This window comes from Cimex lectularius, unplaced genomic scaffold, assembly GCF_000648675.2.
Source record: "Cimex lectularius strain Harlan isolate CLEC.00 unplaced genomic scaffold, Clec_2.1 scaffold60, whole genome shotgun sequence".
NCBI classification, from domain to species: domain Eukaryota; kingdom Metazoa; phylum Arthropoda; class Insecta; order Hemiptera; family Cimicidae; genus Cimex; species Cimex lectularius.
This window is the reverse complement of record NW_019392643.1, coordinates 524,794-813,151: the sequence shown is the minus strand read 5'-3', so window position 1 is coordinate 813,151 and position 288,358 is coordinate 524,794. Positions and strand designations below refer to the sequence as shown.

The 288,358-nt window shown below is 35.2% G+C and overlaps 8 protein-coding genes, 1 long non-coding RNA gene and 1 other non-coding gene across 15 annotated transcripts in view; 7 read left to right on the top strand and 3 right to left on the bottom strand.

The window, feature by feature from the left end:
- Positions 1 to 14,767, bottom strand: part of LOC106661111 (carbonic anhydrase 1) — a 49,062-nt gene extending 34,295 nt beyond the window's left edge. The window contains exon 1 of the mRNA XM_014384300.2: positions 14,667 to 14,767. Within this exon, the coding sequence (XP_014239786.1) occupies positions 14,667 to 14,700 (34 nt within the window). The 5' untranslated portion in view covers positions 14,701 to 14,767. The remainder of the gene's footprint in view (positions 1 to 14,666) is intronic.
- Positions 14,768 to 15,033: 266 nt separating this feature from the next.
- On the top strand, positions 15,034 to 22,384 carry LOC106661110 (ubiquitin-like modifier-activating enzyme 5). Of its 2 annotated transcripts, none has more exons than XM_014384299.2 (7): positions 15,034 to 15,287; positions 18,805 to 18,940; positions 19,296 to 19,492; positions 19,558 to 19,747; positions 19,815 to 19,942; positions 21,141 to 21,346; positions 21,436 to 22,384. In XM_014384299.2, the coding sequence occupies exons 1-7, from the start codon at positions 15,151 to 15,153 to the stop codon at positions 21,633 to 21,635; spliced, it is 1,194 nt and encodes a 397-aa protein (XP_014239785.1). In that variant the 5' UTR covers positions 15,034 to 15,150; the 3' UTR covers positions 21,636 to 22,384. The 2 variants fall into 2 exon arrangements, with proteins under 2 accessions (XP_014239785.1, XP_024085845.1); XM_024230077.1 differs by having other exon boundaries at positions 15,204 to 15,287; positions 18,788 to 18,940.
- A 1,640-nt stretch (positions 22,385 to 24,024) lies between these two features.
- On the top strand, positions 24,025 to 28,010 carry LOC106661017. Of its 2 annotated transcripts, XR_001339617.2 has the most exons (5): positions 24,025 to 24,273; positions 26,618 to 26,728; positions 26,840 to 27,001; positions 27,676 to 27,799; positions 27,897 to 28,010. XR_001339617.2 is itself a non-coding variant. In XM_014384116.2 (4 exons), exons 1-4 carry the CDS (start codon positions 24,206 to 24,208, stop codon positions 27,898 to 27,900), a joined length of 345 nt encoding a protein of 114 aa, XP_014239602.1. In that variant the 5' UTR covers positions 24,038 to 24,205; the 3' UTR covers positions 27,901 to 28,010. The 2 variants fall into 2 exon arrangements, 1 of the variants encoding a protein (XP_014239602.1); XM_014384116.2 differs by lacking the exon at positions 27,676 to 27,799 and having other exon boundaries at positions 24,038 to 24,273.
- Positions 28,011 to 29,440: 1,430 nt separating this feature from the next.
- On the top strand, positions 29,441 to 30,660 carry LOC106661022. Its single transcript, XM_014384122.2, has 2 exons — positions 29,441 to 29,746; positions 30,413 to 30,660. The coding sequence occupies exons 1-2, from the start codon at positions 29,552 to 29,554 to the stop codon at positions 30,518 to 30,520; spliced, it is 303 nt and encodes a 100-aa protein (XP_014239608.1). The 5' UTR covers positions 29,441 to 29,551; the 3' UTR covers positions 30,521 to 30,660.
- A 15,217-nt stretch (positions 30,661 to 45,877) lies between these two features.
- Positions 45,878 to 162,616, top strand: LOC106661170 (follistatin-A). 2 transcript variants are annotated; one of them, XM_014384410.2, is made up of 6 exons: positions 45,878 to 46,009; positions 140,944 to 141,126; positions 158,797 to 159,021; positions 159,092 to 159,316; positions 159,377 to 159,625; positions 161,237 to 162,616. In XM_014384410.2, exons 1-6 carry the CDS (start codon positions 45,958 to 45,960, stop codon positions 161,416 to 161,418), a joined length of 1,116 nt encoding a protein of 371 aa, XP_014239896.1. In that variant the 5' UTR covers positions 45,878 to 45,957; the 3' UTR covers positions 161,419 to 162,616. The 2 variants fall into 2 exon arrangements, with proteins under 2 accessions (XP_014239896.1, XP_024085825.1); XM_024230057.1 differs by lacking the exon at positions 45,878 to 46,009 and adding an exon at positions 46,879 to 46,969.
- Positions 46,879 to 100,307, top strand: LOC106661171. The gene is made up of 3 exons (XR_002910897.1): positions 46,879 to 46,895; positions 99,740 to 99,828; positions 99,891 to 100,307. It is a non-coding gene; the product is annotated as an uncharacterized LOC106661171 (long non-coding RNA).
- Trnag-acc lies at positions 154,889 to 154,961 on the top strand. Its single transcript has one exon. It is a non-coding gene; the product is annotated as a tRNA-Gly (tRNA).
- Positions 162,617 to 164,068: 1,452 nt separating the features above from the next.
- On the bottom strand, positions 164,069 to 176,378 carry LOC106661153 (non-lysosomal glucosylceramidase). 3 transcript variants are annotated; one of them, XM_014384381.2, is made up of 17 exons: positions 176,080 to 176,170; positions 175,702 to 176,024; positions 174,666 to 174,754; positions 174,414 to 174,594; positions 174,190 to 174,355; positions 173,660 to 173,780; positions 172,943 to 173,061; positions 170,653 to 170,776; positions 170,442 to 170,577; positions 170,224 to 170,349; positions 170,027 to 170,149; positions 168,085 to 168,329; positions 167,765 to 168,023; positions 167,548 to 167,690; positions 167,043 to 167,149; positions 166,789 to 166,980; positions 164,069 to 166,709 (listed from the first exon to the last, which is right to left on the bottom strand). In XM_014384381.2, exons 3-17 carry the CDS (start codon positions 174,703 to 174,705, stop codon positions 166,530 to 166,532), a joined length of 2,262 nt encoding a protein of 753 aa, XP_014239867.1. In that variant the 5' UTR covers positions 174,706 to 174,754; positions 175,702 to 176,024; positions 176,080 to 176,170; the 3' UTR covers positions 164,069 to 166,529. The 3 variants fall into 3 exon arrangements, with proteins under 3 accessions (XP_014239867.1, XP_014239866.1, XP_014239868.1); XM_014384380.2 differs by lacking the exon at positions 175,702 to 176,024 and having other exon boundaries at positions 176,080 to 176,367; XM_014384382.2 differs by lacking the exons at positions 164,069 to 166,709; positions 166,789 to 166,980; positions 167,043 to 167,149; positions 175,702 to 176,024 and adding an exon at positions 167,181 to 167,491 and having other exon boundaries at positions 167,580 to 167,690; positions 176,080 to 176,378.
- Positions 176,379 to 180,886: 4,508 nt separating this feature from the next.
- Positions 180,887 to 190,784, top strand: LOC106661198 (dnaJ protein homolog 1). Its single transcript, XM_014384451.2, has 3 exons — positions 180,887 to 181,153; positions 187,752 to 188,539; positions 190,208 to 190,784. The coding sequence occupies exons 2-3, from the start codon at positions 187,757 to 187,759 to the stop codon at positions 190,439 to 190,441; spliced, it is 1,017 nt and encodes a 338-aa protein (XP_014239937.1). The 5' UTR covers positions 180,887 to 181,153; positions 187,752 to 187,756; the 3' UTR covers positions 190,442 to 190,784.
- Positions 190,785 to 208,633: 17,849 nt separating this feature from the next.
- Positions 208,634 to 286,060, bottom strand: LOC106661252 (receptor-type tyrosine-protein phosphatase kappa). The gene is made up of 16 exons (XM_014384533.2): positions 285,823 to 286,060; positions 225,771 to 225,889; positions 218,592 to 218,679; positions 218,445 to 218,521; positions 217,131 to 217,265; positions 215,933 to 216,070; positions 215,367 to 215,524; positions 215,169 to 215,304; positions 214,861 to 215,010; positions 213,177 to 213,276; positions 213,028 to 213,104; positions 212,833 to 212,964; positions 212,611 to 212,739; positions 212,357 to 212,544; positions 212,124 to 212,259; positions 208,634 to 209,798 (listed from the first exon to the last, which is right to left on the bottom strand). Exons 1-16 carry the CDS (start codon positions 285,848 to 285,850, stop codon positions 209,718 to 209,720), a joined length of 1,872 nt encoding a protein of 623 aa, XP_014240019.1. The 5' UTR covers positions 285,851 to 286,060; the 3' UTR covers positions 208,634 to 209,717.
- Positions 286,061 to 288,358: the final 2,298 nt, after the last annotated feature.

Here is a 288,358-nt window from a genome sequence, read left to right as displayed (position 1 = left end):
AAATGAACTACTTTTTCAACACTTTAAACTGAAAAAACAAAAACCCTATTCGAAATTGTTTCTCAGCTCTTAAAACAGTCATGAAATAATGAATCTTCCTCTATTAAATAACGGATTGGTTTATTCAGGCGTTTCTTCCTGGGTACACGCCAATTGTGTTCCTATTATAACAACGTGCGATTCAGAGCAGCCTGTTTGTTCGAGTTTAGTTAAAAACCATCGAATTCCCGTTTCAGGGTAGTGCCCATGTTAGGTTAAGAATGGCCAGGGATGGTTAGATTCGTTAGGGTTAGGTAAATTATGGTTATTATTAGGTGTGTGTGTGTAGAGATTAGTGACCGTTAATCGATAGTTATTCAGATATCGTGAGATGCGGTCGGGTGTGATGTAGGTTTCAGAAAAACATTTTCTTTATCGTGCCAACGTTTCGATCTTTTATCGAGATCATCTTCAGGGCCTGGGATTTACAAACAATGTTTACATTTAACAAATACATTTAAGATGTGGAAAAGTGAATTTATACAATGCAAAATATATTTTATATTCAAACAAAGTATTTCTACTCACTCAAAGTGTTTGTCTTCTGTGTAATTGTGCCATCCTTGCGTGTCGTGTTGAGAGTGCCAGTGAGATTTTGCTGTATATGTTTATATATGTTTGGTTTTGTAGGGGTGGGGAAGGAAGTCGGCATATAAAAGACAATTTTGTGCAAGGCGTCGGCTTCTTTGAATTGAAAAAAGCCGACAAAGGGGAACAATGTGTTAATAGTTCGGCCAGATTATCCTTTCAGGATTATATAGAAAGGGGATAAATAGGAAAAGGAAAGCTAAATTGTTTGAAAATTAGACTATGTGAAAAGTATTTGATGTGTGGAATGTAATGTAATGATATATGTATGTTATCTGTATTGTATTTGATTCATGATATTAGCGTAGCTGCGACTGGGTTTACATGTGTCTGTTCTGTATTTGATGCTGTGTTTATCTCTGTTGATATAAACCATTTCTAAGAAATTACGTTTATATTTGTTTTGTTCTGTATGTAATATTTTTGGATTTTTGAAGTCAAAATTGTGTTGGTGTTCAAAGTGGTGGGTAGCAAGTGCTGTAGGATTTTGCTTGAGTTTTTTGCAATCATAGATATGTTGCTTTACTCTCTTGTCCAGATATTGGGATGTAAGACCGATGTAAGTTGTCGGACAGTTTAAACAGTTGATCTTGTAGATTACGTCAGATTTATTTGTTATTGGTGTGGGATCTTTAACTTTGGAAAAAAGCGTTTGGATTGTTTTATAATTTTTGAAAGCTATTTTGAAGTTATCGGACGAGAGAAATGTGTTTAATTTATGTGATAGGCCTTGAATAAATGGTATGGAAATGTATGCTTGTTTGTTTGTATTTGATATGCTTAATGTAGTATTATTAGTAATAGTGGAATGTGTTAGTGTTGAGTTGTAGTTGTTGATTATTCTGTTAATTATGTGCTTAGGGTAGAGATTGTTATGGAGGATCTGTTTGTATATATTTATGTTCTTGTGGTGAAATGATTCATGGCTCAGGGTAATCATTCTGTGAAGTAACCCTTTGACCGTGTTTATTATTGTATGAAGAGGATGGTGAGATTAGCATTAGGGGACGAGCCAGAGGCCCAGTAGGTTGTTGTAATTCAGACTAGTCTGACCAAGATATAAAACTTTTTTTTCCGCAGAATTCAATTGTACATTTGATAATCGTAATTTCACGTTACCGGTTAGTGCGCATGGGTTAGGTTAGGAATTTGGTAGATTAGGTTAAAATAATGCAAGTTAAGCAATCCTTTTTATACAGGATGAGGGCTCTCAAACCACATTACAAGACTTAGTAATAAATAATTATACTATTATTATTATCGATTTCGGAGATCCTATGAAAAAAAGAAATAAATTTTAAAGTGGATGCGTTTTTGGGCTTGATATACGAATTTTTTGGGTGGCAATTTTGGGTTACCTGGAGTGCATATGAGTTGGGTTAGATTAGGTTAGGTAGGGGTAGAATTAGGGACAGGTTAGATTAAGTTAGGCTAGGTTACATTTAGGGTTAAGGACGGGTTACTATCAATGGTTCAATGATTTTCCGTGCAACAATGAATGAATGTGATAATAAGTACCAATCGAATGACGGCTAAAACCTGAGACGAAAAAATTCTAATTCTCTTCATTGATGGATTGTGAGTATTTGGCGCTATGGATAATACGGTATGGTGCAGAATATTTAAAAAGCAACTGTGTGTCAATTTTCTAAATTGTCAGGCTCCTTGTTGTTTTAAAAAATCCCTCATTTGTTATCTGTTAAGTTGTCGATAGAAGAATTTAACCGCAATTGATTGCTTTCTGTTTGTTTTGTTTTTTCCTGTCGTGAACACGTACTTTTGCTATTCGGAATCTGTTCGAATCCAAACCGCGAGAGTTTATATTGTGAACACTTGAAATTTTCTCCTATGCTAAAAAGCCTGAAAACTAAAACATTTCTTCTGCTAGGATAGGCGGAGCAAAATGATCGGAAGCAACATACAGGTCCATCACCTCGCAGACCACATGACGAAATCTCACCGTAAATTTTAACATAAATTTTGGGCTGATACATAATTTTTGTTTGCCCATTTTTGCCTTACAGCAGAGTGTGCATGCATTAGATTAGGTTAGATAGGGATAGGGACCAATCAGGTTATGTAAGAGTGGGACTCGAACAGAGCTCAACTGGTAGAATCAAACACTAATCCGGAAGTCGAGGGTTCGAGTACCGTTCGTGACACTGAATTTTCAACTCAACTATACTTTGCAAAACATGAAAAATCAATTTTTTAAAATTGATGACTGCTTTTAAAAAGGCATAATAAAAAATTAAAGGTTTTTCTGGAAAATGCCTTAAATGCCTTAAATTCCAAGTCGGCGTATCAATTTCAGACAAAATTACGAAACAATTTTTTCCTCGGTTTAAACGGTTCAACTCCTTGAATCAGTAGATTAGAAAACCTGCATAACGCTGATAAAAACAAAAGTTTACTCGGGCCTTGCGTAACAATTGTGGTCGGAAATGTAAATATTCAAAAAACCTTGTAAAACGGTGAAATCTTTTTGTTTTGTTTTTATGCTTGGGAAATTAAGTCGCGCGATTTACCTAATAAGCCTGGGCCGTAACGGCACACATGACAACATGGTTCGGTGCAGTTTGTATCTTCACGATGTCTATCGCAAAATGAAAACCATCTGTCAGTATCTTTGCATGCCGTAATATTTTCCATAGAAAGGCTTATCATATCAGGGTTTTTTTTCAAATATATTGCTAGCTCACAGAGCATAAAGGCTGGAGGACCTCATTACTCGCATTCATAAAAAAAAGGCTAAATCCGTCACATAAGACGAAATGTCACCGACAAAGAGAAACCGACACGACCATTTTTCCTCTGCCTTTCCTAAAGCGTCTTCAGATATTAAAAACCCTGACATTTTTCATAACAAAGGGTTATTTTTATTTTATAAACATGTATTCATAGATTTCAGAAAAGGCTGAACAAATTCCAGTCGTTCTTGTGTAATACCAAGAAGAAAAAAATTTATTTTATTTCTTTATTTCTCTTTAAAACCAGGGCAAAGAGGAATGATAATGATAGAACAATTTCCCTTCAGTCGTAAATAGTGGCACGTCCACCCTTCACACTTAAACGATAGAAGTTATTACTTATAGTGAAAGACTTATTTACTTAAAGACAGAAAAAAGTTTTAGGCTTTACTCGCTTACTTTGTTTAATGTTAATTATTATGAGTAATTAGAGTATATGAGTAATATATACCACAGATTTTGACTCTTGTTCGGATAAGCCTGCTCGTCTAGAAATCAGTTTTTCTTTTCTAACTCCAATTCCCATTAGGTTCAATTACGTCTTCTTTTTAGTTATTGGTATGGTATAAGTCATCTAATTACTCATAATATCAGCAAACAAAGTAAGCAGGTAAAGAAAAAACTAGATTTTTTTAATAAAAAGCCCGGCTGGAATTTGTTCAGTCTTTTCTGAATCTAGGAATACACGTATATAAAATAAAAATAACCCTTTGTTAAGAAAAATGTAAGGGTTTTTAATATCCTAAGACGCTTTAAGAAAGGCAGAGGAAAAATGGTCGTGTCGGTTGCTCTTTGTCGGTGACATTTCGTCTTATGTGATGGTTTAGCCTTTTTTTTTATGAAAGCAAATTTACCTGCGAGTAATGAGGTCCTCGAGCCTTTATGCTCTGTTTGTGTGTTAGCAATATATTTGAAAAACCGTGATATGATAAGTCTTTCTATGGAAAAAAATTACGGCATGCAAAGATACGGAAGATGGTTTTCATTTTGCGATAGACATCGTGAAGATACAAACTGCACCGAACCATGTTGTCATGTGTGCCGTTACGGCCCAGGCTTATTAGGTAAATCGCGCGACTTAATTTCCCAAGCATAAAAACAAAACAAAAAGATTTCACCGTTTTACAAGGCTTTATGAATATTTACATTTCCGACCACAATTGTTACGCAAGGCCCGAGTAAACTTTTGTTTTTATCAGCGTTATGCAGGTTTTCTAATCTACTGATTCAAGGAGTTGAACCGTTTAAACCGAGGAAAAAATTATTTCGTAATTTTGTCTGAAATTGATACGCCAAGTTGGAATTTAATGCTTGATTAAGCCCTTAATTTTTTTTATTCTGCCTTTTAAAAGTAGTCTTCAATTAAAAAAAATGATTTTTCATGTTTTGCAAAGTATAGTAGGGTTGAAAAGTTAAGTGTCACGAACGGGACTAGAACCCTCGAAGTCCGGATTAGTGCTTGTTGACCAGATTAGTATTTTATATTACCATATTATTATGATTCATTATGGCCAGATTTATATTTTGATTAGTACCAGTTGACCTCTGAACCGTGGGTTCGAGTTCTACTCGTGACACTGATTTTTCAACTCAACCATAATTTGCGCAAATAATTATACATCACTTGAAATAATTACTTTGGTTATTAGTACCAACAAAAACATATATTTATATTAATTTAAAAAAATGTAAGGTAAAGGTCCCGGGTTGGAATCCAGCAGCCTTGCATTCGAACCCGACATACTTACAACTGCTTTTTTTTCCAAAAACACCGGCACTCCTAGGGTTGATATGGCCTTATTTTTTCAACATTTTCCGAAACTTCATCGCCTCCGAGGCGAGGACAAATTGTCACCGATGCCTCAACTTCTTCAGCGTCGGCGCCCTTATAGATAAATCGACAAAAATCGTTCCAGCACATTATGTAAACGTGTAAAAAGAATGGACCACCACTCATACGATGGCTTAAAAACTATTTGCACGAAAAAAACATGAATCGTCAAACATTATTTAAATAATTTGTAACAAATATTGAAACACCTACGTCCTGGCAACTTTGTCATTCTTCAAAGTGACAATACAAAAAATCGTTTTAAAAAGTTACACTTAAGCTAAATGGACAATCTATACACTAATCAATTCACGATCTTCGAATATGGAAAATCAATCGAAACAGACTTTTAACATTTAATCAACGACATATAGATTTCCGTTACAGTTCGAAAATTTCTAGGACTTTTCTTTATAGCCTTTCAAGGTAATTAACAATGGTTTTTTTTTAAGAGTGAATAAGTTGAATATTTAATATTCATTAGTTATCTTGGGTGTTCGAATTACCAAATTATCTCTAGATTAAGCCCCAAATATGCACTGGGACAGAGGTAAAGATTGTTTAAATACAAAACTCAACCCACTATGAAAATGGGTGTTTTTTCTAAAACAAAAAGACAAAGTTCACGTGATGCAAATTCTCTACATTTTGTATTTTAATTTTATTTTAATATAGTGTGATACAATATTGCTTAACAATTAGGAGACATCGTATACGATAATAAAAAATTTAGAGTTACAATCTTCTTATCTTTACGAGCTATTAAACAAATAAGTTATTTAAACATTGATATATGACAAATTTGACACGGCCGTGACTTGTTTAGACTGTTTTTAATGAAAATTCATCCAAACTGTCGTGAGAAGTGATCAATTTATATCAGTTAGTCTTGTTCCATCCCTAACCATATGACGTTGAATACAGTCAGATTCATTCCAGCTCAATTTGTTGGCCCACAAGAGCTAAAGATTTATACGCATCGCATGACGTAAAAATTAAGCTATGGAATATTAATCAGCTATTAGTTTAAAATAATAGGATAAATATAGTTTTCTAAATCGTACCCAGCGTTAATTTAATACGTGTACTTTTTTCTCATTATTTTTAGATGTAAATCGATCCAATTTTAACATTCGTTCATTAAACCAGGGTACTTGTTGAATCCAAAGGCAGGGTCAGGAAGACTTTTATAGCATACTTGTTCCTCAAATATGCTGACTTCTTAATTTTTTGACTTTGATTATTCAGAAATCGTGAGATGCGGTCTGGTGTGATGTAGGTTTCAGAAAAACATTTTCTTTATCATGCCACATTTCGATCTTTATTGAGATCATCTTCAGGGCCTGGGATTTACATTGTTTACATTTAACAAATACATGTAGGATGTGGAAAAAAGTGGATTTATGCAATGCAAAAAAATATATTTTATATTCAATCAAAGTATTTCTACTCACTCAAAGTGTTTGTTTTCTGCGTAATTGTGCCATTCTTGCAAAAAGAAACACTTTGAGTGAGTAGAAATGCTTTGATTGAATATAAAAAATATTTTTTTGCATTGCATAAATTCACTTTTTTTCACATCCTACATGTATTTTTTAAATGTAAACAATGTAAATCCCAGGCCCTGAAGATAATCTCAATAAAGATTGAAACGTTGGCACGATAAAGAAAATGTTTTTCTAAAACCTACATCACACCAGACCGCATCTCACGATTTCTAAATAATCATCGACTAACGGTCACTACTCACCACACATTTTTTGCATTATTATGTAGTCCAAAATAGTTCACATTAGAAAAAGAAACAGAGAGAAAGAGAGAGAGAGAGAGAGAGAGAGAGAGAGAGAGAGAGAGAGAGAGAGTGAGAGAGAGAGTGAGAGAGAGACAGAGAGAGAGAGTGAGAGTGAGTGAGAGAGGGAGGGAGAGAGAATTAGTGAGAGATGGAGGGAGGGAGAGAGAGAGAGAGAGAGAGTGAAAGCTGGAGAAAGTGAGATGAAGAGTGAGAGCTTGGGAAAGAGAGAGAGAGAGAGAGAGAGAGAGAGAGAGAGAGTGATAGAGAGAGTGAGAGTGAGACAGAGAGAGTGAGTGAGTGAGTGAGAGAGGGAGGGAGAGAGAGTGAAAGCTGGAGAAAGTGAGATGAAGAGTGAGAGCTTGGGAGAGATAGAGAGTGAGAGAGAGACAGAGAAAGTGAGTGAGTGAGAGAGAATTAGTGAGAGATGGAGGGAGGGAGAGAGAGTGAAAGCTGGAGAAAGTGAGATGAAGAGTGAGAGCTTGGGAGGGAGAGAGAGAGAGAGACAGAGAGAAAGAGAATAAGAGCTGGAGAAAGTGAGATGAAGAGTGAGAGCTTGGGAGAGAGAGGGAGGGAGAGAGAATTAGTGAGAGATGGAGGGGGGGAGAGAGAGTGACAGCTGGAGAAAGTGAGATGAAGAGTGAGAGAGTGATAGAGAGAGAGTGAGGGAGAGAGACAGAGAGAGAGAGAGACAGACAGACAGACAGAGAGACAGAGTGAGAGTGAGAGATAGACAGAGTGAGAGTGAGAGAGAGAGAGAGAGAGGGAGAGTGAGAGAGAGAAAATTGAGAGAAAGGAGGGAAGAAAAATTTAATGAAAATTATTCAAATTATAAACCGATAAAAAATGGAAAAATGTATAATTCTCGTCCCCGTATGACGATTGCTTCGTTCATTTTGTTATTTTCTAATGAAAAGTGCTTTATTCTTTACTGCTCTACAGTTTGAAAGCCTTATTTCCACTTGGACTTAAATATATAAGAAACGAATATTGCAGAATGTATTTTTTACAAAAATACATGACTCAATTTCAAGCGCAAATTATATACAAATAAATATGAAGCGATGCCATTCTGCCCCACGGATTCCTCTGCAGGAATGTCACCAGCTTTGATGTAAATTTAACTTATTATCTTATCATTGCTAAAACTGCGAAAACTGAAAAAGGCACAAAACTGTTTAGGCAGGCTTTTATAAATATTGAGAGAAAAAAAATAATCGACAGATTTTACGAACCAGGTTTTTTAAAAATCGTAATATCGTTTATTTAAGGTTAGACTATTATAGAAATATACGGTTAAAAAAATAAAAAAATAGTACACTAACTCTACTCTAGATGCACTATGGCTAGAGACCTCAGAGTAAGGCAAAAAGAAACACTAGGGAGCCAAGTGATGTTTTTATGTATATATGAGTATATGCCGTTAATCTTTTTTAACCAATTTAAGTTAAAGCTAAATCATTAAAAACTTCTGATTTACAGGAAAACCTTCTAACAATGTACGCTCAAAACTTTATAGAAACTGGTATCATTCGAGAAGTTTTTCTTATACGAAAACTGGAGATTAAGCATAAAAAGTATGAAATCGAAAAGGTAAAAGTCGTCTAAATACAAATATTACGTACAAAAATATTTTAGGATCAAAAAACGTGTTTTCTTAGAAGACTTGGATCATTGCGGTAAAACATGTATGTGAGTTACTGGTCGAGAATGAGGAAGAATAAAATCCATCTGTAGTGATATCCTGCATCGTAAAAAGTTCAAATTTTTAAAATTTTGCGTCTTAAAATTTACATTTCTTTAATAGACAGGTCCAAAGGTAGTCAAATAGGTTCGATCTTATCATGATCGTTAAATATAACGAATTTCTGGGCGTCGATGGCCGCAACGGTTTAGGCGTTATCACGGCGTTCATCACTGTAAGGTAAAGGTCCCGGGTTCGAATCCAGCAACCCTGCCTTCGAACCCGACATATTTATGAATGGGCTTGTTTTCAAAAACACAGGCACCCCGAAGGTTCAAATAACCTCATAGTTAAAATATCCTCGTAAAAAAATAAATAAATAAATATTTAAAAATTTTAAAAAATATTTACATAGTAAAATACTTATACAGAACAATAAATTTGCGTTTATAACTCTGGCTCAACGAGAAAAAAATAATGAAAAATAGAGAGTTTGTGAGTCAAGGAGCTAGCGTGGGATAGCTTAGAATTGGAAAGTGTTCCAATTTTTAACTTTATGGAAAATTATAAAATAATTGACTTAGCATAAACTTGACCAAATGTAGTTGAAAAATTTGGAAAGCACGATCTTATTCTTAACCTCGTTTCTTGAGAGGTTTCTTACCTTCAGGAGCGGTAAAACTTTAGTAAGTATTCTACAGAAAATATTTAAGCAGAAAGATAAATTCTGTTATAAGATACTGTTATCAGCGAGAAAAGCATGGCAAGGAATCTGTGAGTGTTTGGGGAAAGGTTTTGGGATGCCGAAGCGTTTTGGTCAGATTTAGATGAAAGTTTGGAATTATTCATAAAGTAACTACTCACTTCCGAACCAGGGGGGAATTGTGAGGCCATAGGGATTAAATGTGTTCTATTAAGGGGTTGGGATGAGGGACCAGGGTTTTATAGAGGCGTCTGTATCGAATTTTTGCAGTTTCAATTAATAAATGGGATTTGGAGGTCTGTGCGGATGGTAAGGTTGAATACGAAGTTCCTTGGGCAATTGTTTTAAGAATTTTTGGCTGAAGTGACTCCATTCTTTGGAGGTTTTAATGGTTAGTTGAACCACAACAGTTCTATTCTGTCCAGATCGTTTGTATTAATGACTTTGAGTAGTTTATATCGCCTGTCAAGTTCTATTATTTCGTGTCGATTGTGGGGTTCCGAGACTTTTGTCGATGTTAAGCCCCAAACTGCGGACGACATTGGTTGCTATTTAAAAAACAACAACGATGTTTTCTGTTTGAAAGGTCTTGAATCATAGCAGTAAAATATGTTTGTGAGTGGGTTAGTGACCGAAAATGAGGAATAAGAAACATAGGGACTTACATAATAAAAAGTTACTTTTTTAAACTGTGCGTTTTAAAATTTGTATTTCTCTAATACACAAGATAAACAGAAGTAGCCCAAAGGAAGTCAAACTTGGAAGACACGATCTTATCATGATCGTGAAAATAAGAAAGTATTCCCACAATAAAATACTCAAGTGGAACAATAATTCTGCGTCGATGACTCCTCGTATCAATAAGAAAAAATGAAAAATAAGAGTTTGTGAACCAAGGAGCGTGGGATAGTTGACACTTAGAAAGCGTTCCAATTTTTAAATTTATCTTTTTGAAAAATTGTAAAATAATTGAAATTTAGAAGAAAAGAAAAGCACAAACTTGGAAAGATGTAGTTGAAAAAATTTAGATGGCACGGTCTTATTCTTAAAACATTTGTTTCTTCAGACTTTAAACAAAATTATGGACAGAACGAGTTTTTGGAATTGCAGAAGCGTTTTGGCAAGATGTTCAGAAGAATTTTGGAAGGCCAAGGATTCTCAACCTTATTTTCTTGAGAGGATTTTTTTAAAAGAATTTATGGACGATAAAATCATTTAAGCGGAAAGGTAATGTTGTTTTAAGATACTGCGAAAAAGTTTATTATAAGGAGAGCTTGAGAGTGGAGCGAGTTTTTGGGTTGCCGAAGCGTTTGGTCAGATTTAGATGAAAATTTGAAAGGCTCGACTTATTTAGCCTTAATTTATTGACAAAAGTAAAAACAGTAAAATATGTTGGTGAGTGACCACCAACAAAATCCATCAGTAGGGACATTCTACTTATTGTTAGTAAGAAGTTAAAATCTTAAAATCTTAATTTCTGAAAAATTATATTATATTGAGTTTTAGAAAAAAACATAAATTTGGTCAGATGTAGTTGAAAATGTTGGAAGAAACAATCTTATTCTTAACGTCTCTTTTTTGAGACTTAAAAAAAAATTTTTTTGGAGGGTAAAATCTATTTAGTATTCTACAGAAAATGTTTAAGCAGAAAGACAAATTCTGTTTTAAGATGCTGTTATCTGCGAGGAAGTATGCTAAAGAGAGTTTGTGAGTGGAGCGAGTTTTTTGCCGAAGCGTTTTAGGCAGATAGAGATGAAAATTTGTAAGGCACGACTTATTAAACTCAGTTTTTTGACAGAAGGTTTTTTTTAGAAATTTATGAGCAGTAAAACTCTGAAATATTCCAAAGAACACATTATTCAAGCATAAGAATGATTTATAGTTTTAAGGGAATAAGACAGCTAATTTATCTTGTACAAAATAGGCTTTAGTTTAATATACAGGGTGTTTGGCTACTCGTGTTACGTACGGACTTTGCCAGTAGATTCTACATTCAAAATGGAACCAAAAAGTCCTAATTAACTATGGTCCGAAGCTCATCTCACTAGTGCAAGTGTTTACTTAAACTAGTTTAAAAAAAAGTTTAATTAATCCATTCAAAATCTCCTTTTTTTTAAATTTTCTACCTTCCCTATCTTTTAACCATGGATTTTCCTTTCATTCATCAATTTCCCATCTTTGGAAAAAACAATTAAAAAAGCAATTGCACCACTAAAAAAGATATTAAATGGAGTACGTTTGCTGATGTCTAGGTTTGGAAATAGTAGTTTAAAAACACCATAGTAAGTTTTTCAACTTTGAAAAATAAATTTTTTGTGAAGTCTCGCTACTAAAAACGCTTATTTCACGAAGGTTTACAAGTTCAGTGTTGATCACATCTTATTGGAAATTTGACGTAGTTTTCAATGGTATCAACGGATTTGTCTAAAACCTTTTAGTTTTGGAGTTATCATTGTTAATTTGAACCAAGGTCGTGAAATCTTAAAAAATCAGAAAAAATGGAATAACTCCGAAACTGCAGAGATTCGGACCATAGTTAATTAGGACTTTTTGGTTATATTTTGAATGTAGAATCTACTGGCAAAGTTTGTAACACGAGTAGCCGAACGCCCTGTTTTTGAAAAAATAAAAAAGCATTTGGTCCCAAAAACAGTCCCCCCAAAGCAAATTATCTTTCTGCTTAAATTATGTGTTTTGTTGGATACTTCAAAGAGTTTTACCGCTCATAAAACTCTGAAAAAGCCTTCTGTCAATAAATTAAGGCTAAGCTTATTAAGTCGAGCCTTCAAATTTTCGTCTGTATCTGACCAAAACGCTTCGGCAATCCAAATACTTGCTCCACTCACAAGCTCTCCTTATAAATAAATGTGTGGTATTTATTGACCGTTACTTGATGATTATTTGGAGGTCGTGAGATGCGGTCTGATGTGACGTAGGTTTTACAAAAACGTTTTCTTTATCGTTCCACGTTTCGATTTTTATGAGATCATCTTCAGGGCTCAGTGTTTGTTTTCCGTGTAGATGTGCCATTCTTGTCTGTCGTGTTAAGAGTGCCCAAAAGTATAAATAAATGGGCACTCTTAACACGACACGCAAGAATGGCACAATTACTCTACTCAGAAGACAAACACTTTGAGCCCTGAAGATGATCTCAATAAAGATCGAAACGTTGGCACGATAAAGAAAATGTTTTTCTGAAACCTATATCTCACACCAGACCGCATCTCACGATTTCTGAATAATTATAAATAAACTTTTTCGCAGTATCTTAAAACAAAATTACCTTTCAGCTTAAATGATTTTACCGTTCATAAATTCATTAAAAAAATCCTCTTAAGAAACTAAGGTTGAGAAAGAGATGGGGCCTTCCAAAATTTCATCTGAACATCTTGCCAAAACGCTTCTGCAATTCCAAAAATTCGTTCTGTCCATAATTTTGTTTAAAGTCTGAAGAAACAAATGTTTTAAGAATAAGACCGTGCCATCTAAATTTTTTCAACTACATCTTTCCAAGTTTGTGCTTTTCTTTTCTTCTAAAAGTCAATTATTTTACAATTTTTCAAAAAGATAAATTTAAAAATTGGAACGCTTTCCAAGTGTCAACTATCCCACGCTCCTTGACTCACGAACTCTTATTTTTCATTTTTTCTTATTGATACGAGAGAATTATTATTCCACTTGAGTATTTTATTGTGGGAATACTTTCTTATTTTCAACGATCATGATAAGATCGGGTCATCCAAGTTTGACTTCCTTTGAACAATTTTTGTTTATCCTGTGTATTAGAGAAATGTAAATTTTAAAACGCACAGTTTAAAAAAGTAACTTTTTATTATGTAAGTCCCTATGTTTCTTATTCCTCATTTTCGGTCACTAACTCACTCGCAAACATGTTTTACTGCAAGGATCCAAGACCTCTAAAAAAGAAAGCATCGTTGTTGTTTTTTAAATAGCATCCATTGTGTTCGGCGTTTTGGGGTTTAGCTTGGCCAAAGGTTTGGGACCCCCACAATCGACACGAAATAATAGAACTTGACAGGCGATATAAACTACTCAAAGACATTAATACAAACGATCTGGACAGAATTTAAGTAACTATTAAAACCTCCAAAGAATGGAGTCACTTCAGTCAAAAATTATTAAAACCATTGCTCAAGCAAATACGTATCCGACCTTACCATCCGCACAGACCTCCAAATCCCATGTATAACTGAAACTGCACAAAGTCGATATAGACACCTCTATAAAAGCCGGGGCCCTCATCCTACGATCTTCTCAGACTAAGTTTTTTCATAGATTTTCATGAAATATATAACGTTTTTAGAGCAGGCGTACAAAACGTGTCATGGGTTTTAAGTTGAGTCCTTGGGTCGAGCGTCATGTCCAAAATCCAAAAGAATTGTCAGTGTTTTCGAGAAAGCTTACTAAAGAAGATCAACGAATGAAATATGTTCAATTTAAAAATCAAGCTACGATTTTATCAGATTTAGATTGTTAAGAGATTTTTATGAGATATGGGCGTATAAAATTCGAAATAGGTGTGTGTGTGTGTGTGTGGTGATTAATGATTAATTCGAGATAGGGTTTTATGTTGAATCCTTGAGCCGAGCATTGATGTCCAAAATCCAAAAGAAATGTCAATGTCTTCGAGAAAACTTATCAAAGGATGATCAATAAATGAAAATATTATTCAAATTAAGGACAAGACTTAGTTTGTCCAGAGATTTTTATGAGATATAAAACTTTTTTTTAGAATGGGCGTATAAAATTTGAGATAAGGTTTTAATGTTAGTCCTAGGTGTGGGTCTCGCTATCCAAAATCCAAAACCAGTTCTTGCGCGGGTTCTCCAAAGTCGTTCGAATTCAATTAACATGTTCTCAATAGGGTCTTCGTTTGTTGATCATACGCGCCTGACTGCGAAATTTTGCATTCACGATTGGGAAGAAACATCTTCATCTGTTGGAACAGCGATTGAAATGAGAAATTGTTGCAGTCAGTTTTTTATTTCTTTTGGCGGGTATTCTTCACCGATTAATTAAAACAAGAAGAAGGCGTTTTAAATGCACATTTGTTTGAGAGATAAAAAGTGGAGTGTTTCTCTCTTCTGTTTAATGGGGGGAAAAAACTGAGATTATCAGCGGATCCAGCTCGCCATCTACCGTCAGACGCTGCAAAATTGTTCCATTTGGAAAAAAAAATTGTCGGCGTTTTTTATTTTAATAGATGAGTTGTTAAAAACGTAATTTTTTTTGCCGGAGCCAGAAATTGTCAATGAACTCACCGTTGTCGTCAGAATATCCCCAATCTAAGGACATATCTAGGATGTAGACGGGTTCGGGTGTGCAATTCGTCTGCTCGCTTCCTCGGCGTCCGGCGATACTTTTATAAGCTGCAGCCGTGGTGGGGGGCCGCAAGGAGCGTCAATTAAACAGGGCCGCGGGTCCGTTTTTCTCGACGTGGCGGATCTTCGGCCCGTCGGAGTGACGGCCGTCTCGTCGGAAAATCTTCAGCTTCGTCGAGAAAAATCGGCCAAAACGGGAAAACTTCTCTCGGGGCGGATTGAATTTGACATCCCGCCGGCCGGCGACGTGACTCGATACGGCGGCGGGTATCGATTCTCGACTCGACACATCGATCACAGCTCCAATCTACACGTGTTCCCTTCTTCGGTTGTCAAACTCAAACGTTAACAGCTGTCAATCTCCCCCGAACCGCCCTTCTCGCTTTTTGAAATCTGCCAGTTTTTATTTTATTTTCTTAATAAAATGTCGGTTGAAGAACTCCAAAAAACTATCGCAGACCTTAGAAACGAGCTGGAAAGAGAGAAGTCGAAAAACGATGTGATCTCCAGGGGCAAAATCGAAGAAATGTCGAGTGAAGTCGTTGACTCCAATCCTTACAGGTAGGCACTTTCTCATGAAAATTGACAAAACGGCTATAGTGTGGATTAAATTTTGGCAGCTTTACTCATTTTAAATATTCACACATATCTCTATTCTGCAATTATTTCATATTCTCTATCTAGCCCAGGGCTTCCCAAGCTTTTTAGCCATATGACCCCTCTCATTCATACACTGACAGACAAAAAAACCACCCAATAATTTTTTTTTCATTTTCTCGTTAAAAGAAAATTCCGCCCTCAATTTGTCTCATTGTTTTTATCAGTAAATAATTGTTTATGCTATGTTTTAAATTAGCAATGTCAATTACAGGTAAACCCTCTTAATCCTTAATCCAAAACGATGATAAAGGCTTTTTCAATGTCTACTTTTTACGGAATTTAAAATGTTTATTCAGTCTCATTTACAATCTGAAGTAATAAACTGTTTAGTTTCATCTTTGTTTTCTTAATTTCAATTTTTAAACTAAAATATGCCACTTTGTGCTGAGGATGTTGCATGTGGTGTGGCACTTATTGATGATGGATCAGGTATGCGGCTATTGCCATCGGAGTTCCCTACGAAACACTGTGCAACGCTTTCGAGAAACTGGGTCCTACCATAGAAGTTTGGATTCTGGACGCCATAGAGTAACTGAAACACAGGATGTCCGTTTTTTTACTTTGAGAATTTTGCGAAACGGACCTTACTGTTGTTCAAGTGATTCATCAGCACCAGGATGTTCGAGGTGTCCAAATTTCTGAACTCACTGCTTGAAGAAGATTAAATCAGTATGGACTGATGGCTTTTCTGTCAAAGGACCAGAATGCATGGAGTTGCCCGGCTCGCATTTGCCCGAGAATACAGCAGGTCTTTGGACAATTGGTCTGCTGTACTTTTTAGAGATAAGTGTACATTTGCTATAAGATCTCCAAATGGGCGTTAAAGAGTATGGAGCAGGCGAAATGAAAGGTACGAAGGCTGTAATTTTTCCCAGAGCCAACCTTTTCAACGTAGCTCAGTGATGGTGTGGGTGGGAATTTCAATGGAGAGTCGCACAGAGTTGCTCGTTGTTCGTGTGTTTGACGGCCACTCGCTATGTGGTGAAATTTTGAACATCATGCATAGCCTATCCTCGATGAAATCAGCACCAATCCTATTCTAATGCAAGATAATGCCTGTCCACATGTTGCTCGCATAGTGAAAACATACCTTCAACAGCATAACATTAGGGTCTTACCCTGGCCAGCCCGTTCTCCAGCCTTGAACCCATAGAACATTTATGGGATAACCTCAAAACACATGTCCATCACTTCCTGATACATTCCACGATCTTGAAAGGACGCTTCGTGAAGAATGGGCTACCTCCAGCAAAGAGACATTTCCAGACTGGTAGAAAGTATGCCAAGTATGCCTAGGTGTCTTCGAGATGTAATTAAGGCTTCCCATATCAACACATAGTATTGTTAAAAGTCTTGCCTTCAATGGCTGGGATTTGATATAATTAATAATTTACATAGACTCATCTTACAGATCACAGTTTGGGAAGCTTCAATCTAGCCCATAGTTGTAGTGTACATCAAATCTCCCATTGCATGGATGCTCAGATTGAGTAATGACCCATTGGGACTTCTGAGGATGGATCAAATCCATGGTTTTCTGGCTTGTGTAAGGTTTAATACGAAGTAGGGAGCTTTGGCAGTGGTTTGAAGGATATTGGATTCTCTGGAGGATGAGACCAGTTGAACCCACGAGGTGTTAGTTTTGTAGAGAGTTTCACTCTGTCATCTAGTTTTAATTTTTTGAGCTGAGTGTTGGGGTTCCCAAGTAAGTTTTTTGGCCTTAATATGATCCTTACTTGACTTCACAGAAACACCCAGACCAACTGAAGATGACAAAATGCATCTAACAGACCAGCTCACAGGGTATAGGAACCAAAGTGATAGATAACTACTAAATGTCATGTCCATCACCCTGCATACAATATGGAGAAATGCCACAATAAATATTAACATGTTTATGAAGTGGATACTTAATTTTCTTTTTGTATTTTCGCTTATTGACAAATAGCATGGGTTTTGATCATTGGCTTAGGGATTTGTTAGGTTAAGTCAGAGTTAGGGTTAGTGATGTGTTACATGTCCATAATTCAATGTTTTGCATTAAATTTAATGCCGATGATTTTCACCTATTAGAATATAATTTTGTAATATCAAATGTAATGACAAAGACCAAGAAATAGACATGTACATGGGGTGTGTAAAGAAGTATTTTAAAAAATGTATGTATGATACTTGATCACTCTAGTTGGTTTGTCAATTACTTTACATAAAATAATGAGATAAATATATACAGTGGAACCCCTCTATAATGGAGCCTCAAGGAAAAAGGTTTTGTCCATTCAGAAGGGATTCCAAGAAAGTCTTTTGTTGTTGTAAATTCCCAAATAGTGGACGACATTGGTTGCGGGTAGAGGAAGAGAGTTTTTGTAGACAGGATGAAAGGTGATATGGCCAAGGGTGAAAATTGTTTGCTAGGATTTGGTTTTGTTGCTTCTGATCCTCTATTTCTTGGAGCCCCAAAGATATCTGATGGCCACTACTGGATCTGAGTTTGTTGAAAGGATGACAGTATCATTTGCATGAGGAGTACAGTATCAGTGTTGATTGGAATGTTTGCAGTTTGTATTGAACAAAGAAGGACCCGACTGCCGTACGGAGTGCTTCAGCATAAAGGATAGGAGAGATGGATGCTCCAATTCGTACTTTTAACTACTTAACAGACAGATAAAATTTTACAATGAGGACATATGTGAATGGAAAGATGCCCTTGAGTTTACAGAGCATACCCAGTTGAATACTTGACAGTGGCAATATTGAATGGTAGAGTTTGAACCCAAATTTATGAAAATGTAGAAATGTCACAATAAATTGTTCACATGTTTTTGAGCTGGAGAAGCAATTTTTTGCATTTTTGCCTTACCAGTGAGTATGCATGGATTTTGATTAGGTTAGGGTCTTGTTAGTTTAGGTTCGTTAGGGTTAGGTTATATTAGGGTTAGTGACTGGTTAGGCTACATATTAACCATTAGAATTTAATTTTTTTAAACATAGGTGTAAAGCCTATAGGCCAAGAAGTAGAAATGTACGTAGGGTGTGTAAAAAAATATCTATGATACTTGACCACTTTGATTGGTCCATCTACTGTGAGATAAATATATACAGTGAAACCCCTCTATAATAGACAGCAGACATACTCGCTTCAAAAAAGGAGCCTTGGGGCACAAAGTCAATTTTTCCCAATATTTATAAAACCAATAAAATTCAGAGAATACGTGCTATGTTGTTCTTGTTATTAGTCTTATTTGTACTAACGTGGCAAAATTCTTATATAGACTGATATGATTAAAATTATTTCATTTACAATGTTGCACCGATATTAATTAATAAACTGAGTAAAGCTGCCAATACTTTGACATTTTATATTTTAAAATAAGCTGCATTTACAAAAATATATGTATTAGTTGTATTTGTTTTATAGTCGTTTAATGGCTCTGAAAAGAATGGGAATTGTATCTAATTATGAGAAAATTCGTAATTTTTCGGTCGCAGTTGTTGGAGTCGGAGGGGTTGGCAGTGTCACTGCTGAAATGCTTACCCGATGCGGTATTGGAAAGGTAAATTGTTTTATCAATAATTTTATATCTAAGTTTTTCCATTATTTTCTTTCCTTTTAGTTTAGTTATTTTTAGAACGCATTTAGGCTATTTATTGATTAAGTTCTAATACCTACTAAGTGAACCATTTACAAATTATGACTTTTCTTTTTTAACAACTGTATTCTTTGAAGTTTCACTTAGTGAATTAGATTAGTCATTTGTTCCATCGCTTATACTTTAAGATGAAAGTAGTTATTAACTACGATCAAAATATTCAAATAAAATCATTTGAGTTTTAGTGTCATTTTTAAAAGCCTAACTATATCATGTGCATTATGTTGGATGTAACGATGATTATGTAATTTTTTTCCAGCTGATACTATACGATTATGACAAAGTAGAATTAGCAAATATGAACAGACTGTTCTTTCAACCACACCAGGCTGGTCTTTCAAAAGTTGAAGCTGCCGCTAGAACGCTGTCATTTATCAATCCAGATGTTGTGATTGAAACTCATAATTACAACATCACCACTGTTGACAACTTCAATCAGTTCATGGAGAGCATTGAGTAAGGTTTTTTTACAAGTTTAAAATAGGATAATTTATGATATAAGATGGTTTTCAATTTTGTAGGCATGGTGGAGTAGAATCAGGCACTGCGGTGGACATTGTGCTCAGTTGTGTTGACAATTTTGAAGCGCGAATGGCCATAAATGCAGCATGTAATGAAATCAATTTACCTTGGTTTGAGTCTGGGGTGGCTGAAAATGCAGTTTCAGGTCATATACAATTAATTATACCTGGAGAAACAGCTTGTTTTGCGGTTGGTTGTATATTATTTTCTAATTTGAACATTCTGAAATGGCTTTGGGCAACTGATGTTATTTTAGTGTGCACCTCCTCTCCTCGTTGCGTCTGGAATTGATGAAAAATCGTTAAAAAAAGATGGGGTTTGTGCTGCAAGTTTACCTACTACTATGGGAATCATCGCAGGGTTTTTAGTGCAGAATACTTTAAAGTAATTATAATAATTAGTAAATTTTATAATTTTTTTCATGTTGTCTTTCAATATTTTATCAGTGTAGGGTTGTAATTAGGAAACTCTTTCGACGTATATAAATTATTTTCTTTGTAACATTTTCAAAACTCTGGCTGGTTTCCTCTTCAGCATCATGTGTGAACATAAAACATTGAATTAATGATATATAACCTAACTCATTGCTAACCTTTTTAGCCTTACCTAACAAGTCCCTAACCCAACTCAATCTATTATAACTTAATCAAAACCCGTTCATAAGCCCAATAATACTCATGCAAAAAATTGAGTCTCATGTGATGGACTTGTAATTTGGTCATTTTCAATCATTTTGGTTTCAGCTTTTTATCCATTAATTAGGTGTTATTCATTATCCGCTTCACAGAAAAACATTCAATCAAGAATATGTTACCTAACCCTAATTAACCTAACACATCCATAACCCAACTTATCCCTTAGTTGTCCTTTTTTTATAGCCATTTATTATAGGAATATTTCTTTATTATAATATTAGCTATTTTAAAATTCCTCTATACTTGAAAATAGTGTTCCAGTTGGCAATACTAAAGTTAAAGCATGTGTCTGCTGTTAGCATGGGGTTTAGAAGATTATATCAAATAATAGTTCCCCACTGAAAAGTGAATCCACTGTATTTAATGTGGTTATCTCTGTTGTTCTATTCTGTTTGGGGTTATAAATGATAACCTAATCAAACCCCTTGTCAGTAACCAAAAAATGCTCACCTAAAAAATTGTGTATGCAGCTCACAAGAGATCAGTGTTAACATTTATTCAGAGATTTGTTCATGTGGTCTGCAGGGTGAGAGACCTGTAATTTGGTCATTTCCGATCATTTTGGTCTGCCTATCCTCACTGGTCATTAGAAAAGGTGGCTGCGGTGGACAAATGGTTAGGCCGTCCAACTCTATTTGCCCAGGGAATTTTACTTCGTAATCATATATAAAAATTGTTGTAGAGTGAGTGGTTTTACTCCTTGTTTGTGATGCCCAATGGGTAGTTCAACATAAAACCCTCTTTGTATGACAGGAATTGCTTTACTTTTGGTATGAGTTTTTAATTAAACCCTACACTTTAAAATAATTTTTGCACCTTTTTTGTGTGAAATGTTTGATTTGCATATTCCTTGGTGCACAATTGGTGCAAATTTTTGTCTGTTTTAGAAAATTGCTTGCGTTCGGCGAAGTTACAAAATATTTAGGGTATAGTGCACTCAATGATTTTTTCCCTACAATGGAATTAAGAGCTAATCCACAGTGCGATGATTCATTCTGCAGAAAACGACAAGAAGAATATGCCGCGAAACCAAAAGAAGTGAAATTACAGGAAAATAAATCTGATGTTGTAGTGCACGAAGACAATGATTGGGGTAATTTTTTGTGTGTTAATTTTTAACAATAACTCATCAAATTAAATAAGTTTTTATAATGTTTAATTTAACACAGAACATTTTTTAAGGTATAACATTAGTTGATGAAACTCCTGCTGAAACCAGTGGCTTACAAAAGAAAGGTGCTGGAGATGAAGTAAAATTGGCAGAAGGGCTCCACAGGCAATTCGAGCGAGATACAACCGAATTTCAAGAAGCGGGAGAAACAGTAACTGTTGAGGGAAATGTTTCCATAGAGGAATTAATGGCAAAACTGAACTCTCTGTGATAAGATTTTTTTTTATTATGTACATGTGGGAAACAAGATCTACATAAAATCGCCTCATTCCTTAGCATACAATTTTCACCACAAATGTCACTTTTTAAGTATTTGTTATTTTAAAATAAAAAACCTATACAATTAATACATTTTAACTTACTTTACAAGTAAGATGAACTGATATTTTGGAATGTAAATTTTTAAATTTTATTTTTTTTACTTTTGAACTTTAGCCTAGAATTGATATTTTTCATAGAATCGCTTATTAGTTCAATAATCTGGTGACAAAATGAAACTGATGGTCACCACATACAGGTTAAAATTATGGGTCAACATTTATAAAAAAAAATTTTTTTTTTCAAATTTGCAAAAGTCAATATCATCAAATCAAATTGGTATATTTTGCTATTCAATATTTTACTTTAAATTAATACAGCATAAAATTTTTCTTTTACTTTAAGTGATAATGCAAAGTATTCTTATCTGTTTTGTCTTACATTATTGCTCATTTGTGGAAAAAGTGTTTTTGATACTTTACTTTTTTTATTTATTTTTAATTAAAAAAAGTTTATGTCTCTACTGTATTTAATAAGTGTTATTATTTATGTAAATGGAGAAACAGTTACACCAACATTTTAAAATTTTATGTTCAAGTTAATTGCTTGTTCGACTGAACTGCATGGATGATTTACCTAAAAGATCAAAAAATAAAATTGTTAATAGAAAATTCAATTACAAGTGTTATCTATTTGAGAGAAGCAGGTTTCTTTATTTCAAGATCCAAAAATTACAGGCAATTGTCATAAATGCTGTTTTTTTCCTACTTGAAATTCATTTCAGAGGTAAAGGTATCAAGGGAAAAAGGATTTGAGGCTCTTGGGCAATGGCTCGAGGGGTTTTGGATTGGAGCAATTTGATTCTCCAGAGGGGACGCTTGGTCAAACCCACGAGGCATTTGTTTTGTAGTGAGAGTTTCACTCTGTCATCAAGTTTTAAGTCAGTTTTAATTTTTTGAGCAGAGTGTTGGGGTTTCCAAAAAGTCGTTTGCCTTTAATTTGATCCTTACTTGACTTCACAGACCCACTGAACATGACAAAATGCATCTGACAACAGCAAACCACAGACAACACGAGAAATGCCACAATAAATGTTAACATGTTTGTGAGCTGGATACATTTTTTGTATTTTTGCTTACTGACAAGGTTTTGATTAGGTTGGGTTGGTTAGGGACTTGTTAGGTTAGGTTAAGTTAGAGTTAGGGTTAGTGACGGGTTACATATCCACAATTCAATGTTTCACAGTACATTTAATAATGAAGATTTTTCACGTATTAGAATATAATTTTTTTAATAACAACAATGCAATGAAAAGGCCAAGAAATAGACATGAACATGGAGTGAGTAAAGAAGTAGTTTAAAAAAATATATATGATACTTGATCAATTTAGTTAGTCTGTCTACTACTTTACATAAAACAATGAGGTAAATATATATAGTGAAATCCCTCCATAATGGGCACACTAGGAAGAAGTTTATGTCCATTCAGGTAAGATGTAAAATACCAAGTACCATGTAGGTTGCAGAGAGAGGAGAGTTGTAGCAGAAAGGATGGAAGGTGATATGGTCTTATTGAGTCTGTTCCTCCCGTTCTTAAAGCCCTGGAGGATGACGGTACAGTTAGCCTGAACCCAAATTTATTGAAAAGAAGTAACACAATAAATTTTAACTTTTTTTTGTGTTGGGTACACAATTTTTTGCCTTTTCGCCTTACCAGCAAGTATGCATGAGTTTTGATTAGGTTAGGTTGGATTGGGTTAGGGACTTGTTAGTTTAGGTTCAACAGGGTTAGGTTATATATATATATTTTAGGTTATACCATCCCTCTGGTGTTTAACCAGTAGATAAGTAGTAGATTATAAATTAACCATTAGAATTTAATTTTTTAATTACATAGATGTGATGTATTGGTTCGTATTTTACATTATTTATTGGGTGATTTTAGGACGAGCTGAGTAAGCCTTTTAGCAAGGAAAGCACTCGAGCAAATGTAGTGATGTCGCATTTTATATCACTGTCGAATGGTAGTGATGTCGCCTAAAAACGAATTGACGGGATGAAAATTGGTTACTTAATAACAAAAAAGTAACTAAAGAGGAAAAATAAAAAAAGTCGACTGGAATTTTCCAGGCTTTTCCGCCTAAGAACAGTTGTGTTAATCCCTTAAAGTTACGTTTTCATTGAGGCAACAAGAGAATGAAAGGAGTTGAAAGAATGAATGAGATCACAAAACCGGAGTTGGAAAAAAGGAACGATGTTCAAGGAAAACTAATTTTAACTAGAAAAAAATTGTGATCTTGCGAGTTAAACTACTATAATAAAAAATATTAATTGCTGTAATTTTCTCTTTTAATGGCATTTTATGACTGAATCGTTCAATGAGACAGTGAACGATTCATTCGCGAACCAGTTCCTACGATTGACGATTCCCCACGCGGGTACAGATGTTTGAAAATAAATCCCTTGTTTATTATAAAAATAACTTTTATGTTGATGTTAATGTTATGATATTGTTTATGTAAAATGTCAGTCTCAAACGTTTGCGTCTTAATCAATGAAATTCCAACGGAAATAGTCATCACATATTTTGAGTGAGTATTCTTGAGAAACACAAAAACGAGTTTGCTGTATATAATACACTGTGTGGAGTTTATACGAGAGGTTTTATTTATAATAAATGTTTTCTCTTAATTAACAACGATAAAACAGTTCAAAATGAATGAAGTCAGTTTTAAAAATCGATAACATTGGATTATCATTCAATACATAAAACTATGTATCGTTTGTTTTGGTTTACTTGAGTGGCTTATGTTTCAATGCCCAGATGCTCAATAAAACGCGCACCATTCTTCTTTTTGTGTACTTTTGTCACATATTGTCTCAAATTTTCTACATTGCAATTTTCGAGTTACTTCTTGGACTGCTTCCCATGTGCTCAAACTGTTCGAGACAGCCCTCTGATATTTCTCATTAGTTGTAACACAGGGTCTGCGGGGTGCTGATGAAACTGTATGTTTGTCGTTTTACGACCACCATTTTGTCAACGTCTATCCTTGGTGGTTTGGTTAGTGAGGTGCGAGGGTTTTTTCAAATCTAAATCATGTTGCCAGAATCACCCACTGATTTTTGGCTATCCATAATCAGATTTGGACACATACTCTCTGGCCCAAAAGTAATTGTCTGTTTCAACATCGTTTGACCTATTCTTAGTCAATTGATCAATCGCCGCAGAAAGACCCACTGCCAACAGCGACTCTCTGCACCAAAGGGTCTACCTAACACGCAGTTACTTATTGTGTCCAATTTATGAAATAAACTGATAATTTACAAGAGTGTGGATGAATACAGTGTTATGGAAATGGACCAAACTCTCCAGGTGTCTGGGGCTAATTTGTTCAGGATCTCTTGTGCCTGACACCAGCCGCCACCACTGGAAATCTCATGAGAGGACAAAATAGCAGCTGAAAGTGATTACTTATCACAGGCAAGTAGTGGGTAAGAAATATGGATCATATCAAAATTTTACACTACGTAAATATTTGTAAAATCTGCAGTCTACAGCACTGCCTCAAAGCTGTACAGAAGTTCCACCGAGGAGGTTGATAGGGCCTGAAGCATGATTTCTTGCTGGGTCAAATTTCTGGCAGCAAAGCAAGATATGGCCAAGCCTCTGGTCATCTGCGTTGTCACGGTAATGACATTTTGAGGAAGACCTGTGGTTAATTATATACAAGTATGAGCCGTGTATGTCATGACCTTTATATGGTAGTGTAAAGAGTTTTGCTTTTCCAACTCCCGCCTCAACAAACCAGGGTTGGTTTTTTTAATTTTATTAAGAGTGGGGAAGAGAGATTGATAATATTTTGTTTTACATGTTTAAAAATAGTAATAATTTTTTTATTTATTACATTGATACATGCCAGATACATATGTGAGCTTTGGCCCAAAAGTGTTTGTCCATGTGTCAACCTTGTATAACCTAGTCTTAGTCAGGTATGATGCACTTTCAGTGAAAAATGAATCACTACAAATATGCATAAGATTTGTCCACTGTTTATCTTTATTCAATCTATGGTACATTTATAATTGATACACTTTTATTTTTTATTTAATACATGGGCTTTGTCCCAAAAGTCACTGGGCCAATTATTAGTTGGGTACGATCCCCATTCTATTCAGATCCTCCAAGGGCCACCTATTGAACAAGCTCTTGCTATTTGAGAGCTTCTTTGCTGATCCCACCCACGGACACTTTTAATAATGGTTTTTTATTGCATTTTTAGCATTGAAAGATCGGATAGCGGTGGTCAGGTCTGGAGGTCGGGTCATTCTGGCCTAAGCTGCTTCCACTTTCTTTCATTACCCTACAGACCCATGAGTACAGGGACCCAGGCACACACCGTTTTACCGAGTCAGTCCGGTACATGGTATCTCTCAACAAGAGCACAGTGGGAGGGTTCATGGAAGATCTGTCATGAACTGCTCACCTTTGATTATTTATGGTCTTTATAAAACAAAAGAGAATTAAATAACAATGTGAGGGGTTTTTATCTATGAAAGGTTGCTTCGTTTAAGCATAATCATGATTTTTCAATTGTTTCCTTTCTTTTTAAAGCAAAGTATTATTATTTTTTTAATATTAAATTTTTATGTATATTATGTTTACTTTGTTTTATATTATTAAAGTTTTAATTAGTGCACTAATACAACATATAAATTTATTATTTTTGTAGCGCTTTCAGAGGTCTGATCAGTTTCCTCTTCAGAATCATGTGAGATTGGTTATAGTCTTTACCACAAGCTACAAAAAGAATAAATTTATATGTTGTACTATAAATACAAGTAGTATTTGTTAGTTTGTTAGTTAATTCGTTCACTAATTACATTTTTTAGAGGAGTATTTTATTGTGTTTGTAATTTTATTTTTATTTTCAGAGATAAATTGTTTATCATTTTGACACAGTATAAAAAGTCAGGCTCATTGATTCTCGTTAAAAAAGAAAACATTCGATCGCTCGAAGATCATGAAGAAGTGTACAAACTGACGTAAGTAGACTACATATTGTGAGAGATATTCGGTTACAAACCGATAAATTAATATCATCCTCAAAAAAAAAAAAAAAAAAATTATATATATGTATATTCCTTTTATTTCAGGTTGCTTTTAGGACAAGAGGAAAGCAATACTTTGGCGTTTGTAAGAACAATCTCAGAACATGTAAAAATCCCCAAAAATACATTGTTTTCTATTGGTCTCAAAGATTACTCAATACCGACTCTAAACGCTATAGTCAGCATGCTTAACAAAATAAAAAAATGGTATGTATCAAAGGCCAACATTTTTTTTTTTTTTAAATTTTTTATACAAGTAAATTAAAGTATTGGGTTGTATGGAAAATATTGCAGGTTTTCATGTTTTCTTTCAATTTCCCCTCCACATATAATATACATATAAAACTTTACGTTTCATGGATTATTCTTTTGTACAGATGTCAACACTGTTTAATCCTCCTCAAAACAATGTTTGTTTATATCAGTAGTATTTCATTACTTTGGAATAATGGCATTCTAACCCTACAGGTGATACTTGACATCACAGGAAAACAAGAACAAAAAAACCTAGAATTTATAATTAATAAATCTAGAACTATTTCAACCTTCCTCATTATTTTATTATTGCCTATGGATTTTGAGGGCTAATAGCTACTTTCATGCTTCTGTGGGAGTTTATACGAGACTTTGTGTCTCTTTAGTATTCAGTAATTCTCTTATATAGCAGTCATGTTGAATCCAATTAAAAAAAGAAAAAGAAAAAATGGTTTCACCATCCTTTCAATGTCACATGCATAGATACAATGTGATGAACAATTAGGGCAATCAATTTTAGTTTCCATTTTATCTTGAAACCCAATCCTGTAATTTTTTATTTATTGGTAACTTTTTTCTCTATATCCACTTATATTTGTGTTTTCATATATTTACCATCATTTTAGGTTTACTTTGTATTTGTCTTCTGATATTAGGCTTCAAAGCCTGTTTTTGTAATAAATAAACTAAGGATAAAAGTTCAACCCTACCATCTCGAAAATATTCTGCAATAAATTCAATTTTAATCAGGTTTTTCTTTATTCATAACTCATGATTATAACATCTAAGTTGATAAGTACTTTTAATTCCTTTTCTCCTATTAATAAATTTTAATTAATTTTTTCAGGTGATGTCTTTGGCTCACAGGTCTGATTTAATTATTAAACATTAAACTTTGTAAGATAAAAAGCAACATTGTAATTATTCTTGCTGTTAAATAAAGAATTATATGACATCATTATAACTTTTATGTTAGATCAAGTAAGGAAAGTGTAAGTATTGTTTTTTTCTTGTTCAACAATAGCTTGACATGCCACTTCATATATTCCTCGAGATTTGACACCTAATACAAAATAAAAAAACATAATTTCTAATAAACTTTAATGCAATTTATAATAAGAATAAATTAAAAATGCCATGACAGTAAATGCTACAAAATTGGCAATATCCCTATTCATTTTTTGAGCATTTTTCTTTAGATAGATCAGTACAGATCGTGTCCAATTGGTAAGTACTTTTAAATGTATTGATTATTGCTGATTGAAGAGCGAGGAGGGTATGATGCGGTAAATTTATTGGTTACAATGTCATTTTGCTCATCATAGATTGATGAGTACCGTGTCGATTTCTTTCAATTGCGGCCACCGGTCTCCTTAGGCACCAGAAAAAAAGTACAGAGGCAATGGTGGGGATCGGACCCACGACCGCAGGAACTACTAGCCGAGAGTTTGACGCCTTAACCACGTGGCTACCGCCCTAATAGTAGTTGATTATTTAAGATGGTGAGATGCAGTCTGGTGTGACGTAGGTTTAGAAAACATTTTCGTTATAGTGCCGATGTTTTGATCTTTATTGAGATCATCTTCAGGGCCTGGGTTTTATAAACATTGTTTAAATTTTACAAATACATGTAGGATGTGGAAAAAAATTGAATTTATACAATACTAGAAATTTTAGACTGGATTAAGTATTTGTACTCATGCAAAGTGTTTGTTTTCTGTGTAAAAAAGCTTTGATTGAGTCTAAAATTTCTATCATTGTATAAATTCAATTTTTTCCACATCCTACATGTATTTAAATAATTTAAACATTGTTTATAAATCTCAGGCCCTGAAGATCATCTCAATAAAGATCAAAACATCGGCACTATAACGAAAATGTTTTTCCAAACCTACATCACACCAGACCGCATCTCACGACCTCCAAATAATCATCAACTAATGGTCACTAAACATCACACCTAATAATATTTTTATTAATTATTCTTTTTATGTAACACGTCACTGGTCTATTGAGCCGAAGGTCAAGGGTTCGAATCCCGCACGTGATGCTAACTTTTTCATCTCATCCAAGACCATAAAAACAATAATTATTTGAAAAAATTAAAATGGTCAATTAGACCACTAGACATAAATGTAATAATATATTAGTTTTATACGGTCACTATACACCACACATTAGTTTTACATTTTTTGGTCTTTTCATGTAAAGTTCTGGTATATTAATTATTTCATATTAGTTATCTTGTATGTGTGTTTATATTTGTATAATTTTATAAATATAATCTATTTTTATAAATAAAATAGATTAAAAGTAAAAAAAAAAAGCTTGTACTTCCATGACGTCACACGCGACGTAGGGCCGGGCACTCCAAGCCGACCAGCTGTTCGTCTATTTTCAGCCTATTTTTCAGTTCTAAGTCGTCTGGTCCTGAAAAGGTTTCCTACGATCTCTGTGAGGAGTATCTTCGACCCAAGGAAGTGTAATAAATCGCTGACAAAAATGAGGATTTTCCCTTTTATTAAGACCCCGTTGACGGATTTGACTGGCCATTTGTTGACCCATCAGGAGGGCCCTTGTGCAGATTTCGAGATGAAGTTCGTAAACTGTCAAGAAGCTTACGGTGAGAGGAGGGCCTTTGAAAAATGTGCAGATATCTTCGCAGATCTGGAAGAATGCTTCACCCACCAGAAACAGGTACTTGTACCAAAGCGTTATTACAATTTTGAAAGGATTTTCCAAAGGGGAAGGGGTTTATGAAGTAGAAAGCTATAACTTTGAAGAACTTCTTTTAAACATTAGTGGTGTTCTATTTGCGTTCCCCCATTTTTATAAAGAGATTACTGAAAAATCTTTTTTTTTTGTCGATTGAGGTGGGTTTTGGAAGCCTCATGATCTAAACGCTGTAGGAGCTGGAAATTCACTCAGCATAATGATTGCACACCATCTGATCTGGCTCAATCTCACTACATAGATCTTCTCCCAGTAAAAATCCCGCAGCAAACATCTTCAAATTTCTTTAAAAAAATATCCTTAATTTTCCTTATCACCATTTATAATCTCAGTCTATCTAACTACTAATTTCCAATTCTAATTTCCAATCCAGTGGAAATTAGCAATCATAAAACTCATTCTCAAATCTCATAAACCGCATCTCCTACTGACTCATTGTAATATAATAACACTAAATGAGAAATAAATTGTATTGTCATTAAACAATGTATATAGCTTGTATATATGGTATTAAAAAACAGATATGAAATTTGACATATGAGTTATTATATATATTATTATATATTATATATATATATATTATATATATATATATATACGATGCCGATTTAATATTTCATTTGCTTACAGAACATGAGGGTTTACGAAATGAGGACGGAGAGACTTAGACAGATTAAAAGTGGAGAACTTTCCAAAGAAGAAGCCTTCTTACCCGGTCCTAAAGTCGATAGTTACTAAATAGTTAACTAGTTTTGTTCCCTCAATTTCTTCGGTTATGAGTGAAAAATGTGTTTATAGAACAAAGCTTGTTTCTTCTACATTTGTCATGTTGTAAAAAATAGATATTATGATCCAATAAAACTGTTTGTTTCTTGTTCTTAGGTTTATTTTTTTCTTTTTCATTTATTTTCTTTAGAATTTGATTCATTCCTGATATTTTAAATAGTAAGTATGTATTACATTATGGTGGGTTCAAATATTATTAAAAATGTTTTCATTATAAACTCAAACTTTTAAAATTAATGTTAAAGTTGTTAAAGTGAAACTTTTAATAACAAAATATTATCATGCTATTATATTGTGTGATTGTTATAGCCAGTGATTGTTTATTTATTTATTTTTTTTAGATAATTTTCTTATGTAATAAACATGTTATGTGAAAACCTGAGATATTTCACGGAACAGAGCATGTATATGCACTCAAAAATACATGTTAAACCGGCACTGGGTCCGTCTGTCTGTGGGTTTTTGATGTTACTAAAATGTGTTCGGCTTTGTACCATCCTTAGTTAGGAACTGTACAAGTGTGTTTTTTGCGCTTTACCCTTACAGATTAACAAAAAAATGAAAGACATTACTTTACAATGTAAGTTTTTATGAAAAAACTGTGTACTAGCAAAACTATCATATTTAAATTTAGTCAAACTTGTAATAAATAATTTGTTCATTTTCTTACAGTACTTCTGGATAAGTTATTGATCATGAAACATAATAGTTACACTAGATAATGAAAATTACTTCCCATGGATGAACAGGGTACGCAAGGCTGTGTTAAGTGCTCTATATAAGTATTTATACTTTTTATCTAAGGTATTGATTGAGATGAAAAAATTAGTGTTATGAGTAGGATTCGAACCCACAGCCATGTGATCAAATGACCAGGTGTCAGTTTCATTTGAGATTGGATTGATGGAGAGCATTGCAAATTGTTCTACTTTATCCACATCATCCGGCATGTAGTGAAAGGTTGCTTGATATATACCACATAATTGAAGGATGCCATTCCTTGGCTCTACATAGAGAGCAAGTAAGAATGCCACTCAATATGAGAATTTGCAGGAGAGCTGGACGTTGGAGAATTTGGACCCCCGTTCGGATTTTTGGAGGAAGCGGCTGATTTATTTTATTTTATTTTGTGTTTTTCTTGTGTATATTGAGGTTGAATGTTTTTATTAATCGGAATAATAATCGTACAGTGTAAGAGGGCCGATGTTGGGATATCGAGTAATTAAGTGAGTGCTATATAAATAAGAAATAAAGAGTGAGTGTCTAGGTTTAATGACTGCATGGTGAATCTAGCTGTTGACAGCCCCTTGAGGTTAACTTAGACAACTGGATGGATAAGATCGAGGTCTGACCCTGGACTGTGAAAATCCAAAGTTGTTGATTCTCACAGTTTACCTGTCAAGTCATAAGTCCGATTCTGTCGGCATATGATATACATGTGTAGAGTTAGGCTTGTGTAAGTCTGTAAGTCTGAAATCAGTCATGACCCAAATATGTATAAAACTTGCTGGATTTAGATTTTCTTTTATTATTAGATTTTAAACTAATCACAGGCATATTTTTGTGGGTTTGTATTAAAAAAAATCTTGTGTGTGATTACAGTTTCATTTAAAATTACTATGGAACATCATTCTGTGTAATTGATAGTTTGGATCTTTGCTCGTTTCTTTCCACTTTTAGATAACGTTTGCCAAGGAGAAAATTGCCTTGAGTCGTTGACCTAATTACATCCTTTAAAATCTCGTTCTGCTCCTTCAAAAAAAAAAAAAAACACCATTGCATAATTCATCTGGACAGTCAGCAGGGGACTTAGATGCTTCTAGATTTAAGGGAATCTTTCAAAGACCATCATTGTAATCAAATATGAACAAATAAAAACCTTGGGATTCTATGCTCGTTAAACAGTTGTAGATTCCAGGTTATCATGTCTAATAATTTTTCAAGATCTGATCTAATTTATTAACACAGCAGTGCTTTTTGTTTGCCAGTTGTGTACCATAGCCATAAACTTATATCACTCCTTACACAGGGCAGGCTACCTGAACCAAGACTACTAGACAGCGAGCCAGACTCCCAGCCAAAAGCTGCACTAGCCGATAAAATAATAAATTTGAGGCGAACATTTTTTTTTCTTAAAAGCATGAGAATACCTTGCTCTGGCAGATGTTTTGGCCAAGAATGGATGTAGTATCCATTACGTAGCACAAGTCCTGAGTGTGCTGCGCTCTACCATGATGGAGTACAGCGGTTTAGGGGTCAATGAAAGTCTTGATCGAAGAAAAGGTAGTTTTTTTTTTTTTTTTTAATTTCATTATAGTACTACTCCACTAGTTTTCATCTGCATGGTCTCTTATGACTACAGCTTAATTTCTTTGTTTGGTTTCTTTCACACTGTCTCCTTTGCTTCATATCAGTGGGGGGATAGTGTTGAATCTCACACATTCTCATTGTGCAGTCTGACATTATTACTATTATTTTAAAATGTAAATCGCTGGCGTAATATGTTTTAATTAATTGGGAGATCTTTTTAAATAATGCAGGTACATTTTCTATCTTAACTTTTTTCATATTGTGTGGTGTTTAGTGACCTTTTTTTTCCCATATTAATCTATGTATGTTTAGCGGTCATAATCGAACATATTAATTATTTCAATTAAATTGATCTAAGGTGTTGATTGAGATGAAAAAGTTAGTCACGAGATCAAAATCTAACTTAAATTGTTAGAGCAAAGGCGTATTGAGCCGAAGGTCGTGGGTTCGAATCCCGCTCGAGACACTACCTTTTTCATCTCAACCAAGACCTTAGATAAAAAGAATTTATTTGAAATTTTTTTTCATATTCATGAATACCATGTTGAACAATTGTGGAATAGGATGGATAACTATGCCATAACCTTAGAGGTAATAGAGTCTACATATTTGAAGCTTGTTATTTTTACTTCTTTTATATAGTCACACGTCTGGAATTAAAACTTACAAACGGATGATTCATCAACATATCGCACACAAATTTAACTGATCGATTAACTTTTGGATGTGTACAGACCAATGAACCTCCTGTCAGGAGTCGTTGCATCGTTAGTACTTATCGATGTCGTGACGTAAAGAATCATGTGAAGGGAAAAAATAATGACGTCACAAGAAGAAAAAAAAGGTGGGCACAACCTTCGTCAAACCCCATGGAGTCATGCTCCGTCAGACCCAGTGGTGGGGGTGGCGGGCTGTCAGACTAGACATACAGTGGTGGGGGCTCTCAGACCCGATGGTGGGAGTGTCTGCGAGGAGGAGGAGTGGGGGTAAAAACTGTCTGGCCCAAGTGTCGGCATATCTAGACCGCACCTATCAAGAGTTGCCACCCATTACCTGGAGGATGTGAGATTGCCAAAATGAATTGGCCAGCATGTTCTCCTGATATGAATCCCGTAGAACTTTTACGACGGGTTAGACATCGTTCTCCGCATCCAACAAGTGATGAACAGCTTCAAACCGCCCTTTTTGAAGAATGGGATTCCGTAGTCGAAATCCGGTTTCTTATTTACTCGATGCCTAGGAGAATTAAGGCTCTCCGTGAGGCAATGATTTTTTGATCTCGTTTAGTCTGGTTTACGTTAAAATAAGTATGTTGCAATTGATATAACGATAAAAATATAGTTTGAAATGAACAACAAAATTCGATTTTTTCTTTTTTTTTTGAATGTGGTTGCTTTATTTCTAGGTCTTCTCCATTAACCATGGCTTCTTTGGCCAGCTGGGTTACCCTTAAACCCACTATGACCTCCGATCTAGCAAAAGCTCACACGTTTACCTCGGCCAATAGCGTTTTCAACCTGATTAAAATGGAGACACTTAGTTATTATTTTTAGTTTTTACTTTTTCAAGCACACTTTTACCGTCCGTCAGGATTATTATGTTTACATGTTGCGAGAAGAGCATATTTCAACGCCTGATCTATAGCAATCGTTTCTGCACTGTAGAGTTGAGCCTATCACTTCTCGCAGTCCTCCCGCAATTCCAGCTTTTGTACAATGAATGAATTACCGGCAGGCCTCGGGAATCACCCACCCGGGTGTTGGCAGTCCGGGGTCAGATTCGGTCTTAACCGGTAAGATACCGAGGTTGAGCCACTGGGGGGGGGGGGGGTGCTGTCAACAGCTAGGTCAGTACACGCCGCATGTACTTACGTATTCTCGCTCACCATTAAACATTCTTTCTTACATACCATTCACTCAGGGTAGCGGAGTTCTCGATTCCTCCATCACCCTTTACCCCTATTATTACACTACACATTCACGCTAATAAACACATTCAATCTCAAAACGCACAAGAGAGTAAAATAATATCAGTAATATATACAATAAAACAATCCTGATTCATCAAGGAATCGGAACAGGGGATCGCCATAATGACTGCCGTGACATTTATTTTTATTCTTTCGCTTTGCTTGGAGAATACCAAACCCTCGCTTCCTGGTATCCTCATAATCATAGGAATGACAACAGCATAAAGGAATCCGATAGAAGGACACGCATACACCTGCAGCTCGTTTAAATTAGTTCATTTCTATTTTCCGTCTCTGTGGGAGGAAATGTAGGTGAAATCTTCAGAAATATCCAATTTTAGACTCAACCAGTGTTTGTTTTCTGTGTAGATGTGTCATTTGTGACGCATCCACACAGAAAATAAACACTTTGAGTGAGTACAAATATGTTGATTGAGTCTAAAATTTCTATTATTGTAGAAATTCATTTTTTCACATCCTACATGTATTTGTATCATTTAAACAATGTTTATAAATCCCAGGTCCTGAAGATGATATCAATAAAGATCGAAACGTTGGCACGATAAAGAAAATGTTTTTCTAAAACCTACGTCACACCAGACCGCATCTCAACTCCAAATTATCATTAACTAAAGGTCCCTAAAGATCACACATTTTATTTATAATGTAAAGAAAAGTTGGGAAGTGGTAATAAAGGTTATGTACTTGGATTATAAGTATTGACATATGACTAATCACTTTTTTTTAAAACTTTGAATTGACCTCGTTAACGGGCTGTTTTTAGCGAAGAGATCCAGACTAAAAATACACTCGGCGCTAGAACAGAGGCCATATTCGGTACCACTTGATTTTTTTATCTGAACGTAAATGATTTTATGGTAGATTAAAAAAAACCATCACTTTTTACAAAGTTTAGCTTAAATCAATTCACAGGACATAAGTTTAGCTAATTTATCGTATAACTGTTATTATTTAGTTTGTCGCGTGTCGATTGACAGCATGGATGCAAGGACGACGTTGCTCAACCCAGCGTTTAAGTCTCTTGGCATTTTCAGTCGCACTATCGGTCTACCTATTACGACATGAATATGTTTAAATCCGGCGAGCTATTTTCCGCTTTTGTCAAGTTTTCATTCCCTTTTGAAAAGGGTTGATGAGTGTATGACATTTTAGCCCAGAATATTAATACTTTTTAATAACTCATATGTCTAAATTAAAAGTGTGTAACTGACAGGTAAAAAATTGCACCCACTTGTAATATAACTTGATTTGTATATATTTTTATATATTAATTTTTTTAACTTTTAATAATTGAGTCTTTGTCGAAAAAAGTAAATAAAAATGTAAATTGCTAAGGAAAATGAAAAAAAAAGACGGACAGATAAAATTTGTTTTAGATTTTTAATTAGCATTTCAATCTCGCGTATTTCCTCCTCTTGCCTTAATTACATCTCGAAGACGCCTCGGCATACCTTTCTACCAGTCTGGAAATGTCTGTTTGCTGGAGGTCAGCTCATTCTTCACGAAGACACCTTTCGAGATCGTGGAGTGTATCAGGCTGCTTGATGGACGTGCTCTTATTCTTCTTTTGAGGTTATCCCATAAATGTTCGATGGGGTTCAAGTCTGGAGAACGGGCTGGCCAGACTAAGACCCTGATGTTATGCTGTAGGTACGTTTGTACTATGCGAGCGACATATGGACGGGCATTATCGTGCATTAGAATACGATTGTCGCTGATTTCATCATTCATTTTCAACAGGCAACGCATGATGTTCTAAAATTTCATCCACATCTGGAGATCGTAGAGCAAATCTACACTCATTTGTAAAAAGTACAGCAGACTAATCGTCTAAAGACCAATGGCTATGCTCTCGAGCAAATGAGAGCTGTGCAACTTTGTATGTTCAGGGCAATTCTCGTCCTTTTATGGGACGAAAAGCCATCAGTCCATACTGATTTGATCTTCTTCGAGGTGTGCGTTCAGAAATTTGGACATCTCGAACTTCTCGGACGGAGCTGATGAATCGCTTGAAGAACAGTAAGATGCCGGTTTCGCAAAATTCTCAAAGTCAAAAAACGGTCATCTTGTGGTAGGACTATGGTAGGACCCAGTTGCTAGAAAGCGTCTAACGGTGTCTCGCAGAGTTTCGTAGGGAACTCCGTTGGCAATAGCTTCATATCTGATGGAACGTCCATCATCAATCATTTCCACACCACCTGGAACATCCTCAGCACTAAGTGGCATATTAAGTTTAAAAATTGGAATTAAGAAAACAAAATGAAACTAAACGGTTTATTGCTTCAGATTTCAAATTAGAGTGAATAAACATTTTAAATTCCGTAAAAAGTAAACATTGAAAAATCCTTTATCCTTGTTTTTGATTAAGGAGCGTGTTTACCTCTAATTGATATTCCCAATTTAAAACATAGCATAAACAAATATTTATTGAGAAAAACAAATGAGACAAATTAAGGGCTGAATTAACTTTTATCTAGAAAAAAAAAACCCATCAGTTGGGTGGAATTTTTTCCCTGTCAGTGTATTTAGTGACAGTTAAGTAATGATTATGTGAGATGGGTTCCGGTGTGAGATAGATTTAGAGAAACATTTTCTTTCTCGTCCCAACGTTTCGATCTTTGTTGAGATCATCTTCAGAGCGTGGGATTTCTAAACATTGTTTAAATTATATAAACATTATTATATATATATATGTAAGATGTGAAAAAATGAATTTATACAATTTTAGAAATTTTAGGTTTAATCAAAGTATTTGTACTCACTCAAAGTGTGGTTTCTGTGTAGATGTGTCACTATTGTGTCGTGTTGAGAGTGTAGCCAACTCCTCATAGAAAAATGGATTTCTATCCCTACTTACTCCCCCACTCCTTCAAAATCAAGCTATATATAGAAAAAAAGATTTATATCTTAATAACGTTCTCTACACGACACATAACAGTGACACATCTACACAGAAAACACACACTTTGAGTGAGTCCAAATACTTTGATTAAACCTAAAATTTCTATATTGTGTTTATATAAATTCCTAGTCATGTCTTATATGTATTTGAATAACTTAAACAATGTTTATAAATCCCAGCCCCTGAAGATGATATCAATAAAGATCGAAACGTTGGCACGATAAAATAAATGTTTTTCTAAACCTACGTCACACGAGACCACATCTCACGATTTCTAAATTATCTAAATTAAAAGATTAAGGGGCTTCAAATTGGATCTTCTTGGAAGATTCGAAATTGTGTAACTTTTCTGGGTATCAGAGTACCTAAAACGTATATTTATTACAAATTTTGTGATACATCGTATTTCCGTCAAATTAACACTTTCACATTCAAATTAACCCATTTTAATTTCCACAACCGTTTTTAAACTTATAAAGAAACTTTTCAAATTTCATATTAACATTTTATTTTAAAAGAAATAAAAACATCAAAAACCTATAAAAACAAATCTCTATTAATTTGATTTGGCATGTTTTAAAATATAAAATAACTGGGCTCTTAGAAAACCATCATTTTAAAAAAAGATTTTAAATTAATTTATAAAAAAATCTCAAATTAAAAGAAGTTATTTGTGTTTATGTTTTATTTTATATCATTTTAAATTTTAATTGTAATTAATTTTCATATGGTTACATTTTTATCTGCTTATAGGAGCCAGATTATTTTATATTACATTTTTTACAGTTTTTCCCATCAAATTAACCATTTTTAACATTAAAATAACTCTTTTAAACTCCAAATTAACCGTTTTTAACTTCAAATTAATACGTTTTTACTTTCGATTAACACTTCCTAGTTTCAAATTACTCCTTTTTAATTTCAAATTAATCCTTCTTAACTTTAAATTAATACTTTTTAGTTTCAATTAATCGTTTCTAAGTTCAATTAACTCTTCTTTAACTTCAAATTAACCATTTTTACTTTAAATTAAATCTTTTAACTTCAAATTAACTTCAATTAGCACTTTCTTTAAAGCATTAAAAAAAGCTTAGGAGATGAAATAAAAGCGTGTCAAATAAAATAAAAAGAAGTCGTTGATGTTTATATTTTATTTTATATTATTTTAAATGTTAGTTGTAATTAATTTTCATTCAGTTTTCTAAGAGCAAGATTATTTTATATTAGATATTTTAAAACTCAAATATAGCTTTTTCCCATGTGTATTAACTCTTTTAACTAAAAAAACTTTTTAAACTTCAAATTAACCGTTTTTAACTTAAAATGTATTCTTTTTAACTTTAAATTAATACTTTTTAGTTTCAAATTAAACATTTTTACCTTTAAATTAAACCTTTTAAACTTTAGATTAACACTTTTTAACTTCAAATTAATCTTTTCTAACTTCACATTAATACTTTGTAGTTCCAAATTAATTCTTTCTAAGTTCAAATTAACCCTTTTCTAACTTCAATTTAATCATTTTTATCTTCGAATTAACTGTTTTTAACTCCAAATTAATTCTTTCTTTAAAACATTAAAGAGCTTAGGTATAAAAAATAAGCGTGTAAAATAAAATTTCTTTATACTAAAAAAATGAAATGAAATAATTACGCTCCAAGAAGATCATTATGAAAATTAATTATATTTTCAATTAAAAATGATATAAAATTAAATATAAAAATAAAGGTTCCTTCTTTTTATTTGAGAATTTAAATTAATTTAAATATCTCAAAATACCACCTGAAAATTAATTATAATTAACATTTCCGGACTCCTGCGCCGAGGCTGATCACCCCAAAAAACCAGGGCCAACGCCAACCAAAAGGGTAAAAGGAACAGATTACTGAGTAGTACCCCACCATGCTCCTAAGAAGTGCTCCTAAGTTATGTTACAACAAAATGCAAAATTAAGGGACGCTATGTGGAACAAAACATCCCCCAACATAGTTGGTTGGGAGAGCAAGCTTTCAAAGCGCTGAAAATAGATGGAATACCTGGACAAAGAGTTAACAGCCTATCAGGGCAGGGCCATCCTAGCTGAGGTTTGGAGCTGCAAAAACTCCAAAGGACCTCAATTCAGAATGGGTATGTTGAAAGAGGGGCTGTCCTTCGAGAACCAAAATGCCAATGGAATGGCTCATGGAGACGGTACCTACTATCCACCCGTGGGAAAGGGGGTAGGCCTCCTATAGAAAAATTATCCAAATCACTAGAGTGACCATGTGGGTGCTGGATCCTGACCTTCTGTGCACTACGGACACTGCCATTATTTTAGGGCTGATAAAATCCCAAAACCCAGGTTTAATACCGGGCAATGGAGAGTCGTCAGCCAGAGAGCAGAAAGTAAAAGTCTAGCACTTTGTCGTGTGGCCTAGGATAACAACATCGATGTAGCCTTTATCAAGGAACCTTGGCTAGTAGAAGGTGGAGTAACGGCGATAAGGGAAGAAATATCATACATGACCACACGCAACAAAACGTAAGAACTTGCATTTCAATGAAAAATAAACTACAATGTCTAATAGCCAAAACAGTAATCACCTATGAAAAAATTAAATGGGCCATTGGCAACTTCAGCCCATTCCGTACTCCTCCAAAAGGAAGAAGAAAACGATACAAATAGAGGATTTACTGCACAACCGAGAAATAGCATTTTTATTTTTATTTTTATTTTTTTTTACGAGGGTTCGCAACAGCAGAGAAGAAATAGCATTAGGAACCTTTTTGGACTTTTAGGGATCATTTGACAACACTCATTTTGAAGGAATGGTTACATCACTGAAACAGCGACGAACTGATAAAAGCTGCTGCAGATGGATAGAATCAATGCTAAAAGTGCAGGCATGTTCCACGAAAAGGTAGAAGCATGGTTGCGAGAGGATGCCAACAAGGAGGAATACTCTTGCCTGTGTGGTGGAAGGTGGTACTGCATGACCTCATACGAAATCTAATCGAAAGCGAGACCCAAGGCTATGCAGATGACATTGTCATACTGGTCGACTCAACATTAGAAGCACCCAAAGTATAAAAGCACCCACTAAGCATGGTGGAATAAGGTGTTCACAATAGCGACTTAAAGCAAACCCCTCAAAAACAATTGCTTTCAACAAGAAAAGAAACATAGAAATACAAGGCCTATGCTTCTATAATGAAATGCTGCAGCTAAAAAATGTGGTTAAATACGTAGGAATAATCTTTGATAAACATTTAACCTGGAACCCTCAATCTGGATTGTACCACCTGAAAGAACGTTGCTGACGTTGAATTTGCTATAAGGAAACCTATTTACGTTGCAGAATTGATGAAAAAATTCTGCACGAAAAATCCAGAAAAAAACTAAAATGTTGAAATTTGGAATTTTTTAAAAATGTTGGATTGTAACTGTTTATAACTACAAACTCCTCGAGCTTTGCAAATTCCCTCAAAAGTTCTCCATTCAATTAGCTTCTAGTGATATACCTACCATTTTGGATTGCGCTTCTGGAAAGCCGAAAATTTTTGCATTTTGTTGAAAAAAAAAGCTGGTGTCGATGAAGGGGCACGCTCAATGGAGGAGGAGTGGAAATCCGTCTGGCTCTTGAGTTTCGTGTCGGTTCTTTATTGTTCAATTCAATCAGTTTGCTTTATGTTATCAGCTGACAACTTCCTCAGGTTGGAGATTTAAATTATGTCCTTGTTTCCTAATGCACATCTTGCGGATATGCATTTCATTAACGGTTACTTCGACGGTAATGCTACTACTGCAGGGAGAGATTACCAAGCTCGTTTTTCACGTCGAGACGTTCCAGCAGATCGCACCTTCCAACGACTTCATCAGAGGCTGAGGGAAACTGGTTCATTCACTCGAAGAACGAGGAAAGACAATCAGTGAATTGATGTAGGTGAGGAAATTGTGCATTCTATCAATCGTGATCCCGAAACCTGTACACGTGCGTTGTGTATAGATCTTGGTGTTTCACAATAGAGAGGTTGGGATACTTTCTGTCGGGAGGGATACCGTTTTACGAGGGTGCAAAGTTTGGAACAAAATGACCACCAGCAGTGCGTTGATTTTTTTCCTCATCTAAATCACATCAATCACCCTCGTAAAATGGTAAGAGTACAATCATTCCCGAAAATTGGGAAAAAGTACAAACCCATGCCCTGGAAACTACGTGCCAATCAGACAACAACAATAAACATAATTTATTAACGAAATAGGAAATTAATTAAATAAATAAATAACAACCTTCATTAAAGGACGCCAGATATTTCCTTAATGTATTCTTTTTCAACTTCCTGTCGATATTCAATATTTCTCATGGCGTTACACGTAGATAAGAATGTTGGGGAGGCGAAATTTTGTATTTTCCTGTTGTTGTTTAGTCTTCGTCGCGTAACATTCTTGAGATTAGACATGTGTGCGTCAAAATTTTGTATACGACGGCGTCCGCCTTTCACTTACACCCTAAACGAAATGTAATCAAAACACGAAATGAGGATATGTGGAATCGTAAACTGTTAAGTCTAAAAATGAAGACAAAAAAACAACAACTAATGTTCGAGACGAATGATATATAGCAATTGGGAGATGTTTAAGGTCGGCGATGAGCGTGCAAACATTTTGAGTGGAAATATGGGAATCTTTTATGGTTGGGGGATGTTTATCAGCCGTCTGGGTGTAATTCGATTAAGGAATTGGAACAGTTAAATACGTCTGGAAATTTCTCAAAACAATTCCGACAATTCTTGACAATTTAGCAAGTTTAATTATTGTAGATTTCTGACAAAGGAAGACGATTGAATCTCCGTTACTTTGCTTACTGTCCTTTGTTTTGATTGATCCTTTAGTTATCCTCTTGCGCGTTGTTTACGGCTTTCTCCCTCCATTGCAAGTGAATGTTCTCCCTCCATGTTGAAATGTTGACCTGCCTTGTTTTTATTGTAGTTGGTAACTTCTACCCTAACATTAATATGTAGGACAACAACAAATAAAATTATAGTTTTTCTTTGTTTTCTCAAGCGATTGAAAAAGTCAGAGTCTAATCTTTTTTTTACGAGGGTTCGCAACAGCAGAGGTTAGTTATATCAACCCTCGGGGTGCCAGAGTTGAGAGAACAAGAATGGCACAATTATGCAGAAAACAAACACTTTGAACCCCGAAGATGATCTCAATAAAGATCGAAACGTTGGCCCGATAAAGAAAATGTTTTTCTAAAACCTACGTCACACCAGACCGCATCTCACGATCTCCGAATAATCTTCGTAAGTATGTCGGGTTCGAATGCAGGGCCGCTGGATTCGAACCCGGGACCTTTACCTTACAGAGTTGAACGCCGTGTCTACGCCTACACCGTTGCGGCCACCGACGCACCTCAACTAACGTTATTTCCTTTTACCCAGCATCTTTAAGTTGAAACCCTCGCCAATGAGAACCAGCGTAAAATATACACCGTCGCTTCAGAAAAGATTTAAGAAACAACGATCAGAAAAATGACCCTGTAAACTCTTTCTTCTCCATAACCAGAGCCGAATTTTAGCCATTCATTTTTAGGTACTGGAAAGCTAGCTGTCTACATCTAGTTTTTTTCAACGGGTTTTTGGGTAACTCACAAATACTACAAAGGTAGCTAATAATATTCTAAAAACTTTGGAATATTGTCGTGAAGGCCAGGGTTATGCTGAACCAACATAGTAAATTAACCAAGATGAGAACAGGCCATGGATTCAATCGGTGAGAATCACAGAACTGTCTCTTTGCCACGTTGTAACTTTTATTTTACTTTATAATAACTTTTATAACTGCGCCTTTAGTCGCAACAAGCAAAAAAGATAAATGAGACAATGTCCTTAACTTAACCATACCTAATCTAACCATTTCTAACATAATTTAGCCCAACCCATGCGCACTCCCCGGTGTTGAGAAAATAGCCAAGCAAAAAAAGTTGTGTACCCACCTTAAAAAACATATTCATGTTGAAATTAGTTGCGAGCATCAGTTGAGATCGATTGCAATTACAATTAATATGACAATTGTGATGATTCGGAGGAAACGTGAAATGTGGGAGAAACTATATTAAGATTTCCTTGCGTCTAAGAAATTCTTGCCGGTACTTAAAAGGAAAAGAACAGACGCTCGCATATTTTCTTCGCTTCTCTGAAAAACAATGAATCATGAATATGCAACCTAACCGTCTCTAGTCCTAACCATAACACTAAACCCTAACCTTCCTTAAACTTACCTAATCTATTTATAACATAACCTAGCCCAACCGATGATGTAACGCGAAAATGACCAAGCAAAACAATTTGTGAATACAACATTGTACATGTGTATCTTTCCATGTTAAAATTCGGATTACGCATCAGTTGTGATCGTTTGCAATTACATTTGACATGGACAATTTTGATTATTCGGTGGAAACGTGAGGGGACATGTTTTTACTTACAATTAACCTGCGGCTTAAAAAAACAAAACAAGAAATAAACATGTAAGTGTATCCTTAAAAGAGAGATTTTATCTGTTTCTCGGATACACAGGTAATCATGAATAAGAAACCTAACCCGTCCCTAAATCTGACCCTAACCTAACCATTCACCTAACCTAACCTAAACCATCCACACTCCCGTGTAACGCGAAATGGTCCGAAATTGTGTAACCAGCAATTACAATTCGTATTGTAGATCAGCTGAAATCGTTTGAAAGCCCACATAAAATTGTGGTGAAACGGCGGAAAAGTAAGATGTGAGAGAAGCGAGATTTAGATTATCTTACTTCCTTCTTTTTCAATATTTGGATTGTTTCGTGACATTAAAACTTTTCTGTTTTGTTTAATAAGTTTAAAATTTTCTTATTTCCTTCCGTCTCAATAAAAAACAAAACAAAAAAAACTTGCCGGTAATAATAAAAAAAGGACAAAATGGAAGAAACATTGTCATATTTTCTCCACTTCACGGAAGAACATTGAATCATGGATATGTAACCTCCTAAAATACATCCCCTTCCTATCCCTACCCAATGCAACCATTTCTAACCTAACCTAACTCAACCAGAAACAAGAGATGATTATGGCAAAAATGCCAGAACCTAATCTTATTCAAATCTTAAGAAACAATGCATACCAAAACCAAACATAAGAAGTGATATTAAATAATAATTGTTAATAATCAAGCTTATAGTTATAGCTATATAGTTAAGGACCTGTTTGCCCAGGGTTAGTGCAGTTTAGCCAATTTTGCGTTATACAAAGAAAAAACCTGGCATGAAGTTTTAAGTGTACTTTGTAAAAGTAAATTTACGCGAAACAGTTAATTTTCTGCCTTTATGTAAATATTTTTGCCGTTGCATAATACAACAGAACCGGAGGAACAAGCAATAATGTTATGGCAAATAACCAACAGAATATAAGAAAACTTTGAAAGAACGAAGAAATAATGCACTGGACGAACCCAACAAGAAGACATGATTTATAAAATGTTTATTTTATTATTATATATAAACGATTTATAAGATGTTTTTCACTCAACCTCGTCGTCATTGTCATTGTTGAGGATATCTCTAGGCCATCGTCTCTTTATTGTGTGGAGATGTGAATGGAATGTAGTGCTATGGGAGTTTTTCAGTTATTGGATTTAGTCGTGGTCTACATAAAGTCTTAGAAAGTAATTAGTTAGTCAAGAAGCTAAATTTGACAATTTTTGGAGAAANTGAAATGTAAGAAGTCAGATTTGTCAATTGTCGGAGAAACTCAGGCTTCTTCGTAAGGTGCTTGGATTCATGAAGTACGACGCTTCTTGGCGAAACGTGTCTTCTTAGTCTTAGGAAGTATTGAGGCAATAAACAGTTTATGTAAAAAAGCCAAAAATAAGAAATGTAAGGAGTCAGATTCAATTGCTGTCGATACTCAGGGTTCTTCGTGACGAGCAGGGGTTTGGGAGGTCGGACGCAGCCCCCTATCCACTCTGCCCGTTTATATCATAGTTAAATAGGTAATTAGACGGGGTTTCTGCAGTTTAGGCAATATTGTGGGTGTTGTTTAGTCCTGGAGGGGATTTTGGGGGGGATTTGTGTCAGTTGTTGGTGGGGGGAATACCCCCAGTAAGGAGCCCGGTCCCATCTGAGGAGCATGGACAAGCTCAGAGCGTGCTCGGCTCGTTAAACGTACAATGGACGTCTTCAGGCTTTTCGTCCTCTTCCTCGTCGTCAACTCCGCTCAAGGTGGGAATTAAAAAAAAACTATTTCTTTAATTTTTCTGATGTTTCCCAAAGCCCCTAACGAGTCTTATACTTCTCGAAAATTTTTTTTTTGTTTGTTTTCAACCCCTTTTTTTTAAATGTAACACTTGCAGTTCAATGCAGAGATGTTGATCGATAATGGGATTTTATCTGGTACGCTCCAGTTTTCTGACAGGGATGAATTTTCTGTCGGGTTTTGCAATGCTGCACATACTAAGTTAGTGCTGAAAGAGAAAGACTGAGAATTTTGCAAATGAAGCATTTTCATTAAACTTTTGCATTTTCAGAAAGCACTAGGCTAAACCTCAGGGCTGAAAAATTGTTACGTTTTTTGTTGTGCAAAACTCGACTGATAACGGACTTATTCATAAGCTGAATTAACATCGTGACGATAAATGAAACGTAAATCCTCTGGTTTGAAGCCTGTAAGAAAAAGCAAGCTGTCATTCAAAGCCTGCAGTTCGAAACCGCTTATCATGAAGAAGAACTGGGCACAGAGGACGACCTCCGTCGATTTGAAATACTCCTGAAAGAAAAACAATACGAGTTGAATAGCACAAACATTGTAACAAAGTACCACCAAGAAAATTCACCAAAACCTGAACAATCCTTCCAGACGTTTATTTCAGAATATATAAACATACGCCAACATTTGACAATTTTGAGCCGTAATCCCCAATTGCGGATCGTGTTTACAAATGACAAGATTAATTATAAGCCATCTTTCAACTTTACTATGTCGGGTTTTTCGATAACAGAAGGTTTGTCAACAAATCATCAACAGAACGTGTAGATGTCTCGAAATGAAGACAGTTTGAGTACAGGCCTCTTCCCGGAACCACCCCTCGTGGAAGGGTTGATTATCCGGGTGAGAAAATGGATTATTTACACTAGAATTCCTTTACACTCTATTAGAAACGTAGACAGCCAGCTTATCGCAACGTGAGTAATCTGAAACCGTTGAGTTTTATTTATTCTGGTAAACTTGAGTTAGAAAGAAAGGCGAATTCCTTTTACAATCACTATAATCTGATGTTTATATTTGTAAAAATTTTGTTTATCCAGAGAATTTTATTTTAAAAAATGCACTCAATCAATGTAAACAATTTAATTATAATTTAAACTTTTAAAAAGTTTTAAATTTGCGTGTATAACACTGGGACTTAATCTGGTTTCAAGACTTGTAATACAAGGCTGATCATGGAGATACAGAAGAGCCACCATTAGATGACTAGGAAGTAATGAAGGACTTTTTGCCTTGACTTTATGGGGCGCATTGCATTTTTTAATTCCGACAAATCATTGTAATGCTATTGTGCACTTTCCGTTGAAATCGAAGGCCAAAAACCGAAGAGAGAGAGAGAGAGAGAGAGAGAGAGAGAGAGAGAGAGATGTTAAACACAAAATTATCATATTTGAGACACAATGGTACTGGAATTTCCAGTACAGCCTTGGAAGAATTACACGAAAATCATTTTAGAAAATAAAATCATCACATTTGTCCTAAACAAATAACAAAAATAATATCGTGTTACAAATCAAAAGTCAGAAAAGCGCTAAAAAATTCAAATGCAAAATTAGAACGGTTGTAATCTTCCTAGTTATATTTTATATATAAAAAAAAGTAAATTTAAATTTTCGGTATTCGTGTGAAGACATACATGAGTACGAACTTTGGTTCACCAATTTTAACGGAACTTATTTTGGCGGATGGCGCCACAGAAACCGATAAAAACAATATTTCAAGTAATTCAATTAATTAAAAAAATGTAGTTTTCCGCCTTTGTTGTGAATGTATTTAAATATATTCAACATTTTACGTTTGTTTTCCCCGACTGTTTACGGTTTTCGTCATAAATCTGCTCGTAGCTCTTGAACTATTAATTTTTTTTGGGAAAAAGCATCGAAATGAGCGTTAAAATTCTTTTAAGGAGTAACCCATCCAAAATTTTTCAACTTTACTTTTAGTAAAAAAAAAAAAAGCAAAAACAAACAATAAATGTTTCAAACACTGCCAAATTTAAAATTTGTAAAAAAACAAAATTTGCAACCTCTTTGGAAAAAATTGACGGTAGAGCATAGTAAATTTCATAACAACTTCTGCATTTAATAAACTTTCTTGCGGTCTACGCTATTCTTTAATTACATCGAACCAAAATGCTGAAATTTTATGCTAAATGGGAAAAAAGTAGTGAAGGGAAAAATGGGGTGAGGGGTTACTCTAGTATTGGGTTGTCCGGAAAATAATGCAGGATTTTGGTATTAAACAAAAAAAAAGAAACTAGTTACTTTAAAGCAATGTTCTTTAATCAAAATAATTTCCCATACTCTCAATACATTTCTCCCAACGTGTTGGTAACTTATTAATTCCGTCTGAGTAGAATTCAGAATTTTTAGAATTGATAAAGTCAATAAATGCATTTTCCAGTTCCGTTTGATTTTTGAATATTATGTGTTGTAAGTAGTGGTCCAGGTGTCTAAAAAAATGGTAGTCAGTAGGCGAGAGGTCCGGAGAGTAGGGTGGGTGAGGCAAAGTTTCATAGCCAAGCTCCAATAATTTTTGTGACGTTACACGTGACACATGTGGTCGAGCGTTGTCATGCAACAAAATGGGCCCTTTCCGATTGACCAAAGAGGGCTTCATTACTGCCAATTTCTGATGCATGGTATTAATTTGGTTACAGTATGATTCAGCATTGATGGTTTCGCCAGGATTTAAGAAGCTGTAGTGTATTAAACCAAATGAAGCCCACCATACCGTAACCATTACCTTTTTTTGATGAGTTGGGGGCTTTGGAGCTTCTCCTTTGTCGAGCCACTGTCCAGAACGTCTAGTGTTATCGTAGAGAATCCACTTTTCGTCACATGTAACAATTCTGGCCAGAAATGGGTCATTTTTGTTTCGACAAAGAAGTGATGCACAAACATCAAAGCGCTGATTTTTTTGGCGATCGTTTAATGAGTGTGGAACCCAATTTTCGAGTTTTTTCACTTTTCCAATCGCCTTGAGGTGGTCAGCGACGGTCGTTTTACTGACTTTGAGTTGCTCTGCACCCACCACTGATCGCAGAACATCATCATTAAGAGAGGAAGGCCTTCCACGACCTTCTTCATCTTCAAGGCTGAAATCTCCCTCCCGAAATTTTTTAAACCACCTTTGCACAGTGCACTCATTAACACAACCCTCGCCCCAGACTTGGTTAATGTTTCTAGCCGTTTGGGCTCCGCTTCGGCCGAGTTTAAACTCGTAAAAGAAAATCGTACGAAATTCTCGCTTTGACATTATAAGGATGACTGAATTATTTCCAAGTAGCGGAATGCTACAGAGGTAAACAAACAATATCATTTGGAAGAGGATTAATAAGTGTTGACATTCATACAAATGAGTAATCCTGTAAACGTAAACAGAATATTTTATATAGATTTTTTTTAATGAAAACTTAAAATCCTGCATTATTTTCCGGACAACCCAATAATTCAACTTTTTGTCTTGGGCAAAACTTAATTCCCAACTTTAATGTAATAAAAAAGCACAAAAAACAAAACCAAATTCAACGTAAAAATCAAAAACCAAACACATAACAAAGAGGCAATAAACTTAGTGAACGACCAAAGCAGAAAAATTACGTTGAATTTTTCTGTTTTTGTGCATTTTATTAGCTTTATTATCTAAATATGTAGGATTGTATTAAATGAGAGTAGATGTGTAAAAAGTTACAAAAACGATAAAGGCGCTTTCAGCAAAGTAAGTCAAAATCTTTTATAGTGAAAAAAAATAATTCAGATTCGTTTTAAGCATACTTTAATGCCCTTAAATACGGATTTTCATAATATTAAAGATTTACATTTTTTGGTCTGGGTTAGTAGCCTGAAGCAATTTTTTTCTCCGATGTATGATGTTCCACGTAAAAAATTCATAACTACACTGGATTTTATCCAAATTCAACGTTATTTTAACCGTTAGAAAGCTAAATGTATCTATCTTTACTCTACGCCAAGAAGCTTTAGATTTTATGTCATTATAAATGAGAAAAAAAGATAAGACCAACAAAAAAAACTCCTCATACGTTTCATTTTATATCCCCGCTTTTAATTGATCGACGTATGCCAAATTTTATGCCATTACGTATTGTTTATAGGGTCGAAACATCTGTAAAGTTACATGCAGATTTGTTGAGCCGTTTTAAAGTTATCACAGTTTTTTTTTATTTTCCTTTTAAAAAGTAATCTGATTTTGTGGAAAAATAAATACACAAATTTGTATTTAGGGGCTTTTGAGGGTGAATAAAACACAAATTTTGTTTCTAGTTAAAAACATGTTTTACCAGACTTTGATAAGTCGCAAGGTCACAACATCCAATTGTATTTTCCAGCTAGTCTCAGCGTGAGTATCGCAGATACTGGAATATATACAATTTAGTAACTTACAAGGGGACGACCAGGTAGCTGTGTCACGGATTTGGGCCAAACGTTTTTTCGGTGATTCTACACTCCAAATTTCGGACACGTATCCGCCACTTCTGGCGAATAGGCCCTGGTTTCGCCAAAAAACAATTTTTTGAAAGTTCAAATTTAATATTTTTATTTCGGCGTTCTACTTGCTCAAATCAACTATGTGAATATATCACTTTGCAGCATTTTTTATGTAGATTTCAATAAAAATATAGTAAAAGCTATCAAAATTTATAACTCTTAGATTTATTTTTTTTTTGAGATGGAGTAGCCGGAAGAATTTTTTTTTCACCGATTCATTCGTAAAAAAATCATAACTACTCTGGATTTTACCCAAATTCAACTTTATTTTAGCCTTTTTTTAGTGTTCTGCACAACGAAAAAACCCCGAATACAAATTTTTGGAAAAAACAAACGCATTTCCGATGTTTTTTTGTTCAAAAATAAGAAAAATGGTGATAATTATGAAATGACTTTACTGATCTACGGGAAACTTAACCCAAGTTTTGTAAATAAGTTATAAATCACACATAATAGCACAGATCGGATCTCACTTTTAGAACTATAGAGATATAAAATAAAAAGTTTAGAAAGCTTTTGTTGATTCCACTCTTCTTTTTCTCACTAATAATAACAGAAAATTTAAACCATACTGGTAATGTTTAAAAGTAGAAAAAAATCAGCTTTCGAACGGTTGTAAAAAAGTTAAATTTGGTTAAAATCCACAGTGGCTATGCATTTTTATGTGAAGCAAACACTGGCACATCGGAGGAAAAATTTGCCAAAAAAAAACTCCACCGGCTGGGTAATACCGCTCAAATATGTTTACTTTTTAGTTTGCTATTAAAAATACTTATTTATGGCCTTAATACACTTACAACGAATCCGAATTGGTCTTTTCTTAAATTAGGTTTTCTGAGAGATTGGTGATAGAGACTGAGTGAAGGAAAATTCAAGTTTTCAAAAGTTGTACTAATATTGAATTTGGATTAAATCCCGAGGTGTTACTAATTTTTAAAGCAGAAAACACCGGACATGGGCGAAGAAAAGAAATGCCCTTGCTTATACAGCCCAAAAATCCCTTTTTGTAAAATAAAGTTTCTTATTAAAGGGCTTTAAAGGATCTTGAAAAAAGAATCCGAATTGTTTTTTCGTTATACAAGTTTTTTGACCTACTTTACTGAAAGTGTCTTTTGGTTTTTGCAAATTGTCATATAGCTAATCTCATTTAATACAATCCTGAATGTTATTTTCTTATCCTACATAAAAAAATAAATCGATCGATATATAAAATCCTTACAATTCATGCAGAACAAGGCAGGAAACCATATTAAAAATTGTATGAATTACTTAAAATATTATACAACAACTTACGAATTAGAAGAGTCTTTGTCTTGCCTCGGCCTACTTATAACCTTGGACATGCGAACATTCTCTTCAGACCAATGTGCGTTATTTGATAGTTGCTACAGTGTGAAATGATTTTTTCTTCTAGATTTGAAATTCTCAATATTAATTTAATCAGGAATATTATTTTCTTATTCTTGGTGCTTGTTTGAGCTCGTGCATTTTGCTTAATATTTAAAGGTACTAAACTTTCAAGAAAATGTTTCCTTTATAATTTTTCCTTTCATTCCCCTTTTCCCATTTCAATTTATTTTAAACCTTTTTTAAAAATGTAAAATAAGTTTTGGTCATGAATTTAAATTTATCGTTGGGCGTAGAGAGAAATAGATAACGCTTAAATGTACCAGCAGTTGACCGAAATAATCCGCCTTCTAACAACGATAACACTCCGCTCGGCGGTAAGATCATTCGGTTCTCAGGCCTTGACCACTTCGACTCCATTTTTGTTTTTTCGGCTTCACCCTTTTTCATCATTTTCTTCGTTCGTTTGTCTTCGGAAAAAGGGGAGAACTTTGTCGATACTCGGGGAAATCGTCGTCCCGAGTGATTGGTATCGCCTGTTCTCGAATCAGCCAAAATAGTGGGAATCACTGGCAGAAAATCTCGCTGCTCGACCAACAGAAGCAGGAACTTCGTTCGATCTTCGCTTATAGGACATCTGGAATTACACCGCAGGGACTTCGAATCTCCTTTGTCCATCGATCCATCAACGTGAACCCACCATTCATCGACATCGTACTTCAAAATCTGTATTTATTTTTTTCGTTATAACTTTGCATGCAAGCTTGCTTAATTATTTTTTTTTCTTTCACCTCAAATGTGCGCAGAGGATAATTTAAGGAACAATTATTAATTTCATATTATTCACCCCCTTATTTTAGATTATTTTTTTTAGTTATACCCAGTTTGTTATTTTAATTTGAGTGTTTTATTCGGCAGAAGATATTGGATGTTAGTTTTATTTCATTTACTTTGTACTCTCAAGTCAAACGATAATATTACATTGCTTCAGGTAATTTCCAAAAGGATTAATAAATTGTTTGTCATTTCAACATTAATTTCATTAAGACCTATTCATTATTTTTCATTTTAATTCATTATATATTTTCTCCGCTGCCTCCTAGATCATCCTCATCCTCTCAACCGATTACAGAAGTGGGAAACCCATTAGATCGGCTATAGACGAGCATCTATCGCACCGGGTAAGGAGATTTGTCCTTTCAATTATTTAGAAAGACCCCTCCACCCAACAGTGCTTAAAACGAATCTATTTTTTGTTTATAAAAAAAGTATTTTTTTATCCTAGTACACGCATAACAAAATCAGAAAAAGCATATATTTTGCCCTCTCATACGGGCTACCGTTGGTGTCGTATAAAATCTAATTTTTTGTTATTTAACTGAAACGCAGTAGCTTTTAGAACCTAAATTAGAACAAACCTGCCCTTCCCAAGTAAATTAGAAGCAGACAAATAAAATAAAACGTTCGAGAAGTTTTCGTTGTTGTCATCCTTCTTTCTCTCACTTATCACACATCATAAAATCTAAATGCTGTTGATATAGAATTAAAGTAGAAACATTCAGCTTTCCAACGGTTGTAAGAACTTTAAACTTGATTAAATTTAAAATAATTTATGAATTTTTAAAAACTGGGACATCGGACGGTGAAAAATCACTTAGAGACTCATCAAGCTCAAAAACAGTTTATTTTTGTTGGCTATAGAAATTCGTATTTAAAGGCTTGAAAGGGTGCTTAAAACGAATCAAATATTTTTTCATAAATCGATTTTTTGACCTACTTTATTGAGAAAGTTTTTGGTTTTTGAAACGTTTTATTATTTATTCTCAATTAATACAATCCTGTTCCAAGATTTCGTGGTCGGATTGATGAAATAACATCTTTCAATTAATTAATCTTTATATAAGGTTGAGATAAAAAAGTCAGTGTCACGAGCGGGATTCGAACCCACGACCTTCGGCTCAATACGCCGCTGCTCTACCACTTGAGCTATCGTGACTTCGATCCACTCGGACACTAACTTCCCATCTCAACCTCACTTCTCGAATTTTCCCTCCTTTTTGCCATTTTTCAAATGCCGTGTAATCTATTTGATTCTCGGCGACAAATAAAATGGCCACGAGTGCTTTCGTGAAGATATACTTCAGTTTAATTATTAAATCCATTACAGTTCGTGGTCGGATTGACCAATTAACATTTTTCAATGAATTAATATTTTAGTGAAGAAGCAAATTATCGAAATCAAAAACGAAAGAAACGAAATGCGATTTTTCAAACTTTTCGCCATAACTTTGTTATTTTATGACCAATAATTCTATCGCAACATTGTTTTCAGCGTAAAACGTCCTTTAAAATTATGCAGGATGTTAGGGTCGTAGTTGAAATTTTGAAGTTGACGTGGGCCTGAGGTACCGTGTATAACCTTTCTCCAAAGAACGGTAAAATTTTGAAACTAGACTAAAAAATATTAAAAACGAATTTTTTTTATAGCGTCATTGGTTCAAGACAAATTCAGCCAGGCCATCTAAAAAGGACACCCTGTATAATAGCCTTGAAATACATAAATAGCATAGTCAAAAAAGCGTGGTTTTTGTCTGTTACTAGGGTCGCCCACTCCCTCTCTCTCAAAATCTCTCACTCATTCATTTACTCCCTCATATACTATTTCTTTCTCTCACTCATTTACTCCTCATCTACTCTCTCTCTCTCTCTCTCTCTCTCTCACTCATTCATTTACTCCCTCATATACTATTTCTTTCTCTCACTCATTTACTCCTCATCTACTCTCTCTCTCTCTCTCTCTCTCACTCATTCATTTACTCCCTCATATACTATTTCTTTCTCTCACTCATTTACTCCTCATCTACTCTCTCTCTCTCTCTCTCTCTCTCACTCATTCATTTACTCCCTCATATACTATTTCTTTCTCTCACTCATTCTATCTGTCATTCACTCTCTCTCTCTCTCTTTTTCTCCCCATCTCTCTCTCACTCTCTCTTCCCCATCCAAATAATGTTTCATTTGCCTCCTTTAAAATTCTGACGTATTGACTTTTTTCCTGTCCTGATTAGGGAGAGACCAGTAAAATTGGTCGCTTCGCGTTATATCTGGATATAGAAGAGAAAAATCGTCAACCACCCTTCACCGGTTTGATATTTCAATGATACAGGTACAGTTTCAAAAATTGGGAGAGGATATGACGCGTCGAGAACATCGTCGTTTAGCTTATTTAGGACCAGCCTTATAAAACTACTCGTAGGTGCTCCGAGACGATATGCAATAACGCATTCATAGATCTACCCGTATGATTCCCATGAACACGTGTTCAGAAAATTCCCAGAGTCAATGGAGATAAAATTTTATGAAGATAGTGAACAAGTGTTCAACTGCCTACTATTAGTTTTTTATCATTGTCATGGCTCTGGGTGGAATTTCAAATGAAGTATCAGTTATGATGCAACGCAAGTTGAATTCCAAGTTTGAATTAATCGAGATAATTTCAATAAGGAAAAACACTTATACTTTCAATGTCTAAACACAAAAATATAATAATAATTAAAGATTTACTACAATTTTCGTGTGGGACGATTTGTAAAATGTTTAACAAAAATGACGGGTGTACTTAATGAGCTTTTAGTCAGCTTTATCCTCCTTTCTGACCCAATTTGTAATCGCCAACGCTAACTAATTATCTGAAGATATTGGCTTAGGGGCCCTCCTTGATGCTGACATTGACTTTTAATTAATCGCCAATTTTGTGCAAAGTATATACATTTTTTTAAATGTTTATTTTAGTTATGTTTAATTCCTTTCAGAGAGTTCTTTCCACTGGGTCTTAAGAGTAGAGAAAAGCAATATTTTAGCTTAGTTAAAATGATAATGGATGTTGTTCTACGAATCGGTCAACACATGATGAACCCACTCCCGATTTGACTTAATTTAGGTAAGGTTTAAAATTGTATTCATTGTCGTGAAGTTACTTCTGCTTGGATGTTACTCATTTTCACCCAATATGGATATTAAATCCATTATATTTAGTGGTCTATTTACCAAATTACTTCTTTCCATTAATTAATCTTTTTATTGAGGTTTTTGGTTGAAATGAAAAAGCTAGTGCCACTAGCGGGATTCCAACCCACGATCTTCGGCTCAATACGCCGCTGCTCCACCACTTGAGCTATCCTGACTTCAATCCACTCGGACACCAATTCCCCATCTCAACCTACAACCTTTCGAATTTTCCCTCCTTTTTGCCATTTTTCAATAATGGATTTAATAAGTAAAACGAAGTATAACATCATCAGCTCCCCGTGGCCACTTGGATAAATTTAAATGTCCCCGAGAATCGAATCCTCATTACACTACATTTGAAAAATGGCAAAAAGGAGGGAAAATTCAAAAGGTGGGTTGAGATGGGAAGTTAGTGTCCGAGTGGATCGAAGTCACGATAGCTCAAGTGGTAGAGCAGCGGCGTAATGAGCTGAAAGGTCGTGGGTTCGAATCCCGCTCGTGACACTAGCTTTTTCATTTCAACCAAAAACCTTATATAAAAAGATTAATTATGGATATTTTATTCAAGTCGTGAGGAGCGGTCAAGAATGAGGTAGTTTAGAAAAAACACCTTTTTCATTTTTTTACTGACGTTTGGGCCTTTATTCGGGTCATCTTCTAGGCTTGAGTAAATTACACAATATATGTCGATTGGAAAAAATACTCTTTAAGTTGTAAATGTAAATTTTGAACTATATATTTCATACTCACTTAAAGTGTGGTGCTATTCTTGTGGTGAAATATTGATTTTGTGTGGAAGTATTTGAAACGTGAATTTGTATTCTGTCGTTTTTATGTGATTGTGACAGGGTTATGATCAAAGAGAATTTCGCAAATTTACCGCGTCCCCCCTTTAGCCGTTTTTGAATTATAGCCGTTCCAATCGAAAAAAAATCGATAAATTTAAATTCAAACAAAAATTTATATTTAGGGGTCTGTAGAGGTGGTAAAACGAAATGGGGTATTAGTTCCAAAAAAAAATTAAGACCTAGTTTATTTGAAAAAAATTGGTTTTTAGAAATTTTTTGGTTATTGATAAATTTTGATAGCTTTTACTATATTTTTATTGAAATCGACATAAAAAATGCTGCAAAAATGATTTATTCACATATATCATCATGATTTGAGCAAGTAGAACGGCGAAATAAAAATATTAAATTTCAACTTTCAAAGAATTGTTTTTTGGCGAAACCAGGGCCTATTCGCCAGAAGTGGCGGATACGTTTCCGATAATTTGGAGTGTAGAATCAACAAAAAAAAGTTTGGCCCAAATCCGTGACACAGCTACCTGGTCGTCCCCTTGTAAGTTACTTAATTGTATATATTCCAGTATCTGCGATACTCACGCTGAGACTAGCTGGAAAATACAATTGGACGTTGTGACCTTGCGACTTATCAAAGTCTGGTAAAATATGTTTTTAGCTAGAAACAAAATTCATATTCGTTTTATTCACCCTCAAAAGCCCCTAAATACAAATTTGTGTATTTTATTTTTCCACAAAATCAGGTTACTTTTTAAAAGGAAAATCACAAAAAACTGTGATAACTTTAAAACGGCTCAACAAATCTGCATGTAACTTTACAGATGTTTCGACCCTATAAACAATACGTAATGGCATAAAATTTGGCATACGTCGATCAATTAAAAGCGGGGATATAAAATGAAACGTATGAGGAGTTTTTTTGTTGGTCTTATCTTTTTTTCTCATTTATAATGACATAAAATCTAAAGCTTCTTGGCGTAGAGTAAAGATAGATACATTTAGCTTTCTAACGGTTAAAATAACGTTGAATTTTGATAAGATCCAGTGTAGTTATGAATTTTTTACGTGGAACATCATACATCGGAGAAAAAAATTGCTTCCGGCTACTAACCCAGACCAAAAAATGTAAATCTTTAATATTATGAAAATCCGTATTTAAGGGCATTAAAGTATGCTTAAAACGAATCTGAATTAATTTTTTCACAATAAAAGATTTTGACTTACTTTACTGAAAGCGTCTTTCTCGTTTTTGTAACTTTTTACACATCTACTCTCATTTAATACATTCCTTATTATTATTTTATCATAGCATATTATTTTTTATCCTAACAAAACACAAATCGACTGAAGCAAAAACCCTAGAAACAGGTGGCCGCAATGGTGTAGGCGTTGACACGGCTCTCATCACTGTAAGGTAAAGGTCCCAGGTTCGAATCCAGCGGCCCTGCATTCCAATCCAAAATACTTACAAATGGGTTTTTTCAAAAACACAGGCACCCCGAGGGTTGATATAACCTCTGCTGTTGCGAACCCTCGTAAAAAAAGTCATAAAACATATATATTCTCGGCTCAACCTCAACCCATTGGTAAGAAAGGTCGACACACGTCTAATATTTATCGACCAAGTATCACCGAAAATTATTCAGAAATTGTGAGATGCGGTCTGGTGTGATGTAGGTTTCAGAAAAACATTTTCTTTATCGTGCCAACGTTTCGATCTTTATTGAGATCATCTTCAGGGCCGGGGATTTACAAACATTGTTTACATTTAACAAATACATGTAGTACTTGGAAAAAAGTGAATTTATACAATGCAAAATATTTTTTTAATATTTATTCAAAGTATTTCTACTCACTCAAAGTGTTTGTCTTCTGTGTAATTGTGCCATTCTTGCGTTACGACACATATCACCGAAAATTTTTCACGTTACATATTACACCTTTGTATACATAATTAGTGCAAAAATAGAGATTTTTTCGATTTTATTGTATTCTGTGTTCTATCTCATGTTCTATTTATTCAAAGAAGCCAGGTGTGGTAAGTGTTCTAGCAACTTAGCAAAGTCAGTTAAAATATATATTTATCTTTTTACCAAGAAACATGGTTAAATATCAATAAATCATTTTACCATACTTTTGACATTTCTTAATTGAAAACCCATGGGCCAGGTTTTGAGCTAGTTGTCTACTTGAAATTGGTCGTTACCGATCATTTTATGCCTAGACCCGTCTGAAAACCCACCCAACGAGGATAGGCAGACAAAAGTGATCAGTAAAGACCAAATTTCGGGTTCAACACCCCGCAGACAACCTGAAATTTCTCGATTGTCTACTTGTTGAAAAAATTTCACCAAATCTCTTCGTAATCAAAATTGCGTTAGTATTAAATAATACAAATATTATCTTGTAGGAGCATTAAAAAATGTGGAAAGTTTTAGGCAAATTGCACGTATCGAACCTCATTATTTCCTTTGAATCAAACTTGTCAGCGAGCGGACGCAGAAGAGCTTGGAAACGGTGTCGATTTGTCGGGACTTTCTGTCAAATTGAGTTATCACGATTACGAAGCGTAACGACCGCTTAGAAAGTCAAATTCCACAGGATTCAAGGCTGGTTCGTCGTAAACGTCTTCTCTATTCCAGCTTGACGGATGAAACTAATAACTTTAAAATGAATAACTCTAGTAAAATTCTACAGTCTAAAAAAAAAGTTAAATTTGGCTCTTAGAAGGTCATATGAAAATTAATTACATTTAAAATTAAAGACCATTTAAAATTAAGTATAAAAACAAATTATTTTTCTTTTAGATGAAGGTTTTTTATGTATAAAATAATTGGGCTCTTAAAAATCACAATTTCTCAAATTAAAACAAAAATCTTTTATTTTTTTATATAATGTTTTCATTTTAATTCTAATTAATGTTCATATCGTCTTCCAAGAGCCAAATTATTTTTTATTAAAAAAAAATTCTTAAATATACAGGAATTTCACTTTACATGATTATTTTTCATGTCAGCTCCTAAGCTTTTTTAATACTTTTTACAAAGGTTTAATTTCACATTATCTTGATGTGATTGATATCAGCCTTAATATTATAATTACAAAGAAAAGGTCAGAGATAAGGCAAACCCTGATATTTTCTATATAAATTAGATATTAAAAAGGGTTAATTAATAAACGCTATTTTCCAGTTAAAAAGAGTTAATTCAAACTTAGAAATGGTTAATTTGTAATTAAAAAGTGCTAGTACAAAGTTAGAAAGGGTTAAATTGAAATTAAAAAGGGATAATTTAAAGTTAAAAAGGTAAATCTGCATTTAAAAAGGATTGATTTGATACGAAAAAGGCGAATTCCAAAGTAAAAAGGTACTTGGAAAAAAAATTCAGAAGATAGAAAATTTTTTTATCTTCAATCTAGTTTAAAAGTAATTATGTTTCTATTCTTTTTATTACCCGCTGTAGGTTTAGGTAAAGGGTAATTGTTTTAATTATAGGACGGGTTACTTGTCATTATATACACATTAACGGTTTTTTGACGGCGTAGGTGTTAATTGTCCTACATTCGGTTCACCCTTTTTTTTATCCCGCATTTTCCCCATGTGTTAATGAACTTCAAGAGTTTACGAAACTTGCCAAGTTGACAAAATTCCAAACATACGAAAAATTGTACCACATTGGGCGAAAGTTTCACCGCAAGCTTTTTTTGGCATCAGTTTACTTTTTTTAATTTGATATTATCATTTTTTAACTTTACATTAACTCTTTTTAATGTCAATTTAACCATTTAAAAATAGCTTGTCCCTGATCTTTTCTATATAATTATAATATTAAGACTGGTATCAATTACATCAGCACAATGCCAAATTAGCTTTTTCTTTAAAGCATTAAAAAATTAAGAGATTACGAAAAATAATCATGTAAAGTAAAATTCCTGTATATTTGAGAATTTTGTTTAACATAAAATAGTTTGATTCTTAGAAGTTCATATGAAAGTTAATTAAAATTAATATATAAAAAATAATTCTTTTGATTTAAGATTTTTTGATATATGAAATAATTGGAATGTTAAAAACCTTATGAAAAATAATTACAATTTAAATTTAAAATTATGTAAAATTGAATACAATATTAAAATAAAGGGAATATATCAATATATCTATCTAGGAAAAACCCTTTAACTTTATATTTTATTTCATATAATTTTTAATTGCAATCTTAATTAATTTTCATAGGGATATTAATAGTCCAATTTTCCTGTTTTTAATTTCTAATTAATCCTTTGTAACTTCAAATTAACCCTTTTTAACATTAAGTTAACCCTTTTTAATTTCAAATTAATCTTTTTTAACTTTGAAGTAACCATATTTAAAATCAAATTAACTCCATTTAACATTGAATTAACAATTTTTAACTTCAAATGAACCCTGTTTTTAAAGCAAGAAAAAGCCCAAAATCGAATTCCAGCATATTTGAGATTTTTTTAATATAAAATAATTGGGCTCTTCGGTGATCATATGAAAAGTAATTTCTCAAATATAGATTTTACCCGACAAAGTAACCTTTATACTTTGAAATTAAGCTTTTTCAGTACCAAATTAATCCTTTTTAATTTCAAATTAGCTCTTTTTAAATTTAAATTAACATTTTTATTTATTTCGAATTAACTCTTTTTATTCCAAATTAACCCTTTTTAATGTGTAAATTAACCTTGTCTATAAAGCAAGAAAAAAGCCCAAAAAGCGAAATTCTAGCATATTTGAGATTTTTTTAAATATAAAATAATTGGGCTCTTCGGTCATTATATGAAAATTAATTTCTCAAATAAAGATTTTTCTTGACAAATTAACCTTTATACTTTGAAATTAAGCTTTTTCAGTACCAATTTAATCCTTTTTAATTTCAAATTAATCTTTTTTAACTTTGATTTAACCATATTTAAAATCAAACTTCAAATGAACCCTGCCTTTAAAGCAAGAAAAAAAGCCCAAAATCGATATTCCAGCATATTTGAGATTTTTTTAATATAAAATAATTGGGCTCTTCGGTCATTATATGAAAAGTAATTTCTCAAATACAGATTTTTTCCCGACAAATTAACCTTTATACTTTGAAATTAAGCTTTTTCAGCACCAAATTAATCCTTTTTAATTTCAAATTACCTCTTTTTAAATTTAAATTAACATTTTTATTTATTTCGAATTAACTCTTTTTAATTCCAAATTAATCCTTTTTAATGTGTAAATTAATCCTGTTTATAAAGCATGATAAAACCATGATGACACGAAAATTATATAAAATAAAATTCCTGTATATTATAGAATTCTTTTTAAATATAAAACAATTTGACTCTTAGAAGACTATCTGAAAATTAATAACAATTAATATAAAAAATATGTAAAAATAAAAGATTCTTTTTTAAATTTAAGAAATCGTGGTTTTCAAGAGCTCAATTATTTTATAACTGTTATAAATTTTCATGTGGTCTCCTAAGAGCACAATTATTTTATATTTAATATATTTTCAAATGCAGGAGTTTTACTTTTTTACGTGTTTACATTTTGTATATACTTGACGTGGAAAAAGCTTTATCTCTATATTTGGAAGGAGGGGAACTGCTTGGACTTACTTACCAACCTTCTGCCTTGTTTAACTTGAACTGGAGTGAACACCTACCACCTTTTTAGGGTGAACCATGCTCCGAGGATGGTTAGGGATGGTGCGAGCCGAAACGCGACCAATCCGGCGAAGGTAGGCTGACCAAATTGATCGGAAACGACTGCTCATCACCCCTCATATCCTACCGTTTACGAAGTATCAGATGTATCAGTTGAGAAATCAGATTACATTGCGAGCTTCGCTAAAGAACGGTTAATAAGTCAATTTTGATTAATCTTGCTTGTGAGAATTATCTTATTTTATTTTTATGACATAATATGAGGTAATTTGGTATTATCCTCCCATAAAACTTTAATTTTGGTGTAATATGACTATAGGACAAGAACTTGCATCATATTCATTAAAAGTATTTTCCTGTTTCTTTTTGTTTTTAATTACTTTTGATTAACACAACGTATCAAAAGTTTCGAGACGTGGTTCTTATGAATTCATCAGAATTTGTGATAACGGTCGTCTCCTAAGGTGTACGAGGTCAACGAATACAGCCGAAAACTACTTTAATAAAGTGCAGGCTCGTAAACGAGCAATAAAACCGAGAGGGCCCAAGGTTTATGTCTCCCGGAATGGAGAATTTCAAAATCAAAAGGAGCCGAAAAACAAGGGATTCGAAGCAGATTATTCCTTTATTTGAATGGATGTTTCTCAAAATCTGATTTTTTTTTTAGGGCTGGTCATTCGTATATGTAATTATTTCTAGCCTTTGAGACATTTTAACAACAGATTAAAAATTGTAGTGATTTTAAATTTAAAATTGAAGTCGGACGCGGTTCGACAGTTAATAATTTTCAATGGTTGGTTTGTTTTATTTTGTATATCGCATTGTTTTATAAGTTACTTTATGGTCCGATAAGCAAATTACAAGCCAAAGTCAACTTGAGAGAAGATCTGTCTGTAACAGAACAAAAAAAAAGACACACAAACTGGCATTAAAGAGCCTTCACGTTACGTTGGGAAAACCACCAATTAACTAATCTATTTAGAAAATTAGGCATAAAAGCAATACTGAAGATAACAAAGAAAATTGGAAACACAAAGCTAAACGTCGTCAAGACTGACCAAATGGAGAAAAATGGCACTTGCACAATAACATAGGAACGCGGAGAAAAATATATTGGACATACAGGAATAAAAATGCAACACAGATCCAAAAAACATACAAGAACAGTTAAAGATCGAAATTCACTAAGAGAAACAAAGAATTGAACTATATACTTGGAAACTTTCATTCGACACTAAACATCCCTTAATGTATGTGATGTGTGTTATTTATTGGGATGAATCTATTTATTTGTGCGAATGGAGGGGCTTATCGTCAATTGCTCCGAGGAATATCGAGAGCTCTGGCGTAGTGCCTAAACAACAAAATATTCACAAAGTTCACTAAGAGGACTAAAATTAAATTGCTTGAAAACTCACATTCAACACTAAAAACTTCGTAAAAACATAAACCAACAACAGCTCAGGTATGTACAATATTTAACACGTACTAGTTGAAATGAAAAGATGACCAGGCGTCTGAACCTGACAAGTTTAAACCTTAATCATTTAATATTTTAATCTTAAAATGAAATCCTTTAAAGAATCCTGAATTAATCCTTCAAAATTCTTAATCTTAATCCTTTAAAGACACAGACTCGTTTCTTCAATCTTTCGTGAACTTATAAGGGATTCGACCGAACGGAAATTTCAGACCCAGCACAGAAGACTAAGAGAAACCATGACAAGAAAATCAACGAAGGTAGCTGGTCCTAAATGGTCGAAAACGAATAAACTACAGGGCGATCATATACACAATAACATACCAACGCGGAGAAAAATACATCGGGCTGACAGAAGAAAAAATAAACGACAAAAAAGAAAGTTTAGAAATACATAACGAAAAATCAATCTACAATGCTCTCCAAAGAAAAATACAACGAATCCTCAACAAAATTGATAATTCATTAGAGTTTGTGGTTAGATTGACCGAATAACTTTTTTCAATTAATTAAAGAGATAAAAAAGTCAGTGTCACGAGCGGGATTCGAACCCACGACCCTCGGCTAAATACGCCGCTGCTCTACCACTTCAGCTATCGTGACTTTGATCCAGTCCGACAACAACCTCCCATCTCAATCCCATCTTTCGAATTTTCCCTCCTTTTTGCCAAATTCGCCCGCTCGTGACACTGACTTTTTTATCTTAACCAATACCTTACATAAATATTTATTCACATATCGTGAGATGCGGTCGGGTGTCACGATATCTGAATAACTATCGATTAACGGTCACTAATCTCTACACACCTTACATAAAGATTAATTAATTGAAAAAAGTTATTCGGTTAACCGAACCACGAACTCTAATGAATTTAATAATACAACTGAAGTATATCTTCACGAAAGCCATTTCATTTGTCGCCGAGAATCGAATAGATTACACTACATTTGAAAAATTGTCTTTTGTTAGTGTTCAGTATTGGGTCTGTGTGATTTCCGTTCGGTCGAGTCCCTTTCATATGTTCGTGAAAGGTTAAAGAAGCGTGTCGGTTTCTTTGAAGGATAATGTTTGGGTTTTAAACTTTTCAGGTCCAGCCACGTGGTCATCTTTTCATTTTAACTTGTACATGTTAAATGCTGTAAATGTCTGAGCTGTTGATGGTTTATGTTCTTATGAGGTTTTTATCGTTGAACGTGAATTTTCAAGTAATATAATTTTTAGTCCTCTTAGTGAACTTTGTGAATATTTTGTTGTTGAAGGTTTTGTGTGAGGTGAGTAGCCTAGTTTGATTTTCTTGCTTTAGCGATCTTGTATGTTCTTTACAATCTGTGTTTAATTTTTTTCCTGTCCTGATTTATTTTTGTTATTGTTTACATGCCGTTTTTGCCCACTGGGTCAGTCTTGACCAGGTTTTGTCTTGTTTTCCCATTGTGATTGTTGGGTTCAGTGCTTTTTTTTGCATTCTATTAAATAGCTTGGTTAGTTTGTACTTTTCCCCCAAATATAGTTGAATTTGGCTCATTTAATGTCGGTTTGTATCTTTTTTTGCAGGTTTTTTTGTCGCTCAGTTATAGACAGGTTAACAGACGGAACTTATTAAAGGACAGGATTGACAAAATTTCACGCAAATTCGTCGAAAATTATGAACTGCCGGAGTGCTTCTTTCTGGCCAAAACAAACAAAATTGATGTAAAATTATTCAAGGAGTTGATTTGAATCAATTGTCTTGCAAAAATTCCTTTGTCAATTCGAGAACATTGACCATATTCTCCAAAAAAAAAAAATTATGTTAAATTTTATATTCAATTCACTGCAACCAGTTAACCACATAAAAACCTTGGTTCATTTAATAATTTGTTGTCAATTATCAATGGCCTGAAATTATAAAAATGACGCGCCATCAAAAAATAGTTTGGCCTCTTTTTTAATTTATCTTCAGCAAGAAGAAAAAGAATTCTGCTGAAGTTAGGCAAACCAGAACGACGTACATGTCTCTGCAGTGCATGCCTAACTGAATCGATGTGTGGTCCGGGAGTTGCGATTTTACTTTTTAATCTTTTCAAAACCGAATAAAGAATAATAATTAAATAATTTACATTTATTCTCGTCGGGGAGGTGAACGAATTTTAAACAATTGCGTGACTGTATTTTCGAAAACGTTATTGATACCATAACATTTGTATTTTGTTATTTAGAAAGTTTATTTTTTTAATATAAAATAATAATAAATACATTTTTATTAGAGTTGCACGGAGTTGAAGAATAAATACAAATATTATAAAAATGCAAATATATTTATCTGGTGTTTTTTTTTTAATTTTTTTTTTTTTTTTACGAGGGTTCGCAACAGCAGAGGTCATATAAACCCTCAGGGTGCCGGTGTTTTTGAAAAAAAGCCCATTTGTAAGTATGTCGGATTCGAATGCAGGGCCGCTGGATTCGAACCCGGGACCTTTACCTTACAGTGATGAGCGCCGTGTCAAAGACTAAACCTTGCGGCCACCGACGCCCCCTTTATCTGGTGTTGCCAACGGATTTCGTACCAACGATTTCACTGAAACTTTTTTTGATGAAGAAATATTTGACACGCGTCCGAGCTCTCTTGCCAATGGATCCCAGGGACCGAGAAAAAAATTAAGTTACTTTTTATATATGGTTTTCTTCTTTAGTTCTGTTTTTATACATGTAAATCAATAGATTTGTGTGTTTTTTTTACAGTAAATTTTGTGAAAACAATTCGGAATCGTTTTCAGTACCCTTTAAAGATGTGTGAGGTCACAATGTTACTTCGAAAAACATTTCCCAGCGAGTCGTAACATGGGTCTGAATATTTAAATACATTTTGGCCAAGTGAGTGGGGACGGCCAGGTTAATGGTCACGGATTGGACCAAACTTTTTTCTGGGATTCTGCGCTCCAAAATATCGGACGCTTATCCGCCATCCGCCAATTCTTGTGAATAGGACCTGGTTTCGCAAAAAAAATTTTGAAAGTTGAAATTTTTCGTTTTTTAATATTTTTATTTCGCCATTCTTCTTGCTCAAATCAATTAGGTGATTATATCATTTTACAGCATTTTTATACAGCATTATTATACATATATATATGTATAAATGTAGATAAAAATATAGTAAAAGCTATCAAAATTTATCAACAACAAAAAAGTTTCTAAAAACAATTTTTTTTAAGTAAACTAAGTCTTAATTTTTTTTCTTACAACTAATATCAAATTTCGTTTTAGCGCCTCTACAGATCCCTAAATCTAAATTTTTGTTTGAATTTAAATTTAAAGATTTTTGACCCCCTAAAATCTTTTCGTTTTTTTACCAAGTTGTTATCGGAATATCTGATTGAAACTGCTATAATTCAAAAACTCCTAAAGGGATTTTACCGTCGAACATACCTTTTGAAAAAAGAGGAACGGAACTTTTTTACGATGTATGCATCATTAAAATATATAATAGATTTCTACAAGAAAATTATTTGCCAAAAATAAGCCCCGTTTGTTTTAAAATGGAAATAACAGTCCGATTTTAAAGTTTGATAAAGTTATAAAATGCACATGATCATTTATTTGAAACGAATTATCTACCATGAAAATCGGTCTTTCAGGTTTCGGGAGAAATTATGTTAGAGCTTGCCCTCGGATTGACAGTCACGCAGAAGGTCGTCAAAATTTTCAGTCAAAATAATTAATTTACAACGATTTCCGCGAAAGTCGGTATTTAAGGGTTTGTTACGCAAGAATTTCGATAATGAGGTCAAATCCAAATTTTGACCATTTTCTGACTTACTTTACTTTCAGCATGTCTGTTAGAACATGCACAAACGGCAGTATTTTGTTCATTTACCTTTTTAAAGCATTAATTATTCTTTTATCTAAGGTTTTTGGTTGAAATGAAAAACTAGTCTCACGAGCGGGATTCCGACCCACAACCCGTTCGTCTAGATTCGTGGGTTCTAATCCCGCTCGTGACACTAATTTTTCATTTCGACCAAAAACCTTTAGATAAAAGAATAATTAATATGGTCAATTATAACCACTAAACAAATATGGATTGTTGTTTTATGTTAACCAACAATGAAATTATTTCACCAAAAATACCATTTTTTTTAAAATCTATAAATAATGCACCTATACAGACCCATAAATATACATTTTTGTTTGAATTTAAAATTGACCTCATTGTCGAAATTCTAGCGTAATAAAACCATTAAATTTGTTACATACATAAAACCATTAAAAAACATACAACATACATTTGTTGTTTTTTAATGGTATGATGTATGTTTTTTAATGGTTTTATGTATGTAACAAATTTAATGGTTTTATTACGCTAGAATTTCGACAATGAGGTCAAATCCAATTTTTGACCATGTTCTGACCTACTTTGCTTACAGAATATTTGTTAAAATATACAAAAAAAACAGTATTTTGTATTTATCTTTCTAAATCATATCAAATTAGAACATTCTGCGTCGTACTCATAGAACATTTTGAGCAAAAATCGTTATTTAGAGATTAAAAAAATATTATTTTTGGTGCATTTTCGGAAAACAATCATATTCTACGACGCAGAATATTCGATATTTTGGAGTGTAGAACCACCAAAACAAGTTTTGTCCAAATCCGTCACCCACCAACCTGGTCGTCCCTTGTGTCAAATTAGGCCTAAGCATTTTTTTTGCCAGAAACAAAGTTGATATTCATTTTCTGAACAGCTTAAAATCCCCGAATATATATTTTTTGGAAAATTAAAAAAAAATTCTTCATAAATCTTTCACCTTCCTTGCTTTTGATTTTGTGTCGAAAGTCACAAAAATTATGACAACTTTAAAACGACTCCGCTGATCTATGGAAAACTTTAGAAGGGCGTAGAAACCGATAAACCGCACATAATAGCATAAACATAAATTAGGACTTGAAATTTAAAATAAAAGATTTGAGTAGGTTTTTTTTTCATTTCGTCCTTCTTTTGGTCAGTTATAATGACAGAAAATCTATACCTTATTGATAAAGCCTAAAAGTACAATCGTTCACCTTTGGAATGGTTTTAATAACGTTAATGTTGGATAAAATTCAGAGGAGTTATGAATTTTTAAGTGAAACAAACACTGGGCCATCGGAGGAAAAAATTGTCAAAAAATTCCCACCGGCTGAGTAATACAGCTCAAAAATGTTATTTTTTATTTGCTATAAAATTCTTGTTTTAGGGCTTTAAAGTATGCTTAAAACGAATCCGAATTGGTTTTTGCATAAATTATGTTTTTTGACCTACTTTAACGAAAGCATCATTTGATTTTTGTAACTTTTTATATATCTAAACTTATTTAATTCAATCTTGCATATTATTTTTTTCTGGGTAAAAAAATCGGCTGATATATAAAATCTTGAAATAACAAGCAGAACCAGGTCAGAAAACCATATATTTCTCGGCCCCTAGGGCCCAATGGTAAGAAAGCTCGGACACGTGTCTAATATTTTTCGATCTAGTATTATCAACAAAAGTTTAATTAAAATTTTAATTAAAAAGGTAAAAAATAACGCACAAACCACTGACAATAGTGAAATATCGAAAAGCTCTGATGAACTTAAAAAGCAGCGAGGATAGGCGGACCAGGCTGATCGGAAACAACCCAACTTATATAGCATTTTTCAGTCAAATGAAACTTTTTTCAACCAAATGAAACTTTTTTTCAATCAAATGAAACCTTTTTCCAAATGAAACCTTTTTTCAAGCAAATGAAACCTAAAACCTAATGATAATAATTATGTAGAGGAATAAACAAATGACATTATAGTACTAACAATAATTTTTATGATGATTGAATATTAATATTACAATAATTGAAACGTAAGGCTTAGGTACAAGAACGTTTCTTTGAAGATCCGTATTCATCAAACTTTTCTACATCCACCCCGAAGTTTAATTAAGTAGGATAGAAAAGAGTTTTTGAGCGAGCAACAACTTTCTGTGATAGAAATTATGAATGATGGAATAGGTGTGGATTTCAATCCTTTTTAAAAAGATGGTTCCTACTCACAATAAGTTGTTTCGCAACAATCCGGATTTCGAGCCCTTTAGCTCATCATCAGGTTGAAGGGTTTCTACAAACACGTCTCTCGGCATGAATTGCAAAAGTGAACCCGTTGATACCCCCGCAAACGCGAAAACGGATCTTCACAAGAAACGTTCTTGTACCTAAGCCTTACGATTCAATTATTGTAATATTCATATTTAGTCATCATAAAAATTATTGTTATTACTATAATATCATTTATTTATTCCTCTACATAATTATTATCATTAGGTTTTAGGTTTCATTTGATTGAAAAAAGGTTTCATTTGTTTAGAAAAAGGTTTCATTTGATTGAAAAAAAGTTTCATTTGGTTGAAAAAAAGTTTCATTTGACTGAAAAATGCTATATGGTCTCCGTAAGATAACATGTGAACGTTTCCGTGGTAGAAGTTGAGTAACAATGCCAGGAGAAGTAATTTCTCGAGAAAGAATGCATTTTTAGATCTTAGTCGTTAAGAAAGGGTATTATCAAGGTGATATTTTAACCTTCAATTTTTTTGAAAATGGGATAATAGAATTTTGCCTGTATTATATTGCTGATAATGACGGTTTCGATCTCGAGTCTACAATATGACAATAGTCAACCGAACAATGATTTCCAGATTAGCTTTGCTTGCACTGGGGGCCGTTGCAAAATCCGAACATTATGCAATTCGATATAAATTTCCGTCATAATCGTGTTACACAAGTCAAAGCTTACACGAGATTTTCAAATAAATTAATCAATACGTCCTAGATATCCTGCAGTGTGGATGTTTTAATTTGGCACACTTTCTGGTCGGGCATCGTCCAGAAATGAACGGTAAAAAAAAAAGAGTAGTAGGCTGTGAAAGGCAGGTAACTGAACTCCTGACCCGAAATTAATCTACCTAGGATTGATTAGCGCGTCCAATCTTTAAAGGATGCCCGAGGGGAAAACGATCGGCTTCCTTGCAACATGCAAAATCAAACTGCCGACTGTCTCTTGAACAATATTTTCCTACAGAAACACAAGGTTAAAAANTATAAAGATCTCATATTTCCCAAATAAAAAAAACTTTCTCTTGTTTTTCTATATAAAGGTCAATTTTAATTAATTTTCATATCGAATTTCCCACTTATTTTATATTTAAATAAAAATCGCAAATATACAGGAATTTTAATTTCCCTGCTACATTTCATATTCTCTAATAAATTTTTTTTAATACTTTAAAGAAAGGGATAATTTCAAATTAATATTAATTCAAAGAAAAAAAGCTGTAATTATTGGTCTCTTAGACCATATGAACAATAATTATAATTAAAATTAAAAATCTTATAAAATTGAAAAAAAAGAAAAGATTTTTCTTTTAATGTGAGATTTTTTAACATCAAACAATTGTGTTTTAAAAATCACACGATCTCATATTTCTCAAATAAATTAACAGAAACATGTTTTTCTATATAACGTTTTGGGTCCGTTTATTCCCGTCTGATCTCAGTTCTTTGGTATCCTCAAACCCGTCTGCCAAATGGCTAAAAGGAATTTATTTCGGAAGAGCGGAAAAACCGTGGGTCAGAAACGGCTCGATTCCGTTAAGGCAGGGACAAGATTCTCGAACATGTCCTTGACTCATATAATACAAGGTCGTTTGAGACTCCTCGTTCTTCCAAGACGTCCTCTTCCTTTTAGCATCTACTTCATTCCTTTTGAACAGATTTTGAGTTCTCACGGAGATGGAATGCCCATAAATATTTACCTTCTTAAATGGGTATTATTAACCCTGAGGTCAGCCTCCCCGAGGAATCCTCGTTTTCTAAGAGACGAGTATTGAGATTTTCACCTAGTGCCTTTAAATAATAAAGACTTCCTGGTTGACATCGTTGGTTTTCTCAGAACTGAAAATTCTAATATTTCTAAATAGCGAGATTATTACCGAAGACAAGGGTTTAAATGAACTTCACCCAGCAATTAATTAGATTTTTGGCTATGGATTTCGGGACTTAAGTGTAATCCCCCTCATCAGATCGTTTGGAGTTCAAATAAAACTCTTATTAATGGTTGGAATAGTTCAATTAAACACTTAACTATATTCAAATCAAACAACCAAGGAAAACGAGGAGCTGGTGGAGATTATTGAAGGCATTTTCTTCCTCCTAAGGAAAATAATTGGCTGTACCGTTTTTTCCTACAATTCAGCTCTAGGACATAACGTGCCTCTCGCGAAAATCGCCTTACTTCTTCCCTTATACTCTGGCTTAAATTAAATGAAATTAAAGTATAAAATGATATAATATCAAATATAAAAATAAAGGAATATTCTTTTATTTTGTGAACTGTGAGCAATTGTGATCGGCTAAATAAACCCTTTTCCCTTTTAATCGCTGTAATATGTAAGTAATTTCAATGTAAATTTGCGATTTTTTATAAATGTCGGAGAATCATTTGTTTTTATATTTAATCTGAGAATCATTTGTTTTTATATTTAATTGTATATAAGTATATATTTTTTATTTTGAATTGTATATATTTTTAAATTTTAATTGTAATTAGTTTCACTAGTTTTCGTGGTCCGCTTGACCAATTGACTTCGATCCACTCGGACACCAACTTCCCATCTCAACCTCACCTTTTGAATTTTCCCTCCGTTTTGCCATTTTTCAGCGAGGGAAAATTCAAAAGGTGGGGTTGAGATGGGAAGTTAGTGTCCGAGTGGATCGAAGTCACGATAGCTCAAGTGGTAGAGTAGCGGCGTATCAAGCCGAAGGTCGTGGGTTCGAATCCCGCTCATGACACTGACTTTTTTATCTCAACTAAAAACCTTAATTAATTGACAGATTGTAATTAATTTTCATATGGTCTACTAAGAGCTCAGTTATTTAATATATAAAAAAGATGAATAAATAGACAGTAATCGTACTGTAGATGCATGTATAGTTATAATAATGATAATATATCTAATAAGAATAATAGACGAAGGGGGCGTCGGTGCCGCAACGGTTTAGGCGTTGACACGGCGCTCATGACTGTAAGGTAAAGGTCTCGGGTTCGAATCCAGCGGCCCTGCATTCGAGCCCGACATACTTACAAATGTGCTTTTTCAAAAGCATAGGCACCCTGAGGGTTTATGACCTCTGCAGTTGCGAAATTTTTTTTTCGAGTGGTTTACAGGAGTTATTAGGTCCTCAGTGTTCGTTTGTTTGGAAGAGTACTTTTCAGCTTTTTTAAATTTATTGGAATTTATGATAAAATTTAGGCCTTTTCCTAAATTCTTATGATTTTGAATGCTTGTCCGCTAGTGTTTGAATGAAAGATCTGCGTGCAAGATTTTTTCTTTCTTTTCAGGATTTTTTGAGGCTGTCGGATCGGAAAAATGAAATAAAAGAAAATACGAATGGAAGAATAAAAGGATAACGATGAGCCTATACTCATGCTGAGACTGTTGCTAGTCTGACTCCATTATTATTATTATTATTGGCCATACAAGCCTAAGGGAAATGTTTAAATTATGGTACAAAAATTTGAAATTCTAATTAAAGAACAGGAATAAATTTTATAATTTAAAATTTTTTTGCATAAATTTGCCTTTACAAATTAAGTATTTTAAAACGATAAATTAAAGCTTTGGGTGGCAATAGCATAGATTAGTTTATGAGTGATGATTAGTATGTTTGGAGTCAGAGTTTTATAGCACTCAGAAGCGATACAGCTAACCTAAGATAGAAGATTATTCTTTTCAAGTAAGGTCTTGGTTGAGATAAAAAAAAGTCAGTGCCACGAGCGGGATTCGAACCCACGACCTTTGGATCATACGCCGCTCCTCTACCCTTGACCCTCGTGACTTCGAAGTATTGAGCCGAAGGTCGTGGGTTCGAATCCCGCTGGTGACACTAACTTTTTCATCTCAAACACGACCTTACATAAAAAGAATAATTAATTCCATTAGACCATTGAACCTATGTGGATTAATATCTAAGATAGACGGTTTAAAATGTTAGCGCGGGAAATGACTTTAGCCGTTAAAACGCTCTTAAAAATTAATAATAATTACATAATAATATCTCCTAATTTTTTGAATGTTTTAAAGAAAGTGTTAATTGGCTGTTAAAAAAAGGTGAATTTGAAATAAAAAATAGTATTTTCAAGTTAGAAAGGGTTAAGGTGAAGTCAAAAAGGTTAATTTGAAGTTAAACAGGGTTAATTTGACGAGAAAAGCATAGAATAGTAAATAAAACCCGGCAAATTCTTCTAAGGGTGTTCTAATAGATATCTTCATAAACCAAGTTGATAAAAAGAAAAGTACGTATGTAAGTCACCCTGTGCCGGTTCAACATGAAAAAATTATTTTTTTTATTGGCCGATATCAACGTTCAGCAATTCATTAGCAGTTTGGTCATCCCCGATCGTGTTCTCGTCGTCAGAACGGCAAAATATGCATTTATAATGTAATATGTAAGAAAGTAAAGATTTTCTTCCACAAGACGAGATAGCATAAAACTGGCCGATTAGATTAAATGGTCCGCTAAACAAGAAAACTGAAAACGGTGTTATTTGCCTCGACCATTAGGTTCCGTTAGAAGGACGAGTGGATTTACAATTTTACGCGGCTCGGCCGGATGACGTAACATTGTTTTCTTGCCTTCCCTCTTTAGGTCTGAGGGGTGATGAACCTCCACGGTCGTTTCCGATCTGACCTGTACACAACGTTTTGGTGGCGTACGACAGACTGACACACCAAAATGATCGGCCACGATTATTTTTTCAGCGGAAAATTCAGTATTAAAAAACACACACACACAGAAAAAACTGCTTTCGTGATTGCAATGTAGAGAAAATTATAGCGTTTGGCTGTACATTTAGTTTTCTTTTAGGTAATCTCATAGTGGAGGGAAGGGTTAAAACATTTACAATCAAACAACTGTCTAATTTTCTGCCTGGGCATTTTTACAGCCTGATTTACTCGGAATTTCGCAGTAGATATACCGTATTGTTTTAATAATAAAAATGTACAGGTCCTCTATTTTGGACTTCGGTGTTTTCTTTCCCTCTAATCCGAACATAGGTCTCCGTACATTCCAGTAGTCCGAACTGGCAAAAAATTCAAAAGGAGAAAATTTTAAACGAAACGGGAGAGGGTGGGTGAGAAAATTATTGAGTGAGAAAGAGAAAGAGAGAGAGGGAGAGAGAGAAAGAGAGAGAGAGAAAATGGGAAGATAGTAAAAGAGTGGAGAAAGAAAGAGAGAGAGAGAGAGAGATATAGAGAGAGAGAGAGAGAGAGAGAGAGAGAGAGAGTGAGAGAGTGAGAGGGAGAGAGGGTGAGAGAGGGAGAGTGGCAAGAGGGGGCGAGGAGGGCGGGTGACGGGAGAAAGAGAGAAATGATGGGACGATAGTAAAAGAGTGGAGTGAGTGAGCGAGCGGTGAAAGGGGGGAATGGGATGGCGGGTGAGAGAGAGAATGAGTGAGAGAGGGTGAGGAAGATTGATAGCGTTTTATTTAGCCACGCAGAATTAGGTCTCTCTAAAAAACATTAACTAATCTGCCGTATATAACAATAACTAACATTAAGATTTTTAATCAGTAATGTGTACTAAAATATAATACAAAACAAATGAAAGGAATGCTGTACAAAAGTGATGAAAAAAGACTAAGTAAATTGAGTACACGTATTTCATTTATCGTAACATTTGAAGTAATTATTTTTGAGGTTTACTTTGAATGTATTATTTTTTCAGTTGTTTGATTTATTTCGATAATTTATTATACGCTTCAGAAGTTTTGATAAGAAAAGATTTTTATATTTTTTTCCCTCTGCATTTTAGAATTACAATATTTTCTTTTTCTTGTCTAAAACAATATCTAACTGGGTCATTAAAATTTTTATTTTTTCGTACAGATACATTGGTATATTGGTCGTTCCCGAGACGCTGAGTAGTAGAGAAGGGATCCCAAAGAATGTCCTAAGGTCAATTGATAAATTCATATTTGTGTGATCTTTTAATCTATACCTAATTGAGTTTGAATGGTATTTCACTTTTATCTAATGTTTTTTGGTGATGAATTGAATTTTGGTGAAGAGTAGCCCTGGTCCATTTTTTAATTTTTAAAGTGGAGGGTGTGTAAAATAGACTGACAGGCAAAAAATTCCGCCCACTTGTAATATAACTTGATTTGTATATATTTCTATATGTTAATGAAAGTTTCACAGTTTTTTCTAACATTTAATATGAGTATTTGTTGAAAAAAGTTTAAAAAAAAGTAAATTGCTAAGGAAAATGAAAAGTGAAAAAGACTAGGACAGATAAAATTTGTTTTAATTTTGCTTTACGTTTTTAATTAACACTTCAATATCGCGTATTTCCTCCTCTTGCCTTAATTACATCTCGAAGACGCCTCGGCCTACTTTGTACTAGTCTGGAAATGTCACTTTGCTGGAGGTTAGCCCATTCTTCATGAAGAGTCTTTTGAAGATCGTGGAGTGTATCAGGCTGCTTGATGGACGTACTCTTTTTCATCTTTTGAGGTTATGCCATAAATGTTCGATGGGGTTCAAGTCTGGAGAACGGGCTGGCCAGGCTAAGACCTTGATGTTATGTTGTAGGTACGTTTGTACTATGCGAGCGACATAAGGAAAGGCATTATCGTGCATTAGAATAGGATTGTCGCTGATTTCAACGAGGATAGGCAACGCATGATTATTCAAAATTTCATCCACATAGTGAGTGGCCGTCAAAGACCCTGTCCGAACAACAACCAACTCTGTGCGACTCTCTATTGACATTCCATTTTCCAACATTTCAATATTGCGTATTTCCTCCTCTTGCCGGAATTACATTTCGAAGACGCCTCAGCATACTTTCTACCAGACTGAAAATATCTCTTTGCGGGAGTTTAGCCCATTCTTAACGAAAAGACTTTTCAAGGTCTTGGAGGGTATCAGGCTGCTTGATGGACGTGCTCTTATTCGTCTTTGAGGTTATTCCCTAATGTTCGATGGGTTGAAGTCTGGAGAACGGGCTGGCCAGGCTAAGACCCTGATGTTATGCTTATGAAGGTACGTTTGTAGTATGCAAGCCACATGTGGACGGGCATTACAATTTATATGGACGAAATTGAGTGTCGTTGCGTGAGTGGCCGTCAAAACCCTCCACGAACAACAACCCCCTCTGTGCGACTCTCCATTGAAATTCCCGCCCAAACCATCACTGAGCTACGTTGAAAAGGTTGGCTCTGGGGAAAATTATAAGCTTCGTATCTTTCATTTCGCCTTCTCCACACTCTTTCACGTCCATCTGGAGATCGTAAAGCAAGTCTACACTCATCTGAAAAAAGTACAGCAGACCAATCGTCCAAAGATCAATGGCTGTGTTCTCGAGCAAATGCGAGCCGTGCAACTCTGCGTATTCTGGTCAATTCTGGTCCTCTTTCGCGGTGAAAAGCCATCAGCCCAAACTGATTTAATCTTCTTCTAGCTGTGCGTTCAGAAATTTGCACACCTCGAACTTCCTGGAGCTGATCAATCGCTTGAAGAACAGTAAGGTGCCGGTTTCGCCAAATTCTCTAAGTCAAAAAACGGTCATGCTGTGCTTCTGTTACCCTAGGGCGTCCAGAAAGTTGAAAACAAAACAGTTTATTGCTTCAGAATTCGAATGAGATTGAATAAAATTTTTAAATCCCTTAAAAAGTAAACATTGAAAAAACCTTTATCCTTGTTTTAGATTAAGGATTAAGTTGGATTACCTCTAATTGATATCCCAAATTTAAACCGTAGCATAAACAAATATTTACTGATAAAAACAATGAGACAAATTAAGGGCAGAATTTTCTTTTATCGAGAAAATGAGAAAATCAATTGGGTGGAATTTTTTGCCTGTCAGTGTATATTCTTTTGAATAAATTTATCTTTAATTTTAGATTATTTCATTTCCCTAGGATATTTTGGGACGTACTTTCTTTTGCCCTTTTTAGTTTTAGGACTGGCCGAACCACGCGAACGTTCCCTGTCTGGCCAGATCGTCACTTCCATTTTTAAAAATTGTTAAATTTAGGTATTCTCGGAAGTCGTTTATTCTAATGTTCACACTTAACATATTTATTTTCCATATTTGAATCCTACTCAAAGTCAGGAATATAACGTACACATTTATTGACAACTATTTGCAGCTTGTTCAATAATTGGCCACTAATATCAGACATCACAGGTAAACAGTAATTAATTTGTGGAATAATCAACGTCTTAAATAATTAATTTTTAAATTTAAATGTTTTAAATTGTAAAAATTTTTTAATATTATACAGACCTGAATTTATTTTGCTAGTAACTACGGAAACTTGGTTATGCCAAATTAGGTTATTTGGAATCTCAATGCTTAAAATTTTTACAGAATTGTCAGACTTTAATTCCGTGTTTTCGATACTATTTTTTGACACTATTCATACACACCCTAGGTAACTGTGAACTGTGCCCTAATGTCATAGATTTGCAGGGTTCAGTTTGAACCCATTATTATTACCCCAGATTTCAAGCCCACATAACTCAGAGTTCATAATTTCGATGCCATCGTTTATGCTATCCCTTTTGGACGGAACTAGTATGTTTACAAGATACAGTCAGTGCCAGTTGCTTTTAATTTTTAAATAAATAAAATAAATTTTATCTATCGTTTCGTTTACTTTCATTTCAAAAACCTTAGTGCTGTTCTTTTCAAATTATTAGCCTCATTTAGATATGAATAAATAATAAGGAGCAGAAATGTTGGTTTGGCTTTTATATTTATACAGGTTTTTTTAAATCTTTGATACTTCTGATTTTAGGATTAGGAGTGACTTAGGAGAGGTTAGATCGCTAAATTGTATTTCATAAAATTTATATTTTTCCTTTCGAATTAGACTCTTTATCTTGTTTCTAAGTGATTTGTATTTATTCATATTTTCGTTGTTATTGTGACTGGTTAATACTCTTCGCAATCTAGCTCGTTCTTTTATTTCGATAACAATTTATTTGGTGACTTCATATTTCATTGTAAATAGATTTATCTAAAACGTCAAAATAAAATAACAGATTCTTTACTTTAGGAGGAGAGGGAGAGAGAGAGAGAGAGAGAGAGAGAGAGAGAGAGAGAGNAGAATAAGAGCTGGAGAAATTGAGATGAAGAGTGAGAGCTTGGGAGGGAGAGAGAGAGAGAGACAGAGAGAAAGAGAATAAGAGCTGGAGAAAGTGAGATGAAGAGCGAGAGCTTGGGAGGGAGAGAGAGAGAGAGACAGAGAGAAAGAGAATAAGAGCTGGAGAAAGTGAGATGAAGAGTGAGAGCTTGGGAGAGAGAGAGACAGAGAGAAAGAGAGTAAGTGCTGGAGAAAGTGAGATGAAGAGTGAGAGCTTGGGAGAGAGAGAGAGAGAGAGAGAGAGAGAGAGAGAGAGAGAGAGAGAGGAGAGAGAGAGAGAGAGTGAAGTCACGATAACTCAGGTGGTAGAGCAGCGGCGTATCTAGCCGAAGGTCGTGCGTTCGAATCCCGCTCGTCACACTGACTTTTTTATCTCAACTAAAAACCTTAATTAATTGAAAGATATTAATTGCTCAAGCGGACCACGAAAACTAGTGAATTTTCTAAAATGTTATTGTACATTTTACTAAGAATGACCTATTAAAAGTTTTGGTTTTTGACTTTAACTTTTAAAATTTTAAAAACTAGATGATAGATCGTAATCGATTAAATCTTTTATGTTGAGAAAGTTAAATTACGAAAACTTGATATATATCCAACTGTCATATTTCAGGTTCAGGATATATCTGATACACATGTTTAACCCTACTTGCAATTTTTTGATTTGTGTACGATTTAAGTAACACATTGCTCCTAAACCGTAATTTATGTGTGGAAAGATTATAGTTGATACGAGTTGTTTTTTTGGTATTTACATGGTACTTGGCAAAACGTAACAATTTATTAAATGTATGTAAGGTCGAGTAGATTTAATTTTTATTTTTTAACACCTGTATATCCCATGATAGATTCTTGGGAAGCGTTAAACCTAGACATTTTAATTTTCCTCATATTTTAAAAAGATGTTATCAATTTTAATTTTATTTATGTCATCAAAGTTAGTTAAATATGTGTGAAACCAGTTAATTACATTATCGGATAAATTTATTGATTTCAGAATTGCTATTAAGGTGTGGTGATTAGTGACCGTTAATCGATAATTATTCAGAAATCGTGAGATGCGGTCTGGTGTAATGTAGGTTTCAGAAAAACATTTTATTTATCGTGCCAACGTTTCGATCTTTATTGAGATCATCTTCAAGGCTCAAAGTGTTTGTCTTCTGTATAATTGTGCCATTCTTGCGTGTCGTGTTGAGAGTGCCCCCTTGGGCTGATGATCTCAATAAAGATCGAAACGTTGGCACGATAAAGAAAATGTTTTTCTGAAACCTACATCACACCAGACCGCATCTCACGTTTTTTGAATAATTATTGCTATTAAGTATTCTTTATGTAAGGTATTGGTTGAGATAAAAAAGTCAGTCAATCGGCAAAAAGTCACGAGCGGGATTCGAACCCACGACCTTAGGCTAAAGACGCCACTTACTCTACCACTTGTCACGATAGCTCAAGTGGTAATAATATATAGATCCACTCGGACACTAACTTCCCATCTCAACCCACCTTTCGAATTTTCCCTCCTTTTTGCCATTTTTTATCTCAACCAATACCTTTCATACTGATTATTAATTGAGAAGAAGTTATTTGGTCAATCGGACAACGAACTCTAATGGATTTATAAATAATAATTAAAATGAAGTGTGTCTTCACTAAAGCTCTCCGTGGCCATTTCATTTGTCGCCGAGAATCGAATTACAGGACATTTGAAAAATGGCAAAAGGAGGGATAACTCAAGTGGTAGAGTGGCGACGTATTTAGCCGAAGGTCGTGGGTTCGAATCCCGCTCGTGACACTGACTTTTTTATCTCAACCAATACCTTACATGAAGATTAATTAATTGAAAAGAAGTTATTCGGTCAATCCGACCACGAACTCTAATGGATTGCTATTAAGATTTTCTGATTCATACTGTTAAATGCATGGCTAAAGTCAACTAGAATCATGATGGTCATTTTACTGTTATGTATCTTTTCTCTTATTTCATCAGAATCATAATTAAAGCTGTTTCCGTGTTATGTGCTGATCTATAACAAGATTGATATGGATTATATGTTTAGATTCAAGATATTGATGAAGTTGTAAAAACACTATTTTGTCTGGAATTTTCCCTACCGTACAGATGATATTTATGGGTCTGTAAGAGGCACAATATTTTGGCGGTGTTTTTTTCAGTAATGGAATAACAAACGACCTTTTCCAATTTTCCTGCTATACTTCACATATAATTGGATTTATAATTTTTAGCATGATAATTGAAATATGATCTGGAAAGAACGAATACGAATTTTGTTTCGACAGGTCTGGCTAATGGCTAAAGCCAAAACTTTGTTTCGACCTACAAAAATATTTTAATTTTGCTACGTGTACTTGCTGCCAAAATACAATTTAGAAGTGACCGAGCGGCGTAAGAAAGTAGGTTAAAATATTGTAGTGTACCCTTTACTTAATGGATAAACAATTCAAGTTTAAGAAAAAATCCAAACTTTGGCCAATTTTTCAAATTGGATATCCTTTTTGGTTCCTGGAGATTCATAATGACATTATTTTATTCGACATTATTGATTGAACAGGAATTTTGCTTGTAAACTTGTCATGTCTTCGTACAAGCAGCGATGTACTATCAGAACACAAATCAACGCCAAATAATTAATTTGTTGGTTTTTAATTAAGAATCAAATTTAACAAAATTATTACCTAATTAATCCAAAAGTCTCAATATTCTTGTTCAAAATCAATATGGCTTCAGAAAGTAAAAACAGAAATATTATTTAAGTGAAAACTGTACACACAGCTTGAAAGGGATAAACTAGTCAAAATAAACGAGTATCCTGAAATTCTGTTAAATAAACCAATCATTCAGTGTTAAAAGGGTTTGCAAGTAAATTCTGTCGAGATGTTCATGCAAACACTTCTTGACCTGTCCTACAATATTATAACTTTTCGCCAGAGATTTAAATTAATGTTATGCAAGGTTGTAGATCTTCTGAGTGATATGAACACGTGAAAAGGCATTGAAGTAAGCACGAAAGAAAAATTCGCCTTCTCTCAGCACAGCTATCCATAGTAAGTACGTGCGTTACATGAGATCCCCTGTGCGTAATCTACACTAGATGCGAATCAGTTTCGAGAAGCGAAGGCGAGCCTCGGTCAATACCATCAACTTCAACTTTATTCGTTTACTCGTCTTAACTTTTGCTCAAGGAAAGGTTTGAAATTTTTTCAATTAAATAGAAGATCCAAACAAACAACAAAATTCCTTCCCCAGATTTGACCGTTCCCCCGGGAACGGTGACCCTTGAAATTGAAATGGGCTTGAATCGATAATACAGAGAATTTTCTCGCCCAAAATGTACCATTTGACCATGTCCTGTTAAGCTGAATAGGAAAATCACCACATTCACCGATTTAGCACTGGAAGACCTGGTCGCCTAGATACACACAACCCTTACCTTTCATGGTGTCAAGATTAAAACAAAAGAAACGGACGAACTCAAGAGGTGAGACGTAGTAAACCTATAGTTAAAGAACAACTGTCAAAACTAGCACACAAAGTGCAAAAGCTAAAGAAAGTTGTTAGGACACAGGTCACTAGCATCTGAGGAAACAACTAAACAATATGGATGTTTTCGACGTTATGCAAGGAGGACGGTCAATGCACTTCAACTCCTTAGAAGAAGGAATCAATTGACAGAACTAAGGCACTAGGAAAAGTTCAATGAGACAGAATGCTGGAGTCATTCTTGCGGCTTCATAGTATCCACACATACGACATCATCAGCCATTCCAATTTCTAGGTGCTGGTCGTAACCTCGTCGTCATGGGCTTTATTTGATGACCAGTAACTAAAACAGTTTTGAAAACTTAACAACCAAAAGATTGTCAGGTCTATGATTTTTAAGCAGGCAAGGATATTTGACACTAACTCTGTGCAGGACTAAACGGCATTTGCAGACTTTACCTCCCTTCGGTCTGATTTATTTAACGATCAGCAACCGTCAGTTCTAGTTCACCACTGAAGATAGAAAGAGAGAGATAGAGATAGATAGATAGAGGTAGGTAGATAGATTGAGAGATAGATAGATAGATAGAGAGAGAGAAAGAGAGATAGAAAGATAGATGGATAGATAGAAAGAAAGAGATAGATAGATAGAAANATATATAGAGAGAGAGAGAGAGAGAGAGAGAGATTAAGTGCTGATCAGTTACCATTTCCCGCGTTATTTCGAGTTATTTAAAAAAGTTATTAGTTCACAGTCACGGGTATATTCACCATACCCAAGAAGCAAGATATTTAAAATCAGTATAATGTTTTTTCATAAACCGAAATCTCTTGATTGGAAAAATATATAATGGAGATGCAAAACTAGTCAGAACCAGCCTGCGTAGAATTTTTATTTTTTAAAATATTTTTTCAACATTGGCCACACGTAGAACTGCGTATGCTATATTTGCTTTTTATTTTTGACTATTCATCAATAATTATAGATCTAGGCAAATCTCCGGGATGAAAGTTACAAACTAAATAATAGGTTTTTCTAGCATGAATCCAATATGGAATTCGGCCTTGTTTATCTCAGAAGATCTTTTTCAGGTATAATTTCGTTCGATTAGCGTGAATTAAGCCACATGTCCAGAACTAATTTACAACAGATTCGTGGTTCCTTAAGGCTAATGACTAGTTCGATATTGAAACTGCTCTTTCACTCGTTACTTATTTGTGTCAAGGGGACTTGAAATAGTTGGGCTTTTAGGGACTGGAACAATTAATATATACGTTCTTCCCACTTGTAATTCGTTATTGGGCTATTTATCATTTTTTCATTCTCTCTTTCAAAACCTATCAAAAATCTAACCTATGTAAACAAACCCATATATTAACTCTTAGATGTTTTCCTATTTCGTCCTGTCGGATTTTAAATGAACGCCCATCGAAAAAAAGCCAGTTGACAGGCGAAATTATCTATGATCACTGATCATAAAACTATGAATTTTCTAGCATTGTATAAATTCATTGTTTTAATCTAAAATTTTCTAGCATGGTATAAATTCATTGTTTTAATCTAAAATTTTCTAGCATGGTATAATTTCAGTTTTTTTAATCTAAAATTTTCCAGCATTGTATAAATTCATTATTTTAGTCTAAAATTTTCTAGCATGGTATAAATTCATTTTTTTAAATATAAAATTTCTAGCATTGTATAAATTCATTTTTTCACATCCACCATGTATTTGTAAAATTTAAAAAATATTAATAAATCCTAGGCCCTGAAGATGATCTCAATAAAGATCGAAACGTTGGCACGATAAAGAAAATATTTTTCTAAAACCTACGTCACACCAGACCGCATCTCATGATCTCCGAATAACCTTACATAAAGATAATTAATTGAAAAAAGTTAATTGGTCAATCAGACCACGAACTCTAATGGATTTACTAAATAATTACCTTGTTCTCATCTAATTCTCCACATGCAGCTTCTCAAACTAAAGCCTTAAAATATGATTTACATAAAGAAAACCATTCAATTTTCTCTAGTATGAAAATATTCCACAGCCTCAGGGACCACGGTGGCCCGTCCGCCCCTATTCGCCACGCTATTTGGCCCTCGTCCCTGATACCCAAAGGGTTGATGGCCGTTAAGACCTCCAGTCTCAATTAGAATTAGAATAGGAAATTACTTTACCCTTTTTTTAAATTTTTATTCATAGTCTCACACCTAAACCTTACAAACCTCCCAGCTACAAATCCTCCTTCAGATCTATCAGCTTTCCCCCAGTAATGTCCAAAACCTTTAATATATTAGGGGGGGGGATTTTTCAAAATATTATTTCTTCAACTTGTTTCATGTGTGACAACCCAATGTTTCATGACTACCATTTTTTCAATCAAATTATTTAAAGTTAATTATTAATTGTTTTGCATAAAATGAATGAAAAATGAATTATTTTGCTGTTTGCTACTAGTTTGTTAAGTATTTAATTTGATCGATTGGAAGTCGAGGCCGTATGGCAATTAAGCCGATGGTGATTTCGACGCGGGTATGGGCGGCATTGCGTTGACGTAAATCAATCTAAAAAAGAAAATTATAATGGGAATTTTATATTTACAACCGTCTCGGATTTGTTTTGCCTCCGGAGAACAAATCAGCCGAAAGAAAAACAACGGCGTTACAAATTAATCGGCGGTGCACTTCTTGTTGATAGCCGCACGAGCTAATGGTTAATTCAATTTGAATAATTACAGGTCCAGTCTCGTTTTTATCGATTTATTTTTCATTATCCATGGCTAATAAAGTAAAATGTCGGAATCTCGCTGAACGAGCGTTGATGATATGATATTAACCTACACCTCTAATTATATTGAGTCGATTGTAGTAATAACCTCTTTTTTATGGTCTGTATGTTTACTCATTTGATTACGGTTCATTTTTCTCCTGATTGCTGCATATTAGGAAAACGAGGAAATGTAGGATAATTAAATATTGTTACAATGCCTACTGCAATTCGCTTTTTTTATTTAATTTTTTTGAATTTTAATAAGTAATAACTAATAAAACACGAAGCACCAGCCAGGCCACGAAAACTGGTGGATCTCGGCCATGAGTTCTGCCTCACCCTTCCAATTCTCTAGACCCCTCTCCTACCGACTACCATCTTTTAGGCACCAGGACCACATTTAACAACATTAAAAAAATATTGACCAAAAGTCGTTAGAAAATGCGATTACAGAATTTGTTACTAATAAGCTACCAAAATTATATTCAGAGGGTAGAGAGATATTGCCTTCACGCTGGAAGAAATATATTGAGAGCGTTAAAGGGGTTTTTGGCCCCGGTACCTTAGGGCTATAGGGATTTTTAAATGTATATAGTTTTTTTGTGTGTTTGTGTTGTGTCTATGTTTGACTAAACGTTAATTTATTGGAATGAATGCAATTATTAGCATGAAAGGAAGGGGTGATTTAACCCCGCCTTGAGGAATATCGAGCACTCTGGGGGAGTGGATGTGACCAGGCTTCTATGTTTCTAAAGAGTGTTGTGTTTGTGTTAGTTTATTGTAATGAATGTAATTTATTAGCGGGAAAGGAAAGGATTGCTTATAACCCCTCCCCGAGGAATATCGAGTACTTTGGGATGAGCGTATGACGTCTGGAGAGTAAAAGTAATTTATTAGTGTGAAAGGAAGGGGTTGCTTATAACTCCGCCCCGAGGAATATCGAGTACTCTGGGGGAGTGGGTGTGACCAGACTTCTATGTTTCTAAAGAGTGTTGTGTTTGTGGTAGTTTATTGTAATGAATGTAATTTATTAGCGTGAAAGGAAGGGGTTGCTTATAACTCCGCCTCGAGGAATATCGAGTACTCTGGGGGAGTGGATGTGACCAGACTTCTATGTTTCTATCGAGTGTTGTGTTTGTGTTAGTTTATTGTAATGAATGTAATTTATTAGCGTGAAAGGAAGGGGTTGCTTATAACTCCGCCCCGAGGAATATCGAGTACTCTGGGGGAGTGGGTGTGACCAGACTTCTATGTTTCTAAAGAGTGTTGTGTTTGTGTTCGTTTATTGTAATGAATGTAATTTATTAGCGTGAAAGGAAGGGGTTGCTTATAACCCCTCCCCGAGGAATATCGAGTACTCTGGGATGAACGTATGACGTCTGGAGAGTAAAAGTAATTTATTAGTGTGAAAGGAAGGGGTTGCTTATAACCCCGATCCAAGGAATATCGAGTAATCTGGGGGAACGGATGTGACCAGACATCTATTTTTGGCATATCAGCAGACCTGTGCGTAATCTTGGGGCAAGGCAGCGGGCACAGATCGCTGTTCCGGTACCTCAGGGCTACAGGGATTTTTAAATGTGTATAGTTTTTTATGTGTGTTTGTGTTGTGTCTGTGTTTGACTTTATGTTAATTTATTGGAATGAATGCAATATCGGTTGTGGCCCGACAAACGCAGTATTAGAACCTTCTTTGGCCAGGCTATCCGCCTCTTCATTGCCATTGTGTCCTTCATGTGATGGTATCCAAATAAGGGTTACCTTGTTCTCAAACCTGGAAGAGATCCTATTGATAAGATCTACTGGGGCATTGTATTCATCCCCTCTGTTCTCGGTAGTCTCTTATGCGCTTGCTATCACATACAGTCAGAAACACGACTCATCGTAAATATAACAGCATTCCACGGGTGTTCTCTTCTAGACGCTAGCTGCACCATATTCTCCTGATTTGCTGGTAGCGGCCTTTTGCTGCAGGTCGTCTCAAAGTGGCATACGATGTGAGGCCAACTTTCCACAAAGATTACTAGTTTGTGCTGATAAAGGCCTTGCTAAAACATCTTGTACCTCATTTAGGATCTATCCTTTTTAAAAAGATAGTTCCTACTCAGAGTAAGTTGTTTTCACCGATCCGGATTTCGAGCTTTTAGCTCATCATCAGGTTGAAGGAGTTCATCAACAACTTACTCTGAGTTGGAACTATCTTTTTAAAAAGGATTGAACACGGCACTCACTCCACTGTTCATCATTTCTATCATTTAGGATCCGGCGGGCACTATAGAACGGGTCTTGCAGCAATGAGAATATTTTTGTCCTCCCTTAGCGTCTGGGCTGAGATTTACTACCACTAGACCTGTTATTGGTACTTCCAGTCTCTCCGAATCGGGCTTATGCCCGGGAGACCACGTTCTATGAGAAACGCCAATATCTGCGATATCCACTTGGCGGTGACCTCGAAGCTCATTCTCACAATAGTATTGCGAACTGCTCGTTGTAGATTATGTCTTTCCGTGGTTAAGGAGAATACAACCGGATTAAAATCGAGAAAATACGAGAAAAGCTGTTTGGCTTACATAATAAGTAATCTTCTTGTTTACTCTTTTTAAGTAAATCCGTTATTAAAAATGGGATTAACATTTGTTTGTTTTTGGTTAGTATTTTCTATTTTGTTTTATCCAATATAATTTTATCGAAATTCTAGAACCCACGATGTAAAGGTTTTGTGTAATAAAAGAATCAAAACGACCGGTGCATTGCTAGGTCATTAGACGGCAACAATTCAGAAATGTCTACCATTCAATTCCTAACACAGGGACTTTCTTCGAATCCACTGGCGTTCACCCACGGTTCTGCATATCCGCTTTAAAAGGCGGTTGACGTCTCGCCCTGACCCAGTCCCTCTTCATAGAAAACGTTTTTGCTTCATTGCACAGGGGGGGGGGACTTGCTCGCTCTTTTGTGGAAATAACGTGGTGTGACTCGGCGGGTAAATGCTCGCCCTGGATTCATTTCACAGTCCATCCTCTTCCCGCACATAAAAGGGTTTTTAGGACCTTCCTTATGAATGACCAAAATTATTAAGGACGGCATTCAAAGAGACTACAATGAAATCATTCTTCTCCTACCTTCCATTTAAGAACAGGGTACCTGTCACACGAGCTTTCTAGGATCCGACGAAACTATTCTCGAACCCGATGTAAAAATGCACTAGCGTGCGCTTTTTCCATCTGTGTAACTACTAGACCAGCAAGCCGGATCTATTATAACTACAAACACTTTCTCAATCCGATAGGCCTTCCCTTAAAAACAATATTGAGAACGAAACGTAGGCACTCCGGGGCTCGAATGACTACGATTCAGAAAAAATTGCCAACAAGCATTCTTCGAAAAATACCGAATAAAGCACGCTTTGTGTATACACCCACTTATTCTGGAAACATTAAAGTTGGGATCTGAGAATTAAGTTTTGGACTTCTATCTACAATATATCACGCTTTAATTAATAAACAAAGTAATCGAAATTTAATGTATCTTTGTTTATTTTGATTCTCAACATTTTAGTAAATACAAAATCTTCAATTCTGCGATATGAGCGCCACATGCGTAAATGCTAGACCTACGTGAACTCCGAGTGCTATTGGACTGTCCTGAATGCAAATTTTTTAATTTATTATCACTCTTTAAAATGTTGTTGTTATTGTTGATACTGTCCGAGTAAACGTTCATAAATTAAGATTGTTTTGCTCAAGGCGCCCGGAATGAAAATCAGGTTTTTGAAGAAGGGAGTCCTTCAAATACTTTACGAGTTACCCATCTTTTTAAAAAATAGATTGATTGTACTAGCCCATATAGATTTTCAGAAATATTTTAATTTTTTGACCTCACTTTAAATATCTAATTAAACTTAAAACAGTTGCTTAAATACGGTAAATTCCATGGAGTAAAAATAGGGTCAAACAAAAAATAGATAATATATAATATAATAGACCCGTTGTACGTCCTAAAATTTGTGTAATACTTCCTTAAAATACCGTGTGGTTTTTTTTAATATTTGTAAAATTATAGTTGAAAAGGTAATTTTCTACGTAGAATCTGCCGGTACTATTAGAATTAATAAATGATCAACATCTTTTTTCAAATTTTTTCCACGTTTTGAATTTACATTCTAAAAAATAATCCCAGAAACTAACCGACCTAAATTTATAAATTCGTTCTGGAGGTATTGCAGCTTTCTTTCAGAACTCGACACTTACAATTAATTTATCATGCAAATAGTTTAAAAAAAAGAATTTAAAATGTAATTTCTGTTGATTTTTTCTAAACCTGACTTATAACGGTACAGTTACACTAATGCACTGGTCGTTTTTTTTTATTACCCAAAACCTTTTCATCGTCGTTTCTAGAAATTCGATACAATTATGTATTTGGGACTTCATACTTCGTCATAATCAAAACATTAATTCATATAAGTAAGCAAGGTTTTCCACCGCTGACTTGGAAATACTTGAGTCCACTACCTCGATATTGATTTTTTTTCCGTAAAATTAACCATTTTTGTTTTCAAATTAGCCAATTTTTGTATTAAATGAACACTTTTTTTACATTAAATTAAACCTTTTTAATTTCGAATTAGCTCTTTTTTTGCATCAAATTAACCTTTCATAATTTCAATTTAGCATTTTTCCGCATCGATTTTGCAATCAATTTACCCTTTGTCGGACCAATTTAACCTTTTTTCTTTCAAATTAGCCTATTTTTGCATTGGATTAACGTTTCTCCATATCAAATTGTTCATTTTAATTTCAAATTAGGCCTAATTTGCTTTAAATTAAACCTTTTTCACATAAAATTAAAATTTAATAAAAAACATTTAATATTTAATTTCAAGTTAGCTATTTTTCCGCATCAAATTAAACCGATTTTGCAATTAATTTATCCTTTTTCGGACCAAATTAACCTTTTTTCTTTCAAATCAGCCTATTTTTACGTTGGATTAACCCTCCTCCATGTAATTAACATATAATAAAAAAAATTTAATTTCAAATTAACACTTTTCGCTTCACATTTATCCTTTTTAATTTCAAATTTGCTCTCTTTTTTTTTTTTTTTTTTTTGCAACAAATTAAACCTTTTTCATATCAAATTAGCCCTTTTCGCATCAAATCAGCCTTGTTTTCCTTCAAATTAAATCTTCTTGTTTCGAGCCATTTTTCCAACAAATTAACCATTTTCATTTCAAATTATCCCTTTTTTCATTCAATGAACGTTTTTCGTATCAAATTAACCTTTTTTTCTTCAAATTAGCCCTTTTTGCTTTCAATGAACCTTTCCCGCACCAAATTGACCTTTTTTCCTACAAATTAGCTGTTTTGCATCAAATTAACTCTTCATAATTTTAAAGTAACCATTTTTTCTCTCAAATTACAGCCTTTAAATGTTAAATTAGCCCTTTTTGCATCAAATTAACTTTTTTAATTTCAAATAAGCCCTTTTAAAAAATTAACCCTTTTTAATTTCAAATTAATCCTTTTTCACAACAAAATAGTCCACTTTAATTTCAAATTAACCCTTTTGAACAACGGTTCGTTCATAATAAATCGAACATTTTTAACTTTAAATTAACCCATTTAATTTCAAATTAGCCCTTTTTTTATTTCAAGTTAACCCTTTTTTTAAATATCAAAACACCTAGCAGTTGGTATGAAATTTAAACTCGTAGAGTAATATTCCTTTGTTATATACAGGGTGTCTCAGCTTCTATAATCCACACATTTAATCCGGAAGCGATTTACTTTAGCGGAAAATGGTCTTATACAAACCCCTAGTTAATTTTGGCTAGGAATCGCGTGGTGCTAATTGATTTAACATAATTTTTTCATCTAGCTGGGAAATGACACTAACTTTGTTATTTTAAATGAGAATTCCATACTTTTATTGTACAGTTATTTTATGCCACTTGTACTGAAAGTAAACTTTTAATAGGATCGACCATTTCTGAGTAATTAATTAATTAATTAATTAATTAAAAATGTAGTTTTATAATAAAACAGACAGCGTAAAAAATAAGAGGCACTGTCTTTTATAAAACCTCACTCGGTATATTTGATTCGAAGTGCTTAGCTATGAAATCCTACAGCTGCCTTGTTTTTCCTCTTGAATTTCACATTAAGTCTACCAGGATTTTCTGCCTCATCCCATGCCAAAACTTAATCTGAAGTTTTTTTTATATTTTTTTAAATTTTTTTTTTTTATTGAACCGAATAAAACCAATTATTAAAAAAACAGCCTGCACTAGTGGATTCTAGCGGATGTGTCCCTACCACCCTACCAGTTGTTCAGAGCTTTGATTCTTACTTTGTCTCATCTTGTTTTCTTCAAATCTCTTGTCAACTGGCAAATAACCTAAGTTTGGCCCGTGGTATTATTTATATATACGATAAATTAGACGGTAACGCCTCGTGACTTTAGCGTGGTCCTGACTTTAATCATTTCCTCGAACGGACGCCCACTCTCGAGTTCGATTGATTCAATAAGATCAGCTAAGCTTCCCTTATCTTGCATGTAGTGGGGCGATCTTTCCGCCGTTATCTTTGCTCCTTTGCCAGACAGACCGATAAAAGTGGTAAGTTGAGAAGCAACGGTTTATCCGACGCGAATACGTTCTGCCGAATCTCTTTACGAAATAATATGGATTTTCTTTATCGATTGTTTACCCGGAGTAATAATATTGGGTTAGGTTCAGGAACAAACGACCAACCGACAAGGAAATCATTGGTCTAAAGTTGACGGACAACGATACAGTTCTTCGCTGAAGATAGCAGCAAGTCTCGACGGACCCTTGTCCTGAATGTACGCTGGTTTCGACCTTGCGCCATCTTCAGTCAATAATGTTTCCGGTTTCGTATGTGACATAGTGCCAGTTCAAAATCCGTCAACTTTAAGAAAGCACAGTAAAAACGGACAAAGTCGATTGTAATTTTGTCATCGTTTTGTTCATTTTGGCTTAAATGACTTTTTGCGATGGAAATGAACGAGTAGTAACCACTACCTCGACCTTACCCAATGGGAAAATCGTTTTCCTTTCTGTACCTTTATCTTATGAGCTTTTTGACCAAATTGGGTTAAAAATTTTCTTTTATGTATGATGTTGATTTTGTATGATTGAATTCTGAAACTGAAACGAGGAGAAAATAGGTCGAAAAATATAATACACGGGTCTAAGCGTGTTTGCTAATGTGCCCCCTGAGCCGAGAACAAATATGCTTTTTTCACTTTGTTCTGCATGTATGTCAAGGTCAATAAAAATTTATCAATCAATTTTTTTTACCAAGGGTAAGAAAATAATATTTAGAAGCGTATTAAATGAGAGTAGATATACACACATACTAAAGACTTGATAGACACACAAGAAAGGAAAATTCAGTTTTTCAACGGTTGTAATATCGATCAATTTGGTAGAACTCCAGTGGGGTTAGGAATTTTTATGTGGAACAACAGGACATTTGAAAAAATGCCTCGGACTGATCCAGCCCAAAAAAGTTTATTTTTTGTTTACTTGGTACTTTACTTACTTGGTACTTACTTTAAGTTCGTATTTAAGGGTTTTAAGAGGTGCTTAATACGAAGCCAAATTGGTTTTTCCATAAAACCATTTTTTTGACCGACTTTATTGAAAGCATATTGGTTTTTGTAAGTTTTTATACAAGGTGTTCGACTAACCGTGTGACAAACTTTGCAATCAGATTATACATTCAAAAAGGGGCCAAAAAGTCCTAATTAACTATGGTCCGAATCTCAACAGTTTCGGAGATATTTCCGTTTTTCTGATTTTTTAAGATTTCACGACCTTTCTTCAAACAAACAATGATAACTCCAACACTAAAACGTTTTGGAGAAATCCGTTAATACCATTGAAAACTACGTTAAATTTCCAATAAGTTGTGTTCAATACTAAGCTTGTAAACATTCGTGAAATAAGTGTTTTAGTAGCGAGAAATTTGAAAAAAAAAGTTTCTTCAATGTTGAAAAACTTACTATGGTGATTCTAAACTAATATTTCCAAACCTAGTGACCAGCAAATTTCAGAAAACGTACTCCATTTAATATCCTTTTTTTCTGGTCTAATTACTTTTTTAATTACTTTTTGTCAAGATGAAGAAATTAATGGAGGAAAGGAAAAACCGTGGTTGACGGATTGGTAAGGTGAAAAGATTTAAAGACAACTTTTCAACTTAGAAAAAAAATTTTTTTTTCAAAGTTCTCGCTACTAAAGTGCTTATTTCACGAAGGTTTACAAGTTTAGTATTGATCACATCTTATTGGAAATTTAACGTAGTTTTCAATGGTATCAACGTATTTGTCCAAAGCCATTTATTTTTGGAGTTATCATTGTTTAATTGAAGCAAGGCCGTAAAACTTTACAAAATCAGAAAAACTCCGAAACTATTGAGATTCGGGCCATAGTTAATTAGGACTTTTTGGTTCACTTTTGAATGTAGAATCTACGGGCAAAGTTTGTAACACGGGTAGCCGAACACCCTTCATAAAAACTTACAAAAATCAAAATACGCATTCAGCAAAGTTGGTCAAAAAAATTGTTTTATGAAAAAACCAATTTGGCTTCGTATTAAGCACCTCTTAAAACCCTTAAACACGAACTTTCATAGTAAATAAAAAATAAACATTTTTGGGCTGGATCAGTACGAGGCATTTTTTCAAGGTCCTGTTGTTCCACATAATAATTCCTAACCCCACTGGAGTTTTACCAAATTGAACGGTATTACAACTGAAAAACTGAATTTTTCTTTTTTGTGTGTATATAAACAGTCTTTAGTTTTTAGGTCATTATAAGTGAGAAAAATAGGGATGAAATTGACCAAACTCCCCAAACGCTTTATTTTATAGCTCAGATTCCGATTTATTTGCAGAGGACAGGTTTTGTTTCTTGTATTTCAAGTTTTTACATATCAGTTGATTTGTTTTTTATTTAGAATAAGCAAATAATATTATTTTTTATAATACATTGATGGACAAATTTAACGCACCACTCAAATTATTTAGTTTAAAATTAAATCCATTATCTGTTTTATAATACATTAGTTACAGGTAATTAGGAGCTAAAACAGTAAATAATGATTTGTTTACTTCCTTATTTACTTTTGCACTGATTAATCCCATTTGTACAATTAATGCTCTTCCATTCTGCTACGCCTAAATATCACTTTCAGTTAATCTTTTTAATTCTTTGATTTCTCATGATATTGACTTATTCTTAAATCTTTTTCAATGGCTTCAGTCAGCCATTTGAGTGAGTATTACAATGTCAGTCGTAACATAATTAGAGAAAGATATAGGAAGGGAGGGTTCTTTGGCGCTTTAGAGAAACAGACTTCACACCAAAAGGACAGGACAGGGTCGACCTAGGTCTACGGACGAGAAAGACTATAGATTCATCAGGTTTTACGAAACCGAAGCATTACGGGAAATGAGATAAGAAATCTGATAAGACAAGTACTAAAGGTTTCCATTGTAGATCGGGTCTGGAATATTGTGATGCTGTGTAAACCTGTATAATCTACTACTTTATCCTAAAGTCCTACCTTGTTAATTGTACAAGCGGAACCGTACCACCAAGCTATCTAACATCCAACGAATTAGGCTATTCAATCGAAAGTCCTCAGAAGAATTCACCAAACTCCTTATTATTTCTCCACTATCGTTATCCAAATGACCTTAAAATTCCTACGTCCATGAGCTGATCCATTCCCGCTTCCTCAAGTTATATTCCAATCTTTCAACCCATCCTAACCATAGTGCTCAAGCCCTATCCACTTCTTCCCGTCCCAAGAACCACCCACGTCGCCCCAAACGAAGATGGCCCCGTGACTTCCTCGCCTGGACCCGATAACAAATTGTGTCAGCATTGGCTGACTTCTCACAACACGTGTTCTCCGCGTGCAGTACTGGCCGTAGTGTTAGTGTTTTACCCGGGATTTTTATACCACTAGAACAATTCGTAAAGTGTATAATTTATGTGCAGGATACAAATAAATATTATTAAAAAAATGAACTGTCCAAAAATTTGTATCCAGTGGTTTTTCTGGGTTGAAAAACCGAATAACAACTTTTTTTCTTCTAAAAATATTTTAGCCTACTTCGCTACGTCTCCTGGTCATTAAATAAAAATTGTATTTGCCAGGTTTATTTATCTCGTGTAGTTTCCTCTTGCGGTCTCGTTTATTTTTGTTAAGGAACGACAAAAAACAATAGCTCAAACCAATGATGAAGACGATAAGCCGTAACACAGATGCGCGATGACAGGCAGACCAAATTGATCAGAACGACCAAACTACATGTTCATCACCGTACAAACCTCAATAAAACCTTCAGTAACCCTATGTAACTATACTAAACTAAAAATGGTCATGTAATATATGCATACTCAGCACAAAAACAAAACCATGTTTGTTCGCTTCCAAACCATTTTAACCTAATGTCACTGGGAAATTAGTGAAAAGTATCCATTGCTTCCGGACAGCACAGTTGCCAATCAGCAGTACCATCCCAACAGAAAGACAGTACTTCCATTTTACCTGGACTCGCTTGGATTATTTCCATTTGAAAATCACGATGTGCCTGAAATCCTCGGGTACAGTCCGATTTCTTGTTTTGTTGAAATTGAGACAGCCGGCAGTAACACTCAGTTTAAAGTAATCTGTGACAAAAGTCGACAATCAGTCCAACCACGCAGAACGGCAACATGTCCATTACACCTGGACTCTTATTATCCACATTTGAAACTCCAGAACTGAAATCGTCCTGGCTACCTGAGTCGAGTCCCGGGTGTCCGACGAGACTCCACAATGAAGAGTGCTTCGAGATAATCGACTTTCATAAGGAAAAAGCGTATGGCGTCGAAGTCGTCTTAAGACAAATTGGTTTTCTTTCCGACGGCAAGCCTTTGACAATTTTCTCAAGGAATAATAGAGTCCGTTGTAGTCTCAACATGTAATTTCTCCTCTTTAACCAGTCTTGAATGAAAAATACCTCAGAAATTGGCACAACACCGGCACCAGTCAAACGTTCTTCCCCTTTTTTAAAAATTCTTCAACAGGAATGTAAAGACTTTTTGAAATATTTTAATATCAGTTTTTTAATTCTTTTAGTAATGAGAAAAAATAGTCGGCCTATAAATTAAGTAGCGGTCGCATGTGATTTATCGATATGATCCGGAGCGGTGGAGTAGTGTCTGACACCGCATATTGATATCTACTGGATGGAGTGAACATTTTCCTCAAAGTTAGATGGGTCTGCTAGGACCTGTTTTATATACCCCCACCTTCTCTTAGTCCTCCGACTTAATCAACTAGATTTAGATTTTAAGGCATAGGAGCTATCGGCCGAAACAGACCATTAAACATATGGTAGGACTTACGTAATTGACATTCACGCTGTATCCATCTGATAACTCTCTCGGACCTTTTTTCTGTTTAAGCACGCCTTTTTTCTCGTAAGATTTATAAACGCGTGAGGTGCTAACTATGAGAACACATTACAATTGTGTTGTAATTTAACAAAGTACGAGGCGTGTCTGCTTCAACTTGGAGCCGCTTGTAATTACAACATTAGTCAAGGTCTTCAATGTTGCATACAAGAAATGCATTAAACAGCTCCATGGTCAACCCCTTCCACCTTCTCTCGTGTAAACATCACATCGCCGGCAATCTTCCTACCTCTTCATTTTCAATCTCGCGTTTGACTTTTTGCCCGTTTACACTCCAAGTGGACTACGTGCTCCCGGCGATTTTCTTTCTATTTCATCAAGCCCGTGGAAAATCAAACGGCACTGAAAAAACTCTGCAGGCATTCCAACAACAACAACCCTTGGTTCTACGTCTGAAAATAATTCAAAATGAAAAGTTTCACCGACATTCCTTTTAATATAGAAGTTAGAATCCGAATAAAAACAATAATAATTTTGTGTTTCATAAATTATCTTTCATTACCAAACCCTACGATGTACGCTAAATGTCTTTATCATACTGGACAATTTAACGGGCATACAAGCACAAATTTCTCTACTTGCCATTTTAAATTATTCCAATACGATGCTAGTTAGATATAACTGCGAAGATCCATGGCAGACGACGGATTATTATTATGTGTATGCTACGGCCACTGCACGCAATTACCTGTGATTTCCATCCCACTATTATGGCATTCAAGTTGTACTTATCAAATCAACCGGACATTTTTACCCCTCGATTTTATCGTCATTCCAATGGAGCTAGATGTAAAGATTTAGGTCTAAAACGACGGACCAGCTTTCAAGCAAAATTCTGCTACTTACCATTTTAAATTACTTAGATTCGATTCAACTTTATAAGGATCGTTAAGATCCAACTTGGAACGACCCAATTTTGACGGAGGATAATTTCAAAGATTGAGCTGACAAAATTTGAATAACAAATTCAACTGTATCCTAGGATTTTAATTTATTCATGATGATTATTTGGAGGACGTGAGATGCAGTCTGGTGTGACGTAGATGTTAGAAAAACATTTTCTTTATTGTGCCAACGTTTCGATCTTTATTGAGATCATCTTCAGGGCCTGGGATTTATAAACATTGTTTAAATTTTACAAATATATGTAGGAGGTGGGAAAAAATTGGATTTATACAATGCTAGAAAATGTTAGATTAAAAAGAAAAAAATCTAGCATTGTATAAATTCATTTTTTCTTTTTAATCTAAAATTTTCTAGCATTGTATAAATTCATGTTTTTCTCATCCTGCATGTATTTGTAAAATTTAAACAATGTTTATAAATCCCAGGATCTGAAGATGATCTCAATAAAGATCGAAACGTTGGCACGATAAAGAAAATGTTTTTCTAACCTACGTCACACCAGACCGCATCTCACGACCTCCATGATTTTCGAATCTGTATAATCAAAGCTTGATTACTGGTGGAATGGAAACGTTGTCTTTCTGCCAGGACGATACTCCTCCTGATTGTCAAATGTGCTGTTCGGAATCAGTGGACGCTTATTCCACTATTTCTCGTGTGACATTAGGTTAAAAAATGGTTCGAAAGCAAACAAACATTGTTATGTTGTTGTGCTGGGTACACATATTTTCCGTTTACATTTTTAGTTTTGTGTGGTTATGCAGGGTTACTGAAGGTGTTATGGAGGTCCGTAGGGAGATGTAGTTTGGACAAATTAAAAATTATCATGTGTTTCCCAAATTTTTTCCACCTTCCTACAGCCTCTGATTTGTTGTAAAAAATCAGAAAAATGGGACAATTTCGAAACGACTTCACTGATTTACTAGAAACTTTACGTACATTTAGAACCCTGTAAACTGCCCGTAACGTCAAAAACGCGCTCCCCGTCTATAAATCAAAATCTGAGGTATGCAATAAAACTTTCAGGAGTGTTTGTAGATTTAATCCTTCTTTTTTCCATTAGTAATAACATAAAATACGTACATACATTCATATATATATATATATATATATATATATATATATATATATAATACTTGGAGATCGTAAGATGCGGTCTGGTGTGACATCGGCAAAGAAAAAATACCCCTAACTAATCCAGCCCAAAAAATCACTATTTTTTGATAAAAATTCGCATTTACGGGCTTTAAAGGGTGCTTAAAACTAAGCTGAATTGTTGTTGTTTTTTTCATGAAACAATTTTTTATACCTGTTTTATTGAAAGTGAGTTTTCGATTTTATAACTTTTTACATAGCTGATCTCTTTGAATACAATCCTGAATATTATTTTTTACCCTAGGTAAAAAATCAAATCGACTGATCTATAAAAACGTCGAAATACATTCAGAGCATAGGCAGGAATCCTTATTAAAAACAATATATTACTTAAAACATTGTTTATCTGAAGAAGTTTTAACTTTTCCATGAATTTTCATTAACAGCAATACAACGTGCAAATTGAAAGGAGACGTTGTCTTGCCTCGCCCTGTTTATATCCCTGAACACGCGAACCGTCTCTTTAGGCCAACGCGCATTTGCTGACAGTTGCTACGATATAAGATAATTTTTTGTGTGCCTCGGTTTGACTTTTGATTTTTGTTTCGGTTGATTTTTTTTTTTGCCTTATGATCTTGCATATTAGCCATAGTACGAATTCTTGTGTGTTCAAATTGGGGGTTATCGGGAAAAAAGGGCCAGAGGCGACGGTGGGAATCGAACCCACGACCGCGGCGTGAAGAGTCTCTCATGCTAACCACTCGGCTACCGCGGTCCCCGAAACTTTAAACCCTTAAAAATGACAGAAAACAATGTTTTGGTTTTTTTATTTTACACAATTTAATTATTGGGATGGTGATTTTTAGTTGTACATGGCGTATTTTTTTTTCAGAGTGCTTTTTGGTTTAGTGACGTGTTCGACGTTCTTGGTTACATTCAAGTGCCTTGTTGCAGCCGTTTTGCGATTTACATTCTTTCCAGGTTCATCTTTATAATAATGAAAAAGGCCATAACGCCAACTACATTTCCCTACTTCATTTCAGATTCACGTCGTGACTTCGGCTGAATATCTTTGCTCTCGAGTCTTATTATCTACCCTGGAAGCCTCTGGGACGTACGAGGACGGCCAGAAAAGCCCCCCACACGCATTATTTCACGTCCGTAATAATAGATGTTGTGTTTGGCGTTCTGCGTGTTTAGCTGCACCACGGTGAAATATTGGACGTCCAATTAAAATTCTAACTCGTCCAATCCCCAGGCTTACAAACAGGCTATGATTCGTCGTTGGAAAAGGCGTTACCTATCAATCAATTATTTCTATTTCTGAGTAATAATTGTTTTCTCTCTTAAATTGTGTTTTTACAAAAAGAGAATTCTCATAAAACATATAATCATGGATGGAAATAAAAATAGATATAATATCTACATATAATTCACAATACTATTTACTTCCACTGATAAAGAAAAAAGAGTAGTTTTTTTCAATTGATATACAATATATTAAACGATAAATTATTTTAAAAAACATACTGGTTTATTTTTTTTACTTATTATTCCTTATTTATACTGGCAGCTATGGCCAATCTAAATGCCTATTCTTTTCCTCATTGCTTTCCTGAGGGAGAAGTACATATGCTTTCCTGATTGAAATGTCCAGGAACTTTGATCGTTTTGCACCTGGTGAATTCACCCGGTGTGTGGTTATTTCTTTCGCCATGCTTTTAGCATTCTTTGGGGCGTGCCAATTTGCGGTTTCGGTCCAAAGAGAATTAGATCCTGTTTTTTGCTAGTTTGTCAGCCTGTACGTTGGCTTCAGTCCCTCCTTAGAATCCACATCAGAGCTACTGATTAAGTTTTCCTAGGCGTTGAATAAATGTTAGGCATTCCCAGGCCAGCTTTGAATTGAAGGTGGAGGAGTCAAAAGACTTAAGTGCCGCTTAAAACATATACATGTGCACCTTTCAGTCCCAATATGAGTATTTTTTTGTTCACACGTACTGTACCAAACCTAGGCCTAACCCTACCTTACTGACCAAGTCCCTCCTAACCCTACCTAATTGACCAAGTCCCTAACTCTAATATCATGGAACATGGCCTAAAAGGTCCCTAAGCCTAACCTTACATACACTAACCTAAAAGTACATAACCATATCTAACCCGATATAACCGTTCCCTAACGCTAAGCCTACCTAACTTAACCTAACCTGTCCCTAACTCTAACCGTACCTAAACTATCCTAACCTAACCCGTCTGTATCCCTACCTAAACTAGCCTAACAAGATCCTAATTTTAACTCTACCTAACCCTAACAAGTCCCTGGCTCTAACACTAACTTTACCTAACCCTAACAAATCCCTGGCCCTAAACTACTTAAACTAATCTAACAAGTCCGTAAACGTTTCCGTAACGCTAACCTAACCCGTCCCTTACTCTAACCGATTTCTAGGTCTAGGTCTTACTCTAAGGTTTCTAATTCTTACTCTACCTAACCTAACCTAACAAGTCCCTGACCCTATCTACATCCAACCTAACCTATCCAGTCTATCCTAACTTAACCCTACCTAAACTAACGTAAAAAGTTCCTAATTCTAACTCTACTTAACCTAACAGTATCTAAACAAATTTAACCAGGCCTAACCCTAATCTTATCTAACCTAACTTGACCAGTCCCTAACCATAGCCATATTTAAGCTAACTACAAACACAGAGTTCTACTGCAAGGATCTTTGCTTGGAAAATTGAACGTGTGAGGTTTAAGCTCCCCTCGGTCAAAATACTACAGCTCAAAGTAGCTAAACGCTCGCCGGCTTAGAAACTAGTAATTCACAACCATCGACCAATGATAACGACTGCCTCATCCCAGCATTGAAAGTCTGAGCCAAAACTGCCAAAATACGCTTTCACGTGAGCAAACATTTTTCTTCAAACACTATTTAACTTAACCTGACCAGTCTGTAGGAATATCTACAACAATGTGCATATATCCCAGCTTTAAAATTGAATGCGAGGGGTCTAAGGATTTCCCTAGGTCAAAATTTGAGCATTTGACTCCAGCACTTCCTCACTGTTTCTTTTCAGTTCAATCTGTATTTTAGAAAAGGCTCCTCTACTTCTACTGCTTTCAACTTCTTTTGTTTTGTAGTTATTTGTAAGGGTTCGGCTTTCATTGCTGATTCCATTGTATTTTTTTCTTTTCCATGGTTTTTGGCCCCCATGTGTGACTAGAGAGTAATCGCTGTTGTAGATAGCCAGTAGGCTAGTTTTCATTCTGTTACAAAATCTTTGGTCCAAATTTGTTATATGTTTTTTCAAATTAAAACAAACTGAATAAGCCGACAAACAATTAATAAAAGTACCTACCAGTGTTCTCGTTGAAAAAGAGTAAAGTGATCGCATTTGTTTTAGTTTGTAGTCTGTAGTAGAAAAAAATCCGCTTGCTGCGAATGATTTTCGATTCATGACATCAGCCTAAGGATCATCACGAAGGCTGAAATTAGGAATTTCCCGAATCGAGGTGCAGGGGCACCTTCGTAGGAAACCACCTGATGTAAAATGCCTAGGATGCAAAACCCGTATCTCGTTAGTCATGCTGGCGACGGGTTATCGGCACTGTATGAATCCGGGACGGTAGGAATGGACAGACCCTTGAAAAATATCTCCGTCTAATAGCCAGTTGTTGGTACTAGATAATTCTGTGAAAATTAATGGATTTACCTTTTATGTTTTAGGTTGGCCTTACAAATGGTAGAATTCTCTGATGCAGTACGTACTGTAAGAGCGGGACTGGGAAGAGAGAGAGAGAGAGAGTAAGAGCTGGAGACAGAAAGAAAGAGAGAAAAAGAGTAAGAGCTAAAGAAAAAGAGAGAGAAATGGGGAGAGAGAGGAAGAAAAAGAGAGAGAGAGTAAGAGCTGGGGAGAGAGAGAGAGAGCGAGAGCGAGTGCGCGAGAAAGAGTGAGAGCTGGAGAGAAAGAGGGACTGAGCGAGAGAGAGAGAGAGTAAGAGTTGGAGATAGAAAGAAAGCGAGAGAAAGTGTGAGAACTGGAGAAAGATAGATAAATAGAAAGAGAGAGAAAGAGAGAGGGGGGAGAGAGAGAGAGCGAGAACGAGAAAGAGAGAGAGAGAGAGAGAGAGAAAGAATTTTTGCCTTAGATAAACTTTTTCACATCAACTTAATTAATTTTTTTTTCAACAAGTTAGCGCGTATTTTCGTAATCAACCATTATAAAAGATCAAAAATCAGACCATGTGCAGACGGTTTTTTTAAATTATAAAAAAAAAGGCTTAAGACAACCTCGACGTTTTGATTGCTATTTACGGCCTCCTAAATCTGATTATCCTTTTTATTAAGTAATTGTTTTTATAGATAAGCAATTGTGGTGGGTCATGTGCAATAAATGAAGGTTGCTTTTATTAGCCTGTCGTTTATTACCAAAGTTCTTTGTCTAATGAATCCTGCGGTTTGAAAAAACCCTAAGCTCCGGCTATTGCGGTGGCTGAATCTTTCCAGCCCGTTTTCAAACTGTAATGAAAAATGAAGGTAAATAGTGTGAGGAAAACAGACGTATCTGGTTTGACCTGTTGAACACTCCTGTTATTACATGTTGATTCTGCGGTACTGATGATTATTTGCGGTCGGTGTTTTTCGCCATCTACGACGGGAGTCGGCAAATCGTTAAAAAATTACGATGGTCTGTTAAGCAAGGTTGTTATCCTAATACAATATCATTCAACAAAAAATCGTCCATTTTTCGATAAATTGAAAAAATTATTTTAAATTTGGATATTTTTCTTCTTAAAATGAAACTCCGCAAAATCTTATTAAAGGAATATATATATACTTCTATATATGCAAAAGCCCAGATAATTTATCTATGATTCATCAAAGCATTTCTTTATATTTTCCTTGTAAAGAAACAAGACTTTTCACCCCTTATTCGCACCGAAGCACAAAAAAAACCAAATTATTTCAAATCTTAACATCTATCAACAAATGCGCTGTGGCCTAACCCTTCGCGGCGTCAGGGTTATAAGCAGGGCGAGGCAAGACAATGTCTCCTTTCTTTCCCACAGTGATTGCTGTTAATCAAAGAGGAATTTTAAAATTTCTTCAGATAATCTATGTTTTAGGCAGTTTACTTTTTAATAGGGTTTCTTGCCTGAATTTGATATATATTTCAAGGTTTTTATAGATCAGTCGATTTTTTTACCCATTTTAAAAAATAATATTCAGGATTGTATTCAAAGATATTAGCTATATAAAAAGTTACAAATCGCAAAACTCACTTTGACTAAATCAGGTATGAAATATAAAAAATGTATAATATACAACAAAATAAATTAAAAATAAGTAAATAAAATAATAATATATAAATATATTTAATTATAAAAATATTTTAATATACTTTGCTACAATCTTTTTCAATAGAATAGACTACACGATATTCGAAAGATGGCAAAAAGGTGGGAAAACTCGAAAGGTGGAGTTGATATGGGAAGTCGGTGTCCGGGTGGTTCGAAGTTACGATAGCTCAAGTGGTAGAGCAGCGACGTATTTAGCCGAAGGTCCTGGGTTCAAATCCCGCTCGTGACACTGACTTTTTTATCTCAACCAATACCTTGCGTAAAGATTAATTAATTGAAAAAATTTATTCGGTCAATCGAACCACGAACTCTAATGGATACTTTGCTACGTTTCATGGTCATTATGTCAAATTTGTACTTAGCTGCTAGCCCTGTTTTTCTTGTTTGAGTTCATGGATTAAAAAGAATAGCTCAAACTACTGAAGATGGTAATAAACGGAAAAGTAGTCAGCCGAGCGAGGATAGACATCGCAAAGCGATCAGAAACGTCTCAACTACAGGTTTAACACCCTCTAGACCTCAAGTCACATTTCAGTGACCTAACCACAATGAACTAAAAATAGTCACGTAAAATAAGTGTACCCACCAAAAATCATAACCATGTTTGTTTGCTTTACAACCATTTTAACTTAATATCACTGTGGAAATAGTGGAAAAGAGTCCATCGATTCCAGACAGCACAGTTGACAATCCTTGCAGAAAGATAACACTTCCATTCTACCAGGAATCAAGCTTTGATTATCCAGATTTGAAAATCATGAATGACTTAAAATCCTAGGACACGGTCGAATTTGTTGTTCAATTTTGTCAGCGTAATCTTTGGATTGATCCTCCTCTCGCTTCAAAATTGTGTCGTTACAGGTTAGATCTTAACGATCCTAATAAAGTTATATGGAATGTAAATAATTTAAAATCGCCAGTAGCAGAGAAACTTTTGCTTGTAAGCTGGTCCGTCTGTTTAGACCCATCGTATAAAACATTTCACGCAGATCCATAAAATTGTCCTGTATGATAATATTTGCATTTAGCTGACAATAAAACAGCTAGGGAGTAAACATGTCCGGATGATCTTTCTCAAACTTGAAATGTTCAACTTGAATGCTCATAATAGTGTGATGGACATCAGGGAAAATTCCGTGTAGTGACCGGGACATATTTTAATAAAAATCCTTCATCTGGACGTTTTCTAGCCTACAAAACCAGTAATTTTTTTTTTTAGCAATTACTATGATTAATTGCCAGAAAATCGGAAATCAGATTGAATCTAAATTATCGTCTTACATTTGACTGCTTATTTTTAATTTTTATATGTTTTATTTTGAATGAATCTAAGAAAAAAGTGTTAATTTTTTAATATTCTAGTGAAAACTGTGCAGCTCTGATTGTCTGGATGCTCGTTTTTAGAGTCGGCCATTTACAGTGGCATTTCCATTTCCAATTGTGGCCGAGTCCACGAAAAATACACCCCAGGCCAGTTATACACGATATCATCAAGGCTTGCATGTTCCTCTAAGGAGTTATTAATATTTATATGCGAACAAGAAAATTGTACAATCCTGACTAGTTAAAAAAACTTGGATGTTAAAAATCTCCAATTCCTCCAATTTTTTGATCAATTGTTTTTTTAGGGATTGAACATTTCACTGGCTACATTAATTTACCATACGTTGGCAACTGAATGTAACCTCAGGCAGAGAAATTTCTAACCTTAATACATTATTCCTTTTGAAACCTGGCAAATCTCCATTAGACCCTTGAAAGGTATTTGAACGAGTTATGCTCACCCACATTGCCTAAATAAGTGACAGCATCATTATGCCAGAGCATTTTTCTTTCAGGACTGCAGAGATAGCCAGGATAACAGATGATTAGCCTTTAATGTAAAGAAACATGGTTTTGATCGACATAAAAAGGACTTTTGTTCAGACAATTCCGTTTTTTTTCCGATCATTCCTTTCGCAACGGAACGCACTGCTGGTGTTCCTCAAGGCTGTATACCTGGACTTATCTTGTTCCTAGTATATTTTATTAAAATACCTCGTTCAAAGAATGTAAATATGGCTGTCGCTGATGTTATTTTTCTTTACTCTTTCTCTTTCGCTAGTCCTGCTGATTATCGGCCAATAAGCCCGTACAATGTCAGATCTCCTGCATGACCCTCCTGGAGTCTCTAGGACTAATATCGCCTGGCTGGAGGTTGTGCAGAACCGATTTCTTAGTGATGTTAATATAAAAAGATTGTGACTTCACTATCTACGCAGACATTGTTCAAAAATCAATTTTGGCATGATTTAACAGTTTTATTTTCTGCCAATTTTATTATTCTATTATTTTACTGTTTCCCTTCAGGACAGCACCGCTCGGTTTCTACTGTTACAAATACATACAAGTGTAATAATATTTAACGAAATATAACAATTATTAGTCAAATAGATTCTTATTTAACGACAAAACCAATCGGATTGAAAGTTGAGATAACCGAAGCGTAAACTATTCTTTTAGAGCATTTCGAAAACCAACTCTCTAATAATTGGAGGCAAATTGCCATTTACAAAACTGGAAATTTTAAAACTTCTTTTCCTTCTAATTGCTTCGTTAAATTATAGCTTATGTCAGCTTCCAGTTAATATTTTTATTCGACAATTCAACGTCGACAAAAATAATTTTAAAAAACACATCGCGCAGATTGGTAGAAAAATAAAATATCAACAAAAATTACCTCTGTGTCCATTATTTGAATTATCATTCAATTAATTAAGGTTTTAAGTTGAGATAAAAAAGTCAGCGTCACGAGCAGGATTCGAACCCACGACCTTCGGCTTGATACGCCGTTACTCTACCACTTGAGCTATCGTGACTTCAATCCCCTCGGGCACTAACTTCCCATCTCAACCCCTACTTTTTTGAATTTTCACATTTTCAAAAATAAATAATAATATGGTTACACAGCACTATTTACTTATTGGCTTTGTTTTAATTATAGCTAGGTCTAGAAGGGAAAAAGTCATACTTACCTGGTTGTGCATAGGTCATACCATGATCACACACGGACATCTTCTAGTGGGAGTGAGAACACGTAGGTGTCCGTTGTGTGGAGAGCTGATCATGGTAGCAAGTAGAGCATATAATAACAGAGTGCAAAGAACTAAGTTTTGAAAAGAAAGAAATACGACATCCGGAATGACCTATGATGAGGCACGGCAACACGCACAGATCGCGATGTTCCAATATCTCAGGGACATTAAATATTTTTAATTGTAAATAGATCTTTGTGCCTTTATGTATGTGTTATGGATTTATTGGAACGAATGCATTTATTTGCATGAATGGCTTATATCCTCCGAGGAATATCTAGTACCCTTGGATAGTACGAATGTAATTTATTAGCGTGAATGGAGGGGCCTACACCCAATTACCTCAAGGTAGAAGATTCTGGGGTAGTGTGAATGCTAGCCAGACTACCATGTTTTATGCGTTCTCTCGGAATTTCTGTGCATAATTGACGAGGCCCATAGGTACAGAGACGCTAGCAGTAGGATAAAGAAAAGAGAAAGTCGGTTACCATTATATCATAAAGCGTCATAAATTGGCTGGAGAACCAGTAAAATAAATTAATAGCTGTAAAATGCAAGAAAGATAAGAAAAGAAATGCAAGCAAAGGAAAAGAGGGCTGGCGATGACCAATGTAGTTTACTGGCCCTAAAACTACAAAAACAATTACATATTTCCGTGTCCAAATGTTCTGTTAACCGGTGAAAGTCAATAAGATTCAATATAGTCAGATTGGTTGTATTTGATAAGTCCATGGAAGCCGTGACATTCTTACCAGGGTTATGTCAGTAATTTTCCAAAACAGGGGAGCTATGAATTGGGAAAGGTAGACGTCTCCGTTACAACTGAATCTCAATTGTATACGAGTCGAGTAAGCAAATCTATTGAAAGAGAACGGTTTTGGCATCCAGACGCGACGTAGGCGAAAAGACCAAAGAAAGAAAAGCAAACCGCTTAAAAATAATGGTGAAACTGTCAAATCGGATTCGTTCCCAGACGTTCGTTAAATATAAAGCGGCAAAATCCCATCGTCTTCATATCTGCCTAGGATCACTTTTAATCACCAAGAACATCATAGAACCGAGTAATACAACTAGCAGATTATACTCAAAAACACCCATATTCCTCGTGTGTTTGTTTTCTAATCCTATCAAACAATATTAACAGGGAGATTTCATGCATTCTGCGCTTGAATCTTGTTAAGTGTGTCAAAGTCCTGGAGGTTTTGTGTTCAAAGTTCAAGTTACTTCACAAAACGTCTATAGCAAACTCTACAATCTGGAAAAGCTCAACATGAGAAAAAAAGACATTAAAACTGTACTTTTTTCAGGACTCATAATCACTATGAGATACCCAATGTTAACGCTTATTTTTCAGCTTATGTGTGCTTATGTTACTGAACACATAATAGATTTAGTTTTAGATCCCTCCACCAACCTAACTCGTCCCTGTTCCTACTTAACCTTACTATAATATAACCAAACCTAACCTAACCCACGCTCTCTCAAAACAAAAAGTAAAAATATATAAATGATTATCCAGTCCAAAAACATATCCATACTAATACACCAAACTGTGTAGAATGGAGTGAAGTTACCAATAATGTAAAAAACTTCGCATTCGCATATTTTCTTCACTTTACGGATTATCATTAATGCAAATACTTGGGATCAGAGACGTGTAACTTAACCCTACCTATCCTAACTTGTACTTAACTTGTAAAACAACCTAACCTACTCAATACATCATAGATAATGTAACATAATCCGTCCCTAGCCGTAAACCCTACGTAACTTAACTCGCCCCTAACATTAATTAACCTGACCTAAACCGTTCTTTACCCTAACCCAACCCGTCCATAACCCTAACTCTTCTTCACCTAACCCTAACCCGCCCCTAACACTATCTTGAACTAATCTAAGTCGTCCCTAACATTAACCTGACCTAACCCGTCTCTGACCCTAACCCTAAGTTAACCATCCTAACCAATGCGCACATCCGGTAACGCGAAAACGGTTATTCAGAATATTTGTGTACCCAGCCCCAAACAATATTCATGTTAATCTAAAAAATGTGCAGATTGGAGTGGAGTTATCGATAATTTTAAGAAAAGAAAAACTTTGCAGTCGCATATTTCTCCGCTTCACCGGAAAAAATTCCTAATATTGACTCTACCTAAACATACTCCTATCTAGCCTAACCTATACCAAGCCATGTTCACTAAAAAAACTGCTTATCTAAACATATCTATATGTTATTAAACAAAATTTTGTAGAATGGAGTGACATTATAAACAATTTAAAAAAATCAAACTATTTTCTCCACTTCAGGGAAAAATATGGAATCATTGACATGCAACCCAACCCGACCCTAACACGAATACTAACTTAGTTAAATCTAACCCATTCCTTACCCATTACAAGACAAGAAAATATGTCTATCCAGCTGGAAAACCTATTTAAGTAGATGTATAAAAATATTTAGAATGGAGTGGAGGAGTATTAACAATTTTAAAAAATTTACACTCGCATACTTTTCCCACTTCACGAAAAAAAATTGAACCATGGAGTCTATCTTTAATCCCAACCCTAATCCTGCCTAACCTAAAGCTAACACATGGTAGTGCATTTTAACTATTTTCATGCAAGTTTCCACGCGTCTAGATAATAAAATCTATCTCAAATGTAAAATAAAAGAAGACTTTTTCTTTCCGTGTCCATATGATAAATTGTATTGTGTATCAATAATGCAAAATATATAGCAATTTTTTTTAAAGTATTAATCATCGCGTGTCGAAAAGGTATGCAACTTTGCTTCAATGCCACGTAATTTAGAAAGCATGAGTACTGTTGTTGAAGAACGTGTGTTGAACAGATGCATTATTATTCGTCTCGATCTTTTTGTACTCCGTTAGAGTCTCATTCTGTGCAATTTGCTTTATTAACCGCCTCCTCATTTACCAGGTGCAACATTGATTACTGGGATTTGTATTTTACATTTGGATCTAACTTCAATGAAAATTTGATCTTGACCATTCCAGGGTCCATCTTTTCTTCGAGCATGTAATAAGACAAAATGACCCATTTTCATACATGAGATCGTTTCATTATCATGGCCGGTTGTAAAACCGATTTGAAATTTACAACCAATTAAAGAACAATAAATTGTAAGGGTATCATTTTGTGTTGCACCCCTGGCATATAAAACCGCCTGAAAAATTCTTCAGTATAAAACTTGGCAGTTGTAAAACTGAGGTAAGGGCGTTCATAAAATTGCACTTTTCTCTTTATCCAACTTTAACGTGCTTCTCTCCTTAAAAAATATCATTAAAGCTTATCGAGGCAATGATCGCAATCCTTTTAAAAACCGGATCACATGGATCGTGGGTACTTTGTCTCGTCTCAGTAAGCCTTCGCCCATTAAACAATCAAAAGAAAAATAAAGCCGATTGTGAACTGGTGTACATTATAGACGCAATAGAATCGTCAAAAGCGGATTTGTATTTGTGTGTGCTAATTAAGGTCAAAATGAAAGCGATATATCATCTCTTTTTGTTAAAAAAACTAGGTGATCAATTTGACTCGGAGTTATTGACAGGGATTAATCATTTCATTAATAATATGCAGTTTGACCTTGTTGAGTCTGGTCATGGCAAAACAGAAGAATTATTAAATGGCTAAGAAAATTAATGATAAATTTCAACCCTGAAACCGCAATTTGAATTAGTCGAGTTGATAAAAGACTTAGGCGAAGTTCTCAAATGGACATGCTTGAAAGCCGCGTCGGTCATGGGTGAATCCAAAGCGCGCCAGACGGTCAAGGAACTTGATATCTCATTGGTCGTAAGATTTTTTAACAGGTTTTATTGTTGTTTTTTATTTTTATGATCTGTTTGACACTTTTTACAACGGACGAAGATGGAGAAAAAAATCGAGAGTCGAGTTTGTCTCGAGACAAGTCAATGAACCGGAAGATTTCCCAATGGAAAAAGGGTTGAATAAAGTCTTTGTATTTAGATAATTTTGAATGGTTGGAATATATTTTAAGGAAGAAACAAAATTGAGTTCGGTTTTTACACACGGAAGAACCCCTGAATTCAAATTTTTGAACAAATCAAAAAATAATTTTTTCTCGCAAAATTTCCGCCTTACTACAAATTTTTGTCTTTGATTTTTCGACGAAAATCACATAAATTATTATAAGTTTGTACTCCACCGATTTCCATAATAATGTACACAGGTTTAGGACCGTCGAACGGAAATGTTGTACTTCTGCTGACGCATAACCATGATACTGCTCAAACCAACATGGTTATGTTTTTGTGCTGGGTACACATATTTCACGTGACCATTTTTCGTTTAATATGGTTAGGTAGGGTTACTGAAGGAGTTTTCGAATTATTCCCGATTTTTGGGTAAAAGCGTGGTTTTTACGTGCTCATGGAAAAAAAGCCGATCACTCCCTCACCCGATTTTCAAGAATGCATAAATTTTGAACCGCCATGTTTTCTCAAATTTTACGCTCTACAACTTTGGGATGTGCTTCAAATACAAATTGTGGAATGTGCTAAAACTACCACTTGTTTACCTCATCAATCAAATTCAACTTTTCCGTGAGGTCTGTACGGTGATAAACCTGTAGTTTGATGGTTTCTGACCACTTTATAACTATCCTCGATCGTCCGTCTAATTTTCAGCTTATGACCATCTTCAGTGGTTTGAGCTATTGTTTTAGTCCATAAATAAAAAAATATAAACGTAGACCGCATGGCGAAATCACACAAGAAAACCAGGGCTAGCAAGCAAACACGAATTTGACGTAGTGACCAGGCGACGTAGCAAAGTATGTTAAAATATTAAGAAAGCAACAAAGTTGATATTCGTTTTTTCCACCCAGAAAAACTCCTGAATACAAATTTTTGGCAAATTCAAAAATTGGAATTTTTTCTCAATTTTTCACCTTCCAATTACACTGCTCATAAAAAAAACCGACCACCTGGTTTTTTGCACGAAAAAATGGCCAACTTTGAGAATGCATATTTTCTCGGCCTTTTAAGTCACAGACCTTCGTTAGATGTCATTTTTTCGAACATTTGACGCTGAACAAGTTGGCTTTTTAATGTTTTCCTACCTTCAGTCAGTCATCAGTAAACTCGAAAATTCGGGAACGTGTTAATTTTTGCACTTTTATGAAAACTTCAAATTGAGCTTTGGAGCCAAGAAATCGTCCTGGAATGGTGTCCTATAGCAATCTATAGGAAATTTTAATAAGCTTTCGATTATCCACTTTGTCCAATTTCTCAACCGCATTCGAATTATTCCCGATTTTTGGGTAAAAAACGTGGTTTGGTGCTCGTGGAAAAAACCGATCACTCCCTCACCCAATTTTCAAGAATGCTGCTGAATTTTGAACCGTCATGTTTTCTCAAATTTTACGCTCTACAACTTTGGAATTTGGAATGCTTTTGCTCTCGATAACCACTTGTTTACCTCATCAATCAAATTCAACTTTTCCTTCCCATCTCACAGGTGCTGTGGCAGTTTGGCTTCGAATAACGTATTGAAACAATAGGTTTATGTATGGTATAAAATCGTGAGGGAGAGAGTGATCGGTAAGCAGCAAAAACCACGTTTTTTGGCCAAAACTCGGGAATAACTCGAAAACGGTTGAGAAATCGGCCGAAGTGGAAGGTGACCAATTGAAAGCTCATTAAAGTTTCCTATCGATTGCTGTAGGGAGCCGCTCCAAAGACGATTTCCTTGTTCCACAGCTCAATTTGAAGTTTTAATAAAAAGTGCAAAAATTGACGTTCCTCAATTTTTGAATTTACTGATGAACGACTGAAGGTAGGAAAACATTTAAAAAGTCTTCTTATTCAGCGTAAAATTGTCTGAAATTGAGACCTAGCGCAGGTCTGTAACTTAAAAGCATGAGAACATACGCATTTTCAAAATTGGCCATTTTTCATGCAAAAACCAGGTGGTCGGTTGTTTTTTTATGGGCAGTGCAGTTCCGATTTATTGTCGAAAATCACAAAAATGGCGGTAATTTTGAAAAGACTTCATAGATCTACCGGATCGTTTATGGAGATTTCGAACACCGTAAACTACACTTAACGAAAAACGTGCTCTCCATAAATAAATCATAACATGAGATATAAAATAAAACGATAAACGGAGGTTTTGTTGATTTCATCGTTGTTTATTTTTCTCATTTATAATGACATAAAATCAAAACCTTGTTGATATAGCCCTAAAGGTAAAAACATTCAGCTCTCTAACGGCTGTAATAACGTTGAATTTGGATAGAATCCAGAGGTTTTATGAATTTTTAAAGTTAAAGAAAAAAAAATACACCGGACATCGTCGTAAAAAATTGATCCCGGCTGCGAATCAAGCCCCAAAATGCATATTTTTTATTGCTATAAAAATTCGTATTCAAGGGCTTTATAGGATTCTTAACATGAATCCGAATGTGTTGTTCGATAAAACAATTTCTTCCATCTACTTTACTCAGAGAATCTTTTCGTTTTTGTAATTTTTTATATATTTACTCTCATTTAATACGACCCTTCATATTATTTTCTTATCCTAAGTAATAAAACAAACCGACCCATATATAAAGATTTTGAAATACAAGTAGCAGAAACCTGTCGTCTACAAATAAATAGGAACCTGAGTTATAAAATATCGTAAAACGTTTGGGGAGTTATTTCAATTTCAACCATATTTTATCACTTTTAACGACATAAAAATTAAAGACTGTTGATTTAGACGCAAAGAAGGAAAATTCAAGTTTCAAACTTTCCAAAAATCCAGTGGATTTATGAATTTTTAATTGTAACAACAGGACACCTGAAAAAATGCCATGTTTATTTTTCGTTTAATATAAAAATTCGTATTTATGGGCTATTAGGGGTGTTTAAAAGGAATCTGAATTGGTTTATTAATAAAACACGTTTTTTTGCTCACTGAAAGCATCTTTTAGTTTTTTTAACATTTTATATATCTAATCTCATTTTATACCACCCTTTTTATTTTTATATATCTTTCTTATCCACCGGCAAAAAAATCCATTGAGATATAAAAATCTTGAAATACCAGCATGTCATTGTATTGTAGATATAAAATTAACGTTTGACGGTTTATTGTGTTGATTTTCTTTTTCTCAATTATAATGACATAACTTCCTCGATCTTGTTGATATAGCCTGCAATAAGGAATATTCAATTTTAAAAACGGCTGTTATAACGTTGAATTTTTGGATAAAATCCTTAGGAATTACGATTTTTCTTCTGCAAAATGGACATCAGAAGGAAAAATGCCCCTGCTTAATCCATCCAAAAATCTTTATTTTTAACCGAATTCGTATTTAAAGGATTTAAAGTGTGCTTAAACGGATTGTAAATTGTTTTTTTTTTCATAATTTTTTCACCTCCTTTGTTTTTTATATTTTTTTTCATCGCTTAAATCATGACTAGAATCATATTGTCAACGAACAAAAAGAGGGATGTTCTATGATTTCGATGTAGAAACTACTGATTTCCGTCTGGTTTTGTGTAACTTTTTTCATATCTATTATTTTTAATAGAATCATACGTATTTTTTTTTTATCGCTTGAATCATGACTAGAATCATGTAGTCAACAAAAAAAACGAGGGATTTTTTATGATTTCACTGAAAAAACTATTGACTTCTGTCTTTGTTTAATGTAACTTTTTTCATATCTGATATTTTTAATAGAATCATACATATTTTTTTCATCGTTTAAATCATGACTAGAATCATATTGTCAACGAACAAAAAGAGGGATGTTCCATGATTTCGCTGTAGAAACTACTGATTCCTGTCTTGGTTTTGTGTAACTTTTGTCATATCTGATATTTTTAATAGAATCATACTTTTTTTTCATCGCTTGAATCATGCCTAGAATCATATTGTCAACTAACAAAACGGCGGATGTTCCATGATTTCACCGGAGAAACTACTGACTTCTGTCTTGGTTTTATGTAACTTTTTTCATATCTAATATTTTTAATAGAATCATACGTATTTATTTTCTTATCCCAGGTAAAAAAATCGACTGATGCATAAAAACTTTGAAATACATGCAGAACAAAGCCAAAAAAGCATATTTTTTCTCGGCTCCTAGGTCCCAATGGCATGAACGCTCGGACACATTTCTAATATTTTGTCGGCCTAGTCAGAAAAATTTAATTAAACTCGCAAGTCCCTAGCTTCCCCTTGTAAGTACATAAAAGTAACGCACGAACTCATCAGTGATAATTCGCCATGGGAACTGTGTCAGATGTTGACTAACAACCAAGCTAGAGTAACTTCACGATAATAAATACAATTGGTTGAAGTGTCTTGTAGACCATTATAGGCATACATCCATTTGTTTACTTAATTAAGTTAGCTTAAAAAAAAATTCTCTCGGTTCCTAGGGCATATTGACAGGAAAGCTCTGACACAGGTATCTAATATTTTGATACTTAGTATCACCAGAAAAATTTTCATTAAAATCAGTCGTTACTAAAAATTTGAGAAAACGCAGTGCTTTTGACGTCTTCTTTACTTTTTTCATGGGAATTCGGTATCAACTGTGACTAGTTTGTCGGCCGAGGAATTGCGCGATCGATCCAGGATCTGGAGTCCAGAAATGGAGTTCCATCTCGAGTGGCGCCGCACAAGAAAGCCAAAAGACGTTCGAAACGTGAGGTCTATCTCAACATCGAATGTAAAACTGACATTATCATCCCGCGGCGTTTGTTTCTCGCACATGGCGATTGTGCATTCCATCTGTGAACAATTGCCCAAAACCTCAACCTGAGAATTCGCCGTTCTTGTACGAACTGAAACTTTATACGAATTGTCATAAAATGACTCGGGATTTATGACCAATGTCGTGAAGTGATAAAATCTGTGTTTATTTTATGAGGTTAACGTTTTCAACAGGTAACTTGTCAGCAAACCTCAAGGTGATCGCCTGGCTCAATAAAAATCCACTTATTTCTTCAATATTGGCACGAATTCCCACATTCTTACGTGTACACCCAATCTCTTTGTAATGGTAAAACATAAAATAAAAATACAAATGGCTGGTTCAAGAAAAACAAGCACATCTCTTTTGTGGGTAGTGTTGGCTGCCTTTCTATGTTTTTGTTTTGTATAGTCAGTTTTGATCCTTTTTTTCACCTCTTGAACCACTGCTCAAGGATCATTGTGAGAGAAATGACAGTATCATCCGTATGGTAAGGAATCATAATGAATAAATGTCTGTAGTGCATATTGTGTAAATGATGGGTCTTAAGATAGTTCCTAGCGGTACCCCTGCATCTGTGTTATAGCCGGCTGATGCAGAGGACCCTCAGACTAGGAAGTATCTAATTAATTAAGTAGGATTTTGGGCTCGGGTAGTAGGCCAAAAGAAAGGACTATAGAAAACTTTCAGAGCAGTCCTGATCGAAGGATCCACAGTGATGTCCAACGCGATGGCACTGCTAATAGTGAAAAGAACGTCATAACCCAAACTGGAGGTTATGAATGTAATAAAGATAAAACAGAATTATTATTAGTTACAGTTATGGTTTTTTTAATTAATAGAAATTTCCTTTAAAGGGGTAGCGATAGGTTTTCGGACTAAGAAATGTATGTTATACATTAATCCGCAAATTAAGTGGGTCAGATAATTTTTTGAAAGTTGCAAATTTAGTTTTCTCGGGTTTCTTGCTTTGATGACGTGCAACTCGCCATCACTTACGCTGTTTGAAGATTCTGGTCTTTTGTGTTTATTCTCGGTCAAAAAATACCTTGCCCAGTTAAACATCATCTATGAACTCCTTTCTGCAAGAGTTATAGATATTTATGATGTGAATTGGTCAGCAACTTCTGAAAAGAATTTTTTTCACCTTTTAGTACACTTTTATCCAAAAAAAACACTGAAAGCAGTTTTTTTTGTTAATTTTGTAGAGCAATAAGCTGTTTACCCTGAATATTTTTCATCATTAGAGCTTTTATGCATCTTTCTTCCGCCAAATTAGTCTTTCTTCCTGGCAAATTAACCCTTTTTAATTTTAACTTCTTTTTTTTCTTTCAAATTTGCCGCTTTTACTTCAATTTAACACTTTTTAATTTCAAATTATCTCTTTATAATTTCCAATTGATCCTATTAAATTTAAAAATTATAAAAATTAAATATAAAAAATTATTTTTCTTTTTTAATTTTTTTCAATAATATTAAATTAACCTTTTTTCGCACCAAATCAACCCTTTTTAACTTCAAATTTACATTTTTCAACTTTAAATTAACATTTTTTAATTTGAAAATAACAATTTTCAACTTTCAATTCATCCTTTTCAGTTTAAATTTAACCTTTTTTTGTCAATTAACCATTTTTAATTTAAAATTAAGCCTTTCTTTAAGTGTTAAAAATCTGCATAATATTTGAGATTTTTTTACGTCAAATAATTGGGCTCTAAGAAGACCTTATGAAAATTAATTACAATTAAAATTGAAATTATATAATTATATATAATTATAGTGTATGATAAGAAAAATATTTAATTATTAAGCTCCTTTGCATTTCTGTCCTCCTGATGCAAACACCTAGTGCATACCTAAAAAGGGTAATAAAAAAACAGACTTAGAGCGATTTTTTGGGATATTTTTGATTTTGAACCCCCTATTAGAAACAAATTAACGATCTTTAAAAATTGGTGAAATACGGTTGAATTTTTTAAATTTGATGCTTAACTTTAAAGTACAGACTTTTGCGAAAAAGAAATACGCATCAAAATTAAAATCCATTGAGTAGAATCGGATTAGGTGAAACAAAGAAATATGTGGAGGAAAAAAGCCTATTCGTCGAAGAAACGGTAGCTACCCCCATAAAATTATTATCAAAACTCCAGTCCTTACAGAATCCAGAGGGTGCGGTCAGGACTTGCCATATTGTCATCTGGCTTGGAGAGATCCATGAATTGCTCATCATTAAAAGGCATTACTCTTAAACAAAGCTTGTTATTACTTTTAAACTGAGTTAGATTATTACTCCTTTAGCGAGTGTTTTTATTAATGTGATCTTTTATTTCATTCGATATGTATTTGTACGTTTTAAGAAAGGATAATTTTTTCCCTCTGAGAAATAGGGTTCTTCCACCCGTACACCGCCCGACCGAACTTCCCGGTCTTGTTGATTTGATCCTATTTGCACCGCGCTTGTCTAATTGGCCGTCAGGCCTTTACTATTATAGAAGATACAAGTCGTTAGATGTGTCGCATAGTGCTACAAATTACTGGCCGTTTGAATGACTAATATCCCATTGGGGCAGGCGAGCGAACCTGGTACCGGAACGTGACTGGTGTAAGATGGAATTTATAATTGTATTTTAATGAGAGGTGAAGTGGCTCGGCGGTCTGTCGGCCGGGCCAGACGAAATCGCAGCATAGTGCAAACATGCCCTTGAGCCAAGGTGATTCATCAGCTCTGTCTCTATCCTCTCATTGCACATCTCTAAAGCCTCGCCGCCCTCGTCGGCCCTATTCTTACTTCGCCTAATGAGACCGTCTTTGAAGGTTGTCTACTGCAATTTTTCTCTTCAAGCAGAAATTTATTCATTTATTTGCTCACTTCTTCGACGAACTTGTAGAATTGACTCGATTGAAGATGGCGAGAGGCCGAAACGTGTCTGAAGGACAAAACAGCAGACAGGAAATAAGTTTTTGCATATTTATAAATGTGACTTTGCAAGATGAAACGGTTATATTTTTGCCTATTTATTATCTCATACGTTAACCCACTTTCTCCGAGTTAATCTGCTGTATACCATTTCACCGCTTCTCTTCAAAACGTGCATACTTTTAAAACACAACAGGATATTGCATGTTATATTATTTTGCTGGAATGTGCAGGGTGTTGCAACGTTCGGCACTATTTTCGTTGCCGTGTCTTTCAATGATTGACGAAGCTGAAATATGCAAGGTATGATTTGTTTAGATAGGTTTAAAGTTAGGATGGAGTTTGGGTTAGGTAAGATTAAGGTGAGGTTCCGTTTTAGGTTAAGTTTGGTTAGGTAGGGTTAGGGTTAGGTCATTTTAGGCTTTTTGCATAAACCTATATGTCAAAGCCATAGTGTAAGTTTCTTTGATTCATCGAAGTAGGGTTAGGGGAAAGAGTTTGTTTTACACCTGTCCCATAGATGATTACAGACATTTCTACATAAAATCCTAACAAAATGACACTCAGGATAGATAAATAAATTATTCAATAAGTTATAACATACATTACACTATATTATACATAAACGTAATATACTCACTAATTTTTTCAAACTATAACATATCTGTAAATATCACAACATATTCACTAACCATCAGAATACATGAATTTGATACGATTTATGACATACATATTAAAGTTATCTTAGTTTAGGAATAAAATTTCTATGAATTACCGTAGTCTAAAGTCTTAGCCTATTACATTAAAATTTAATTTGTTTATAAAATTATTAAAGGCTAGATAATGTTGTACAATTTAGTTAATAAAATGAAGCTGGCCAAATCTTTTCCGCCAATATTAATGTACGTTGTAACTGGAGTTTTTCTGCATTAGATAAGGTTAGAATCAGGATAAATGCTTGGTATAGAGTTAGGGACGGGTTAGGTTAGGAACATGTTACGTAGGGTTAGATTATGTTATGTAAGATTAGAATCAGTAGTGTTAGGGGAGGTTAAGTTAAGTAGAGTTAGAGTTAAGGACGGGCTATGTTAGGTTAGGTAGAGTTAGAATTAGGGAGGGGTTCGATTAGGTTATGCAGAGTTAACATTGGGTAGGGTAAGGATTAATTTTAGTGATAAAGTTCGGGACGGGTTAAGTTAGGTTAGATATGGTTAGGGGGAGGTTAGGATTCATGGCGAAACCTTTTTATATGGGTAGACACGAACTTAACTTTCCTCGTTCAGTAATTAGATCGTTACAAAAAACTTGCTCACAAAAAACAGCTCAAAAATGAATATAAAAGGAATATGAATATACAAAAATCATATCAAAAAATTCTGTACTGGCTGGAACCATAGTCGGAAGGAACAGAATCAGGCAGCCGAAGAACCATTCCATTTTTGAAAATTAACCTTGTCAACCGCGAGGATGTACAGTATCTTTCAAAAATACCCACTATTTGTAAAAGGTTTCGCAAGTTTTAAATCTGCTCTAGATGCGCGTATTACCTTCTTCAGGAAGGTGGCAAAGGACTCATTCTTCATACTGGGGTACCGATAGTTTTAAAAATTAGATTATATATGTACATTACGTTCCAGGAGAGAATCGCTGAAAGATATGCGGGCAAGGAAAGCGAGAGGGGGCCCTCATGAGGGATAATCGAAAGAAGTAGTGTCTTAAGTTGAACAACTGCAAAACAATAACAAAAGTTAAATATTAGTATTTGAATTCCAAAATATTGTGGTGAACTTTGCGAGAGTATGTAGTTTCCAATCATCCAGATCCGTTTAGTCTCGCGGGCTTTTTTTGTTGGGGGGGGGGTGTTTGCAACAGCAGAGGTCGTATCAACCCTCAGGGTGCCGGTGTTTTTGAAAAATGCAGGGCCACTGGATTCGAACCCGGGACCTTTACCTTACAGTGATGTGTCAACGCCTGAACAGTTGCGGCCACCGACGCCCCATGTCTCGCGGGCTTTGCCTGTCTCGAAAGCTCATTTTCAGACCAGACATCCTAACACATATTATTAATTCAAAGTACAGAAAAGGCCGAAAAAAACTATCTTGAGCGATTTCCTGGATACTTTTTGCTCCTATAAACTGTCATCCAACATTTGGTAAAATAGGATGGGTGGTGTAAGGTTAGGTTATTTTAGGTAAGGTTAGAATCAGGATTAATGAGAGGGCTAGGTTCGGGGCGGGTTAGGTTAGGTAGATTTAGATTTATAGATGGGTACTTACGTTAAAATGAAATCTAAAATACCTACGATTTTTCGCAATTTTGCTAATTTTCTTCCTCTTTTTGAAAGCCCCTTTGCATTCTAGTCATCCTAATTCAAACACCTGTTATTCTAATGTTATTTTATATTATTGAATAACTAATTGTAATTCACTAAAATAGAAAATGGCATATTTTGAACGACATCCTCGATATTTTTCATCGTGAGAACTCTTACAAAATAATGCCAACCATGTAAAAACGCCCATATAAAAATAAAAGCTAAAAAACTACTAGTTTTGGCCATTTTGTTAATTTTTCTTCCCCTTTTTGAAAGCTAACTTGCGTTCTTGTCATCCTAATACTAACAACTTCTATTTTCAAACAATAAAAAGTTGAAAAAGGCGAACTTTGAGGGATTTCCTGGATATTTTTCATCGTGGACGCTCATATAAAATAATGTCTGTAGATATTCAAAGGCTTTTCGGGGTACAGGATCCCGTGGGACGCACCGCTACTTCGAATATCAGTGGACAGACAAACAAGGAGACACAAAGCTCACCTAAAAAGGCAATAAAATTTACAACCGGAGCGAAGCAATTACAAGGCGTTATTTCGATTGTTTACCCACCTGAGCGAGCGGGAGACGTCGGAACAGAAGAGCTAATATGAAACGAGCGTCTAACGAGGCGTCAGAAAAATAGACGAGTTTGTTTGTTTAGGTAAATGACTTGCCGGGGTGGAGGAGGGGTGTGTGACTTACCTGGAATGAAGGACGTGCAGACGAAAGACAATGGAGATCCTTGTCGATTTGCACTTAACCTTTATAATTAATACAAGAACGTTTATCTTTTATTCGAAAAACGTGATTATCTTGTTAGCAAACTGAATAAATTCAATTATTTCTATACGCCGTTGCGTTTTTGTGTGAGTTGTTCTTTCTAGACATAGGAATGTCTTGTTCTTCGTTTTATCAAAGTACTTCTCTTATTTTCCTTATTACATATCTTCGTGGTCTAACCACTGCTGCACAAGCTGAATCAAATCTACTGACTCTTCAATAACTATTTACTGGGTCCGTATACTCTCGCTGGTTTACGTTTCAATTTGGTTCATTTAGTATCTCTGCCCATGTTCGAATATTCTAAGGTATAATATGTCATAAGAGGTGAACTTGGATTCTTCAGTCCATAGGATGTACGGAAGAACGTTTTCTCCAGCCTCCCAAACCGACATTTTTGCAAGGAACGTTAGACCCCTGTCAGGGTCCCGAAGTCCCTGGACGAGATGAGTGCGATACGGCTTAAAATTGTAAGTCCAGAGCACATCTCTGCTTTTGGGTGAAAAACTTAAAACCCTTCCAACATTTCGGATAGAGGAATTCGGATTTTTGCGAGCATGCAGTAAAATATTCAGCTCCTCGTTGAAATTACGCTGCCGGTTTCCTGGTGACAGAACAGCAACTGATCCGCATCTCCTCATATTGCGAGCAACACGAATAAACGTTCTGTGCTTTCCTCTCGGGCGATCAGGAAATTTCTGGGAGTACAGATCGACAGGGAGGAACGCATACCACCACTATATAATAAAGCAATCGTACATATCAACTCGCTGTTGATCGGAAAAATGTGCTCTTTCATTCTGGTTCATTTTGAACGGAATGCTGAATGTAACGATACGGACGTATTTGAAATTTTGAAATTGAACTGGGCCTGAGGTACCCTGAATAATTTTTCTACAAGAAAGGTAAAAATTTGAAACTAGACTAAAAAATATTAGCACGTATATTTTACGTACTTTTTTTTTTATAGCGTCATTGGTTTAAGAGAAATTCAGCCGGGCCATGTAAAAAGGGCACCCTGTATACATCAATTTTAGCATATCTTCTTCACGTATTCTTTTCCTATTGTAACATTAATAATAATATGACAGCTTCATCGCTTGAATCATGACTAAAATCATATTGTTGAACAAAAACAGGGATGTTTCATGATTTCTATATCGTTTGAGTAGCTTCGTGTGTGAATCCGCGTCAGTAATGAGTTAATAACCGATTAGTGATTCCAGTCACAAACCATTTCCGTTTCTTTTGAGTAGCTCGGTAGACGGTCTTAGTGTTAGGGACGAATTTAGTTAGGTTAGGTTACGGTTAAATTTTTACCCGCGGAGCTACGCAAAAGAAACTGCTTGCTGAGTCACTTCCTAGGTAACTGAACGGGACTCAACAGAGATTCTGGTTGCCGAGCCACTATTGACTGTAGTTGCTCGGTTAAGGGTGAGTTTCATGATGGACAATGAACAGGCAGCCTAGTTGTCTGGACCTCATTAGTAACGTACCAGAACTCAATAGCGTAGTTTGCGGTGTCCCATTTAGTAATCTTTCGAGTGATTCACTAAATTAGTTTCGTTTAAGTGAGCTCCGTGTGTAGACAGCATAACCCAAATAGCTTAACTGTAGCGATGATAGTACAGTAATATGACAGCTTCATCGCTTGAATCATCATTGGCATCATCGTTATAAACGAGCAAAAGCAAGGATGTTGTTCCTTCCATGATTTCTCTAAAGAATCTACTGATTTCGATCTTTTTTAAGTAGCTTCATGCGTCGATCGGCGTCACTAATCACAAGCAAATTCCATTTATTTTGACTGGTTCCTTGTTTATAAGGCCTTAGTGTTACGGATAAGTCATGTTAGGTTAGATTAGGGTTAAGGACGAATTAGGGTAGGTTAGAGTTAGGGAGGATATAAGTTAGGTTAGGGAAGAGTTAGGTTAAATTGGAGTTAGGCTTACGGTTAGGGACGAATTAGGTTAGGTTATGTGAGGGTGAGGGGCGAGTTAGGTTACATGATGGGCAGAAAAAAATAGCACAAAACGTCAAAGAAAAATAGGAAATAAAATAACCTGTTTTTCACAAACACCACGACCTTAGAAAATTCTTCACCTTAAAAAAACTTGTTAGGAAGAGGAAAAAAGTTTAAAAAAATATATTATAACTACAAACGTGGAACCAACTAAAATAATTTATTCGTTATTCCACTTTTTCTGATTTTTTAAGATTTCACGACCTTGCTTCAAATAAACAATGAAAACTCCAAAACTAAAAGGTTTTGGACAAATCCGTTGATACCATTGAAAACTGCGTTAAATTTCCAATATGATGTGTTCATTACTAAACTTGTAAACCTTCGTGAAATAAGTGTTTAGTAGCGAGAACTTTGAAAAAAAAATTTCTTCAATGTTGAAAAACTTACTATGGTGATTCTAAACTAATATTTCCAAACCTAGAAACCAGAAAATTTCAGAAAAGTATTCCATGTAATATCCTTTTTAGTGGTGCAATTGCGTTTTTACTTATTTTTTTCAAAGATGAAGAAATTGAAGGGAAGGTAAAAACCGCGGTGGACGGATTGGTAATGTGGAAAGATTAAAAAAATGAAAAACATAAGGAAATTTTGAATGGATTTGTTAAAAGTTTTTTTAATTTGGGTTCGAAACTGAAATAGTGCAATTGTTTACCAACACGACTGCAACTATGATTAAAGGATTATTGTATTATTATTCCCCGGAATAAAATAGTTTTAAGATTCTAAACGTTTTTAGTTCATTCATTCAAAATTTCCTTAAGTTTTTTATTTTTATTGTTATTAATCTTTTTACCTTACCAATCCGTCACCCACGGTTTTGTCCTTTCCTTCATCAATTTCTTCATCTTCGAAAAAGTAATTAAAAAAGCCATTACACAACTAAAAAGGGTATTAAATGTAGTACGTTTTCTGAAATTTTCTGGTCTCTAGGTTTGGAAATAGTAGTTTAGAATCACCATAGTAAGTTTTTCAACATTAAAAAATGGGGGCGTCGGTGGCCGCAACGGTTTAGGTGTTGACACGGCGCTCACAACTGTAAGGTAAAGGTCCCGGGTTCGAATCCAGCAACGCTGCATTCGAACCCGACATATTTATGAATGGGCTTGTTTTCAAAAACACAGGCACCCCGAAGGTGATATGACCTCTGCTGTTGCGAACCCTCGTAAAAAAAATTATTTTTGAAAGTTCTTGCTACTAAAGCTCTTATTTCACCAATGTTTACAAGTTTAGTATTGATTTTATTGGAAATTCAACATGGTTTTCAATACTATCAACGTACTTGTCCAAAACCTTTCAGTTTTGGAGTTATCATTGTTTATTTGAAGCAAGGTCGTGAAATCTTATAAAATCAGAAAAAGTGAAATAGCTCCGAAACCGTTGAAATTCGGACCATAGATAATTAAGACTTTTTGGTTCTATTTTGAAGAATCTACTGGCAAAGTTTGTCACACGATTATCCAAAATCAGTATATGAAACGTATTTTTTTGTCCAGTTTACATCGACAGTTTAATCGCACATGATTTTTAATTTTTTGTTAGAGCAAAACTTATATTAACAAATATGGTTATCACAATTGCTTCAAAAGCTTCTTGCTGAAAGGTCCTTCAAGTAAATAATAAATAAAACAGCGCCTAGTATGAATCCTTGTGAAACTCATAATTCCACTAAACCCTGATTTGTAGTCATTCCAAATCAACCACTTGTTTTCGCGAAGAAATTTTCACCAAAATTCAAGGGCCATTTAACCTGGGTAGATTTTATCAAAATATCAAGTGTTCGTCAAGGAATTCAAAAGTTGTGATAGAACTTCGTGCTTTCTTTATTTATCCCGAATGTTTAAAAAGTGTAAAAATCGTGTATTTTTTCTTTAAAATTAAATCTTTCTTTTTTAAATTAAACGGATTTCACAATGCTTCTGAGGTTTTCGTTGAAATCTTTTTCAAATCCTTTTGCTTGCATAATGTATTGAATAGACGTGGGCCCACCTTAAAAACACGTTTCAACGATAAACGTTTAGCTTTCGAGTAAGAGTTACAAGTCGTTTATTGAGTTTCAGTCTTGTTTATTATCATAAAAATAGTTCGAGTCTTCTTTTTCACCGGTTGTATCATTTTTCCGTATTAGCATTTTAAGATTGGTTGGCAAATTGGCCCTTTCGAGTTTAATCGACCGTATTGTAATTGTCATAATAATTGTAATATGGAAAGAAACCTGTCAGAAGGAATTCGACTTGTCTTTCCCTCGTCGTCGATATTCACTCTCAGGCCTCCTCCGGTCATAACTGGTTTCTCTTGTAAGTTTTGCCCGGATTCGTCCTTCGAAACTGCAAACGGGTAAGTTTTCAGTTGTCGAATCGATAATAACGTACTGCAGAAACGTCCTTTCACCGTTGAAAGGTCTTTCGGACGAAATATTTTCCTCGTTACGAAACGCAGTTCAATTAGACTCCACCTTCCATCAGATGCATATCTCCTCTCGTACGAGGTCACGACCAGCACAGTAGCCAATGATAAACGATTTACGAGCATTCCTATTTAAACACGACGTCATAATAAAGCCTCTTGAATTTTTTCTAGCACGATACGATTAATTATTATCTCGTGGGCAATTAATGTGGGCTATTTTAGAGGAATCCTTAAAACCGCCATATCTGACACTGAATTAACATCGGAATTCCTGACAAGAACCTGAGAGATAACCAACAAGCTAACAGCCGCCTTGATTTATTACAGACAATGCCTCATAATTGCTTACCTATAAAGCAATAAGCTAATAAAAAGTGGAAACGTAAATCAAGTCTAAGCGGCTGTAAATAAAAGTAACATCCGATCTATCTGGCAATTATAACCTAGGAGCAATAAAAATATTTCTTTATTAAAAATCCTCTATTTTCAGAGGAGTTATGATCTATGAAAGATTACTCATAAATTTTAAATATTAAACAACAAAAAAACACACCTCCACCGTGGTGATTTTATTGAAACCTTTTCTTCGAAAGGAATCGATGAAACGCGTGTTCCTTTGTAACCTGCAGCCAGTAATTTCTCCTAGACCGCTAAACCGATTTGGATGGAATGTGGAATGTTATTTACATTTTAGGCAGGGGTGAAAAGCCGTGACTATATGTTTTCACACAGGTTTTAATGGTTAATGCACCGCGACCAAGCCCTGTCACTATTCCCGGAATTGAATGTCTCCTCATATTACATAGAACGGTTTTTAATTTAGAAGAGAGGGCTAGATAACTATTGAATCATTCCAATATGCGTCGAATATACAGGTGGAACTAAACTTTTTTTCTTTTCCAAAAGTCGGACTTGAAACGAATCCAATTTCTGTGAATATCCCACGACCCGAACAAATTGCCTTTTATGGTATGTTTTTGTAAATTTCAGTTTCCACAATAACGTAAAAATACACTGCAATATTGTGAAAGGAAATTCTTTAAATTCTGTATGTTATAAATGTTTTATATCCTTTTTCAAATTAACTCCTGTTAACTTCAAACTAACCCTTTTTAATTTCCAATTAACACCTTCTTTAAAGCCCTTAAAAAACTAAATATGAGATTTTTTAATGTCAAAAAGACCACATGAAAATTAATTACAATTGAAATTAAAAATTAAATAAAATTTAATATAAAAACAAACTCTTCTTCTTGTACTATGAGAATTCCCCCCCCCCCCAAAAAAAAAGTAAATATATTTGGGTTGTAAATGTAAAGGTTGTTTAAATATAGATTTCTTCCATCAAATTAACCTTTTTGCCTTGAAATTAACCTTGAAGTTAACATTTTTTAACTTCAAATTAACTCTTTTAATTTCAAATTAACTCCTGTTGACATCAAACTAACCCTTTTTAATTTCCAATTAACACTTTCTTTAAAGCGCTTAAAAAACGAAATATGAGATTTTTTAATGTCAAAAAGACCACATGAAAATTAATTACAATTGAAATTAAAAATTACATAAAATTTAATATAAAAACAAACTCTTCTTCTTGTAATATGTGAATTCCCCCTCAAAAAAAAAAGAAAAAAAAGAGTAAATATAATTGGGTTGTAAATGTAAAGGTTGTTTAAACGTTGATTTCTTCTGTGAAATTAACATTTGTGCCTTGAAATTAACCTTTTTTAACATGAAGTTAACATTTTTAAACTTCAAATTAACTCTTTTAATTTCAAATTAACCTGTTTTAATTTCAAATCAACCCTTTTAATTTCAAATTAACCCTTCTTAATTTTAAAGTAACCATTTTTAATTTCGAATTAACACTTTTTAATGTCAAATTAACACTGTTTCACATAAAAATAGCCCTTTTTAATTTCGAATTAATCCTTTTTAATTGCAAATTAGCCGGTTTTAATTTCGTGCAAATCATTTTTAATTTCATATTATTCTTTCTTTAAAACATCAAAAACACCTAGGAAATGTAACATTCCAGTATATTTGAGATTTTTTTAATATAAAGTTATTGGGCTCTAATAAGATCATATAATAAATAACACATATATAATTAAGAAATATGAGAAATTGTGATTTCTCAGAGCCCAATTATTTTATTTACAAAAGAACTCAAATTCAAAGAAGAATCATTTTTTATATTAAATTTTTCATTTTGCATAATTTTTATTGCAGGAATTTTACTTTACGTGTTGACTTTTCAATCCAAATCCTAGGTTTTTTGGTGTTTCAAACAAAGGAATGATTTGAAATTTTAAAAATCTCTAATTTGACATTTAAAAAAAATTAATTTGATACGGGTTAATTTATTGATCGCAATTCCTTACATTCCTCAAAATAAAAGAAAATTCCTTTTTTTTATATTTAATTTATATATAATAATTTTAAGATTAATTAATTGTCGTACTAATTGTAAACAATTAATTTGACATTATAAGACCATCTGAGATATAATTACAATTAAAATATTGTACACTGAGAGGCAAAAAAGTGGCCACCCTTAATAGTTTTAATTATCTCCTAAACAATCCTCTATTGATTTATCTTACAATAATATTTGGCTCGTTTTATAGGATTAGAGGTAAATAAAACACAGATAATATTTCCCACTTCTTTTTACAATTGCATTTTGGAAATAAATTTTTGAGTAGTCGATTTCTTCTTTGTTGGCCTCTTCTTTCTAACGTTCCGGTGTTTTGAGCTTTGTAAGTTGTACCATTTTTAAGTTTCAAATTTGTTTGAGTGATGGTTTTATGTGATCCAGATTCGGCTAGAATTATAGCGTTTTTAGAAGATGGAAGAAGTCAAGCGTATGTGGCCAGGGTGCTTAACATTCCCCGAACAACTGTCCGAAGGTCTTCCATTGCTACCAAAATACTGGAAAATACTCAAGAAGACATGGATCATTGTGTCACATATCGGAGAGATGATTGTTTTGTTGTTTCGACTTCAACTATTTAGAAATGTCACTTTACGCTCTACAAGGTACTTGAGGAAAGCTTTCCGAAGCTGGATTCAGAAGGCCTACCAGTGATCCAGAACCAGACACAGTTCAGTTGCGCATAAAATGACATCAATTGTTATGAGCATGGACTAAAATCTTGTTTTCGTTTGAGTCAAAGTTTTGTTTGAGGTCTTCTGTCGGCAAAGAAAGGATTTGGAGAAAAACAAGAGAGCTATAACAGGATTTTCACTCCTGAGACGCTCTGGTGTTCAGGTTCGGGCAGGCATTTCTATGGAAGGTCGCACAAACTTGATCATCATCGAGGGTTCCCTAACTGCTGGGCGACATTGAAGATTCGTTATCAGAAGAAGTTGTTTCTTATATCCCACTAGTTGACGAGGGTTTTATTTTTATTCATGATAATGCAAAGTCCCACACAGCTAGGATTGTTGGTGACTACTTGGAACGAGCTTCGATTCAATGTAGCATGTAGTCCGGACTTATACCGTATCGAACACCTTTGGTGCGAGTTATCAAAGAGGCCAAAAAGTAGTCTAGTGAACAATCGCCAAAGAATTTGGAGGAATTGAGAATGGCGCTGTTGGAGGAATATGAAAAAATTCCACAGCACATCATTCAAAACCTCATAAAATCGATGTCACATCGAATCCAAGAGGTGATCATCGCAAGACGAAGAATACTCCTAACTGATTAAATCCATTAGAGTTCGTGGTCCGACTGACCAAATAACTTTTTTCAATTAATTAATCTTTATGGAAGGTATTGGTTGAGATAAAAAGGAAGTGTCACCAGCGGGATTCGAACCCACGATCTTCGGCTAAATACGCCGCTGCTCTACCACTTGAGCTATTCATTGTTTCCATGACAACATTTTTGGTAAAATTATTTTACTCAGTTTTATTTTTTATTTATTTTTTTATTTATATAAAAGCTTATATTTTTCTTTAAAAATATCCAGGAAACAACAAAAAATAAAAATTATAACGATTGCAAGTATTTACTATAAAAACATTATAAATTATTAACTCGGGATTTTTTAGTATATAGAATAATAATTTTATATACGAATTATTTAATTTTTAAATTTAATTGTATATAGATTTTAATTTTAATTAATGTTTATGTGGTGTTTTTAGATGTAAGCCCATTTTATGTTTTAAAAAAAATTTCAAATTAAAGAAGAATCATTTGTTTTTTACATTATTTCTCTTTAATTTTTAATTCCTAATAATTTATCATATGGCATTAAAAGAGCCCAATCATTTTATATTTTTAATAAATTCTCAAATGCACAGGGATTCCACAGCACAACATTCAAAACCTCATAAAATCGATGCCACATCGAATACAAATTTTTTCATGGAAACAATGGAGAAAATATTCAATTCAATAAGGAGTTAAGCTTTATGTAAGGTAGTGGTTGAGATAAAAAAAGTCAGTGTCACGAGTGGGATTCGAACCCACGACCTTCGGCTAAATACGCCGCTGCTCTAAGCACGATAACTTATATCTCATACCATCTCCTAAGTTGTATTAATGCTTTAAACAAAGGGTTAATTTTAGATAGAAAATGATTAAATTGAAGTTTAAAAGGTTTAATTTTACGGGGGAAAGTTATATATTTGCAATTGTTATTTTAACAAATCTTCTTTCACACAGAAAACATTTCTGGAAATCGTCGAAAAATCACACACTTTTTACCTGGTTTCGTTGGAACGATTCGTGCAAAATACGAGATAAACTGCTATATTTGCCCAACCTACATAAAGTGAATTTTACTAATAATTTGTTTAAAAAAATTAAAATCGCAAGGAAATAGTAAAAAGCGCAACTGAAATTCAAAAACTAAATGAAAACCGAAAATTATTGTTGGAATCTAGTAACCTATCAAAAGCATGTTGGCCTATAGTTCATAAAGAAATTACAAAAAATTATCCAAAAACAATAGATATGTATACTTTTAAAAAATTATTTTCACTTTACGCAGATTTATGGAAATAATAATTGGAAATGTAAATGTACAAATGTCATCGCCTGCCCTCTGCGAGGTTTTACTTCTTTTTTTCTGTATAAGCTTTTCTATTATTTTAGCATCAAATAACAATTGACTATTCCTGAATTTATCAGCTGGGACGATCCAGCCGACATCTCTAACCTTTGGACCACAAATTGTGGTCAGTGAAGCCACTGTCTATACGATAAAAACACAGTTTCCACAGGTGGTGCTGCAGTGGACTAGTGGCCAGTATTCAATCCTATGTTATTTCTTCAAGGCTCAATTGAATGATATCGCGAGGATTTTCCAGAAAAAAAAACCACCTCTGCCTCGCCAATATGTGTAAATAATTTGGTCAAATCGTATCGAGATCGTTGGACTGGAAGGAGAACGTACCCGTCCGGATGTGTGTCCATTATGGGAGGAGCCGACCGCGAGTTACACCACCGCCGCCGCTATTACAACTCCACTTTACTACCGCTGTACTACAATTTACAATAGTACAATCACAGGTACACATGCGTGTGTTACGTCAGAGATAAGAGTTGGAAAAGGTCCACGACACCGGCCCTCGTTAAACCAATCCGCCCGCGGTTTTATTGGCCCATTCAAAGCCTGTTTTCCTTTCCTCCTTTCTTTCTGATCTTGATAACGTTTTAAAGGATTTTTTTCTCTTATATGTGACATTTTTTGTTTTTGTTTCGAAATTGAGATAAGTTACATTGTTTAACCAATATTGAACATGGAACTTTTTCTATTTTTTTAAGGTTTAATTTTTTTAAATTTTCATACTTACAGATTGGACCAACTTTGACTCAAATGGGTTTCTGATCCGGATTAAAATATTAACTTAAAATTAACCGTTTTTAATTTCAAATTATTTCATTTCATTTCAAATGAACCCTTTTTAAATTGAAATTGATCCTTTCTTTAAAACGTCAAAAAAACTAGGAGATTGTATGAAATGTAACTATGTAAGTAAAATTCTTGCATTAGAAAGAAAAAATATCTATAAAAAAATGACTCTACTTTAATTTGAGGTTTTTTTAATTAAAAAATAATTTGCTCAACTTGACGGGGAAAAGGGTTACTTTAACAGATCACAAGTTCCTGCATTTCTCAAAATAAAAAAAGATTCCATTATTATTATATTCAATTTTGTTTAATTTTTCATTTTAATTGGAATTAATTTCCATAAAGTCTTCCAAGAGCCAAGATTATTTTACATCAAAAAGTCTCAAATATACAGTTTTTTAATGCTTTAAAGAAATAATTTTTTTTCTTCAAATAAACATAAATTAAAAAAAAAGGTTAAAGAGTTTATTTCAACTTTAAACGGGAAAGACAAAGTAACTCTTTTTAATTTGAAATTATCCCTTTATCTCATCAAATGAACCCTTTTACTTTAAATTTACCTTTTTTAATTTCAAAACAACCCTTTATTTAAAACACTTTTACAAAAAACCAACGAATTGGTGTGAAATGTAAGCACGTAAAGTAACTTTCTTGACAATTTATTTTATGTTAAAAATAATCTCAAACATACAGGACTTTTATTGTACTTTACACGCTTACATTTTACACCATCTCCTAAGTATTTTAATGTTTTAACGAACGCTTAATTTGAAAGAAAAAACAAAACAAATTTGAGGTTAAAAAAGTTAAAAAATGTTAATTTGAAATTAAAAAGGTTAGTTTTGAAGTTAAAAAGGGTTAATTTTCCGGAAGAAAGCTATATTTCAGCAACTCTTGAATTTACAAAACCAAATACATTTGCATAAGGTGGTTCATCACATACATCCAGAAAAAGCTTTAACATTCCACATGTATATTTTTATGGCAATTCCTTGGTGGATTATTTTGAAGATTTTGCACAATGCTATAGCGATCGGTAACGCTAAATTGATTGGAGTGAATATGGTAGATTTAAAGGAACGCTATCTGAAATATCGTCCTAAGTTATTTGTATCAGAATAGATAACCGTAAAGTCAACAAAGTAGTTTTTTTTGTTTTTTTGAGATATTTGATAAAAAAATATTATATGTGTAGACGTATGTAATAAAATTGTTTATTTTATAGTTAACATTTTATGAGAAAATCAACAACATTCGACAACGGTGCGTTTCTTTACAAGCTTACAAGACACAACTATAAACTGAAGCACTACAAACTCCACAGGAAACTTAGCGTTAGCGGTCAAAATCCGTCTTAAAAGTCTTCAAATAGCGTCAACATTATTTGAAAGTTCACTAATTTCGTGGTCCGCTTGACCAATTAATATATTACAATTAATTAAGGCTTTCAGATAGGAAGTTGGTGTCCGAGTGGATCGAGGTCACGATAGCTCAAGTGGTAGAGCAGCGGCGTATCTAGCCGAAGATCGTGGGTACGAATCCCGCTCGTGACACTGACTTTTTTATCACAACTAAAAAGCCTTAATTAATTGTAATTATTTGAAAGACGTTAAATATAAGGGTGACATTAAAATAGCGGAAACGTTATGCAAAATCTTTTTATTACCACTTCCTTTTTTATATTTTTTATTATTATTAATGAAAATGGCAAAAAGAGGGAAAATTCGGGCGGTTGTAGGTTGAGATGGAGAGTTGGTGTCCGAGAGGATTGAAGTCACGATAGCTCAAGTGGTAGAGCAGCGGCGTATTTAGCCGAACTTAGAAAGAATAATTAATTGATTGAAAGATGTAACTTGGTCAATTGACTACGAAAACGTAAATGTATTAATTATTATTATTAATTCCACTTTACCAATCGGTCAGCCATGGTGTTTTCCTTTCCTTCATCAATTTCTTCATCTTTGAAAAAAGTAATTGATGAAGCAATCGCACCACTAAAAAGGATATCAATGGAGTTCGTTTTCTGAAATTGCTGTTTGCGGCCCTGGCGAGCCCGGTGTTTGGCGGCAAATCTTTTTATTTCCGACGTGACCTCAGGGATCGTAAGATCGCTATGTAAATCCTTATTCCTTATGTACCAAGGTGCATTGAACATGTTACGTAAGATTTTATTTTGGAGTGTTTGTATGATTTTGATACTGCTGTGTTTGGTACAACCCCATAGTTGAATACCATGTCCACATAGGCTTTATGTCTTGTTTATATAATAATATTTTATTTTGTATAGCAAGGATGGAGCCACGTCTTATCAACCAGTATACCAGTCTATACCTTGAACCTATTTCTGTCATTTTTTTATTCACGTGTTCTTTCCATCTCTGCTTGGCATCTAAGGTCATTCCCAGATATTTAGCTGTATCACTGTATGGTACGGTCCACTTTTTTTGTTTGCAAAGATTAGATGAACTGATTTATGCTTATTTCGATTTTCCGTTTTTTTTGTCCATTCGATTATCTTATTACATGCATTTTGGAGGATTTTGGTTGAATGGGTGATAGTCGGTCCTAGTGATATCACCGCTCTGTCATCGGCAAATGTTGCAATTTTTTCGGAAAAACACTGGTGTATAACAAGTAAAGAAGTGGACCTAATATGCTACCTTGTAGCACTCCTACATTTATCGGTTTTAATTTTGAATATTGATCTTGTTTGACTCTAAACAGTCTGTCAGTTAGGTAGGAGCTGGTATTATCGACATACTACTTTGGTAGCTTTTTTAGTTTATTGATGAGTACTTCGTGCCAGACCTTGTCAAAAGCATGTGAGACATCAAGGAAGATAGCAGAACAAATTTGTTTTTCTTCAAGAGATTTTCTATTACGTCCGTTTCTCGGTGAATTTGGTCTATTGTTGAATGTCTTGTTCGGAATCCAAATTGGTGGTCAGGGATGATTTTCTTTTTTTCTACAATGGGTTTTATTCGTTTTAATAACAACTTTTCGAAAAGTTTAGACGTTGTCGGTAGTAGCGATATTGGTCTATATGATTTGACCTCGTTCGCCGGATTTCTGTTTTTTTATCATAATGACTTCTGCGAATTTCCAGATGCTGGGAACAAATTTCAGTCTGATTGCAGCATTAAATAGTTATGTCAGTTTAACTATACCCTTTTTTTGGCAATTGTTCTAGTATTACTCCAGTGATAAGGTCATTTCCTGTAGTCTTTTTATCAGGGTTTCACTTTTTGAGTTTATTTGTTGGATGCAGGTCGTGAAATCATAAAAAGGGGAATAACTCCGAAACTGTTGAAATTCGGACCATAGTTAATTAAGACTTTTTCGTACTATTTTGAATGTAGAATCTACTGGCAAAGTTTGTTACACGAATAGCCGAACACCCTATAAACACCGTAGGGAAATTCCTATTGGGTTTTGGGAGTTCTTTCAGAGCATAATGAGAAAAAATAAATCTAAATGAATCTTCGATATGATTGTTATCGATTCCTTTCATCCGTACATTTCATAAAGGATCTCCGTTAGACATTCGATGGAAAGAAAAAAAAAGTCCTAACGTGCAGCTTTTCAGTTATCAAACGGGCGAAAGATGATACTGGACTGACGTATCTGACATTTATCTATAAACACCATTCAACGGATATTGAAAAAACAAATATCTCTCAAAGATTCTAATTTATGGACGTTTTCCAATTTTTAGAGCAGATGTTCAAATCTCGTCTCAGGTGTTTATACCAGACACGCTTCGGATGGAAACAGAACTTGATTGATTAATGCCCATTTACATGCATAATTCCGTCTTCAATTTTAAAATAGAATTTATGGAGGTAGGTCATTCAGGAAATGAATTTTTTTTTTCAGGAGGGAAAACCACCGTGGCAAAGATGACGAATGCATGTGCAACCTGAACCGACTTTTAAGGGGGTTGGGTTTTTCTATTAAAATAGAACCCTTTATGCACAGAATAATGAGATTTCTACCTTTAGAAGTAATTCAAATAATTTTTTTAAAGGTTGAGAATAAAGCCTCCTCGGGTATTTTGCTTTGATCAACTTGCAACTCGCCATATTTGGCTGTTTGAAGACTAATTTTTTGTATTATTGGGTTGTCCGGAAAATAATGCAGGATTTTGGTATTAAACAAAAAAAAAGAAACTAGTTACTTTAAAGCAATGTTCTTTAATCANAATGAGTAATCCTGTAAACGTAAACAGAATATTTTATATAGATTTTTTTTAATGAAAACTTAAAATCCTGCATTATTTTCCGGACAACCCAATATAATTTGTGTCAAAAAGTGCCTTCCAAATAAAAAAAAAAACCTACAGCAAGAAAAATAAATTTTTACGGCATGAATGGATAGATTGGAGCCCTATGAGAAAAATTGCTTCTACTGAAAAATTGTGAATTTTCACCTTTCGGAACATTTTCTCCAAAACGCATCATCGTATGAAATCATAATTTTTTCGTTATGTAAAACAATAATGAACAATTAATTTTAGATAGTAATTTATTTTAAAAAAGTTCAATAAGGTAAAAATATTTTTTTTAAATAAAAAAGGTGTAATATTTTGTCACAACTTTATGTTGTTGCCAAAAATTAACGATTCAGTATTTTCAAATAAACTTTACCACCAAATTTGTAGTACATTAGGAGAAATAAGAGAAAAAATATGGGTCCTAATAGAGATTTGTACCGAAAAATGGCGTACCCCTGGGCGACTCCTCGTTTGCCTCTTGTTGAACAACTAAGAAATTTTAAAAACAAAAACTCAACTACGTAAAATGTTACTGTTTGATGCTTAAACATTAAATGCAGACTATCTTATCAAAATGAAAATACATTAAGTAGAAATGGAGTTTAAAACAAAATGTGGTCAAAACCAGCTGTTCTCCTGAAAACCAGTCACGACCGACTAAGTTGGTCTCGAGCATGTCCGATGGATTCAAATCTGGACTTTGTTCTGGCCCCACTATCCACTCAATTCCATCCATGTACCTTAGAATTTATCCATGATACACTTGAATTTCGCATCGATGATCAAATGGCACTACACGTTAGAGATGCTCTTCTGCTCACCGAACAGCTCGGTTTAAACGTCGATGCCAGTCCAGAACATCGACGAGGCACCACAAACTCCCACCTGAGGGGCTATACAACATGTACCCCTCGGCGACTCCCCATGAAGTTGTTGACATTCAACACTGTTCACAGACAACACATCGACGTCTGTTTGTCAAACTAAATAATGCTTTAAAAAAATCGTCAAATACGGTAAAATTTTAATGCTTGATGCTGCTTAAATATAAAGTACAGACTTTCATGGAAAAGGAAATGCTTATCAAATTTAAAATCCATCGAATAGAAGTGGATTTAACAAAACAAATAGAAAAACCAGCTGTTCTTCTGAAAAATAGTCGCTACCCACTAAGTTGGTTTCGAGCATGTCCATGGTGGCAACGCTATCCACTCAATTCCAACCATGGGGCCTGGCAATGACCACCATTCAATAGAATTTCGCACCGATAAGCAAATGGCACTACACGATTCAGAAAAAAGTCTTGTTAGCCTCTGACGTTAAAGGTATCTCTACACCGAACTATTTGGTATGATCGCTGAAGGTAATGACACCTCATAACACCAATGTGCAACCAGGAAATGCCGCCTGAGGAAGCATACAGCCTGGAGCGAACCCCTGAGCGACTCCTGAAATTTCGACCGTATGAAGATTTAGGACCAGTAAAAAGAACCTTCACCCAATTTTCATTTGTTCATGCGTAAACCATTTTGTGAGCAGTGGTAAGGAGAGGCACATGAGACTTCTTCATACAGCCCGTCTGGAAACAGAAGCATTTCGTGTTTGCCTTATAAAACATAATATGGTTTCCAGTGAAGTACCTGTTTCGACGTATCGAAGTGCGTCGTGACACCGAGCGTTTATTATTTATTAATAAACTTGTATAATTGTTCTTACACTCAAGAAGGGCAAATTCCATTCCGCCGTTTTTACAATACACCATCAAAATAACAGAGCTTACACCAAGTTATGGTGAAATCTTGGACGGCGACCAATAATGAAACTGCATTCCCTGTCTTTATAATTTACGAGACCACTGTGGCACTGTCTTATTAGACGTTTGAACGATTTACGAATTCGTTCTCAAGGGGGGTGAATATAAAAATAAACGGTAATGTAGAGAGAATTGCAATTAAATTTCGTTTATGAGATCTAGCTCGCCTTTGACCGTTGCTGAACAATGCCGGAAATGGTTTTCCAACGAGTTATAATATTGAATTTTAATTGATTGACAACTTTTTCATTGGTGAACTCGCTCCGCAATTGTATTTTTAATTTAATTATCGTAACGGGGGACCGCAGTGGCTGAGTAGATAGAGAATTATAACTGAAAATTAAAAGGGATTTTAAAGTGGCTTGACCTCTCGTCATTGACACACAACGGGTAATTGAACGTTAACCTATCATATTACTTTTACTTACAATACACTTTAACGCGTTTCGCCTTTACGCCATCTTCAGTGAGGAACTATCGTGCAGTCTGTCGAGAGGTGATCTGTGTGATCGGTCAAACAGGTTCCGTCCTGTTGTTTGCTATGGTACTTTCTTCTAAGTAGCTCAGTTGTCTGAAGAATACAACAATGTCAAACTCATTTTAGAACTCATTCGATAATTTTGGTAGTCGCTGGTTGGTCTTGGTTAGGTATGAGGTTAAATCCTGTCACGATGCGTTCACCAAAATGGGACTATTGTGCCCCTTCACTATGCGTATCATCAGTTTACATAGCCTTGTCAGTATATTTAAAGCATTCTGCTTTTCATCTTCCATTAGTAGAAACATTTTCCTTGTTATAGTATTATATCAACCCTTCAACCCTCTTCTTAAGGGCAGAACCTGAACAAGCTATTTTCTGCCGCTCCCAATATTTTACTAAACATATTGAGTCGGCAGTCTTTTTTCCGACAGTTCGGTGCCCCTAGGTAGCCATCCATTTTGTTACCCTTCTGTCCTATAATGTCCTTGCACTCTGACAAGAAACAATTTGTCCTCTTCGTGGACGATTCGACAATCGCTTCTTTTCTATATCGGTTCGGTTCTGTCCTACTTGTAGCTGAGGACCCCTAACTTGTCACCTTCTTCTGCCCTGTGTGCCTGGATCAAGATAAATTTGTTCTCAATTCCTTCTTCTCCCAGAGTACGCAGTCTCGTAGTGTACGTAATGTTACCTGCCTTCTATTCCCAAAATATTTATTTCTACCCATGAGGGAGCAGATTTAGTTTAGGAGAGAATTCTTAACAAAATCTTTTCCGCTGACTGTTTTTCCATCAGGTATGAGTTTTTACGATGATCCATTCGACATATGGTGGCTCTGATTCTACTGGTGCTGCTGAGGATCCTAGTTAGTCTATCAACATCTTCAACCTTTCTGCACTTCGTGGCCGTGGATATAGAGAAGAGGGTTTGCTCTCTATTCTTCCTTTCATATGGTGGCTCTGATTCTACTGGCGCTGCTGAGGATCCCAGCTAGTCTATCAGCATCATCAACTCTTCAGTACTTTGTGACCTTGGACACAGAGAAGAGACAGTTTGTTCTCTACTCCTTCTTCTCCCAGTGCACTCACACAATCTTATAATGTCATCTTTCCTCAGGTCTATTGCCTTTTATTCCCAATGTTGCTTATTTCTGCCATGATGCAGCAGATTTAGTTTAGGAGAGAATTTCTTTACGAAGTCTTTCTCCTGCAAGTTTTTCCATCAGGTATGAGTTTTTACGATGATCTATACGACATATGGTGGCTCTGATTCTACTGGCGCTGCTGAGGAACCTAGCTAGCTAGTCTATCAGCATTTGCAACCGTCAAGTTTAGGCGAGACTTTCTTAACGAAGTCTTTTGCATTTCTCAGTCTTGGTATGCTGATCCACCACGTACGAGTTTTTAAATCGGCAATAACTCATTTTATATGGCAGTTCCTTTCTGGTCCCACGAGCTGCTGAGATAGTCAGTTTTTTGTTACCCTTCTGTCGTATATGCCCTTGAGCCCACGCCAGAGATAGATTATATACTGAACATGAAATAACCTCAGGTCTATTGCCTTCTAGTCCAGGTTTTTTATCTCTGCTTTCGATACAGGAGGTCTGTTGTTTAAGGGAGAGAAAAGACAACTATGTCTTTTGCCTTTCTCTGTCTTAGTATGTTGTTCCACCAAGTATTAGTTTTTAAACCCATTCGGCAATTGCTACTTTTACATGACGGTTCTGGTGCTACCAGTGCTACTGAGGCCCCTAGATAGTCTACAACCCTTCTGTCTTATGTGCCCTTGACCCAGATCAGAGACAGTCCGTATCCCTACTTCTCCCATGGTACTCACACAGTGCCCTATTGTACGTGACCTAACCATCAAGAGAGGCAATCTTACAATCAGGATTAGGTCCAGCCGGACAGTGCATTGCAATTTTTTATACAAGTCAATAATTACTCATGCTCATGCGATTTTTCTGTTTCGTTTGATTCAACCTGCTGAATATCACTTTATGGGTATAAGCAATAAATTATTCTTTTTGATTTTCAGCCGGAAGCTGTTGGTACGGTACCGGTAAGAAAGGACGGTGCACGGAATTGATCCAGGATAACATGGACCACGATACCTGCTGCGCCTACGTCAACGCAGCCTTCAGCTCACAGCAGCTCGACTCCGGTGCTTTGTTCTTCTGGAAGGTCCTCGGCGGTGGCGTGCCTTGCTCACCGTGCAAAGGTAAGAGACGTTTTTTAATTGCAATGTACTAATCCATGCAGTCTGTTTACATTTCAATTATGATGATTTACATTAGTCTCTTTTCCTTGCATCAGTAGATTTTTAAATTAAGAATCAATAAATAAAACATCTCCTGATGATGGTGATAGGGCGAAACACATCAGTGCCGGGACTAAAACGAACGGAGACAACCAAGCTACAGGTCCATCACCCCGTAGACCTCATAAGGAATTTGTTTTGCATTCTATTGGCGAAAGTTAAAAAACAAGTTTTCACCGGAGGAAAAGAACAAAAATAAAACTAGTTACCTGGAATTTTTGTAAAAATACCTAAACATTTTTGTAAGTAAATGGCGATTTCTAGTTATACCTTCTCACTACTGCCTTTTAGACTGTTTACGAACCCTGTCGTAGCAGTTCAAACCGGAGAATAGCCTGTTTTACAAGTTAAGCATTTATCTTTTTGAAATCTATCAGAAATAATGGGTAGGCGTAGTAAGAAATCGAAATTGAATTTCTATTTCACAAATTGCTCGGAGCAGACAAGGTCTTCGCCTACGCTTAGCAGCTAATAAGATGAGAAGTCATCTGATTTCACAACAGACGAAACAGTAAACAAAAGCGAAGTTTTTAACAACACCGAGAATCTTAAACAAAACGTAAATAGCACACTATCTATAGGCCAATAAAGAATATTAAACGATTTACTTTTTTTCTGAGGTCATTTAGTCGGCAAGTATTAGCGATTTTAGAAAAGGAAGACCCATCGACTTAAGAAAATTTTCTGACTGAGAGCCAAGTAATCCTTTATATTTTCTTTATCCTCGTTCGCTTGGTGAATTACACGGTAAGGGTAGAAACGTGACCGCTTACTAACTCGATGGATTTTCAGCAATGAAGAGCCACTCGTTCTTCGAATAAAAATGGCTAACCGATAGAACTGGCCTTTTATTAATTTGAGCGCTTCTGTTTATCTCAATCCAAGGCATCGCTTCTTCGCCTTTTATTTAGTAAAACAAATTTCGACTTAGTGTTTACTGATTATCAAACAATTGCAAGGTGTAGAAAACCAAAAAAGACCGTTTCTAATGGGCTGTCCAAATACTCTTTAGGTGTAAAGTTTCAGGAAATTATTTACGATCTGTGATAAACTATTGTTAATTATCTAATAATTAACAACGTTTATTACTTAGGCGTGATTCGAAACACTTTGAGCTGTTCAAACCAGGCAATTTTGCTTCTAAATCTGAGCTGAAATGAAAGACTTATATGTGGTCGATTTGAAAACTTTTCTTCAGTAGCTACGACCTACAAAATCCAACCCCTTGGAAAACCCTTAAGGTCGAACGATGACGAATTTCTTAAGGAAGCTTTAGAAGAAAATCCTTATGAAATCGTCAGAACACCCATCTCGAAAATCGTAGAAAGACAGGTTAACAGCGGATAATATAAAAAGGCTGGGAATGGAAGGCAAAAAACCTGAGGTTGGATCACGTACAGTATGAGATTGCATGAATGATCTGGTAGAAGGAGGAATAAAAACTGTCTCTTGTCTGGGTCCAAGGGCAAATAGGTCAGAAAGAATAACGAAAAAGACTGATAGACTAGCTGACCCCTCAGCGGCACGTAGAACCGGATAACAGAGCAATTAACGAAAGAATTTAAAAACTCGTACATGGTGGGATAAGTCGAAGGACTTCGTTAACAGAATCTAGGCTAAACTGCAGATCTGCTGCATCAACGACTGGGAATAGAAGGCCTGAGGTAAGATACGTAAAGTTTGACTGCGTGTGGCCTTGGGAGAAGTAAGAATTGAGGAAAAACTTGTGTTGAACCAAGAGCACAGGGCAGAAGAGTAAAAAAGGCGACTAGTCTTCAACAGCAAGTAGGACACAAATGAACCGCAAGGAGGAGTTGTCGAACCGACCATGTTAAAAACTTACTCCTGATGGAACAACACTCAGCCAAAACACTACGTTAAGAAAGACGGTAAGAAAGAACTGTTGCATCAACAGCAGATACAAAAAGATCGGGTATAGTAAGCAATAGGACTGAGGTATGATAATATACAGTGTGGGATTGCGTGTCTGTCTTGGTAGGCTAAAACACACACACACACACACACACACACAACATATACACACACACACAAAGTTCTTATAGAGCATTGAATGGCATTGATCTGCGGGAGGTAGTGGCAGGCAAAATTTACTCAAATAGAAGATACTATGTACATTAATAAATGGGATAAAAAACTATCAACGATTCTCAGTATAAAATTAAAACGTCAATCGCTCCACGAGCTCTGCACGGTACTCCAGTGCACTCGCAGTAGCCCAGCGAGGATAGGCGGACCAAGAATGGTAAGGATCAAATTATAAAACAGAAGAGCTTGAGAGAAGGTTGGGCAAGATAGCTAGTTGCGAATTTCTTCGCTTAGATTTTCTTTCAGAAGTGAGATGGCAGAGAGTTGAGTGCCAAAGAACCAAAGCCTAAAAACCTATTCACCTTCCTACCCCGGAAAACTATGATTTTTATTTTATTTAAATTTACTGATAATTTTCAATGAGACCAATAATTTTGCAAAGCGTCAATGCTTTTAAATGATGCGTTGGAAAAGGGAATTCCGAAATTTACAGCGATAACAACAAAGGGCTGAGGACGCAGCCCTGTCCAACTCCAGGTTCAACGGAAAACTATTGAATTTGACACATGTCACTTTGTTTATTATTCTTTTGATAAGAGAAATTATTAAGACTATTCTGGCTTATGTGTGGACTTCGTGGGCAGACTTGAATATTTCGGGACCACCTTTTTTAAATTCCAACCGATTGCAGCAGTCCTAAATGTGCTTCTAATTACTTCATCTTAAAAGGCCTGGGCAATTATTTTGTTCATTAATCATTTCGAATTGCGCCAGCGATCCTTTCCAATGACGCGTATCCAGACAGAAAGGTAAAAGCTAAACATTTATAAATGTTGGCACCACCTCTGATCCAATGTGGATTTTCAATTGGTTAATAACTGGCGTTGTCTTTTTTAGTTTGTCCGGCATTAATGTATGTTGCTTCACCGCTAAATGGCCTATTCTCAGAAAATTACAGCCAGTTTGTAAGTTTTATGTCACAAAATTGACATAATTGTACCCTATTTTTAAAACCATTTTTCCTCGGCGCAGCTCAACACGATAGGGTTGAAATGTTGGACCTTTTTGGAACGGTACTTCGAGAGGCTTTCCAGGGGCCATTTTCATTCCGTGCTATCGGACAATGACACGAGGGGGAGTGTCTTCTTAATATTACACATTTAGACCGAATTTTTCGATTCTACAAATCTCGTATGATGAATTATAATAATAAATAATAGTTATCGACCACTAAAAATAAAAACACCCACCCTCTTAAGGGCTAAATCCGACAAGGAGCTCAACTACAAGAACACTATTGAATTGTGGACGTGTTACCTAACCTGTTTCTAACCCTAACGCTACTCAACGTAACCATTTTTAACTTTAATACTACTCATGCGGTAATGGTCCCTCGTCAACTCGCTTGATCTCACTTTGTACTGTGAAGCTTCTAGAGCTGTATGATCTGCACTTACCCCAGTACCTTATTGTTAGATCGAAATATAGGATTGTAACGGTATCTCTTTCCTCAGCTTCTTTAAGAAATTAATCATCGATCGATGTTGAGGGCCTTCCGGTTGGTTTCATGTGTACAAGCTGAAGAAACATCTCCAAACCAGTGAAATGTTTGGAAACTACCTCGCAGGCTCAAAGAACATACTTTCCGGAAAAACATCGAATAGTGGAACTTAACCCTAATCAAACTCTTACCTTAACTTATCCGTTCTTAACCTAACGTAACCTCCAATTTGCAGGTATTTACTTTAGACGACTAAACCCAGCGAAATAAGACGGACCAAGCACCGGATAAATGTTTAACTTGCATTCTCAAAGATCACGCTTCACGGAAAAAACATTAAAACTTGGATGTGTAACTTAATAACTAATCTAACGCTTACCCTTTCTAACCTAACCATTCTTAACGAATCTTAACCTAACCCTATAATAATAATCCCTCGTAATCCTTATCCGCCTGATTTAGCATTGTACTTATGAAAGTGCGCTCATTAGGCCACAAATTCACAAGGTTCCTTTTTTTAAAAAAGTAAAATTTGTTGAACATTTTAAAACCTAATCCTTAATTACTATTATTTTTAATGAACAAACGTCACGGGTCAAAGACGATTTAGTATTACATTAAATAAAGCAGCTAATGTATTTAGGTTTATTTCATACTCGCATATTTTCTCCGCTTCGTGGAAAAATAAAGAATCATAGATATTTAAGCTAACCTTCCCTAATCCTAACCTAACCCGTTTCTAACCCTGTCTAACCTAACGTAATTCGTCCCTGTCCTGACCCTAACCCTAACAATAACCATAACTATAATCTAACTTAACTCGTTCTATACCCTAATTCTAACCGAATCTAATTTGTCTCTGACCCTAGCATTAACCGAAATATAACCTAACCTAATTAAGCTCAAACCTTGCAAAAAATAAAAGTAGAGTTGATTATCGATATTGATGGCTATGTGTTCATGTAAGTAGAATCCATTTAATTTCTACTACTTATTTTGTATCGCAGAAAATAAGGGCAGATTTCAAATGAATAACGAATGGAACACAAGCCTACAGTATTAGAAACTTGATATTTCTGTTTCTACCACGTGGTTTTTTTTTAACAGTAAAGAAACGCAACGAAATAATGAAAAGTGTATTAAAAAATACACATTTTTTGCAACGTCTAACAAAAAAATGAGTATTTCTGTGCCATAGCACACTTTTCAAACATTGAATCATGGATATATATTCTAACCCAACATAGACGGTAGGGTCCTTCATGATCCTGACATCGTTTGTAAGTTGGAAAAAAGGTTAAGGGTCAATGACGATTTCGTATTAAACCAACCCTGGCAACTAATATTTTTAGGGTTTACAAGACCACGGAAAAGATTGAATCATGGATATGTAACCTAACTCGTCCCTAACCTTACTCAACATAACCATGCTTAACCTAACCCCCAACGCGAAAACGGTCACGCAACAACAATTCGTGAAACTAGCTTGAAGACATATCCATGTTCAAATCGATCTAAGGTCGCTAAAGACTTTTGAGCGTCGAATATCTTTAAAATTATTTTGTAAAGTCAGGCTAATTGAATTGTTGATTGTTCTCGTGGATTTTCGGTCCAATTCAGAAAAGTCTGAAATAGTTGATTCGATTTACCACTTTTTAACGAGTAAGATAAAATTGGCTGTTGAAGTTTTTTTTCCCCACCTTCCACTCCGGTCTCTTTACTCTTCGCCCATCTCTTATTTACATTTGAAAGGAATAATTCAACACCCGCCCTTGTCTGTCAGCTGACAAGGCTAACTTCCAAGTTTCAGTGATTAGCTTTCCGTTTTAATTTTTTTCTGCTTTATTTTTACAATGCATATTTAAATGAAGGCTGACGTCTTTATAACTCGCGTACCGATTCGTTCTGAGAAGCAATTTCTCATTAGAATGAGTCAGCTGAAAAGTCTTACAAAAAATCGAAAACCAAATGCTGATTTGTTCATATTTCCAACAGCTCTCTTTTGTATGTAAACGCAAGACCCATCGAATTGATCAAACGCATAAATACATTTACACGGCAGAGATAGGAGGCTGACGTGCAGTTTCTTGTGTCATCTCAACATCTCGTGAAAATAAAACTTCAACCGTCTTTCCTTTTCAGGATTTGGCCTTGACCATATAAGTGCAATCATCATTTTTGATTATGCTCTCATTGTAGCCTTGCATATCAGTCCCACACTGCACCCGGCTGGTTTTGTTTTGGTGGTACTGCACCCATTCGCCTCTTTACCGGTGTGGTTTGCTATTCGATGGGTTTTGTTTTCTGTAAATTTTCCAAATCGACTTTTATTATACACCCTGTTCATCGAGTTTATCGAGTTGTCAATCCATAGTTAACCTTTTCTTTCCTTAAAATCTGCTATAGCCTTTGATTATCCATTTTACATAAAACATTTTTGCATTTTGGATCAAAGCACAAGCGAAAAAGGTTAAAGGAAAAAATTCACTTTTAATTAAAGATTGTCCAATAAAAAATTATAAAAAGTAAAAATGAAATTCTGCATTTAGAACAGGTTTGTAACGATGAGAGATAAAAGTATGGTCGGAACGGAGTCATTTTACGTTTACAATATGCAAATCGGTTGTAGTTGGCTATGTCGATTCCAGTGAAATGTTTATAATCATAGGAAACTAGTAGTTCCGGAAGAATTGAAGAATTGTACATGCCAAGAAATACCCCGTCTGTTAAAATTCCAGTGGAAACTTATTATCTACACGTTTTAAAGTTGGTGAGACGTTATGAACTTGTAGTTTGATCATCTCAGATTGTCGAGATCCGTCTAGTCTCGCTGTTTTGACTTAACGCAAAATACTTTTATTACAATACTAAAGAACAAACTTGAGAGAAATAACGATTGATTAATGACAAAAACATTTATTATTGAGAATTGCAGGGCATCCTATGTAGTATCCAACCTCGGAGAGAACAGGATATTTATTTTCATTGGCGTTTTCTTCTACTTATGTAAGGTTTCATGTTAAAGCTTGCAAATAATGAAGTAGAGTTGATCAAAAATGGCAAAATAAAAAACGTTGAATAATGGATATGTAATCTAGCCTGTTACTAACCTTATCGAACTAACCATTCTTAACCTAAATTTACCTAAAAAAACCCATTGAATCTGAGATGATAAAGATCTCTCGTCAACCCGCCTGATCTCGCCTTGTATTTAACACTTCCACAAGCTCTTAGATCTGTAGCTCCGAAGGTCGATAGATAGTATTGCAACTCGAAAAACTACACGTTTTTGACGAGTAAATGCTGTACTCAATAGCAAAACATTTCGCACTCTTATCTGTGGTCTCTCCTCTTCATAGAAAAACATTGTATCCCAGATATGTAACCAATACGCCCCTAACCTTACCCAACCTAACCCAAGTGCACTTCTCGGTAACACGAAAATGGTCACGCAAAAACAATTTTTACAGGATGACGAAACTCAAGAGCCAGACGGATTTCCTAGAAAAATTGAGCGTGCCGCTCCTTCATCCACATCAGTTTTTTTTTCTTCAACAAAATGAAAAAATTTTTGGCTTTCCAGTAGCGCAATCCAAAAAGGTAGGTATACCACTGGAAGCTAATTGAATGGAACACTTTTGAGGGAATTTGCAAAGCTCGAGGGGTTTCTAGTTATTAACAGTTACCAATCCAACATTTAAAAAAAATTCCCAATTTCAACATTTTTGTTTTTTCTGAATTTTTTTTTACCAATTTTGCAACGTAAATAGGTTTCCTTACAGCAAATTTACCCTTCTTTCAGATGGCACAAACCAGATTTTTCTACAGTCAGTAATTCTGAAGTTTATAAGCAATTTAATTGGACCTAAGTCGAAAAATTAAAAAGCACCCAAAACCTGAAATTATTTCTTTACCGTTGAGATTTGGACAGGCGTTTATAGGAAGTTTGTTGTTGCATATGGTGAGTAGAAACACCTTCAGAAAGTTTCGACACTTATCGCCAAGCACCCTGTATATGCAGTCTAAAAATATTTCCATGTTAAAATCCATCTAAGAACACTAAAGATGTTTAAAGCTCTTTGGTCGAGTCCGTATTAGAAAGTGAAGAAATAGTGTATTTGATTTGCCACTTTTTAACGAACGAAAACCTAACCCTAACCCTACCTAACCTAACCATTTCTAACCTAATCAAACCCAACCCATACAAATAAAGAAATAGAGATGATTATGGACAACGATATTACGATCTGATTTCTCATTGGCGGCATGTCTAGAATAAGGGCACTGTGAACCGACTGAGTGTCAACTGCGAGTTATAATTTCATGTACGTAGAATCGAACCGTCTCTAACCTTAGCTGTACCTAACATTAACCCAACCTGACTCAACCCATTCGCACTCCCGTCACGCAAAATAAATTTGCGCATCCAAAAAATATGTAAAATAAGAAAATATATTTTTCGATATATCACACTGCAAACTCGACGTACGACTATTAATTTGAATAAACTGCATCTGAACAATTTTGAACTGATTTTAAATCAAAGTTCAAATAAAACTCGCGAAACTAAAGTGAACTTGTTCTAAGAAAATCACAATTACTTGTATTGCACGATTACTTGTACGTTTGGCCAGATTTTATTTGAATACTGAAAAACATTCAATCGCGGGTACGGAAGCTAACCTACTTAACCTAACCCGTCCCTAACTCTAACACTACGCAACCTAACCATTCCTAACCTAATTAGCCCGCTGCCCGGTAAAGCGAAAATTGTCAGAAGCCAATTTATACGGAAATACTGCTTTTTGCAGGGGACAGATCAAGAGGATAAGAAGGATGAATTTCTTACCTCTTTTTATTTGTTCACGGTCTGTATTGAAAAATGAGGTTGCCGTTGACATGGAACTGAATATAACTTTTCCTGTTCAACTGGGCGTTCTTTTATAACGTTTTGTATATCTGTTTGGTGTAGATGTTTCCTCAGATGCCGGGCATGGCGAGGGTTCTTTGACCACGATTTTACTTCTGCTCCTGTTTACCTTTATGCGGAAAACTCTTGAGCAAAGCAATTAGAAGATGATATGGGTGGCGGTTTCCTTCTCATTGCATAATCTACAAATGGGGTCATCGTTAGATATACCCATGTTTAGATGTTTTCTCAGATGCCAATTACCGGTATCACTCCTCTGAGGTTTACCCTCTCTAGCAGTAGCAGTGTATTTGCCAATTTTGGTGAGGTTCCTTTAATCATAATGTTACTGTGTCTGGCACTGGACTTAGTCTTCTTTCGTTTTCATGAACCCATTTTGAGATGGAAGATCTTATGTCTAATCTTGTTATTCCGTCCAGTTTGTCTGTTTGTTTATAATTCGAAATTCCTTTGTGCCAATCAGAGGTGAGTTTGTGTGATATTTTAGTATCGTTCTAGGCCCAACACTAAGATGGCGAAATGCAGAAATGTGTTTGACAGACGAATATGATCGATAAACAACTTCAATCTATCCATCTAATAAAAGTCTACGTACTGTTCCCGTGTTTTTACAGGAGTTTAATCGGTGTAAGTTTGTGGCTTTATCAGTGGGAGATGGATTTAAGTTTATGACTCTTAGACTGGTAGGCGTTGCCGTCGAAGAGAGTTGTTTTTGTAGATGTAGATTTCACTGAGGGGCGCAGTTCAAATAAATAATTTGCATACGATATGGATCGTTACGAAGTCGGAATCGGTGAAGACAGCGAAGAGCAGAGAATCGAGGGAGAGCTGAAGAGAAAGAGGGACGTTTCAGAGCTGATGGATCGAAAACAAGTTCGGGGTTTAGCGTAGGCATGACCAGCATGGCTTTACTGCTCTCGGTTGGAATGCCGATGCTCTCGTCCATAGAAGTTATTCGAAGATTCAGGACTTGCATGGCTGCCATGTAAAATTCGAGAAAAAGCAGAAAAATAAAATTGACCGATTAGTCATATTAGAGACTTCACTAAGAGAAAGCGGATCGATGAATCCTACCATGGGAAAATGCCGTAAATGAATATTTTTACTAAATAAACTCCCGGCGACGATGATGATTGCATGTTGTTAAGTGAAGATTACGCTCTTATAAATTGCATACATTGTTTTTTCACGGGCTACATAGTCAGCCGCAATACCATCCTTCCCTGTTATTATGCAGGCGTAACCGGCAATTAGCAATTTAGTGTGAAAAATTAGATCTGTCAAAGTGTAATACAACTAAAATGGAATGTGGAAATGAACTAGGTGCGCCTGCCTTTATTCGTTTCACTGCGTATAATTTTCCCCTTCTACACGGATCCTACCTTACCTGCGGACCGATATTCCATCAGAATCCTGAAATATGTAAATCACCATATTATTTATGTTAAGTAGCGCGAAGATTGTTTTACACATCTCGAGATCCTTGTTGAAACATGGGGAAGACATACGATTCTACGACCTGTCGAGAAAATATGTATTACATATATCCACTGTACATACAAGACAAGTGAAAGGTGCCGAATGGACATGAATATAGATGTACCATCTGTACCTCTGACACTATCATAACACGAATGGAAAGTAATGTGGATGATCATTAATTATCCGTAATTAATTCAATTCCCATAAACCCTTGAACCTATTTATTAGGGCATATTTAATACCGTCAATTGCGACTGTATCTATAAATAGCTTTTTTCATTAAAAAAATTAACGCTTTTTAATTCCAAATTAACAGTTTTTTAACATAAAATTAACGCTTTTTAATTTCCAAATAACCTTTTTTTAATTTCGAATTAATGCTTTTTAATTTCAAATTAACAATTTTTAGCATCGAATTAACGCTTTTTAATTTCAAAATAACCAGATGATGGGAAGGAAATGAATTGTCTTTTCCACAATTGGCATTTACTACGTCACACGTGTTTCAGTCTAGTATATATANGTTCTACCAACGATTCTCCTACACTGCACCATGGATATAGTGCCTTTCCTATGTATGTTTTTAATGTGGCCTTTCCAATCAAGTTTCCTATCTAGCGTTATCCAGTCTAGTATAGACAATTTTTGGAACTTTTTTACATATAAAGAGGTTTGACGGTTTTTAACATTCTTATAAGTAAAGAAGTTGATGTCTGGATGACGAATGGAACCTTTCTTTATAGCAAATGGAAAAAATAAATGAATAAAAATTTAAAAAAATAACAAAAGAAAGGTTTCATTCCAAATAGCCCATTCTTGATAGACTGACTACTCGCCAAGTCCATCGTCGTCCAGCCATCCACTTCTAAACTTATAAGAATGTTAAAAACCGTCAAACCACTTTATATTTTTTTAAAAAGTCACTGAAGATTTCGTCTGAATAAATGCCAATTGTAGAAAAGGCAATTTACTTTCTACCCATCATCTTATGATACAGTCCCACAAAGTCAGGATGGACACCATTAAAAAATTCAAAATAACCGTTTTAATTTCATTTTAACGCTTTTTTATTTCAATTTAATGTGTGGTGATTAGTGACCGTTAGTCGATGATTATTCGGAGATCGTGAGATGCGGTCTGGTGTGACGTAGGTTTTAGAAAAACATTTTCTTTATCGTGTCAACGTTTCGATCTTTATTGTGATCATCTTCAGGGCCTGGGATTTATAAACATTGTTTAACATCTTCAGGGCCTGGGATTTATAAACATTGTTTAAATGTACCAAATATATTTAGGATGTGAAAAAAATGTAAATTTATACAATGCTAGAAAATTTTAGATTAAAAAGAAAAAATGAATTTATACAATGCTAGATTTTTTCTTTTTAATCTAAAATTTTCTAGCATTGTATAAATCCAATTTTTTTCCCACCTCCTACATATATTTGTAAAATTTAAACAATGTTTATAAATCCCAGGCCCTGAAGATGATCTCAATAAAGATCGAAACGTCACGGTAAAGAAAACGTTTTTCTAAAACCTACGTCACACCAGTCCGCGTCTCACGACCCCCGAAGAATCATTTCAATTTAAGTTTTTCAACTTCAAATTATCGCATTTTAATTTCAAATGAACAGTTTTTAACATAGAATTAAAATTTTTTAATTTCAAAATAACCGTTTTAACTTCAAATTAACGCTTTCTAATTTCAAATTAACAGTTTTTTAATTTCAAATTAACGCTTGTTAATTTCAAATAAACCATTTTTCGCGTAACATTCTGGGGTGGCCCATTCTGACCAAAACAGTGAGTATAGGCAGATCAATATGATCGGAACCAACATAAAAACACGATCACCCCAAGGAGGACCCAATGATTATTTTAGAGGATTTTATCAGTGGTACTAAATCTTTGAAACAATCAGGTATATGCTACCAATACACAGATCCAAATGCCTTTGGATGACGTTATTGCAGAATCACAGAATTTTATATTAAACTATAATAACACCCTACATTAAGAAAATACAATTTTCTTCTAAATTTCTATTGAACAGCAGGTTTATTTCGCCTTTACGTCGATATTGCCGAACACCTTTTTCACGCATTTGCAAAGGTCTCAAGGGTAGTTTAGCGATATGGTCCAACATTCGGAATATATAATGAGACAGGTAAAGGAGAGGGAATGGATTGCGACCTTAACCTAGAGAAGGAGGTCGGTAACCTTTTCGTCCGCTATTTTATTTTTAGGATTCATGCCAAATATTTGATGCGTACCTCCTCGGCTTCATTTGCTTCCAGGCGGCTCTGAATCTTTCGCGGATCCCTTCCTTAATCCAAAATCCCGCCGTTCCATAAAGAAAATCAAAAACAAATATGACATTTTGCCTGAATTCTTTAAACAAAATCTCGTCGACTATAAAACTTGTCAAATGCGAAAAAAACAGACTAAGAGGCCATATATGACCAAGGTGTTCGACACCTCGCAGGTAACAAAAAATATGTTCCAATCAACATGTGTGAAAACGTTTCCATGTGGTTTTTTTATGAAAAAGTAAATACATTACTTATTTACATTTATTTGGACGTTCCGGGAATTTACACCCATCATCAGCATATTTTTTACAAAAAGATATAATAATAATAATAAATAGATAATAATAAATTATAAATACAATATAAGGTAAGGTTTTTAATAAAAGATAAAATATGAATATCAGGTTATATCTTCTTATAACAAATGTAGATCTGATGATGGGTGTAAATTCCCGTAACGCCCAAATAAATGTAAATAAGTAATGTATTTACTTTATTTTATTTTTATTACTAAAAATTATTTTTAGTAATGTATTTACTTTATTTTTATTTAAACAAATGGAAATGTTTTCTATCATAAACCAAACTTGATCTGTACTAAATTAATAATTTATTACATTTTAAAAGAAATTAGTCACTGATTATAGCTTTTCTCCGTCAAATTAAACTTTTTTAAATTTCAAATTAACCTTTTTTTAACTTCAAATAAACCATTTTTAATTTTAAATAAACTCTTTTTAATTTCAAATAAACTTTTTTTCCTTCGAATTCACATTTTTTAGTTTCAGGTTAATCCTTTCTATAAAACATTAAAAAAACATAGCATATGGTATGAAATATAAGCGTGTAAAGTTCCTGTATATTTCAGATTTCTTTAATGTAAAATAAATTGGGCTCTTAGAAGACAATACAAAAATTAATTACAATTCAAATTAAAAATTATATAAAATTAAATATAAAAACTGACTCGTCTTTTTAATGAGATTTTTTAAAATATAAAATAATTGGGCTTATAGAAGACCATATGAAAATTAATTACAATTAAAATTTAAAAATTATAGAAAAATATATGAAAATGAATTCTTCTTCTTTTGTTTTGAGAAATGTGAGACAAATATGGTTTTTCAGAGCCAAAATATTTTATATTTAAACTATATTACCTTATATTTAATTTTAAATCATAATTGTAATTAATTATCTATGTGGTCATGTGGTCTAAGAGACCAATTATTTTGTATTCAAAAAATTCTCAAATATACAAGAATTATTCTTCACGTGGTTACATTCTATACCCTCTCCAAGGCTTTTTTAATGTTAAAGAAAAGTAAAAAAAAAGTAAAATTCAAAAAGGTGGGGCTGAGGTAGGAAGTTAGTGTCCGAGTGGATCGAAGTCACTATAGCTCAAGTGGTAGAGCAGCGGCGTACCAAGCCGAAGGTCGTGGGTTCGAATCCCGCTCGTGACATTGACTTTTTATCTCAACCAATACCTTACATAAAGATTAATTAACGTGCCTCTCGCGAAAGTCGCTTTACTTCTTCCCTTATTCTCTGGCTTATCGCAAAATTGCAATTAAAGGTAAAATTATACAAAATTAAAAGTAAAAATAAAGGAACATTCTTTTATTTTGTGAAATGTGAGCAATTGTGATCGGCTAAATAAACCCTTTCCCTTTTAATCGCTGTAATATGTAAGTAATTTCAATGTAAATTTGCGATTTTTTTATAAATATCGCATTAATCGGTGAATCATGTTTTTATATTTAATTGTATATATTTGTATATAAGTATATATTTTTTATTTTGAATTGTATATATTGTTAAATTTTAATTGTAATTAATTTCACTAGTTTTCGTGGTCCGCTTGACCAATTCTTTAACTTGACTTTGATCCACTCGGACACCAACTTCCCATCTCAACCTCACCTTTTGAATTTTCCCTCCTTTTTGCCATTTTTCAGCGAGTTAGTGTCCGAGTGGATCGAAGTCACGATAGCTCAAGTGGTAGAGTAGCGGAGTACCTAGCCGAAGGTCGTGGGTTCGAATCCCGCTCGTGACACTGATTTTTTTTATCTCAACTAAAAACCTTAGTTAATTGAAAGTTAAAGAAAAGGTTAATTTAAAATTAAAAATGGTTAGTTTGAAACTACAAAACAATTAATATGATGTTAAAAAGGGATAATTTAAAGTTAAATGCTTTCATTATTCATTGTTTATGTATAATGGATTATTCTTTTGCACGAATTCCTCATTTCTTATATCATTTCGATTTGTCTAATTTCGAGAGGGAGACTTTAAGCCTTGAAGACAAAGAAGGTCGTGGAAAGATTTCATCCCTAAATGATGGTGTTCTGCGAGCTTTGGTCCAACAAAATTCCAAAACAACTTTTTGATAACGTGCAGAGAATCTTTCAGTTAGCAAATCGGCCGTCGCTGGCCACCTTAAGGCAGCTGGAAAGGTGAAAAATCTCGTAAGTTTGGTTGCCCAAACGACCTTCAAAAAAATCATCGTTAAGAAGTTTGCTCTACACTTCTTTGCCGAAACAGAAACGAACCTTTTCTGGATAGAATTATTACTTGCGATGAAAAGTGGATTCTTTGCGATAACAGCAGACCTTCTGGACAGTGGCTCAACAAAGGAAAAGCACTACCATATTTTCCAAAACTCCCCAACCCGTCAAAAAAACGTGATGTTGACTCTTTGGTGGACTTCTTTTGGGTTGATTTACTACAGCTTCTTTGATCATGGCGAAACAGTCAATACAGAAACGTATTGCTCTTAAATTGAAGCAATGCATCAGAAATTGGCATTATTGAAGTTATCTTTGGTCAATCGGCAAAGGCCGATACGACTACGCTCGTCACAATGTCGCATATGTGACAGCATGAAAACAGTTGGATTTTGGTTATGGGGTTCTGCCTCACCCACCTTATTCTCCAGACCTCTCACCTACCGACTACCATTTTTTTAGACACCTGAACAACATTTTACAACATAAAAGATGTATTGATCAAATCATTAGAAAATGCGTTTACAGAATTTGTTTATAATAAAGACTCAAAATTCTATTCAAGAGAGTATAGAAAAGTTGCCACCACGGTAGAAGAAATGTATTAAGAGTGATGGAGGGTATTATAATTAATAAAACTGTTTAAAATTATTTATTTAATTGTTTTTATTTATAACCATAAGCCTGCATTATTTTTCGGACAACTCAATAAAAAGGATTGATTTGAAGTTAAAAAGAGATCTTTTGAAATTAAAAAGTTTAATTTGAAGTTAAAAAGAGTTAATCGAAAGTTCATTTGGCGGGGAAAAGGGTTAATTTCAAAATTAAAAAGGATTTCTTTGTCTAGAAAAAGGGTTAATTGGACAATAAAAGCTATATTTGATTGTTTTAAATACACTGATAGATAAAATTAGCGCATCACCTTTAAATTTTAATGTATTTAGATTTATTCATATTTTGCATACCGAAAATTGGTTTGATTAAATAAAACATTTAAAAAGAAAATGTTTAATACCTAATCCTAAAAAAATATTTAGTAAAGAACAAAAAATAATCAAAAAAAATGAAAAAAAAAATATTGTCCCCTTTAATATGGTGTATTTCAACTTCTGGCACGAATCACTTCCATTAAACTACTTTTCATTCCTTAGAAATTATAGGGAATTCTTTCCCATTCATCAGCAACAGCCAAATCCGTACTTGTCGGTTGAGTAGGTCCTAAATATGTTCGATTGGGTTTATATGTGGACTTCGAGCTGGCTATATCAATCCACAATATGTGTTCTATGGGGCCTGGTCTGCCTGGAGCATGAATTTCTCACCGATGTGGGGGAGGGGGCAAATGGCACTACATGTTCTTCAATTGTCTTGTAAGTACCTATGTGAAGTTAGAGATCTTCCTCGTACAACAACCAATTGGGTGCAGGCATTCAAGGAAATACCACTCCAGAACATCAATGAGCCACCATGGAATGACATCTGAGGAACCATACAGTATAGGGGACATACCCTTATCCTGAGTGTCTCAAAATAAAATTATGCCCATTAGGCCAACTCTCACCTCATCTGTACAGACAACTCGTCCCCAATCTTCCAATTTCAATTCACATGTTCCCGTGCGAATTGAACTGTCCTGGAGGAAACTGAAACATTTCATACTTGTCTTATCAGATTTCTTATCTCATTTCCCATATTGCTGCAGTTTTGTAGACTCTGATGAAAGATGAATCCATCATCGATCTCGTCCATAGACTTAGATCGACCCAATCCTGGGCTTCTAATATGAAGCTCTCTTTTTCTTCAGCACCGAAGAAACTTTCCTATTGTAGAGTGATTTACACTGTCTCCTTGCGATTTCATGCTGATTCCTCTAATAATGTTATGACCTGACACTATCATACTCACTCAAGTGATGACTGGAGCCATTAAAAAGAGTTTAAGAAAAAGCATAATATCAAATGAAATCAACGAAGGAAAACGATTAACTGAAAGTGATCTTAATAGAAGGGCATAATGCTACTTTTTGTGCAGATGGGATTAATAAGTACAAAAGTAAATAAAGGAAGTAAACTAATCATTATTTACTGTTTATTTTGACTAAGGTAGCTCCTAATTACCTGTAACTAATGTGGAGAGATATTGTAATTTTAAACTAAATAAATTGATTGGTGTGTTAAATTCGTCCATCAGTCTGAAAAATGCAGGTCTCTTAGAAGAAATTATGAAAATTAATTACAATTAAAATTTGAAATGATATAAAATTAAATATAAGCACAAATGACTTCTTTCAATTGAAGAGATTCAATTGTCAAATTTTGGCAAAATGAGATAAATGAATATTCAAATAAGCCTTTAGGCCTGACAGACTTTATTGAAAAAGTTATGAAGGAAAACATTTTATCTTCAGTGCAACATGGCTGCTTAGACATTTCGAAAAGTTCCATCTACATTTCAATAATTCTACTTGTCTATTTCTAAATTTGAATAACTTATAAACATATTTATTAGGACAGCTACAATTAATTTGATGGAATATGTGCACAATAAAATATACTAAAAAAAATTGAATTTGTGCCAAAGACCCAAACTTTTTGACTCATCCAGTTTTACCTTAAGGGTGCAGATATATTGTCTGAGTTCAATAAACACAACCATACATTGATTACATTGTTCACTTGGCTGATTTTTATTTGAATATTGGCACAACTGGCATTGAAAACTACCAAAATTAGATGTATACATTTTATTATTATTTTTCCACCACAATAATCTGCCTTTTTGCGTTTTTCAGAGACTTGTGAAGGGGTTGAATGCGGTGAAGGAAAAAGATGTGTTCTAAGAAATGGGACACCCAAATGTGTCTGTTCTCCTGACTGCAGAGGTCTTTCAAAAATTTTAAAAGGGCCTGTTTGTGGGACAGATGGTCGAAAATACAAATCTGCTTGCAGGTTGAGGAAGAGGGCTTGCAGAACGAAAAAATCCAACCTTTCTGTCGCTTATGCCGGCCCTTGTCAGAGTAAGTTTGACTATATGAAGATGTCATACTCAGGTACCAGTCTACAAAAACAAAGCTGGTTTAATTTCAGGGTCGTGCGACAAAATAAACTGTCCCAATGGAAAGTACTGCCTACTCGATCAGAATTTAACGCCACATTGTGTCAAATGTTCACGACACTGCGCAGACAATGAAGGAGGAGATAAGCAAGTTTGTGGAACAGACGGTGTCACTTATCGTTCTCCATGTTACCTAAAGGAAGCAGCTTGCAAAAAAGGAAAAGCCATTCCTATAGCATACAGGGGCCAATGTTTTAGTATGTGATGATATTATAATCATACCGATTGATCGATTTAACAATATTGATAATTTGTAGAAGGTGCTTCATGTCGGAATATACAATGCAAAGAGAGACAAGTGTGCCTTACTGATCCTATGAACGGTGAGCCCAGGTGTGTTACATGCAGCTATAAATGTCCAAATGTTAAATCGCAGAGAGAAACAGGGGGTACCATTTGTGGTACGAATAATAGAACCTACATATCTTGGTGTCATATGCTGAAAGATTCCTGCTCAACTGGATTTCTAATAGAAACAAAATTTCCTGGAAGCTGCCAAATTGGAGGTGACTCAATTCTACACACTGATCACTATTGACTCACATTTCTAAACCTAATATAATATAACATATATAAAAATATATATCTTGTGTGTTGAATAATCAAGTTAATATTTTCAGTGGTCATAATTATGAAACGTTGGTTGGTATTTAAGAAAAAGCTATTTGTGTAAAGTTGGTACTAGAAAAGAATTATCTTGATGGGATTGTTATCAGCCTTAATATTACTATATAATTTTATGCATAAAAAATAATGGGTGAGGAGGATTTGAAAGAAAGAAAAACATTCAGTTCCTACATTAAACTTTTAAGGAATATACCCCCTTCATCAAGACTTTGAAACTTTCGAATGATCTACTGTATCATGCCAAGGAGGTTAAGAAGAGTTAGGGTTGAGTGTTAGGGACAGGTTATCTTCAGTGCTGGGTAAAATTCAGTATAATAATTAGGTATATTGAAACTGTCTGTGGGTGTGTTTACAGGAATCCAGCATCGACTACATCTAAATTGTAAAATTTCCCTTTGCAGTTTGCAGAGTGAATGTACCTGTAGTTTGGAATTTTATGATAGTCCAAAGAGGTTAGGTTAGGTAGGGTTGGGGTTAAGTGTTAGGGACGGGTTATCTTCAGTACTGGGTGAAATCCAAATAACAATTATATCTGAATTGTGAGATTTACCTTTGCGATCTGCAGAATGAATGTACCTGCAGTTGGGTATTTTATGACAGACCAAAGAGGTTAGTTAGGGTTAGGTGTTAGGGATGTATTATCTTCAGTACTGGGTAAAATTTGGAATAACAACTACATCTGAATTGAACTGGCACTGGGTCCTTTACAGTTGCCATATTCAGTGAAGAATGCACCATCCGCTACCAAGATGATCGGAGATGACCTAACAGATTCTTTTCCTGTGCCTATACTGTTTTGCGAATCTTATATTAGAAGGGGAGTGTTGAGCAATACAAACCAAGCTTTGAAGATAGAAAGCCAGAACAGACCAAACCGGCAAGGATAGGGAGGGAAAAATTAACTATTCATCACCCTACAGTCTGCAAGGGGATATCTCCACACTTTGAAGAATATTGTTCTTTACCTATAGCACACCGTTGTTTTAATGGTTGTGGATGGGTGTATCACCATAGTCTTTTAGTAGGTGTGTAAGTTTCTTTCTTTGCAGAATCTGCACCTTGCTAGTTGATGCCATTCTTCCTCAAAGTGCCCATTCAGTCCGCAGATTTTACAGTCAGATCCACTTCCTGGGAGGCATTTTTCTTTCTTTATGAAATTTCACTAGGAGGTAGTTGCATTTGAATTCCATGTCCTCTTTCCTAAAATGATCATCAATAGGATGGATAACTATATTACAAAAGTGTTCAGGATAGTGTGGCATCCAGTTCCTTAAAAGGCATCTGCTTCTTTATTCCCATCTAGTACTGTGTGCCCTGGTGACCTTGTAACCCCCTTAATGATGGGGATATATGGCTTGAAAGCTTGGTAAAGTTTCTTTGTTTTCAAGACCGCCTTGAAATTCCTGATTTTTCATATACAGTTATATAAGACCGTCAAATGTTTTATAAGTTGTTTATTTTGTTTAAATCAAATTTTATTTTTATTTCAGAAAAAAGTGGCTGGAATTATCAGCACCACAACAAGGTAAAGAATAAAAAAAAGACCGGGTTTTCCTCCAAAGAAGCGCACAGTTCAAAAGAATCAAAAACCGTCGAGCTGAGTTCTTCAAATCAAATGGACGATTTAAAGCAGAATGCAAATTCGATGAAAACCGACAATTTGCAGATATGAGATACAAAGTTTGTTGAAGAAGTATTACCAAAAACAAAACAAAATGTGCAAATCATTGTGTCTAAACATGTACAACTAGTCTGGACATTTTTTAAACATACTTGTGCACGATTTACTTTTATTGATTTATGTTTTATTTTTTTATGGGATTCAGTTGGGGGGGGGGGTTATTCCCATAATGTACAATTTTTCCTTTCTGGTGGCAATATTCAGTTTATTAGTTCCTTTTATTTGTACACAAATAGTCTTATTGAAAAATAATCACAGTGTGGTTGTTTGTGTAAAAAAATCATCTCTTTTTTATTATTATTAACTCAAACATACCTTGCCTGAAGGTGTTGAAACTTGATATTAAAGTTTGTTGTTCTGATCTGGTCACATTGAAATCAGATCTTTAATTAAATTTTATTACAAGCTTTTCAGCTTGAAGTGTAATTTATTTATTTATTTATTTACTATTATACATTGTTAATTATACAAAAAAATAATTCTTTTCTCTCGTACTTACTAGTGTAAATAAAAAAATTTGAATGTCCAGATCAAATTGTAAAAAAATATTTTAAGAGTTATTAGTCTAATTTGTTTTATTGTTTTTTGTTTAATCTTGTATTGTTCTTAAATTTGTTTTTAAGAAAAACATAATTTTAAATGTTTGGTATTAAGAGTAGTACTTTTAGATTGTTATTACACTTGAATCAACTTATAAAAAGAAAATGCACCACCTAGAAGAAGAGAAAACTGTATAAACTATCATGAGTTGGTAAAATGGCAGGGGTTTTTAAGCTTTATTTCGTTTAGCATATTTAACATGGTATCCAGGGTATGTTTAAATAAAATTTAAAAAAAAAATACTAGTACAAACATGTACATGCTTGACAATTTTTATTCATTCTACTCAATAATGTAAATTTGAAATCTAAGGTTGAGCTTTTTTCTCGTTTAATTCTATTACTAATTTAATTTTATTGTCACAAAATTTTACTGAGTTTTACCATGGTTTTTTCTCATTGCAAATGTTTTTTCCACATTAGTAGTGAGAATTGAATAAATGATTTTTTTTGTTTATAAAAAAAATCAATACATTAAAGATCAATCGCTGTTTTTGTTTTTTAAATGTTGTAAAGTTTTCAAACTGATAACACAATCTAGTAAAAAGTTGGAAAAATTTATACCGTGGTGGCTGTATAGTTCCTCCATTAAATGTATTAGTTTCCATATTGTATAGGTTTAACATTAAAAAAAAGTTTAGTGCTTGTGGCATTATTAATTTTAAAAAATAAATAAAAAAATAAATAACCCACAGTTAGAAAAAACAATGTTTCTATGGACTGATAAACCAAAGAAATTCATCAAATAGACTTAAAATCAGTATTTTTCTTGATGTTATTATATATTAGGAACAAAACATTTTTTTTTTTTTATAATTATTGTTTTTATATTGAAATTTCTGAAAATGGTTTATATACTTATAATTTTTTTTAAACCGTTTATTTTATAGTAAAAGAAACTAGTTCTTTTTTAATGGTAGCCAGTCTTTAGCTGTGCTTTTATTTTACCAAGCTGGGTGATTTTTATTATAGCCAATATAAATAGACATTATGCGAAACATACTCAATTTCAAAGCAATAAAATGTTTTAAAAAAGTGCCTATTTGCAATTAATGTCAATTTCTTTGAAATCTACAGACTATTTCACTGTGTCAAGAGTTATCGAATATAATTGTATATTTATTCTTCACATTATTTACTAATTTATAAGTATAACATTAATGTTCTTTTTTTATCATAGGTGATATGTATTGGAAATCGTATGCCTAACTCAAAATTAAATGTAATTCGTTTGTATTTTACTAGGTAGGTGTACACTAACAACCCTTTTTTTCTTTTTTGTAGAAGTGTAGAATTTTTACACTAACTTCTAGCTTGGGATGTGCAGTATTTAAAAATTAATACATCTTATAAAATAAAAACACACCTATTTGGCATCATTACTGTTTTCATGTGCTCTATAATTTTTTTTTTTTTTTTTTTTTAATGGTTCCAAGTGAATAATTTTATACAAATTTTCTCATGGTCAAAATGGATTGGTTAATATATTAAATTTAAGAAAAAAAATGTAAATAGTATAAATATCTTGGGCTTATTCCAAAATTATTAGGACAAAATATAGTAATAATTTAATAAATGTTAACCGAAAACTTATTTAAAATGTACTTTCACTATTTAGAGAGAGAGAGAGAGAGAGAGAAAAAAATCTTCTTGGTTCATCATACTTCATAAAATTTAAGTTTAGCATTGGTATATCACTAAAATAATTGTTAAAAACTATTAATAACAATTATAGTCATTGATTTGAGTAATAAAATTAAATCTAACAAACTGTTTTTTGTCATAACTAAGCCTATTTTTTTCTCCAATCAATACATCAACAATCAGTTCAATCTAACATTGTATGTCATCCTTTTATCAGTGAAAAAAAAGATGAATATAAATTACATAAAATGAAGATATCTTGATAAATACAATTAATCTGAGTTATGTAATTTATATTTAAAAAAATACAACATAATTTTTATGTAAAATGTGTTTTCTTTCTAATTTATGTTTACTCAAACAATAATTAAAAATTCATTCTGTTGAAACTATTTTTTTTTTTCTTTTTCAAACGAGGGTATTTCAACTATGGGGTTATATGATCCTTGAGGCGCCGGTGTTTTAGAAAAAAAAAAATACAAGAATGCTGGATTCAAATCCAGGACCTTCCAGTGATAAGCATCGTGTTAGTGTCTGAACCGTTGGAGCCACCGATGCCCTTAACTATGATTTGATATAAACAAATAAAGGATAAGGTTAACATGAGAAGCAAGAAATACTAACCTCTGTAAAGCTTACAAGAAATATAATGCCTTCATCAGGACATAAATAGCCCATCAGTCATGGTGAAGTTTAAAATATGGCTAATGTTGTATAAAAAAGGTTGGCGATATCTCAGAGATGGCCAAGGATTTTTCCACACTTAGTGATATCCTGTTCCAGATTTTGCAAGAACCATCAAAGTTCTGAGGTTAAAAAAGAAAATGCTGTTCAGGCATCAGTGGGTGCAACGCTTTAGACATTGACATGGTGCTCAGGACTATAAGGTAAAAATCCCAGGTTCGAAAACAGTGGCCCTATATTTGAACCCAGCATACATAATTTTTTTTTTCAAAAACACTGGCACCCTGAGGGTTCATATAATCTCGTAGTTGAAATACCCTCATATTCCTTTCACATTTTGGGATTAATTAAGACGGGCCCTTTACGATCAATTATATTGCACAATATTACATGAATTGCACAACATTTTTGATCATTTAAGGTTAGTATTGAAGTTTGCTCGACGGTCGAATAAAAGTTCGAGAGATTTTAATTTCTATTCACCATATTTTTTCATCGCACCATGTAGGGTTAATATTTTGAAATATTTTTTAGTGTATGTTTAGCGTTCATATAAACTGTGGTAAAAAAAAATGTTAACCCATTGTCAGTAGCTACCTAAATCCCATTTTACATGTACTGATAACATTAAAACAGACCTGGCACACGATACCATTACCGATATTGGTCTATTGTGCAAGCTAAATTATTATTTAGACCTCTTTGCTAACCTTAGGGATTTCTACCAAATTCCAAAGATTTGTTAAGGGCTCCCATTCATCAGGCTTAGAGGCTTAGGCTTCGCACACATTTGCCTTTTCTGCTCCTCAGAGATTATAATATGGCTTCGGAATGCAATGTCCATTCAGCAGTCCTATCTACGTTTGCTGTTAGTTTCTAGAATGGTTCTGTAATAAAATCCCTTTGCCCAAGGACTTATTCTTCTTGATTATACATTTTTGGCAATCTGGTATTTTCTAAAATGATTCTTCACATGCTTGTCCTGGAATGAAATCCCTTCTTGATTCCACATTTTTGGCAATTTGGTATGTCGCAAATGAATTCAGGGCTGATAGCTGTTCTCATCAAACTTCCATGCGCAATTTATTGACTTCCTAGTTAACACTTTGTCATATGGTACCTGGTACCCAAACAAGGGTGATTTTGTTGTCCCTATTGACTAACAAGGCCTTGATGCAATCTGATACTGGTCTGGACTTTACTCTGATGAGGCTGTCTGACTGTCCAATTAGTGGGCCAAGTTGGCTATCCCTAACCAACCCACACACTGCAGAATTGGACTATAAAATCTCCATCATTGTTTAGAGTTTATCGTTTCGCTTAAGGATTTTTACCAGATCCCACAGCTTTTTCAAGGATGTCCGTGTATCATTAAGTCCCGGGCTTTTCCTCTCCCAGGGGAACTCAGCACACATAAGCCTTCGCACCAAGATATGACCTGTTCCACTCTTGTCTTCTTTCTAGCAATATTTGCACAGGCTTGTTTCTGCCACTCCAGACTATATCCCTCCAGAGTTTGGAGTGTCCAGTCAACAGTTAACTATTATTGTAGTCGTAACACATCCAAGTTCTGCTGCTAGTTTCTGCAATAGTCCTTAAATGAACTTTTTCGTATACCTCTTGGGCTACAATCCCTTGAACAAAGGACTTATTTTTAATCTGTTGTCTGATGGATCCATGCTTTTTGTGGTTTAGAATGCCACAAAAGGGTTCTCCAATAAGTGTCCTCATCGCACTTTCCTTGTCCAATTTATCGAGTTCTTCGTTGCCCCTCTGCCCTATGGTGCTCTGGGGCCCAGACAAGGTAATTTTGTTGCTTTCCCCAATGTCTGACAGGGCCCTAATACAATCCCAAACGAATCTGGACTTCACTGTGTGTTAATTGTCCCCAGTGCTGCCTGGCTGTCCGAATAGATGGCTGTTCTTTACATAGGGAAGGCATTATTTAAAACCCACAGCAATCATTTTAGAAAGTGTAAACCAGCACCATTCAACAAATATATAAATAAATATTTTAATGCATCTTTTTTTATATATATAAAGATTTTCATACCTGAATTTGGTAAAACAAACATTATAATTTAATCATAAAAATATTTGAATGTATGTACTTGCACTAACTGCTAGGTGCAATGATGCACAGTTCCAAAAAATACTGGCTCATTTAAAAATCAATTAAATAACCTTTTGTAAAGCCAATTGAATTGACCAGATACTAAGCGGTCGCATATATCCCACAGATCTGTAACATGTTTCTTTAAATAACGCTTCGGGAGTTGAGAATCCTAATCCTGATTTGTTGTACACTGTGTTGTATATTCCAGAAGCTGTTTTAAAACCTTCCTCATAAAACCCCTAGAAATCAGAACAAATTAGAAAATAAGTTTTCCTATTATATGGAAAATGTCAAAAATTGACAATACTAGGAACAAACCTCTTGTATGAGAAGACAAGCAAGAGCGTAAGAAACCCCTGTCCAAACCTCTCCACTCTGAGTCGAAGACGTGTCTACTGAACCATCAGGTAGCATACCATTCACTGCTCCTTGCTCACCGTTATAATAATTCGAAACATTATTTTCAAACACAACCTTCAGCGAAGATTTGACATGTGTTTCGACAAATATCTGAAAAATAAAAATAGCCAATATAAAACTTGATTGCGATTCAATGGTTTTTTCTAAGCTACATTATTTTTTAATCCGCAACAGTGGAGATACCACAGACCACACAGTTGATCTGCCATAATGCTCTTAGAATGTTCCCCATTTGAACTGTCATAAATATAATAAGACCCTGAAAGTAAAACTTAATTAATGGTTAATATTTTGTTTTATTTATTCAGAAATCATGAGAGGCGGTCTGGTGTGGTTTCATTAATATCTTGAACCATTCTTCCAAACAGGAGAGGTTTGTCATTTTTACACCTATTTTTTTTTCTTGGCTCCTGGGGCCCATTGGCCTGCACATTCAAACAGGTGTCTAATATTTTCCGATCTAATGTCACTACAATAAGTTTCATTGAAATTAATGACGCAACGACCATTGTCTCCCCTTGTTAGTGTATACTGAATAGATAATGGGATGAAGGATGCTGCCTTGAGGAACACCCACTTTGGCAGAGTGGTTGTGGAAAATCTAATCATAGAAAAATGCAGGTGAATAATTAAATTGTTTAAGAAAAAAATCAATACCGTTAAACAGCTTTTTATCAAAAGACACTTTCCCTTTGAGCAAAATTTTGTTAAATTTCTCTTCAACATCCTTGTCACCCAATATTTTGGCCATTTCCACCAATACAACAAGTGCTGCAAGCCACAAACTGCCACAATAAGAGCTGAAAGAGTAAAATTGTATTTATTGAAACAAATTTATGAAAATGATTAAATAAAATTAAAAAAAAAAAATTACCTAGTTCCTCTCATAATCCAAGTGTCATATGTTTGGTCAGGAAATCCAGAATTCTCGATGAGACCATCATTGTCAGTATCCCATTGCAAAGAGTACTCCATAACTCGTATGACATTCGGGAACATATCCACCAAATAACTTTTATCTTTCATTAATGTATAGTCGCGATAAACTTGAAGTACAAACTTGAGGTTTAAGTCTTTCCATTTTGAAACATCATGTATTGGGTAGTAATTTATAATAGAAAAGGCTTGGTTGCCTAAAAATTAATCAATTTATAAGTCACTAAAATTTTGTAGTTTTTGAATTGATCGAATTACCTGCACTTCCTAAATCATGGGGAACAGTATCTTTTACCTTTCGCTGTCCACAAATTCCATTGTACAAGAACCAAACTTGGGTTTTATCCTCAATGGCAATTGCATCGTTAAAATCATACTGTAAAGCAAGTTGCAATTTAGGCCAGAGCATGGCCAATGCAAATGATGCATAGAAGTGAACATCGTATGTGTTGTACATAATATATTCATGACCTTCCAAATAACCAAATCTCCCAAACTCTAGCCTACAAAACATAAATTAACATTTTAATTGTATATTTTTTTGTATTAAACAATTTTATAGAAAGTAAATTGAGATGAAAAAAATAGTGTCACAAGGGGGCTTGAAACCATGACTTTTGTATAAATACAGACAAAGCGAGTCCCATAGGTGACACTAATTTTTCAAATCAACATTTTTGTAATATTTTAAACTTAACTAGTTTACAAGTTTAGTTAATAAACTTTAAATAACATTGATAGTGCATTTCTATAACCCTAACCCTACCTAACCTAACCCATCCCTAACTTTATCCTATCCTAACATAACCTACCCAATCTATGAGCACTCTCCAGTAATGCAAAATTGATAAAGCAAAAAAGAAATTGTCTATTCAGTCCAAAACCATCCATTTTATTCATTAAAACAAAATAACTAAACACTGTCAGAATTTATAAATTTATAATTTTGTTTTAAGTGTTAGATGTATTGATCACTTTTTACTCAAGAATAATCTGGTCACAGTATGGTATTGATGAAAAATCAAATTCAGTTGTTGCTGCAAAAAACATGAATTACAACCTAACTAAATATTATTTTAATAAATATTGTAAGAAAATAATTTTAAATTAGTTATTAATTTGTAGGTCTTAAGTACACCACAATAATTATGATGAGAATGATGGTATGGGCCTCGTCGACAAACAAATATGTAGAAATCTGATGCTGTAGGACCACTGAATTTTCATCTTTATTTATTAAAAAAAAAAATAAAAATACATTAATAAAATTTATACTAGGGGGTAAAGAATTAATTAATTGGAGAAATTTTTTTAGACCCCACTAGGGTTCCTGATGATATACATAAAATACTAAAGCACAACCTGTAAGAACTATCCTTTATAAAAAAAAGTGTATCTTAAATGTGGCTACAAATTGACATAATTTAGTTTTTATTACACGATTTCAAATTTCGTTGAAGACCGACTCAGTCCTAACATTGAAAACAGCCTGCCAGTACCAACTGAATTTGCTTTATCATCAAGACCATACTGTGATCCAGATTATTTGTAAATTTATAATTAGAATTAATTTGTAAATTGACAATTAAAAACCATTATGAAAATACTTTTTTTCAGACACACTACAACTTACGTTTATCGTATCAATGCCATTGAACTATTAATTACATTGTCAGAAATTAATTGAACTAATTACAGGGCAAAAATTTGACTAGAGAAAAGTTATCTGTTTATTTTACTTGACACATTCACTATGGAAGCCTTAATTGTTCCTGGTATTTTGTTGCAACCAGAAATGCTGTAACTTTTGACTACTTTACCAAATGCCTAACAATAAACTAAAGTGAACATGCTATGGGAACTGATGTTTAAAACAAATAATAATAAATAAACTAATTTAAAAAAAAAATTGCCCCCTTAACACCACAAAACTTTTGCAAGTGTACAAGGTCACTGATGCATCATAGTCGAACCTGGCAGTTATCTAAAAAACACGGATTAATCTTTGCAATGGTTAATGCTTTGTATTAGTAATAAACATATATCAAACTGTCATACAAAATTATTTCAATCAAGTACCTCAAATATTTGAGTTTGTTTAGTTTGAATTAACAACGAACTAGAACAGACTGAAACTCATCAAGAATACCAATTCTTCTAATAAGTCTGTTATATATCACTATAATAAATAAATGTATACCTTGGGTCATTAGCAGAAAGTTTCTTTTTTTCTTCATCATCAAGTAATAACCATACCGTGCCTCCATTGGATACATAATAGAGCTCATTCAACAAAGCACTTTTAAACCAGTCTGGGGTAGTTCTACACAGAAATCAAAATCATTATTAAAAAAAAAGGGAAAATTAATTAAATTAAAATAAATAATAAATTCCTACTTGTTGTTTAGAATATCCTCTTGCCAGGAATTGATTTGAGCTATCCATTGTTTATAATTCTTTAGGGAATGGAAACAGATCTCAGGCCCAGCATGTCCTATATCGCCAAAATATTTTGTATAGTATCTAAAAAAATATGGAAATATTTCCATACTACTATTAGCTTTTTTTAAGCTTTTTTTAAATAAACACATAAACCTCTCTCCCTCCATATTTACCTAGTCTTCCAAATATTACCTCCTGGGAAATGTATTTTAGGCATGTCCCAGCTTAATGAAAAAGACAATGTCCCTTCACTGTACCCGCTGACGTTAATCCTACTGCAGACAGCACAACCAAGTTCTGTTCCAGTGTCTAAACATGTTATTTTATAATAAATGAATCCTTTTTATAAAAATGATATGACAATAATGGAAAACAAACACTCGCCTATAGATAAAGTTTTCTGATCTGGCTCACTTTTTAAATCGCCATTTTTTTTTAATGCATTCCATATGGTTGAACCGTTTCCATTAGCTTTGAAATACAAACTTCTTGTGACAGCAGTGTTTGTCTTAAATTTGATTAATAAACTAGGTAAAATATTACATATATGTACTATATTATAACTATTAATACTAAAAGTATTTCTTTCGTTGATTGTGCATTTTTTAATTAAGAAAAAAATTTAAACATTTCAAAATGTCAATTGAAGATTGGGTTAAATAACTTGGTTTTTGTTTGGGTTAGGTAGGGTAGGGTTAGATCAATTTAGGTACAGGTTAGGGTAAGGATTAGGTTAGGTTACGGTTAAAGTTAGGGTAGATTAGGTTACATGAGTTTGATTAAGTTAGGTAAAAATTGGAGTTAGGGTTAGATTAGGTTAAGTAAAGGGTAAAGTTAGGGCCAGATTAAGTTACGTACAGATTAGAGTTAGATTAGGTATGGATTAGTTCAGGTTAGGTACAGGTTAGAGTTAAGGTTAGAACAGGTTAGGGTATGGGTTGGAGTTAGAGTTAGATTAGGTTACGTACATATTAGAGTTAAATTAGGTTAAGTGAACATTAGAGTTTAAGGATTAGATTAGGTTAGGTATGGGTTAGATCAGGTTAGGTCCAGGTTAGAGTTAGAGTTAGAACAGGTTAGGGAATGGGTTGGAGTTAGATTAGGTTAGATGAACATTAGCGTTTTAAGATTAGATTAGGTTAGGTAAAGGTTAATGTTAGGGTTAGATTAGGTTAGGCACTCATTAGCGTTAGATTAGGTTAAGTCTGTATTAGAGTTAGGGTTATATTAGGTTATGTACACATTAGAGTTAATTAGGTTAGGTAAGAGTATCAATGTTATTCTTGTTGCTTTGCCTGTTTTGTTTCTGTTGGTTTAGACACTAGCTGGTGACAAGCTATCCTTATTCAAAAACCTTGGTATATACAAGCTATCCTTCAAAATGGGATTACTTTATTGGAATAATGGACAATAAGATAGAAACCAAGAGAAAAGTTTAGGGGCTTGACTTAGCCTTAAAACATGCTGTCTAAATGAAGGGCCTAGGCTGGGACAATTACAGATTCTTACTTGCAATTTTGGGTTGGAGTAAGATTTGGTTAAAGATATGGGTTGGATTACGTGAGGTAAAAATGAAGATATTGTTATCCATGAATCAATGTTTTTCTGTGGACCAGAGGAAAATGTGAGTACAAAGTGTTTATCCATGTAAATGGCTGTTTTTTAACCACCGGTTTCTATTAAACTATATAAAATAAAGATGTTCGAGAACAAATTTAAATCCTCAATTATTTATTTTTTATTCTGTCTAGCCATGCCCATACTGCAGTAATTTGAAATTGTCCGTTGTATGGAGATTAGGATTGGGGAATGCTGAGGATGAACCAATGAGCCAGAAACATACAGAATAAAGAAAAACAAAATGATGCTACAGAACACTCTTTTTTCTTTTCTCCCCAACCATCTATTTTATATTTTATTATTTTTTATATTTTTATGGAGGTTCACAACAGTAGAGGTTATATCAGCCCCCGAGGTTACAGATTTTCCAAAGAAAAAAAAAATGTATAAATACTCTGGGTTCAAATTTGTGGCTGTTGACATTCCAACCAGGACCTTAGCACTTTTATCAAATAAATGTGTTGGTTCACAATGTGAAAAATCATGGAAAACATCTTTCTGATTGGTCAATACTGAAAGTTGGTTTTAATTCCTTTCTATCTTTTGCTATGGTCACCCAAGGAAGAAATTTTACATCTGATTAAGTTGACAAACAAATAGATAAAGGAAATCTTGTCAATTCTGTCAGATTTACGACATTACTGTTTTCATGCAGAGCAGCTGTGCATGACCCTTTTTTGCATCATTGTTACCAGGGAGTGCACATGAGTTGAGTTACATTAAATGAGAATGGTTAGGTTAGGTAGAGTTAGGGACAGGTTAGGTTAGGTCTGTGAAGCCGGAGAAAAACTATGAGTGCCAAATATGGGTTTACTTTGAAAGCTAGACTAAAATGAACAATTGTGAGGTTTAACCTAGAAATCTGTTAGGTTTCAGATCATTTGGGTCTGCAACTGTTTTATACTGTTACAATTTTTTAAAACTAGTAAAGGACTGAGAGCATCCAAACATGAAACATGTGTCTTTCAACATGTTTACACTGAATCAACAAACTAAAAATGAAACTTATTATTGTTTAAAACTTGAAAAAAGTAAATTTCATGGATTATTTTACATTTATTGAACTTGCGACTGAATAAGAACAAGGTAGATCACCAAACGATTGTCTAATTGTTACTCCACTTGCTGCTCCTAATTCATCTTTTTTGTCAAAACTTTCACTCCAAGCAGGTTCTGAAACAAAATAAGAACAAAACTCTTTCATAAATGCCCTTCACTGGCAATAAAATCCAATGTTGATTAAATAAAGTGATATAAATAATAAGTAATTCACTACTTTTTTGGTCCGCTTGACCAATTAGTTGACATGACAATTAGTTAAGGTTTTTAGTTGAGATGAAAAAAAGTTAATGGCACGACAGGGATTCGAACCCACGACCTTCGGCTAGATACGCCGCTGCTCTGAGTGGATCGAGATCACGATAGCTCAGCTGGTAGAGCAGCGGCGTATCTAGCCGAAGGTCGTGGGTTCGAATCCCTCTCGTGCCATTAACTTTTTTTCATCTCAACTAAAAACCTTAACTAATTGTCATAAATAATAAGTCTGTAAGAAGCAAAATATAAGTCTTTTACGAATTCTTAGAAATAATACTATATAGTGTCGGTTTAATTTAATAGCCAATGAAGCATTTTATGCACTATAATTAAGATTTTATGCTTGAGAGAAAAAGAAAAGACAATGGATGCATGTCTGTGTTTCAAATGTGCAAAAATTCACAGACACGACCAACAAAATGTCACATTTGATTGGAGAGGGATCAAATTTACAAACCTGTCTTATCACTGGGACTACCAGTTCCATTTTTGAAAGTAAATGTAATGCTAACAAATCTGTGTGATTTATTGTTATTAATGACCCTCCATTCGAAAACTGCCACAGGTAAAGATGAATCCTGACGTTTTCAACAAAATATATAAAACAATTAGATAAATTTTAAATAAAAGTGTATTATAATGATTATAAAAATTTTTATACCAAAATATAAGAATAATTTTTTAAACAGCACTTTCTATTTTGGCTTAAGAAAAGAAGGTTATTTTAAATATAGAAATACATATTATAAATGTATGAGTGTAAGGTTTTTTCCTGGACATAACACTGACACTAAAGCCAGCACTACAACCAAAGGTTAAGAATTCTGGTTCTAAATATGGGGGATTAAGGGGTGAGGAGATTTTAAGGCGATGTGGCAGGTTTTTGGGATGTGAAAGTGTAGATAGGCTGGCAGTATGGTTAGGCTGGATTAAAAGTCGGGGGGGGGGAGGTTTGGAAGTTTTTTCTATTTATAAATGTTGTTTTACCTTGTAATTATGTGGGATTACAGGGCTAACTTGTCGACAGATCAATTTTATATTTTGTTCTTTGATATCAAAAACAGTCCATGATTGTGGGTAAAGGGCGGTGTATTCGGCATCAGAAGGTGGAAAACTCCAATCCCACTGATTTAAAACGTAACCATCGGGTTTGCTGAAAAATTTTATATTTCAAACTATAAACTCTCAACTATTGCAAACGGGTGATTTACCTCGAACAAGATAATACTTTTTGGTATAAAGTTTTACCATTCTCATCTTGGATGTTTACGATGAACTGCGTAGCGTGAGAAGTGTAATATTCGTAAATCCCAGGTTTCATCTGATAGCCGCAAAAATCTCCTCTGAACCCTCTCCCGATAGTCCCACATCCAATCCCGCCCAGAGGCACTCCTACAATATAATAAAATTAAATATTTTAAAATTAGAAATAAATTGAATTTCAATTTTCATCTGCTACTTACCACTTTTGTTTTGACAGTGAACAACATTAAAAAAATCCATTACTGGTTTCTCAAAATGTAACCATTTCCATATGTAATATATTGTATACCTGAAAATGAAGTTTCTTTAGAAATTATACTGATTCAACATACAGCTACAATTAATTTAATCAAAAGACAAAAGATTTATTCGTTATGAAGAGAGACCAAAAGGAGACAAATCATTTTATTTAAATTTATGGAAATTAAATTTTAAATGCATTCTTAGTGCAGGCAAGTCTAGTGCGCAAACGTAAGTCTTTCTAGACATCTTCCAGGCATTCAATCGCATCTGACACCAGTATCTGCAGAAACCCTTCTTAGTTTGCTATTGTATCTGTTTCTATGTTGTGTAAGTATGTGTGCGGATTGTGTTCTAAGTACTATTTCTCTGGAGACATCTATTATAACAAACCTTGTGGTATTTCTCTTCCATATTCAAGATCAACAAGCCTAAAAAAATCAACTGACATGTTTACTCGGCCCTATAAGGCCTCTTTCAGACGAACAGTTTGGTTGACTCTCAACTAGTGGGCATGTCATGATTTTTCTTGGCTGGTTTCACACCAGGTAACTTGTAGATTAGACATCTCTTCCCAACGACAGAAGCAAGAGCACTTCTTGAGCAAAAAGGGAAGAAACCAAGGAGAAGAAAAGTATGGATTCATTGCAACACTCCTTGACACCTGTCTGTTTAACTAGTTGAATCAAATAACACCTCATCTGAAATAAGCCTAAACATCAGGAAAGTACCTTAGAACTTACGGCAAGAAAACTAATCACCAACCAACATTATTCCTGACCAATTTAGCTTGTATAATTCCATTCCACAATACACAAAATTCATCACCTGGCACAAGTGTCTTACGGCTGATCCTCAAATCCTTCCATTCTAGTACATTCTCATCTTTTCCGCATTACATACCGAACTTCTCAGACATAAAGCCTCCCTGGTGCTCCTCAAGGGAGCATCCTAGGTCTATTACTTTTCAGCTATCGTTTTTCTCTTGACACTCACTCTTACATTTGACGATGCAGCAATCCTCGATCCTGTCTCTCCAATACCATCATTAGAACCATCGTTCCTTAAATAAAGATCCTCCTGTGGTCTATGGGGTGATGAACATGATGAACGTTAACAATCATCTAAGTTTGCATATCTCGCATATTGTTGATCTGTCAGTCACGTAAGATGGCAAATTGCCGCACTCGTCTGCTAGCCAAAAATGATCGATAACACTGTATGTTGAGTTGTACGAGGTGTTGAACCTGTAGTTTGATCGTCTCACCCATTATTAACAAATCCCTTGTACAATTTAGGCATACACTTGAGCCATGTTACTACGATAAAATTCAAGTCATTTAGGACTTGGAAATGATCAATCAGCACACATACCTTATTGACATGGGAATCATTGATATCATCTGTTTTATGGTAGGTGTCAAGTTTTGTGATCTCTTCTGTGGGAATTGATAATCCAGCCGGGCTTTCCACCCGTATTTTGCCACACCATCCATTCTAGCCTAGACTAGGTAATAAAAATAATTAAAACCGTAAAATAAATCAATCGGCCCAAGATTAAAAGACGGGCGAGGTTCGGTGTTTATCAACTTTATATCACTATGAAGGGTGCAGCTGTGCTCGTGATCTGGTCAGGAACCGGATCAAAGAACTAGGTCTCACTAAAGAGCCGTCGGAACACGAACTTTCGCTCCCGAATCCTCAGAATTAATGATGATGATGAATATAAAATCGCTTGATTCTTAGATCGATTTATCACACAAAAACGAAAAATAAACAATCTTAATATTTTTTAGTACATGGTGAACTATCATTTGGGACAAAGTTCACTTATTTGCCCGCCACACCTTGCTAGATGTGTCCCACATAGTTGACGCCTTGTCTTGGTTCCTTATAAAGAGCAAATAGGCAATCATTTTGCTTGAGCATAGCAGCGAGTCATTAAGTGGTCTTACTGTACATAGTAGTTCTTTGTGGTATTTATTAGTGTGAATATGTAGTGTGAAAGAGCCTATGGCTATCACTTAGCTGAGTAGTTCAGTTTTGCTTGGTAAAGGTGTATCGCAAACTGTCTCAGGCTGTGTGACTGAATTTTTAAGCGTTAGACATTTCACAGGAAATTGTTTCCTGTAAACGAACCCTTCTGGGCTACTACAGGGGATCACATTTGTGATGGTGGTTCTTAAGATAGGAACCTGTATTGTGGAAGAGTGGGAACAATCAATCGCAAATAAATTCGAGGAGGAGATAAGGGTAAATCCTAAAAGGAGTGCATTGGTAGAAGGATAAATTAAATTTTCATTTTGGTTCCATAGTGAGAAATGTAAGGTAATATTTCTAATTTCGTCTGGTTAATTTTGATTTTTTTAAATTTAATCTGAATATTACTTTGTTGAAAGATTATTGTTGTACAACGAAACGAAAGCTTGTCGTACATTGTAAATAGTACTTCAATTTGTTCCATACAAGAAGAACCTTTTTTTTTAGTATATTATTCCTTTTATTATACAATATCCAGCCCCACACGTTGTCCTTCATCCCTAGGGTTTTTGGAAGGATATCCGAGGTGGCAACACAACCAGCGCGAAGCCGCCAAGGAGGCTGTCACTCTGCAATAGTTAAGGTTCTTCGGCGATTCAGAGAAACAGGGCTTCATACTAGAAGACCAGGACAGGGACGACCTAGGTCTATAGACGAGAGAGATAATATTCATCCGTCATCAGGTTGGTGTTGTGCAAGGAAGTTCTATAACTTCATAGAGGTACTTGCAAGACATAATCGAAGAACATGTAGTGCCATTTGCCCCCGCCTCAACATCGATGATTCTTGCTAATGCATGATAATGCCCAGGCCTCAAGAGCACGTACTGTATATGACCACCTGAATGAGGTTGGAACTGATGGCTTGTGGCATGCTCAAAGTCCACTTTAAACCCAATCAAACTTAAGCGATGAATCCGACGGCGAAGCCCAGGAACACCCTAGAAGAGTTGGATTCGGCTGTTCTTGATGAATGGGAAAGAATTCCTCAGGGTTTTTTTTCGAATGAAAGCAAAGTCGTTTAATGATTCGTGCTAGAGGTGGAAATACTCGGTATTGAAGGGGCTGAAAAGGTTTTTAACATTTTTTTTCTTTACTCAATATTTTTTTTTTCTTTTTGAAATGTCATATTTTTACAACCAAACCTATGCAAAATACGAATAAACCTAAATGCATTAATATTTAAGGATGATGCGTTAATTTTGACTAAATTATTTTGTCCATCAGTGTAATTTCGATAACATCGTAAAAGAGATACCCCTATAATTGCTGACATCGTGAATATCTCCTTTTCAATATCATTTCAATATCTTCACTTCCTAGTATTCATCATCATCATCAAACCATTATTGAAAAACACTGGTCTTATTTTACAACCCATTGTATTATGTGACAAACACAAATTATGGCAAAAGCATTGGGTTGGTTCAAAATTAATGCAAGTTTTGAAAATTTGTTTTACTTACGCAGGTGCTTGTCATGTAAACAAACCTAAATCCTCATATCTAACTTATGAACTATGATAAATATTTTTAATTTTTATCTTTTATACCAAAAATTTTAGTGTAATTGAATTTTATAAGAGTGAGGACCTGCGAAACTAAATAAATACGTTCAAGCTAGATTTTCATCAAATTCATTTGTAAGAATTTAAACTCGGGCGAAATGCGTCCTAAACCGCGCGTAACATCAATACACTTTGGGGGTAGGAAACAGTTAACACGGTGCAGCGATGGGTTCAGAGAATTCGATCTCAAAATTATGGAAAGTCGCCGTAGGCCTTCCGTCGAGGACGACAACCAACTCAAAACATTGAAGAAACTTCACGTAAGGCAACAAGGGAAATTGCGGAAGAGCTTAGTGTTGACCGCTCAACAGTTGTTCGCCATCTGGAGCAAGCAAATTGGTAAAGTAAAGAAGCTCGAGAAATGGGTACCGCACGAACTAACCTAAGCCCAAAGAAATTGACGCTTTCAAATTATGTTGCATCACCAAAATGATCCATTTCTTGATCGAATTATGACGTGCGGTAAGAAATGGGTTCTGTACGATAACAGGAGGCGTTGGTTCAGTGGTTGGACAAGGATGAAGCGCCAAAACACTTCCCGAAACCAAATCTGCACCCAAAAATGGTTATAGTGACTGTTCGGTGGGAAACAAACACAGCAGACTGCAGAGAAATATTGCCAAGAAATTGACAAAATGCCCGGGAAACTGCAGCGTTGGTAAACCGTAAGGGGCCGATTCTTCTTCACTACAATGCCAGGACATATGTCGCAACGCCTACCCTGCGGAACTTAAGGACTTAGGATATGAAACCTTACCGTACCCTCTATATTCAGCCGACCTCTCGCCTACAGACTTCCGCTTTTTTAGGCATTTTGATCACTTCTTGAGAGATAAAATTTTTAGAAATCGCGGTGAAGCCGAAAACCCCTCCCAAGACTTTCTTGTGATTCGAAATAAAGATTTTTATGCAGCGGAATAAAAGTGCTTATTATGCGTTGGCAAAGAAGTATAGATTGTGATGGAAAATCTTTAGAATAAATTTTCTTTATTTTATGAAAATTAAAAATAGTTGTGTCTTCCTTTTCAAAACCTGCATTATTTTTGCACCCGCCCAATAATTCATTTCTTAATAAACTTCTGCATCCTCTCCTCCGTCACTTCCATCATTTTCAACGTGGAACACACACACACACACACACACACACACACACACACACACACACACTTGGTGTGAATGGGGAGGGGCTGATGGCGAAGTAGGTTCTCCACCAACCTTCAGGTTGTGTGTTGACTTGGGTTGATGGTGGAAATTTTATGGAAATAACCCCATCGACCACAATTTCGATTAGTTTATTGTAGTGAAGGTAGATGGAGGAATATCGAGTACTCCATCTACCAAACAGAATCAGTGTGTAATAGTGTGAATGTATTTATTTGTATGAATGGGGGAGAGGGTGATGGTGAAATAGCATCACCATCGCCCGTCATGTTGTATGCGTGACTTGGGTCTGTAGCGGAAAATTTTTAAAGAACCCCATCGAACTCAAATTAGAGCCTAGCATTAGAATAGTTTATTGCAGTAAACAGGTAGTGGAGGAATATCGAGTACTCCATCTACCAAACAGAATGAGTGCGATCAGTGTGAATGTATTTATTGGTGTAACTGTTTATTGAGTGTGTATTGCAGTGTTTTTCTTCGGCTCGGGGTTGAAATGACCTAGGTGTCGGATACCCCTGCAAAAATAGAAAAAAAACAACTATAATTATGCATCTACATGTCATCAATTTTGTCTTAATATCATATTTGGGTGTGTACATAAAAGGCAATTTGGGTGAACGAGTTTTTACAACGAACCGCTGGGTGGGGGGTAATGTTTAGAAAATAGATGTATATCTTGCAAAATTTATAATTTTCAGGTTTCAGTTGTGATTACTGGTTTTGACCAATTTTTAACCGTAATACCGTTATTACAGCCTCATTCTCTTGCTCAAATAATGTAAAAAAGTGAATTGGATTAAAAAAAATTCAGTTTGTAGGATATCGATTTTTTTGCCGCCTTTGCCTTACTATGCGTCGCTCCAGAAAATAGCTCCACAGCTCAATTTGAAGTATTCGGAAAAGTGCAAAAATTGACATGTTCCCCAATTTTTGAATTTACTGATGAATGGCCGAAGCGAGGAAAATATTAGAAAACCCATCTTGTTCAGTGTAAAATTGTCTAAAAAATGAGAGCTAGCGCAGGTCGGTGACTTAAAAGGCTGAGAAAATATGCATTCCCAAAAGATGGCCATTTTTCATGCATCAGATAGTCAGTTTTTTTATGGGCAGTGTATTTCGAATAAATTGTCTTTATTTTATAGTTATAAAAATAGTTTTGACTGCCTTTTCAAAACCTGCGTTATTTTTGCACCAGCCAAATAAATGTTCCACGTTGAAATTGATGGAAATGATGAAGGAGAGGATGGGAAGTTTGAATTTCGTCCGGTTTGGCGGTCGCCACAAACGATAAGTCCAACGGTGGCTTGATCGCCAACTTTAAACCAGATGATCTGTTTAGGCTTTACTTTATTCCGTAAATCGGCCAATCGTCCCTTTTCACATTAAAAAGGGCCGAGTTGAATTTTTTTCCTGCCGGGAGGGGTCCGAGTTTCGAAATCGAGTCGAGTACGTAGAACATTCTAGGCCGTTCTAGGCCACCGTAGACGGTTGCGACTCCCAGTCAGGTCTCACGACTTTCAACCTCAGTTGTGTCGAAACTATCGAAGATTGAACCTCACCAGGTTTTACGTCTGACGTTCAGACCAAAGCTCATTTTCTTTTCGAACTTGAGACAATTTCTCAGAGGAAATTTGACTCGCAGCGTTACAATTCATCGAGTTTTTATCGAGACAAGAAACAAGTGAGTATTTTTTTATAATATTTTCTGGCTTTTTAAAAATATATTTCTAAATGTTATCTCCCTGCCGTTAAAACCGACAACTCTTCGGTTTTCTTCGCCTTTATTTATTTACAACGTACGTGTGTTATATTAAAAAAATCGTTTCAAAATCGAAAAAAAGCCAAGCCAAAGAAGTAAAATAAAAACGAGTCCCAAGCACTTCTCGGTTTGCGCTTTTCATTCGATTTGGACGACGAATTGTCACAGCCTCGACGTCGCGTCGTCCCTCTCCCGTTCTGGGAAAATCTAAATAAACCGAATGACAGATTTTCCGAGCTTAACTCTTCAATAAAGTTCTATTTTTAATTTGCCACCCACTGAAAATGTCTAAATTTGGCGATGGAAAAATTAGGGATTATAATTTTTATGCGAATTGCCTAGGGTCCTTGAATTTGGAATAATCGACGAACGCGACATCTTCAATCGGCAAATCCGTCCTCCGTCTGTAAAGTGGAAAATGCAGGTGTGACAGATTAAGAAACACCTCAGGAATCAGTTCCATTCCCATTCAAACTTATTTTCCACATTTAACTTTAAATATGGAAAATGATTTTGAATGAGAAGGTTTAAATATGGAAAATGATTTTGAATGAGAAGGTTACTAAGTAATCCAGAGGTTTTTCCCAATCTGTCATACATATCAGGAATACTCTGGAACAAGGTATTGTCTTGAAGAAAATAGCAAATTCACTTGTTTCTGCCAAGCTCTTGACCTATTTTCAGGTCATATTCAGAGGATAACAATCTTAAATATGTCTACAGATAGATATATTTAAGTTTTTTTAAGGAGATCTTAAATTTCTTCAAGACCGACACAGTCCTAACATTGCCAAGGACTGTACAATTCTTGCCCGGTTTCCTTTTTTCTTCAAGACCATACTTTGATCCAGAGCGTTCCTGAGTGAAAAAGTGGTAGATATTTCTAATACTGAAATACTTTCATTTTATAAACTTACTCTTAAATTTATCAAATTTTTGGCATCGGAACCGCGTGGTGTAATTTTAATCCCGCCCCCAAGACACATCCTAAATGTAAATATAAGCATTTATTATGATAAGAAACAATAATTGAATCAACATCCCCCCCCCAAAAAAAAAAAATCATGTTTTGCTTGTTTATACTGTCCTCGGTCTGTAAAGTGAAACATGTAAATGTACCAGATTAGGAAGCACCTTAGAAATTAGTACCATTCCCATTCAAACTTATTTTCCACATTTAACACTTTAAGTATGGAAAATAATTTTGAATGAGAAGGTTACTGAGTAATCCAGAGGTGTTTCCCAATCTGTCATACATGTCACGAATACTCTGGAACAAGGTATAGTCTTGAGGAAAAAAGGCAGTTCATTTGTTACTGCCAAGCTCTCGACCTATTGAACCTCGACGTCATCATCAGGGCAAAACAATTTTAAATATGTCTACAGATGGATAGATTTGTTTTTTAAGGCCATCTTAATTTCCTTGAAGACTGATTCAATTATTGCCCGTTTGCTTTTTTCCTTCAAGACCGTACCTTGATCCAGAGCGTTCCTGAGTGAAAAAGTTGTAGATATTTCTAATATTGAAATACTTACATTTTACACTCTACAAACTTACTCTTAAATTTGTCAAATTTTTGGCATCGGAACCGCGTGATGTAATTTTAATCCCTCCCCCAAGACCTCTTTCATCCTAAAGGTAAATATAAGCATTTATTATGATAAGAAACGAATGTTTTGCGTATTTACCTCTTGTCAGTGCGACGTACCATTGGGAAAGTTTATTTAATTTAAATTAATAATGTATCACATATGATTTAACATTTGTTATATGATGGGATGGTTCATTAACCTTCCTCACAGAATCATCCAAAAGACGACTCAACATGCACCCAAGTTAATCACTATTTAATGAATGAATGTTCGATACTTCTATGCAATATTTAGAATAAAATGGTATGGAACTTTCTATTTGACTTTTATGTTCGTTTTGACCTTCAAATATGATCTACCATGGATGCTTGAAGACGGTAGCTTGCTTTGATCATGAAGTCAACCTCCTACATAACCAAGTTTTTATGGAGAGTAGAATTTCTGACAAACCACTAGTCACAAAAATCTATTCCAATTGGTCTACACTCATTTTTTGTGTCGGTTGCTTTTCGAAGGTACCTGTACTGCTTCTACTAAGTACAGAAGTCCCTTAAGGTGAGTCTCTTGTGTTGATGTGATCATGTTTGTAGACAATTATAACATTGAAATGCCGATGATAAAGTCAACCTTCTGTACATCTAAGTTTTTATAGAGAGTAGAATTTTTGACTAATTACAAGTTCCGAAAATTTATTTTGATTGGTGTGAACTTTTTTATGTGGCCTTTTGCTGAATACGGATATAAAGTGCGAATTTACTGCCATGTCGGATGTATCAAAAATAAGTACAGAATTATCTTCCTTTTCTAGTTTATTTTTTTGAATGTCTATTTGAACATGATTTGGATTGGAGAGCTTTTCCGACATTACTTAACGTCATATCTCCCAAAACTTTTAATTTTGAATTTAATTTCAGAAGTCTCTTAAGATAAAGCGGCAGTCATGGTACTGGTCCAATCTTTGCTTTTAACATGAACTTTATTGCGAGTTTAGTTTATAGTATATCAATGCTGACGTAGAAGTCAACCTGAGGTACCTGAAATCTCAGTATCGAATCGTCTGCATTGCTCAAGACTTGCTAGTGAGGCAGTTGTGTACGCACTGTCGTCTCTGTCTGCTAGATATTGGTTATCTTTTAATAGTTAAATTAACTCCTTCCTGTACGAGTCTAGTAGTAAACTTGATATCCAGAAAATCCTGCACAATCTGGCAGACGCGTTTCGGTATTTCGCCATCTTTAGCCTTGTGTCAGGGTGTTTAGTCTGGCCCCACTTATTAAGATGGAGGGACCATGACCAACCCAGCGAGAATAGGCAAACAAAAATGACTGGTAACGACCAAATTGCAGGTTCATCAACTCGCAGACAAGGAAAAATATCAATTAAGAAAATTGTTTGGATTGAAAGCTATGGAAGTGAAGAGCATAAAGGACTAGATACAGTTAACATACAATTAAAAATGAAAATTACAACCGTACAAAGGCTTTGGTTGTTTCATGTAATCTTAAAAGTTTACAAAATTAGAACCAAAAAATAACAATTACAACAAATAAAAGCATACGGAATTATTGCATGGAAGGAATGATGATTCATAAAATAAAGAAATCCTTGAAAGTATTTGAATTGAAAAAAAAATTTTTTTTAGCTTCTTTGGCGTAAGGTTTCGTCTCTTAAATTTTCATTCTGCATCATGCACTTAAGGAAGTCGCTCATCTCCATAGACCGGTGATTGTTTGAGTTAAGACCGCATTTTCCAGTTGACAGATCGCAAACCGTAAACCTTGTGACGCGCTGGAACTTTCCTACCCACTCTGATTTGTCCCACACTTGAAATTTATTCCGAAGAAATATAAGCAAATCTTGGTCGATCGAGTCAATTTAAAAAACCTGGTGGTCTTCGTTGATAAGTCCCCACTAAAACCGCCATAGAGCAAGGGTGATGACCTTTTTCCATTCACCCATTCACTAATAATATGCGTATTTAGACCCTGTTTGTACACATGGACTTTTTAATCTGCATAATCGAGTCATCACTCAGGAAAAAAATAAATAGAACAAGCGTAATTGCAACATCAATATTTGTGTTTTTTCTAGCTGAAAGCGCAATTTTATTCGCCCAGGTCATACGAAGAATCGGCAGGTTATATATAAATATAAAATACCAAAACTATGGATTTGTTGATACTCTATATGTAACACTCTTGGGACTAGTGAGCCAAGTATGCTCGTCGGGTTCTGCGGAGTGACAAAGCTGTAGTTTTATATTTTCCGATCATAATTAGGTCATGTCTTCTCGCTATCTTCAATGCACGGTTTGGTCATTTTGCACAGTCCCCTTCGAAAAAAATACGGCCAGTGGATCTTTGAGGCGCGTTCATACATTTTCGCCACCTTAAGTGGTTGGTTTGCCATCCTCCTCCTCGTGTACTTTTCTCAAAACTTGTACTTTGCGTATAAAATAGTGGCAAAATTGTTGGTACATTCAGCCCGGAGGCCATAAGGAGAAATTTAACAATTAAGATGTAATCTATTCATTGTAGATAGCGACTGTTGACCTAGTGCTGGTTAAATGCAGATGTAATTGTTATTCGGAATTTTACCCAACATTGAAAATAACCCGTCCCTAACACATCCTAATCTGTCGCTAACCCTAACCCTACCACTATCAACTCGTAAGCTCGCAAAAATGTGTACCATTGTACCGCAAAAATGTGTATGTAAAAACATATCCATGCTAAAAACAAGAAAAAAAGTATGCGTTTCAGCTTACAAGGTTGGAAAACAGTGTATACTTTCTATTTCTGTATTATTTCTTTTAAACCTATGCATAAATCATAAATCTCTTGTTAGAATTTTTTTATACTTTTTGTATATTTATTTTTTAACGAGGGTATTTCAACTACGAGGTTATATGAACCCTCGGATGCCGGTGTTTTTGAAAAAGCCCATTTGTAAGTGTGTTCGGTTCGAATGCAGGGTTGCTGGATTCGAACTCGAGACCTTTATCGTACAGTGATGAGCGCCGTTTCAACGCCTAAAACATTGCGACCACCAAGGCCCCATGTAAATACTTATTTCTTATACAGGCAGTGAACCTATCGTTTGGTCATTTCCGATCATTTCGCTCACCATCGCTGATGCCTGTCATGACTTCTTGCCATCTTCGTTGGTTGGTTTGTGATCTTGCAGTCTACATTTAATGTAACATTTGCAAAACGGTAAATACAGAAAGTGATCTGTTCAGGTCGTGTCTACGATCATCATCCTGATTATGGTAACCTACCTAACCTGTCAGTTACCCAACCCTACCTAACTTAACGCTATCCCAACCCATCCCGTACACACCCCTCGGTAACGCGAAAAATTGTGTATCCAGACCCACTTTTAAAAACTCTACGTTTTATGTTATTATTATATTGAAAAACGAAACTAGACTTCTATAATTTCCATTCTTGTACTATGTCTCGTTCAACCTACCCATAAATCTGGCATTTGGTTGTTCCTAATAATTTCGCTCTGTCTATTTGGCCTGTCATGGCTTCTCGCCGTCTTCAAGGTTAGTTTGTCATCTTGCACAGACCCCTTTGAATATAACATTCGCAAAACAGTAGACCCAGAAGAAACTATTGTTAAGGTCGTGTCCCCCATCATCCTGCGAACGGTAACCTAACCGTAGCCCTAAACCTACCTGTACCCTTTACAAACCCGTGTGCACGAAAAAAGTGTATTCAGCCCAACAACGTATCTATATTTTAAAAGAAGAGAGAAAAAAGAAAAAAAAAAGCTCTATTTTGTGCCTCCCATCCATCCTTCGTACCTAACCTAACCATCCCAACCTCGCCTAACCCAACCCAACATTTATGCACTCCTCGATGACAGGTCGTGTCTACTATCATCCTGCCTACGGTAACCTAACCTGTCGCTTACCCCAACCCGTATGCACTCCTCGATAATGCGAAAGAATTATGTATCTAGACCAAAAATATCCACATTAAAAAAACGCTACATTTCAGTTTATGCGTTTGAAAAACGTATACTTTCCATATCTGTGATTTTTTGTTTTTGAACCTATACATAAATCTGTAGTTAATTGTTTCTTTCATTTTTACGGAAGCGTCTGATAGACCAATCGATATAGANAATTTAAAATAAAACGCCCTAACATTTCATCAAATCAACAATGGTGAAAACCTATTGGGGGTCTTTCTTCTCTTTATTAAACAAGGCGAGCACAAGGAAAGAACCCGTTTACCTTGCCCCCACTCGCACAGGTAGGATATGCTCAGTTTTCTCTAGCTCTTGGGATATTTAGAAAAATCTTGGAGGAGGTAATTTGACGTTTCAATATTTCATTTCACCCTAAGTTTACATTTTCATTATAATAGCCTTCAACGCGAATTAGCCTGTTTGAGGCTTAAACACGGAAGCAGTTCATCATCTAATTCAATCTGGCTTAATAACTATTGATTATTTTGATACCTCGTGTAGATGAAAAGTTGAATGTCACTCGTGGAATACCGTCCTTAGTCTGTTTTATTTTATAAAGAAACTAAAAGTAAATATGTCCCTATAATTTTAATAGGGCACTGAAACCTCAACAACCGGTTCTATTATCATAGATCGTAGATGATCATTTTTTGAAAATGTAACTATGACCTTGCTTATTATTTAGCGCTCGGACGATAGTCGAGTTCAGGGTGATATAAAAATTAGTTGGTGTGACCTCATTTTAGCAGCTTAAAATAACCCGGGCAAACTTATTCCCCCTGGGGAACCCGTGAGATTTTTCTAATATTATACACGAGATAGATTTTACTTTTGTTTTTCACTTTTAATATAATTTAAATGATATATATTTGTCTTTTGATTTAAAACTCTTTTGATATATCGAAAATGTTGCTAATTTGATTTTTTTATTGTTTTGTTTTAGGAATTATGGGAAAAGACTATTACAGCATTCTAGGGATCCCTAGAAACGCTAATATCAGCCAGATTAAAAAGGCCTATAGGCAGTTAGCTTTGCAATATCATCCCGATAAGTCAAAAGCACCGAATGCTGCCGAAAGGTTCAAAGAGATTGCGGAAGCGTACGAGGTGTTGAGCGACGAGAAGAAGAGACAGATATACGACAGAGACGGCGAGGACGGTCTGAAAGGTCGAGTCGGAGGTGGAGGACCACATTTCCAATTCCACGGAGATGCAAACGCCACGTTCGCTCAATTTTTCGGTCGTCCATTCCATTCGTTTTTCGATCATTTCGAATACAATTACAACGACGACGATATGGACAACGATCTGAACGAATTCACTTTCCTCTCAGGATTCGGCGGACCCAAAGGCCCCGGCAGCGCTTACAGATCCCAATCGTTCAACACTCACGGAAACAATTCCAGGAAAGATAAAGCCCAGGATTCACCCATCGAGTACGATCTTTACGTGTCGCTCGAAGACATAATGAAGGGGTGTACAAAAAAAATGAAAATATCTCGTAAAGTCATACAGCCGGATGGGTCGACGAAGAAGGAAGACAAACTGCTCACGATCAACGTCAAACCGGGTTGGAAAGCCGGCACTAAAATTACATTCAGGCGTGAAGGCGACCAAGTGAGAAATAAAATACCGGCGGATATCGTTTTCATCATCAGAGACAAACCACACTCCATATTCAGGAGGGACGGCTGCGACATTAAATACACGGCCAAGATTCCATTGAAATGGGTAAGTTACACCACTTTGAAGATTATTATTGTATGATTTTTCTTTGATCAGCCAATACATCTCGAATACTATCCCAGTCCAAAACTCCAATATCCCTTACCTTTCCCAAGCCATCAAATCAAGGTACAACCGCACTCATATCTCAATCCTTAGACCAGCATTCCGCAGTCATACTTCATGAAAGTCCTCAAAGCTGACTGAAACGCCGATCACCGCATAATCTAATCCACCTAAAACGGCGGATTAGTCAATTTGTTTGAAGAAAAGCTGTTTCATTGTGGCTGAATATGATTGTAACGTCCTAAACACCACACCGCTGGTAAAATATCTTCAGTCATTTCCGAACCGAGATACTGAAGACTTTTAGTTCGGTCTGATAATGTGACAAATTACAATATTATATATTGTGTGCTCAAAATATTTTGATGTACTGGCACTATAATTTGCGGCATGTCTTCTGATGAACTGGTCCATTCATTGTACTATTTCAAAGGGTCTGTCAAAGTTTTCGTTACCTCGTTTCTGACTGGAATTAAATTTTTAAAAATGTTTGTTTAAATCACGAAACGATTCAAGGCAATGACAGATTCTGCCCGGAGCAGCTTGCAGCAAACGTTTGACTCGGTCGGTGTGGTTTATCCCCACCTGGACCTATACTATAACAGTCATCCCGGCTGGTTTCAAACAGCTGTTGTGACTAATCCGATATGCTTCGGTCCTAAAGCGTGCGACTTGGACAAATATTTAGTATATTCTAAACTATTTGGTAATTTGAACCAAGCACTCACGAAACTATTTCAGGCAACGACTAATTCTGTCTTAAGAAGCTTGCAGCAAACGTTTGACTCGGTCGGTGTGGTTTATCCCCACCTGGACCTATACTATAACAGTCATCCCGGCTGGTTTCAAACAGCTGTTGTGACTAATCCGATATGCTTTGGTCCTAAAGCGTGCGACTTGGACAAATATTTAGTATATTCTAAATTATTTGGTAATTTGAACCAAGCACTCACGAAACTATTTCAGGCAACGACTAATTCTGTCTTAAGAAGCTTGAATCAAACGTTTGACTCTGCCAGTGTGGTTTAACTTCATTTGAACTTGTACAAAAACGTTCGGTTTCCTGTAAACAGCATGGAGTAGCGTGAGGCTGTTTTGACAAGTCCGGTGTGTTTTGAGCCAAAGGCGAGGGACTTTAAGAAATGCTTAGTACATGCCACTTTTGTTTGGTAATTTTTGAACCAAACACTTCCAGGCAAGGACTGATTCTGCCTGGAGCTGTTTGAAGCAAACGTTTTACTTGACCGGTGTGGTTTAACCCCCCCCCAACCTATTCAAAAACTCCATTTATGTTTAGCGGTCTAATTGACCATATTAATTATTTCAATTCTTATTCTTTTTATGTAAGGTTTTGGTTGAGATGAGTTGGTTCGAATCCTGTTTGTGACACTTACCAATACCTTACATAAAAAGGACTATTCAAAAACGTTCATCCCGGTTTGCTTCAAACAACCTGGAGCAGTCTGAGGCTCCGGTCTGTCCTGGGCCAGTGGAAGCAAGTGCTTAGGTTCTCTTATATCGAAATTGAGTCACTTGTCGTAGTTAAGTCCCAGTTGTAAATTTCAAATGAAACGAAAAATGATCTTTCATCTTCGATTAACTTTTCAGGCATTGTGCGGCACGATAATCGAAGTGCCGACTCTATCAGGAGGCACAGTGAAGCTTTCGTTGACAAAGGAAATCATCAAGCCGACGACTGTCAAAAGGATTCTAGGACAAGGGCTACCGTCACCCAAGGACCCGACTTCAAACGGTGATCTTCTCATCAACTTCGACATCATTTTCCCCGAAGAACTGTCACAGAGTGTAAAAGATATACTCAAGGATATGTTGCCTCAATAAACGGGTTTAATTTGTCTTATAATTCTTCTTAATTTCACCTATTTCGGCAGTGTTCGATATGAAATCGTTAATCTACATGCAAAGCGATTTCGATCAGTATAATCTGTAAGCCGAATTTCATAATCAATTCTTTTGTTGAACATATTTACTGTTATATATTTTTTTTCCCACGTTTATGGATCCTATGAAGAAAATAATTAAGCGTTTGGTTTGTTCAATTTGAAATATTATATGGGAAGTTTTCATCATTCCCCTTCCCAGTTAAAAAAAAAAAAAAGTGTACGTTCTTTTTCCATATAATGATCCTAGGAAAAAGCGCTTGGTGTTTTATAATATTTATAAATATATGTACATAATGACGTCTTTTTGTAGAAATTTTATCAAAAAAAGGAACCTAATTGTACTATAATAAAATAATTTAATTTTGTATATACACTTTTTTCTTACACTTAACCTCAATTGTTTTCTTTACCCAAGATTTGCAAATTTCCCAGAAACAAACGAGCAACGTTTGAACCTACATTTTACACAAATCAAAAAGGCTTAGATGTACGAAAGTTCATGATAAAACGTTGATGGTAAACTGCAAGTTCGTCTTACAGTTTTTTAAATATAACTGAAACGCATTTCAGCTTTGCGCCATCTTCATTGAGGTCTCCTCATCTTGTATGATCGTGTCTAATCTTCAGGCTTTGGTATCAACCCGGCACGGTTTAGTTCACCATGTCTTTTCCAGTCTTTCACGGCCATCTGGTTGCAAAATCAGTTGTGTCAGAAGTGAATTGGTTTTTTTGTCCATTCTTCTCCACACTGAGATTGATATACCCCGATTACCAGCGAATTAAAATTATTAACCCTTTCAGGACGGCGAGAATTCAGGAAAAACCACCACAGAACTTTCAAATGAATGCGTGCAGCATTGACTATCGTTCTCCAGGTCTTCTGCAGACTGCCATCTCAAAAATCAAAGTTCTTATTGACAATTGTTCCCGTGCAAATCCATTCTTTTTGTCGATATTTGAAAAAAGGAGAAGTTTCGAGTGTGGGTAAGCGTCATTTTCAGTTAGTAACTGTAGTAGTTAACCCACCTAACGTAACAATACCTAACCTAACCTAACTCAAGTCTCAACTCACGCGCAATCCCCGGCAACGAGAAAATCGTCACGCAAAAAATATCGTGCCCTCACCCCAAAAACAAACATCATTTAAAATAATAATAATAAACAGTTGTAACCAACTACTCATATATTTAATGAACATCCAGGAAGCAGCGTTCTTATTTTTATTTTTCTTAAAATAAAACCCCTAACTTAACCTCATCCAACCCATGCAAACGCGCTGGGTAACGGAAAAATTGACACGTAAAAACAATTTTGCATTCAACCCAAAAAGCAGTGTTCTTATCTATACGTTTCTGAGATGTTTATGGTCATACAAGGCATACAGGAAGGCTGAACCGCTGGGTGTTGAGGACGAGCACAACAATCACTCTACATATTATAACGAATTAAAAATTTGAAATTGTGACGGGTGAACTTTGAACTCAGATCCGTCCAGTGTGACAAATATGGGCTGTGTTTTGGAGTTTAACGATATTACACAAGACCCCGGGTGTTTTGTAAGCAAAATGAAAAATGGCAGAGAATCTTGAACAGTCAATTAGGCCTCTTAAATGGATTGGTATAGTTTTTTAAAAATGTTTAAATGTTATTTAACCTCGAGTTACAAACAATAACCAGTGGTGCTTATACTGGATTTGGCACGAAGGGGAGAGGGGCGCAAGTATGGATGCCAACGCGGTGCAAAAATAGAACAACCAGACGAAAATAATTTACTATTGATTCTAGAAACAAACATAATTCACATAGGCGTACAATTAATTTCAAACTAATTTTCTTTCAGAAACCAAAAACCCTTTGAACTCCCGAAAAATTACATTTTGGCGTTAAGAGTTAAAGGAAAGAAACTAGCTGTTCGTCCGAAAAACGCTTTCGTGTTCATTCGCCCCTTTTTCCAATTTGCATACTGATGGTTTATAATTTATGTTTTTATCATGTTCCTCTTTTGGCGAAAAGATCGGACATCGCACTCGGCCGAGTGCATCGACTGGCACGTCTATCGCCCGTTTTGGTCATTGGGAGTGGTGAAAATAATGAACCTTGTATAAACAGTTGTCATTTCCTACTCACGAACGGCTCCCGATTTAATCTGATACATAATTGAGACAAGTGGGCCTAAAACAGTTCAGTCAGCCTTTTAACTCGGTACGATTTAGACCTCTGACGTTTAAAATGGTTAAACCTCGGAATTTCATAAATCGCCAACGGGTACAAGCCCCTTTCTTTCTATCGGCTGTTAAGTTCAGCTTCTAAATAACCAAAAACCTGAATTTGCTTAAAGGAAAATATCGTTTTTCCAGTTGAAGGTTAATTTGATCTTTTAACAAATTGGAAAGCCCCCGGACTATATTCGCTTTTGATTAATTAAATTTGTACAAAATTTACTCCAAATTGTTTTCCTTTTGGATGATCTAAGATAATTAAATTAGGGTGGGTTTTTATCTTAGGAAAATTAACGATGAGAAGCATATAGGATGTTAATTAATTAGATTTGTAGTTGGTTACAACTGTTATTTTTTCATTCTTTTTCTTTTTTTAATTTAACATGGATTTGTTTTCGGGCTGGAGCGATAGTTTTTGCGATTATATTTTCGCGTTGTCGGGGATTGCGCTTGGGTTAAGACATGAGTTAGGTTAGGTTAGAAATGGTTGGGTTAGGTAGGGAAATGACGTTTCCCTAAGTTGGGTTAGCTAGGGTTAAGGCTGGGTTAGGTTACGTATGGTTTGTCTGTCTATACACTTGTGAAGTGGCTCTGAACGTAGTTAATAACAAGTGTTTTTTAAAATTATTTTTATTTGGTTTTATTTAACATGTAATATTTTTGGGTTGGAAAGATTTTTTCCGCGATACCATGGAGTTTGCAAGTGTTTGGTTAGGTTAAGTTAGGTCAGGTTAAGAATGATTAGGTTAGGTTACAGTTTTTATCTTAAGAAAGTTACAGATAAGAACGCTGTTGTAGGATGTTGATTAATATGTAATTGATGTCAAGCGATTTTTTCATTATTTTTATTTCGTTTTGTGTTAGTATATATTTTTGGCCCGAAACAGTTGGTTCAGTTAGGTATGGTTAGGGTTAAGTTAGGCTAGGGACGGTGTAGGCTACGTTTGGTTCGTTTCGGTAGGATTAGGTTACGGCTAGGTTGGGTTAGGGTTAGAGACATGCTTGGTTAGGGATGAATTGACTGAGGCCTGTCTGTGTTTGCGACATGGTTTGTCTGTCAATATCATTCCTTCTTTCAAATATGGTCGGAATGAATTCGTATAAATTTTTTAGCGGCAAAACGCAAGACATGTCCTCCCTGTGTATGTCCATGCAATCAGTCCAGCTTTGTACCCTCTTAAGTCTATTTTCATTAGTTATTGTCGCCCAGAGATAACCAGAGTTGCATTACAAATGGCTAAATATTGCACACCTTTTGGACTGAATTTCAATGATATTTGGTTGCAAATGTTCGAAGTGAAACAATCCGGCAGAGTTTGTCAATAATTCGTCCGATAGTCCATTCCAGTTATTTAGGAAAAAATTGGTATTATTTTTCGATGTGGTTTTTTTATATTTTATTGTTTAAAATATTTTGTTTTTCGTACCGTTTACAAGCATTCAGAAAGGTTCAAAAAAGTAGCTATCGGAGGGACGCAGTACCGACTCGGTGTCCCTGGGACCAAGCGGATTCTTTTCTTATAAGGGAATGTGTTACAGCCGATCCAAAGCGCAGACCTTGCCCTCTCACCTGTTTTAGTCATGCAATCCTTTTTATATGTTTTTGTACTCATTATGTCATCTTTTGATTTTCAAACCGGTAACAAACCGGCACTTTTTCTGTTTTTCATAAAACTCATCGAAAACGTCTTTAAATCAAAACAGGAATCACTTAAAAAACGAAGCGGCTTTGCAAGTAGAAAATATACTGACAGGCAAAAAATTCCGCCCACTTGTAATATAACTTGAGTTGTATATATTTTTATATATTAACCAAAGTTTCACGTTTTTTAACGTTTAGTAATTGAGTCTTTGTCTAAAAGTAAAAAAACAGTAAATTGCTAAGGAAAATGAAAAAATTAAAAAAATACGGACATAAAATTTGTTTAATTTTGTTTTAGATTTTTAATTAACATTTCAATATCGCGTATTTCCTCCTCTTGCCTTAATTACATCTCGAAGACGCCTCGGCATACTTTGTACCAGTCATGAAATGTCTCTTTGCTGGAGATTAGCCCATTCTTCCCGAAGAGTCTTTTCAAGATCGTGGAATGTATCAGGAGGTGATGGACGTGCTCTTATACGTCTTTTGAGATTATCCCATAAATTTTCGATGGGGTTCAAGTCCAGAGAACGGGCTGGCTAGGCTAAGACCCTGATGTTATGCTGTTGAAGTTCGTCTGTACTATGCGAACGACATATGATTGGGCATTATCGTGCATTAGAGTAGGATTTTCGTTGATTTCATCGAGGATTGGCAACGCATGATGTCCAAAATTTCATCCACATAGCGAGTGATCGTCAAAGACCCTCCACGAAAAACAACCAACTGTGCAACTTTCCATTGAAATTCCCGCCCCAACACCATCACTGAGCTACGTCGAAAAGGTTGGCTCTGGGAAAAATTACAAGCTTCCTACCTTTCATTTCGCCTTCTCCACACTCTTTCACGCCCATCTGGAGATCGTAGAGCAAATCTACACTCATCTGTAATAAGTACAGCAGACCAATCGTCCAATGACCAATGGCTGTGTTCTTGAGCAAATGCGAGCCGTGCATCTCTGTTCTCATTTATTGGGCGAAAAGCCATCGGTCCAAACTGATTTAATCTTCTTGGAACAGTGCGTTCAGAAATTGGGACACATCGCAGTGTTTCGCAGGGAACTCTGATGGGGACAACCGCATACTTGATGGAAAGTCCATCATCAATAAGTGCCACACCAGCACTAAGTGATATTTTGAAGTTTAAAAATTGAAATTAAGAAAACAAAGATGAAAACTAAACAGTTTAGAATTCAGAATTCAAATGAGAATGAATAAAAATTTTAAATACCTTAAAAAGTAAACATTGCAAAATCCTTTATCCTTGTTTTGGATTAAAGATTTAGTGTGTTTACGTGTAATTAATATTCCCAGTTTAAAACATAGCATAAACAACATTTATTGATAAAAATAATGAGAATACTTAAGGGTAGAATTTTCTTTTATCGAGAAAATGAAAACAAAATCATTTGGGTGGAATTTTTTGTCTGTTAGTGTATAATAAATAAACTTATCATAGCCCACATGTATGTGATAATACAAGAGACCAACTGCCTGCGATTTATAGCTTTACTACTTCAAATTAACGCTTTTTATTTCAAATTAACCTTTTTAATATCAAATTCACCCTATTTAATTTTAAATTAAAGTTTTTTAATGCAAAATACTAACTTAAAATTAACATTTTTACATTAAAAATTAAAACTTTAATTACTAATTAACTCTTTTTAATTTCAAATTACCCCTATTTAATTTTAAATTAAACTTTTTTATTGCAAATTATCGTTTTTAACTTCAAATTAACATTTTTTTAATTTCAAATTTTCAATTTTTAATTTCAAATTAGCTTTTTAAATTTTAACTTAACCCTTATTGATTTCAAATTATCCATTTTTTATTTCAAATTAACTATTTCGAATTTCAATTTAACCTTTTATCAAATTGACAACCATTTTAAACTTGAAAATAATTTTTAATTTCAAATTAACCCTTTTTAATTTCAAAAAATTTTAAACTTCAAATTAACTCTTTTTAATTTTAAATTCACTTTTTTATTTTCAAATTATAACTTTAATTTCTAATGAACCTTTTTTAATTTTAAATTAAATCTTTTTAATTAATTAATTTCAAATTACCATTTTTAACTTTAAATAAATTTTTTAAATTTCAAATTTACCATTTTTAATTTAAAAATATTCAAATTAACTATTTCTTTCAGGCATTAAAAAACCTACGATATGGTATGAAATGGAGGCATGTAAAGTGAAATTCTTGTATATTTGCGATTTTTTTTCTATGTAAAATAATTGGGTTCTTAGAAGACCACATGAAAATTAATTAAAAATATTTTAAATTATGATTTATGTAATTTATGTAAGAAGGTTCTTTTCTTAATTTGAGAATGCTTTTAAAAGCATAACATTTGTTCTTATAAGAAATGCTACATGGAAGTTAACAAAAATTCAAATATAAAATTACATATAAAAATAAAGCATTCTTCTTTTAATTTGAGAATAAAAAATATATAAAATGGGTATTTATGAGAAATACCATCTGAAAATTAATAACAATTCAACTTAAAAATTTAATATAAAATATAAGTTAAATAAATATAAGGATTATTCTGACAATTTGAGACTTAAAAAAACATATAAATAGATACTTCAAAGAGCTCAATTATTTTCTATTTAAAAACAAAATTCTCAAATATACAGGAATTTTATGTTACATGCTTTTGTTTGCTGCTAATTTTTTTAAGGCAGCACAAGAAAGTGTTAATTTGAAGGTAAAAATGTTAATTTGAAATTTAGAAAAAGTTTAATTTCAATTTAAATTGAATTAATTTGTAATTAAAAAAGCTAATTTGAAGAACAAACGCTATAATAGGCTTCTACACCGAAAACAGCATGGAAAAAAGAAAACTAAATAAACGTAGTAAAACAGACTAGTGGAACAAATTCTCAGAACGACTGAGAGTTCGAGTAAGGACTTTGTTCAACCGAGCCAAGGCCCTTAATGTGTGGGATACATACAGAAATGCATTGACCAGTACAACAAAAAAATCCGAAAAGCAACAAACAAAAGGGGAAAAACGGGACTCGTGACGGAAATTTTGTGAGGGAAATCACAGAAACACCTCAATTTGCCCGCATACACAGAACCCTACTCAAGGATGGTACAGGGAGGCAGGTAAACTTCCCCACGAAGACGGTAAGCTTCACACAAACGGAAGACAAACGCTCTATCTGCTGATTGAAAATCACTTCCCAGGAGCAGAAACAATCCACTCCTTGAGACTCGAAACTAAAAAGACTCACAGAAGAAGAGTGGAGGAGGTGGCAGCCAAAATACAGCCTAAAGCTGGGCACTTGAGAAGTTTAACCCATACAAGGCGCGAGGAGTTGACTGGATCTACTCGCTAATACAAAAAGGTTAAGAGGTTCTCTAAGAGCCTTACTTAGTGAGGGTATTCAGAGCCTGCCTCGTGTGTAGCTACATTCCTAAAACATAGCGAGAGATACGACTGGTGTACATACGTAGGACGACCCATCGATTGACTACAAGCCCAACTCGTACAGACCTATCAGTCTCACACCATTCATGTTAAAAACAGAAAGACCGGTAGAGAGCCACATTAGAGAGACAACACTGAAGAACAAACCTCTCAGTGAGCGACAATTCGCATACCAACCAGGGAGATCCACAAAACTAGCCCTGGATAATCTGTGTAAATACCTAACCAAGTACATAGACGACAACGAGATAGCTGTTATACTTTTTATGGACATAGAAGGAGCTTTTAACAATGCTGAAATCATAGCGATTGAACACTGCGCCAGGGAAATAAAAAGACTAGGAATACATTCGCGGAAGATAGCCATCTTCTCTGCCAGCCAGGTAGCACTAAAGGCCCTAGTCTCATGCGAGGTGAAGGCAAAGGGTGTTTGGAACTGCATGGAAGCACTGACGGAGGTAGTGACACTAATGATCTGATCTTGGGCACTCGGGGCATAGGGGTTGACATGTTGACCAAAGAGGGAGCCAACTTGGACTCTCTAGGTCCTGAACCATACTGTGGCTTAGCATCCTGCCACATAAAAGGATACATCTTAAAATGGATCCTTCAAATCAAGGATCCTTCAGATCAAAACTTGATGGAACAAAACCACGGGCACGCGAAGAGATTCATAGAAGGGCCATCCGCAAAACTTACAAAGGAATTACTGGGAGCCAACCGCAACCGAATCAGGGTTTTGGTTGGACTCCTGACAGGGAACTGCCAAAGCACATGCACCGGATAGGAGTACAGACAGAAGAAACACTGCCAGGAAGAGGAAGAGGCCGCAGAACACATTTTATGTTTCTGTGAAGGTCTATGTAGGTGCAGGTTCTTGTAGGTGCAACTAGGACAGCAAAAACGACAAGCAAGATCCTACACTAAAGAGCCGCTGGCAAAGCTATAGAGGTTAATTAACAACCTGATACCGGCCAGTAAGTTATAAAAACAGGGGAGCACAATAGAACTATTCAGGTCTTGTGACCGCCTCTTTTATCCCCCTATGTAAGCATGGAAAGTAAAATAACTGCAGATTTGCGATTTTTTTTTTAAATTATAAAATAAATGGACTTTTACAAGCCCATGTGAAAATAAATTACAATTCAAAAAGGGTTAATTTGAAGTAAAAAAAGGTTAATTAGAAATTAAAATATGATAATTGGGGCGTCGGTGGACCATACAGAGGGAAATTTTTCCTCGAGAAAAATTTTATTGAAGATTTTTAAGATGGTGAGCTTTTGGTAGTGCGACAGGTTTTTAATCATCCCAATGCATAGGTCATCAGGTCCAGGAGTAGTATCTTTCCTAGAAGATAGTGCATGAGTAAATTCATCAAAGGTAAGAGGCAGATTCAGCGGGTCATCATGTTGATAGTTATCAGAAAGTAAAGGGGTAGCTTCTTTTGCAGTTTTAATTAAAATAAAATCAGAGGAGAAGTTGGAGGTTGCTGATGTTTCGTATTGAGTTTTAGCGAGCAATTCAGCTATCATCTTAGGATCTGTGGTTATATTGTTTCCATTTTGGAGGGCGGATACCGGAGGGGAAGAACCATGACCCATAATCCTTCTGACAGTGGACCAAAATTCCTTAATTGGCGTATGTCGGTTGACCTTTGAAAGAAAATTTGACCATGAGTGGTTTTTACATTTTTTGACTACGAGTCGGGCGTTTTCTTTAGCAGCAGAATATAATTGAAGGTTGGATGTGGAGGGATTCCGAAGGAATTTTCGTAATGTACGTTTGCGCTCGTATATGGCTTGAGAGCATTCAGGGGTCCACCAGGGAGTTGGTAGTTTGGTATATTTGTTGGGATTGGTTTTCGGAATGGTTGAGTTGGCAGCGTTCAGAATTCTCTTGTTTAAATCATTGATTAGGACATCGATATTGGATTCGTTTAGGTCAAGATCGTTAAGATGAACATTATTTTGATATTTCGTCCAGTCAGCTTTATGAAGTTGCCAGCGTTTTGGAGGGGAATGCAGAGGGATATGGAGGTTTGATTTAATTAGGATTGGAAAGTGATCACTTCCATGAAGATCGTTTAAGGTGTACCAGTTAAAGCGAGGCTGGAGTGAAGGACTAATAATACTGAGATCAATTACAGAGAGTTTTCCTGAGCGAGCACAAAAATGAGTGGGGCTTCCCGAGTTTAGAATATTCAGTTGATATTTGTCGATGAAGGCCTCGAGATTTTTGCCATTTTTATCGATATGATCTCCGTTCCAGAGAAAGTTGTGTGCATTGAAGTCTCCTAGAAGTATTAATGGTGGTGGAAGTTGATGAAATAGGTCTTCAAGGTCGTGTAGGTAGAGTTGTTGAGGAAAGTAGATAGTGCAGATCGTAAGTGGTTTGGGGGAGAGTAATCTGATTGCTACCACTTGTAANTAGTAATATGATCAGAGTTGAGAAAATAAAAATTATTTGCAGTATATAAATGAACTGAATATAACACTTCTTGAAATACAAGGAGGATGGGATCAAGTAGATAACGCTCCGATGTTTACTCTTCAGAGGATAAACAACGACTGCAATCTGTAATTTATTATTTATGATTCAGTTTTCCTCGACCATTTAACTATCAAATAATTTTTTTAATATTAATTATTTTATAAACCCAAAATCCAAGCTCTTATTTTCCTGTCAGTCTCTTTCCTCCCCTAGGAAAATTCTTGAAAAACAACTAAAAAGATTGGATACAGCTGAAACTGTTCATATCCGTACCACTTATTATTAGTCAGTGAAAATTTTTTTTTAGGGTAGATAAACACAATTTTCTCATTTAATAGATATAAAATTCAGTAAAAATAAGGTCCATTTCATAGAATTACGTTTTCTCTACTGGGAGCTTGGCCCACGTCCGATCGTAGGCCGAGGTGTAGGCGGGTCGGGCTCAACGTCTAGTCAACCCTTTTTAAGGATTTCTTGAAAAAAAAGTTAGGATTTTTGTGATATAGTTTTTCGTCAGTTGTCCAAGTTGTTCAAAAAAATAAAATAAAATTTAATAAGGAAGTCTTTTTTTTCTCCTTTAACGACATTTTATCTAAAGGGTTTAATTTCTACTAGAGATAAGCAGTAACAATTTACACATGACTGAGAGGAAATGTTACAGTGTTGTATCTAGGATCTGTAAATAGAAAACGTCTAGAAGTTGTTAGAAAGTTTATTTTATTACGAGGAGGACATAGAGGCCGAGGGAGATCGCAGGTTTAAAATTGGAGGATTAATAGATTTCAAAACTAAATTTAGATAAGAGCCGAAAAATAAAAATTCGACCCGAATTTCAGTGAAATACCGTCCGAGATCATGGACAAGAGAGCCAACAGATTATTTATAAACGAATCATAGGGCGCAACTGCCGACCTTTTTCAACCCGGCATTTTTTTTTCTTTTCTTCCACGGGTCGGTTTTCAGGATTAAGGCTGTCTTTGGGGGTAAATTAGAAAACTCGGAAAACACAAAATAAGTAAATCTGTGGATAAATGGTCCACATTTTCGATTGATTAGAAGGCTTGCCGACCTGTCCTCTGTCAAAAGTTCGCCAACGCTCGAAGGACGCGCCCGCTTACTTTTCATCAATTTCAAGTCGAAATTATCCTCTTGTTTTGCTAGGGTTATAAATTCAAATATGAAAGAAGTCAAGGCAATGAACGACTTAACGAGAATAGGAAATTTACATGTTCACAAATGTTTTGTTAATTTCTTTTTGACCTTCATGGTTTACAATTGGCTCAAAGGTGAAATGTAGGAGGCTTACTTCGCCCAAAGGAGCCCAAGATGTCCCGACCAAATGTCACATTGCCATAAAAAGAGGCTAGCACTGCGAGGAGGTCTCGAGGCCATTGTCGTTTGAGGCGACGTAGATGGTTCCCCGGATGGTAAGCAGTATTAAGCAATAAAGTTAGGATCGGTTAAAACATTGGAGTGAAATTTGACAAAGCAGAGAACCACAATTATTTAACGGAGGGTTAAGGTCATTGTGGATAGTGAATTTAGAGAGGTAGTCGAGAGCTTGGATTCTTCTGAAGACTTAGTGGAACCTTACAACTCCGTCCATATGTCCAAATACGTCGAAGTAATGTTTGTTACGTCTTGTCTGATTTTGGTCCAAATCTTCAGTTTAGATCTTGTCGTTACCTTTATACCTTTGATATTATACGCCTTAGTATCATCATCACCAACTACGCGGACGATACCGCAATTTTGTCCTCTAACTCGAAACCTATCCAAGCTACCTCCAACAGCCAAGGACAGCTCGAGCTTATCGAAGACTGGTGTAAAAAGTGACAAGAATGAAGGAAACTGTACTCAGTGTACGTTCTCATTGAAACAAATAGTCTTGCCCTTCGTACATCAAAAACAAAGAGATACTGATTTTGTTGAAAGTCAGATATTTAGGACTGTACCTAGACAATAGACGTGGCATCCCCAAACAAGAATTAAGATACCAGAACTTAACAGAAGATTTGGACAACTACTGAACACTAAACTAACTTATACTCATAATCCATATATGTTTAGTATTCATAATTGACCTATCAAGTATTTTAATTAATTATACTTTTTATCTAAGGTTGTGGTTGAGATGAAAACGTTAGCGTCACGAGCGGGATTCGAACCCACGACCTTCATCTCAACCAAGACTTTAGATAAAAAGTATAATTAATTAAAATAATTAATAGGTCAATTATGAATATTGAACATATATGTTTTAATAATTACAGAAGTACTTCGTTAACAGCTCCACGTGGCCACTTAGTAAGTCGCCAAGAATCGAATCCTGATTACACGTTATTTGAAATTATGGCAATAAGAGAGAAAATTCGAAAGGTTGTAGGTTGAGATAAGGAGTTGGTGTCCTAGTGGATAGCTCAAGTGGTTAAAGCAGCGGCTTATTTAGCCGAAGGTCTTTTCCTTCTCACCAAATCTTAGATAAAAAGTATAGTTAATTAAAACTTATACTTTGCCGTGATCACTTTGGAAATACGGAATAGAATTGTGGAGTTCTGCCAAGCTATCGAATATCCAGCTCATCCGATCCTTCCAATCAAGTCCTCAGATAAATCGTCAAAGCTCCATACCACGTCACTAGCCTCACTTCCACTTAGGTCAAATACCTAAGGCTATAACTAAACATCAGAACGATGTGGAATATCCGCTGAAGTCTTAAGATACAACAGGTTAACCTGGAAACCTGTGAATAACTGTAGGACAGAAATCTGTTTTGTCTGTGTACAAGACATTGCTGCGACCATTCTGGACATACTGGGCGTGACTGTGCGGTTCTGCCAGCCATCGTCGAATGCATCCGAACAAAAATCCTTAAACAAATCGGCAAAACTCAACTAACCTCACGATCCACAACGACCTTTTGCCAACGAACTGATCCGTTCTCGATTCCATAAGTTTACCAACATATCGATCCGTTCTAACCCTACAGCTCGGCCCCTCTTTACACATTCTCATGCCGAAACCCTCACGCCGCCTTAATCGAGACGATATCCTCGAGACCTCCTTGCCCCTAATCCATCACACTGAGCAGCTGGTTTCTCATGGCATGGTCCTCCGGGTACTGCCCTGGCATTAGTGATAGTACTATGACCAAGTGAAAAAAAAGTTTTAAGCTACAAATAAAATAATTTAAAAAATGAATTTAACTTATTAAATACTAGTGGAACAAAAGTACAATTATGTTAGTTTACCATGGTGTAAGAGAGTTAATTGTTTTAGCTGATTACTATTCTCTTAGAAAAGTTGCTTCTTTTTGTGTTTTAATAGAGGTTTCAATGCACTCTTTGTTATTCTTGGCTGTTCTTTATCACGTCACGCCCGGGAGCTGAAAATAAATTTATTTCTTACTGTGCAGTTAAAAATAAGTATGCAAACTCTATTATTGTCAATTGACTTAATTTTCTTTAGAATATGACTGGCTTTTTCACTATAGGCTACATATTGCTAATTATGTTAGTAATTGAACATTTATTTCGCAGTGCAGTGCATAATGACCTTAAGTTTGACCTTCAATCGTTCATTGTCATATAATGAAAAATTAACATCATAAAGAACGATAATTCCTGTCGAGAGGAGAGATAAAAATGTTGAATTCTATTTTAAGAGATGGAAAAATGGGTGAAGAGAAGGAAAATAGTGGCGTTAGACGACTTACCTCAGATGAAATGACCGATTCTTGCCCTGTTCAAGTCTGGCTTATCCTCTTTTCGATAAATCACCACGAGTGGAACGCTCTTTCCTGTCAGTCTCGGCTTTATGTGACGGCTCTATTCTAGGATTGAAAACATTGTCCCATTTCCTTCGGGCTTAGCGCCATTTGTCAACGAAAATAAGTTCAGACGGTTAAGAAATGACAAGGAGATCCTCGGACAATGAGGGCAAAAGTTAAGACAAGTTATTTTCAAATGAGTCTGAGATGGATTGTACAATAATTTGTCCTAATTTTAACAGCGTTTATAAGAAAGAAAAAACATGTCGATTCAATTTACAAATAAAATTTTATCTGGTTAAATGTGTAAAAATATTTCTGTCAAAATGGCCGATGCCAGGGTCATTGTCGCCTTTAATGGTTCTGCAATGCTCCCGTCCTGAAATAGTTTTGTCCGTTTGTTCTCCAAGATTTGATTTAAGTTAATGTTATCTCAAAATGGAGAACAACAAAAACATCGGGCCCAAAATACAGGCGGATCTTTTTCTCCAAATAGCCTTCGGATTTGGTTGACGTGCAATTGGTCTCAATGTTACAACAGACGCTCAAAATTTATTGGTTGTAAAAAGTCAACAGACTCTAGGACAATCGCAATTTGAATGAATCAGAAAACCGAGAAAACTTTGTCAAAGCTGATAATCTAATCTGTTTTATTTTATTTTTTCCATTCGGCCCCTGCCTCCCAAGGACGTTCACCTGATGATTCACACGACCAAAACAATCCAATCCAGATATACTTCCAGAGCTCGAGAAAACGGGCGTGAAACCGAATGGATTACAGAGTTCATTGTTTGAAATAAAATGAAAAATAAACTTTATCCTGGAATTTAAAGTCACCCCGAATATTTAATTTACAAGGGTTTAGGCCTGATACAAAAATATATATAAAATAAAAATACTCAACAACTGAAATCAAACTGACAAGGAACAATTAAGAATCTTTGGCGTTAAGACAAGAGGTAATGGGGAGGATAGAGTGGGGAAAGGAATTCCACGGGTTGGAGACGATAAGGAAGGAACGACTAAATCGTTCTAGAACTCAGTAGGTCTGTGTTTAGGGGCATCAGTACCATGGACCTCCAGATGGAGCCCAATATATGACCTACAAAAATTTAGGTGTTAAGTGTAGGTGAGAAGGAAAGTCGGCTGATAGAGAGAGGATGGGAATTCGATCGGTTAGAGGCATGGATAAGCAAGGAATGACTGAACTCCGTAGGTCTGGGTTTAGGGACATCAGCACCATGGATCTCCAAGGGGAGCCAAATATAAAACCTACAAAACAATTAGATGTTTAAGCATAGGTAAAATGGGATGTTGGCTGATAGAGTGAGGAAGGGAATTCCATGGGTTGAAGGCACAAATGACGAATGAATGCCGAACTCAGTAGTTCTATGTTCAGGAACATCAGCTCCATGGACTTCCAAGGAGAGCCAAAGATAAAAAAAATTTAGATGTTTAAGCATAGGTGAAATGAGATGTTGGCTGATAGAGTTCCATGAGTTGGAGGCACAAATGAAGAGGGAATGGCTAAACTCAGTTGTTCTGTCACATCAGTCTTGTGAACCTCCAGGGGAGCAGAAGACAAAACATAAAAAACAATTAGATGTTTAACCATAGGTGGAAAGGGATGTGGGCGGATTGAGTGAGGAAGATGCACAGATACACATATTCTCACCCAAGCAGCACTGAAGTTCTTAAGACATACCACTTTAAAAGGCAACCTCATGGACTGAGTTACGGCTGGCAGGCTGACATACTAGGAAACCTGGGACAAACTTTGGATCATAACTGCAAATCGTCACAACCCTAACAGGCTAAAAGCAGAGCTGAACTAATGGATGGAGAAAGAAATAATAATAATAAAAAGCAGGCAGGAACTGAGGAAAATATAAAAATAATATAAGTATATAATAATATCTCCGCCATCTCTCAGCAGACACATTGAAACATATTTTTTGAGACTGTGCATTAGTACAACCATTTAGAAAGGCAACATGCAAGCAACCTAATGAAATAAGTGAAGAGGCACCTCAGAAAGTGATTAACTACCTTAAGCATAATATTGATTGAGGGTGTGGATCTGCGAGTTGACGAACATGAGTAGAACCAGCTTTGTTCCGTAGTGTACAGCATCTCACTGAAGATGGCACAAAGCCAAAACATTCTTCAGTGAAGTCAAAAACCCGCAAGTTTAGTTGGTCTACCGGTTCATCTAAGGTCATAGTGGAAGTGTTGAGGACAGGATCTTGGTGATGGAAAACTGTGAGAACTGTTAAAACAATAAAAGCTGTGAAAGGTCAGATAAGGAGAAATCCTGTATGACACTGATATGTGATGTCTTGGGAAATGGCAATTTTTGAACCAAACCTGGATATGATGATCATGGATTGGAGTCATATCATAGATGCACAATTTTTAGCTCCTCATTTAAAAGATATAATGTGCTCTTTGAATGGTACACCAAAAACAAAAGTATTTGCTCGCAGTTATAAAGAAGGCTTAAAAAAAGCTGAGAGCCTCTGACCCATTTTTATTCTTCAGTTTGTTGTCGCGCACTCGAAATGTGGGTATTGAAGGGTGATATTTTTAAATAATTAATTCCTTCCTCGAGTTTCATTCTCTTTATTTTATAAACATGCAATAATTCAATATCAAGTACAAAATATTCCATGATAATCTTAAAATAATTTTTCATTTATTTATGTGATATTTTATGCATACAAAAGACAATGTTGAATGTCACCACAATCACCTTTAAATATAAATATATTTTCTGCTTGGTTTTAATACGATTTTTAAATGAAATACCCATTTATAAGCAGAGTGATCTAATTATAACGAGCTCCTCCCCTAAACACAAAAAAATATAAACATAAAAATAATATTTAGATTTTTAACAATTCTAGCTTTTTATCATACATGATGTTAGACTATACTACATGTAACATTAAAAATATTACATAAAGAAAATAGTAAGGGTTTAATATGAACAATTCAAGTTGCTACTATTGTATTTAGGAATAATTCCGTTTCATTCACATAATAAAATAATTTTATTTATCCAAGTAAAATAAAGTTTCCAATAGCGTTCTACTACTAACTTTTAGTTGTTTAAACCTTGTAAATAAAGTAAAACAAAGCGAAACAACAAAAGATGTTAAGTGCTCCCTGTAGTTTTGTAAAATTTTCGTAATGATGTTGAATTGACTTGAAGTCCCCCTAGATAAATAATTATGAATAAAACATATTTACAGAGATTCAGTCTGATAAGACAAAGATGCGCAATTACTAAAATATAAAGTGAAAATGCTCTGTAATGAAAAGTAAATTAGAAAGAGACAATTAGAAAATTGAAAGGACTAAAGGTTGGGTTGGATCTAAATACAATAGCTTGGATCTTTTGAAGGTTTGATTTTCAGGAGATAATTGAGTTTAAGTCCTCTTAAATTCTTACAATTGTTGTTTGTAAGTGGAACGGTAGGTGAATTTGGGAGTCATCTGCATGAAGGTAATGAAAGCAATATTTTATGAATATGAAATCATTAGGAACAAGTTAGACTGGGCTTATTGAACATAGTCTACTTGAGAATGGTTCAAAAAGAAAAAAAATTGAACCAGCAGAGGACACTGTGGAAAAAAGATAGTTTTAAGTTTAACAATGAGAATGGAAAGATCTACGACTTTAGAAAAATCAAGAAGGACGGATTCTATCAAAACACCAGGCTGGACATCACTTTGGAGGGGTGCAATGAGATTCTTCTCTAAGCAAGTAGACATTTCTAAATGGGCTAATTTTTCGAGAGGTTTAGCAAAGTTAGAGAGGATATTGGATGGATATCATTCAGGGAAATGAGATTAGGAATTTTATTATGAGGTTTTGCAATAGCTTGCTTCCAAGCTTTAGAAAATATTGAGTTCTGTAATTAACAATTAAAAGTTAAGATTAATTAAGGCAAACAGAAAGTACACTAAGAATACACGCTTTAATTAGCTATGGCACCTCAGTAGGAATTTTACTATGGCGTCAGGTGAATATCTTAGAAAAAGAAGCTGTTAGAGATAAAGGTTATGTGGACCAGAAGTTTATGAGTTTAATACAAGGTGAAGCTGGGAATATGAGAAGGGCTTGGGATGAACAAGAAATTGAGAGTATGCAGGAGGTTCCACTTGGACTTAGGGTCAGGAACAGAGCATAAGGTCTCATGGAAATAACGAGATTGGACCATTGGAAACTTGGTTGGTTGTAGGCCGCACGAAAAATTATAGATATGAGAGAACAGGAAGGATAATATGAAGACATATCTTAATTAGCTTTACAGATTTTAAGATAAAGAAACTATTAGAATCAAATGGAGGTCGACGAGGGATATAGATAGAGGTTATGTAAACCGGAATTGGTGGAAATAGGTGAAAAACACGCTTGTAGAACTGAAAACAATTCAACATGTTTGTTAATGTAAACAGATTTTTTAAAAATTTCTATTTTGTTTTGTTTTTTCAAGAATTTAATTTTGTTTAATCAAAGTTTGTAACTTTAATACTTTAAAAGTGATGTGTTTCTTTTTTTTGGGCTAAAACAAGTATCTTAATTTTATTGTAAAAAAAACCAACCAAATATGTAATCAATTTGTTAACCCAAAAACTGTTGTTCAACAACAAAACAGTCCATGTATGTAATATTCAAAAATAAACATCTAAAACATTGCAGTAGCAATTTCCACTGGGTAAGACCTTTGCTATAAGAAAGTTAAAATACAAAAACATAATATAGATCAAAACTTGAAAAATTTCATATTATAAATTTGGGAAATATTGATAATATGTCAATTATTTAGGGGAGGATTTAATAATTTCTAAATATAATCAACAGCCACTCTTTCTGAAATAGTTATCAATTTTTTCTTGACATTCGATACTTTTATGAGAAAAAAATCCAATTTTGTTCCATCACTCCGTTACTTTATAGATACATAATAATAAGAAAAATCACAATTGGTTCTTTAAATTGTGCCCATTAACTTTTATTTTGAATTAAATATAAGTCAAATGTCATGAAACAAATGACAATTTTGTACAAACAAATGTAATTTTCTTCTGTTTTGTATTTTGTGCGTTTGTGTGAAGCAACACACTGGACAGTTATGCTTTTCTTCTAGGAATTTCAACCAATTATAACTTATGTAAAACTAAAAATAAACTATCAAATAAAATATCTTTCTTTTAAATTAAAAATATTCTGTTACTATGTAATGCTTTCATTTTAAATGGAGCATTACCAGTTTAAAAACAAAATTCTTTGAGTACATTTTTAAATTTTATTTTATGAAGCATATTCCCATTTATTTCTAAGAAATAAAATAGTTTTTTTTTTTTAAAGATTATGTGAGTCTCCAGTGCCTAGCATGTTCAAAATCACGTTTTATACCAATTTTAGGCAAACGCAAGAAAAAAAAACTTCCACAAAATCACAATTATTGCGATGACGATACATTTCCCTGCTCAAAAGTTGACAGAGAAATCTCTAAATCTTTGTCTCCGTTTTTTTCCACAATCGTCCATATGTTCAGTACAATCCCTGGACGACGATCCTTTCGACTGAACGGCATAAATTATGATTCCAACATCTTCTTGGTATTGAAGATTATTTCTTTTCCTTCAAGTCTTTGTTGAGATAATGCAGGACGTAATGCAGAACCAGATCATAGCAATATTTGTATTCAGTCTGAAAATTAAAATTTTATGGGTTAGAATGCAACAAATAAAGAATGAAGGATTATTAAAAGAAATTATAAATTTAAGGGGGGGAACATATAAAAAATAAAAATCATTTTGTAAGATTTGACCTTGCTTGAAGAATTTATGCAAACTTTCCTTGCTGTACCTTTAGCTGAAATGTGACCATTAGCTTTTTCTCTTTATATTAATGATGCCCCATTGATTTCCAATTTTGCCTTTGATCTTGGACTATTATTTGTCAGAACTCTGTGTTGGCTTCCCCATCCCTTGTAATCAAATTTTGAAAATATTAAGCTCAACCGGATGGTGGAACAAGACACTGATTAGTGTTGTCTATGAGTCTGCAAATGACCAGTGGAATTGCCACTAGTGCCTTTTGAAGTCTGTGAAACGTACATCATCAGAATTGACCTTAAATTGTTTCAAATGCTTGACACCTATTGTCACCATTATTTCCACATAACACCAACAACACCTAAACCTCACTCAAAAAGAAATATGTGATTTGTGTCTCTTCAGTGCTTCATAACTTTGACATCATAGTCCATGCTGTTCATTATATTCTATGATATCCTGCAAAATTTGCACTATATGCCGACGACCTGGCTTTACTGACGTCTTGGAAGTACAATAAATCATGGCTATGGCTAAAATAGCAACACACTTTGAGATATGGAAGCTTTAATACAAATCAGATAAAAACAGAGGTAATCTTATTTTTCAAGCACAGACCACTAGACACAAGCATTATTGAATTCATGGGACAGTGCATACCATTGTCTGACAACACGCTTCAGCGTCTAAATATTTGCCTTTCATTGCATGTACAACACAAAGCAGACATTTTTGACTGGATTGTCACATACAACGAAAAATGGATCCTGTACAGTAACACCAGGAGGTCATTCTGCTGTCTAATTGATGTGGAAACCAAATATTCACCGACAAAAGGTGATGCTTTGTGTTTGGTGGAGTATGTTAGGTACTGAGCTCTATGAATCATCACCACAGAAATCTACGCAAGCCTTTGCAAAATATTTCTTGCCCTGGCCCAGAAACAACCTACTCTCAAGAGAAAAGGTGTAATTTTTCATCAAGACAATGCAAGAACTTATAGAGCCAGAATGGCAAAGGAGGTGATAATGAAGCTTGGCTGGCAAGTCCTTCCACAACCTCTCTACTCTACAGACCTAGTCACATCTAACTCACCTATTCTTAACAACGGTGTGTTCATGAGGAATGGATGTGGCCAATTGAGAGTTCGATAATTGCCAATAGCTGGAAAATGAGCTGAATTTATTCTGTAAGTGCCCAAACTTTTATAAGAATTTTATAACTAGACCCAGTATCTTGTTGGGAGATTTTTAAATATTTTTAAAATTATTATTAAGGCGATCAACCACTATGTGAGTTATTTTCTACCTTGATAGAGGTTAGGTTATATGGTACGTGGGTAATGAGGCACGGATGCAAGGAACACACTGGCCGGGTGAAAACAAGGCCCAACAGTAGTGCACATCCCAGGTCACCTTTTCTTTTCAATTATTGTATCCTTACCTATTCAGATTGTTGAGAAGGATGTGCATGCATTGCCACTATCTACATCCTTCCCCAATCCGGGGATTTATTATGGCCCGAGGATCCATAGGAGCGTGCACCATCCAGCTCAAGACCTCCCCAATCCAGGAGCTATGCCTATCCTATGCCACCCTCAAGCTAGCCATTTTTCATTGTATTAACATGAATACACTTATGCTAATTTTTTTGGTCGTCTGTTTTATATTTTTGGAAATAGATTGGTTTTCTTCAAAAATTCCATTAAGGTATCAATCGTATTGGAGTTATAACCCAGAATTTCTGGAAGATGGTATGGTATATTAAAACTTTTTTTGTTGTCTTCATATGCTTTACAGGTTGTCAGAATATGCTTCACTGTAACCAGCTCTCCACACATGGCAAAGATAGAGGCGTCCTCCCTAACCATAAATGACCGTTTGTGAGCCTTCTGAGTATAAATGTTGATTGAGACTTTTTCCTCTGAATAAAATATTTCTAAACCCATTAAACCTGCACGAACTTTTCTGGTTACCTGGTAATTTCCAAAATGAAAGCTGAAATTTAGCTCCAGGAGCATTAAACCTAATATCTCACTCATTCTTAAATATACATATTCTTTCCTATTAACATACCACTCAAGTAGGGTGGTGGAGTATATCTCTCAATCACCCTTTACACATATTATATAACTAATCTAATTGTGGGTTTATTTCAACCACCCTCTCAGAAGAATTGTTGAAGATTTATAGCTAACCATGTTTTCAATCAGTTGAGGTCTATGCCTGCGGACTGCTTTAACTGCTTGGAAAATATCAACTTCTCCATGTTGTATCACTTGCTCGATGCAAGCATTAGCTGCACAGTATACTCCACACCTTCCAGTGCCATCTCTAAAATGGCGAAATTTAATTATATCCATAATTATTGCCATTTGTAAGTCTATTAGTTATGGTTTGTGACTCAAAAATTTTGTTCAATTTTTCTTACGGCGAAACAACTACAACAGGCCCGTAATCTGTCCTCTGCCTCCATCTTTCCACCATGTTCATTAACTCAACAAGAGAATTTGTCGACGTTGGCACTCTGTGACCCATGGGCCAACATGTAAGTTGAAATAACTGGACCGTTCTCGGGGGAGCTTTCACACCAGCCATAAGTTCAGTAAGCGATACTATCTAAAATTGGTTTAAAAAATTGTACATTATTGTCCCATTATATTTTGAATATTTAAAAACCTTTACCTTTTTGTTTATTCTCAACAACCATGTTTTTATATTGGTATAGTGGTTGTGAGATATGTGGTCTATTGTAAACACTGGCCCATATTTCTTGGAATGACGACCTTCTGGCCAGAAAGCTTGGTAGTGTTGCTGAAAGGTATATTACATTAAATTAAAAAATATCAATTAATTTATATTATTGTTATATGTTGTAAACAATGATAAACTTTTTTTAATATTTACTGATCCGTGTGGAGGAATGCAGAGGACGACTACTGCAGAGCACTCGTAGTCATAAACAAGTGACCAAAATTCTCCTGGAGTATGTTTCAAGGGCCACTCTGTAACAATGTACTCACGAGGTTTTGTGTAACCCTTAAAACAATAATAATTTGTAACAAAAAACAAACAAACAAAAAAAAAAAAATCATTACTAACATCCACAAACACAGCATTTATGTAATCGGTAAAACTGTTCCCTTGAAAGGATGTCAGGTATGGTCTAAAATTGTCAGCTAAAATTGAAATTATTATTCAATTTATACATTAAAACAAATAGATGGTAAAAAAAAGAAAAATATTCTTACGGGGTACAATAAGAACATCACGATTTTTTTCTCGGTTATCCCCTCTATGACCTCCTGCACAATCTCCAATTGTAAACCTAGGAGTTTGTTTACATATTAGCTGAAAATTATGATACGATTGTGAATTTTTATATATCAACAAAGTTAGTAAATAATGGAATTTTAATGGGTTTTTTATAATATTAATTTTAACATCAACATATTAAGTTAAATCTGGTAGTTATAAAATTTCTGACATAATAAAACAATCTTTAATACTAAGATTATGACAAATCATGTTTAGATATAATTGATATCAGATTTTAACATTATTGTTGCATTAAAAAACTTTATTACATTAAAAAATTTAAAAGAAAACAAGTTTTCTTCAGTTCTTTCGTCAAGCTTTCAACTATGTATAGACCTATAGTCTATAGAAGGTGACCTATAGTCTTCATTTTTTTTCACTGCGACCTAAAAGATGACCCTTCTTTATTTTCAAACTTGTTCATCAGGTCATGCACCACCAAAAAGAGTGGAGATAGTATACAACCTTGGGTACATCCTTGTAATTGAGTCTTTTTATCTTGGAGTAACAGTTGACCTATAAACTGTTTTGTCTCTTTTTGTCAACTGTGACCTAAAAAATCTAATCTGCAGTGACCCTTCTTTATTTCCAAACCTATTCATCAAGTCATGTACCACCAACAAGAGTGGCGATAGTATGGGGACATTATTGTGATATTATTATCAAATCCTTTCTTTTTCTCGCTGCTGCCTCAATGGAATCATGTGAGGTGTTATCTAAAGCAACCCCTATACTCATGCATAGTGCTATTTCTCTTTCCTCAATGGTTTGGCTCACCTGCACTACCATAACTCTTGACTAATTATCTCTATTGACTTCTGCGCTAAGGATGTTAGGCTTATTGGCCATACTGATTTTGCTAAGGCTATGGGTCATCTACAAAATTATATAAAAAACAAAATTACCGTTGTCTGGGTACCAGGTCACACAGAGCAGAGGGGCAACAAAGAAGCTGATAAATTAGCCAAGGAAAGTTCAATGACACCTATTGGCGCTGAACACTTTTGTAGCATAGCAAACTGCCAAAAACGTAGATCTGTCAGACGATCGATTAAAAATAAGACCTCCCTTCAATGGGAATGTATCCCTGGAAGAATGTGAAAAGTTCATCAAGGACCATTGCAGAAACTAATGGCAAAACTACTGCCTACTAACCTAGGACGTATCAGGACTAGATAGTAGGATTGTAACTGGGCACTGCAGACTCCGGAGCCATATAGATTTGGAGAACAGCCATATAGAGCAGAAACATTGCGGGCATTGTAAGAAAGAGGAAGAGACCGTGGAACATGTCCTATGTTGGCTCGAAGGCTTATGTAAGCTGAGATTCCCCCGGGAGAGGAAAAGCCCAGGCCTGAAGAATACACATCGAAGTCGTTGAGGAGTAGAAATGATGAATGGTGGAGTGAGTACGGTGTTCAATCCTTTTAAAAAGATTGTCCTTGAGGAGCTCTAGACAACAATGAAGGTGCACAATAGACCAAAACTAGTCTAGTGCATAGGTCGAAAAGAGGCTGGCTCCTACTCTTATCTTATTCCTTTACGTTCCAGACAGTTTAATTTGTGCTATTTGATTGAATTTAATGTATATTTTATGCGAGTTTTTTAAAAACATACCTGGTATTCTCTTTGATATTCGTTCATTTTTGTAGTAGCATTTTTCAACGACTTCTGTTTGAGACGTTGAGACAGTTCTTTCACCGGAAACCATGTGATACCACAAACGATAAATTCTTCTAGCGTATCATACACAAACTTATATTGATCCTAGAATACAAAATGTTTTGATTTAATATTTTCAAAAATTATGACGATAAGAGTTGGATCAAAAAAAATCTGGAAGACATATATATTCACTGCTTAATTGCTTTTATTAATTTTTGTATAAATAAATGCAAAATTATAAAGTTAAGAGATTAACTTACAAGAGTTTCTATCATTCCTTTTCTAGATTGTCTCAACATTTTCAAATATCCGAAAACGTCGAAACAATCTTCTTCTTCTGCCAGTTCCAAGTTGGCGTCTATAGCTAGATAAACACCGGACCGTCCTCCTCCATCGCTATTAAACATTTTTAAGTAGATTAAACATGTAATTGTTTGTGCTGAATGGCTTTTGCATACTTGCAGTGGACAACGATTGGACCTCCTTGTTTTGTCCGAGATCCCACTACGGCCCTCATTCTTCGTCTGAATTCCAGAATCGCATTGGAGAACGGGCACGTATGGCAGGGCCACTCGGTGTAGTGGAATTGTAACAGTATCCTTTCCTCCTCTTCACTCTATTGTCCATAAAGCTGTAAATGCTTTTATGTTCTTGAAATATATATAAGCACATAATCCATTATGCAAAGTCTAGTTTTATCGCAAGGTTAATGGCACCGGCTTTACACCACTAGAAATTATTTAATGCATAAATGTTAGTTGAATATAAGAACTTATGGGAAATTCTTAGCTGGCGACCAATTTTTTTATGCTCCCTAGATACAAATGATAAATTTTACCACTGAATGTATACAAAAATTATGGTCCACTTACATCAACTCTTACCATGTTAAAAAAAAAAAAAAAATAGTAACTGTACAAAGTTTTGAAATCATTTCGCTCCTATTTATGGTTTTTATTCATCTTAATAAAAATAATAATTAATTAAAGGTTAATCAAGGTTTTGTTAAAAAATGCCATCTCACCGTATTCAATTTGTTGATGACTTTAATAGTTCTTATGTGAAAATTGGCCAATTCTTCTTCATGCAGCACAGATATGTTGAGCTCTCCGTACGTTTCACTTTTTACTTTGGCTGACGGCCAGTATTGAATGCACATAACCTGCAAAATATGCTGCGTAAACTAAAGCATTTTATTCAATTTCAATAAAAGCCGTATGATATTGATTTCAGTATTAGCATATTATCAGTGTCATTATTTTTTAGATTGGGTGAACTATTATTGATTTGTATAAGCTCAAATCTTCACACGCATGCAGCTTTTGTAATTTACAGTAAATTCCCCCTCCCACCTCGGACGTTGTCAGTCAAGGGTCAGACCTCAGTCTTATCCGTCCAGCCACTGAGGTAGGGCTCCGTGTGTTATCAACAGCTAGGTCATAACATAATAAGTTCCTAAACCCATTCACACTTTCACTCACTCTTAAATAAGTTCTTTTCTATTTTCACACCATTCACTCAGAGTACTCAATATGCCAGCACTCTTTACACTTAGTGTTTAACTAATGTAATTGAGGGCCCATGGGGTATTCAATAATCTACCATCAGCCCTTTCACACTACACATTCACGCTAATAAATACATTCATTACACAATGAAACACAAGATTATATATATANTATACATTAAAATAGCACTGTTTCCTCCACAAGTCAGAACAGGGGGACCCAAATATTGGCATAATCTTATATCGAGTGGCTCTATATATGGAGTGAAGGGTGACAGTCCTTTAGCGAGGATGAAACAGCACAGACTCCCTCAGGTTTCTGATATTTGTTATTGATGGTTATTGGTTCGAACCCTGACATTGCCTTTGGAATTTTCAGTTTGAAAATCATGAATCAACTAATCAAACTGAGGGTCAATGTGCTACTTAATATTCGACCACCAGCCCTCTCCCACTATGTTCACGCTAATAAATACATTCATTCTCAACCTACACAAAAGAAACACAGAATTATGAAAAATTAGAAAATGATTTATTGTTATGCAAATTAATATTAATAATCCCTTCAGAAAGAGAAAATTATACATTTTAATCTATAGGTTTGGTTCCAGACCAAGCGTTTTTATTATTTAATTAAATTGGTTAACCAAAAAAAAAAAAAAAAAAAAAAAAAGAAAATCTACATAAAACCATGTTTAATTGTTTGTTTTCATACCTTGATGAAATCAAATGTTTTTGTGAGCATAACGATACAACTTGCTTTTTCTTGCCAAATCATTCTCCAGAACTCACTCACTGTGGTTTCCGTTGGTCCCTGAGTAACTATGTACGCATTTGGAGTTAGTAAACTCTGAAAAAAAGAAAAAAAAGAAAAATAATTATTATCTTACCAACCAATCATATTTATGTATTAAAATCCTATTCAGCATTAAATTTCATTATTTAGCATGAAAAGTAATTAAGAGGAGAGGGGTCAATTTTATTAATTAAAGGGTCAAACCACTTTACAACATTTTCTCCATATTATTCAATTAAAAATCCATGAGCTACCTGGCTTTAAACCTAAGACCATTACCACGGCATATATGAATGGGATGCCCATTCATCCTTATCTGGTATAAAATTATGTCCAATAATCTTTATTATTTCAATGCCAAAATATATAATCAATCCTGCTATCAACCAACATTTTTAGATACTAAATGTAATTCAAAAAACATCATGTAGAAGAACATTTAGCCAAGCAAAATATGTAATAATGCTGTGTAATAAAAATGTCCTTAGTTGTAGCCATTTAAATAGTTTACAATTTTATATCGATACTTTTTATTATAGAGATCCCCAAAGGTAATGTGTTGACTACTACTATTTTTTATAAGTTTGTCTGATTTAAAAAAAAATCTAATTTCCAACAAACCAAAGCAATGGTATTCACAGCCTCACCCAGATGTAAATACTTGAGACCACTGCAATACCAAGAAACGACAAATTTGTAGTCATTTAAATCCTCATTTGTTCGGTGGTTTAGCATGTTGATTTGTGGTTTTGGACCAAAGGGTGTGAGGTTTTTGGGAATTTGTCAGCCTGTTTGTTTCCCTGTTTTATCTTCATGTCCCGAAATCCACCTTAAGGCCTTGTGAGAGGGAAATTTAAGGCATAGATGCCTTCATAGATGCCTGACTGTTCAAAAGTATGTAAATCCATGCACTTCTTTATCAACTCCTTTGCATACAGTTGAATTGTAAGATATTCCTCAGCCTGGCAGATAATTGGAACCAGTCCAAAGATGCTGGGGGTGTAATTCAGCTCTTTCAACCCAACATTGCAGTAGCATAAATAATATATTTATTAATATATTTAATAGTATTAATATAGTACTATTAATAATGTATATAGTAATAGTATATAATAAATAATATATTTAATATTATATTTATTTTTGTTTTTTAAATTTGCCTAACTTTCCCTCCTGTACTATGAAAAGTGATGTTTGCTAATCAAAATCAAATTTTACTTATTCTTTTCTTACATCTACATAAGAAGCATTAATATAATCAGAATCTGGAACGTCATGTACAGCATCCAGAACAACTCGATTGTAGTCATCTGAAAAAGATTGAATCAAAATGAAATTGTAAATATACAATACGTTAGCAACTTTGTAAATTTTACTTACAAGGAATGCATTTTGGATTTTGATTTTTTAATTTATTCGCTACTTTGGAAGCATGTCTGCACGAGTGGGTTTCCACTTTTACTGCCGTCTGAAAATAAACAGAAATCAAATTTGTGTGGACTTTTCTCTATAATATGCCATTTTTAAAGAAAACACAATTTTTTTTTTTAAATTGAAATATTAGGGATAATGCCAATTAGAAAGAAAAGAAAAATGCACAGTTGAATAATCTGAAGGCTCAGATCCAACAATGAAATTCACATAAATGAATTCAACGGATTAGAACTAAAATGCAGAAATTATATGATATATGGAAAAAAGTGACGGTGTGAGTAAGGGGTAGTGGAGTTTTCTAGTAATTCAACTTTTTCTCCTGAACTCACATAAAAAGAGACAGTAAACATAGTGAACAACCAAAGCAGAAAAATTGGGCAAAAAAATATAAACACTAAACACAGAAAAAACAAACCAAAGAACTACAATACAAAAGTTCTAAAATCCAATTTTCACCTAATAAAAAAACAACAAAAATTCAACATAATTTTCTGCTTTGGTTGTTCGCTATGTTCAATGCCTCATTTTTATGTACTTTGTTTGATTTTTACACTGAATTTTTCTTTTTGCTGTGCTTTTTTTATTAAGTTAAAGTTGGGTCTTGCAACTTTTGTATTATCTTATTTTTTTTGTTTTGTCTGACAAAGTTCATTAGGTGCTTCTACACCTCAAGTACAGCAAAAAAGTTCATTGAACCATAGTCCGATTTTCAATACTTTCACAGATATTCAACAATATTTTTTTTTAAACTGTCTTCTGGGGAAATCAAAAAAAAATTGAAAAGAACTTTAAATTTCCTTTAAGAAGGCACCCTTCTAAAACACTTTTCACTCTCCTTTAATTTTTGATTATCAACAAAACAAAAACAAAAAACTGCTAAATTTAAAATTTGTAAAAAGAGTAAATTTGCAACCTCCTTGGAAAAATTTACTGTAGAGCTTGGCAAATTTCATAACAACTTCTTTGTTTAATAAAATTTCTAGGGGTATCCCAATTTCTTTAATTACATCGAACCACAATTGAAAAATTTTATGCTAAACGGGAAAAAATTGATGGTGGTATGAAAAAGGGGCGTGGTGTTAATCTAGTAATTCAATTTTTTGTGCTGGGCAAAATTTATTTTATTTTAACTTAATAAAAAAAGCGCAAAAAGAAAGAAAAATGAAATAATTATTGGTAAAAACACAATAAATATCGTGAACAAACAAATTACGTTATTTTTTTTTTGGTGAGTTTTTATTAGGTTAAAGTTGGTTTTTACAACTTCTGTGTTGTTATTTTTTTCATTTATCTATGCTTAGTGTAGATATTTTGTCTAATTTTTCTACTTTGGTTTTGTTCTATATTTATTGTCTCTTTTTATGTTTTTTGTTTCATTTTTCTTTCTTTTTGTGCTTTTTATTAAGATATAGTTGGAGAATAAATTTTGCCCAGGAGAAAAAGTTGAATTACTAGAAAACTCGACTACCCCTTATTCACACCGTCACTTTTTTCCATGTATCATACCATTCCCCCCCCCTAAAATTCCTGCATTTTGGTTCGATGTAGTTAAAGAAAAGAGTATACCACGAGAAGCTTATTAAACGGAGAAGTTATGAAAGTTACCAAACTTTACATTCAATTTTTCCAACGAGGTTAAATTTATCAGTTTTTGGAAAATTTAGTGTATTTTTAAACGAAAAATTAAATTGAAAAGGATCTAGAAGGGTGAAAACTTAAAGGCAATTTACCTTTCTTTTCACTGATTTTCTAGGATTTCAGGAAGAAAATTGATTAATTGTAAAAAATAAAATGTTGAATATCTGCCCCTTTCGCAGATATTCAACATTTTATTTTTTCCAACTATTCAGTCGGTACATGCTTCATACAAACTTTTTTGTTGCATTTGAGGTGAGAAGCACCTGACGAACTTTGTCGCACAAGTAGTGAATCACCCTGTATAAAGTAATTAACCCAATGAAAATAATCATGACAATAAAATAGTAGTACTATTGCATCAAATCCAAGAAACGCTTTCCATTAGAAAAATCCTAAACTAAATAATAGAAAAATTAAGGGGAAATCCTTAAGAAGAAACTGAATAAATTTTGAAAAGTACAAAAATATCCTACGTGAGCACTTCGTAATCACAAAAAAATACCATTTTTGAAACCTACAATTTACATGTGCATCACAATGATTTCATTAAATAAACTACACTAATTAAAACAAATATTAATGCATGGATGAAAAACATCGCGAATTAAAATTCCAATTATAAAATGATTTAATTTTTTTGACACTACAAATTATGTGCATGATACCTTTGATTGGTGATATTGTAGGATCCCTTACGGAGAGATGCGCCTTCAGGGCTATCTAATAATAGACAAAAAATGGAGAACACCACACTTGACCTCAGCGGCCCTGAGACAACACAGGAAGCAGACGCCAAAAATCGGCCGCACTTTGGCTCGGCATGCGTATCCATTTTGTTGGACTTTTTTTACTGGAGAAAAGGAGAGAAAGTTGAAGAGAGGGAGAGGGAGAGAGAGAGAGGGTGAGAGAGAGAGGGAGAGAGAGGGAGAGAGGGAGAGATAGAAAGGAAGGGAGAGACAGACATGAATAAATAAAGAGAGNGAGAGAGAGAGAGAGAGAGAGAGAGAGAGAGAGAGAGAGAGAGAGAGAGCCGAATCAAGAAAGAGTGAAAGAACTGGAGAAAGAGAGAGAGAGAACGGATTTAAAATTAAAATTATATGTATATAATAACTATTAAATAGAAAGGAACACATGATTTATTGGACTGATGCACTCGGAATTAATTTCAAAACGTATTTGTCTTATTTAGTTAGATAGAGGTAGTCAAACCTACACCTGCTAATTATATTTGGATTAATTGGTCACAAGTCTGAGGCCATCGCAGCTATGAAAGTTTGGAAATAACCTTCCAATTTTTATCGTATATCTATTAAACCGTTCCGTGACTGACTGACAGAAACACACAGGCCAAACCGCTGGATATAAAGGGCTGAAATTTGAACAGTGCGAAGAGGAGAATTTTAGAAACGAAACATTTATATTAGGATGCACTAGTACTCTGCATCTCATTAGAAAGGTCCATGAAAACAGAGTCCTGCGTAGACGAAGTAGCGGGTAAAAGCTAGTATTTTATAAAGAAATGTTTTGGTTTGCTTACAAACACCTCTGATTTTATCATTCATCTATAATCTGGAGAAAAAAGTCAGTGTCATGAGCGGGATTCGAACCCACGACATTCGGCTAAATACGCCGCTGCTCTACAACTTGTATCGTGACTTCGATGCACTCGAAGACCAACTTCCCATCTCAACCCAAGCTTTTGAATTTTCCCTCCTTTTTGCTTTTTTATCTCAACCTATTCCTTACATAAAGATTAATTAATTGAAAGAAGTTATTTGGTCAATCGGACCACGAAATGTAATGGATTTTATAAGTAAAATTAACTATATCTTCACTAAAGCTCTCCGTGGCTATTTCATTTGTCGCCGAGAATCAGATATCAAAATGTTTATGGAATTTAAATATATGGAATTTTAAATTTGGTTTTTAATAATAAATGTTTGCGATAGTGGTACGTATGTGACAGTTGTCTGATAATATACCAAGGGCTGTAATGACTTGAAATTGTTCCTTTTTTATATACATTGTTTAAAATGTTTTGCCGCGGTTTTCGGATTTACGAATGATTTTGAGCTGGCTGTGTCAATTAATAATTTTTGATTGTTTTCTGGGAGTAATATATAGGGTAGGCGGCTTCCGTTATATGTTAGTGATTATTCGGAGATCGTGAGATGGGTCTTGTGTGACGTAGGTTTTAGAAAAATATTTTCTTTATCATGCCAACGTTTCGATCTTTGTTGAGATCTTCTTCAGAGCTCAAAATGTTTGTTTTCCGTGTGAGAGTGCCCACGACTCACAAGAATGACACACCTACACGGAAAACAAACACTTTGAGGAAAAATTCGAAAGGTGCGATTGAGATGGGAGGTTGGTGTCCTAGTGGATCAAAGTCACGATTGCTCAAGTGGTAGAGCAGTGGCGTATCAAGCCGAAGGTCGTGGGTTCGAATCCCGCACGTGACACTGACTTTTTTATCTCAACCAATTCTTTACATAAAGATTAATTAATTGAAAGATGTTATTTGGTCTATCGGACCATGAAATCTAATGAATCAATAGAAAGTTGTTTTGGTACAATGATATAAATGAATTATGTGACAAGTGTAAATTGAATATAATGGATGTATTACAGGATAGAAAAACAAATTGTGAATTTAATAGATAAAAGTCAAAAATTTGATGCCTATTGATTATAGACAAACTGTAAGATATGAAAACACTACTCGTCATCCTCTCTATAAACATTTGTGTACTGTAAGCCAATATATAAGGTCCGAAATAAATACAACTTCGATAAGTTGGCTAACAAAAGTTGGAGGTGAATTACTCTATTAAATAAATATCGATTAAATCACGACGTAAAAATGTATCCATTGTGTAACCGGAAGGATGAAGATGTTTTTCATTTTGTTGCTTTGTTCCCTATTCTAACTGATTGTGAGTACTGGTTACTTTGTTTTAATAAATCTATATTGCCATTTGTGGTGTTTATTGAATATTTAAATGTGAAGGAACTTTGACTGTTTATTTAAATACTGCCAACACGCCTGGCAGTACAGGTACAAATCAGTAATTTAATTTAACCCCTAAAGTGTGTACCGTATAACTAAATAACTATTTCTTAATGACTATTTTATTAAAATGTCTCTCATGTAATTTTAGATTAATGTTTTTTCTACTTAGATCTAACAAGGGGGCGATAAGGTTGGTGTGTCACGGATTTGGGCCAAACATTTTTTGGTGATTCAACACTCCAAAATATCGGACACGTATCCGCCATTTCTTGTGAACCGTCCCTGGTTTCGCCAGATAAAATATTTGAAAGTTGAAATTTTCCATTTTTAATATTTGCCCGTTTTACTTGATCAAATCAATTATGTTAATATATCATTTCACAACATGTTTTACGTAGAATGCAATAAAAATATACTAAAGGCTATCAAAGTTTATCAATAACCAAAAAAATTCTAAACGCCAAACATTTAGCAACTAAACTAAGTCAAAATTGTCAAAACTTGGATTTATTTATTGAATTTTTGACCCCTAAAATTTTGAGAAGTCGTTATCCGATATCTGATTGAAACGACTATATTTCAAAAACGGCTGTAAGGGTTTTTAACAACAAATGTACCATTTGAAAGAAGAGGAATGCAAAATAATTTGTCAAAAATTAACCCCGTTCTTTTAAAATGAAATAACAGACACATTGTAATGTTTAATACAGTTATAAAATGCATTTGACAATTTATTTGATTCGAATTATCAACCGATCAATCGGTCTCTTAGGTTTTGAGATAAATTATGTTACAGCTTGCACTAGTATTGTCAGTCGGACAGAAAGGTAGTCGAAATTCTGAGCCAAAAAATTAATTTACACCGATTTCCGCAAAAGTCGGTATCTAAGGGTTTTTAGCACTAGAATCACGACAATGAGGTCAAATCCAAGTTTTAACCTACTTTACTTGAAAAATATTTGGTTTTTAGAATTTTTTTATTGTTACTGATACACTTTGATAGCATTTACTGTATTTTTATTGCAATCTACATAAAAATGCTGTAAAAAGATATTCACATAATTGATTTGATAGTGTAGAACGGCGAATTAAAAAAAAAGGAAAATTTCACTTTCAATTTTTTTTTTGCCGAATCCTGGGCCTACTAACAAGAAGTGGCAGATTCTTGATGGTTATTTTGGAGTGTGGAATCACCAAATCCGTGACATACCAACCAGGTCGTCCCTTGTAAGTCTAAGTAGCGAAATTTAACTTTTTGGCTGATGATTCTAATTTTATTGTATTTGCATTTCATTATTATTTTCATTTATTTCTATCAAGATGATTGTTTTTGTTTTAAGACAACACCTCAATGCCTAGCGTATGGCATTTCGAAAGGAAAGCATATTTTTTTTACGAGGGTTCGCAACAGCAGAGGTCATATAAACCCTCGGGGTGTCGGTGTTTTTGAAAAAAAGCCCATTTGTAAGTATGTCGGGTTCGAATGCAGGGCCGGTGGATTCGAACCCGGGACCTTTACCGTACAGTGATGAGCGCCGTGTCAACGATTAAACCGTTGCGACCACCGACGCCCCCAAGGGCTTTTTTTAATTTTTAAGGGCGTTTTATCGGCTAAGGTCATTTCACGCTCTAACATTTAAATCTTCTATCTTAGATTTCAATTAAGGTTTTTAGTAGAGATAAAAAATCAGTGTCACGAGCGGGATTCGAACCCACGATCTTCGGCTAGATATGCCGCTACTCAACCACTTGAGCTATCGTGACATCGATCCACTCCCGCTCGTGACACTGACTTTTTTATCTCAACTAAAAACCTTAATTAACTGAAATATATCCAGCGGCCCTGCATTCGAACCCGGGACCTTTACGTTACAGTGATGAGCGCCGTGTCAACGCCTAAACCGTTGCGGCCCCCGACGCCCACTCCAAACATTATTACCCTGCAATTTTTTTTTTTTAATTTTTTTAAATTTCATTTGATTTCATTTTTCCACTCCGGCCGCCTCAAAAATTCCTGAAAAAAGAAAATCTTTCACGCAGAACTCTCATTCAAACACAAGCAGACAAGCATTCAAAGATATAAGAATTCAGGAAAAGGCCTAAATCTCATTATAAATGCCAATAAATTTAAGAAAGCTGAAAACTGCTCTTCGGGGGAAAAACTGAGAACCTAGTAACTCCTTTAAATGACTTGAAATATTATTATTATTATTATTAACTTGAAATTATTATTTATTAATCCATTTATGTTTAGTGGTCTAATTGACCATTTATAATTATTTCAATTAATTCCCTCTCATGACACTAACTTTTTCATCTCAACCAAGACCTTACATAAAAAGAATAATTAATTGAAATTATTCTTCTTAACAATTAATTGAAATTATTATTCTTAATAATTAATTGAAATTATTATTCTTAGTAATTAATTCGATAAACCACAAAAAACAAAACAAAAAAGTTCATATATTTACCTGGAATTCAAGTTTGTATAAAACTGGAAATTTACGTCTTTGTTCGCAATGTTTAACAAAGTTTTTGAGCTCAATCGGCTTGTTTGGAATTGTCGAGAGGACTCCGTTGTTTTCGCTTCCTGAAACAGAGATGTGATTATAGCAGTGTAACGACACTTTTCCAGTTATGGAGAATAATTGAATGACAGTTTGATTAAAATAGTTTTTAAAGTCGATATTGACACTGAGAACACGGCAGTTTGCAAGACAATAGAAACGAAGATGGACTTGAAAGATCTGCGGAGGGTTTGATCCAAATCTTTCTTTTGTTGGCCCAAAACCAAATCTATTGACCTAATTAGAGAATGGTCTCTTGTTTTCACAAATGGGAAAATGCGGAAGAATTACAAACTGGAAATTAATTATTTAATTTTTCTATCCCCAAGTGAGTTACTGAAAGGGTGATATCAGGCTTCGACTCTATTCACTTTTAGATTCAAGAAGTTTTAGGTTCAAGACCTTGAATACCTTAGATTATATGATTCTGGAGGAGCAACTGCTTCTTTTGCCTTTCTTAGACACTGAATCTTAAAGGCGACAAGTGTTTCTGAGTAGCTGAACGTCACGGCTATCCAGAACGTTGAGTGGCCAGCAAGCAAGAAGTCAGTAAAGAAAGAAGGCACGTGCCAAGTTGGTACCAATCCTTTACCTTGAAAACAAGGCCATCTGGACGCAAGTCCTCATTGAAGATGGCGCAAAGCCGAAACGCATCTGAGTAACATAAAAAAACCGTGAGTGTAGACGGACTCGATGCCAGTTCACCGACCCGGAGACTAAAGCTGGGCCCACACTAGGTCGGTGGGGCGCGGCGCGGAATTATGAAGGTCCGCACACTATGTAGGAACGGCTCTCGGCCGCGTTGGCCGAATTTTTCCCATCCATCTGACTAGCGCTGCGGTTTAGTGCTGATTTTGCATTTGCAGGAGTCCCCAAGTCACAATCGTTGTCTTCGTCTTTACAAATATGGCGTCGGACTCAACCCGAACTCAACGATTTCCGACCGCCCCGGCGCACACCAGGCCGGTAGCGCGGCGCCGGGTTCCAGAAATCTGGCGACTTCTTCCTGCTCCGCTCCGCCCTACCGGCCTAGTGTGGGGTTACATTCATTTCAGTGTATTCTTCTTGGGGGTCGGTTCCGCGCCACGCCACCGATCTAGTGTGCGCCTAGCTTAACCGTTTTAGGATAGTCAGCGCCTTTCGGTCTTCAAGTGAGGTCCCGAGAGTGCGATATCGCTCTCCTAACTACCTCTAAGCAGCGTTGCACCATCCTGAAAGGGATAAAGCCTTCTGTTGGGCGTAGAAATTTGACACAAAAAGGACACATTTAAAAATGATTTCTTAATGTCCAAGTAAGAGACAAGCGAAGAGATTCATAGAGGGACCACTTAGATTCTGGAAAGTCTCCTGAATGGACCCTGCAAACTTTGTGGAGATTTCGCCCAGAAGAGGAAGAAACCGCGTAAAGCATTATGAGCTGCTTTGAAATTCCATCCAGGAATTTCTGCCAAGAAAGACTCACTAGGAACCTGATGAACCTGAGCTGTACTAGGTTGAGGTGCAAGGTTTATAATTAACCTTATTATGTATTTCAATTAATTAACATTTTTATAAAGTTTTGGTTGAAATAAAAAAGTTAGTGTCACGAGAGGGATTCATTTCCACCAAAACCTTACATTAAATTTTAATTAATTGAAAGAAGTAATTTGATCAATGAGACCACTAATTATAATGGACCTACTATTTATGTTAAACTGATCGGCACTTATCATTCTATTGCACCGACAACATACTACACGCCACCTATCGATCGCATCTAGTCCTCAATATCCTAATCCTCACTGAAGATTGCGAGAAACCGAAATCCGTTCGAGTGAAATCTAAGCCCTCGAGAGTCGACGGGCCCAATAATACGAAGTAACAATCAGTTTAATTATAAACTAGCATAATTGATTTTGATGATGCTAAATAAAAATAAATTTAACAAATAATTTAAGAAAAGATGACGCCGTGTTTTCAGGATTTTCTGGTAAAAATAAATCATTTCTGTCTTCAACAACAAAACCGCCCCCGCATAGCCAAGCTGGACGGGCTGTATTAAACATAAATAACCCCAGTCGATTGACTAATCCAAAAATACCACTATAACACCCACAACTAGCAGACCGACCGACAATACGAAAATAAAATTAACTGTTTCAAACAGCCCATGGATTAAAAAAATGCGTTTCTTCTATTTAACACATAACCTTGTCAATTTTATGTTACCGATGTGCCTAATATTGGATTCCGCCAGAATAGGACTGTTTACAATAAAGCAATATCCTCTTTTGATCCTTTGTTGCATTGAAAGCATCGCCGACTTCCGGACGGTAGATTCACTCCACAGATTTTCAATTGATCCCTGACCACCGTAGATACCAATCTCGTCGTCATACAAAAGGCATCTATTGTTTAGCCCCGCCAAGGAAATCATACTCCTGGAAAGTGCAAGGTGTCTATCGGGGCGTTGAGGTTGCTCAAGGCGCAACTAAATAACCAGTCCTTTCTCCACGGCTGTTAGTTTAATTTTATAAGTTCGCCCCATGTCAAACAACCAGCGACATTCCATAGGCGCTTAGCTTTGTCCCAACTTTTGCATAAAATTTGTGGTACATGTTATTTCGAGCCAAGGTAGTCATGTCCTTCATTTTCCATTCTAACTTAAATATCATGTTATTAGCGGCCTTCGGTGTTTTTTTAAATTAAAATTTAATAACTATGAAGTCTTCCTAACTCGGATTATCTCTTGTGCCAAGAATTCTCTCGGCTTATAACGCTCAATCTGCTTTAATCTGCTAATGGTCATTTAAGAGGTAAGGATCGTTTTTCGGGACCAAAAGTTAATTTATTAAAATATCTTCTTTTTATATATAAACCACAACCATTTTCGGAAAGGAACTAAACAGGTCCCACGAGATTCCGAGTTTAAGAAGCGCTTAAAATAATTTTTTGAAAATGGCGAATCAAGCTTCGAACTTGCAACTCGCCATCCCTAAGACTTTTTAAAGACTTTCTCGTATATATTCTATTATGTCAAAAAACTTCTCTGTAAAAACATCGCCTCACCCTCTTCTTCAAGAGGAATCTGCGAATGTTTGTACTGCTTAAATTGTGGTTCAACGAGAGAAATCCGAGATGTATCAGAAAATCCAGAAAATTTTTTATTTTTCACATTTCAGTATGCTTTTCTCCAAAACCCTTAATCATATTGAAACGGTTTTTTTCACATTTTGCAGACTAATAATAGGCAAAAAATCGTAGCGTGCAATGTTTGACAGTTAACACCCAAGACCGGAAAATTTTGTTTGCTTATGATACATGCTAATGATGTAAAAATTGGCCATATCTTTAGGTTGTATCAAAAAATTAAACGATTCATAATTTAAAAAAAATACATAACTAAGAAATGGCATCGTAATGATGAATATAAAACAAACAAAACAATCGGTTGTAAAGGATCAAACATATTTTGAAAAAATGACACCGAAAAATGGCAACTTGTCGGTGTCCCTTTGAACAATCTGCCTTGCAAAATTGCTGAAATACGGTAACATTTTAGAGTTTGATGCTTAAACACAAAGTACAGACTTTCATAGAAACGAAATGCGCATTAACATTTAAAAATCCATCATTATTAAGTAGAATTAAACCAAAAACTGTATGAAAAAATACATCCTTTCGTCGGTTTGGTTAGGTTTTCTCTTTACTCTTCCGCCTGTTTGCCGCTATGTATTTGCCGACCGTGATTTGAGATTTTTGAAATGTGAAATTCATTAAGGAAAAATGAAAAGAGAATTGGTGACAAAATACACCCCTCTTTCACCCCCTAGCATGTTAAACGTTTGTGACACGATTTCTTGTCAACATATTACAAAACTGAGTTCTATGCCAGTAAAATGTTACAATTTATGCAATTATTTATAGAAACTCAACTATTAACTCCTACTCGTTGCCTTAATGCAATTTGAGTAATGCAGGCTTGTACAAAGGTACTTTTCTACCTGCTTCGAAGTTACTTTGGTGATGACCCAGTTTAAAAAAAGTGATGATTAATTATCGGCCTATTTCTTTGTTGCCTATTTAGTCCAAAGTTTTTGAAAACAAAATCATGAAAATCAGGGTTTTTGGACTTCTTTGAAACTAATTTTTTTTTCTGTCAGTCTCAATACGGCTTTAGAGCTGGTAAAAATATAGAGAAAGAGATTATGAACTTTGTAAAGTATTCTCTACACATTTGTAAAGTATTCTCTTGATTGTTGTGAAGATGGCACATGTTCGATTGCAAGCTTTTTTAGTAAAGCTTTTGACTGTGTATACCATAAAATTCTTTTATAAAAACCCATATGTTATCATTTCTCTAACATCTCCATCGATTTAGTTAAACCATTTTTATGTAACAGCTGTCCTATTTGATAATGTATTATCAGGCTTCAAGGTCACTACTAACGGGGTCCCGCAAGGATCTGTAACCGGCTCAATATGGTTTTTCTTCTTCCCAAATGATTTTTATTTTAATTATCCATCATATCGATGTTATTTGCTTTGCGTTGAGTTCAACTATCTCTTGGGAGTAATGACCTAAATAAAGCCTTAGGACTTAACCTGATATTGGTATATGATCTTCAAAGTTGGTTTGATGAAAATGGTCTTTGCCTAAGTCTAAACCAAGATATTGGCACTCGGTGTTTTGTCAGCGTTTCCAAATAATTGCCACTATCTTGTTTACTTCTGCGATGTCTCGGATGTCAATGTGTACCAAAAAATGATCGTACCCAACTCTCAGGTCATCACCTCTCAGACCTCAAGAAGAAAAATCTTCCAATATTACTTTTTATTCTGATACAACTCAGGCATTTCTTGAACGTCAGGTTTAAAAATAGAGCCAGTGAAATTTATTAAAAGCTCGGAAACACGGGTACAAAAGATTGTTCACGTGTGATGGTACTGCCTCCGTGGTGCCAAGAGTGTAAAAGAAGGATGGTGAGAGCTAAGAGAGGAACTCGGTCATTCTAGCGTTAACATTCACCATCCCAACCATCAATCCATCCCGAAATAGTCGTCCGGATATTTATAAGAGCAAGGTGCCGGGAGGGAGAGTACATCGGATTAAACACGTTTATTTCTGTTGTTTATATCTCCTTACCTTCGAGATTTCTCCTTTGCGAAAAATTCTCCAAAAAGTCCGACAGACTACGCTTTTTTTAACCGCTCTTGAAAATTTTTAATTCCAAATTAAATTTAAAATGGATCTGAAGGGTCCCGAGGGAAATATTTTCTACAGATATTCTTTGAAACTTTACGCTAAAAGCAATCTATTTTTTATAGTATTTATTATTACCTTGTTTTATTAATTCAATCTGACTCCCTCTAACCTGCATAGAGGACAAAGCCGAGAGAAAACGGACATAGTCAACTGCCGAAGATGGCACAAAGCTACAGAGCTAATTAGTTGGTATTATTGTCCTTTTATTTTAACCTAGTCAAATCTCAGTTTATTGCCAGACCAAGTATACAAAAGTCAAACACGAATCAAAGGAAAAAAGTGCATGGCATAAAATCAAAATCTTAACATGAGCTACAAGCATAGAGAGCATAAAGTATAGAATTTATGCCAAACAATGCATTTGTAGCAATTCGCTTAGTGTAATAGTTAATTCTTTCAATCAATTTATTATTCTTTCTATGTAAAGTCTTGGTTGAGATAAAAAAGTCAGTGTCACGGCGGGATTCGAACCCACGACCTTCGGCTCAATACGCCGCTGCTCTACCACTTGAGCTATCGTGACTTCGATCCACTCGGACACCACTGATCATTTCAACCTACAAACCTTCGAATTTTTCCGCTTTTTGCCATTTTTCATTGGAGACCGAGTGGGCCGAAGTCACGATAGATCAAGTGGTTAGAGAAGCGGCGAATTTAGCCGAAGGTCGTGGGTTCGAATCCCGCTCGTAAAACTGACTTTGTCATCTAAACCAAGACCTTACATAAAAAGAAAATTAATTGAAATAATTATTATATGTGTATGTCATTTGTATGTGTGTGTGTGTGTGTGTGTGTGTGTGTGTGTCTGTGTCTGTGTCTGTGTATATATAACTTATATTCAAAACTTATATTACTATAATTTTAATTTAATATTATTTATTTTAATTAATATTGAATTATTTAATTAATATTTTTAATTATACATATTATCATAATATGTATAATTTTTATTTGTACATAATATCATTTATGTATCATGTACATAACAATGTACATGTATCATCATGATATTTGTTGTACATAACATCAAAATTTTTAGTCAAAAAGTCAGTGTCACTAGAGGGATTCGAACCCACGACCTTCGGCTAAATACGCCGCTGCTCTACCAGTTCGATCCTCTCGGACACCAACTCTCCATCTCAACCTACAACCGTTCGAATTTTCCCCCTTTTTGCCATTTTCAAATGTCATGTAATCGGAATGGATTCTCAGCGACTTATGAAGTGGCCGCGGGGAGCTGTTTCCTGAAGTGATTCTTCTTTTACTTTTTAAATCCATTAACGTTTTCGTGGTCAATTGACCAAGCTACTTCTTTCAATCAATTGATTATTCTTTGTATGTAAGGTCTTGGTTGAGATGAAAGTTGAGATGGAGAGTTGGTGTCCGAAAGGATCGAAGTCACGATAGTTCAAGTGATAGAGTAGCGGGGTATTTAGCCGAAGGTCGTGGGTTCGAATCCCGCTCGTGACACTGACTTTTTATCTCAACCAAGACGTTACATACAAAGAATAATTAATTGTTCGAAAAAAGTAATTTGGTCAATTGACCACGAAAACGTAAATGGAATAATAGTTAATATTTAAAATAAAATCCACATTACACAAAATGATACAAAAAGGGGATCATTTCAGTTTAAAAAAAATCAATTAGGCGAGTGTAAAATAGCAGTCGTCATACAGCGGTCACAGATGCAATTTATTTTCGAAGATCAACCTTCAAAACTAACCTCGAACAACTTCCGGCGGAAAGGCATAGAATTAGAAATAGATGTGGAGAATTGCCCAAATATGCTGGTTCTTCTCTTATCCCAAAAGGTGATAATTTGTTCAGAAGTGCCGGCGGATTAAAAATATTAACAGTATCTGATCGTATAGGAGAGAAGGGCAGTGCTAGATTTACTTTAAGGGTAGGAAATACACAAACCATTCGGCCTTATTTGGAGATAATTTCCAAAAAGTACACACGCCTTTTGAAAATAGTTTAATGAAACAACTATTAACACAACAATTTATGAGATAAACACACACCACAAAGCACAAAAACATATTGAACTGAATTATTTATTAGTTATGCGGTAGTTGCATGAATGCATATCGAACTGGGAATGGAGAAGGATATTTTCGCTTAAAAATCAATGTTTCTAACAGTTCGTTATATATTTCCATCGTCTTAGACGTAAAAAAACTATTTTATATTCCTTTTAAATCGATTGGCTCTCATCTGTGTAGGCTTAAAGATCCATTATAGACGGATAACTTTACAATTTGTACCAACTCCGTAATTACTTAGGCTGAGGGGAGGAAACACGATTTTTTCTTCGTTCGCGCCAGGACTTGTTCTTGCATTTTTTTAAAACGAATTTCCCAGATGTCATGGATAAGTAATATCAGTAAATAGTAAAGAAACCGCACAAGCCATAAAAACACCATAGGAAAACTCCTGGGACAAAACCTGACTAAAGAAAAACGGCAGATGCGAGGAAAACTCTTGAAAGCAGAACGGAAAGAAGTAGATAGAGAAAACATGTAGGGTCTACAGTTCGCGTTCGTTGACGGAAATTCAAACCACGCAACTCTCTTCACAATAAACACCTCGAACCTTCAACAATGCCTCAAAATTTGAAAAAATGAGTCCAAAATAATAGCGCAATGTGGCAGTTTTCCATTTTTTTTGCCTATCTTCGCTTGGCCTGTCACAGCTCAACCTTATAAACTGTAAGAGCGAGAGCTGCAGGGAAAGGGAGGGAGAGAGAGTGGAGTGAGAGGGAGAGAGAGAAACCATCTAGATTTTATAATACTTACTATATGTAAGTATACTTCATGAATTAAGTTGTTTCTTTGGGAACTTTGAATACCAACAACATAAGGTCAATTAGGTGTAAATAATTAATTGTGTGAGTGATATTAACTAATGCGTTGACTCTTCTACAGCCATAATTATAAGATCAATAATAATTTGAATAAATTAGTATGTTCTAGGGTGTAACAAAATTGAGTATCTAGCTGGAGAAAGAAAGAGATAGAGAGAGAGAGCTGGTTGAAGAGAAAGCGAGAGAGAGAGAGAGAGAGAGAGAGAGAGAGAGAGAGAGAGAGAGAAAGAGATTGAAAGAGAAAGAGAGAGAGACAGAGAGAAAAAGAGAAAAAGAGAGAGGGAGAGACAGAGAGAGAAAGAGACAGAGTGAGAGAGAATTAGAAAAAGAGAGAGAAATGTTGAAGAGAGAAACTTTTGCACCCAAACCTTACAAATTTACTCGATATTGCTATGGGCCTTAACTGAACCCCTCGCAACTACCGCTTCTGCATCACCAACTTAGTAGGGTAATGCGGAATTGAAGGCAATACGTTTTGAATTACTTCGGTATTCAAAGTAATGAGCTTACTGATAATTCCTGCTGCTTGTAAAGAGGGTAGAATCCCAGGGTCCATAGCAACCAAGTGTCGATTGGTTCAATCCAACTGTATGAAATGAGTTATAACTATCTGAGGGAATAATGCTTGAATCCTCCGATTAGACGTTTACCAGATTGGAAACCTACCAAAAAAACCCTCCAAAAAACCAAACAGATGTAGTCATTGAAAGGTTAAGTATTATGCACAATATTGATTGAACTTTCAATTGCTTTTCTAAGCAAGGGTTAGAAAGGATAAAACTCCCCTATAAATACACCGTAAATTGATTGCGCTTGGATAAATATTTCAAAATTTATGGCGTCTCTGTATGACAAAACTGTCAGCATCGATTTAACACGATTTTACTGTTTCCCTTGGGAATTTTATACTTTCGATTCTTGCCGGTTTGAGTCACCCGCCGGCCGATGACTCAAGAATTTCATAAAAGCAATTTTAACGTTGTTACAACTCTCAAAGGGTGTCAAAGAGACAAAAATAAAGAATAGCTCATTTAACGCTTCATCCATTCAACAAGAAAGTAATTAAACGACATAGACGTGTTGTATAATTGTAAATATTTAATAGAAGTGAAACTACTTAACACTTATTCGATATTAATCTACACTTCCCCGATAAAAAGAAAAAATGCAATTATTTTAGTAAAGAACATGAATAAGTTAGTCAATCATATTACATAACAAATTAAATACTAAAAAAACTCAAAAACCCACAAATTAACAGTAGTTTAGTTTCATGCGAAACACTATACCAAATTAAAAAGAAGACCGACGATCACAAAACAGTCATCGACAAATATAACACCGACACACCGTCACTGCCTAATGAAATACTTAACTAGACAGGAGTCACACAGACACACTGAAGATGGCGAAATGCTACTTGGGATTCAACCCAGCGATGATAGGTAGACCGAATTGATCGATGATAATAAAATTACAGATAGAGAGAGCTGTTCTTTAAGCCAAGAGTTTTGCTTTTAATATTCGTTATGAGAGAGAGAGAGAGAGAGAGAGAGAGAGAGAGAGAGAGAGAGAGANGAAACCATCTAGATTTTATATTATGATAAAATGATTAATATGATTAAGAGAGTAATTTATTTTTATCTCTTGTATAAAGTGGCGAGAAAAGAAAATACATTTTTCAAAAAAAATTAAATCCCTATTTTTTTCTCACATGCACATCATATTTATAAACAATACGATCAAATTTTCCTGCTCAATATGCTTTATACTATGGCGTATACTAAATAGTTGAGTGTCGTTTTCAAATAATTTACAAAAGACGGTCAATAGCGTCTTTACCGGGTTCATTCGAGAGATGCCAGTTTGGCAAATTCATGGAAGACTGGACAATGGGGCTCGCTTCGAATGCAAATACACACCGGGTGCAATAAATAAACGGCGGGGAGGGGACAAAAAATGAAGTCCAAACGAAAGATTTGTTTTGATCGTTCACATGCAAACATTTGGAATGAAGCCAAAGGGCGAGAATCGCTCGAGTTTTCCTATGTAAACAATCTAATCTCAGAAAAACAGTTTTTTTGTTCGCTCCTATCGCGAAAAATTGTTAATGTGACAATACTGATGAGTGTTGATAGTTGGAAATTCAAGCGGTTAAAAAACTTTGAAACAGTGTACAAGAGAGAATCCATTGCAAGAACGGAAGAGAATATAACATAAAAGAAGTGCTGCTATTATCATTATATCAAAAATTCGATATCTTCGTAGAAACACTTGAAACAATGGAGCCGAGTAGGAAAATACGAGATTTTTGTCCATACGAAACTGGTTCTTTTTATTGATCCAGCGATTTGTCTTATGCTAGATTTGTAAAAGCGTGATAGTTTTTATTATTATTTTTTATGAGATGGGACACAAGATTTTACTGAATTTTCGTAAAATCCGTATATTCTTAAGAAGATAGATCTGATCATCGAACCTTTCTTCCAGACGTACAACTGGCCGTTTTGCGTCGCGTTCGTCCTGGTGCAAATCAAATAGAATCTCTGATTGTTGGACTGTATTTTTATAAAATTATGGTGATTTTGTATGAGGATCTCGCTTTCCCATCGCAATGAGCGTTTATTGTCAATGTTTCATTTTAAACATCTCGCAAAAAAGAGAAAGCTGAAGAAAGAGAGCGGGAGAGAAAACTGGAGAAAGAGAAAGATAGGGATAGATAGAAAGATAGATAGATGGAGAGAGAGTGATAGCTAGCAAAAGAAAAAGAGAGAAAGAAAGAAAGAAAGAAAGAAAGAGAGAGAGAGAGAGAGATAGATAGATAGATAGATAGATAGATAGATAGATAGATAGATAGATAGATAGATAGAGAGAGAGAAAGGGAGAGAGAGAGAGAAAGGGAGAGAGAGAGAGAGAAAGGGAGATAGAGAGAGAGAGAGAGAGGGGAGAGAGAAACCATCTAGATTTTATAATACTTAAATTTGTATACTTCATGAATTGAGTTGTTTCTTTGGGAATTTTGAATACCAACAACATAAGGTCAATTAGGTGTAAATAATTAATTGTAAATAATTGTGAGCGATATTAACTAATACGTTGACTCTTCCTACAGCCATAATTATAATAATATCAATAATAGATCAATAATAATATCAATAATATAAATTGGTATGTCCTAGTTGTAACGAAATTCTGTATTTTGTTTTTGACTGTGTTCAACCCTATACAAAAGATGGTGGTTTTTATATCGTATTCGGGGCGATCTACAACCCTGGGCCGAGCGCCAAAAATGAACAGAACAGAATATTTGCAACGGGTCGTTACTTTCATGCAATTTACTAGATGATATAAAATATAACAATATTTTTAGTTTATTTCTTGCCAGCTTTGCACAAGCTCTACATAATAACTTAAGCTGGCTACGAAAGTTACATATAAAATTTCAAATTTTCAGAAGTGTCAATCAAAGAAACGCAGCTTATGCGGTGGGTTTCTTGGCTAATCCTGGCAACCCCTGATGGGCAGGATTCTGAAGAAGTATAGCAAAGTATACTTCGGACTGGGAAGAGACCCCTAGGAATTTGCTTCCTCAAAACCATTGGGAGGGCAGGTTTGACTCTGGGGACGGTACTCGGGCTGAAGAACTGACCAACACAGCCCTGGGTCATTCAGGTCGTACCGGTCCGACGATCTCGCGATAATAGCCAGGTCGTGTACACTTCCGCACCTTTACCGAGCAGCGTTCTTAGAACTTAGATCAAAATTTGTCTCGTCTTTACGGATGTTTTATGGACGATCCCGCGGAACTGTACCGGACGAAACTTTATCCGATTTTACCTGCACCTACTCCCTCAGCGCTGTATTGACAATTCAGGAGATTCTCGGAGGACTGGTCAATAGTTCTGTTTTCAGAGAGATAAAGCTGGTGAGCTGTAGTGCCTCGGAAAAACGATGCTAGTCATTTGGGCACCCGAACACGTCGGGTTGGAGAGAACGTGCAGAGGAGACGGCGAAAGCCCAAATGGGGGTCTTGCCCTCCAGACTGAACTACCGCGATTCGGCCATGTGACGCTATGCGAGCCGTAAAGAAGGCTGTGATAGCGTTGGCTGCGCCAGTGTGCCGGGTATTACGAGAAGCTCCTGCTTGTTAAGAGCACGACTGAACGTTGCCTCCCCCTTCCCCGAGAGTTTGAAACGAAAGGAAAGGATAGTGTTAACTCGATTGCGGATCGGCCAGTCCGATACATGGACACGTACCTTGTACACAAGTTGCCTTGGTGGCTCAGTGACAGCTCATCGAAGAGTGCCATGCCTTGGCCCCTTATAGTGAGCGAGTAGGCATGACCACAGTAGAGTGGTACTCGGGTGAGCGGGGCAAATAATCGTCCTCTGCTCCCTTTCTTCAGAGAAACGGGGTGTTTCATCATTATTCAAATTGTTTAAAAAACATTCTCTCACAATTAATACCTTTTGACCATCAATCTTGATGTCACCTCAAACTGAGCAACTGCAGTCAAGCTGATCGTAACGTGACACTAATCAGTTTCCTTTACGTAGCTCCGTGTCTGGATGGCAGGCCTAATGCTCTAACATCCTCTCCAAAACTCCATCACTTCCGGAGTCACTAGATTCACTGTTTGTTGTTACGTTAATGACCTCCCTAAATATATAAAATATTGCTACCATCACCTTTAACCAGTTGCAAGATAAAGAGTTCATCGGCCGCTGAAAATGGGCTGAAATTTTGAAAATTCCCAGGGTATTGTGTATCGATCATTTTCTTCATTCCATAATCTCTCCGTTTTTATTACCAATCACCCTATTTGTCCTGGAAGCCCTTTAGCGTTCTGCCCTTTAGTATGCATAATGTCCTACTTTCCTATCTTATTCTAGCCCATCCCCTGGGAGCTTGAAGTCTATGCCTTCAACTAGTCGAGGCGCACGTGGCAGATCTGTACAACGAATTAAAGAGGATATAACCTTCCTACTGCAGGCAATGTTTCCTCTATCAAGTATCTTCTGTACTCTTCCGACAAATTACCGCGTTCAGTTGTTCCTTCTTCATCCTTGCATCAACCCATGCTGGCCCTATCTCACTCACTCAGCTGAGTCCCATCCTTTTCCACTTTTGTCCTTTCTTGTTGATTTCCCCTTGTCCTTACAACGTGTCACCGAAAAGTGCACATTGTCACTTTTCAGTTTAATATCCATTGTTGAGTATTTTTATTTTACAGCCTGAATCCTTGTAAATATGTTTCAATTATTCAGGAGGACTATAAATTTATTAAAGTTTATGCTTTTGAACCTAGATAAAGATTGCTTTTCTGCGTCTAACCGGCCCACACTACAGGATTATGGAAAGTTTTAAATTTAATTGTATCGTAGATCAAGATATGTTATGACCTAAATTCGTAACTTGTTAGAGTCGTGCGACAGGAAAAGGCACGTGTGGGGTGGGTGAAGTTTCGCTTTCCGTCCAATGGAAACAAACTGAGAAAGTTTTGTCACAACGACCTCTGAAAATATGTTAGTGTTATTTGGAAACGATGTTGACATCAGCCCGGTGGCTGGACGCATTAAAATGAAATCTCATCGATTAATGCCTGACGCCACGGGGCAACATATCGGACGGCAAAAGCTGTTTCGCACCCGACCCGACGAGGGGTCCATTTCTAGCATATGGCCGGTTCCGAGAGCGATAAACCCCGCTGACTTGTTTCACCAAGGGGCGCAATTTTTCCGGACGTTTTCCTTTCGCAGGAAAATTGGAGAGAAACGATCCGTCACACAAAAGTAAACGGCAGTCGTCACCACTGACGCCATAAACATTTGACTTTTGCTTTAAGATTTGAACAAAATAGATATTTTGCAAGAAATCTGACCCCTTCCTAAACAAAACCACATTTGACCTGAACTATAGTGACAGCTAGAAATCCCTTAGGGCTTTGTGGATAAGAGCCAAGAGAGACTTCTGGTCGATATTTTCTAAGGGAGTAATCCTCGATTGACTCGAGAAATAAAAACCTGAAATCCCTCAAGGTGTGATAAGCAAAGTGGTAAAAGAAAACAACCCCATAAATAACAAGAATACACAACTCGCTTATGGAATAATTCAGTACAGACCCATATATAATGGGTCCACGATGTCAAGGTGTGGATGCCGCTACTTCCACCAGATAAAAACATTGTAACTCCATTCGTAAGCAATACGGCGAAGTTGATCGCCATAACCCTCACATTAAAGATCGCCGAAAGAAAAATAATTCATTACATGCAAAGAGTCAAGTGCGATGCAAAGATCAGAAAAATATATGAAGTGAGAGGTATCGATCTTGGTAGGAAGTATGGGCTCCTTGCCTACAGAGGATGGGTATAGAAGGGAGGTGTTATTTACCAGGTTATACGTAGGTCAATATCAAGTACTCCGGGGTAGTGTGAATGTAATTTTATAGCGTGAAAGAAGGTTTTTTCCCAATCACCCCGAGAAGCATCGAGTACTATGGGTTAATGGAAATGTAATTTATTAGCGGGATAGAAAGGACTTCTTTCACAATCACCCCGAGGAGCATGGAGTACTATGGGATAGTGGAAATGTACTTTATTAGCGTGATAAAAAGGACTTCTTTCACAATCCACCCCCGAGGAGCATCGAGTACTATGAGTTAATGGAAATGTAATTTATTAGCGGGATAGAAAGGACTTCTTTCACAATCACCCCGAGGAGCATGGAGTACTATGGGATAGTGGAAATGTAATTTATTAGCGGGAAAAAAGGTCTTCTTTCACAATCACCCCGAGGAGCATCGAATACTATGGATTAGTGGAAATGTAATTTATTAGCGTGATAGAAAGGACTTCTTTCTCAATCACCCCGAGGAGCATCGAATACTATGGATTAGTGGAAATGTACTTTATTAGCGTGATAAAAAGGACTTCTTTCACAATCCACCCCCGAGGAGCATCGAGTACTATGGGATAGTGGAAATGTAATTTATTAACGTGATAGAAAGGACTTCTTTCTCAATCACCCCGAGGAGCATCGAGCCCGAAAATTATTTACAATGTATATTTAATATTGTTATCATTGAAATTAGACACTGGTAAATTTTTATTTCCCCCACTATAAGCAATTTCTGTCACTAATAAGAAACAAAGCATTTCAGGCATGTTAGTCTTGTGAAGGCAAGGCACTTAGTATGATGAATGAAGCAAGATTGTCAAATAAAATATTTATTTATCAATTATTTATCTATCTATAATCTAGTCGGTAGAAATTTTTATGAAACTTGTTGGTCTTAAAGGATCTTCACGGTGAAACTTTTTTCTCTTTAATATTTAACCAATTTTTGTAAATTCCTAGGAAAATCAATTCTTTTTCTATACCAAGTGAACGATAGAGATTTTCCTTCCCTACCGACTTGTTTACGTAGGATCGGTTCACAAAAACTCTCCGCGCGAAGCCATTAGTCACATTACAGAATTTTCTAAGATGATATTTCAAAAAGAAACTTCGTTTAGACGATAACTTAGGTATTTTCCCGTCTTCCGGGGTTTGTTTGCTTTTTGTACATGGCACATATTGACCAAATACGAGGATCAAATAAAATCCTTGTTTTAATTGTCCCAAGACTATAATAAAATCGTAGCATTCTCTCCGTTTATGAATTACGAAGCCTAAATATTTCCGTTTTCCAGATTTTGGCTATCGACCAGCGTTTTTGTTAGCGACTCGGATCATAGGGCATGAGATAAAATGAAGTGTGTCAGCCATGATTTGTCCTAGAAAAATCCACATCCCTCGAAAAAGTTACGATTATCGTTTGGCTATTGAACCTTCCAATTTGTCGCTTTCAATCCCGGGGGTGATTCAAAACAAAAGAGAGTACTTCATTTTATTATAGATTTGTTTTGACATCAATATTTAAGCAACGACCTTTTCTTTTGATGTAGCTATCTTTTTTGAATAAGGAGAAGAATATCGTTTTCGGGTGGCAATTTCCGGATTACATCACCGGCAAGACTGCACTGAATCCAGCATTTCATAACAAAGCTAATAACGGATATTTGCCGATTTTTTTTTCGTTTTGAAGTTTAAAAAATCTCGCAATTCGATTGAAAAGGTAAAAAATGGCAAGATTAACGACAATATTATTGCTGTTGTTATTTTAATGAAACGAATCGAAATTAGGACCTATTCTTGAGATAACAAAAACACCGAATCCTCCATCACAGAATAGATCGAAAAAAGGAAAGTGAACAAACTGTAGAGGTGCTAGATACGGTAAGCTTACGCTTAAACAACCCAGCGGGGAACACACTTACCCGATGCAACGCCATACGTCGCTACCCGACGCAAATCCAAAGTCCAATTTTCCATAAGATTTTATGACCCCCGTGCACATCTGCCCGATGCCAAGCAACGCTACCCTACTTTACACTCTGCGATCCCCACTGTTCAGATTTTAGTCGGGTAGCATCGAGTACAGTCGAAGACAAAAGAACCGGACACTCATATTTTTATTTCAAACTATATGTATTATTGTCGTTATATTAATCACAACATACTTATTTTAATATAAACCAAATTAAGCGAGATCAAAAATTCATTCGTTTTTATTTAAAAAAATTAATTTGAATGGTTTGGCAGAAAATTGATCAAAACGCTGGAATACCACGTATTGATAGAATGAATTTAACTAACAATTTATTACATGGATTTGCTATAAAATTTAACTAAAATTTATTGCACGATTTTGCTCTTAAAATTTAACTAACAATTTATTTCATGGTATTACTCATAAAATTTAACTAACGATGTATTTCATGGATTTGCTCATAAAATTTAACTAACGATTTATTTCATGGATTCGCACATAAAATTTAACTAACGATTTATTCCATCGTTTTACTCACAAAATTTAACTACCGATTTATTTCATGGATTTGTTCATAAAATTTAACCAACAATTTATTACATGGTTTTGTTCATAAAATTTAATTAACAATTTATTACATGATTTTGGTCATAAAATTACACCATTTTCGTCGAATAGCGTCGGAACCGGACATATTTTGTGTAGTTTATTTCGGACTATGTATATGTACTTTTGTCGTTATATTAACTACAACATGCTTAACTTAATGTAAACCAAATTACAGGAGATCAAAATTCCCAAGTTTTTACAAGAATTATTTAATTATGATGATTAGGCAGGAAATTTATCAAAACACCAGAATTACTTTATTTAAAATAATTAAATTTAACTAACAATTTATTACATGTTGTGCTCATGAAATTTAACTAACAATTTATTACATGGTTTGCACAAAATAGTGCATTAAGAACAAAAGAGGTGTTGAGATTGTGATACTGATTAGTGATACACGCTGTGGACTGTACGTGGCGTGCGCTTGACGTCGAATACCTGTGCACACCCTACCAAACGAGACAAGGCGTCGGGTAGGGTTGCTTGGGGTAAGTGTGCTCCCCGCTTAAAACTAGGAAACTCAGAGGAGTGATAGGACTACCAGTCAATGGGATCTGAGAAAACACTTCCCATGGGCACATTCAATGATGACCCGGTCTGTACGTTGCACAAATAAGGAGGAAGAAACAACCACCCATATCATCTTCGAATGTGAAGCAACCGCTCAATAGACACATAACAAAATGGAATACAAAGAAAACCTAGGGAAAAGAATTGTAGCAACGAGTGTCAATGGCCTAGTATTTCTTAGGAGAATTGCACTGAACTAAGGAAGTAGGAAAGTCATCATCATGAACAATCGAAATTAGTCTACGTTTTTCTTTCAATTTGACGTTCTTCCCAACCCAGTGTCTTTAAACGTCTTTTTTTCACTTGTACACAGTCGATCACAACAGCTTGTAACACTCAAAGGACGACCACACAGGTTGGTGTGTCACGGATTTGGACCAAACTTTCGAATGTAGCCGAGAATGGAGGCGAGTATTTTAAAGATTTCTTGATTAGTGATGAAAGGATTAAGCAGTTGGAATCAGATACCGAATGTAAATTTATTCACTTAAATTTAATTACAGAATTATTCATATTTTCACGTTTAACAAAATTTTAAAAATCAAACTAAAAATAATAACTTTACTTATTTATAACCTTATCTGACTTAAAAACAAATACAAAAAAGGTGGTGTTTTGAGCTCAGTGCGGAACTGTGCGGCAATATGCGCATCATAACGCTACGCGTGAAGCGTGTTGGAGTCATGACGCTGGTACGAGTCGTGTCATGGCGTCTCAATATGCGCTTTGCCTAAAACCGCGCTTGGATATTGTAGAGGTCATTTTCTTTTGAAGTCTTTTTTTGGAAATCACGAATTCTACAGCCGAATTCAAAAATAAATTGACTGAAAACAGATGGACCAGAACTGTCACATCGTCACACGTCTGTCAGCTATGCTGAACTAAGTCGCGTCTAATTACACGTGCTTTGATATGCCATATTGTTTGCTTTTACTTATTTCGAAACCGTTGAGCTGCACAGTGTTCGCGCAATCGATCCAAGTTTCGCTAACTGCCACGGAGTTTGAATATTTGGTGTCGTTTTCAATATTTCCCGCGTGAGACACATGGATCCCATTGGGGGCCGCAATGTCATCAGAAGGACAATGAGGTACGCCAGGCACATGGCCTTATCACACGTTTAGTTTTTCAAGATATGAGGGACTCACCTCCGCTCACACGAGGTCAGTGTTAATCTCGTGTCCCGCGAGACACACCAAACTTTGCGCATTGAAAGCACAGACAGTTTCGAATAACGTTTTGAAGCATCCGTCGGCTGCACGCCAATGGTCGTGCTTCACATCAATCCGAGTTATGTTGATATCCGCTCTGATACGTCCTCGCCAAAATTATAGGTGTGCTCCGGCCGCGGTTTCGTTTAAAGTGGAATTGCTAACACTCCCTAGAGGAGACTGCCAACGGTAAAAGCCACCAGTCGTGTACATTACATACTCGAGTTGGCGCAACCGATTCACTACCCATTCCCATCCGCCACTTCTTACGTATTCGAGGGATTCCGTCAGCGTAGTCTGAGCGTCCTCAACGGTCCGATCCTTCGTATCTTGAGGCCGGGTTAATAACGAAGGTTATACGCAAGTCTCGGGCGAAGGTCACAGATAAAAGAACAGCCTCTTCTCTAAGTACCCCCTAGGGGCCTCACCACGACCAACTACGGGGGCAGCAGCGGTGGACTAAAGCGTCTCTCTCGCTCGGCAACGTAAATGCGTGGCCCATAACCGCTACCCACAAAGACACGAATCACCGCGCTGCACTACATCTGAATCGTGAGTAACACGGATTCAAAAGGAGCCAGAGTGTCCGTTTATGACCAGCAGCGTTGTACGCCAACTCTCGAGCGTGCGACGCGAAATCCAGGTCATACCTGCGACATGACCATATAAGATAAAAAATAACTCCGCACTTATTGATCTTAGACTGATATTTAGGTAATTATTAAGGCAAAACGGTACAGTCCATTTTGCTAAGGTTTCTGTTCTCGTACCCATATATTTCGATGTGAGTGTAAAGATTTTTCACGTCAAAAAACGCTAGTGGAACTTTCATAAAAACAACCTATTTCTTTCAATTGTTGTTTTTTAGTTGTTTACGCTGTATTATCTCCATTACACTAAATTTATGAACCAAGATAAAATAATCACGAGGACCAGCAGTTTACAAAATACAGGGGATGGACTCTAAGGTTACATGATGGTCCTCAGAAGTTGGGTTTTGAAAGATACCAACAATGATTTGTCTTGTTTCAACCGGCAGCATCTACTGCAGTTGAACTCTAATTTCTAGGCTGGACGGTAGTACTTTCCTTTTACTACCCTTTTTGTTTCAGGTTGTCTTCTTTGAAGGTTCAATCTTCTTAAAATTTTGTTTTACTGTTGTCATCGCCAAACTCGGTAATAAAAAATTTTGTTTTGCCATTTTTTAATTCTCCTTTTCACCTATCACTATAAAATTGGTATAAAATTCACCTAAATCTTCAGGAACTGCAGACAATATTATCTTTTCTCTAATTATCAAAAGAGGAATTTCTCTTGGAATATCTTTCCTCGACACGTTATCCAAGCGGAACGGGCTGATTTAATTGACCCTTTCACCGTTAAGACAAGACGATGGGATTATGGAAATACGGTTCTTCGGCGGAACGTAAATGCCATACGGGACATTAGATCCCAGGGATAACACTTACTAAGGTTACTTTGGTTTTAGTTCAATATACAGGGATGTCGATCAGGTCGTCGAGGAAAATGAAGCCCTACTCGAATAAAAAACTCGCTCTACCCTATAGAGGCTTCATCAAGCTTTTCATTTCTAAAAATTGATAAATAAGTCAGCCGGCTGATACGCATACACATTACTAAGCACACAATGGACTTTTTTCCTTTCTTGAACAAGTGCAGTTTAGTTCATGGAATTACCTCGTCAGAATTTGGTTAATCCAAAATTTTCTATTCATGACGCCTTTGTCCTTCTCTCCACAGGCAAGAACTTAAGTGTCAGTGTTCCTTTTGTGCTGTAATTCCATTTCATCTGGTAGGATTTGTCCATCCGACTTTTGAAGAAGACTTGGATTTTTTTTGATACATACATAAAACTTGGAGGACTTGAAAGGTTGACTTTTTGTCGCCCATGCTCATCAGTACTTCGCTCTTGTACTCGTTAGAACGCTTTTGAACGCGACGACGTTGTACATCCCCCATTAATTAACTGTAAAATTAATAAATTTCAATCGATATTTTCTGCCCTCGCGTTTCTGCAATTTTTTATTCAAAGACTTCTATGGATGTAAAAGTTTATATTAAAAAACGAAAGGATGGACTTTATAGGAATACCCCCCACCCCAAAGAACTATGAAACTAAATGAACGATTCCTCGAAAACTTGACGAAGGAGCTTGTTTTGATATCTAAATGGCGTCATCCCTGAGTGAAATCCTTTAATTACTTTCAGTTTTGTAGTAAGAAATAGGCAGCCACTGGATCATAATTCGAACGAATTTGTCCAGAATAATATCCATTATGTTTCAACTTTTTCAAGAAATCCAATCCACTATTGCTGTAACAGCTTTTGGTGGCTTCTTTTTGCCTTCTCTGCCATCACATACAAATTCCTTTGCTCCTATCTGGGCACAGGCTTTTTTTTTCATCTAATATTGCAGGATGGTGTTTCTAAGTGATTTTTAATGTGCATGGGAACGGACGTGGACGGTGTCACTGCACACTAATGGACATAATTAACACACCACCCTTAAATGCTAATGTATTCGGTTTATTCACATTTTGCATACCAAAAATACGTTTGGTTGTAAAAATAAGACATTTAAGCTGGGCGCACACTAGATCGGTGGGAGGCGCGGCGCGGAATTGTGAAAGTCCGCACACTATGTAGGAACCGCTCTCGGCCGCGTTGGTCCCCAGCTTTATAAAGAAAATGTTTATTAACTAATTCTTAAAAAAACAACAAGAAAGAAAAAAACTAAAAAAAACCCAACTTTTTGTTCCCTTTAATACCGAGTATTTCCACTTCTGGCCATTCGCGTCCATTAAACGCCTTTGCATTCCTTGGAAAAGATTTCTGTTTCAGGTTTGAGGAATTCATTCACATTCATCAAGAACAGCAGTTTCCAACTTTCCTAGGGTGTTAGAAACTGAGTTTCGCCGTCGTACTCATCGCTTATGTTGGCCCCAAATTTGTTCGAATGGGTTCAAATCTGGACTTGGAGCTGGCCACACCAAGCATTCTACTTCCAACCTCATTCAAGTAGGCAGCCACATACGTGCTCTCTGGTGCCTCACGTTATCCTGCATTAGCAAGAATCTCTCATCGTGGCGCGGAACCGACCCCCAAGAAGAATGCATTGAAATGAATGTAACCCCGCACACTAGGACGGTAGGGCGCCGGGACGGTCGGAAATCGTTGAGTTCGGGTATATTCGGCTGCCCTCGGACGCCATATTTGTAACGACGAAGCCAACGATTGTGATGTGTGGACTCCTGGTAATGCAAAATCAACACTAAACCGCAACGCTAGTCAGATGGAGGGGGAAAATTCGACCAACGCGGCCGAGAATGGTTCCTACATAGTGTGCTGACCTTCACAATTCCACGCGGCACCTCCCACCGACCTAGTGTGCGCCCAGCTTTATGACCCACCGTGGAATGCCACCTCAGGTACCACCATACAGCATGGGCTTACCTTTCTTCTGAGAGTGTCCATATGAAATTACCCTCATGTGAAGATCTGACTCAAGACAATCTTTCAATGTCCAATTCACATGTTCCTTTGCGAATTTTCTACAAGGTGGGTATTGGGCCCTGAGATTATTTTCATTGCGCCTTTTTCTTACAGTCCTGGAAGAAATCGAAAAATTTCGAACTTGTCTTATCAGATTTCTTATCTCATTTCCCGTAATTTCGTAGGGCTTGATGACGGATGAATCTATGGTCTCCTTGTCCGTAGACCTGGTCTTCTAGTGTATAGCCCTGTTTCTGTAAAGAGCTGAAGAACCCCCCCCCCCTCCTAGTGTAGAGTGATTTAAACTCAGTCTCCTGCCGATTTCGCGCTGGCTGTATCCATCCTGTAATAATTTTATGACCCTGGCACTGTCATAATCACTCAAATGCCCGATTGGAGCCATTGAAAAAGATTTAAGAATAAAAAAAATACCAAATGAATCAACAAAAGAAAAAGATTAACTGAAAGCGATCTTAAGGCATAGCAGAATGGAAGGGCATAACGCTACTTTTAGTGCAAATGGGATTAATCCGTACCAAAGTAAATAAAGGACGTAAAGAAAGCATTATTGACTATTTATTGTCACTACAATAGCTCATAATTACCTCTAACTAATGTAGAAGGGTACTGGATTTCATTTTCAACTGAATAAATTGAGTGGTGCATTAAATTTGTCCATCAGTGTATTATTTCTCTTTTGCCATTTTATTGAGTTTTGTTGCCTAGGGGCGGCACGCGTGTTACAATTCATAATTTATTATTAATGTGTCCGTGTCATAATGGAGTCAGGCGCTGTATGTTTACTGTTATTCTCGTCTCATGGATGCATTCATAATATATGGCCAAAAGTAAAAAGCCTTTCTGCTCTTTGATAAGTTTTACATTATTCTTTTTTGCCAACATGACAACGCAGGTCTATGACTGACTGGACAGATGTCTGCCAATTATCGCTACTACTGAAAATTCAGTAAAATCCACATCTGTAAAATGATAAAATGTCCATTAATATAAGGATGAATCCAGAGAAAAATTAACTTTATTGTGGTACTTAAAGTGTACTGCACAGTGTTCGAACAATCCATCCAAGTTTCGCTAACTGCCATGGAGTAACAGTCAATTTTCAATATCTCCCGCATAAGGCACCAGATTTTGGACATTTAAAGCAGAGACGATCAAAAGTCCATCACAAACGCTGCAAGATAGTCCAATTCTTCTTTCGAATATAGTTTTGAAGCGTTCATCCGCTGCTCGCCATTGGATTTGCATCATTTCGAGTCATATTGACATCCATCGGCTCGGAGACATCTTCGAAAGATGTTTGGGTGTGAATTCACTCATTATGCCCGTTGGTTCGGAGACAGCAGCGGTAGGGAGACTAGCACAGTCGTCGTCGTCGTCAGTGAGCATGCCGTGCCGGATTTGCGATGCTCCCAAAAAAGTCGCGAACGTTTCGCTAACTACTATGGATTGGAAATGTTTGAGTATGTTGTCGTTTTCAATACAAAAGACGGCCCTAAAGCCGAGAACACACTTACCCGATGCAACGTCAAGCGCACGTACAGTCACAGAGCGTGTATCACAAATCAGTATCACAATCGAAACGCCTCTTTTGTTCTTAATGCATTATTTTGTGCAAACCATGTAATAAATTGTTAGTTAAATTTAACTGTTTTAAATAAAGTTATTCCGGTGTTTTGATAAATTTTCTGCCTAACCATAATAAAAACTCAGGAATTTTTGATCTCGTTTAATTCGGTTTATATTAAAATAAGAATGTTGTAATTCTAATAAGAATGTTGTAATTCTAATAAGAATGTAATATAACGACAATATTACATATACTTAGTTTGTAATAAACTACAAAATATATGAGTGTCTTGTTCTTTTGTCTTCGACTGTACTCGATGCTACCCGCCGAAAAGCCGGACAGTGGGGTAGCGTAGAGTAGGGTAGCGTTGCATAGCATCGGACAGATGTGCTACGGGGGTAATACATAATGATTTGCGTCGGGTAGCGTCGCATAGCGTTGCATCTAGTGTGTTCCCGGCTAAAATTGCGTCTCGTCGCACGCGCCGTCGTGAGCCTTGCCATATTGTCATAGATGAGGGTCATGCTGGGATTGAAAGACGACAGAAAAAAATTGTAAGATATTTTAAAATTATAACCAATCATTACAAAATTACACAAGCGGGAGTATAGGAAAAGAACAACCCTAAAAATATATCCACGATGATTTCCCTTCTTATTACTACTTTTGAACTAACAGTAACAGTGATAATAAATATAAAAATAAGCAAGTCCGTAAGTTTCAACGTAGAAATGTTGAACGGTACGTTTCCAACTTGTAAATCATTTAGAAACAACTATGAAACAAAAATTCGTGTTTTATAATTTTTTTTCTTAGCTTTCTTCATAATTCGCTTCAGACAATTTTGGAAAACACTTCAAGATGAACAAATGCATCCAGTCGAATTGATAAACAAAAGAAAGGGAAAATTAGTAATTGCTTCCCGTAATGCATTTCATGACCCGAATCCAAAATGAAAATTAACTGTGTTGCGGCCTTTGTTTGCACGAATGATCAAAATAAATTAGACTAAAATTAAAAAACTAAAATAATAATGTAATCAAATAATAATAAATTGTATTTGGCGTTGACAAACTGTAATGCGGCTGTTTTCTTTCATCCGTGAAAACACAACAGTAACTCGCAGCCCCTGACACAAACCTCATTTCTTTCCCATTCGCTTATTTTTAAAAGGGGCGCAATTTTTTAAAATTTATCTCTTTTTTACTTCAGCAGCATTTCGTTACTTGCGAAAAATTCGGTCTTAACTAAGATATCTAACACGGGATTTTCGCGTAATTTTGTTTTACGAGTGTAAACTCTCGGAACGGTGCCCACACGGCCAGAAACATTAATGAAGTCTGGGGCGAAGGCGGTGTGAGTGAGTGCACCGTTCAAAAATGGTTTCAAAAATTTCGAGAGAGACAGTCTCAGTCTTGAAGACAAAGAATGTCGTGGAAGGATGTCTTTCCAATTTGATGATGTTTTGCGAGCTTTGGACTAAGAAAATCCCAGAACAAAAGTTCAAGAACATGCAGAGAATCTTTCAATTAGCAAATCGACCGTCTCTGACCACCTTAAAGCTGGGCGCACACTAGGTCGGTAGGGCGGCGCGACGCGGAATTGTAAAGGTCCGCACAATATGTAGAAACCTCTCTCGGCCGCGTTGGTCGGACTAGCGCTGCGTTTTAGTGCTGATTTTGCATTTTCAGGAGTCCCCACGTCACAATCGTTGGCTTCGCCTTTACAAATATGGCGTCGGACTCAACCCGAACTCGAGGATTTCCGATGCCCCGGCGCACACTAGGTCGGTAGCGCGGCGCGGAGCCGCGTTCCATAAGTCCGGCAACTTTCTCCGGCTCCGAGCCGCGCCGCCCCGCTCCGCACTACCGGCCTAGTGTGCGGGGTTATATTCATTTCAATGTATTCTTCTTGGGGGTCGGTTCCGCGCCGCGCCGCGTCACCGACCTAGAGCGCCCAGCTTAAGGCAATAGGAAAAGTGAAAAAGCTCGAAAGTTAGGTTCCTCATGCATTAAACGACCGAAAAAAAAATCATTGTTAAACACTTCTTTACACTTCTTTACCGAAACAGAAACGAAACTTTTCCGGATAGAACTCTTACTTGCGATGAAAAGTGGATTCTCTACGATAACAGTAGACGTTCTGGCCAGTGGCTAGACAAAAGCAGCATCACCTTTTCCAAAGCCCCCAACGCATAAAAACGGTGAGTCTTTGGTGGGCTGATTTACTACTGCTTCTTGAATTCTGGCGAACCAATCAACCCCAAAATATATTTCTCTCAAATTATAGCAATGCACCAGAAATTGGCATTATTGAAGCTATCTTTGTTCAATCTGAAAAGGCCGATTCTCACGAAAAAGATCGCCCCCATGTCTCACATGTGACAACACGAAAGCTGTTGTATCTTGGTTATTCTGCCTGTTCTGCTTCATCCTCCTTATTCTACAGAACTCTCGCCTACCGACTACCGTTTTTTCAGTCGCCTGGACAAAGTTTTACAACATAAAAGATGTATTGATCAAAAGTCTTTAGAAAAAGAGTGTACAGAATTTGTTAATAAAGACTCAAAATTCTATTCATATGAGTACAGAGAGATTTCCATCACGTTGGAAGAAGTATTTTGAGATTTGAGGGTATTTTAATTAATAAAAAAATAATCAATTTATGTTTAGTGGTCTAATTGACCAAATTACTTATTTCAACTAATTATTCTTTTTATCTAAGGTCTTGGTTGGAATGCAAAAGTCAGTGTCACGAGCGGGATTCGAACCCACGACCTTCGGCTAAATACGCGGCGTACATGCCACAAACATCTCATTTATCATTGGCATGGGCGATCGAAGTCACGGTAGCTCAAGTGGTAGAGCACCTGCGTATTTAGCCGATAGTCGTGGGTTCGAATACCGCCTTAGACACAAATTTTTCATTTCGAAAAAATCGTGTATAATTAATTTAGTAATGATTATTTGGGGATCGTGAGATGCGGTAGGCTTTAGAAAAACAGTTTCTTTATCGTGCCAACGTTTCGATTTACAACAATTTTTTGTATTTACGGGGATTTACAAACATGTTTAAATTTTACAAATACATGTAGGATGTGAAAAGATGAATTTATACAATGCTAGAAATTTTAGATAAAAAAAATTAAATAAAATGAATTTTCTTTATAAATCCCAGGCCCTGAAGATGATCTCAATAAAGATCGAAACGTTGACACGATCGCCGTGTAAACATTGACTAACGGTCACTAAACACCACACATAATTGTGCAATTGTAAAATTAAGAATAAGCTGATAAAATTAATTAAAAAGTTAGTATTATTATTGTGGTATGTACATATTCACATATCAATAATCAATATTGTTCTCCCACTTCACTTTAATAATGATACTTCACTACCCACTCCTCAGAAAGGTGGTCGCGGGGCCATTTCTTCTCAAGACTTCTTAGGATTGTAGGCATGGGTTCTGTGGGGAAGGCTTGGGCGAGACTATTGGGGTGGTGAGATTTTTTTGGAACATGATAAAGTTTTGAGGAATCGTTTTTGGATAAATGGAATATTAAGTTCGTTGTGGAGGGTAGCATTTGAGACATAGTGTAAAACATTTATAATTGATCTGATGACTTTAGATTGAAAGGAGTGGAGGCGTTGAATATTGGAAGGTTTAGCGGTTCCCCTTAGTACTATACCGTACGTCCAAATCGTTTCTAGTAGCGGTTTGTAGGTTGTCAGTGTGCTTTTCATCGATGGCCGTAAAAGTTTGTAAAATATACCTACCGTCTGTTTAGGTCTTGTGGTTTTGGATACCACGTTAAGCGAGAGTCTAGTTGGAAACCAAGGCAACGAACGCAGTCGATTTGGGGATAGGAACATTGTTGTAATATATTGTGAGAGGAGATTTGCTTCAGAGTATAAATGTGACATGGAGGCATGCTGTCGTTTATCTTCATTTTCCATTGCCTAAACCAATCTGTTATACATATGATCTCTGCATATGATCTTCTGAAGCAACCGCAGGATCGGGGTTAGAGGGTAGTACTAGCTGTGTCATCGGCAAAAGATGCAAGGAGGTTGGTGATGTAGTAAGAACATCTGTGATATAAAAGGTATAGAGATTGGTTTCAGCATTCTGCCCTCCGGTTCTAACCCAGCTAGACAGCAGTATTCGGAATAATCTGATCGTTGACAGTCCCGAGAGAATCGCTCTTTTAGATAAAATTAGAGGGATTAAGTCGAGGATATTTGGAAGGACACGCTTTAATTTGTATAGACTCTTGTACGACACGAGGGTCAAACGCACATGCCACATCAAGAAAGCACCCATACAATATTTTCACTCAAGGGAGAAGGATATACGGTCTACCACGCGAAACACTTGCTGGATTGTTTAATGATGGGGCGAAAGGCAAACTGATGATCTGAGGGAAGGTCAGAGAAGTTTAATTCTGGCAATAGTCTATCAAAGACGGTTGCAAAAAGTGGAGGACAAGATGTGACAATTCTTTAAAACTTCTAAAGTGCCAATGGCCTCGTAAGTCAAACGTCAAGGAAATGTAAGTTTAATAAAAAGGACTTGGTAAATAGTGTGATCCTGTCACATTCTAACCACTCTTAATCGTTTAAAGATGGTACATTTCTATCAAGGAGGGGCAAAAATTCAGGGTTGGGATAGGATTTTATCAGGCGCGGTCGAAAATAAACGTTCTCGCACCGTCCAGTGGCCTGGGTTCTATCAGCGGAAGTTGAATCTAATTTCGTTTATAGCCCGTCGGCCCGGATGAGGATTTCTCTTCATTGAGGGATAATAGTACAATGAAAAGTTTGGGTTGTGAACTTGTTGGCCGTTGTGCGTTTGACGTCAACCGTCTTGGTCTGGGGGCCCAACGAGGGCAGACGTGGTGAGAAATAGAGCGACTTGGCTCACAACCCAATTTTTGCCGTTTAGGAGATAGCTGACCGAATCCGACCTGGGACACGGGCAGAACCGTCGGACCGGCTCGTTTTAAAGATGATCGTATTGAGCTTTTTAAATGGAGGATTTAATGTCTTGTTCATCTATTTTTCTCTGACCATGAAAAATATCAAATCCAAACATTTGAAGGGTTTAATGAAATAGTGTAATCTAATGGTTCTAGTACATATTGTTATTCTACAGTACACACTATTTTCTTCCATTTTCTTTTAATGTCTGTAAGGAAGAGAAGAAAAAAACACCCATAACTTCACTCTGGACAATATTCCACGGACATCATCTTGATGCTATATGCTTCGCCATCCCTACCCTTCGTCCTATGTGTTAGATAGTTCCTAATGTAAAATTGTTCAACAAGATAGGTTAGGCTCCTGTTTAATCGTCCTATCTAGTTAAATACAAGGTTACTTTAGGTCCTTAATTCGAGTTAAACTTAAGTTGACAAATTTTAGATTTTTGAATTTTACGTTGGAGGTTATGTAGTGTTTTTATAGATTTTTTCATCCAAATTAATTCTTTCTTTTTAATTTGAAATTTACTATTTTCAATTTCCAATTAACCTTTTTAATTTCAAATTTACCCATTTGGAACTTCAAATTAACGTTTTTTAATTTCAAATTTATTATTTTTAAGTTCAAATTAATCATTTTTAATTTCAGATTAATCACTTTTAACTTTAATTAGCCATTTATAACTTCAAATTAATTTTTTTGATTTCAAATTTACCCATTTGGAACGTCAAATAAACCTTTTTCATTTCAAATTTACCCTTTTTAACTTCAAATTAACCATTTTCAACTTCAGATTAATCATTTTTTACTACAAATTGACTACTTTTGATACCAATTAACCATTTTTAATTTCAAATTAAATATTTTAATTCCTGATTAATCTTTTTTTTGTTTCCAAGTAACAATTTTTTCCTTCAAGTGAACCTTTTTAATATTAAATCACTCCAAATTAACCTTAATATTTTTAATTTTAAACTTACCCTTTTTAGTTTCAAATTAACGCATTAATAAACTAATTAATAATCTTTAAAGCATTAAAAATCTCAGGAAATGGTATGACATACAAGCATGTGAATTAAAATGTTTGCAATTTTTTTGAATATAAAATAATTGGACCTTTATATAGAACCATATGAAAATGAATTACAATTAAAATATTTTTTAAAAATCTGTAAACTTAAATTTAAAAATAATTCTTCTTTTACTATGAGAAACTGCGATTTTAGCAAAAAAAAGTCAAATATAAGTATAGAAGTATATAGATACATAAAGAAACATTCGTTTTATATTTAATTATACATATTTTTAAATTTGAATTAGAATTGCTTCTAATCTAAGAGCCCTATTTTATATTTAATTTTTTTTTAATTGTAGGAATTTACTTTTCTTGATTACAAATCTAGATTCTTCTTGATGTTTTAATGAAAGGACAATTTGAATTAAAAAGGACGAATTTTAATGTTAAAAAAGGGTTAATTTGAAGTTAAAATGGGTTAATTTGGCAAAAAAAGCTATAGTATCATAAATAGAATGTGGCCGATCAGAACCTATTTCTTTGTACTACTTTTCAACGATTATGTGTTCAATATACAAATTGTTTTAGAATGTACTCATTTCCGTCTTTCATCTATTTTATGTCGTTTGACTGGTTGCAAACACCGACGACAGACGGTAGGTCCACAAGGATAGAGCCTGTTCAAACTGCGGAAAATTGTTCTCCAAATCCCAAGCCGGGTGAAAAATTCAAGGGAGTTTCGTTTTTCTTTGGAATGCCATTTACATTCTTGGCCATGGTTTTTCTCTACTGACTTCCGGTCGATCACTCTCTTTTCGTCCGACGTTGATTTACATCGTAACTCACCAGTTGGTGAAGAAGAAAGGACAGTTCACAGTTACAAAAATTTTTGACCTTAAAAGTCACATGTCTATTTCTTTGACTATGAAAACAGATCATATGGTATTTGTGTAATTTACTTTTAATTAATCATATCTAAGATATACAGGTTGAAAGTTAAATAATGGCTTATTTGAAAATCTTGGACCTACTATGATTTATGTTATCTTGTTTAGCCACTTTCATACAAAGCTTTATTATACGTTAAATGTTTATTGAAATTAATGATAATTTGCATATTTGTAAGATCTGAACACAAATGCAGTGTAGGGTTAAAAGTAAAAAATTTAAACCTTATAAAAATGATGATATTATTGCCATTGGCTTAATTTTTAAAATCCAAATAGTTGGATTTAATCTCAGTAGAATGGAATTTGTTAAATCGAACAATTTTGATGTTTACACCCATAAATTTGCAAAACCCAGGTCCATATGTACATATAAAAGAGAAACATGTGTACGTTACCAAGCAATTAACAGAACTCGTAATGCCCTCATACCTGAAACAAACATCACATCAATTAAGGCTAAATACACTGGAAAATTCAATAAATGTTAATTATTACTTCAATTAGATAATGTTAAAAAAGCTTGGTTGTAATTTTAAAATATTGGGCTGAAAACAAATTTATTTTGCCCGATAATTTTTGCGACGTCGATTTCGCGTTATCTGAATGTGCGCATTGGTCGGGTTATGTTAGGTTAAGTTAAAATTGATAGTTATGGGTCTGCAAGTTCCTCACTGAAGATGGCGCAATGCCGAAACGCTTTTGATTAATTCAACAAAGCGATTAAAGACGTACCAATCGGTAACCAAGTGTTCGACATAGGTTAGGTTAAGGTAAGTTAGTTTAGGTTCGGTTAAGTAATATACTGACAGACAAAAAATCCCACCCAATCAATTTTTTTTATTTTCTCGATAAAAGAAGATTTGGGAATATAAATTAGAAGTAAACACACTTAATCCTTAATCCAAAACAAGGATTTTTCAATGTTTACTTTTTACGGAATTTAAAATGTTTATTCGGTCTCATTTGATTTCTGAAGCAATAAACTGTTTAGTTTTTACCTTTGTTTTCTTAATTTCAATTTTTAAACTTAAAAATGCCACTTAGTGCTGAGGATGTTGCGCATGGTGTGGCACTATTGATGATGGTCGTTCCATCAGGTATGCGGCTGTTGCCATCGGAGTTCCCTACGAAACACTCGAGACGCCGTAAGACGTTTTCTAGCAACTGGGTCCTACCATAGAAAGCCCGGTTCTGGATGCCCTAGGGCTGCAGAACCACAGAATGACCGTTTTTTGACTTTGAGAATGTTGCGAAAGCGGCACCTTATAAGCCATTTAAGTTCAAGCCATTCATCAACTCCAGGAAGTTCGAGGTGTCCAAATTTCTGAACACACTGCTCGAAGAAGATTAAATCAGTATGGACTGATGGCTTTTCGCCACGTAAGAGGATCAGAATTGACTAGAACACACAGAGTTGCACGGCTCCCATTTGCTCGAGGACACAGCCACTGGTCGTTGGACGATTGGTCTGCTGTACTTGTTATAGATGAATGTAGATTTGCTTTACGATCTCCAGATAGGTGTGAAAGAGTATGAAGAAGGCGAAATGAAATGTACGAAGCCTGTAGTTTTTCCCAAAGCCAACCTTTTCAATGTCAATGGGGAGTCGCAGCAACACACAGTTGGTTGTTGTTCGTGGAGGGTCTTTGCCGACTACTCGCTATGTGGATGAAATTTTGGACATCATGCGTTGCCAATCCTCGATGAAATCAACGAAAATCCTACTCTAATGCACGATAATGCCCAATCATATGTCGTTCGCATAGTACAGACGTACTTCAACAGCATAACATCAGGGTCTTAGCCTGGCCAGCCGGTTCTGCAGACTTGAACCCCATCGAACATTTATGGGATAACCTCAAAAGAAGAATAAGAGCACGTTCATCACTTCCTGATACAATCCATGACCTTGAAAGGACTCTTCGTGAAGAATGGGCTAACCTCCAGCAAAGACACATTTCCAGACAGGTAGAAAGTATGCCGAGGGGCCTTCGAGATGTAATTAAGGCAAGGATAGGAAATACGTGCTATTGAAATGTTAATTAAAAATCTGAAACAAAATTAAAACAAATTTTGCCTGTCCGTCTTTTTTTTATTTTTCATTTTCCTTAGCAATTTCCTTTTTTTAACTTTTTTAGACAAAGACTTAATTATTCAACGTTAAAAAAAATTGAAACTTCGATTAATATATAAAAATATATACAAATCAGGTTATATTACAAGTTGATGGAATTGTTTGCCAGTCAGTGTATATCAAGTCCAAGTCTGACCTCATGTATAACCTCGCCCTTTGCAGTTCATTCCAAGCCCGTCCAGTTTTCCCAACGGCATGAGTTTAAGGCCGTCTACGCACGGAGCTACTCAAAATAAACGGAACTGATTTATGGCCGGAATCACTAATTATATAGTAACTAATTATGGATTTACACGGGAAGCTGCTCAAAAATGATCGAAATCAGTACTTTCTAGAAATAATGGAAGGAACATCACTTCGACTTTGATCGTTGACAATGGTGATTCAAGTGATGAAGCTGTCATATTGCTGTACTATTGCTGCAGAAGAGAAAGAATACACCGATGATATTCCGTTCATGCGTTTTTCCAACTCCATACCGAACAGGGTTGGGCAACAAAATTAAAGGGTGTTCTTGGCTTTATAAAGAGTGCGAATAAACAGACGATTTTTTTAACCTTCTTCTTTCGAATAAGTGAATGCCAACTTTATATTTTACTTTCTGTATAAATCGACTGTTGTACGTATTAAAAGTTCAAATTAACAGAAGATTAAATAGAAGGTTCAATGTACACAGCATTTACGGACGTAAACAAATGGTTTATGACAACTTGAAACCTAATAGCTTGTCGCTCTCGTTAAGCTTTGGCAAGATTCCAGGCCTCTTTGGATTTAAAGGAATTGTTCAAGATCAGAAAGGGTTCTTTGGCTTAGTCAATTGCTCTTACTAGACAATTTGGTCGGCATGTTTTTATCTGATATTTTGCACAACGGAATACTTCACTTCTACTCCACTACTATTGGGTTGGCAATAGATAATGACTTTTTTTGCAGTATATATTTCCATTTTTTTATACCTGGCATGTTTTTAACTATTCGGGGATGTATTGCCCATTGTTTTAAATTAATTTTTGCCATGTGTCAGGCAGCATATCTACTCCTTTCGCATAAAAATACCCATCTTTTGGTCTAGGAACGTTTGAACGGCTGTTTGAACACTTTCAACGTTTTGACATTTAAATTTTTTTCAAATGACTGAAATACATAGTAGTCACAAGGTGAAATGTCCAGAGAGCACGGTGGGTGTGATAAAATTTCCCAATTCAGATTAGTTAATAATTGTTTGCTCCGCAAAGACTACTCCTTTTCTGTTTGTTATTGCAGGACATTTTTGCTTTATTTGAAGGTCTGAAGTTAGCAGTTCACAGTACAGTTCGCTATTAACCGTTTGCTGTCGTGGTAAAATCTCAAAATGAAAGGTGCCGGACTTGTCCCACCAAATGCACATCATACGCCATTTTTTCGTGCATTTGATGTCTTGGAACAACTTGGTCCGTTGACATGATTGGCAATAAGCATTTTTATGGACTATGTTTTTGTATGTGATCCGTTTGTTAGCAGTCATCATCAGTTAGAAGTCTATGCGATCCGACAAATTCCTTTCGGTGAATGCGTAACAAAAGTATGTTACATCCACGTAACATACTTTTGAACAAATCCAAGTCTTTGGATGTGGTTTCCTGTGGTTCTATGGGAAGCATTTAACATCTCTCCTAGTTCTCGGGTCTCCAAAAAGAGATTTTCTTGTAGCCTATGCCTCAATATGTCGTCGTCAACCTCAGAAGGACTGCGTGCATTATCTTCAAGAATAAACTTTTTTTTCTCTAAATCGACCAAAGCACCGTTGGATTTTACGAATATTTTCAGCATGAGCACCAAAAACAGCTAACAAATTTTCAGTTGCAACAGTTGAATTGTTCCCTGTTTGGAATTCAAATGGGTTTCATCCAGAGACATAATTACCTATTAAAATATTCGTCAAAACTAAAAAAGTTGAAAATATAAAATGAGGAGAAATAAAGCCTTTAAATTTATGGATTAAGCAAGACGATTTATAAACAAAAACAATTAACAAAAATTTAAATATTGATTTATATAAGGTATTGGTTGACTTGAAGTCTCTTGATCACGATAGCTCAAGTGGTTAGAGCCGCGGCGTATTGAGCCGAAGGTCGTGGGTTCCAATCCCGCTCGTGACACTAACTTTTTCATTTCAACCAATATTTTACATAAAAAAATTAATTAATTGAAAGAAGTAGTCAATCGGACCACGACATTTAATGGATTTAAATATTGAGCTAATTAATCCAATACCTGAAAAACGACATTAATTTCTTGCCAATCCATTGTAATGGAGGATGGACGATAAAAAGCAACTACAAAAAAGTGGGATATCTCTGAATAGCTTTCTAGGCATGAAATAGGCGGTATATTATTTTGGCATTATTAAAAGACTACTTGATAAAGTCGGACTCGATAAAAAGGTATCCATTGTAACAGCTATCGACTATGTTTAATTTCATAATTTTTTAGAATTACGTGTATCAACCACTTTTGTACTCTCGGATAATCTAGATCACGGTACGGTCTGGAGGAAAAAGCAAATTCATTTATTACTGCCAAACTTTCGACCAGTTTGAAGGTCCCCAACAGGGCAAAACGATCTTAAATATGTCTACAAATTGACAGAATTAAGTTTTTTCATAATGACCTTAAAATGATACATGATACGGGGTATTCGTTGATGATTTTTGGCCTGTAGTATCATAAAATGCTTATTGCACAAAAGCGTTTTTTAATACAGGATCGTAGATGATTTCCCGTCAGTTCGGGCTAAATGGAAAATAATTGTTTCAGAAAAACCCGTTGGCGTTTTTCCAATCGTATTGTATTTAGCATTGCCAGTAGTGAATCGGACATTTTCCGACGCAGCTTGTCAAAAAAGTGGTACTAACAATTACAGGCCTATTTCCTTTGCACTATACTGACTGAATAAGATTTTGGAAAAATGTTTAAAAAAACAATTCATTTTCTTTCTAATAATAAAATAATTGCGCCAAACCAATTTGGATTTCAATCGTGTAAATCTACAGAAAATGTACTTTTTAAGGCATCTGATTTTATTTTAATAACATTCTACAAATGTTTTTTTTTTGACATCCTGACCTCTGCTGCCATATATATATATGTGTGTGTGTGTGTGTGTGTGTGTGTGTGTGTGTGTGTGTGTGTGTGTGTGTTTATTTATTTCATTATGGATATATTATAAACCCTGTTCAACTTCTCAATCTTACATGCATTATGACTTTGATTGAGAAGATTGAGAAGTTGAACAGGGTTTATGATATATCCATAATAAAATAAATAAACACACACACAAATATATATATGATTTTTTTTGAGAAACTATTTTAACCTTTTTTGCTACCTCGATCGATGACCAGTTCAAAATTGTATTTTTCATCAAGTCTAGGCCTCTTCTTGTTTGGCTCAATTGATAACTTCTCATTTTTGTCACGTATCTCTTGAAAATGATATGATTGAATAATCAATCGCTACTCTCGTATTCTTTGCTCAGTTGTTGTTGTTGTTTTTTCATTTTCTGCGATTGTTTGTGCCGTTTTTGAAAAGGGATGTCTTCCTCGTACAATCTCAGCCTAGTTATCATCAGTGAACGTTTGACGCCTTGTTATTCATTTTAAAATTGTTTTTCATATTTTTTTAAACGACGTTGTCTTTCAACTTATACATAACTTTATAGTTTAAACGATTTTCGAATGTTTTAATTACATTATGTTTAATAAACAATGAAACGTTTATTTCAATAATTAATTTATTTAAAATAACTTATTACCCCCTGACTCCAGGAAGACAGCACATTAGTTTAAGCCAAAAATAATCTTAATAAAACTTATTACATGGATATTTATGATTCTTTGTTAGATTGTAAGTTTTATGTTATCACAAAGAAATTAATACCCTTACCGTCACTGAGTCATTCATTGACCACCATTATCGTTAGAGCAAACAAACCTAAATTACTGATAGCCAATGTAGGAAAGAAATATGTCACAACTCAAAAAGGGGTAGTTTTTTAGGGAGTTCTTTTTAAGTTTTGTGTTTTCGCTTAAGCCTTGAACAAAGAAAAGACGATATTGATGGATCATGACAGTTTTTATTGCCAACCATCGGAATGGCGTGTACTTAATACATAAGTGAAAAAAGTAAACTTCCAATCTGTTTCTCCTTTAAAATTTTCTTTTGTTGAGTTGTGTCATTTTTCTTGTGGGTGTGCGATATGGTGGTATTCTTAATTTCTATAAAAATATTATAATGGTTGCAAACTAAAGAAAACCCAATTTATTTATTTATTAGTGTATCTACGTCGTTGTGACATGACTTATTTTTTTGTGGATATTTATATTAATAGGATTAAGGTTGGCACAAGGTAACAGCCCTTCGAATAGCCTCCTACATTCTGTAATTCTCCATTGTTTGTGGCTGATAAAGAGGTGTTTAAAAAAAATTGATAAAGCCCTGAAGGTTTTTTAAAAAATAATTGTTATATTATAGTTTAGTAACTACGGAGAGTCCATTTGCACTCTAGATCCTTTGGATATATTTTTTAATTAATTAATTTTTGCTCCATAAATTGTACGTAAATTTTGTTCTTATTTAGTACGTGGTAATACTGTTTATAATTCCTAAGAGTTCGTGGTCCGATTGACCGAATAACGCTTTTCAGTTAATTAATCTTTATATAAGGCATTTGTTGAGATAAAAAAGTCAGTGTCACGAGCGGGATTCGAACTCACGACCTTCGGGCGAATACGCCGCTGCTCTACCACTTGAGCTGTCGTGACTCGATCCTCTCGGACATGAACTTCCCATCTCAACCCCACCTTTCGTATTTTCCCTCCTTTTTACCATTTTTCAAATGTCGTGTAATCTATTTGATTCTCTGCGACAAATGAAATGGCCACGGAAAGCTTTCGTGAACATATACTTCATTTTACTTATTAAATTCATTAGAGTTCGTGGCCCAATTGACCGAATAACGTTTTTCAATTAATTAATCTTTATTTTACCCTTTTATCTCAACCAATGCTTTATATAAAGATTAATTAATTCAAAAAAGTGTTTATAATAAAAAAATGTTGTTTGCCTATTGTATTGTCCTGAGGAAGACGAATTATATACACCCGAAAGCTTGGCAAACTTATAAAAAAAATTTCACTGGACCACATCCCTCATCCACGTCTACAACTAAACAATAAAAAAATGGTTGTTTTTAATACTATACGTATGTCGACCTTGTGTTACGCAGCAGAAAAAGTAGAAAGATTTTACCTCAAAAATCCTAAATCCTAACCTCACACATGCCCAACTATAATAGCTCTACGTAGAATTTCCAACCTCACCTATTTTTATGTGAACGCTAAAAACATACCATTCACTCAATTAAGATGGCGGAGAACTTTATAATCTTCCATTGCCATCTGCACTTATTATACAACTAACCTAATTGTGGGTCGATGTTCGATATTCTGCCATAGACCCTCTCACACTACACATTATGCTAATAAATACATTCACTCTCAACAAAAACACAAAAAACTTCCCGTACAATATGCAATAAAACACCCCTATTTCCTCCAAAAATCAGAACAAGGGATCCAGGTACATGCTGCCATACTGAAGCACAATTTCATATCGGGTGGCTCTCTATATGGAGCCAGGAATGACACATTTCAACTAAGTGGGAAACTTCGAACAGTCTTTCTCTACATGCTGGACACATAAATAAAGGCAATTTATTATTAATTATTAAAGCCAGTTTATTAGCCTGATCGATTGATTTAATCGCAAATCTAGTCCTATATTAAAAACATACAGGAAAAAATAGAACAGGCATGGAAATGGCCATCGAACTCGTTGGTATGTCGTTCAGAAATAATTTCGGGGTGGCGATGTTCCCCTTGACCCAAAAACGTCCATGTGAAAAGTCACAGTTCTTGGTTAGGCAAGTCTGTTCTCTACGACCGCCTCTGATCGTTTTATCCCGTTTTTCTCCTTGTGGCGAACCATTCGACATTAAACAATGACGGACCCTTATAAGTGATTAAAAAGTCCCCTTGCCAAACGTTTTGTTCTAGAGAAACAGTGCCTTATAATCAGAGCCAAACGATAATAGACCCACGAGCCCCTTCACAGACACATTCACCTGGTGCTAATATTAACTACTCCGTACAGACGTATTTTAGGATATGGTTATGTCCTTGGATGGAGACAGAGAAGGAAAAACTTCCTGGAAATCGCTGGGAAAAATTTCGCCCGTCGTAATAACAAAGAAGCCTATTTAAAGCCGACTTTATTAAAAGAGAACACAGATAATATCCCGGGCGATCCAAGGTAGCCAAACAGGGCCTTGGGATTTTAATAATAAAGTTGGTTATTATTTCACCCAAGATAAACGGTCGTATCGGCGAGATTAAATTGAATTAAAAATCACAATTACAAACAATTACTTTTCGCTGGATTTGCCAAATCCGGTATTAAATACACTAACAATTCTCACCTTCTGTAATAACTTAACACATAATTAATTAAATAACGAAGAAAATACAAAGACATTTTAAAAACTTAAAATGTGGGAATGACTTTATTAATTGAAGGCGCTTTCAATGTGTGCGTTGTCAAAAATGAAATAAAACGTTATTTGATTCATTGCCTTATTTAATCAAAACGAAAAAGATTACTTTTAGCAATTAATTAAGGTTTTTAGTTGAGATAAAAAAGTCAATGGCACGAGCGGGATTCGAACCCACGATCTTCGGCTAGATACGCCGCTGCTCTACCACTTGAGCTATCGCGACCTTGATCCACTCGGACACCAAAGTCCCATCTCAACCCCACCTTTTGAATTTTACTTTTAGTACTTGCTTTATAAAAAAAAGAACGAATTTACAAAAAAAAACGTATTTCTCAATTTACTGTACAAATTATATCCCGTATAAATTTATAAACATAGTAAACCTTCCGAATAATGACCTGTGGGAGCGGGAGTGCCTCACGGCAGTATGCCTGGATCACTACTGTACCTCCTCTACACCTCATACATCCCAACCACAACCTCGACCCTCCTTGCATCCTTTTCCGACTTTACAGCTGTGCATGCTTACGTCCTTGCTATACTCTGATCCCGCTCATAATTGTTTCGGGGCAGCTCCAGGCACACGTCCTGTAAATAGCCGAATGGAGCAAAGACTGGCGTATAAAGCTTAGTGAAAGAAAAAGCACCCATGTATCACCCTTCAAAGCAAACCCTCACACAATATTCCTCAATAATGCTCCGCTTACAAAAGCTGTCTGCATACCCTAGTTTGGGTGCTGTCTTGACTCAAGACTAACCTGAAACCGACACACACGACTAAAACGACAGGAATTATACCAACGTCTGTGGGATTCCGTTAAACCTTTCAATTTAAAGTCTTCAGAACAATAGACAATACTCCTTTCTACTTCTCCAACATCACTCTTCTCAACGACCTCAAGATCTCTCTCGTGCAAAAAATAATTCCCAAAATATTTTATTTTATTAAAAGGTGCTTCGTGTTGTGGATCACGTATACTCATTCTTTGAGCATAAACAAAACTGCAGCCTTTCTTGACATGACGCATGCGTTCGTGTCTTTCCAAACCTAATCCTTCGCTGCTAGCAAACAGACCGATTCTTTCGAGTTCGCCAACGGTCGGACTTTTCAGAATATTGCCATATAGGGGCGGGAGTGCCACAGAGCGGTGTGCTCGGACCAATCTTGTACCTCAACTTAACCCGACTACACGGTCAACTCTCCCAGATACCTTTGCCAATGATACAGCCGTGCTTTCCTCTGATCCTGATCCTGCAATTCCCTCCGAGGAGTTTCAGACAAACGTCCAATAAATAGTAGACAGGAGCAAACTTTAGATAATGAAAATGAACGAAAACAAATGCATCCATTCACTCACACAACCCCTCACACAATATTCTTCAACAAAATTCCTAACCCTAATATCGACTGCGTACGCTACTTTGGGCTGTATCGTGACACACGCTTAACCTGGAACCGTCACATACAAATAAAAACTTAGGAGCTGAAAAGACACATTGGACATTTGGAATAGAACTGTGGTGCACAGCTAAACCTACCAATATCAAACGAATCCTAGCAACGCTCCCTACTATGACTCCAATACCACCCTCCACAACGACTTTCTAAATACCCTTTGTAAATAAATCATCACCAAATTTTCTAAGTTACACAAAAAACTCTCCACTACACCAACCCACTAGCCTAATCCATGTCCTACCAATAAGACGACTAAAGCGGAGATGACCCGGGGAACTACTCGCCAAGGCCCTAGGCCCTTAGTTGAGAGAACAACAATGGTTGCTAATTCCTCTAATGATGTAGTGTAAATATGTGTGCTATTCCATAAGAATACAAAATGTATTATATATATATTAAATGTTTTATTAGAAAAAAGTTACTTAACCTAAAATAATCTATTTTCAACTATAACCATTTTACTAATTATCAAACTTGCGATTGTCCAGATGGCGAAAACAGTTGTATTTTTTCAGGAAATACGACGACCTTTGCACCCTCGTAACAGCTAAAACGTAACCCGTGTAAATGGAGACATTTACAACTATTTAATGGATTTAAATGAGATATCAATTAGACATTTTTTTTAACGGAAATAGATTGTGTCTGCTTAGAATTTGCCGTTTGGCCCACTTTACAGTCCCTGACCGAGATGTAGGCCCCGTTTAGTAGTCAACATGCCAAAAATAAGGGTCGGAATTTTCAGTGTTTATAAACGTTTTATTCTTCGACAGAGAAATCTAGCAAAGAGATAGCATAGAAAACGTTTTGCCGTTTAACTTAAAATTTTTTAATATTGACGTGAGTTTTGTTTGTAATTTTTTAAACTTTATTCCAAAGTTTTTTGCTAAAAGAAATAACAGGATTCAAAGCCCAGTGTGTTAAATTTTAAAAAGAGAAACCGCGGGGCATGATGATTATACGCTAAATATAAAAACGCAAAACTTCATTACGAAATGACTGCCTGTAAAAGCAAAACCAAGGGCAAGGGTAAAGCAAAAGTTTCAAAAAATATAAGTGACCCAAATTAAAAAGAAAATTCATATCGGCATGACGGTTATGAAAATTGTGTACCCTTACAGTTGTCAGACCCATGTTCACATATGCAAGTTACATACAATGGTCAAAAGTTGAACGAAGAGAGACATGGAAAGTACTACAAAAAATTCAAATACTAACATGCCTTAGAATCACTGGTGCTTTTAAAACAATACCCACATCCGCAATCAGGCTGCCGCCCTTAGCTGTAATATGCTAAAAGATTAGCGGTAATTGAAGAATTGAAAAAATCCATCCGTCTGTGGAAAGAAAGCTTCAAACGTATGCTGGCCGTACCAAAATTTTCTATGTTCAAATGAATTATATGGCTGACTTATCTGAGAAAATACAAGACTTTATTCTGTTTTAAAAAGAAAGGGAGACATTGAATGGGAATGGGAGAGATAGAAAGTAGAAGTACGAGAAAGAGATAATGAGTAAGTAAGAGAAAGTGGAACTACAACAAAAAGACAGTGAGTAAGTGACTGAATGAGCGAGCGAGAGAGAGAGAGAGAGAGAGAGAGAGAGAGAGAGAGAAAGAGAGAGAAGAGAGAGAGAATGGAAGTACAAGAAAAATACAGTGAGTAAGTGACCGAACGAGTGAGAAGAAGATCGAAAGAGTGGGTGGGAGAGAGGGAGAGAGAGAGATAGAGAAAGAGAGAGATAATAGAAGTCGTAAGAGAGAGAGAGTGGAAATACAACAAAAAAACAGCGAGTAAGTGAGTGAATGAGCGAGCGAGAGAAAGAGAGAGATAAAGTAGGACGAAAGAAAGAAAGAAAGAGAGAAAGAGAAAGAGAGAGAAAAAGGAAGAGGAAGAAAGAGAGAAAAAGAGACAAAGAGAGAATATGAGTACATAAGAGTGAGTGGAAGTACAACAAAAAGACGGTGAGTAAGTGAGTGAATGAGCGAGCGAGAGAAAGAGAGATAGAAAAAGAAAGAAAGAAAAAACGAAAGAAAAAGAAAGAGAGAGAGGAAGAAAGAGAGAAAGAGAGAGTGAAAAAAGAAAGCAGAAGAGGGAGGGAGAGAGAGAGAGAGAGAGACAGAGAGAAAATGTGAGTACGTAAGAGAGAGTGGGAATACAAGAAAAAGACATTGAGTAAGTGAGTGAATGGGTGAGAGAGAGAGAGAGAGTGAAAGGGAGAGGGAGAAAAATATAGATAGTCAGATAAAGAGAGAGGCAAAGAGAAAGAGAGAGTGTGACTACGAGTACAGATAGATAGGTAGGTAGAGGAAGAGGGTTTGATTGATTGATTGATTAATGCTTTATTTATAGTCGCAGTGATTTGGTGTAATTTGATTGCTTTACATCCAACAACTTTTTACATTAGTCATAGAAAGAGATGAGAAAGAGAGAGAGAGAAAGGCGAAGTACAAGAAAAATACAGTCAGTGACTGAATGAGTAAGAGAGAGATCGAAAGAGTGGGTGGGAGAGAGGGAGAAAGAGAGAGAGAGAGAGTGAGAGAGAGAGGGAGAGAGAAGTGAGAAGCTGGCTGAGCAAGAAAGAGACAGTGAGTGGGACAGATGAGAGAGTGAAAAGTTCGTCGGTTTTTTCAAGGGCCACCAGTCATGATGGTTTAGCATAAGGACTGAGCCGTAACAATTGAGTCCCATTCTATCACAATAATAAAAACAAATTGGCTTATTTTATTTCCAATCCAAGACAGAAAATAACCACGAACATAGTTATAACGAACTCAACAAAGCAAAGATGAAAAAGTACGCTCATTAATAAATAATAATAAAAGTATTATTTCTTACTTTTAATATTATTTTAAGAAAAAATAATGCCATGACATAAAAGAAAACGACATGGAAAATGAAAGAAAAACTTACCACTTTTACAACTTACCATTTTTTATCTCCTTAAACAGATTTAACACATGAATTTGATTAAGGCAAAATGCATAAAACTATAGGAAAAAAAACACATTTGAAATGAATTATTTCGATCGTACAGCTTTATTAAACGTAAATTGAAAACGTCTGTTTCGTAATTGAAAAGTAATAAAAACAAAATTAATGCTAAATTGTCCCAACTCAGACGAAATATTAGTCTTGTATTTATAAAGTAAATAAATTCATAATTAATTAAATGTCCGTTTCGAATAACAATTTCGACTGGAATCCCGACAAAACACAACGGTCAAATTAAATCAATAAATGCTCAGAGGCATTGAAAATTGCTGTTCCTTTCCATTTTGGGGCAAATTGAGTGGTAGCGAGCCAAGATTCAATGTAATATCCTCAATATCAGAATCTGGTTTGAATGAAAATTTGAATTAAACTCCCTCGATTACAAACAAAAAAAAGCACATAAAAGCAAAGCACCATAAAGGTTTTAGGAGTTTATTAGTTGGCAATAAAAAAAAATTTATTTTAAAAAATCGTCTACAATGTCTAAACGACATTAAAGAAAATTTATTGTTTTTTAATAATATTTTAAGCGGCCTTTATGTATATATCCGCCTATTTAACAGATGATTCCGTTTTTAACAGTAAAACGGACAATTTAGGTCAATAATCCGTTTTAGCTCTCTAAAATTTGAGTCATATTTTAACAATTTCTAAGACAATTATGACAAATGAGGTTAACTACTTTTACATTATTCCTATTTCATTTGGCTTGAAGAATAATAACAAATAACGTTTGGCTGGGATACTATTTAAAAAAAAAGCCAAGATATTTTGTTAGTTTTAGGTTAAGAGGCATCTAGCAATATTTACAATTTATTGTCATGAGAATTAAAGCAGAAAATAATTTTATAAATCATGAACCTCCAAAAATGACCAGTCTTTCGATATTCGACAATCCCGCATATCGACGACATCACCATTGCTTGAGCGTATATCCTCACAAAAACGTGTCGGACCAAATAACTTGTATATGATCCTTATTCTAAGGTCACCACATGTCAGTTGGACATATCCTGTACCACATCGATACCGACTACTCCTTGCACCCTTACGACTGCGTATCGTCGTATGCTAACAATCTTCCAGCAATTGCTTCGGATGCCCGTGGCACGATTTGCGAAATGCAATCATCTTATTTTTACACCCTAATATTCCTTAATAATCGTTGAAACTGGCTATAAGTTACGCTGGGTTCTACCCCGACTATAATATTGCTCATCAGGAGCCATGGCAATTATTGAAACGTTTTCCCATAGTTGGCCTAGGCTTTTCTGTCTTTTGGTGAACAAATTCGGAAAGAAAACTTCAACGGATGTTGAATAATATACTACAACACAATTGTAACAACTGCCACCAATCCAAGGGAATTTAATCTTTAAAAAAATTGTTTTGCAGTATGACAAGAAATGTTTGAGTATTTACTTAAAATTCAATTTGGCCGAGGGGGGAATCCATTTTCATTTTATAGCTTCTGAAACCTCCGAACTGATTTAATATTAAAAGGTCGATCATTTTATGGCAGGAGGGAACTCTGATCTTATCCGAAGAGGATAAACAACGTCGAAAAACATTGTTATACGTTTTATCACGGTTGGAGCGGTAAGCCGGTACGTTCATATTAGAAATAACTTTTGGTTTAATTGTGTTAAGTGTAAGAAAATATATAACATTTCAGGTTTTATTATAATATTGCAATTCGAAATCAATCACTCTAAAATCCATCAAGACATTTGAGAATTCTATTTTGACAATCTCTTTCACATTTTGAAGGTGAAAGAAGGAGACAATGAATAAGTGAGGGTAAGAGAGGGATAGAGATAGATAGATTAAATATATTAGAGAGAGAGACATACANAGAGAGAGAGAGAGAGAGAGAGAGAGAGAGAGAGAGAGAGAGAGAGAGGACAGACCGTGAGTAAGTGAGAGAGAGAGCGAGAGAGGAGAGAGAAAATGTTAGAGTGAGAGAGACAGAGTTAATAAATGAACGAGAGAATGTATGAGATAGTGAATGTGAGCGAGTGAGAGAGGTCATTGGAAAGAACAAGACCAGCGTAGACGATACGAATTTTCGCGAATTTGTTTTGTTCAGTGAGTTCCAAGACAGTATGTATGAGAGAGTGTAAGTACAAGAAAAAGTCTCATACATACTCCCTAATAAATATTTGTTGTCAAATTCATTGTTCGTTATAAGAATGTTATGAGTCAGAGGTCAACTAGAAAAAGCACGTTGTTACAGTAAAATAATTTATTATGGTGAAAAAATATTTTTAGGCTCTCTTGCTAACATAATAACACAAGTTTAAGCTTGTAGTTACAAATTAGTTAGTTTTCTTATCAAAAAATGTTTACAAGTTGAAACATGAACGACGAAGCCATCAAACTTACTACCTTAAGAGGTTCTTAGGGAGGTTATCACCTTTCAAGGAAAACACGTGCCATTGTAATGGAATTAATATTGAAAATGAAATCGTTGTCTTAAAAAAAAGATACTTGTTTTATGATGTTCAAAATTACATTTTTCTGATAAGGATACGGCCAGAAATCAGAAAAAATAAATTCTCTTTCAAAAGAGCCAACTCTGGCATTTGCCTTCGATTCAATGAAATAAATTCTCGGGATTGGACTTAAGACCGACTGTACTTATTTTTCATTAAACATTCCAGTCTCTGTAAGTGAATATCTGACCTCGTTCTGCGTGAAATGGCCTGTGAGATTATGTTATAAACGTTTGCAATACGACGTTACGTATTTTTAACGAACATTTATCGAATAACGAATATAAATTGAGTTTCAAGGTTTAATAAAATTACTTGTACATTCATTTTTAAAAAATATTGGTTGGTTACAAATAATTAGAAAACTACTTTTTATAACCACTGCTTTTAGTTGTTAATAGCGGATGAAAAGAAAAAAAAAGAAGGTTTTTAGTAGTTCATAAAATCTTAACTTGGGCTTCGCGAATCTAAATGCAACAAATTGTCTCCGCATGCTATAGATTTGATATCAATTTGTGCCCTGCCCGTAACCATTTCCCATTGTTGAGTCATACGTAACCTAGAGAAGAGCTCCAGGGCTTTTTCTTCCATTTTGTCTCTCCATTTTACTATATTTTCAATAATTATTTTAATCCATTGACGTTTTTGTGGTCAATTGACTAAGTTACTTCTTTCAATCAATTAATTATTCTTTCTATGTAAGGTCTTGGTTGAGATAAAGTCAGTGTCACGAGCGGGATTCGAACCTACGACCTTCAGCTAAATACGCCGCTGCTTTACCACTTGGGCCTTACATGGAAAGAATAATTAATTATTATAATGCTGTATGTTTTTTAAGTCTCTCTCTCTTTCTCCCTCTCCCACACTCACTGACTTTTCTTTCTCTCTTATTTCTTTCTCACAGTCTTTCTATCGCACATTCTTTCTTACTCACTGTCTCGTTCTCACAATTACCCGATGCGACGCTACCCGATTTTACCCGACGCCTTGGCACATTTTGGTAGGGTGTGCACATCTGACCGACGCAAGCACACGCCACGTACAGTCACACAGCGTGTATCACAAATCAGTATCACAATCGCAACCCCTCTTTTGTTCTTAACGCATTATTTTGGACAAAACTATGTAATAAATGTTAGTTAAATTTTATGAACACAGCCATGTAATAAATTGTTTGTTAAATTTACTTGTTTCAAATAAAGTTATTTCGGTCTTTTGATACATTTTGTGCATCATAATTAAATAATTTTTATAAAAACTCATGAATTTTTGATCTCGCTTAATTTGGTTTATATTAAAATAAAAATGTTGTAATTAATATAACGTCAAAATTACATATACATAGTTTGAAATAAACTACCAAAAATATGAGTGTCCGTTGTGACGCTATCGACGAAAATGGTCTAATTGAATGAGCAAAACCATGAAATAAATTGTTAGTTAAATTCATTATATCAAAAAACGGTATTCCGGTGTTTTGATCAATTTTCTACCAAACCATTAAAATAATTTAAAAAAAAAATAAAAACTAATGAATTTTTGATCTCGGTTAATTTGGCTTATATTAAAATAAGAATGATGTAATTAATATAATGACAATAATACATGTAGTTTGAATAAAAATATGAGTGTCTGGTTCTTTTGTCTTCGACTGTATTCGAGCGAACCGACGAAAATCTGGACAGTGGGGATTGCAGAACGAGAGTAGGGTAGCGTTGCGTGGCATCGGGCAGATGTGCTACGGGGGTAATACATAATGATTTGCGTCGGGTAGCGTCGCATAGCGTTGCATCGGGTAAGTGTGTTCTTCCTCTCCTTTATATTCTGTTGAGATTTTATGGGATGGTGTAAAGTAAGTTTCGGGGATCATACAGCCTGGGCCCATTGCTAAGATTAGATGTCCGATTTTATTAATTATGGTTGTGTGCTCGAATTGTTTAGTTCCCAACCAAACGATACTTCAGGACTAGACACTTAAATTAATAAGTTAATGGGTTAATAGGTTAAGAAATCTATTTACAGTTGAATTTCAAGATGATTTCTGATATGAAGCCGAAAACAGCAAGATATTGGATATAAAAAATTCCCCCGTCTCAACTTATCATCGTCCATTTTAAAGAGATAAAATCAAAAACCTCGTCCAGATGGCATGAAATACGAAAAGATTTGCGATTACAGCAAGCTCAAGACATAGACATATCGCATCGCATAGCATACATAATATATCATATTAGCATATATAATATTTCTTAAAAACATTGTACCGAAATGCGTTGATGGCTGTGATTAGTGGGGATTAAAATGTGCTAAGGAAACGTGCACGGAAGGAAACTGTGATGTTAGGTGAAGCGCGACCGGCCAGGGTGTTTCCTTTTCCCTAAAATCATACAATGCCTGATTTAACCGTTAAAGCTCATTTCCTTGAGGCTAATCCTCCATTCCGTGATCACACAGATTTGCCTTGATTATTTGCCAAAAGGCTTTGAACCATTCTCTATTTAAGATAATACACATTTATGTGCCATTTCCATGCCATGTACCGATTCCCTTTTGATTATGTACTCTTCATCCGTGTTTACAAATGTGATCTGCCTCTATATGACTAAACGTAAAAAATGAAATGCTCTGGTTTTTATATTAACATCATAAGTGCGTTGAATAAGCAATATTTTGTGCAATTGTTTTAAATTTGAACCCTGCACATTCATGCATCTGCAATTTTATTAATCTGATTTTCATCCTGGTACATCATTAACACCTGTACTAGCTGTATCACACCACCACTCTCGGAGGACATAGGAAAAAAGATATAAAGTCTGATAGAGATAGGATAGAGAGATAGATAGATAAGAAGAGAGAGAAAGAGAGAGAGAGAGAGAGAGAGAGAGAGAGGACAGACCGTGAGTAAGTGAGAGTGTGTGAGAGAGAGAAGAGCGAGAGAGTGAGAGAGAGTAAGAAAGAGAGAGAGAGAGAGAAAGGGAGAGAGAATGAAAGAGAGAGAGGACAGACCGTGAGTAAGTGAAAGTGTGAGAGAGAGAGAAGAGCGAGAGAGAGAGAGAGAGAGAGAGAGAGAGAGTGAAAGAGAGAGAGGACAGACCGTGAGTAAGTGAAAGTGAGAGAGAGAGAGTAAGAGGGAAAAAGAGAGAGAGAACAGCGAGAGAGTGAGAGAGAGAGGACAGAACGTGAATAAGTGAAAGTGAGAGAGAGTAAGAGAGAGAAAGAGGAAGAGCAGGCAAAAGATAGATTGATTGATAGCGTTTTATTTAGTCCGCAGATTAGGTCTCTTTACTTCGTTAACGATTTCTCGACGAGAGAGAGAGAGAGAGAGAGAGAGAGAGAGAGAGAGAGAGAGAGAGAAAGAGAGAGCGAGTGAGTGAGAGTAGTAGTGAACCTGATAAATGCGAAGTCTATGACAGCATTTTTCTTTGTGATTTCAGCATCAACTCGCATGGAATTTGTCACGTCCCGCAGGTCCTTTAGTCATTTAAATATTTTGCCGCTTGGAATAGACAAACTCAATTAATATTACTTTTGCTGTATAAAGCGATGACCGCTGTTTACACAGTTGACTATTCCCTTGCAATCTCTTCATACAAATCCATCCCAAGAACAACGGATTGCTTTGTTAAACTCAAGCACAGAATTTCTAACTGTGGATCGGGCTGCCGTAAAATAAAATTTGCAATTTTTCTAACAGCAAACAAAAAGTTCTAGTACATTTTTCTCTATTATTTCCATTTCTGGGGCTATTTACGATTACAAGAGACAACCGTAAATATTATTTTTTGTCCCTTGTCCTTTTACTAAAAAAATATGCTTTTGATTAAAGAATTAGGATGTTTACCATTGTGTATTAGCAAAGTTTAAATTGACACAAAAGGTAAAGATTAAATATAAGAGATATAATTAAAAACTCGGGGCATTTGGACCTGATGAAACTTCTCCAACCACATCAATGAGATGGTAGATAAAAAAGGGTAAAGTCGCTGTTAAAGTTCTGCTCTCCTTGATGTGCCTCAGCAGTGGACTAATTGTCAAAATAACTGTAAAACCAAACTTGTTACATGCCTTCCAAACTTGACTACAACTCTACTATGCAAAGAGTTCAAATTATGCAAAACAGTATTTTGTCACCAGCAAGCATGAACTAGATTAGATTGCACTAGAGGAAGAATGTGAAAAATAGGCTGAATTTTTTTTTTGGGGGGGAGGGGTTGGGCTTCATCTGCACATCTGAGATAATTTAAATTTTTTTCATGTTATACAGGGTGAATCGCTACTCGTACGACAAATTTCGTCAGGTACACCTACACCTCAAGGCAACAAAAAGGTTCGTACGAAACGTGGACTGATTCTCAATTCTTTTGCAAATATTAGCTACTCGTATCTCCTGAACTATTCTTTCTTTTTGGGTGGGGGCATTGAAAAGAACGTTAAATTTCCTTTAAAAATTCACCCTTTCCAAACTTTCAATTTAAATTTTGGTGGCTATCTTTCAAAAATTGCTAAATATAAAATTTACGAAAAAACTGAATTTGCAACATCGTTGGAAAAATTCGCGGTAGTGCTTAGCAAATTTCGTCACAACTTCTTAGTTTAACAAGCTTTACAGCGGTGTACCTTTTTTTTAAAATTACATCGAACCAAAATGCTCAAATTTTATGCTAAACTAGAAAAAAGTGATGACGGTATGAAAAAGTGGGGTTAAGTTATTCAACTTTTTGTTCTGGGCAAAATCTATTTTCCCACTTTAACTTAATAAAAAATCACGAAACGAAAGCAAAATGAAACAAAACATATAAAGAAAAGACAATAAACATCTTGACACGGTCGACCTAGGTCTCTACGGTCAAGAGAGACGAGAGATTCTCTCGTAGAGCCGTCAGGCTATACGAAACCGCAGCATTGCGAGAAATGAGATAAGAAATCTGATAAGGGTAGTTTAAGAGCTGCGATGGATTATTAGCTAGCTAGATGTTGGAAACCGTAGGTAGTTGAAAAAACAAACATAAAATGTCATATATCTGCGAAACGGTTGAGACTCCGAACATGGTCCATACGAATTTTTTTGAGGTGTAAAAGCATCTGATGAAATTTGTCGTACGAGTAGCTAATACCGTGTATATTCCTATTTATAGTTTTTATATTTGTTATTTTATATTCTTGGGAGTGATATTTGTTTACAATTCAAATATTTATTTCTGAGAGCAGTGTTGACCGTAGTTATGTGAGACCGGGTGAAACCTTTGCTTCTTTAAAATTCTAATTTAAGGCTAAATTAATCTAATCTGAATCTAATGGTGTTAACATAACCATATAGTTAAACAAAGCCAGTTTTCAAAAGGAACAAGTTTAAAAAAAGTATTTTGCAATATTTTGTCAAAGTTCTCACGTAAGGAGGAAATTCGGACTGCGATCGATGCGGTGCGAAATAATTTTCCTCGGGGTTCAATTGTGTTTCATTTGGTTTGAAACCTTTTTATTATACATGGGAATATATTGTATCCATACAAAGGAAATATCTTGCAGAGTTCTGAAGGTAAATGGAAATACACTTTCTTATCAACTTTTCCTCGTTTCAGGTATGACACACAAGAGACCGAAAATCAAAAAAATTCTTGGCAGAGATTTAAATTCGACGGTTCCCATCGAAAGCTTCTGTCGTCAGCTAAAAAGAGAACTTTTCAATAGAAATTAAGGTAAATTCAAATTGTATAAATATATATATATAAAATTAATCAATGATTATGTCGATCAAATCGTCAAATATGCAATAAAAAACATGATTAAAAGAACATGGCAGCGTCGGATCGGCAGAGAAGCTCTCGCGTACCACGAGCACTGCCGGGAGGACACACAACAAGACTCAAGCCGGGAACACACCCGATGTAACGCTATGCGACGCTACCCGATGCTACCCGACGCCTTGCCACGTTTTGGTGGGATGTGCACATCTATGCGACGTCAAGCACACGCCACGTGCAGTCACACAGCGTGAATCACAAATCAGTATCACAATCGCAACGCCGCTTTTGTTCTTAATGACTATTTTGAGCAAAACCATATAATAAATTGTTAGTTAAATTTAATTGTTTTAAATAAAGTTATTCCGTGTTTTGATAAATTTTCTACCTAACCATCATAATTAAATAATTTTTACAAAAACTCATGAATTTTTGATCTCATCACGTTTAATTTGGTTTATATTAAAGAATTACAGAATTACAAATACATAGTTTGAAATAAACTTAAAAAAAAAAAAAAATGAGTGTCCGGTTCTGACGCTACTCGACGAAAATGGTGTAATTGTATGAGCAAAACCATGAAATAAATTGTTAGTTAAATTTTATGATCAAAACAGTGTGATACATTGTTAGTTAAATCAATTATATCAAAAAATGATATTCTAGTGTGTTCATCAATTTTCTACCAAACCATTAAAATTAAACAATTTTTATAAAAACTAATGAATTTTTGATCTCGGTTAATTTGGTTTATATTAAAATAAGTATGTTGTAATTAATCTAACGACAATAATACATGTAGTTTACATAAAATTATGAGTGTCCGGTTCTTTTGTCTTCGACTGTACTCGATGCTACCCGACTAAAATCTGGACATTGGGGACCGCAGAGCGTACAGTAGGGTAGCGTTGCGTGGCATCGGACAGATGTGCACGGGGGTAATACAATTTTACGGAAAAATTGACTTTGGATATGCGTCGGGTAGCGTCGCATAGCGTTGCATTGGGTAAGTGTGTTCCCGGCTTCAAGCGATAAGAACTGGACAATTTCAACGAGTACGAAGAATTATAGGACCGAAACGGACATGACGGTAATAAACACCTATTTGGACATAAAGAAGGGAACTGCGGGGTATCCCCATCTAACATCCAAGGAAACAATCAAAAGTACTCAGAAGAAATCTTCAAAATCCTTGGTTAATCAATAAAAAGTTTCATTTGTAATGAAAATCCACAAAAAAATATAGATTATTGTCTGGAGAAGCTTGGCAATTTTCAATAATGTTTCTAAATATTGTAATTTCCAACCAGTAGACATCCAAAAATCGATATAACGATGAGAAAAAAACCCGCTGCACTTTGCCTAAATTCGAAAAATAATTCGCATTTAAGTCGCCCCATAACGTAAGTGGCATCCAGAATATTTTTCCTTTTTTCTAAACTGCTCAAAAATGAATAGGGATATTGCCAATTTTGCAGTATTTACTTTCCCTAGCATTTTTATTTTATTTTTATTGTGAAATGCATTAACATTTAGTACAAATTATTATAATTTTTACTCAAGGAAGATTTATTTAAAGGATTTTGAAAAATAACAAAATAAATGGTTTGTTGGAATTTTGTTTATTGGACATAATTTTTTTAAACAATTAATACCCGTCCTCTGTTAGCTAAAAACTCTGTTAAGCAGGTTAATAAGGTTGTCACTAATTTCATAAGGAACTTCACTTCATAAATGTTGAAACACTGCACTCAGTTGTTCCAGGTCAACTGGCTGCGGTTGGTGTTTGAAAAGCGTTCTCTGCAACACATCCCACATGTGCTCAAGGGGATTGAGTTCTGAAGACAATGGTGGAAGGGGCAGATGGAAAACTCCCAGGTTTTCTAAACACTGATGAACAACTCTGCCTCCATGGGGACTGGTATTGTCATCCAGAAATAGAAAATCCCTGCCAATGAGATCCCTGGTTTGTGGGATGTATTCCTCGAAAATTTCTTGGACATGATGGACTGCAGTGAGGTTGCCTTCAACAATATGGAGTCCAGTTCCTCCTCCAGCGTAAATCCCAGCCCAGACCAAAACACCTACACCGCCTCCTCCAAACTGCACTGAAAGGTGCATGAACTGGGGCATTGTACACATCCCCTGTTCTCGGCAGACTCTTTGTCGCCTACTATCAGTATGCAGACAGAAACGCGACTCGTCAGTAAGCATAACAGCAATCCAATTGGTGTCCTCTTCTTGGTACTCGCTGCACCATATTCTCCTAAGTTGCTGGTGACGGCCTGTTGCTGCAGGACATCTCAAAGGGGCATATTATGTATGGCCAACTTCCCACATACCGTTACGAATCATTTGTGTTGACAAAGGCCTTGCCAAAACATCTTGTACTTCATTTAGGATCTGACGGGCTCTATAGAAAGGGTTCCTTCTTGCAGCAATGACAATATTTCTGCCCTCCCTTGGTGTCGTAATGCACTGTGATCCACTATCAGACCTCCAATTGGCACTTCAGGTCTCTAGGAATCGGGATAAAGACCGGGAGACAACGCTCTGAGAAACTTCAACTGCCTCTGCGGTTGCGTCACTTGCCGGTGACCTCGATGACTCCTCACAATAATATTGCGAACTTCTGGTTCAAGTTTATGTCTTTCCATGGTTAAAGAGAATACAACCGGATTAAAATGGAGAAAAGACAAGAAAAGATGTTTGTTTACAAAATGAGTAATCTTCATGTTTACTATTAAGTATTAAAAATGAGAATTAACATTTGCTTGTTTTTGGTTTGTATTTTAAATTTTGTTTTAACCAAGTAGCAACATATCGGTTTATTTAATTAAAATTAATACAATAAGAATAAATTACAAATATACCTATTCACTTTTGAGCAGTTTAGTTTTATTGTAACTTCCAATATTAAGCATTTCAAATAGTTGTGTTGCAATAATGATGACATCGATACGCAACTAAACCTGGAAACTTTGCCCCCTTAACAAATAGCCCACAACCTTTGCTTTCGCAGTCTCGAGTTAATCTAATTGATCTTGAGGTCATTTTTTAATTTAAACAGGTCATTTATAAAAATTCATTAAAAACTTGCTAATAGTAATTGTTTATTACTAAGTCTTATTTTTTATTTTTCTAAGCCCTCTGTGTGTGTNAAATAATTTTAAATTTTGTGATCACAGTTTGAAAAAATAAACTATACTCACATAAAATAAATAATAATGTGTGGTATTTAGTGACCGTTACTTGATGATTATTTGGAGGTCTTCAGAAGAGGTCTTGTGTGACGTAGGTTTTAGAAAAACATTTTCTTTATCGTGCAACGTTTCGATCTGTATTGAGATCATCTTCAGGGCTCAAAGTGATGGTTTTCTGTGCAGATGTGTCATTCTTGTGGGTCGTGATTGGGCACTCTCAACACGACTCACAAGAATGACACATCTACACGAAAATAGACACTTTGATCTCTGAAGATGATCTCAATAAAGATCGAAACGTTGGCACGATAAAGAAAACGTTTTTTAAAAACCAACGTCACACCAGACCGCATCTCACGAACTCCAAATAATCATAAATAATAATAAATAACTTCAAGACAAACTATTTAATGAGGGAATAAAACATCTGAAAGAGAAAACCCAAACTGCGAAGGAAGTCCAGTATACAGGACTATCAGTCTTCGTCTCGATTGATTGGTACTACTTAATTTGACAGGAAAGAGCGCCCATCTACCGTAGGGAATTATGTTTTCTCTTTGTAGGAATAAAGGTTCCAATACCAGCAATCAAGCTACTAGGGCTGTTGTCACAAGCCTTCTTACAATTTATGGCGCATTTTTCAATAAAACCTATGTTTGTGTCCAACCTGCAGATCCCATGCAATAGTACAGCCGAAGGAATTTATTCTGAGCAACTTGTAGTTTCCTATAGTTATTTTCGCACGTTGACTTCCAGGCAGCACAGGAATAAATAAGAGCTGGTCTTACCATCGTTTTATACATAAGCAACTAATTATTCACATTCAAATTCGACTCCCGATAGAGTAGTAGTGTAAACATGAGTTTGTCAGCTTTTTTGCTATATGCAACCAGTACATTAACGTGTGACGTAAAATTTAGTTTACTGTCAAGCAATACGGCCAAGTAACCGTGGCGGACCGAGGTATGACATCGCCATTTATCTCCAAGTCATCACTGAGTGTAGTTCGTCTCCTAGGGAAAAGGATAGCAACATTTTTTATGATTAATTCTTATTTTCTCTTTTTAAAAGTATTTTTCCAATTTTCGTAAAGCATCGTTCAGTCTCTTAATCATAGTGCAGCTGCGTCACGAGGACGAAAACGGGGCGGTGTCGTCCGCAAATGGCGCCAACTGGACATGCTACAACTTTGGCATATCACGCAAGTAAACAAAGAACAAAACCGGTCCCCCTTGTTTTAGAGATAAATCGGTGAGACTTTGTATTATGTCATGCAATAAAACTCATATACGCCACATAATACGCACTAATAAAAACTACAATATGCGCTGAAAAGAGATGTCTCATAGGTTTATAGAGATGGGATCTTTAAGCCTTCGCACCAACAGAGCACTTGTTCCGCTTCTTCTTCTTCTTGGTAATATCTGCACAGGCAGTGATGCCTTTGGACAATAGGGACTTTTTAGTCTAATTGGAAATGTAGTATAACCTCCTTTGGTGACTGCCTTTGATTAATAAAGTTTCCACTTGGTGTCGTCACTGTTTCAACAATGGTTTTGGTCCAATGGCAGCATCATTCTTTATTTGAACTAATGTATGTTCAGAGAAGGTTGTACCATCGGTAGGGGACCACCGTTCTACTGAACCTAGTTCAACTTCAAGTTGGTAATTTTTGTCGACATTCTGAATCTATTGAATAATTCATTATTGTCTTATGAAATAGGTCTCGCCAGGTTATAAAAACCTTTGTTATTATAATTTACCTACCAACCGGTCAGTATACTGAGGTTATATAGCGTTTTTAGCATAAAATTATTTATTAAACCCGCGGCCTAATGATGACCCTGACTGGATGAGTATAAATAAACACGCGAGAGAAAATGCTTTGAGTTCTATAATTAAAAAAGAAATATAATAGAAATTGTTGACTTGACGATTAGAAAAACAACAGACGTCTAGTGTCATAAAAAATATCAATGATTTACGTAAAATTGTTCAAATTTGATTGAAACATTTGAACAACAACTGATTCAAATCGCTCCTCGGCCAAAGTTGAGCAGGTTCATAATTTGAACTAGGTTCAAGAATACATCGAAAAAAGTGCAATTTTTGAATTGCTCTCGGTTCACTAATGAACTGAGTTTAAATCGAGTTGTTGCAACAGGCTCTTGGACTATTTTTCTTTTTCAAATGAGGCCTTTATTATCAAAAGCCGACTACATACTTCAAAAACACGAATTCTTTCAGGAAAGGCAAAAAAGCTGCACTACAAGTTTTGGAAGTAGGGGCCTCAAATAAGATGCCGATTATTTTAGGTTTTTTGCTTCGGAATTACTGGAAGTAGTTGTATTCATGCCGGAAGTAGGAAAAATTTTTCTTCTGCAAAATTTAAATTTCCACACCAGTAATTTTTCATTTCAGGACTTTCCGAACAATTTCATTATATTCTACATTTCTACTGACATTTTCATTTTCGCGTTTCAGACATTATCTCGGAAACATTACACGAATTTTAAAGAAACGTGCAGGGATTATGTGAGTTGCTTCCTAGATGATCTATGAATTTTATACTATCGGATAAACATATGGGAATGAACATTAGTAAACGTAAAATCCCATACACAGCTGTATCTCGGAAACATTACACGCATTTTGATGAAATTTGCATTGATTATGCGAGATTGTTTCCAGAGAGTGCACAATATCTCTCAAACAATTTGTTAGACACTTATGCAATTTTCACGGATTGTACGAGTTCCTATCTAGCTCATCTTCATTGAATTTTATACCAATCGGGTATACATATGCCAAATGAAAAATCCTGTACACAGCTGTATCTCGGAAACATTACACGAATTTTGATGAAATTTGCATGGATTATGTGAGTTTTTTCCAGAGATTGCACAGTACCTCTCAAACAATTTGTTGGACTCTTATGCGAGTTCCTATCTAGCTCATCCTCTATGAATTTTATACCAATCGGATAAACATATGCAAATGCACATTGCTAAATGTAAAATCGCATACACATCTGTATCTTGGAAACATTACACGAATTTTGATGAAATTTGGATGGATTATGTGAGTTTTTTCCAGAGATTGCACAGTATCTCTCAAACCATTTGTTGGACTCTTATGCAATTTTCACGGATTATGCCAGTTCCTATCTAGCTCATCCTCTATGAATTTTACACCAATCGGATAAACATATGCAAATGCACATTGCTAAATGTAAAATCGCATACACAGCTGTATCTCGGAAACATTACGGAATTTTGATGAAATTTGCATGGATTATGTAAGTTTTTTCCAGAGATTGCACAGTATCTCTCAAACCATTTGTTGGGCTCTTATGCAATTTTCACGGATTATGCAAGTTCCTATCTAGCTCATCCTCTATGAATTTTATACCAATCGGATAAACATATGCGAATACACAGGGCCAAACGAAAACTCCTGTACACAGCTGTATCTCGGAAACATTACACGCATTTTGATGAAATTTGCATTGATTATGTGAGTTTTTTCCAGAGATTGCACAGTATCTCTCAAACCATTTGTTGGACTCTTATGCGAGTTCCTATCTAGCTCATCCTCTATAAATTTTATACCAAACGGATAAACATGTGCGAATTGCCAAGCGTAAAATTACACGAATTTTGATTAAATTTATTGGTATTATGCGAGTTGCTTCCTAGATGATCTATGATATGATACGTATCTATATGTACATACTTATCTATATGATACACGCGCAAGCGCGTGCACAAAATGTGAAGAAGCTAGCGGGTTTTTTTCTGGCTTCACACATAAACACATTGGCCATGCTTTTATTGTGTGTTCAAGCCTTTTTCTGGAATGTTAACTGAAATCGAAAACAAATTTTTGGCTCTTGTTTTTCTCTTCTTATTTTCTTACTTGCCTAATATATTTATAATTTTTAATCTAATTAAGTTGAAAGTTTAAAATATAAGATGAACCATGATTTGGATAAATATCCTATCATCATGGTCGTAATGAAAAAAGAATGTGCATTTGGATTTTATTTTGTTGTGCGTTATTTATGTATTGTGTTGAATTACAAATAGATTGATATGAACTTTTCTTAAGGTTTTTTTTCTGAAGAAAATGGTGAAAAGGGGGTTAAGCTTAAAAAGAAGCATTTACAAATTTTCGTGACGCCGCCACAGATTCACCGCGCTTCCTATGGCTTCGGTGCTCATGGGTTTCGTCGACCCGGCCTAGAAGCAGTGCCCACCACAAACGGACGCGGCTTCTTTTTATAACTTGAGCCAACCGGCGGGCTGACAAAAAAGCGCATCTCCCTCCAGGGCCGTCAATCGGCTTTTCCCTCGAGTCGTTAGTGCTCACACAAATTGAAATAATGTTAATGTTGTCTTTACCAAACGAAAGGAGGCCGCTGTTGAGCATAGAAAGTTTGATGGTGTTGGGAATGGAGATGAGGGAGACGGACGGGGGTGCCTTCTTCTTCGGCTTCTCGCCGCGGTGGGTGTGCCTCGGGGCGGATTTGGAGCGGTGCTTGCCCAGCTGGCCGGACGAACCGGCCGCCGAGCCGCTCGGTCGCGACGAAGACAGTTTGCCTCCCTTTTCCTCTCCGGACGACTCGAGCCTTTCCGAGTCGGGCCACGGCACAAACTGACTTCAATTCACGAGGGAAGGACTGCCCCGCAGGCCGGCACACAGACGGCAGACAAACTTCCCCGCGCCCCTTACGAAATTCCCCTTTATATTCCCAACTACCGAAACGCTTCCCTAATCTATTTATTTATTTAATAGTAATAATAATAATACAGTGTGAGATAGATCACCTGATTAAAAAACTTCAAACAAGCAAGAATTTCCGCTCCGGAAAAATCCGAAGTTTTTCCAACGTGGTTCTTCGTTAAAGAAAAGGCATGTTTTTTACTGTTGCACAATGTATTATATATACAGGGTATTCGGCTACTCGTGTTACAAATTTAGCCAGTAGAATCTACAGTCAAAATTTGAACCAAAAAGTCCTAATCAATTATGGTCAGAATCTAAACAGTTTCGGACTTTTTCCCCTATTTTGATTTTTTTAAAATTTTATTTTCACGACCTTGCTTCAAATAAACAAAGATAACGCCAAAGCTAAAAGGTTTTGGACAAATCCGTTGATACCATTGCAAAACTGTTTTGGGGTTTCGAATCCAAATTAAAAAACGTTCAATAAATTCATTCAAAATTTCCTTAAGATTTTTCCTTTTTTCATGTTTTTATTTTTTTAAATCTTTCCACCAACCACGGTTATTACCATTCACATTTTCATTCAAAATTCCCTTAAGATTTTTCATTTTTATATTTCATTTTTTTAACCTTTCCACCAACCACGGTTTTTATCAATTTCTTCATCTTTGAAAAAAAAATTAGTTATATATATAAATTTAGATAATACACCTTTGGTTATATGTTGATCCTGTGTTAAAGGAAGCGAATTGGCGGTTTTTATGAAAATCCTGGACTTGAGTAGATTGAACTGAGACCAGAAATAACTACGTATTTTACATGTATCGTTTGCAGCAATAAATAAAAATTCTTTAAAACAACGTCTGTCTAGAATTCGGGGTTCTGCTAAATCAAATTGATGGTTATATTTTTGCGAGTGCTTTGATAACGCTGTCAAAAGCCGAAATTATCTGCAGTTCCATAATAACGTGATGGACGGATATAAAAATGTACAGGTAAATTCTGATAGCAGAAAGAGTGACACGATTGGAATAGAAATTGCGGAAACAAAGCAGTTTAACGAAACACCATATGAGCATTATTACAAAATGCACAAATTGCTTAACTTACAGATGCGCATATAAATAATCATAACGAACCCGCACAAGCAGGAATATTTACAGAGAACTGCAGAAAGTTCGCGTTAAGCGTTTTACTGAGAGGGCTAAAAGAACCGGTAGGTTCGCTAATGAGAACAAAAGAACTTAAGGATCTCGCTGATGTATTTAACATGTTAACAAACGACTTCCAATTCATAAAACCCTACACATCAGTTAAAAAAAACCAATGCTTCCTCCCAGACACCAATCTTTTAATCAGCAAAATCACAATCAACAACAATCCTCAATACTCCCGATACAACCGCCAACAAAATTTCCCAAAACCTCAATAATTTAATTATAACAATCATAATCAAACAAATTACAAGCCTACACCAATGTCTATGTCAGTAAAACGCACTTAGTTTAAATAAACCACAATTTAATCAACCTCCGTATAACCAGCCAATAACTAGAAACAATAAACATTCGATGAGCAAAATAACATAAATTATCAAGAGCCAACAACTCTACCACAAGATCAAGTTCATTTTTTAGACCCGGGTCAGGCGAACACAAATGCCACTTGATGAACTTAACATATAACGTGTGTGGTGTTTAGTGACCGTTAGTCAATGATTATTCGGAGATCGTGAGATGCGCTCTGGTGTGTCGTAGGTTTTAGAAAAACTTTATCGTGCCAATGGTTCGATCTTTAATGAGATCATCTTCAGGGCTCAAAGTGTTTGTTTTCCGTGTAGATGTGTCATTCTTGTGTGTCGTGGGCACTCTCACACGGAAAACAAACACTTTGAGCTCTGAAGAGGTGAATAAAGATAGAAACGTTGACATGATAAAGAAAATGTTTTTTAAAACCTACGTCACACCAGACCGCGTCTCACGATCTCCGAATAATCACTAAAATATAACGGAAGCCGCCATTTTAAACAATCTCTTAACAAAGGAACAATTTCAAGTCATTACAGCTATGGCATATTATCAGAAAATTATCACATACGTACCACTATCGCAAACATTTACTATTAAAAAACTAAATTTAAAATTCGATATATTTAAATTCCATAAACACTTTGATATCCTTCTTGGTTTAGATAATTTAAAACTATTAAAT

Coding starts and splice junctions, on each gene's coding strand:
- LOC106661110 (XM_014384299.2), top strand. CDS start 15,151: ATGTCGGTTGAAGAACTCCAAAAAACTATCGCAGACCTTAGAAACGAG. Junction 19,748..19,814: donor GAGAAACAGCTTGTTTTGCG/GTTGGTTGTATA, acceptor ATGTTATTTTAG/TGTGCACCTCCTCTCCTCGT. Junction 19,943..21,140: donor TTAGTGCAGAATACTTTAAA/GTAATTATAATA, acceptor TGTCTGTTTTAG/AAAATTGCTTGCGTTCGGCG.
- LOC106661017 (XM_014384116.2), top strand. CDS start 24,206: ATGTCAGTCTCAAACGTTTGCGTCTTAATCAATGAAATTCCAACGGAA. Junction 24,274..26,617: donor ATAGTCATCACATATTTTGA/GTGAGTATTCTT, acceptor TTTTATTTTCAG/AGATAAATTGTTTATCATTT. Junction 26,729..26,839: donor GAAGAAGTGTACAAACTGAC/GTAAGTAGACTA, acceptor CTTTTATTTCAG/GTTGCTTTTAGGACAAGAGG.
- LOC106661022 (XM_014384122.2), top strand. CDS start 29,552: ATGAGGATTTTCCCTTTTATTAAGACCCCGTTGACGGATTTGACTGGC. Junction 29,747..30,412: donor GCTTCACCCACCAGAAACAG/GTACTTGTACCA, acceptor ATTTGCTTACAG/AACATGAGGGTTTACGAAAT.
- LOC106661170 (XM_014384410.2), top strand. CDS start 45,958: ATGGACGTCTTCAGGCTTTTCGTCCTCTTCCTCGTCGTCAACTCCGCT. Junction 159,022..159,091: donor TTATGCCGGCCCTTGTCAGA/GTAAGTTTGACT, acceptor GTTTAATTTCAG/GGTCGTGCGACAAAATAAAC. Junction 159,626..161,236: donor TGGAAGCTGCCAAATTGGAG/GTGACTCAATTC, acceptor TTTTTATTTCAG/AAAAAAGTGGCTGGAATTAT.
- LOC106661153 (XM_014384380.2), bottom strand. CDS start 176,201: ATGGATGGTGTGGCAAAATACGGGTGGAAAGCCCGGCTGGATTATCAA. Junction 167,150..167,547: donor TGATAAAAAGCTGTTTAACG/GTATTGATTTTT, acceptor TTTTACTTTCAG/GGTCTTATTATATTTATGAC. Junction 166,981..167,042: donor GTTGCGGATTAAAAAATAAT/GTAGCTTAGAAA, acceptor TTTATTTTTCAG/ATATTTGTCGAAACACATGT.
- LOC106661198 (XM_014384451.2), top strand. CDS start 187,757: ATGGGAAAAGACTATTACAGCATTCTAGGGATCCCTAGAAACGCTAAT. Junction 188,540..190,207: donor CCAAGATTCCATTGAAATGG/GTAAGTTACACC, acceptor TTAACTTTTCAG/GCATTGTGCGGCACGATAAT.
- LOC106661252 (XM_014384533.2), bottom strand. CDS start 285,850: ATGCTCAACAGCGGCCTCCTTTCGTTTG. Junction 217,266..218,444: donor TTAATGCTTCTTATGTAGAT/GTAAGAAAAGAA, acceptor TCTTTTTTTCAG/AGTTTACTAACTCCAAATGC. Junction 216,071..217,130: donor AAACATTTGATTTCATCAAG/GTATGAAAACAA, acceptor CATATTTTGCAG/GTTATGTGCATTCAATACTG.